The sequence below is a fragment of the Ammodytes marinus genome (genome assembly GCF_949987685.1).
Source record: "Ammodytes marinus genome assembly, chromosome: 12".
Lineage (NCBI taxonomy): Eukaryota > Metazoa > Chordata > Actinopteri > Uranoscopiformes > Ammodytidae > Ammodytes > Ammodytes marinus.
In genome coordinates, this window is record NC_137216.1 from 14,734,577 (window position 1) to 15,013,017 (window position 278,441).

At 40.5% G+C, this 278,441-nt stretch overlaps 9 protein-coding genes and 1 pseudogene across 10 annotated transcripts in view; 4 read left to right on the plus strand and 6 right to left on the minus strand.

The window, feature by feature from the left end:
• Window positions 1-54,665: 54,665 nt before the first annotated feature.
• On the plus strand, window positions 54,666-72,791 carry vwc2l (von Willebrand factor C domain containing 2 like; the record flags this gene model as incomplete). Its single annotated transcript, XM_080037489.1, has 4 exons — window positions 54,666-55,082; window positions 61,314-61,412; window positions 66,581-66,710; window positions 72,640-72,791. 4 exons carry the CDS (start codon window positions 54,666-54,668, stop codon window positions 72,789-72,791), a joined length of 798 nt encoding a protein of 265 aa, XP_079893615.1.
• A 6,906-nt stretch (window positions 72,792-79,697) lies between these two features.
• Window positions 79,698-107,382, minus strand: bard1 (BRCA1 associated RING domain 1). Its single transcript, XM_080038687.1, has 11 exons — window positions 107,186-107,382; window positions 105,978-106,034; window positions 103,711-103,862; window positions 102,033-103,093; window positions 101,311-101,391; window positions 99,919-100,091; window positions 90,419-90,545; window positions 90,202-90,334; window positions 89,059-89,151; window positions 85,331-85,428; window positions 79,698-80,100 (listed from the first exon to the last, which is right to left on the minus strand). The coding sequence occupies exons 1-11, from the start codon at window positions 107,275-107,277 to the stop codon at window positions 79,753-79,755; spliced, it is 2,415 nt and encodes an 804-aa protein (XP_079894813.1). The 5' UTR covers window positions 107,278-107,382; the 3' UTR covers window positions 79,698-79,752.
• A 9,114-nt stretch (window positions 107,383-116,496) lies between these two features.
• abca12 (ATP-binding cassette, sub-family A (ABC1), member 12) lies at window positions 116,497-203,512 on the minus strand. The gene is made up of 76 exons (XM_080037758.1): window positions 203,276-203,512; window positions 201,706-201,782; window positions 201,354-201,447; window positions 198,509-198,647; window positions 197,091-197,206; window positions 196,695-196,768; window positions 196,173-196,343; window positions 195,781-195,974; window positions 195,349-195,467; window positions 195,061-195,161; window positions 194,305-194,451; window positions 192,646-192,812; window positions 191,966-192,099; window positions 191,161-191,291; window positions 189,388-189,540; window positions 188,674-188,882; window positions 188,250-188,380; window positions 187,846-187,960; window positions 184,654-187,266; window positions 184,053-184,343; window positions 182,682-182,972; window positions 181,950-182,240; window positions 181,240-181,530; window positions 180,532-180,822; window positions 179,768-179,880; window positions 179,440-179,507; window positions 178,973-179,109; window positions 178,650-178,780; window positions 178,102-178,244; window positions 176,713-176,880; window positions 176,279-176,496; window positions 174,281-175,228; window positions 174,058-174,164; window positions 172,759-172,865; window positions 171,751-171,950; window positions 171,254-171,330; window positions 170,684-170,814; window positions 167,732-167,902; window positions 166,799-166,963; window positions 166,283-166,478; window positions 165,602-165,741; window positions 165,210-165,329; window positions 164,967-165,057; window positions 164,393-164,572; window positions 163,148-163,469; window positions 162,099-162,213; window positions 161,487-161,816; window positions 160,801-160,870; window positions 160,563-160,697; window positions 160,210-160,371; window positions 159,774-159,957; window positions 158,117-158,335; window positions 157,073-157,269; window positions 155,698-155,855; window positions 154,698-154,931; window positions 154,411-154,552; window positions 152,489-152,735; window positions 151,105-151,194; window positions 149,525-149,615; window positions 149,269-149,396; window positions 148,504-148,591; window positions 148,030-148,138; window positions 146,389-146,443; window positions 144,675-144,852; window positions 144,339-144,454; window positions 140,188-140,347; window positions 124,984-125,237; window positions 124,421-124,625; window positions 123,654-123,763; window positions 122,726-122,876; window positions 119,407-119,541; window positions 118,845-118,948; window positions 118,320-118,412; window positions 118,032-118,137; window positions 117,503-117,640; window positions 116,497-117,101 (listed from the first exon to the last, which is right to left on the minus strand). The coding sequence occupies exons 2-76, from the start codon at window positions 201,769-201,771 to the stop codon at window positions 116,997-116,999; spliced, it is 14,871 nt and encodes a 4,956-aa protein (XP_079893884.1). The 5' UTR covers window positions 201,772-201,782; window positions 203,276-203,512; the 3' UTR covers window positions 116,497-116,996.
• Window positions 203,513-214,726: 11,214 nt separating this feature from the next.
• Window positions 214,727-222,408, minus strand: pofut2 (protein O-fucosyltransferase 2). The gene is made up of 9 exons (XM_080037770.1): window positions 222,227-222,408; window positions 221,172-221,425; window positions 220,746-220,890; window positions 220,422-220,532; window positions 217,820-217,886; window positions 217,356-217,481; window positions 216,935-217,115; window positions 216,578-216,701; window positions 214,727-216,278 (listed from the first exon to the last, which is right to left on the minus strand). The coding sequence occupies exons 1-9, from the start codon at window positions 222,400-222,402 to the stop codon at window positions 216,125-216,127; spliced, it is 1,338 nt and encodes a 445-aa protein (XP_079893896.1). The 5' UTR covers window positions 222,403-222,408; the 3' UTR covers window positions 214,727-216,124.
• A 1,091-nt stretch (window positions 222,409-223,499) lies between these two features.
• LOC307258780 (trans-1,2-dihydrobenzene-1,2-diol dehydrogenase-like) lies at window positions 223,500-234,012 on the minus strand (annotated as a pseudogene). The gene is made up of 7 exons: window positions 233,932-234,012; window positions 229,447-229,558; window positions 229,068-229,231; window positions 228,737-228,984; window positions 226,783-226,907; window positions 223,877-224,027; window positions 223,500-223,610 (listed from the first exon to the last, which is right to left on the minus strand). The product of its transcript is annotated as a trans-1,2-dihydrobenzene-1,2-diol dehydrogenase-like (transcript).
• A 2,788-nt stretch (window positions 234,013-236,800) lies between these two features.
• Window positions 236,801-243,216, minus strand: LOC307258663 (tubulin alpha chain). Its single transcript, XM_080038294.1, has 4 exons — window positions 243,077-243,216; window positions 238,550-238,772; window positions 238,247-238,395; window positions 236,801-238,110 (listed from the first exon to the last, which is right to left on the minus strand). Exons 1-4 carry the CDS (start codon window positions 243,077-243,079, stop codon window positions 237,136-237,138), a joined length of 1,350 nt encoding a protein of 449 aa, XP_079894420.1. The 5' UTR covers window positions 243,080-243,216; the 3' UTR covers window positions 236,801-237,135.
• Window positions 243,217-249,602: 6,386 nt separating this feature from the next.
• On the plus strand, window positions 249,603-257,340 carry LOC307258577 (tubulin alpha chain-like; the record flags this gene model as incomplete). Its single annotated transcript, XM_080038171.1, has 3 exons — window positions 249,603-249,726; window positions 256,073-256,221; window positions 256,366-257,340. 3 exons carry the CDS (start codon window positions 249,603-249,605, stop codon window positions 257,338-257,340), a joined length of 1,248 nt encoding a protein of 415 aa, XP_079894297.1.
• Window positions 257,341-258,566: 1,226 nt separating this feature from the next.
• LOC307258576 (tubulin alpha chain-like) lies at window positions 258,567-261,975 on the plus strand. The gene is made up of 4 exons (XM_080038170.1): window positions 258,567-258,613; window positions 260,044-260,263; window positions 260,470-260,618; window positions 260,858-261,975. The coding sequence occupies exons 1-4, from the start codon at window positions 258,611-258,613 to the stop codon at window positions 261,833-261,835; spliced, it is 1,350 nt and encodes a 449-aa protein (XP_079894296.1). The 5' UTR covers window positions 258,567-258,610; the 3' UTR covers window positions 261,836-261,975.
• A 1,683-nt stretch (window positions 261,976-263,658) lies between these two features.
• Window positions 263,659-272,638, plus strand: dnajb2 (DnaJ heat shock protein family (Hsp40) member B2). Its single transcript, XM_080037610.1, has 11 exons — window positions 263,659-263,791; window positions 265,472-265,568; window positions 266,007-266,116; window positions 266,333-266,386; window positions 266,699-266,806; window positions 267,840-267,914; window positions 268,397-268,529; window positions 269,350-269,420; window positions 269,698-269,991; window positions 272,268-272,339; window positions 272,504-272,638. Exons 2-10 carry the CDS (start codon window positions 265,504-265,506, stop codon window positions 272,294-272,296), a joined length of 939 nt encoding a protein of 312 aa, XP_079893736.1. The 5' UTR covers window positions 263,659-263,791; window positions 265,472-265,503; the 3' UTR covers window positions 272,297-272,339; window positions 272,504-272,638.
• A 1,458-nt stretch (window positions 272,639-274,096) lies between these two features.
• Window positions 274,097-278,441, minus strand: part of ptprna (protein tyrosine phosphatase receptor type Na) — a gene marked incomplete at both ends in the record, with an annotated part of 18,576 nt that continues 14,231 nt past the window's right edge. Inside the window, 9 exons of the mRNA XM_080037803.1 lie at window positions 274,097-274,168; window positions 274,333-274,406; window positions 275,224-275,288; window positions 275,429-275,482; window positions 276,365-276,531; window positions 276,970-277,089; window positions 277,254-277,331; window positions 277,854-277,927; window positions 278,121-278,268. Coding sequence (XP_079893929.1) covers window positions 274,097-274,168; window positions 274,333-274,406; window positions 275,224-275,288; window positions 275,429-275,482; window positions 276,365-276,531; window positions 276,970-277,089; window positions 277,254-277,331; window positions 277,854-277,927; window positions 278,121-278,268 — 852 coding nt within the window. The remainder of the gene's footprint in view (window positions 274,169-274,332; window positions 274,407-275,223; window positions 275,289-275,428; window positions 275,483-276,364; window positions 276,532-276,969; window positions 277,090-277,253; window positions 277,332-277,853; window positions 277,928-278,120; window positions 278,269-278,441) is intronic.

A 278,441-nucleotide genomic window follows, 5' to 3' on the forward strand; every position in this document is an offset into this window, starting at 1 on the left:
AATTTCAAAAAGCCCTTTTCTTATCTATTGTACCTTCTGTCCAGTAATACAAATTTTGTTGTGAACAGACCTCGGGATGTGCTGTAAACTCACTAGAAAAGCATGCCATGCTCTACTGCTTTCTGTGATACTGCAGTAAAAATACAAGATCTGTGGGGAAGTTGGCTTAAACACAGTTATTTTCAGAAGGCTTCTCACTCTTTCTTGACAGTCACAATCCACTATAAGATTAAATGAAATTATAAAGTTGATACTTAATTGGCCTTGTAATGGAATTTAGAATTTTCTAAATGAGGTGGGACGCTAATGAACTAAATCCATTAATTATAATATTAGGAATGAAACATGATATGTGTGTTTTTCGCAGTAATCAATCAATTCAACTTCAGTCAAGCTTTTAATCTAAAGAGGACCTACTACATACTATTTTAATCACACTGAGCACAAATAACCTTCATAAGCTTTAGAGGCTTTCACATTACAGTGTTCAACTAGCTAATAAAAACACCAAAGGTTCTCATAGGTGAAGAGGCATTGAAAAAAAAGTAATCAAAAAAGGTTGTGTAACTTCTTCTTTCACACATTGGCAGTTTTGCCATAGTAACTGCATCCAGTGTGTTTGGCTGTAGTAGACTGAAATGGAATTACAATAGTCCCACCTGGCTGTTGTGAGTCTCAGAGAAGGCAGCTAATCGAATAAGCTGAACACTACAATTGAGTCTTGCAATGTGACCTCGTACAGTCCATGGCACATCCATTTAGATTCCATCTGCTCTGAATTAGGGATGTGCACATTCTCATTTTGGTCCCTGCTGCTCCAAGCAAAACAACCGTTGCTGATCAGAATCACATGGACGCTGCCAACTGCCTGCACGAGGCAGTTTCCACGAGTGTAAAACAGCTGCCTGGGATTTTCAGGTGGAATCTGATTATATCACGGAGGATTTAAATTTAAATATATATATATATATCTTTATGCAGTGCAGAATAGTGTTCATTAAAGAGGACCTATTATACTACTTTTCTGGTCTTAATTTCTTGTTTTACACTGCTATAGAGCAACCTGACACGAATCACATCACAAAAAACTATGTAGATTTTCGGGAAGCTCTTTCTCTTATTTTGGCGATCCAGCACATCCTGTCAACACTTGAGTGTGTGTGCTTCGGCAATCTCCGCTCCCTCCGCCTGTGCATCGGCCATCTCCGCTACCCTCCCCCCCTCTTGCAAACCCCACTCCGTTGTGATTGGTTACCTTCCTTCCGGAACACTTTCAGTGGCGGGAAGCGCGAGCATGGACCTATAAAGGCGCGAGGCAGACGCGAACAGGGAAGTGACAGCATTACCATACATGGAAACATCCGCGTGGTCACGTCACAAATTTTTATGCGACGTCACGAATTATGAAAGGGTAGACCGCTCTGAAGACGTGACTTCTCGACTGGCTAGAATAGTGTTTAGTGCTCTGCACAGACACCCCAGACGGTCAGCAGGGAATACGTCGAAATGCATCTAAGTCATTATTTGATAATTTAGTATGGTTAAGCATGACTATGAATCATCATAACAACGTTTATAGGTCATAAAAGTCAAAAAGCATCATAGGTCCTCTTTAAAGAGATATCTGAGTGTAGAATATTACACTCAGTAACGGCATAAAGAGAACTGCAATACATCTTAGCTTATAACTAGAGTCTCAGCTCTAAACACATAGCAAGTGAAACTTCAACAAATGATGCTTGTGGGTATCACTCAATTTGTTACATTGTCAAAAACACAACAAGTATCATTGACAAATGGTGCAGTGGTATAGTGCAACTGCATGAAACATGCATACTTACTTTTTGCAAAAACACTGTAGCACAGTTTTTAGTTAATATCAACCTTTATCAGACATGTTGCTATGTTAGGTCAGTGGAGCAGCCGCTTCTATTTTGATGCAAGTTACCACATTTTAGTCCAACTCAGAATTTTCACAATCTTCCCTTAAGTACCAGAATTTAGTTTCTGCCTCTTGCAGCTGAGTGCCCAAGACCTTATTAACACAGTATGAATAATGAATGATCACAGAGCTCTATATAAAGGTTTATGTTATCCATGTACTGTATTATTAAACAAGAAACAGTGTTGCATGCCAATGTTGTAAGGTAGCTGATTGCTTGAAGTCTCACCATTATCTACCATTATTCCACCATTATGGAAACCATATAACCAATGACTTTCTCTGTTGATGTATGCATGCAAAAAAGGACATAGGCATCTATATTGTATGGCTATTTTACCTTTTGGAATGTTATCAAGCATGGATGAGCATTGATACAATGCAAACAACAAATTACATTTTTGCAGCACACCAAAAGTACTGCTTGTGTTTGTTCAGCTGCTATGTGTGTGTGTTGCATAACACAGTGCTGTTTGACACTTGAAACACAACTGTTTTATCCCTGCAGGCCAACACATAAACAAGATTTAGCACTGAAGTGTATTAGTTGTGTCCTGCTGAGCACACTTGAGGCTGCTAGCCCAATTAGGCACATTTGCTACTTCCCATCCTCATTGCTGAATCATTGGAGTAATTTTTTAAACCACAGCCAACAGAAAAAGGACATGCTAATTGGTAAAACTGTGCTTAAATGTTACAAATTACATAATTAGAGGAAATCAGAAGGCAAAACTCATAGAGCCCAATATCACTTTAAAAAACAGTCATCTAATTTAACTGAAATTTGCAGGGGGTTACTGCAGTCCCCCCTAAAAGCTTGTCGCATCATTTAGGCTAAAAGGCACCTTGGAACATTTAAGCTGCTGCATGCCTACATTTGTTTAGGGCTTTGATATATCATACTCTTTAAATGTATCTGAGGACTATTTGGAAAGCCCTGATGGTGTGCAAAGTATCTGAACAACAAATTAAGCTGTCATCAGACAGAAACCGAGATGGCTAGAGAGAGAGAGAGAGAGAGAGAAAGTAAAGGCATACAATGGGCTGGAGTTGTCATTGCATGTGCCACATTGTAGTTCAAAGTCTGAACTACACTCACATTCAGACACACACAATCTGAGGGAAGCCACCCACTAAGGTGCGGCCACACCAAACGCGTTAACGCGCCTGAAATGTTGCTTGATCATTTTGTGTCAAAAATGGTTACGCGCGTAACGTGCCTAGTCTCCCTCCCGATAATTTATTTCCCCATGCTACGATCAGACCCGACCCGACACAACAGTGTGCATGCCTGCACAAAAACAACAAAACACGGCCAACAACTGTGCCAAAAGACAAATGAACAGCAACTGAACAGCACAAATAGCCTAGCATTAATGACACAAGTGAGAGTGCCCGTGATCGCTGCGGCATCGCCAGAGAAACGGACACCCAGACTCTCTTGAGATTTCCTTCCATTGGACACTGATGCACGTTCCATAAAACGGACCCGAGTGACATACGTATGTGGAAACGAGGCATAAATGAGACTATGGGCGCGTTAGGCGTGTATATACGCCGCGTTAGCCAATCAGCTTGGAAAATTACCCCAGCTGTGTTTTAGCCGATAAACCAAGTTAGCGCCGGCTAGCATTAACTCACCCGGGGAGGCGAGCACCTCGATATTATGAACCCACACATGACGGCTATGTCCGGGGAACTTTCACGACAAGTACAGCGATGCACCTGTGTTTATATCTAAGCCAGCCACGGTCCCCTGTCACAGCCAGGTAGGGTAATGTTGGCTACTTGCCTTTATTTTGTGCCGCCGTGCACACAATGCTGTTGTAAATGTGTGTGTTATGTTGCTGCCTATCTGTTTGTGTGCATTTCCGAGCGGTGTGAATATGCAATGCTGTTTTAAACTAATAAATCAGACTGTATTTCATATCAAACGGACACAGATGATGACTGTATTTAATATCAAACTGATAAAAAACGATCCGACTGTATATCACGTATATAAAGAATTTAATATTTTAGCAAAGTAACATTCACTCTGATTCACAAAGTGTTCAAACTATATGAACAAGTACTTTTTAATCATCAAACTGACTTGACAATCAACATTAACTGAGTGAAAGGACATCACATGTAAGCTAACCTAGCAAAACCTCCATACAGTCTCTCCGTAATGCACGTAAAAAGTTAACCTTCCTCTCGTGTTAGGGTCGCCACCGACCCGTTTTGGTTTTCAAATGCATAAAAGAACCACTTACATTTTGTTTATTGCTTCAAAATTTCTTGACTTTGTCAGGAACCTCAATTTCAACAAAATAAAAACAATAAAAAATGTTTCACTTAATTATAAAATGCTCTGGTGGAAATTATAACACTGGTGGTGTTAGGGTCGTTTTCGACCCGGTTATAAAATAAGATGTAAAAAACAATAACTAGAGCCAAAACTGAAATCTTAAGTGCACTGTCAGCCAATACAATGACAGTCAGCTCCTCTCCCAATCATGTGAGCTCTGGGGAGGTTCTCATTTTGACTTTTTTTGCCCTTATACCTGCATAAAAGCAAAACAAACAGAAGGGCATATCCAGGCATGTGAGGTCAATTCAGTATAGAGTTAGTGACTTGCAGAGTGCACATCTCCTATTTGCAGTATTAAAAAATTAGGAGATATACAGTGAGCCAAGTTCTGGATCATGTTTTTGGTGAAAATGGCCACCTGATTCTAAAAATAAGAGGTGTCAGGTCTGCCGAAGCACTAAGGACAGAAAGATAAACGGATTGTGCTTTACCTGCAAGAAATATCTCTGCAAAGAACACTAAAAGTGTTGCTTTTTGTCACACATCTGTACACACACACACATACACATGCACACAGAGACTTTTACTTTCTTTTTCTGTTTCTTTTTACTAGTTTTGGAGCTAGTAATTGATTTTGATTAGTTTGATTTGTTGATTGGTTGTTGTTTATTTGACCTTACAAATCTATATTTTGTGTTGTGACTTGTTCTGGTTTTCATTGTGTGTTTGTATAATGCTGAAATAAAAGTTTTTTTGCTCTTTTCTGAAATAAATATATATGGGTCGTAATTGACCGGTAACACCATAGATGTTAAAAAGGTCAATAATATTAATATGAAAAAATAAATAAAACAAATTTTGTTAAGAAATGTGTTCTCATACCCCTCAGTAATAATCAGGTAACACAACAACCAAATATTTATATATATGATTCTCTTAAGGTTAATTTAAAAAAAATTTAAACTGAAATTGAGGCGCATACTGACAAAAAAAAGGCCCAGTCTCCTACACCAAAAATATTAAAAACAATATTTTCATGGATAAGGAAGCCTATCAAGGTAACCAAGAGATGAGAAACAAAAAGGATGATAGATAATTGTTTTTAGTGTTTTTTACAGCTGATTTCAGACACGGGTCGAAACCGACCCGCTAACACCATGGATGGTAGCAGGAAGTTAACACAGGAGGAAGGTTAAATGTTTAACCTATACGGATACCGGACAAGAATATTACGGAGGGGAGGAGTTTCGGAGGCAAAACGGACATTACGGAGAATCACATAGGAATGAATGGACATTCGCTCGGATCCGGATGGATCGCATACGAGAATGTCCTCACAGACCCCCGCTGTCTGTAATACAGCCTCTAGTTCAGCCTCTTCCATCGCTATGGTAGAAGACTAGACATATATCGCTAAAGCTGTTTCTTCCATTGACCTATTATAAAATATGTATTCCAGTTAATTCACTGTTTGACTCTTCTTCTTCCTATTTGAGTAACTTTTTACTCTGAGCGGCGCTGCTGCCCACTAATGGTTGATTTGCTTAATGTCGATTCCAACATAAAGGACGCATGGAAGTATGAGGGCAGTACGTCTCTATTTACGCACGGAATTGGAGCATACATGAGCCTTAACATGTTGCTTTAGCGCGTGTAACGCATCTACGAGCCTAAACCAATGGTTCCCTATGGAAAAATTGCAGATTGTATACGCCTTTTACGTGTGAGACGCGTTTGGTGTGGCTGCACCTTTAGGATTAAAGCTGGGGGTGGAGGAGTTGGGGAGAAAATGGCAGTTGGGATAGAGATTCAAATCCAAATACCTCAACCGCTCCACTTTTTCTCTTTGGTCCCTCCCCTATGGTCCCTCCCTGACATGCTCACACCAACAAAGTCGTGCCAAAGTGAATGGACAGTCCCAACAGCCAATAAGAACAGAGAATCGGAGTCTCGCTCTGATTGGTCAAAGTGTACAGCTCATGTTAACTTTGACCAATCAGAAATCACATACCCCAGCTTTAATAGGGCTGATGACACATCGCTGTCTCATCAGGGACACCTCTCCTGTCCCAACTTCTCCTCACCCAAACAGGATTGGACGGCAACAGACTGTTAACATTGAGCTTATGTTATCATACACGCTCAATGTTAACTTTAATTTAATAGATAGCACAAACCAAATATAGCATTAAGCTTAATAAATGTAGCGGTCCATTGAGCTACTAAGGATCACACGGCACAACATGCAGACACTTGGGGAAATGCACGCCACCCCACATGCCGCAGCTGCTGCACACGCACAAACATTAAATTGTTCTATTCTATTTCTGGAATTTGGTTCAGTGTTTTGTTTTACTGGACTCTGATTGGCAAGCTCCATCATAACATCACAAAGAAGGGAGGAATACAGAGCAGGACTTTATTTTGAAGCCTCAAGCACCAGTCAACACAGAGTGACTGAGCTTTCCCCAAGCACAGCTGTGAAGCGAGACAGTCAGTGACAGTTTGACACACTTGTGTATCTCATGATGCAGGATACATCCACAAGTGTCTCCAAATAAGCAGGGATGCCATTTTTATTGTTTACATGCAATGGATCCGTGAAGAAACGGAATTCATGTCTTCGGAAAATCAATGTAACTACAGAATTATAGTCTAGCCGAAAAAATTGCTATTTACTGTGTTTATATTCTTTATTGTCCTGTCGCTTTTTTTTATTTATAACATTGAAATGACACTAGCTACCGAACCTTACATGACGGACTTTACTCATCAGAAGGCATAAATGAAACGAACAAAGGACGCATAATCACCACCGAATGATGAAAAGGCACTAATTAATTAAGATGTGACGCTAAATTACCCCACAGCTAGCATAAAACCTCTCTCTAGGCTGGGGGGTAGTATGTTTGGTGCATCACTAATAATGTCGATTCACTGTGGTGCCATGTACTGCAAACAACACAAGCTTAGGAAGGACTAGGGACAGTTGCAACGAACCAGTATATCCTATGAAATAGCATATTTGCTCCTTATTTGAGAGGAACAGGTGCAGGTCACAGAGCAGTCTGAGAAACAAATGACTCTGCAGTATTCAGCAGTAGTTAGTGCAGTCAAAATGTTTCTTACAGTTAGCAAGACTGTCTGGAGGAAAACACATCTCCTACACTGGGATGCCACTGGTGCTGTACTGGAGTAGGGTAGTGTATGTGGTAGCAAACTACTCTCAAGTTGCAATATACCTGGTGGCTTACCAAGCATTGTCCATTTGCTTTAGAGAGACTAAACAATATGCCAAAATGCATATCACAGGAATGCAAAGATGAATGTTTAGAATTGTAAAGTGGAATTAACTTTAATGGCAACATGAAATAGTTATTATTATTACTCAGGTACTACTTGTGTGTAAAATGAGTTGTGGGTATGCGTACCAATTTAGAAAATTGTATCTCAAAATCAAAAATAGCATCTGTCCTTAAATGAAGCGTTTAAGTAAGACAGTATCTGTATTTTCTGACGTGAGAATCTTATGCCATTAGATCCCATGCAATAGTTTAAAGCACTGTGGAAGTGTTTTGATTGGCTTTTTGATTGAGACAGGAAATGTTGAACTGCTGTTATCAACAGACACACATTTGAGCAGGAACATATTACAGTTCATGACATTTTTTCACATCATGAATATATTGTTCTCCTTGCGCAGTGTTGTTGGTGGGCGTATACACAGTCGCCTTGGGCCACTTCTGTTTGATAAGCATGACTGTCACACAAAGCACGGCATGCATTATTGCAAGCATTGACACAGCAGTTTAGACACTGTGTAATAATGAGATTATTTCCGATCACAATTTTGATTTGAAATCGATTAATCACTCAGCCCTACCTCTGGGGCTACCAATTCTTAGTTAAACTCAATTAATTGAACTGGAGAGGATTCTCATGTAAAGTTGTAGGAGTAAAATGATTGAGGCTGTACATCTAAGGGTTGTTCATTGTAGCGGTCGAAATTATTGGACCTGCTTAATTGCAGAGTGTACGCTTGTGGTTGAAAAAATGCTTTCTTTAAATAATATAAATCCAGCTCAAACAGAATACTGTAGAAGGTTTTTACACCGCTCACTCTTCTTGGCAAGTTGGACAGAATCATACTGACATGTGGATTGTAAATTTTGGATCACATCACCACATTATTTCCCTGAGGCTGCATGTTGCACAACACCACAGTTAGCTCAGTGTGGACTGAGTAATATACAGATGGAGAGCTGCTCATAAAGTTGCTAGCCTTGCTGAATTTCACACACTGGAGCTTCAAGTGCAAGGACTCATGGGCTTTGGGAGGGATTCATCTTTGATCTTGCCACTTTGGTACTTCCAGCAGATCCATCACAGTGCAGCAAGGTTGCTACATTCATACGGTGTCATAATTTGCCGGCGCAGGAACAGGTAAATCCATTTGAAGGTGGACTGTTTATGTAGAATTGGAAGAACCAAATGAATGAATTCCATTGTACATCCTATTTATTTGTTGAAAACATAAAGAAGAATTTCCTATTTCCTATGTTATTTAAGCAACACGGTCTACTAGCTCTCCTGGCTGTGTTTTTTTTTGGAAGACCTTCTTCTCTTAAGTGACAATCTGTGTGATTTCACCACCGCCTGCTATGGTTCCTATGCAGTCCTTTTTTTCGTTCTGATCACTAGGCTTTAATCCAAACACATCTTTGATGTTCCCAGACATCCCGGACCCTGTCTTGAAATGATTAGAACAAACAGCTGCATCAGATGCCTGGTGCCTCAGTGGATCTTAAAGGCTGCTGAGAAAATGTCAGTGCAGTTTAAATTACGCATGATCTGATAAATGGAGCTGCTTTGTTGACATTTCTGCCTTCCTTTCTATTTATTTTTTCCCTCGACCAAAATGCCAAGTCGTTTTTAGTGGTAAGTGTGGCACACCCATAATGATTTTTTTTTCGAGATTGCACATATTTTGTGTTTGTGAAAGCAATCTAGCACACCTTCATAGGCAACCAGTCGGTGTGCAGCATTGATCAAATGCATCTGCTTTCGAAATTGTCATCCACTTCAGTGACAACAGTCAGTCAATATCCTTACAAAAGAAACACAAGACAGTATCAGTGTTTTCACACAAAGGCGTGTTCATGTTGACAGACAGTTCAGTACATTTGAAGCTAGAAAAAATAGGACTTGTGTTTGAGAATGCATGCACAGCACAACATGTGTATCGGGTGACAGCCTCCCTTGACCTTTAAACAGCATTAGCATAATAAGCGTTTTAAGTGGTCAATGTTTGCAAAAAATATAACATTGCATGGATGTTGTGGATGAGAGTTGTGCAGTTGATCTAAAAGCGTTAAGGAGTCTTGCTTGCAAGACCTGCAATAATGACTCCTGCTAATAAATGATGAAAGAAACCAACCTTCCGGCAGAATTCCAAACCAAAACGTATGAAGTAATGTAGCAGGGTTCTGTTATCAGGCCAATGTTATTTTCTCTGTACTTGCTTTCCTTAGGGTCCATATTTTAGAAAATATGGCAACTTGTCCCACTATTTTGCAGATAATACTCAAACGTGTCTGCATTTGAAATGGAAAGACGTACACTCTTTAATATCACTGTTGGACCATCTCAAGGACATCAAAGCATGGATAGCCTCATATCTCTAAGATTTTAATGAGAGTAGCAACTGAATTATTGATATTTGGACCCAGTTTTGCCTGTGATTCCGTTTACATGGACCTGTGTTCCGTGGAACTACGTATATATATATATAAAGGCTTAATTCGGAAGTGATATTGAAGTGTCAAACCAGTGATCAAACCAATTCCGGCTGAGGCTCCTATCCAAGGTCAAGTTTTTGTCATCATGTAATGTAATGTAACTTTATTTAAACAGGGACAATGTACAAAAGAAACATTAACCTTGTTTAGAGCAAGGAGAGATGCTTTTAACCAGGTTTTAGCAAACTGCTATTTCCACCTGTAGTCCCTGGGCAGGTCAGAACAATAAATACTACAAAACTAAACAAGACAAAATAATAGCTAAACATAGGTACACATTGAAAGGATAACACGATACAATGATAGAAATACATAGGATAATAAAGTTTACGAAAAGCACTACATTGCATATTTTATAAAAAAATATATACCCCTATCCTACTACACGATTCTATAAGTGTGTGCAGGTCTGTTGCATGAACAGCCAAACCTTTGTCAGACGGGAGAAAGCTTGAAAATCATGTTTGGTTATTAGATCTGTTGGGAGACTGTTTTATGCCTACAAAAGATAGGACGACTTTCTAAATGTGGTTTTGCATTGTGGGATTCTGCATTCTTCCTTTTGTATGATTTTAAAAACAAAGCAAACATTAGCATACACAAAGGGATTTTCAACATTTAGGAGATTATGTTTATCCAGGATTTTGCAGTAGTGATATTTACGTGATTTGTATCATGAATTTTAAGGGTGTTTTTACATAATGATTCAAGTGGTCTCAAGGTTGTCTTACCTGCTTGAGACCAACTTGTCATACAGTAGGAAAAATAGGAAAGAATCATAGCATTTAGATAGGTGTTTGATGCCTCAAGTGTAAGAGAGTTTCTTATGAATCGATATCTTGCAATATTAAAATTGATTGTGTTACTCAACTTTTTAATATGCTTTTTGAAATGTAGTGTTGGATCAAGAGTGATGCCTAAGTACTTACATTCTTCCAGATTTTTTATTTTGCCCATTAACATGAATGTCAGGACAATCTTTACATTTGCACCTATTTGAAAAGTACATTGTAACAGTCTTCCCAACATTAAGTGTAAGATTTGAGTCAATAAGCCATTTAGCAACATTTTACATTTCCTTACTCAATTTAGAGGCAATTTCTGAGGCATTTTTTCCATCGGTGTACAACACAGTGACATCATTACAAACAGATGGAAGGTCATTTATGTATATACTGAAGAGCAGCGGTCCTAAAATCGAGCCTTGTGGCACTCCCATGGTGCAGTTTCAGTGGTGTTAACTTGTTATTTATTCGAACAAATTGTTGTTGGCTAGCTAGGTATAATTTAATCCAGTTTTGTGTAGTGATAGAAATGTTATAGTTGGCCAGTTTATTAAGTAATATAGTATGTAATGGTTTTGGAACAAGTATACATGCTTTTATCTGAACTCAACTTGACTACTGTATTGCCCTTGATGTTGGTGTTAGCCAGGCCCTCCTCTCACGCATTCAGTTATTCCTGAATGCTGCAGCTCGTCTTTAACCAGGAACAAGTGAGACAAGTAGGGATCACATTACTCCCGTACTGGCGTTCCTTCAATGGCTCACTGTTCATCATAGACCTGTTTTAAGATGTATTGTCCACCTATAAATCATTATATGTGCCAGCTCCAACCTATACTGTATGTCTTTGACCTTTTACAACCACACATCATATCAAGGTTATTCTGGTCTGCTTACCAGTTGCTTCTGTTTTTTCAAGATCACAGTGGAGATTGTGTCTTTGCAGTTGTAGCCTCCAAACCATACACTGAACACGTTGCCTTTGCTTGATAGGCTTGTACCCCCACTACCTGTTTTTAAGTCCAGTAACATTTCTATTCCTTAGCGTTTGACTCAGTATGAGAGCTGCATTCCTTTGTGCTTTGCTGTGTTGTTTGAGGCTTTTGTTGCTTTTATTGTACAGCACTTTGGTCAACTGCTGCTCTTTTAGAATGTGCTTTATAAATACATTTTGAATTGAAACAAAACACTAGCATAGTAATGCAGCTTTGTCTGCGATGTATTTTCACTTTTCCTAGAATTGCCATCTATTGTATAACATGAATAAGGGCAGGCAAGTGAAATACAAAAATAAAACAGAAAGCCCAGTGATTGCAAAAAGTCTCATCAGGCACTAGTATTGATCAACATAGCTGTGAATTTCCCTAGACACAGGCAGCAGCTTACTGTTTTTTTGTTTGGAATGTATACAAATAAATTACCTTTGTGAAATAAAATAAAATGTAATTTGATGTAATGCTTTCCATTTTTCAGTTACACTTTCTGTAACTTCCCATTGTTTTGAAACGAAAAGCCAAAGGGAAAGAGAGATTGGACCTTTAAGTAGTTTCATCTCCCAAGACTCACATCACAGCAACCTGTGACTCAGGCTTGATTGCTGTCTTTGTTTGTATGAGGCGGGCAGTCCATGCATCCAAATCATCTATCACCTATTGTTCAACAGTGAGTCACCACCTCTTCCTAACGACTCCTGGCAGAAGCAGAAAATCGGAGCTGATGTAGCCAACTACTCATTATCCTGTGATTACTAGCCCAGGGGGGGGGACTTCACCCCTGCCTGCGACACCCGAACAAACACATGCACAAACGCATACAAGTACACACTCTGCCATAATTACCAGTGGTGTGGAAGACCTTTATATATACCTCCTTGTCTGACATCAGCAGTAACACTTCTTCCTTGCCTTGAGCATTGTCTTTTTCTGTTCTCCTCTAACAAGCTGTTAAAGTGGGTGAGGTAAAGTGTTCTTTAGATTGTAAATTGTTGATAAGTCCTTCAGTACCAGGGGATAGCTGTTAACGTCCTCGTTGGCACTCTGCAACTGATAACAGTCTAATAATGACTTTGAATATTTGTTTTATTTTGATATCCATGGGAAACACTAATAACCATAATGAGGAGGGTGACAAGTATGATGATGATTGTGAGGATAATGTTGGCAATGATGTGTTTTCAGCTGTTACCCCCAGTCATCCTAAATGCAATTTGAAAAGTGATTACATGGAATAGTTTGGATATGGTGCACAGTGGTTGTCCTGCTCTGCTATTTGTCTTAATGTGACTGCTAGCCACAGCAGATCATTCAGATCACACTGCATGTGCTTAATAGCATTTGGTTGGAAAGGAAATAGTCATTAGACAAAGGAAGCAGAGTGCCAACCTAATAGCCAACATTTTTATTGAACTGCACGATATCCCCTCATGAACAGTGACCAGTTGCCTGTCAAGAATCCTTCCCAGTGTCTTCACTTCAAGTTAATACCCACGGTGTATCTGATACTTCTATTTTAGTGATTTTGTCAAAAGAAAAAAGACACCTTATTGCCCATAGACCCATCTCAGTGACAACGAGTATGTCTGGAGAATGACATTCCCAATATAAGTGAGGGTCATTGGTCCATTGAGCCTCATTTTTAAGTGCTGTTTGGGGCCTTGGGGCACAATAGATATGATGTACCAGGTTTGACAAGTCATTTTTGAGGAGTATTTCCTTTAAAAACTGCTTCAGCTCATGTTTCTGACAGCTTATGATCCTGACAGTATTTCCCTAAGGACCTCCAAGGTCTTTATGACATTTTTAAGAGTTTTATTCTTTTGGGGGGAATAAATGTTTTCACTGCACCAAGCTGTAGTATGTCAGCTTCAAACCTGCAAATAACTTGTGAACTATCAGGTTTTTCATAGCCTGGGATAAAATTAAATCTAATTTAAATTAGTATATTGGCATACAGTATATGACATGATATACACTATGGGAAAACACAATATGGGGTTTCTTGCAAAACACTGGCCACAAAACATAAGCGTAAAGATTGTCAATATATCAATACTTTGAGGAAGCATATACAGCTGGACAATGTTGTGCCAGGGAGAACACTAGTGTGACCAGAGCAGACAGCTTGTGTCTGTGAGATAAAACCCCTGCCAAAGAAAGGAATGGCAGCCGTTACAAAGCCTCCACATTTGAGCAAAGGCACAAACATAAAGAGGGGTAACGGTCTGAGTCTGCCCTCTTGTTACTCCAGAAATGGATGTTTTGAGGACAGCAAGCACAGCACTTGATGGCAGACATCACCTGAACTCTTGAACTATGATCTGAGAATACAAATCTACAATGCGTAGAATGTTGAAGTCAAATTCATTACTAACAGACAGCTCTTGATGATGTTTCTGGTCCGTTTGTTAAAAACCTGTCACTACTACAAAAATCAAATGGCAAATGAGAATGAGAGAAGGAAATACTGTCTTCCTCCTGTAAAAATGTCCCTAGAAGAGGAAGAGCTAGAAGGATGATTTCATATTCCTCATCCGTCAACTATTGAATTGTCCCTTGCAATAAGTTTGATCCAAAAATAAAATGTAACCATATCATATATTTCATCACTGTAATTCGTACGGAAACAGTTAACAGATCCTCTCATCCCCAACCCAATATCGCTCAGAGGACTGGCCATTTCATCTATGTGAGAGGCTGTAGCTAATTGTAAGAAGCACCAAAGCTCCTTAAACTACTTGAGATGTGCGAGTAGGTTATGTAAGACGAACACTATACCCTATATAGTCTTAGATTTGAACAAGCGCATGTTGGCTCGATTTTCAAATGGCATGCATCAATTTGTTATATTACAAAGTGACAGAAGCAGCCCTGTGGGAAGTAGTTCATAGGAAGTAGTAGTAGGTCAAAATCAGGTCAGAATCGATATTGCGTAATTATGGTCTCAGGAACATAAACAAACCCTCCCTTTATGTGTGTGTCGACTACATATACAGTACATGAATAAAGGCTCTAGATGAGATGAAATGAAATGGCAGAAGTCTATCATGAATGCAAAAAGCCTCAGCTTCCAGGTGGCTCCATGCAGAGCGCTTTTAAGTCCCTTACAATGTCAAATTCAAACCTATGCCCTTGCTTTCATGTTCAAAAGCTTGGCATCTTGGCTGCTGGAGGCCACCTCAAATATTCTTATGATAGATCCATGGGCCCTTGCCCAAATGATATCATACCTTGATTGCATTTTGCCACAGGCCCTTATGAAATAGTTATAATTGGTTCACTTAAAGTTATAGTGCGTAACTTTTTAAACAAGTTCCTGGACAAACTCTGCTGCTATCGCTATTTGTGTAACATTTTTTAAGAGTTCCAGTCCTGACCTCCCTTCAGGCACATGCAAATTACACATACAGTGAACACATGTATCTATACATGTCTTTATACACATATACAATGAAATGACCCCTTCTGCCTTATGGATTGGGTCTAGGGCTAGGCGATATATCGAATATATGCGATGTATCGCGAGATGTTCTCCACGGGATTTATAAAATTACCCTATCGCGACCATCGAATACAAATTGGCGCGTAATGTGCTTTTTTAGCCGCCGCCGCCGCTGGTGTTCGCTTCTCTCGCTCTTTCCTGTGGCTCTCTGCCTCACATGCATTGGCAACTCACTCACTCCCCCCTCCCAACCAGAGTCTCCTGGGCGCGCACCTGTGACGTAGTCTGCAGTGCGCCCTGTGTGTGTTTACCTTTATCGCCATGTGAAAACAACGAGAGGGGGTGAAAAAAGACGAGGGCTCTTGTGCTCTTATGACAGCCGAACGAGCGGGTGGAGGGGGGCACGCGATGGTGGCCGCCGTTCATTGCATGGACCTTTTTTGTAGGTCCTTGCTTATGAGAAGAAGGCTACACAGGCGAACGACCGGGGGGGGCGGGCGCACATGACAGCAGCGGCCGCTGTACACAGCACAGCCTGCCCTGGTCCTTATGAGAGGAAGGCTTGTGGCTACACATGCGAAAGAACGGGGGAGGCGGGCGCTCAGCATAAGCGGCCGATGTACAGAGCCTGGTCCTTACAGTATGAGAGGAAGGCGAACGAGCGCCGGGGGGCAGATTACTCCGACTTCACGGAGTTTTTGGTCCAACGTCACACAACCACGGCATCACATTTATTACGGGCAGCCTCTTATAATAGGTCCATGTCAGCACCAAGGGAGGTGCACACCGTTTATTAACTAAAAGTCTGTGTAAAGTAGGCTACATTTGCGAGTATTTTTTATAAAATAAAACATAGTGTTTTAGTGATAATGCAGGAGGGCTAGATCAATAGGTATGAATAGCATTCAGGAATGGTGCATCGGTTAGAATGCAAGGAATGATGATGATGAGACTTTGCTTTCTTTAGACTATATTATTCTCAGCCGTATTTATTTAAATCCTCTGATTGTCTTCCAGTTTTATTTTCATGAACTCAATACAGGAGAATTAAACAATAAGGCAGGTAACAGAGGGACGATGAGCCACCTGCTGGTATGCGCTCGCATGAATCTCTCTCTCGGACTGACAGGCAGAAAACAAAACTTAATTTATACACTATAGACTGGGAGCAACTGCTCTTAAAGCGACAGTAACCATTATAAATGTCAGAGCCTTTTATACACATAGACTAATATTATGGAGCAAAACCTGTTCTGCAATTAAAGTGTGGCTGCTATCTTCAGGGGTTTAGTGGTGATAAACAATTAGTAAGTGGTTGTAATGAGTCATAATTAGTGTTCTCAGTTTACAGATTAACAGAAGATGGAAAAAACTTTTTCCAAATAAAATAATGCTGGATCCATTGTATGGGAGTGGAAGGATGTGGAATAATCAATACAATGTGCAAACTCTTTGCCATGTGCAAGTTTCAAATTGTTCCAATAGAAAGCACTAAAGAATATTTCAAGATGTTGTTTCATGTAGCCTAATGCATCGTTAGTGCAGACACATTTTGTAGGGACTATTTAAATCATATTACTGGTGTGATGTTATGCAAAACATTTATTAAATTGAGCATTTAGGATGTGCTCTAGAGGAGATTTTAAATATATCGAGATATATATCGTGTATCGAGATATAGTACAAAAATATTGAGATATTGATTTTAGCCCATATCGCCCAGCCCTAGGGTCATTAGGGACTTTAAAGGGGACATATTATGAAAAACAAAACATTGCAGGTGTTTGGGCACCCTTTTAGGTTATTGGGGTCTCTACCAGCACACACAAGCTTCAAAAAAACAAATGTGTCAGTTTCTTCAGGGATGCTTTTTTAGAAAAAAGGGGGATTTGAAGGTTTCTTCCAAAAAACACAGACTGGTGACGAAACCGGTCGGTTTTCATTATCATAAATACTCCCACGGGAAAGCTTACCAGAAACTCGGTAGTTGATTGGCAAATCAAGACACCCCGTTGGTAACCACACACAGCTGAGCCTCCACTCGCTCATGCAACAACAGAGGAGAAGCAAGCTGCAGTGTTAGCTCATCCTCAAGCTACCATCACACCCCAGCCTCGAAGCAGACCGGGGCTGAATGGATTTACTTACATTTTTTGTTTGGCTATGCCCAGCAAAGGTTGGCAATCTAGTGTGATCTGCTGTTATACTGGAGTGTGGAGGAGATTGTGCCTGGAAGACAGAGAGACACCATCTCTCCTCTGGAAATGTAAGTAGTCCTATTTAAAAACAAATCTGTCCGTTTATGAGTTCAATGTGTGTAATGTGCTTTAATTTATCCCTCCTATAATAACCAACGCCGACTGAAACGAGAGAATGTCTCTGGGTTAAGTAGTTAGCGTTAGCGTCCGTTAGCGTTAGCGTTAGCGTCCGTTAGCTTGTATGCTAACGGTTAGATCTGTGAGTCTGTCCGTGACAGCCCGTGTGAAAAACAGACGGTGAAACTGTACGGTGTGTTGGAAACTGAAGAGTATTTGTTTGTTGTTGACAGTGTGTAGTTATGCAAGCAGTCGTGGTACATGCAGCAGTAGGCCTATTACATCTGTAGTTTAATGTACACTATAACAGACAGGAATACTGTAATTTTCCTCTGCTGCTGTTTGTTTCCTGTCCATTATATTTCAAAAAGCACACAGTATCACTCAGAACTCGTTGCTTCTTGAGCAAGGGTTATACTGAATCTATTAGTAGCCTATCTTATTTAATAATGGAAGAAAAAATATATTTATTAGTTTGTAGCTTTGCCATAACTACAGATGTATGATGTATGCTATGTAGGCTACATGATGTAACATTGATTGTGCCATGTTTTACAGATGAGTGACCTGACGGAGCGTTGACCCACAAGGACCGTCACACTATCTGTTCCATCAGAGGACTGTTCACTGGATGGAACAGGTGGTCTTCTTCAGGGCCCACCAGCAACAACTGGACAGTTACATACAATATGGCTTTGCTTCTGTTTGAATTATGTACACTTTATATTTCCATTTCACTGGCTATGAATAAACTGCTTTATTTTTAAGTATGGTTTTGGTCATTTTAAAATGTAATGATACTGTTTCAAAGAAAAAATCTTCAGAGAGATAAAGGGTTGAATTAAAAAACGTATTTCAATGCATGTAGATCGGTCTGAAAACTAGTCCAACATCCTGACTATGAAAATGTGAGTTTCAAGTAATCCTTTACTACACGAAGCAAACAGTGACAGTAAGCAACACAATACATGTTTTAACAGTAAAACTTTATTATAAATGAGTGATCACAATACAAATGATACATTACCTACTAGATATTGAAAGGGTGTCAGATAATTTGCAGCTCTGACTGTAATTGTTTCTATATATTTTTTTTTTACAAAAGATAATGTCTTTCCAGTGGATCTTGACATGATACATTCCTTTCCTGCCACGTTACTGTACATTTACAGCATGGCTTCACAACCAAATCTTTTTCACTCCACTGGGTTGTAGATCATTCCCCAGTTTAACCTGTAGAGACATACATAAAACGTTGTATGTTACAAGTTTAGAGAGTTTATTCATAAATACTTAGCTCATATTCTGTTACTGACTGTGACATATTTAAACTGTATTTACCTGAGGATAATGTCAGGGAAACCAGAAATCTTGATGCAATTTTCACAGTTTTCAGCTCAGACTCCTGCCTGACCAGGTTCAGTTGTAAAGCTTTTGGTTTAGAAGTGATAAGTGTGCTGATATTTGCTGTAGAAATGAAGGTAAACATGGTAACATCGATCTCCATGCTGCATTGGCCAAAAGTAAACAAAACTGACAGCTGGGCGTGTGCCATGCCCATATAGGTAGGTATAGAGTAAATGAGCAGGGCGGTGCATGCACGCCCATGTAGATAGGAGGGGGGTAGATGTCAAAACCAAATTTTTTAGGGAGAGGCCAAAAAAGGCCTGAAAAGGCAATGAAGAAATGGGCATTGGTAGAAAACTAATGGGCTTTTTGTACAATAGACCATTAAAACCTTTTCTAGTAGACCTCGGAAATACACATTTAAACCCGAGTTTTTGCATAATATGTCCCCTTTAAGCAGCGGTGTTTTAGGGCCGGCTACGGCGCCAGGGAAAGATTCCAATGGGCTCCACTATCACCTAGCAACACTTAGACCGGCTACTTGCTGCAGTTGGTGTAGCGCTCACAACGTCAAAAACCCATTCTGCCGTTGTAAACAGACGGACTCCGGCTCTGACTCGCTCTGACTACAGCGATAGGAGGTGATGACTTAAATTCTCGAATGCTCAAAATTCTACTCGACCGCCGTAGCCGTCCTCTCAACCGTCGTTGCTTAAAGTCCCTATTGTCATCCAGGGGCAGCCAACTCCCACCAGGATAGAAATGTTTCGTCATAGGATAACGGTAATCACTCTGAACAACTTTGTATTGATTTGCAGTGAACCTTCCCTCTAAGGGGACATGCCAGCCTTTCTAAACCTTCCATTAGTGTCTTCTGTGAGTCCTTGTACTTTCTTGGCCTATAGGCAGTCTTGTGGCTTAGTTTAGATGGCATTCACTCAGTTCAAACTTGAAAGAAATAAATACTGAAGCAATTGATGGCGGTTCAATGATCTGTTGTGCACTTGAAGTATTCTGAAATATGGTCTGAATTTGTAATTTAAGTTCAGTCGAAGTCAAATATAGAGGTTAAAGTGTGATTGGATACAAAAAAAATGAAATGGTAGCCCTTGATCACAAAATAACCCGTATTGAACATCATGTAGGCATATGAATATGTTGTTTATTGGATGGTAATGCATTTATATTCAGGCACAATGATACCAGCTTTTCATATTTTCAAGGTGCATAATATATAAGGCTTAGGCATATGAATTTCCCTGGGGTGTTGCATGAAGAGTTCTCATTTAAAAACAGTAACTACATTTCTGGCTTTCAGAACTTAAAAACTTTTGAATCAGTTGGAATGTGTAGGTAGTTAAAGCTAGAGTTGATAATTTTTTCACTGTAATATTTGGCAAAACTGTCATAATTCAGCTACCATTCAGCTACGTATATGTAGGTGAAGTGGTCTGAAAATATTTTTTTCAGACCACTTTGCCCCCCCCCTGCCTGTGTGCTGCTCCCCAAAATTGCCACCGCTCATGATAATTTTGACCAATCAGAGCAAGGCTCAGATTTTCCGTTCTTATTGGCTGTGGGACTGTCCGTTCACTTGGCAACGACGTTGATGCATCAGTTGCGTGAGCGTTCACGACCCAAGCAGTCTGACACTACTGTTTGGCCCTACTACGGCGGACAGCGAATAGCAATGTCTTCACCAACGAACTATCTTAACTATACTATCTATGCAACAAACCCTCAATTTACCATTCCCCGGATACCAACAACTAACATGGTGGGAGGACAGTGTGTACACAGAGGCTGTGTCTTGATTCAGAGACCACGCACTTGGTAGGACGCAGTCTCGCGGTCTATGAAGGCTATAGCCTATGAAGGCCGATTTTAAGGCCGGTTTGAAGGCCAACGAGCCTTGTTAAACGAGACGGTCTCCGCAGGTCTCCGTTTACGAGCATTTCCGGTTTACGTAACCTTGCGTGACGACTCGCCGCTCCTGTGCTGCCTAGCAACCCTGATTGCTGCCAACGGAGACAGCCCTGTCAGCGGAGGAAAAAAGAAAAATAAGTTGTCTACCAGACGAAAAGAAAAAAAAGTACAAGAAAAAAAGAAAGGATGATAAAAGTTAAGAAGATGGAGCAACACGTTGCTGTTTTGTTATTTTTTATTTTATTTTATGCAATCTCTGAAAAAAACGCAATGAATCTTGGGATATGTTGGGCCACGAAGGATACATCTGATGCAGCCTTCAAAACTGCTTCAAAACCGTGAAACGAAGGCTGCATTTCACGACCGCATATGAGGAGCCTTGCAAGGAGCCTTGCAAATGGGACAGCCTTTGCGCGCCGCTATAACGCAATCGGTCTTCAAATGCAGCCTACGAGGCCGGTTCCAAGACCGCAACCCCTGAATCAAGACACAGCCAGAGGCTGAGAAACACCGAGGAGGAAATGTATTTGTGGGCGGCTGTTGCTGTATGAAGCCGCTCGGGGTTAGAAGACGTGTGGAAAGTGAGCCAGGAGAATGGGCTTCCTGGTTAATTCAGTGAATATGTACGGCTGTGCTTTAGCCGATAAACCAAGTTAGCACCAGTCGGATAGCATTAGTTAACTCACCCAGTTGTGTGCAGCCACCACCTTCATATAATGAACCGAAACATAACGGTTAAGTCCGGGGAATGCTTTGAAACATGTTTGACACAAAATTATGAAGCGCCAGATTAGGAGCAACATGAACGCGCATAGCTGTCATTCGGAGGGAGGAGCTACAGCAGGTAGAGCGTTGGGAAAACAGCCGTTGGAATCCCAACGGCTGAAACTCTCAACTGCAGCTTTAAACCTGATCTCAACAAATTAGAGTGAGGTGAAGGAAACTTGTGTTTGTAATTGAATTTGCTTACATATTATAAGTAGGGCTGTCAAATTAACGCGTTAATTTCGATTAATTAATCACAGAAAAATTAACGCGATTAAAAAAATTAACGCAGATTAATCGCACCTCTATAGTGCCCTTTGACCCGGTGCAAAAGAGTTGAGACGATAGCGGAGCTGTACCTTTAGCTTGCGCACACGGCCCGCACGGGATTAAAGAGTAAAGAAAGAAGCATAGAGAGGGCTCTATGGATGTGTAATGGGCTGCTCCGGGCACATAAACATGAAGGTAGGAATCAGGGTTGCCGCGGATCTTGAAAAGCATTAAAAGTCATTAAATTTAAGTTTCAATATTCAAGGCCTTAAATGTCTTAAAAAGTCTGGAATTATTGGGTGGGCGGCATTAAATTTACTCGGGGGCAGAATTAATGAGCTTTCTTTATTTGTTTCTTTCTAGTTTTCTAGTTTAATTGTTAGATTTCTATGTTTTTATTTTATCGGTGTTTTATATACTATAGGCTACTTCAAAGATATCCGGCATGTCCGACACCTACGCTAGAGGCAGTACGGCCGTGTGAGGCTGAGTACCGCATTTAAAACGTAGAAGAAGAATGTGTGTTCCCTGCTTTCGAATTTGAAGTCGGCCGCGGTAGAGCAAAAAAGGAGAGAACGACCCAGCGAAATGCATGCTCAGCTATTATAAATTCGGTGAGAGGTGGAGGGAGGACGACTGGCTGGCTTTTTTCACCCCGCGACCGCGACCACACACTGCCGCTGCTTGTAGGTGCGCAACCACCCGTCCGCTGATATAGGTAGGCTACTGTCGCAAATCACACAACACGTTGATTGTGTTTAGTAAACAATGTTTATGTATCTATATTTATAAATAACTGCTCATCAGACGTTCATTCAGCTCATTCAGGTCGCGTTGACTTGGCGTGAGCTCATGGAGTGAGACGCGGGTCTCTTTCTGTCACTTTCTTTCTCTCCACTGCACTCCCTTTCTGACAGCTAGATAAAAACTATTGCCGATCCTCCCATCAATCGCAGATAGTAGCCTACGTTTCTTTTGCCAATCGGTACAACTCTAATACCCGCGGTTTATTAACCTGAACGCCTGCAACAATACTGTATGAAGAAAAAATTACTTTGCGCAAATTACCGCAGGTCTCGTGAGCATGGATGTAAATCTACAGTTGGCCAACATACGATTTTGAAATTGCAAAAACCTCCCTTGACCCGTGGAACCAATTTTTAAATCGTTTCTGCCATAAGTTCTGAAAAATAAAGTTAATGGACTAAGTTTGTTATTTATTGAATAAGGAATTAAAATATGAAGAACATTCGGATTATTCTTCCCCCAAAATATCCCATTTTTAATTTAGCCTAATTAAAATATTGTATGCTGCACCTAACACATATTTTCTAAATTGATTAAACTGTTCTTGTTACTCGATTAATCAGTAAATGTAAACCAATTGATACAGTTCTGTAATTGGTTGAAAAGGTGGTAATGATGGGTTTTCAGGTTGCCTTTACAGTGATCTCTTACACTGTGTGCACATTTTTTAGGCAAGTTGTATTTTTGAGGATTCATTTTATTATTGAACAACTACAGTGCTCTCGGTCAATCCAAAATGTTAAAGAACCTAAACCTGAATGTTTACGAAAGTAAAGGTGAGATTTTGTCTTTCTTACAAGAACATATATATGTTTTGCTATTATTAGGCAACTATTAATATGCAGAATTATTCTGCAACTAAATAAAAAAACGAAAATGTTCCCATCTCACTTGTTTATTTTCATCTGTTACAGTGAGAATAATAAAACCACTCAACATTTACAAATAAAAATGTCCGACATGTAAAAAAAAAAAAATCAGTGACCAATATAGCAATAAATCAGTGACCAATATAGCCACCCTTCTTTTCAATAACTGTCACAAGCCTTCCATTCATGGAGACTGTCAGTTTCTTGATCCGTTGACGATCAACTTTTTGTGCAGCAGCAACCACAGCCTCCCAGACACTGTTCCGAGAGGTGTACTGATTTCCTTCACTGTAAATATCCCGTTTAAGCAGTAAATAGGGTTTAGGTCAGGAGAGGAAGGGGGTTATGTCATTATTTTTTCATCTGGCTAGCCATGCAATTGAGTACTTCGATGCATGTGATGGAGCATTGTCCTGCATAAAAATCATGGTCTTCTTGAAAGATGCAGACATTTTACTGTACCACTGAAGAAAGTATCTTCTAGAAACTGGCAGTAGGTTTGGGAGTGGATTTTGAGGCCATCTTCAACCCGAAAAGGTCCAAAAAGCTCATCTTTAAAGATACTAATAGTTCCCTCAAAAGATCAGCTAGTTGGACCTTTTCGTTTTTTATTTTCTGTAATTAGACAGCAGTTGTTAGCTAAAGTGCATTGAATATTTGGTAGTCAGATTTAATGTAACCCTTTACGGAGTATAGTGTAGTTTGTCGATTTCTGTTACCGCGGTATTGGTATTATTTTTTCATTTTAGAGGTCTTAAAAAGGTCTTAAATGTCTTTAAATTTGAACTTTAAAAATGTGCAGATACCATGGTAGGAATACGTCTTATGTTATTCTCCGCAGTGTCTACTCTGTGCTTTAGTGGGTGCTCACTTTTGTTTGCTAGCTGCGATAGACACCCGCCCCCTCTCACTCTTCCTAGCATATGCCTGTCTTTTTTCCTCCTTCGTGTGTGTGTGTGTGTGTGTGTGTGTGTGTGTGTGTGTCAATATTTTTGGCTATGAGTAGGACGGTGAATGAGTCGGTATAGGCTATGCGCACCGCAACTGTGGCAGTGCAGCGTTGTCTTTTGGGGGAGATAGACAGTCGTAATTTAGCCTGCTAGTTTTTTTTTTAGAGGAGACAGAAGTTATGAGAGACGGGGAGAGCGAGAGAGAGAGCGAGCGAGCGAGAGAGAGAGAGAGAGCGAGCGAACGAGAGAGACAGACAGACGAACAGTTGTTTATAAACAGGCAAAAAGTGTCATATAAGTGCGATTAATTTAGATTAATTAATCACAGAGCCTGTAATTAATTAGATTAATGTTTTTAATCGCTTGACAGCCCTAATTATAAGCTGACTCACTTGTAGCTGGCTTCATCCTCTATATCTTAAATTCTGACTTCATATTTTATTTACAACGCTGCTCTACAGACCTGTCGCCGCTGTAGCTGTTCATATTTGGGAGCCAGTTAAGTCAATTAGCTGCAGCGGATCAGTCAGAGTTTGCATTATGCACATCTAATGATCCTCAAAGCTAGTATTAACAGTAGAAAAAAAGTTAAATTTTCTCCATTTGGGAGTTTTTTCATCATCTCCATGATTAATCTTAATCTCCTACTTTTGTGTCACACAGGCTTCATTCTTTAGCCTCAACATGCAGAGAGCTTCCCTCATTAATCATTTAAGGAAGGTAATTTGCACAGCACCTGTCCCAAGCAGGAGGCTATTAAGGTTCTAAGTGAAGAAAGACACCATGAACTTAATTGTTCCTTTTTTTGCAGAGAAATCCAGACTATTTTTCCTTGGCTCTGGCTGGATTTACATGCAAAGTAAACATGAGAACATTACCTGGAAAAAAGTTCAAGATATCAGGATGCATGGAGTCTCTAAAGCAAAAGACTGAAGGTTAAGTATGTGGAGGAGGACTTTTTATTTTCACATCCACTGCACTCTAGTCTCCCTGCCTGTATATTTGTATCAAGTGTTGGGTCATAGTAAAGCATTCAGTATTATAGCACTGGGATGCGAGCTCTCTTAGGGCGTCATAGAGTGTGTTCCCACTGCTTCAGAGTATACACTTGGACACAGGTGCGGACCAAGGGGTGTCTGAAAGTTATCCCCGGAGGGATAACCACTAAATCGCAAAGCGACTACAGGGAAGGGGAGAAAACAAAAATGCACAAAGCTGTAAAGGGCCACACAGGCTACCTTTTAATAATACAAACTAAAGCGACAACAAAACCACCGCTGCCAAGCAGCTGAAGACATACACAAGTAAAGCAGTTGACTTTGCAACACTTAACACAGAGAGCACTCAGAGACAACCTCTCACTACCTCTGAAGGTGAGACAATGAGCAGCACAGAGCACTGGGGTCTCAGGGCATATCTCTTCACACCTGGGTTCAATCAGCCAATCAGTGCACACACACCTGATTGCAGTGAGGAAATCAGTCACCATTCTCACGGAGGCGAAAGATTCCGTGGACTCACAGGGCTGAAATCTACCGTTTCCTCACAGTTTTGCCCAGCGCTCAACAGTGCTGGTTGTGTTTGCTCCTAATTTTCCTCTATTGTAGTCCATAGACGGGACTGTATTCTGACATTTGTGCTTTGACTGTGTTTTGCCAATGGCCTATATTGGCTGTGTGTAATAACTGGTATTGTACATTGCAAATAGAGGGGTGGCATAGTTGTGATTTGCCTACAGCGGCAGAAATGCACGCACCAGGTCCTGAGTATAAGGTGGATATGTCTAGCTTTAAAATTCAAAAGAGGGACAAAAGTGCTCAGAAAGAGCCAATCGAATTATGACTAGAATGACAAGCTAGTCCAACATCATCTTAATGGTCGTATGAGAGTTGTAGGAATAGATCTCAAAGTTCTATGTGCGCAAATCATCAGAACACTCCACTTTCCTCAGGATCCTCAGCTTGGTGAAGGGGCGGATCTCTCTCGACATATTTAGTTTAAGAATGTGTTCATTCCTGAAAGCCTAAATGAGGCTTTGAAGCATTCAGGTTTTCTTTGGCGTTCTGATGCAAACAACTTCCTGGGCATGGGCATACAAGCATTCATGGTTGTAGCATAACATTGTTCTCACACAGCACTAGTGGGCTGTCTTTCCAACAAAGACAATTGGAGGACGTTATTGTTGTAGTTGTGTATAATAATTTGTGTAGTGTTGCCTCCAAAATAAAGCTCTGCAAAAAACACATTTCCAGGAGGACCTTGTCATCTTGATGTTGTTAGTTATCGAGAAAGTTATTTCACTAATGCACTGACATAGTAAAACCAAGCCCTTTTTGACGTCTTTGGCTGCTGAGTGCTCCATTGATATTAATATACAATGCAGACATCAGTTCAAACTGAGCCTTTGTGAGGTATTAACAGTAAATGAGGAGAGGGCAGTGTCGCACTTTCAGGGATGTCCCTGTCTGCAAAGCCCAACCTATCATCTCTCTGGCAGACGGGAGCCAGACGGAGAGGAAAGAGAATACTAAACCACTCGACAATGCTATGCAGGCTGTTATTAATCTCCATGCATCGGCAACACTTTGGTATTAAAACATGTATGCATTTGCATACAAATTCGAATCCCAAAGAACTACAATGTCAAAGCCAAGGCTGTTGTAAAAACAATTTTTTTTTGAAAACTTCTATCCTTGTGGCACTGATGTGGGCCTCATATTACGCCCCGAGCGATGGCTGGGAATGAGGTCAGTCCCCCCAGCCCGCCTCTGCCCATCAGTAGATGGATAATGGACTAGCAGGACTTAAAAATAATCACATTAAAAAACTGTTGTATTAGAAATGGGATTTATGATGTGCTGCAGATTTAGAGACATACCAATGTGTTTTCCTAAATGTCCATTAAAATTACTTTGAATTCATTGGTAAGTGCATGGTATCGTTATTCCAATGTCAAGTGTGAAGCAGGACATACTCACTTAATTTGGTGTTCTTCATTACCTTTGTAATGTACCACCCATCACATTCTATTTAATAATTTAGCATATTGTACAGCATATGCATATGTATGTAGTGAAATCCTTTACTTTATTTCCATTTTCAGCAACTTGATAAAATGATGCGTGAATGTCAGTCAGTGTGTATTGCAAAGTCAAGAGGCTGTAGGGTCAAGGTCCTGACGATCCTCACAGGTCTCTCAAGTGGATTCACAGTTCGGGTCAGCTGCAGTCGACTCCAGAGGTTGGCCTGTAAGCAGTGGCCTGGCCACAGAAGATAAGGTTAACGAACATGGAGGCCACCATTTGGGGAAAATCGCACAAACACAGCGAACAAACAGAGGGCAAAAAGACAGTGGTATTTCCATGCCGCTGTGAAATGCAGGGGCAGTGACCCTTGTGAATTGGATATTCTGCTCTCTTTTAGGGGTGAATGGGTAAATGGATGACAAAAACATTGTGTTGAATGTGTGTCCTTTAGCTGCAACTCTGTAGTTACTCACACTGTAATAATGTTTGGTATAGCAATGTAGATACATTACAAATGTTTACAACAGCTTTTGGGAACACTTAAATAATCACAAAAAAAGTTGAGACAAATTACGCAGATAAAAATAAGTAGGACGTTGTGCTTTGGAATTCCCCAAATCAGACAGTAAAAGGTCCAAATGTTTATAGGAAACAAGAAGAAACTAAGGCACCTGTTATCACTAATCCTCACCAATCTCTCACAAAAACACACACATAATATACTATATTTCACCTAGCCCAGCAATTGTTTAAAAAATATATATCTCGTTTTTGGAGACACTTCAACATGTGTCCTTAGTGTTGTAGGCTTTTAAATCCATCCACCCTAAATTGCCACAAAATAGTTTTATCTGGACATGATTTGTCAGAGTGAGTGTAGGTAAGGCAATACATGTTTACTTTCAACTAAAGCATAACATCCTTTATTAAATCCTCTTGGAACCATACTGTGTCAAAAAACTGTTAATAATTGACCTTCAGCAGAGCTGTGAAAGTCTTGCTTGCATGAAGAACACAAATAACAAGTAATAAAAAGGACAAACGCACAGTACATGACTAAACCATCAACTGGCTTGGTATTAGTGCTAAGCATCTGGTTGAAATGGTAGGGAAAATTATGGAATTGTCACTAGCAATAATTTTGATTACCACCTCTGGATAATAACACTGTTGTCCATCAATGTCTAGTCAATATATTTGGTACCAAATGCTGACAGATCTTTTTTTCTGCTACGAGTCCCACTGACCTAACTCAATATCATTAATAAGACAGGCTTTTTAGCATTCTTTTAATGTATGGAGAGGTTCTTACGGCATCTGGTTGTTAGAAGTGCCAAAGCTCCATCAACTACAGTAGTTGAACATGTAGGCTAAGTGAGGCAGACACCCTCCTTGGTGCTGTGGTTTAGCAGGTACTGTATAGAGCCGTCGTCCACTAACCCTGCATGTCAAACGTTGTTATTGTTAGATTCAGCAGGAAAATTATTAGAATTGTAAGGCTCATGTTCAGGACAACAATGGTTTATCAATGGGTGTTTAAAATAAGAGCTTTGAAAAGGCACATCTCACATCTCACATCAAGTTATCAATACGCAATCTTGCCAAATAGACGTTCATATAAAACTAGGTCACATAATCACAATTGTGATAAAACTCCCTCTGTACTGACTACCATATCTACTGTAAATGTAAAGCTGACATCCAACATATCCCAGAAACTTTGAGGAGCCTCCCATTAAGTGTGCAGCCTAATACCCACAAGCAAGGTCAAATCTCCCACATCCGCTGGATCCATGGCACGGGATCAGGAGATTGCGTTCGTATATTGTAGTTTTCTCTACTACTGTTGAGTTGCATACATACACAAGCTAAAAGGGTACCCGTCCGACAACAACAACTCGACCTGAAACACTTCACAATGAGGATGAGGGTATAGTCAAATTATAATATTATATGAGGAAGAAAAACATAACTTGAGAATGAACACACACAACCCCTTTGTACAGGCACTCCAACACTTGAACACTATTAGTGAGAGATGAGAAATGTGATCCCAACATTAAACACATATGCAGTGCATGCTGGGCATCAGTGATGGACAGGCTTCCCCCACAGCATCTCTTTCATTCAAAAGAATGCTTTTATGTCCCACCAATGTCAAAATCAAACCCATCCTTGCTTGGCACACTTTGATAGGTGAGATGGAGCTGAATACACAAGCAGAGCTCTGAAAGTTCACACTAAAAATAATGTCTCAACGTTAAGCACATATGGTTAGTTCAGCAATGCAGCACTAGTAGGTAGTTGATGCCTCACCAACTTCTGAGCAGTTACACTATAATAAAATGAATACACACTATTTGAATTCCTTTTTGACAAGGCTACGGTTAAGGTTTGGTCAGGTTTGGGCATAAAAACATATTGGTTACAATTAAGGAAAGACACATGTTTGACCATTATCACTAGACACAATCACCTGAGGAAGGTTAGAGGATACTTGTTGTCACGGCAACCTAGTGGTTGGTTAGGGTACAATCATGGCCATGCTTAAAAAGAAATATAACTATTTTGCTAGTGTTTAATTCCCATCCATCCAACCTTCATAAGCAAATACTGTAGCCATGGGACTCACTGAAATTACTGGTGCTGTCCCCCCTGATTGCCATTCTGAAATCTGCAGATGAAACAAATAGAATGCATTGTTCTCAAAGCTTTGAAAAAAACAATCCCAAAACCCATTTACATATCTCCGCCTTAAAAAAACCTGAACCAGGACATAATGAAATAAATTTTACATAAAAAAAAAACAATCTGAGATGGAATATCAATAGATATGAGGAGCCTTGCATTTGTCAATTATTTTAGTGGTGATATACAAATCCAAAAAGTTTTACAATCTTCACTTTTTTTAAATAATCTTTTCTAATATATCCTGCAATCAATACCTAACCATTTTAAAAGAGAATGGTGATAATTATTTAGCTGTGTGATTTACTCAACAGAAGTCACACCCCACTACAGTAGAAATATGAATGCTTTTTATGGACATGGATGATGGCAATCGATAAAGCTTTGGAGATTTAAACATGACCTTTGCTTATAATACACATTAATTCTGATAATTTGACTTTTAAACGTACCATACTGCTCAGTACTACAGAAATATGAAGCTTATTAATGATGGTATGAATAACATAGGATTGAATTTGCATTCAGTCCCTACTAATGTCCCTGCATACATAATGTTAGAAATGTATAAATCTGAAGCACTCAAAACACAAGTTTCTTGATGATGCATGTACTTTACCAAAAAGGACCTTAAAGAACATTTTGATGAACCCCAGGCGAAGTATTCAATTATTCCAAATATGTCTGCCTGTTATTCTCTTGGCATAATGGATGAGGTGCTTTAGCGGGACCAGAATACAAAAATATTGCAACACAAAGGTCTTCAGTGTAATTCACAGTTGGATGGAGAAGTTGCAGAAACAGTGTATAGACTTTTAATAGGGGCTGTATAAAGTCAGCTTCTCTTCGCTCTCTGCAGAGATGTGGCATAATAAGACAAAGTGGCTTTGACACAAAATAAACAAGGTGGTTCTCATCCTTAAACGATTTATCTTTGAATCCGGACTGCCTTCACTGAAAGGAATTTACTTCAAAGACGTTATACTGCATATTCCTGTGTGATGTGGAATACATACACTATGTAGACTGCAAAGTATGCATCTCACTGTTACTTTAACAAAAAACATTCAGTCTCAAAATCCAAACACCATTATGTATCTACTAGAGCCTTTGCAGATTTTTTATAAATAATACACATTTATATTTATAATAGGACTGGATGTGGGCTATCTGCCTAAACAGGCAGGGCAAAGCTGATCGTTGAGTTGACCTGATTCTTTATAGATATTATTAAGTTAAAATACATGATAGTCTCTGCTTAGTTTGGAAAGGTTTTCGGGAACTGGTGGAAGAAAGATGAGCTTGAAATTCAGAGCCTGTTGGGTTTCTTCATCGGATTTCAAGGTCGATTTCGATAGACCATGGAATATCTTGGACACATGCACTTAATTGTTCAGGTCAACCAACTCAATGGGTAAATGTTTGGATTGATTGAAACTATGTTGAGTTTTCAAACAAAACTATTTATATACCAAAATGTGGTGTAGGTCCCTGCTGTTGTATCAAAAAGAAAATGTTTTACGCTTGGTGTGGAACAATGACCTGAAGCAACTTTGGACAATTCATGGGGTATTCCGGGTTTAAGACGAAAGACGTGCAACAATGAAGGTATTGGGTTAGGCCTGTTAGGCCGGTAAGGATGCCACATCAGGAGGTAAAAGCACAATGACGTAACAAACGATATGATGTACTACTTGGCTAAAGACATGGTGCCAGTTAACACTGACTCAGTGAAGCTTAAGTGACTGCAGAAAAGAATATTACATATAAAATCACAGTTGCAATGTCTGTAAGAAAAATCACAATTATATATTTAACCCAAATCATTCAGCCCTATAAGAAGTCAAACCATTTACCCCATGAACATGCAGGGAGTGCATATTTTGCTGGTGTGTTTTGTTTTTACGCACCAAATAGAAAAACAATATTTAAAATACTTCAACAAAACTTAATTTTTTATATAATTCCTGTATTTTACATTACATTTTATTGTACATTGTACATCATATGGATAGCATACTCTGCAATGACATGTAATGTAGCATTGTGTGTCATCTGTTTGTAACTGGGCAGTCCTGCTGAGAGAATTGCAGGCGAGTGATTGGCATCTGTTCATTTCCCCTGAACTGGGAACAGGCTGAATGAGAGTCAATCATTGACCCTTTCAGACAGATACCATGGACTGAATGAATCAAATGATAAGCTGTCTCTGCCATTGCGTTGTTTACTTCCTGAAAATGCCAGCCAGAAAATGGCTGCCTAAATTGCACAAGACCATTAATCACAGCATGCAATTTTCTCCCCTACTGTAACCCTTTTCCAATGCAAAGGCTTTCATTTCCTGTTCAATCTTTTGACAGAAATCCAATCAACAAAGGATCATAATTTATTCACACCTGGAGAGAGAATCCACTTGAAGAACATGAAGGAATCTCATTATTTTAACAGACACACACACAGGAGACAAAGCCCACATTGTTGTCTTAGCAGGTAACAGAAAAGGGGTTGTGTTGTCAACCTGACTGACAGAGTAAATGAATAGGATAAGAGTTCTTTAGTAAATATTCATTGGTTTTCTTCCTGGAAAGAAAATATACATGTTCGCCCATAAAGCTGGAATAAAATATTTTTGACTTCTTCTCATGAAATGAGTATCACAATGTGATTTATTCTTGATAGATAAAGTGTGTATCTTCTAAAAATGTTATTGATCAATCTCATCTAAACATGTCACAGTGAAAATTAAACCACAATTTACCTCTGCAAACTAAATGTTCAGGCTTAAACAACATTGAACAATAGGATGATCTTTGGTAAAATGTTTTAACTTTGGTCAATTGAACACGAAACACAAAATGTTAGGGTATTTTATGCATGGGAATGTCCAATATTATTCCTTCAAATGGCACTCACTCACTAATATTGAGTATGGCCACCCCTGACAGCTATTACAGCTTGGGCACTGGCGGCATGTTGTCTTTATGGATGAGAGCCACTATACCCTTAAGCGTATAGATGAAATACAAAGGGTGCAGCGATTAAGTGGTTAGGCACTCTGTAGTCTCGCGAAGCCAGACCAAACTACAGCAAGTAGTATGGTCTGGAAGCACACCGTTTAGAGCCGTCTATTCGGGGGGGAAACTGGGCTGGCCTGTTTTTATTTCTTTAAACCAATCACAATCATCGAGGGCGGGGCTAACCCCGGGAAACAGCAGCGGTGTCGATGCAAAATAGTGCCGGGGGGGAACTTATTCTGATGGAACATCTTCACGTCCAGAGGCTGTCAGAGAAATGGCTAAATCTAACCCGCAAACGCCACAAAAAAACTATTAAAGACAAAAGGAATACACATAGTGTGTTGCTTTCTAACCAGCATGTCAAGACACCATACACTTTAGCCCCAGAGGAGCTCACGGGATAACTTAACCGGAATTAACTACGTAGTCACGCAGTGTTATCTCTGGTAACATTATCATCGGCGGCCCATTGTCCTGTAAATCACCAAAGAAAGGGAACGGCGGATCTTAATCTAGCTGGTTATAAGGTCCGGTGCTCAATCCAAACCACCACGCTTCATTTTCCAGAGTTTATGAGGGTATTTCTGCCCGGGGGAAGTTGTACAATGAAGTTGGACAGCTAGGCTAGGCTAAGCTAGGCTGCGCAGCGTCCCGGACCGCCGCCGCCGATATTATTATCCCAAAGTATCGCCACACTTTATTTCTGTCTACAGTAATGTGTGTGTGTGTGTGTGTGTGTATGTGTGTGTGAGAGAGAGAGGGAGAGCGCTGCACAGAAGCGCACAGGTTGACTGTGAGCGAATTGTTTCCTAGTTTGAGGGGGAGCTCAATACGGGAACGCCAGCAACAGGAAATGGAGGCGAAGCGTTGTTATCCGACGCCAGCGCCAATAGACGCTGGCGGAAACGGTTCAGCCAGACTAGGCACTCTGTGATGACTGCATCCAGGAAACCACTTAAGCAGGTGTCGGCTTAGTGATGGTATGTATGGGCCGGTTTTCATTATGGAGGAAAAACACCATTAGTGGTGCTGGATGGAAGCGGCAACGCTGTCGTGTGCTGTACATACTAGAGAGCTATTGCCTCCCGCAAGCAAGAAGGGTCTGGGAACAACTTGAGGCTGCAAGACGACAATCATAGGGCAGCTGCAGTGAGATAATTGCCTGGTGCAGAAAGGGTGTAGAAGATGCCATGGCATGCGTGCCCCAATGTAGTTCAATCCTGAATACACAGTTTGCAAAGGTTCATTTTCACTGTGACATGTTTGGATGATACTGATCAATAAAGTTTTGAGAAGATACACACTTTATCTATCAAGAGTAAATCCCATTATCACAAATGAATGGATGTGTTTTCTTCTTAAGCTCTGGTATACTACAACAGTGATATTGCTCAAAGGAGTACTCTTCTGAACAGTTAAAAGTCCCTTGGAGGAAAAAAATATTTTTTGTCAGTGTTTGTTTTTATATTGTAAAAGTTTGGGATCTGAGGACTTGGTATGTAGCAGTAATAGCCTCAAGTGCAGCAATAACTGGATGGTGTGCCAGTTATAATATACGGTCCTGTAGGCTGTTTAATGATGCCAGCAACATATTCCAGAGTAAGCTGGCACATCTATTGTCACTTTATTGATGTGTTTGTGTTTTTAAGAAAATTGTAATGAGGCACTGCTCATGTCCATGCCAGGGGTTCAGCAAAAAAGTTACTTCTGGTCACTACTTTCTGCTTTAGGGGGATCGGTAGAGACCAAGGGCCTATCCGAAAAGTCCAATCTCCTAACCTATAAGCCTCCTTTCCTATGCCTTAACCCCTAAACGTCATCGGGGTTAAGGAGATATGAAAGGTGCTTCCTATCGAACATAGGAAAGGACAGCGCTGTTTCAAATGAATTCGACTCCACTTTTCCTAACCGACGTCATTGCGCGACGGCGAGTATTGCTGACGTGAGTCACTAGCGTGAAACTACACTATTCTCCGAAAATTGACTACAACAAGCGCTCGTTTGATCCATGCGTTCTTTTCATATTGATTTTAATCAGGTGGTTGCCAAGAGAGTGAGAATCACTGGCATATATCCCAATTCACATGTGGAATAAAAAGAGGCAACACTAATGTTGATGAACTGCCCCCAGTAACTTCATTAAATGTGAAGTTGGTATTTTATTTTCTTATGGTGTAAATTATGTACTACGAAAATAACTATTATGATGTTGGTCTTTTATGAGTTCTTTATTATCTTTATAGGGGAGGGGAGGGGGGTATTTTGTTTTAGCCGAGTTAAATCTTCCTCTCTTCTCCTCTCCTCTCTTCTGTTTTACCTCTCGCTCGTATTCGTGTAGAGTCGGTAAACTCCGGCGGTGGCCTGTTGTTTTAAATCTTGCCGCCGTAAAGGATTATGGGATACCACTATCTCCTTTCCTTTAGCATAGGTTGGTCAGGAGTAACCTATGCTAAAGGAGGGTTAAAGGATGAATCGAGGCTCCTTTCCTATGCCTTTCCTAAGCATTTTGGGAATTCGGATCACCTATCCGCCGAGTACTTCCGGTTCATCTCGATAGGAAAGGAAATTTCCTATGCAAAAAAAAGTTTTCGGATAGGCCCCAACTCCAAGGAACAGTGCTGCATGCTGGGGATTTTTGAGTAACAGTCATAATTGCAGGTCATTTCCTTCACCTCTTTTTGCCTTCCTACTATTCTTTTGTATTTTTCTTTACATGAACATTTTTGGTGTATTTCTATCTTTTTATTTAATATCCACAGTGGAGAAATTACAGGAAATGTAGGGAGAGAGCTGTTAGAAATGTTGCACACACGTGAGACCAGTTTGAATAACAACATTGTGCCCTTATAGGCTGAGAACAACTGGAACTGCCTAAATGTTCAGTGTTGCAGCCAAGAAATTACAGCACACAGACCTCAGCGAACTGCCATTTCCATGCAGCTGCTTGCTGCTTACAGAGATATTCACACATTAACCTAGGTAACAGTCCTACCTCTCTCACTCTATCCGTCTCTTACAAACACACACACACACACACACACACACACACACACACACACACACACACACACTTTTTTACTTAGTTTTGTCTCTCTGTGGTGTGGGTTTTTCTTCAGCATGAGAAGTAACCGTGCATGTGTTTGATAATTGCATTTACTGCAACTCTGGAATTAAAGAATGAACTGATGCATGAAATAAACAAAGGATAGACCATGATATTGCCTCTCGCTCCTAGCAATTACCAGGCAATGAAATGTAGCATTAATAATCACATATGCTAACACACCTCCCTAGCCTCCCTCCGACTTAACTCCCTACAATTTGTCAGGATTCAACAGATTTATTCACTACTGTGTGAGAAGTGAGCACTCGGTTTGGGTGCATCAGAAGAGCACAGGGAATTTTCTGTTTAGCAGGTTTTATCATGGGGTTACCCTTTAAATCTCACTAGTACAACAAAATATATTACTACGCACAATATTTTCAATAGCAATATTCCAAATCCATTTTAATCTTATTTTTTAAATATAATATAGCACCTATGGAAAGACACATGCAGAATGTCTACTATGCTTTATTATACAGTTTATGCAATAATTCAGTTATTGTCTAGTGTATTTGCTTTTAAGAAGCACGTTTCCAATCACATCCATAGATTTGAAAGTTTAACGCTGCCAACTACGGGACAAAGGGATATGTCTCATTGCACTGCCAATGATATAAGTCTATTGTGCAATGTACAGCAGTACCTCCGCAATTTAATTGTGTCTCTCCTTTCAGCTTGAGAAAGGAGACTGAAAACTGTTTAAACTCACACACCTCGATTGATTTATCCTTTATTGCTTGAGATTTATGAATTATTGTAAATCTGATGGTGTCTCTCATAATACTGCCACAGGCTTTTTAAATCAAGCTGACAGGCTTATTATTGAGCTCCGGCAGAGAGAGCAGCGTAGCATGGAGGAGTGTATCATCCCTGATCCAAGAGTAGAAAATATTACCCCACACTCCCTGGTGGTGAGGAGTTGTGGCACCAGAACTACGTCCCCAAACAATTACCATGGCACTCTCCATCACTCACATACCAATGAAATAGCACTGGCCTAACAATAATGGGATCTACAGCCACTCAAACTGTAGATCAGTCTCACCAGCTTCAATGATATCGCATGAGTTATCTAAAACAGCAATGAATATATTGACAGAACTGACATACTTTATAGTTGTGTTATGCATGTGTAGAACTGTGCCTGATGATATTCTTTCATGGTTTTAAAAAATGCATTCACAAAAGAGCCAAAGCATAAGGGTAACAAAGTAATAGGCGATGAGAAAGGGTTGATTACCTTTCTGTCGGGAAGGAATTGACAAACTGAAAGTAGCCCTTTTAATTAAAAACTTTAAAATTTCTCCTAAACAGAACAAAATCTACAATACATTTTTTTGTTAAAGTTCAGCATTGTAATATTTTTTGGATATTCCCTATGGACTGAGATGGAAGAAATGGATAATTTAAATAACATTTGCCACGTTGTTACAAGAAATAACCCTAGACAAAAACTCAGAAATGCATCTAATCAGCATCCATGTTTGCTCAGTAAAATAACCTGAAAACTGACTCTATCCATAGCCCATTGAGTTACACTGAAAGCCCTATGCAGTATTAGGTGCTAAACTCAGAAAAACAGCCCAAGCTGCAAGCCTCATGAATACACCTGCAGTCTTTATAATGCCCTTCTCTCACCACTCCCTGTGCTTTCACTCTGTATTTTATGAAGTAGTTTTTTTAAACTGCCATTACACTGGAGTAGGGGAGGAATATGCCGTTGCTTATAATGCACCAAATCTACTTGATATGCTGTATCTCATAATAATCTCTGGCACCACTCAAATGAAAATGCGTCTGTATTTTTGCGAGCTGCCAATCAATGTTATCTGAACTACTCAGAAGCCCCCACAACACTCTCCCGTCCATGCTATTTGATAGTAAAATGTTTTGGTAGTATTTTTTTTTCATTTATAATTCATGAGCCCAGACTGAGATTAAACCGATTTCAAATTGTCCGATATTCATATTCCAATTCAGGAAACACTGCTGATAAGATAAGGCGAGATAAGTATGGAGAGAATACCATTAAACAATTTGCACACATGTTGAGAGCTGTCATTCCCTTATTTTTCCATCACGAGTTGGTGATGGCTGGCATGCCGGTGACTTTTCAATCCGTTCCCAAAGCTATAAAATGGCAGCACACAGGTTTTATAGGAAACCATGATTTCAAAAAAGGAATGAATTCTTACTGGTGGAAACATTTTTATCTGCTATGAGATAAGCATGGCATTTTGATTAATGCTGAGGTGTATTCAGCTCCGTGGTGTCACTGCTTTGCAAAGTGGCTTGAACTATTAGCAGATTAGGTTACAACTGTATATCTGCAGAGGGTCACTGTTGCACAGTCCACATGACAGGCTACAAAGCTGTCACAGATGCTCAGGAGGCCCTTGCTGTTTCCTGTAATTGGATGCATGCAAATCAATCATTTGTCACGCTGATAATATACCTGATAAGATGTCTTCTCTGGCCTTTGTGATTTCATTGTACTAAAACATTTTGGAGCATTTGACTCATCATGGACTAGCTAGCAGTTTCATTGTGGTGTATTTCAACTATATATACATTTCTCCTGTATTGGGATTTCCTCTTTGAATGTTTGATTATCTCCTTGTCTCCAATCTCTTTTGGCTGTCACAATAACACAAGGTCACACTTTCATTGCACTGTTGGAGTAATTCAAAGTGATGGCAATGTAGATTAATGGATATGTTGCTCCGCCACTTTGGGCCAAGACGAAACATCTCATTGCCATAACATGTTATACCAACAGGCATGGATCCCAGCGGATAAAATCTATTGACTTTGGTGATTCCCTGACTTTTCCTTTGGCTCTCAACATCTTTAGCTTTGTGTGAAATGTCTTGACGACTATTGTAAAGATATAGCTGACATTTAGTAAAGGCATAAATATCTATGTATATGTTCCCTGCAAGCTGAATTTAACTTTGGTGATCATATGACTCTTCATCTAGTGCCATAGTCAAAATTGGAATTTTTCCTACATTACTTTTTGACCAAAGCTCAGCCCTAGCTATGCCTTATGTTTAGTGCTTAATAGCAAATGTTAGCATGCACTAAAATAAACTAGGATGGTGAACATGGAAAAAATGATACCAACAGCAAGGTTTTATAGTCACTGGGAGTACGTTAACACACTATGCCTGAATAGGCTTGCAGAGCTGCTGGCTTCTTGTTTTCTTTACAAGTTAGGTAACACTTCACGCTAAGCACAATGATTCAACATGCCATATATCTTCTTTGTACTATTTTAAATTGACAGATAAATCCCTTTGATAACCATAGCTGTACTCATTTATACACACAGCAGCACAGTGTTAAAAAAAGAAGCATTTTTTGTTTTAAGAACGTAGCAGAGATTGAGTCACACGCTATCATAAAACACAAAATGTCACTTGTGAACTGTTTTTAACAAGGTATGCTTTTGTCGACTTCAAAGGGATTTTCAAGTCGAGGGTTCTGCTTACCTTTTCTTCTCCCAGAGGAAAATATGTAAGGAGTTCCTACCCAGTTATTGAAAGAGCATGTGTGTGCATTAGTGATGACTACTGTATGTCCCCCATGTCCCTGGGTCAGGCACATTGCTGGGGGTGAAGCAGCTGAATGCTGATGGGACAATAGTAGTGGCCACAATCCCATTTGAGCAGTCACAGGTACTTTGCCTTAAATGCTTTTCAATCTGCTGGAGATCACATTAGGCGGCTCGTTCTTATCGACTCATCTAAGGAGTTTATGTCATCATCTAATTAAGGACAGAACTTCCTTAATAGCTCAATGCTTTGCTGAGTTATTTCATAAGTGTGCAGCTGGGCCACCAGTCCAATATGTGCAACTTCACTGTCAGCCTGAAATTATATTTTACTTACGTACTCCCTTACTCACTTACTTAATACTACCCAGTTGTCTTCTGTTAAAATAATAACCGGTTATTGTCAAAGGAGACATTGAAAGAGTCACTTCTGTGTTGACGAGGTAATCACCGTTATATCCTTATTTTAGCCACAAAGTGCTTTAACACTGAATATTGTGTCTATACAGTATGTAAAATGTTCCTTTAATTCTATCTTGCACTCGCTCCATATGCTGGGCAGGTTTCCAGCGGTGAGTGTCAGCTTCCTGATATATATTATATCCCCTACCTGGGAGACTCAGTGAAGTTGACAGCACCGCAGCCCGGGCAGATGTGAGATGGGTCCAAGGTGTCCACTGCCAAGGCCTGCCAGCTCAGCCTGTTCCCATGCTGCTCTGCGTGTCACGGGGGCAAGCCTCCTATTTAGACAAGGGAGTGAGAGATGGTCATGTATTATGCATGTGAATGGAGGGAGAGGCAGGCTTCTGCACTAACAAGCCAAGTCACTTGCACAGGGCTATACATACCAGCCTGTGTCTTCTCAGTTATGTACTGAACTACTCTAGGTAATAGAGATTATCTATCTATCTATCTATCTATCTATCTATCTATCTATCTATCTATCTATCTATCTATCTATCTATCTATCTATCTATCTATCTATCTATCTAGCTATCTAGCTATCTCGCTATCTAGCTATCTATATGTAGCTATCTAGCTATCTATACGGTATATATACTATATTGTCTAAAATGCTGGACTGAACAAGGCAATGTGGTGTGTCAGTATTTTGTCCAAGGACAGTTGGATCTGGGGATCGAACTGATTGGATGAGGCCCCACCCTATACCTCCTGAGACATTTTTATTGCCTGCACATTGAAATGCTACATTACACTTATAGTTATATTTGACAGACGTGCGGCAAGACAGTTAACACGAGGAGAGATGGGATGGCACGTAACAATGCTCCCCGGACGGATTCAAAATGAGGACATTGTGGTTATGTGGAGCATGTCTCAGACCATTAGATCACTAGGAGACAATTTTCTCGGTTTCTGAGTTAACATGCTTTTCTGTGGCTGAGGCACTTCTTTTTACAGCATTTTACTCCAAATGAATAGCTGAATGCAAAAGCAAAGATGATGACAAAAGTACCTCAAACTGAATGTATTATACGCACTCATTATATTACTGTTTCAAAAATATTTTAAGAAATGTTTACAGAATAATGAAAACAAAACATGACTACCTCCTACATTACGGCTGTGACGTTTTGCTGTCTTTTGCACTGTTATTAGTTTGCTCCACTGACTAACAGGGTCAATGCACTTGGTCTTCCCTCAGGAATCTCTAAATTGTCTTAACTGTGCAATTTAAGCAATTAATTGAGTGCACGGATGAGATTAATGCCAAAGACCTTTTACATATTCATACAAAACATTAGTATTTTTTTTTCAACTCGTCTGCGCTTGCACTTGGTTGGCCTCCATCGATAAACAATTTCTGAAATCTTTCCAATTGGGCAACTTTGCATCAAATAAACAGCCCCTTCAACTGAGCTGCATTTGCTTTTGCGGAATGGTCCATGTCCCAAAGAGGGTTGGTGAGAATAAAAGCAGCAATAAAGCGGCCAGTCGGTCATTATGGGATTGTTCAGAAGAGCAGCCAATCTTCTCTCTCTCTGCTCATGGTTTTGATGAGCCTGTTGCCTGTGTTTTCTGTGCTCACACACACACACTGTTCTGTGACTACAAATCAGCTGCTGTCAAACCAGGCTTTCATGTTGGTCATCCTCATCCGTCTCATCTTTGTGTTTCATTCTCGCTGATCAAAACAGAGGAAAGCTATGCCATCGGGATATGTGATGATGCACACCGAACAAAATCCATCTGAGGAAAACAAGTGCCTCCGTCTGGGAAGAAGGTATATAACCTTTTTCTCTGATCGTTTGGTTTATTATGTAATCTTTCATTTGTCATGGATACAGAGTTTTTTTTTAATCATAACATTTTCTTAGATCATTCTTTACACCACCACCACCTCCCTCCCCCTCTCCATAATTTCAGTGCTATGACGGCTTACAATGTCCTTTTATTTTCAACCCTTGTCTACAAAACTGTAGAAACATGTACAGGTGTTGTGAAAGTATGTACAGATATAATGTAGCACCAGGTCAATTCTGTTGCTTTTAGGTTATTTACGCTTGCACTTGCACATTATACAAAAAGACTTGTAAAAGCACATTTTCCTTGTCCTAGGTAGCCATACATCCCACTTCTGAGGACCTGCATATTCTTCACACACAAGTTTGGGGAGGTTAAATTAAGATTGTTTAATTTACTACAGGCTGCCCCATTAACTGTGTGACTTGCAATTGTTTACTTTAGTTTATTATTATACTAATATTTCTCTTATAGTGTTTTCTAAAGAGAACCATTTATTCAATGCATGGCATTACAACCATTAAGAAGGAGCACCGAGAGCGTTATTTCATCTAGGGTGATAAAGTTGTGAACAATTAAGCATCCAGGCTGCCTTTTATAACAGCCAGACTCATTTCAGCCAAGTTCAAAACATTAAACTGGCCTTATTCACAGGCAGACCTCATATTAGAACCCTGTAAATGGTTCTGCATCAAATTACCCAGAACAAACACAAGAGCTGCGGAATGGCAAACTAGGAATTAAGATTTAATTTGTAGGGTATTTGTGATGCAAATTGAGGCAGATGTCTACCTCAAAACCAAATTCACATTTGCTATTCTTGTGATCTTCGGGCAGTATATCCCAATTGCTGAGACGGATATGACTGATCGAAAATTTAACAAGCTATCTGACAGTTCCAGTGGCGATTAAAAGGGATATTTGTGAGCATGCTGTGGGATTGATCAGTCCAAGACCGGGAAATGTGGTTTTGACTAAGAAACTTAAAAAATACCCAGAGCTCAGATAACCACAAAAAAAGACAAAAATTTATTTTGACTTCCCACTTAATATTCTTGATTTGAGAAAAGGTCTTTCTCACATGGTATTAGTATTCATGTCACGCTTGAAATATACACCACAGCAGACAGCATTGGGAGAATATTTTAGTTTAGTAAAACATTTAACTCTATTTCCACTCTATTTGGTGTTATATTAATCAATGTTATCCGTGTGTCTGTGTTGTAGCTAACTGGAACATGTAGTTTGTAAATTGTTTATGCATGATTAAATTGTTTATGCTGGTGAATCAACAAAATTAGAAAAACTGGTAGAAGACGTCTTCTCAATTCCGATTGACTCCAAATGAGCACATCAACAAGCAGAGATTAAACCTTTGGAAGCTACAGTTGAGGTCCTGTGTATGTGGAACCTTAAATGTTAAGAATACCCACATTGCCCTTTCCACTGGCATAGAAGGTCCACGAAGTGATGCAATATGCCGCCTACAAAGGAACAGGCTAGTAAGGGTGTTGTTACGCGTGCCCCATTTCTGCTCTTTCCTCCAGTTCCCTCCTTCTCTATCTCTCTCTCTCTCTGACAGGTGTTCCTGATTCGGGGATGGTGCTACTGCCGCTACTTAAGGCGTGGATCTTTTAGTTAGAAGTAGGAAGTCCTGGATCCAACGGTCCAATTGTGGCTATTCCATGCTTCCTCCACTCTCTAATTTTGTTTAACAGTCCTCCGGTTGTTTTGAGTTTTGGATTGGTTTAATAAATTGATATTATCGTTTAAACTTCAATTCCGTTTTGGTGTTCTCCTTTCTTCTTGTTACCGGCCGCCAATCGAGCCTTATATTAAAGGGCTGCTTTAACAGGTGTTTTAATAAGACACTGACATTCCTTTTACTAAACTGGTTCCTCCTTTCTTGTCATTAACGCTATAATATGATGCTGTAAAGGACATACACAACAAAGCAATTGTGGACTGCCAGCCAACCTGTTATGTTTGTTGTAGATCAGCAATCAAAGTTTCAAGGCTCCTGTTTCTGGTCACAGTACTGTAGACTTCTGGAGTAGTCTGAAATCTCACGCACAGTCATCAATTCCATGCAAAATGGTTGTAATGGTGCTATCATCTTATCAGTTGGCGTCAGCTGAAAAGTTGTAAGTTAGGATGTAAAAGCTTTGTCTGACACAAATAGGAAGTGAGTGGGTAAATACGTAAAGAAATGGATTAATCAATCTGCATTATACAGCAAAAATAAACAACATGCTGCAGCAGGCTGTTGCACATTTGTTATGTGAAGCATACAGAAATGAGGAACATTCCACCATTAACTCTTCTTGGATAATCACTGGTAAAGCACGATGCCTGTTGACCTTATTCATTTGGTAGATGGAGTACGCTGCACCTGGGGAAAATCTATTCATCAAAGTAGTTTGCTCTCCAGTTCTGGTCATCGCTCTATACACGCTGAACAATTTGTCACCAAGTGGGGAATCAGCGGGTGTGTATGTTTTGAAAGTACTTTAATAAATGGATAAGGGCATGCATATTAAAAGCCTTCCATATGCTTGGCTTGCTGCAACTTACTCACACTAAACAGTTACATGGGTTTGCAATGCAAACCATTTGCAGGCCCTTTTAAAATGCAGTCTCTCTTGTGGTGGAACACCTGGTCTTATTAGTATAGTCCACAAATCCACATTCTGCCGCCTGCAGTGGTGATGTCAGCAACTCAGTGGGAATCTATTCCCACCTCTTCATTTCCCAGAATCAGTAGCGTAAGATGGAAGAAAGAGAACTGATGAAGAGGGGGATGAGCAGAAGGAGAGCTAGAGGAGATGAAAATCCCTGCAGTGAGCGGGCTTGGATTCTGCTAGAAGCCAGCAGCCCCCCTTGAGAAATGGGGAAAGATGTAGAGGGACAAGTGCAGTAGCTCTTCTGTATGCTTCTGGCTAATTATCAACCCAACAAGGACCAACCAGCTGTTCACATTCACCACATACCATTATACTAATATTAGCTAAAATAACATTAGCATGAGGAATATTCACATGAAAAAGAGAAGCATTCATAACAAATGATGGGTAAATTGACTATACATATATTTACTGTTGTCAATACCTGGGCGATTTACTGCGATATTCGGGTAAACAGCTCTCTTTCACCAAGACAATGTATAAATGTGTCAATCCATAGCTGAGGCTTAGGTAAAATGATCTCTTGATTGACAACACAAACTCAAAGTGGTGTGCTGAATATACTTGTGTGTGATCCATTCATGGTGTATAGAGATGCCAGACACCTGTGATAATAAGTTTGAAATAGATGATATTTTAAGAATATTGGCCTTAAAAATACCTATTGTGATACCTTCACAAGCTGAAGGCATGTTTGTGCCCTGTAGGTATAAAACTGTCTGAGAATCCAAAATGACAATACCATCACCTCTAGATGACAGTTTATAACAAAAAGTTTGGACTGGCATGTGTTATAAAGTGCATTAGAAAAGATAATAAGGAGAAAATGTGTGCACATCTATCCAATATGATTAGGCTAGCTTGAAGTGATTGGTGAGGATAGCACATCATTTACCAGTACTGAAACCAGCAGATAAAAAGATCTCTGAATTAAACATCAACAACATTACTGAAGTCCATGTCATTCCCATTAGCTCTTGTTCAAACCGGGTTCCCTCCCTGATTTATTTTTAAATACACAAGGCGAAGCCACTAAACATGATGACCAAAATGGTTGGCAGTAATCTGTTTTGTTAATGCAACATCCATCGATTAAAATAATGTCACTGTTTTTCAAATCAATGTAAATGCCTTCCAGCCATAAACTGATGCATCACAATAGATTGATTTTGTATTTACATTGAAACAATCTTTATGAAGCCCCTATGGCCAACCATTAACTGTTGTTTGTGCAGTACTGCACGTGTCTAATGCTGTCATCTTATGAGAGGAGGAGTCATATTGACTTGCAAATTGATCAGATGTCAGTATGCGGAGGTTACTAACAGTTCCATATGGTATGTATTGGAATAGAGTAAAGCATGTTCTTGTTCAGATTAGACTCCACATTAATGTATTCGGTTTTAGCTTTTAAAATATTCTGTTCGGGAATTTAGATTTAGATTTATTTTGACTGCTGCACTGTTGCCACAGCAGCAGCTTGGTGCTCTCCTACAAGCCTTCGAGTGTCACACATTACATTTAGTCTAAAGAAAACATTTTCATCTGTTAAAATTCTCTCTTCAAGCACACCATTATCAGACAGCATGTACTGCATGCAAACAATTGTCACAATACCAATTGACTATCTGTTACTGAAGGTCTAACAGATTTGTCTCTCCTACCTGAAGAAAAAAGTAATGACCCATATGTACTGTATGACGTGTTTATGATTATTACGTACTACCATAATCATTGTCCATATAAAATAATAGTATCATTGTCGTCAGAAAGTTGTCATATTAATACATCGTGATTATAATTGGTATAGGCCTAACAGTAATTCCCAACCAGGGATACGTGTACCCCATGGAGATACTTTGAAAGATTGGAGTACTTAACTTGTTTAGGAAAACAGAAATTGGATAAGGTTTTAAAAAGGATTATGATTCTATTTTTGTATTGTGTAATTACTGCATGTCTATGAACAAAAACAGCGACAATGTCCACTTTTATAGAGTGCGATAGTGTCAAATAATGTTAAATAACAGCCTATTTAGAATAAATTGTGCACATTTGGAAGATAACTGGCGGTGTTAAGGCAAAAATGAAATATGTATATGCTTAATCATAGTCTAGCAATGAGAGTTACATGCAGAAGTTACTCTTCATAAATCATTTGCTCATTACAGGCACTGTTAGTTTTTTTCTGAACACATTACTCTCATAACTGACATCCTTTGTATAGACTATCAAGCTATTTGGCTGCCACATCCCAGGGAAGCATTACACCTCCCTAGTGCCTTATGAGTATCGTGAAATCTGAGGAAGTCCATGCTGTAACAAACCATATCACTGTCTTCAGTCAACTCGAAACAATCAATACTGGTAATCATTTCTCATCCCCAAAGAGCAGTTAAGCTCAGATTGTACTTGTTTTGTCCTGTGCTGTGTAACTTCGGAAACAAGAAAAGAAAGGTCAATATTGAATTTATTAGCCAAAAAAACATACACTTGCACAGTACCCTACACGCAGCTAGGGGTTTTGATGCTACACTTTTACTTGGTTTAGTACAGCAGCATGATGGGGCTAATGTTAGCTAATTTACCACTATCCATGCAGCGCCAACTTGTGGCTACAGTTCTGTAAAAGTGACTTTGTCTTGCTTTTTCACAGCAGTTTTACATTTTGGGAAATACATTTATATGCTTTTTTGCCAAGAGTAACATGAGAAGATCAATACAACTCACATACCTGTGTGCATAAAGAATTAAAGTAAAGTACAGCTGGGACGCAATTAGCTTAGGGTGACATTAAAAATCCAATCTGGGGGGCGTAGCTAGTCTAGCGGTGAATCTCAATTCAGGGGTTACAGCCTACGAAGGCTGCATTGAAGACCGATTGCGTCATAGCGGCGCGCAAAGGCTTGTTCCATTTGCAAGGCTCCTTCATATGCGGCCGAGAAATGCAGCCTTCGTTTCACGGTTTTGAAGGCTGCAACCGATGGATCCTTCGCGGCCCAAACAATGGCTAGCTTGGACCCTGTGGGTAGCTGCTGCTATTTGTGTATGCGTGAATTGAGTGGTCAATTACAACTTCAAAGTGCAATATAAATACAGTCCATTTACCATTTATTTACCCTCTTACCCTATCCCCTTCCCTGCATTCCCTCTTCCATCAGTGTGTGAATGTGTTTGTGAATGCGACAGCAGTGTTAAACGTTTTGAACGGTCATGTACGACTAGCAAAGTGCTACACAAGCACAGTCCATTTACCATGTATTATCCCCCAAACCCTCATACTCCCTTACAGGCCTTGTGTTGTGGACGTTTTCCTACAATCATAAATTTGTAACAGTAAAATTTTTCAGCATTTCGACTATGATGCAATGACATAATGTTGTTCATTGACATCTATATTTAGTCTATATGTATGTACATGTATATTTTTAGTCGAGGACACACCTTCTGCACAAATGTACCTGATGAATGGTTTACTCGTTAGATTAGGGGGATGCATAAATTACTTGTTAATTAATAATTTACCAATGATTTCAGTGTTGTATTTAATTAATTTACTAAAAATTGTATAGATGACTTACAACACATTTGTGATATGTTAACATAGTACCATAATTCAAATACATTACTGTTTTGTAAATTATTGGTTCATCATGATCTAATAAAGTGTCACACAAAAATTGATGTATTCATTAATTCATACACAAGACATGTATGAAATTTAGTCACATATTACACTATAAAGTATATTGCGTTTGATTCATAGGCCACATTGTCCCTCCAGGCCTTCTCTCCACTTCAGTTCTATTTGCATGTCTAAAGTAGCAAAGTCATTAAGAGGCAACCAACCCCAGCGAATAAGTCTCAGTGCTCAGTGCCTCCCTGGAGCTGCTGAAGCATCTTCAGCCTTCAGAGAGAGAGAGAGAGAGAGAGAGAGAGAGAGAGAGAGAGAGAGAGAGAGAGAGAGAGAGAGAGAGAGAGAGAGAGAGAGAGAGAGAGAGAGAGAGAGAGAGAGAGAGAGAGAGAGAGAGAGAGAGAGAGAGAGAGAGAGAGAGAGAGAGAGAGAGAGAGAGAGAACCAGAGTCTCTACAGGTCCCCTATGGGGGAAGAAGAGAGCTCTTATTCTAACTCGGTGGAAAATGCCAGCACCCACAGGGGCACCGTTACACACAGCCAGGATAATAAGTATCACAGGGAGACTCACCATCCACCAGCAAAGTGAGACCAGAGCATGGATTTCTTTCCCTCTTCACCATTCCCACAAAGCTGACTCATCCCCAAAAGCCAATGAATCTCTTTCCCATCGCTTTAGAAGAGCTATTTGAATGTCTGAATCAGTGTGCCATGTAATACAGGATGTGGTTTATAGGACCACAGGGGAAAGTGGATGGAATGAAACAGTGTGGGGCTACGAGATGCACTCTCCGGAAGGCAGCCTTGAATTGAAACATTTAGGCATACAAACCACTCAGCACACAGAGAGAACAAAAAAAAAAACTCCAGTCCAGTTTAAATGTATTACATTGTTTCATATTTTCCCTAACCACTTAGCACACAAAAAAGTCTCCATTATTGCTTCCCTTTACATAGCTTTAAGGTTGTTAATATAATCTAGTTGCTCACTGTCTGAAAGTATCATGTTGTATATTTTGTATCAAAAGCAATCAAATCATCTTCAGGCACTCCTTTCCAAACCTTGAATACTGTAACAAAGTCTAATTTCCCGTCCTGCAGCCTTGATATATTCATAGTATTCCATACTGTATATACCACGGGTGGAAAGAATGTGGTAAGAGTCTAGAGAATCAAATTAGATATAATTCCTAATACATTTATCATAATAAGTTGACTAAATTACTTTAGTGACTCACAGCAGAATTTGCAAGACTTTTCTTTATAAAGTGCTGTGTGGATCAGCTGGAGAAACATTGATTGTTACGCAATCCAATCAGTGGGGGATTGCAGGAGCTCAAGCCATGGATTAAATTTGTCACAGTTAAACAGTACTACTAGTTTTATTTTAAAATCAGGGGCAAAACTGTGTTGTCAAAAGTGAATTTCCTTGCTAGAGACATAAGCACAAAGCCTTCACTTTATTAAGCATAACCCATTTCCATGGAACAGAAGAAATGTACGCTTCACTAACACAAAAGTCTTGATTCGCCTGAGGCCCACCTCCCCTCATACTATGTGTTTATTCTCCTTCTCCTCTCTCTCTCTCAATTGCTTCGAGTCGCCCTTCTTTCTCCCTCTCTGGCATTCAGTTTTATAAGATAGCATGAATAGCTGTGACCGAACATAATGCCTAAGAACTGCTAGCAGGCTATAAATGTAGCCCTAATGGCTAAACCATTATGGCATTCGGTACAGACTCTGCCGCAGTGAATGTGTTGCTGCAGAAGACGGAGGTGGTGGAAGGCAGGAGGTAGGGGTCTGAAGAGCTCCCTCTCCATTAGTTGATTGAATTTGAAACCAGTCCTTTTGGCTGGAAATGGTTTGCCTCACATCAAACGCAACTGAGACGTAAACAAGTCTGTTTCTGGGCTCATGAAAAGGTCATATGAAAGCATCATGCCACCAACAAGACTGTTTCACCATCCAGCCTGAAAGACTCAGGTAGTCAGTTAGAGGTGGCTGCTCTAGTACATCTCTCACAGTGCTGGTGTTGTTTTGTAACATCCACCCCATGTTTTTTCGTGAGCCAGAGTGAAGGTCTAATGGACCATGGCGTGCTGGAGTAGACAACACATCTCACATTAGGATCCCACATTTACCCAAGTGCAATGTCAGATGTAATAAATGATATATATATATCATTATATATATATATATATACACACACACACACACACACACACACACGCAACATATATACTTGTTCTGGCTCCATTGCGGAGAGTGGTGTGAGAAGTGGTAAGACGAGGAGAGGCATCACAAACCTTAAGTGTTTCTTGTCTTTGAAAGGAGGTCAACAGCCAAGATGTTTCTGCACAGAGTTGGGGAAGAGCAGGGATGGCGGTGGCGTGAATAGCTAAGCACGCAGTGTAGTACAGGCCGGAAAATGCAAGTCTTTATCCTGGACAAACATGCACATCTTGGATAGAGTCTGACAGAAGGAAGTGCACTGGGAGAAAGGGCTGTTAAAAAAATCCCAAGGGATTGTTTGGTGTCATTAACAGTTTACTAATGTGACAAGAGAAACCAGATCTTGTTAGAGTGAGGTGGGGAAATGTAGTCTACACATGCAGCAAATGCAGATTTGAAATTGATGAGAAGACAGCAGTCAACATTAGAGGGCGATTGGGACCAAATGCAAACACCATGTAGGAATGTAAATGGAAACAAGCTTTCCTCATCCTGGAGGAGAATACAGTTACCTGGGTTTGCCTCCATGTGTTAGCCTGCTAAATGTTGCAGCTGACACAGTAATTATGCACTTTACAAAGTGTTAGCTGGAGTTTGACAAAACCCCCGCTTGCCACAGGTTTTGTTGTAATTGCGGCATTGCCAGCATCTGCATTTCAAACACCTGCCACCTTTTAGAGATAACTAACCCCACTGACTGTGCTGTCTCACGACCCCAGTGACTAAGCATTGCGCTCAGATGCCATATAATTTTGTCTAATGATAGATCATATACATATTATGATTCACATTTTTTTGAGCCTGTATATATTTCCTGGGATTTGGGAAAATAATTGGTGGAGTGTCACTGACATGGGGCTGGATCACACATTGCTCTTTAGATGTAGTGTTCTAGCCTTGGAGTTTGAGGCTGGCTGTTTGCAGCACCAGAATAATATCTGGAGGAGAAGAGGCCCAAGACATGCCCATGCATTAATAAAGACAATATACACATCTTGTTGTTGAACATCATGCCCTTTCTGCACAATCTACATCCTCCTGGTCTCAAACAGTTAAGTCCCTTTCTACTTTGTCTATGTCTATTCATGTCCATCTCCTCCACTGTAGGTGAAGGTGATTAGTGATAAGCGAATTTCACTTGGGGTTGCGGTTTTTAACACTGTTCCCTGCAAAATACACCTACATTACACACTGTACCTTTAAATCTACATTCTGCATATTAAAAATATTTATTGTCCAGTCAGAGTCCATATCTGAAACTATACCTGAGCTGGGATCTTCTGAATATTGATTGAGTGTGTCATTTATGTCTCTGTAATCAGATAGCCCTATGAATCATCAGACAATTTTAGTCATGTAGAAAATGGTGGTAAATGCCCAGATGTCATGCCTTGTGAATGCAGTTTGTTAATTAGGCTGGCTCAGTTGGATTTGACCTTCCACAATGGGTCAAGGTATGCAGCAGATGTAACGCATATGTCACACTTTCACAGAGGTGAGTTTTACACTGAAAATCCCCTGGGCGCTGACATGCGTTCAGGTAAAATAAAGTGTAAAAGATAACATTACTCAGATAAAGGACGTGAACACGTAGTTATATGTGAACAAGACCGACCATAAGGTTCATTCCTCGTGGGAATAACTCATTAAGGGATGGTCTTTCGGGATGTCGAGCAGTCATCTGTTCTCAGACTGAATGTAGTCAGGCAGTGGCCCCTATGGGCTACCATCTGTAAAACAAAGCTGATGCTCTTCTGCAAAGCCAAACTGTCTGTGGGTTTTTTCCTTTATTTCTTTCTTTTTGGGCATGTTGTTGTAGGGGCCTGAGAAGTGAGACTCCCTTTTGCTTTGCACTGCAGAATACAAATAGGTTTCTGTAAACTGTGCCGCAAATAATGAGTGACTCAGGCTAAACCAGCTGCGGGTCATGTGTGTGAAGACACTGTGGAGCGCCCGTAGCAGACACACGTGCGCACACAGGCGCATATTGGCACAAACATACACACAGGCACATGCACTCGACTCACACAGTCATTTGACAGACCTATGGCCTATCACCTACCTCCTCCTCCAATACACCAGCTGCTCCTCTGTGAACTCATCTGACTACTCACCACTCATTTCCTCGTTTGACTCGATTTCAACCTTTTTACTCTTGCCGGACCAGTGTACAGGAATACAGTTGGAGTTGCCCTAGGATCGTGGGATATGAGCGTTGTTGTGTCTGCGGGTGACAGAGAGGGGGCGGGGGGCGCTCTGCTCTGTTCAATGCAGGACGCAAGAGCCAGTCGCTCTCCAAGGTGCTGAAAGTCGGAGCGCTCCCTCCTCAGTCTTGCCTATTTTTCTGACAATGCATGCGACCTCTGCCGAACACCGAATGATCTAATAACGACTGGCTCCAACCGTGACTGGTTTAATATTTTATACTCTCTAACTTCTACTCACCTGGATTTTTATTGCACTCCTCTGTTTTTTGCAACGCAATCGCTGGATGTATACGTGCAACAAGACTGACTGCTGCTTTCCAATGTTCCGCTGCATCGTTGGGAAATATTAAAATGACTCCGGATTCGCGAGGAACGCTGTTGTAAAGGATTTTTTTCTTTTTTCCTGCTGTTTATCTCTGGTCTCTGTTTTTTTCCGTATAGCCTATAGCATACCGCATGCCTCTGGACGTGAACTGCAATATTGTCTCAAAAAGGTGAGTCAGATGAGGATAACCATGAAGCAGACCTACTTTTATGTGGATGTAATTTCCTTTGCACTGGAAAAGGGGGATCCGCATCTCCAAAAGGCTGGTGTTTAATTGCTTTTAAACCCACCATCACGAACGAGGGGGAGGATTATTGTATCTTGTGGAGTCTGGTGAATTAACCCAATGGATAAAGTGAAGTTTCCAATAGGCTAGGTGACCGTCTTTAATCTGCTCTAAGTCTCTATGTGGTGGGCTCTCTGCCTTCACACTAAGTGGACATCAACGCGGTGAGTTTGCTTTATCGTTTATTATACATCCTTGCTGTCGCTGGAATTTTAAATTGATCCGAGACGCAGCCCTTATAGCAAATGATTCCAAGCAGAGCTATTGCTTAACTGTCTGAATTCTCTTTCCGTGGTTTCCGAAGGAGTGGTACATTTAGCCTTAAAGCATTGCGCATTTTAGATTAGAGACATTTGCATGTCAAATGGCTGAAATAGTAAGGGTAGGTTACTGTCAGTCGTGTGTTAGGGCATTCATTTGTATAAGTATTGGCTTCAATGGAATTTGAAATAGACTAATGGCTACCTGTTGTCGCTGGTCGCTCTCATAGAGTTTGGAATTTTACAAATATGGCTAATGGGTTGGTTTTTAGTGAATGTGGAGACAACACTTCGAGGAGCCCACACCGCCCTGTAGGATGTTGTAACCTGTTCCTCTGTTGTTCTGCACGAGAGAGAATAATTTAAAATTCACCCCCACCACCACCACCGCCACACACATAGACGGCACATATAGACTGCTAGGTTTTTGTGTTATATCTCTCTCTCTCTCTCTCTCTCTCTCTCTCTCTCTCTCTCTCTCTCTCTCTCTCTCTCTCTCTCTCTCTCTCTCTCTCTCTGGAATGAATAATGGCATCAGCCTGTTGAGCAAGCTGCACTGGGGAGTTCCATATGTCTCTGGAAATAATCATTAAATAAACTTGATTGATCCAAATAGAGTCAGCTGGTTGCAGCAGTAGAACGTCATAGAGGCTGACACAGGCCTTGTAGAAAAAAGTAAAAAGTCCTATTAGTGGAATGTGAGGTTTAGGTTTATTATGAGGATGTGCACAACAGCAGTGAATCATCTTCATATCGTATGTTTTCCACTGCAGCCCCATTTCCTCAATTAATGATGATGACGATAATGAAGGGGGGGACGGATCCGGAGAGGACACCGGGAGCCTAGGGATGAAATCCACACAATCTTGTTGAATGTGGATATCGATGCCACGGCGAAGGATGGGCCCTTTCCTCTCGGCCGCCTCCTTAGTGCTCCTGCTGGCCCTGCGCGCCGTGTATCCGGCCTCGGTAGGTAACCCCGAGGATTACGCCGCAGACGAGGCGGAACGGACCGCCGGTGACAACATGGTCTTCGATGACTACCGGGGGAAAGGATGCGTAGACGACAGCGGCTTCGTCTACAGACTCGGGGAGCGCTTCTACCCGGGACACTCGAACTGTCCGTGCGTGTGCACGGAGGACGGGCCCGTGTGCGACCAGCCCGAGTGCCCGAGACTGCACCCCAAGTGCACCAAAGTGGAGCACAATGGATGCTGCCCCGAGTGCAAGGAGGTTAAAAACTTTTGCGAGTACCGGGGGAAAACCTATAAAATACTGGAAGAATTCAAGGTAAGATCTGAGATTACTTCTTACACATCTATACCCTTTAACCCTCAGCCAACCAACGTCTACGTGGGCTACCGACGGGGTCACTGAAAACCCCAGGGAAAAATAACTACTGGAAAAAAACAACATCAAAGAAAAATAATACATTATTTGTCTTCTGCAAACGTGATTTGTTATGTAAACAATGTCATCTGAGACAAAAACCACTGGTTATAATAATCTATGTTTACCTCTGGGGTCAAAATGACCCACTTGGTAGGATGAGGGTTAAACAGTTAATCCAGGTGCAAAAAAAACAAAACAAGAGTCATGAAAATGTTTAGCACTTTAGAAAATGTGACATGAAAATGCAGTTCCTGTCTAATACATTATTATTATATATTATTTACAGATACTGTATTCCAATCTATTTGTCTTCCAGTATAATGACGGAATAGTTTGTACGCTCTATGATCACATCTCAACTCCTTTGTAGTGCCCATGCTCAGTTGGTTCCTTCTTGCCAGGTTGATAAAAAAAAATAACCCTAACTTAAAAGTAAGGTGATAGAAGTCAGTCAATTCAAACATGAAACTTTGGTTAATGCGAGTAACGGTTCTCTTGGCATCGAAGTGTCATGAAAATGTGTTTATTGGCCAAGGGCACAAAGATGGCTGCCTCCCAGAGTGATGTCATTCCTCGACCCCTCTGCAACATCAACAACATACGCCCAGTGTTTCTAAACTGGCAGATGCTAAAACAGCATTTTAATGCTTTGATTTGTGGACACTGAGTCAATGCTGGCAGATTCAGTCTCCTCCCCCCTGCCCCCCCATGTCTCCTGCAAAGGGAGCACAGTTTTTACCCATCAGACCAGTGTCTCAGCAGTTGTTAAAGAGCATGACAGCACTGCCTGATTTGAAATGACACTACAAGCATGATAACTACAGTCTGTGTCTAAACTGTTGCTGCCCACGAGGGAAACTCTTCATTCAAGTTCCCCACAAGTGGATTCTGGCTCGAAGTGATTGAAATATAATGTGACACCGTATGGCCTTAACAACAGTATAGCTCCACTGTCTATCATGGCACTTGTTAATCCTTTGAAAATAAATCAGTAATCGGTTAGGAATAGTACAGCTATTAGAGTTGTGTCAGCCAAATGCTATAAACATTCATTGGAAAGTTTCATTATGTTTTGGATCTACCACAGTAGATTTTGAGTAAACAGGATTGATGTTAGGTTGAAGACTCTTGGTTGCTTTCTAGAACTATTACACAACTGTGAATAATGAATAATTGAAAGTAAGCTATAAAGGGGATCTTCACGATTAACTTTCATTGTCAGTGGCAGACAAACAGTGTTCAGCAGTACTGGTAACCACCATAGCGATACCAGAGATTCAAAATGTGTAAATTTGAAGAAGTAACGCTTGAAATAAATTATCTGTGTATTCATACAGTACATACCTTACATACCTGCATTTTAGAGCTTTGACAAAACATATTGTATCAGATGCAAAGTTCACCTAAAAGCAACGTTATGCAAGTGGAACCTACTATAATTTGTTTAACCCAAACAAGCAAAGGTCTGAGCAGGTTCTGACTAATTGAAGCAGGCACGTTTCATGATGTCAGTCAAATAAATATACACAGGACTGACTGAATTGCAACCATTTAGCACTAAACATTTTGTAAGAAAAATGACTCAATTTAAATATGCCCTGAAAGTATCTGATACATCGTTAGCCTTGTTCATATCTGCAAAACATATAAAGACATTTTGCGATTGGATATTGTTACAATGTACTGCATGGGTTGGATCTCATTGTGGAATAGCTAAGGTATTGGTGCCAGGGCCTTTCAGGTAAAGCAGTATTATTGCTTCTTCTTCTTGCTGTTCTTTTTGGCCGATTGAAAAGCAGACAAACAAGCTGTAAACACAACACTGAAAAAGCATTACCCTGTGATGTATGGCAAGTATGTATGGAAACATTTTGCCTATTTACACATCCAGTAGACACAGGGCAACATTTCCCTTCATTTAGAACTCCATTTTCAGCCTCCTGGTGACAGTAGCCTAAGTCTTTTAGTTCTATTTTTAGTCTCTTTTGACTCATGGCGGACAATGTAGCTCTTTAGCTGCTATATGCATGTTGGTGTTATAGGGGACACACAGTTAAAAAGAGAGTTTTCTCTATAAACTCAGTTGTCTGGCACAGCTTCAGACTGGGTTGATGAGAACATTGACAGATACCCAAAAACGTTAAAGTTGCAGGATGTCAAACCAAAATAAATAGCTGGAAAATGATAAGATGTTCTGTGGAGTGGAGTGGAACTGCAAATCACTGTCTGTTATGTTTTTGTTGTGGGTGTTTTACTTCAAGCAACCCCTTTCACATAACACATAGTTATTTGAGCCATTATTACAAATAAAGAGAAAGATGATACTGAAGGTTAAATAACAAAACACTGAAATGCTTACTACTGCTCGCATTTAAGGAACATGAAAACTTGGCTGCCCGTGTGGAGGGCAAACGTTGAAAATGCCTGTTTACAAACGTATCACTCAAATCAATACATCATTTTTACACAGTAGTTACATTGCATATCAATATCATTTTTCCAACACAGCTTCCAGATATATTTTTTGGACTGCATAACATATTTAAAACTAGGGTTATGCAGTTCCATAATTAATCCTCAAGGGAACGCAAAGTAAATTGTGCTTTACATAAAAATCACAACCTCACTCCGTAAATCCTCAGAATGAGGACATATTTTATATCTCATTGTCTTGTTTTTCTTTTTACCTGGCATGAAATGCTTGAGGTGAATATTTTTAAGCTGTAGCATTTTTATTTGAGTTAAGTTTCGTAATGAGTTCAAGGCACGACAAAGCTCCACTGGGGGATGTTGGACCATGTCATACATTGAGGACCTTAGCATGTCCTGTCACTGAAACACATTGAAGTCGGCAGGGGGCCTACACAGTGAGTTAGGCCAAATAAAATGTTGACAAGCCTCATTACTAATCAGTCCGCAACAGTTTATCCCCAGGAAATGCAATTTAAAAAAAATCTGTCAAAGCGGAAACAAGGTTTTCCATCAGTTGCCAACATAAAAACCTTTTTTTTATTTGTTTTTCATTTACACTGACATATATCTGTCTGTAGTACATTCCACCAGATGAGCAGTGAGTCACAGCATTGGGGTTTTCCCCTTTCACTGTTAACGAGGATCTTTATGCTCTAGCAGGAGCCATTATGTTGGAGCTGAAACTATTAGTTGATTAACAGAAGGTCAATTGACATCAAAATAAATCAACAACAATTAAAATATGTAATTAATTATGCATTTCAGGGGCATTCGCCAAGCGAAAACGTATATTATTGCTGGTTGTTGCTGATTCTCTGTGTTTGACATTATTGTGAATAACATGTCTTAAGTACAGTATTTTAATTGTTTACTGGAAGAAAAAAAGGAATTTTGAAGATGTTACATTGGGCTCTGGAAAATCGTGATTGGCATTTATTTTTGACATTCTGTTAATTAACTGATTGGTTGGTTAGTGACAAAACGATCAAGAAATTGATCATGAAAATGTCACACATCATATATTATGCATTATTTGCACAACAGGATGTATTGGTGTGGTGTTGCTGTTGGGATCAGACCATTCTAAACCTCTGCACTATAATCTGTACTTGGTGGTGTGTTTGCACACCAGACTGCATCAAGCTCATTGCTGCATTAAGATGCAAGCCCACATATTGTGTAAGGGCCTCTGTGAGTGCATAAGCCTGGCAGTTTGATGCAAGATCAAGTCCATCAATAGTGCAGCTCACCCTCGTGCTAACCTTGAATGGAGGGCCCTACGAGGGAAGGTCGTTTCTTAGCACTTGAGGGGAGAAAAAAACACTAATTTGTTCTTATTGATTATCCCAGTGAAAATGACATGGCAGAAATAAGGAGAGAGGAACTCTGTGGTGCTGGACGATTAAGACCACACAAGTAACTCTAATGTCATTCATGATGGTTTGGGTCCCTTCAGTGAACACATGAAAGCTTCGGAACCCTGCAGTGTTCAAGGAAATCAAAGGCCCTTCAGTATCTGGTTTACAGAGCCCTGTTCAGAGATGCCAACAGGTTAACCTTTGGTGTGGGCCTCATTGGCATTTACTTTGTGGTGATCGTATTATAGTCGTTTGCATTTATATTCAGAAGCAGATGAGGGGGAGAAGGAATGCAGAGACACAGCTTGTCAGAATTATTCTACTGGGATTTGAGTTTGAATTAAGAATAGATGTAGTTATAAGCATTTTGACATTGACCAACATTTTTTCAGTTTCCTTTTATCCCATCATGCAATAAGTCCTTCATTTAAGGTTGAGTCAGCGATTATGGAGTAGTCTTGTTTTTGTCAGAAGAATCAGTTCTTATATCTCCTCATGATCCGCTGCCCCTACTGTCTGTGCACCCGAAGAAAACCCAGTGTTCATATACAGCCTAGGCTCTGTAGGTGTATGTAAACAAAGGGAACCCACCATTGCTAAACAAATCCTGCTTGCCTGGATTTCTTTTTCAGCGCTAACACAGTACAGCCAGGTAACAGATCGTGAGGAGATATTCACTGAATTTGACAAAAAGTGATGATGACTACAAACATTCTCCAGAATCACTGACTTCACCTGTAACCCTGTGCAAGTGTGTGTGAGTGTTTTTTCACAATCATGCAAGCTATATTGGGCAATCATTCAACATAAAGCAGCTGACTGACTTGCAATGTCAGCCTGTCGGTTGCTGTATCAAATGCATCTGCAACCTGACAATTCAGTCTGAAGTACGTGTCCAACTCCACTTTTATTTACCCATAGCAAGATAGTGTTACATTCAGTGTACTGCTAGCAGTGGGTGTATTCAGGGCTGGACTGGGACAAAAAATCGGCCCTGGCATTTTTGGCCATGGCACCCCACCATGATTATTTATACTGTACGATATGTGGAGGCAGGGGCGTTGCTCCAAATTCTGGGCCCCTATACAGGAAGTCTTGATGGGCCCTCTGAGAGGCGGTCTTACAATACAAACATGTAAAAGCTATGTTTGTCTATAGTCCAAAACGTATGAGTGACTGGTCCTTCTCTGAGCCAGATAACAACACAATGTTTCTATTGATGAATGACCAAATCATTACGCGTACTTGAACACAACCCCTGGTCTAATGACTCTTAATAACCATGCACACACACAGTGTTTCTCACAGGAATTTGGGAGACTGTGTCGTGGACCCTCGACCTTCTAGGGGGATCCGGGGGAATGCTCCCCCGGAAGATTTTTTTTCAAATGTTAAAGTAAAATTCATCAATCTGGTGCACTTTGAGGAGAAAACTAAGGCTAAATCAACTGTTTCCTATGTAAGCTATTTAGTACTATTTGCTGGAATAATTTATAGACACAGAATGACCAAAAAGCAGAAAGAAGAAATGTACATGTTTAAAAAATCCAGTCAGCTTCGGGAATTTTTTTCCTTCGTTTGTATTTTTTAATGGCCCAATATAGGCCCCTGATCTTCGTAGCCCCGAACAATGTTATTTAAAAAATAACAAAAATGTACTGACGAATGAAAGGCCCATGAAATCTTTTTTTTCTGGGCCTTCAAAGATCAGGGGCCTATATTGAGCCAGTAAAAAAAATAAAATATATATATTTTTTTTTGGGTGCAGCCCGCCTCTGCCTTGGGCCCCCCAAGCCTGTCCGCAGTCCGACGGCCCTGAACGTAACTGACCATCGTCAGATGCTCATAATTACCGAGTAGAAGTTGAATGCATGATAATACAATTCAATGCAGCCTCTGAATGGGCGGCCCTCTGCTGTGTGTGTGATTGGGCCAGGCCCAGCCTAGAACCAATCATAATGAGTAATGGCCTGGGACAAAGTTTTATTTAACTTTCAGGTGAAGTTGACTGCCTGCACGCACAATTATATGTCCATGGCACTCCCGAGAGGGAAGGGCCCTCGGCTGTGTGACTTGGCCGGGCCGGGCCGAGTCACAGAGCCGAGGGTCCAAAAAAAAAAGATTTTTAATTTTTTATAAATGGACCCGGCCCGGCCCGAAATACCTGCCGGCCCACCGGGGATTTGCCCGGTACGCCCGATGGCCAGTCCAGCCCTGGGTGTATTGTTCTACTTTTTTTAGTTTTGTTGCCGTGTGAAAGAGTCGTGCCACTCAACCTTAGTAGGTGTTTCACCGACAGGGTTCCCCATCAGATGAGGAAGGGACCAGTCCGCCCAGCATGGCTGCCGGCGAGCCTCTGGCCTCAGCACAGCTGCAATCAAGAGCCAGGAGATATAGGGTGAGTTCAGGTCCCAGTTTGTCAGGCTAGGGCTGGGATGTGAACTCAAAAGTGAACAATCCCGTCCGTGCTTCCTGCAATCCCCCTAAGGGATGCAGAGTTGAAAAGAGGGGAGGGGGGAGGAGGGGGTTAAGTGACAAAGGTACACACAGATGATTTGGACCATCAGACTATCTTATTATCGTTATTTTCTCATGTAGAGGCAAGTCATGCTTATTGATTCATTTGCAAGTAATATACGTATCTGCTAAAGCATGCAGTGTTAAAACATGATTTCTACTCACCCTTCCTTAAATCCCCACGAGTATCCAGTGCATTGCAGTTGATGCATACATCTGACTCAGGCTTAAATATTATGGCAATTTCAATTTCAACACTCTGCAACTTTAATAGATGCAAATGATAGACATTTTTCTATGTTTAATAGAACAGAACGTAATGCGCTGTAAATAAAGAAACAAACTATGAAAGTACAGACCTGTACAGACAATCACAACAATGAATTTCAAATAGCTTGCACATACACACACGGAGCAGCCTAGTCATCAGGCACAACAGTCATCAGGCACATTTGTGACTGAAGCCCTGACCTATGAGACAAAACAACCATAAAAGTGAAAAAAAATTATTGCTCAAATTGATTTTCCTATCCAATTTGCCAGAGGCCACAAGGGCCCTAATTAGAAGAAATTATTAAGTGCACCTATTAGGCCACAGCACATTTGTGTTTTGAGCATCCAACCCTTCTTTATCTACAAGTTGTGCCTTCTCTTTCTCTCTCTCTCTGTATTCCCTGACCAGCAGTACAGTACTGTTTTGACCTGGACAGTTTGACTGTCAACCCATTCCCATCACTCCTATTAACCGCATGGGTGAGATTCCTATGACCCTGTTGTCCAGGCTCAAACTATTTCACATTACGATCTGCCCCACTGAAGGTTATTTGACTGTTCATCGCTTCCTTTGCCCATTTCCATTCGTCTCACTGTGGGACTGTTAAGAATGACAGCCAATCCCCCTGCATACCCAGCCAATAAGACAGGGACAACAGCAGACATTTCTTCACCAAAACATCTGGCAGCAAGTCTAAATTTGGTGCTCGAATTTTCACTTTTGAGTCTGAGCTAAGGCATGACTGAGCCTGTTCACAGTAGACCTCACACAAAGGGAAGTGCTGAGAGCTGACTACACGGAAGGAATCTGTGTGATACTGTAGGTACATATGATAGTTTTTTTTTTATACATTCAATTTTTATGGCTAGTTCTCAGGAACTATACTTAGTGCAATTTGAGGAGTATTCCTTCTACCTTGACAACATTCAGATGCTGCTTGGGCAATAATGAATTGTGATTAACATGATTCCAATTATAAATATATAAATAATGTAACTATTTGAATAGATCCATTGTATACATATGAATAATTTAACTTTTTTATTTTTTATTGTGTAGATGTAGAATGTAGTAAATTTCCGTCTGACTTTGTGTTGTGCTTTGGTGGTCATTGAGTTTGAGTGAGAAAACAGTTCATGAATTTTGAATGTAGATGCAGCCATTAGCTGCACTGTGTCTCAAATCAATCAAAAGTCACCTACAGTTCAGTCCATTGACTTATGTTGTGCTGACTCTGTCTTGAGTTGAAACTGCGTACTCGGTATTGCCAAAACATGGAACTAATTGTAAAAAGAACAACAACAACAACAACAAACTGTTGCAAAATATATATGAAGTGTGACCTATGAGATGACTTTTGGATGAGAAAACTCTCAAACATTGAATACAAGATGTCAGCGGCCCATTTCTTGTCAGTAAAAATTAATGTAAAGAACAACACATTTTGGAGTTTCTGGCTCACACTAATGTTCAAAGATATTGATCACACCGAAATTAATGATATATTTTCATGCCTATGTTGACTGCTGCTCTTTGGGACAATGCATCTGCTAAGTAAACAGATGAAATGATTAGCAGAGGGAGTCCTGCAACACTAATGTGTACTTAGGACCACTATACCATATCTCCTTCTCTATCCCCTAAAGGTAGTAACTTGCCTTATGGGCGAAGAGGGAAACTGTATCAGTGCCAGATGCAGACTCAAGTGAAACTGTGTCTAATTGTTCCCGTTGTTGTGCTTTAATGTAATTCCCTTAATGTGTGCTTGGCAGCCGATCAAAAATGGATCAGAATTGATGTTAGCTTGATCCTTACCGTCCACTTTACTAGTTGTCCTTCTCCTACAGAGAATGCACGTGTGTACTGTGCTTTTACCCATGATGATTGGGTTGAATGTTTTGGTCTTGATGCTGTTCAGAGGCGCTTTTGTTATGAAAGTCCGCTGACGTTATCTGTGTGGAGAGAACTGATTAGTTGCACATTTACATAAACATGTGCGTACTGCTTTTAAAAATGTTCCTGGTATTATGGAGTTAGATTAAATGTATACGCAGAATGAGAAGGCTGTTTAGTCATTTCCTTTTTATATTTAACTTAAACGATATCCAGGTTTCTGATGGTCTGCTTCAGTGTTGGTCCGTCTGACTCCTCCACATCCAGCCACTCCCATTTCTCTACCGATTGAGCTGTTTCAGCATTTCGGAATGAGACCATTTTTGTTACTGCCTGCCAGGAATCTGCTGCATTTTGCCTTTTACTTCCTCTGTCTTATCAGCCATAATAAAGCTCAAGGGCAACAATGCAGTTGCAGTCTGAATTAGAGTAAGAGACTTCCTTGTTAGACGTTCACAGAAAGGGTTTCACATATAGGGTCATTAAACAGGCCGGGGGGTTGGGCACCACATGCTGCCCTATAGATCCTAGTTTCTATGCATTCTTCATATGGAATGGCAATAAATCATGGGTCAGACTTGATGTCCACCAAGTTCTCCAACTTTGTTTAGTTCCTTCTTATCATGGTCTCCCATGCGTACGCTTCATTGACTAATGACCAAATAAGAAACATTTTCACACATGGTAGAGACTGCAATTACAAAGATGGGTAAGATTCCACAGTATTGCAGCTCTCTAGCTTGCATATGTATTTTCCCAAAAACTGGAAAGATGATCATTTAGGTTAACATACCAGGGTGTTTTGGTGTGCATGTAAGCACACAAAGTGAGTTTGTGTGCCCCTTATTATAAACACAAAGTACAAAGCTCATTATTGCAAAATGCTGTTGCTTCAATTCCCTGAGGAGACATACTGTATCTATTATTACCCAATACAATCTTCACTGTTCGGGTTGCTGTTGCTTGCAGACAGTGTCAACTTAAAGTAAGGTTTAATTGCTTCTATACGCTGCTTAGGTTTAACTACGTCAAAAAAAGCTAAGGGAGCTTTATATATTTAATTACCGGTCCCAAGATGGGAGTCAAATATCCCTGTTGGAGAAACAAGCAGTATTGTAAACCTGAAATGGAGCTGTGGCTTCACACATCGAGATTGTATGTGTCATGCACAGCCCTCTAATCCCACCTTGCCAGCCCCCACAAATTAAGTCTGTCAGGCTGACAGAATGTAGTCCATCTTCCATATGTATGAGACGACATCTTACTGTTTAATTGGTACGTCTCTGTATGAGCGCTCAAACTGACACAGGGGCGGAAAACTCTACCGCAGGGCTGTTAAACTGTGTGCAAAAAGAAAACAGCATCTTTTGTTTAATTTCTAGTGGGCAACATATGCCAGGAGTTTTTGGACAGGAATTTCTAATGAGTAGAGTCAAGTTATAGATGTTTAGGTACCATCCATGTGTATACTTCTTAAAAGCATTTTTTTCATGTCAGTGCAACTACACAAAAAGAAAACGAAAGGCGTGTTTTAAATCTCGGAGCAATGTGCAAAATCTATCATTGTTAACATCAATAAAAGCAGATACATGCTTTTCATACCAGGACAAAACAAGTCCTTAAAAAACAACAACGCGAGCACTACTCAATCACTTATTCATTTTCAAGCAAGGAGTCTGATCGCCTTTTTCAAAGATAATATCTGATAGTGACATAGTCTCAGGTTCATGACTGGATTGTCTCTGCTCCCATTCTTGGCTAGAGTTAAATATTTAATTTCAACATTATTCTTTCTAAATGCTGACATATTCACTTTGGGGCTGCAGTGCATCCAGACTGCCATGTATTCCAATAAAAAAATACACTCGTGACGACTTGCCATTTTTTATGCCTCTTAATGCATCCTGGCAAAACTGGCTGATAAAAGTCACATTAAAGCATCCACGGTCCCTTCACTTATCTTTAGACAAAACTGGATTATGAACAGTGGCACTGTGAATTGTGGCTACAACTCAATTGAAGTAGATGGAAATAGAGCAAAATTTTCCTGGAGCTAATGCAGTTAGAATAGGTGAATTATGTCAAACTATTCATTTAAAAATGTATTGTGACTCTATGAACCATTCAGTTAAGCTGCAGTTGCTGCCAACTATACTGACCTATCTTCCACCCCCTACAAATCTATATTTAATCTAATGTAAATTGCAAAAGGGTTATCAAATAAGAAACATGTTTACCCTCTATGGTTAGGGACGGGTAGGGCTACTGCGTTTGAGTGAGGCCCTCAAAAAACTGTTTCCTATGATGAGCAGAAGGAAAACCTAATATGATGAACAGATGACCTTTCTTGGTTCGGTTAACATTTTGTATTTGTTCACTCCATGTAATTGCATTACAGTTCATTTTCTGGTCAAGATACTTTGTAAAGATACAGTCAAGTAAGAGGCAGCAGCGGTGAGAGCAGCACAGCACTCATTTACATGTTGCAGAGGTGGCAAGATAAGCCTCAGGCTGCAGCAGAATGCAGCAAAATACTAAATATCATGAACACTACTTTATAGACTCCCTTATTAATAATTTTTAGTGATTTCATTCAAAGTGGGCTACAGGCTCTGGTTGTTCGGATGCAAGTAGCCTTACTCAAAACTGGCTTCTTGAATAATGTATTAACCTGTCTCTTTGTTAACAAAGGTAGTACACGATGCATGTAATAGGAACATATTTAATTAAGAAATGTCAGCAAAAAATGCACATAGGCCATTGCCTTAACTGACCCGAAGTAAGCATGTGGCACACACAGATACACACAATCAAAAAGGTGGAACTTACTGAATCATCTAACCCTGATTGCCCGTTTCTCTTCCCCTCCCCTCTGCCCACAGCCGTCACCCTGTGAATGGTGCCGCTGCGAACCAAATAATGAGGTGCATTGTGTGGTGTCCGACTGCGCCGTCCCAGAGTGTGTCAACCCCGTGTACGAGCCGGAGCAATGCTGCCCCATCTGTAAAAACGGTAAACACTCTACTACTCCTCAGGAATTCAACGCACACTCCTCCTCGGAAGTCATTACAATTTCATTAAACCAATGACGGGGGAGTTTATCTGTGGGTATCGCCATTTGATGGCCGCACCTTAAGAAGATCAGGTTGTAATTGATGTTTTATGAATTAAAATGATTACCTTGGGCCCGTTTGGACACTAATGAGCAGTACTACTTTTAATTATAAATGACACACTAAGCAGAGTAAACATTAGCCCATTGATTAGAGGCACGGTAGGAGGGACTAATGGGTCCTGGGAGAGCCTTTTATCTCCCAGTGCCCTGACGCCCTTGTCGCACACAGCCAATCGCTAAATTAGAATTATAGGATTCCGATGGTTCATGTGGTATTTACAAGGCGAGGTGGGCGCTTTCCCTTTGCCAGCACCAGTCCTGAGGGAAGGTCTGACTGCAATGTGATCCTTGCTGGAATGATCAACCTCAGAGCGTGCCTGTGTGTACAATCAAACTCAGTCACAACAGAATGTGGCATTCTGTAATCAAAGATTTTAATGTTGTCATTTTGCACGGCTCAAATGTAAGCCTCGAATAATGTGAGAGCTGAAAGAGCCGGCGAGGAAAGCTGAACTCAAAAGAGAACCTGACTAACAATATGACGCACTCTTGTGATTACACGCCTTGTTTATTCTTTCAGTCTTTTCATTTTTGTGAAGTGTGTCACACCGTTGAGTATTCCAGTTGAGAGAAGGCAAAAGAACATCCTGAATATCTTTTTCCTTTTAGCGGTGGTTCGACCTATAAATGGGAAGAGAGGATTTTAGTCGGAGGCAGATTCTAAATGTCCATCTCACCGCAACTACCCACATTTTCTTTCACACTTTCTCTGGTTTCCTCTTTATCCCCCTTGCTTGCTTGCTTTCTTTCTTTTATTTCACACATACACACCAGCACACAAAACACACACACTAACAAGGCTGCAGAAGCTGCTAGGAGAGAGCTAATCCAGGCTGACAGGACACAGTGACACCCTTGGCATTTCAGGGTAGGTCTGCCGTTTCTAGGCTTCCCAAGGGTGCATGGTCAGGCTCTGGCAGCCGGATAAATCTCTAAAGGAGTGCTGTGGGGAGAAGAAAATGAAGAGTGCTTTTTAGCTCTCATTTTTGGCCATGGGACAGGGGACTTTGAAAGAAAGACATCCACATCTGTGCCCCAATTAGACGTGCAATCACCATTTATAAACAATTTAAACGGGTTCTTTGTGCCACATTTTCCCACCAGGATTGTTCAACACTTGAACATTGTTCCACTCTGACCTGAATGGAAACAGTCCATAGTTTGGTGCGGTGGTTATGGTGTCCTTTTAACTCCAGACCAATCAGAATCATTCAACTCATGTCACAGGTATTTATAATGTGACAGATATACATTTTATGTGAAAAGTAATTCTTGCCAATCAAGACTGAGTCAACAGCCATGGTGGGGGAACAGATAGCTTTGAGTTAAACGCAAACGTTATAAGCACTAACAACAAAGCACAGGTGAGTCTGATGGACCACCATAGCCTGCTGTATTGGACCAATTAAAAGCAGTTTATTTCCAGCTATTCAATTTAGAAAATAAACAAATCATTTGTTTCTAACTTTAGATACATTTAAAGCTGAGAGTAGCGATGAGCCCCATGTGAAGTTTGGATCAGATTGGACAATGAACAGTAAAGTTGAACAGTTTACAGTTTCATAGATATAGAGGCAAATCAGCTCCACCATTAGAACACAAATTACCACTTGGCTGCAGTAACATTGTCAGAATTAATCCGAAAGCGCCTCAGCCAGTTTTCAACAACAATCTATAGTATGTCTTGCAGAACAAACAGCATTCTCTCTTTATTATATTATACCCCATTTGCCTGAGAAATCCTACTGTTGCCTTGTATGGTCAAATGCTGCCATATAAGGAAAAAAGAGAAACACTCACTGAACAATACTTAAATACTACTTACTTAAATTAAAGACATCCTGTTGGGTTTATCTCATGGCTCCAATAGGATTTGTTTGTGCATATTAAGATGTTATCTAAACCTACCAAGATTGGTTCATGTGGGCACCAATGTCAGATTGCAATTTTCTAGGCGGTCAAAAGTGTGTTCAAATAACGAGAAAAGGCAAAACAAGGAAAGAAGAAGAAAACATCATGCTCATTTAGCGCAAAATGTAATACAGCTGTAAATTTCCATACTGTAATTGGATTACTGTACGTCTGCCCGGGTTCTTCACATTAGACACAGTGTTGTGGTTGAAGGAACTCTGCTGCGTGGGAAGTTCAGCTGTAGTGTCTCATCATCACTACAGTATATTTGCAATGTTCCAGCACATGGTGAAAGGTATGTCTCAACCCACTCATTCTGAGATAGTTAAATAAGTAGCTATACTGAGGTTGTTTAAAATTCAGTTAAAGGCAGGTCCCTAACTCCAGCTTCTTTCAGCATCTACAAAGAATGTTTCAACGTAACGTATTGTTGGTTGTAACCTTGATGTGCTGCTGTTTTGCTTCTGCAAATCACCAAATCAATGCTTTCTAGCTCGTCCGCTTCTTGACGTTTCACCCTGAAGACGGCAACTGAGAGCAGTAGGCAGCACAATTGAGCAGTCAGCCAGTGGGAGTGCTTATCTCCGAGCTCCACATTCATTGAGTCCGACTGATTCAGCTCTAATCTTTATCATGAATTATACACTCTAAATTCATCGGGGAATACATCTAATTGTATAATTCCTATGAAGGAAAATGTGAATAAGAAGTCGTTTGGAAAAAAAGGCCAGTGTTTCCTCAATACAATATCAGGTCTTATCTGTCTGAAGGCATGTCATTGTGTTTGAAGGCTGTACCAGAATCATACAGTAGCAGTGCCACAGAGCAGGCAACAATTAGGTTACACATTCTGAATGACATATTCTATGGACAAACTGGAATTTATTTGGCAAATTAGCATTTTTTTTCTCTTCAGGTGAGTGTGTATTGAGGAATTCATTTATTCTCCAGGCAAGAACCATAATGGCATTAGAGCCAAATAGACTCTAATGACCCCTAATATGCATTCACTCCTTAGGCTGTACTAGTAGTCAGGGACAATGTGATGCGTTGAGACAGCTCTGACACAGGACAAACATCTTCCGACTTCACTAAATTTTTATTGGCCATGAATTGATCACAGGCGTCGGACGGGTGACAGCGTGTCCTTCCGACGGTGACAGGTAGTTCAAGCTGTGTCCTTGTGAGTCCAAATCTATCTGGCTATAAACAATGACACTTGGCAACAACAGCAGTCGCCCTCCTACCTCATCAACCTCCACCGAGTCCGTCCTGTAACCTGTGCCAGCCGTCCACAGGCGGATCAATGAGAGTTAAGACTTGGCGAGCGCTCTCAATGTCTCCTCTAAGCTCAGATCAAAGGGCTTTTATCGGGTCCGAATAGAGCATGGGACTAATCTGTGCCGAGGCAAAGGATGGGGATACTAGGTAGCCAACCACCTCCCTTAGTTAGTGTCATGACCATAGATAGTATATAAAAGGTCATGACATTGATAATTATGGCCCTCCTCAAACTTATTTCCACTCATGAACACTACAGGATATCGAACCAAATCCCTAACGCCCGTAAAGCAAAAGCATTTTGGCAATCAAAACACTTGGTTAAGGTTAGGTAAAAAATCTTGGTCTTCTTTAAAGTGGACCTATTATACTTTTATGACCTATAAACGTTGTTATAATGATTTATAGTCATGTTTAACCATACTAGCCGTCTGGGGTGGCTGTGCAGAGCGCTAAACACTAGGGCAGCCGGTCGAGAAATCACATGTTCAAATCGGTTCAAATTTCCTGCCATCGTGTCGTCATGATTCCGGATGTTTCCATGTATGGTAACGTGCTGCTCAGGCAAGCTCCGGCCATGCCCCCACCTTCCTGCTCTCAAATCTGCCCGCGCGCTGCTGAAATTGTTCCGGAAGGAAGGTAACCAATCACAACGGAGTGGGGTTTGCAGGAGGGGGGGGGGGGGGGGGGGGGAGAGAAGCACAAAGCCTAGTGTGGAGAGTTACTGCTGTGCGCGCTAGGGTGAGAGGAAGAGTGTCCCGAAAATCTACATGGTTTTTTGTGATGTGATTCGTGTCAGGTTGCTCTATAGCAGTTTTTAACAAGAAATTAAGACCAGAAAATATATAGAGCAAGTCGTCACCATGCCCTGTCTCGCCCTTTTGATCACTAACACTTCCGATATTAAGGTCTTTGCAATAACCTGGAGAAAGTACTCAGTGTTGCCAAATGTTACCATGTTACCACACTAAAAGCGGATATTTTGACTTTTCGTTAGAAGAAAAGCACAGATGCTATTAATAACATCAACAATGGATCTGTTCTATTTAAGCGTCCCAGTAAGCCGTGACAGTGACACTAAGCCGACATTCACAATCCTGGACCCTGAAGCCGTAGCAGCAGGAACAAAATTAAACAATCACTAATTCTATTGTTTACACCTGTGCTTGTCATACTTCCACATCTCAAAAATATCCTTGCTGAAAAAAAATCCTGCATATGTTTTCTGCTAAAATAGACACAAAAAACAGGTGTTAGCCAACTAATGACATTAACGATGGTTCTGCCACAGCAGTGCGCACAATACCGGGCCGTGAAATCAATGCTAAATGGAATTTACCCATCATTAATTTTATGACTCACACCTGTGCCTTTCCCACGGGGACATGTCAAAATGTCCACCATGAAAAAATGCCCACACTGTGCCCGAGTTGAGACATCTTGCAGATATGTAGGCTATGCAGCTGGCCCGTGTCCCCAAATGTCCCCCACTGAAACTAGGCTCTTCAGGTCGACAAACCATACTGTTTGACATTTATGTTGCTACTAGCATTAAGTTGGTCTGTACTAAATCAAATTCACTGGGGCACTAAGATGCCCGTGAATATTACCCGTGAAAGCTACTGTGTCTTCAAGAGTTATGAGACATATGAGTTTTTTATGACTAGTCGTAGAGGACTCTGGGATCCAGCAGGTTTCATAGAGCTGAATATCGAGAGCGATCCAAAGTCACCGTCACACCAATTGAGCGGATGATTGCTTAATTTAAATGATTAAAACAGAGGCCGTTTCCTAGCACCTTCTGGCTCTTCCGTCCCAAGAAATAGGCTACACCCTCTCTAATCATTCTGAGGCAGGAGACAGGCATGAGATATGATCCTTTTGAGTGGTATTTACCGACAATGAATGCTACTGCATATCTACGAACGAAGGTAAAGGTTTTTGGTTTCCTTGGTACACAATCATAATCTTTTAGAATTAGAAGAATCGTAACAACCAAACGGGGATCCACACAAGTAAATCCCACAGTGTTTGAAAGATAAATCAGATGTCTTGATTGTTGTCATTACAGAGAAAGTGCGAGTATAGCATAGGGAAAGGAACCATGTAAGAAATTGCTGAGGAGTTTTGTGGCCTTTTCGCACGGTCTGAAGTGATTAACACCATCTTTCCTACTGCCTCTCAAAGCAGCTTTCTCTCTCTCTCCCTCTGCCTCTCTCTCTCTCTTCGTCTGTCTCACTCTGTTCTCCAGCCTCTCTGTACTGCCAAGCCCGCTCCTGGCAGGCTCCTCTGCTCGCGGCGCATTAGGATGCAAAGCGCTCCATGTCGAGGGAGAAGGGGAGACTAACAAAAGCGCTTTAGTGTTGCAAAAACAAGCCCATCGGTGCATGCCCGTGAAAAGATCTGTACGTCTGCTCTGACTCCCTTAACTCCCTGCAGCTCCCTGCATCACTCCACCGCCCCGCCGAAAAAGAGAAGCTCTCAGGGGTGCCAATTCCATTTCTTGTCCTTTCTCACTCCTTCTTTACTGTCTTTGTCTTCCCCCCTTCCTTCTCTCCCCTTCCCATGCGGCAGGTCCAAATTGCTTTGCTGGAACAACGATCATCCCAGCCGGAATTGAAGTTAAGGTGGACGACTGCACCATCTGCCGCTGCCACAACGGAGACTGGTGGAAGCCGGCGCAGTGCTTGCGGCGGGAGTGCCTCAACGGCCAGACACTGTCATAGAGAGACTCCACCGGGGGACAGACAGACAGTGGAAAAGCTCAGGCAAGGCCCCTGCCTACTGCACCATTTTGTATGATTGACAGGGCAGGAGCACAATTCCTAAGCAACTTGAGACGGCATAGTACCGAGGAGATGCTCTCACAAGCTTCACACAAATAGGCTACACACATTAAGCCACTGGGAAGAAGACTGAACTTGTCTCATGGCTCTCTATCCACACTACAGTTTTATTCGTCCCAATATATTTTCAAAAAGTTGACTTTGCTTGACTTCTGCTGCTCTCACACACAAAAAGTTTCTAAGCTCCCTGTGACTCTTTCCTAACCATTGGCAATGTTGAATTGCTCACGTTGATTTCTGTAGACGTCATCTGCTTGCTGTACTTGTCTGTCACAATCACGCAGGTGTTGTAAATTCCAACAGCAGGAAAAACTAACCGTAAGCACACTAAACGGCGCTTCTCTTTTATTGTGTTCTTTTTTTAGGGGGGAAGGGTTGTACGAGGACTGACACCGCACTGCAAGGGTGTGCTTTGGTTTCACCACTTCACTCTTAAGAGTTTGTTTACAAGATTCACATCACATCATATACATGTTTGTGTCTTCATAAGACTTTTTGTCGCTATGGCAGGAGCTCACCTCTAGCGTGCTAGATAATGCTACTGTCAATTTTATAAACTGCTACAGAAGCCCAAAAGGCTGATATAATCGTTCAACAAACCATGGTCTTAAGGTATGTCTCTACACAGTAGCAGCAGCAAAGGCAAGGTAAGTTGGTACTGAAGTAGCTGTAAGATAGATGTGAAATTCTGCAATACTGCATCAAAACAGCTTTGGCTGGCCCCCTTTTCCAGCCTAATTTCCGTTATTATTTCCTTTTATCAGTCCATATCCTCCAAAATATTCCCACTACTAACGGCTTGAACTTGCTATCAAAGCAATAAGCCGTCCAAGAGCGGTCTGCTTTAATTTCCTTTAATCAAGGGGTATTCTGTGATAAATCATCCAGCTGCGTGCTTGGTACTGCCACAGCCTGCATGCTGGGCACACTCAACTAGAGCCGGCAGACAAAAGGAGGGAATCTGCATATGTCTAAAATGCTTTTGAGCAGTATTGACTTGCACATCAACCATGTGAGCATCCTACAAACACGCCATCCATCCACAATCTCATGGGCACACTATGTTGACCACCAAGTGAAGCACTTAAACCTATTAGGGTCGTTAAGATGCAAAGCTTTTACACTAGGCCACTGCTATGGATAATGAAATAGATTTTCCATTCTTCCCTTTTATGTTAGAATATCTCTTCCAATGTGGTGTGGTTACGACCAGAGATATAACATAGAGACAAGCTAATGTATGGCCTTGATATTTTCCCACAGTGGTCCTCAGGTGGTTCCAGTCAGAAAGAAAAAGCACCCAACCAGGGGCCAAAACAGGATATTTTTCAGATGATGAATACTAGGCATTAATTCAAAAGGTGAATTCCGGTAAGCTCATGCCATTTATCACTAGAATTTTTTCCATTTCCAGAAAATCCGTTCCTGTTAACCTTTTAGACCCTACCCCTTGGCAGTGATGGATGGGCTGCTTAATAGCAGCTACCAGCACTCTGTAATGAGACAGAAATGAACATAGGATAAAGACCAATGACCTAGGCGGTATTTTACCTTATATGTCACTAGAACACATTTTTGGGAAGAATCTCATATTCCGTAGTTTGTTGCATAGTCTTAAACTGTGAAGCATGGGTGATGGCGGAATCACCAAATTGGAAGCGTGTGGGTGGGGTTCGATCATAGGTGCAACAATGGAGCTCAGGTCATTTCCATCATTAAGCTACAGTGATTTAGTGTCTTTCAATGTGAAACGACAGACCTCATCTATCTAGTTTGAGGTCCGCAGACTCATAAAACAAAACCGACATCTATGGTTTATCAATCACAGCCTCAATGCTCTAGACGTTTTAGGATTAATAAAAGGAGCCTCATTCATCTTAATTACGTTAAATGCCAAATAATTATTCAGCTTATACATGTTTCCAAAAATAAAATGACTTCACTGCGTAGCAACAGAGAGAGAGAGACCGAGGTGAGTGCGCCTGTTGACAGGGCCCAAAGGCATTAATGGCACCACCAATGCCTTATGTCTATTGTTCCAGAATGATTCACAAAGCATGGCCTTTGGCTTCATACAGTATGAACAGCCCAGACTGTTTTAAGTGCTACTTTGTTTTGCACTTCTCCGTACAACGGTTTACCGAAACTAGTGTGCTGGAAGTAGGAGGACAAGGAAAAGGACAAGGAGAGTTCAACCACAGCTAGAAATGTTTAATTGAATTTGCAGATTGCTATCAAAATTGTAAGTAAATGTGGAAGCAGCAAAAACAGTCAACTTGATCCTAATAATGTTCACTGATTGTTCGGTTACGGATCCAAAGCCTCTGAAGCGCATAGCATTTGTCAAACTAAGCTTGGGCGTCATGACGGCTCATCTTCTTAATTTGCAAGCTACAATTAGGTAGTATGTGTGAAGGTGGGAGTGCAGAGGGTTAAGCGGCTCTACAGAAAGTCAAGACATTCTCAACCATCCATGCATATTACAGACAAATGCTTTGAACCGGTTTGCTAAGGGCAAGCAAAATAGATAATAAAAAAAAAGAAAATTCCCATCATAGCATATAATATGCACTCATTCAGCAGGACTGTCCTAGTGCATCAATTGTTTCTGCATTGTAAGTAGTTTGTCTCCGTTAACACTTTGTATTAAACCCTTAGGAGAAGCTCAATAGCTCTTATTGACAACAAATACATTTGGCTCAACATGGATTAATCTACAATGGATTCCCGTGTGTTGCCATATGAAATTATAAACCACATTTTTAAAACACAATACAAACTGTGTTTATGTGCCACGCATCCAATACATGCATTTCACAGCAGTTGTTACATATGTTCTCCATGCAAATGAGCACTGTACCTGCACTGTTTCGAGGAAGGATCAGCAGCACGGTCTGCCTTTTGTTCATTTTCTGCCAAGAATCTTCAGTCTTTATGTCTGTCTGTGAATGTCTATTCAAATGACCCCATCTGTTCTCCATTCATTCCAACCGCAGGCTTGTACATGGGCATTTTGTAAAAGGTGTACCATTCGCTTTTTCCATGAGACACCGAATTACTGTAGCTGGAAACTGTTTTTTCTTTCTTCTGTGTCTTATGTTTGTTTTTTCAGCAACAAAACTGTTATATGAAGTGTGCCTGAAAACCAACACGGAGTACTTTCTGGGATACAAAGAGAGAAATAATGTTATTATACAATCAATTGTATTTGTTTTGTGGGGGCACCAAGGGTCTTTTTAATGTGGGATGGTATAATTTCTAGGACAAAATTGAAGTGCCGATAAGAAATATGAGCATCTTTGATTGTATACGACTCTATGCTCGCACAGATTCACCCAAAAGCTGTCCGAGAGATAAAGTGTCCAAAATTAAAAAGTTAAACAACCCCTTGGTGTCTCCCACGTTGTTCATGTGTAAATATCTTCACACGTATAATGTGTATTCTGAAATATGAGGTGGAGTAAAAAAAAAAAAAAAAAAAGATAAAAAGAAAATGTGTATTATTGAGACAAAAACTATTTTGTTAAGAAGACTTGTTATTCGGCAAAAGTGAGTGTGGATCTCTTATTGATATTCAACCTTTTTTCAGTTGGGATTTTTATTCACGATGGCATGATAACACTATTACCAACTACTGATGAATTTGAAAGTCCTTACTGCGGAAAAACATGCTATTTCTTGGCACCTGGGTGTAGGATGGGTGCAGCATATTAGAGGAAAATCAATTGAACCCACACAGGAACCAACAAGCACCACAAGGTAGTAAACTGAAGAGCTGGCCCAGGACAAATACACCCTCTTATAAGCGTTCTGTAAGCAGAACATTTGAGAATAAATAAAAGTAAAATGTTTTCTTGGATCGTCTGCGAAAGAAAATGACCAGACGATACCAGTGCTTATATTGCTGCACAGTAGGTTCAAGGGCATTACTCACAGGTTCGTTTCTCCATTCTATTTCATTACGAGTCAGGCCGGGCTTCTATCTCGTCCGCACTGCTAATTGCCTTCTCCTACCTCCCGCCGTCCACAAGAAAGGGGAAGCAATTTTATGCAGCACATAGCAATCAATAGCAATTAGGTGCATCCCTGACTAATCTCTATGAAAGTGGCCTCCCTTGAGATGGCCTGCAGAAGACCTCTCAAAGCACACATACCTTTAGCCAAGAGTGTGTGTGTGTGTGTGTGTGTGTTTGGGGGGGGGGCTAGGTTCACACACCTTGTGAACAGAGCAAGTGCCATAGCTGTGACGGAATAATTAATTGCTTTGCTTTTCCTATTCTTCACTTCTATTGAATGTCTATTGATCTGTTGACAGAGCGGAACTCTCTTGTATCAAAGGCATACAGTGCTGCTTGAGCCGTTTGGAATTGTATTTATTTTAACTTAATTATCAATTCATTTTGATCAATACCAGTATTTTTGATATGAAATAACAGATGTTTGTTTATCAATTCAACATTTTTCTTTTCTGGAAATCAATTGTTAAAACAGATAAAACAAATGATTTGCCAACTTTTGTGTGCAAAAGTTTGTGAACCCTGAGCTGCATTGCTTAAATCGAGCAGGTAAACACAATCAGGTGGGCCAAATTGAGTTATGAAACGGACCAATGTAATGAGAGATCTTTAGGGAATAAATTGGGCAGCACTAAATAAAACAGAGATAAAACCAGGTCAGTTTAGGCTCACCAAAGTGAACCCAACCCATACAGGTCAGACATGCCAAAAGGGAAAGAAAATATCAGAGGATCTAAGGAATAGAGTTGTGATGTTGCAAATGTGTCTGGCACAGCTATAAATTGATTAAAAAAAAGTTTGAGCTCCATCGGTCCACCGTGAGGCAAATCATCTACAAATGGAAAGCTTTCAGAGTGACTGAACATCTGTCTAGAACTGGACTACCTTCAAATATATCCAAAAGTGCCACAAGAAAAGTGATTTTTCAGTTAAAAGCCAACCCAAACATTACATGTAGTGATTTGCAGACCTCTCTATCAGCATCTGGGACAGATGTGCATGGTTCCACAATAAGAAGAAAACTCAGTCAACATGGCTTTCATGGAAGGGTTGCTGAAGAAGCCTCTGCCCTCAAAAAAGAACAAAACTGCTTGTCTCAACTTTGACAGAGAGCACCTTGAGATACCTGAAGTCTTCTGGAAGTCTATTCTGCGGACAAATTAATCCAAAATTTAACTGTTTGGCCATAACCAAAACCGCCATGTTAAGGCAAAAACGCAACTCTGCCTACGACCAAAATAACCGTCTTCCAAGTGAAGAATGGTGGTGGCAAATGGTCTGCAGATCTCCAGATGTAATGTGTGGGTTGGCTTTTACCTGAGAAATCACTTTTCCTTTGGTGCTTGTGGATATTTTTAAAGTCCACTTCTAGGCTGATGTTCAGTCACTCTGAAAGCTCTCCATTTGTAGATGATTTGCCTCACGGTGGACCAATGGAGCTCAAACTTTTTTTTAAGATTAATCGATGTCTGTCCCCAGACAAATGTGCAACATCACAACTATTCCTGAGAGCCTCTGAGATTTTCTTTACCTTTTAGCATGTCTGACCTGTATGGCTTCACTTTGTTGAGCCTAAACTGACCTGGTTTGATCTGTTTTATCTAACGCCGCCCAATTTCTTCCTTAAAGATATCTCATTACATTGGTCTATTTAATCAATCAGTTTGGCCCACCTGATTATGTTTACCTGCTCGATTTAAGCAATGCAGCTCAGGGTTCACATACTTTTGCACATACAAAAGTTGTCAAATGTTTTTGATATGTTTTAACTATTTCCGGAAAAGAAAAATGTTGAATTGATAAACAAACATCTGTTATTTCATATAAAACATACTGGTATTGATATAAATTAATGATTCATGGTTAAACCAAAATAAAATGCCAAAAATCTCAAGGGGTTCACATACTTTCAAGCAGCACTGTATGTAATCAGATAACTATCTTCTCCTTGTAAACCAATGCAGATTATGCAACATTATTCCAATCATTAGACATGACAGCAACGGACAACAAACTGTGTCATGTGTGCATGCGTCATACTCAGATCAAACTAAGTGCCAAATGAAAAGATGGGCTGGTGTTACCGGTAGGACTGCAGGTATTGTACTGGAGGGTCATACCACTAGACCGACTTTTGAATCAGAGACTTGAGGTGGATTTGTGTTGGTTTCCCAGGCATGCCCAACTGGGAGGAGAACCCAAAGACAACCCAGAACAGTGTCCTCCGAGCAGGCATCCACTTGGTAATATGCATGAAAAGTGAGAGAACTTACAAGAAGTAAGTGTGAATGTTGGATTGCCATTTTCATAAGGTTACAGAAATTGTTGGGGATAATCTGATGTCTGAATGCGTCCTGGGGAGGGTGGATCCAATGCCATTCAACCATCTGACAAACACCTCTGTTGAAGCATCATGACAAGTTGGGAACAGTGCCGCCATAGAATCCTTTCTCGTTCAAAATTTCAACTATTGTTCCACTTTTATAATTGTTAAACAAGATCAAACTTCTTTTGCAGAAAATAAAACAAGTTTAAAGAAAGCTTTCCTGACCCCCCTTGGAGGGTTCCCTAAACTGGTTTAGACTGTGCAGTATGAAAGAGACATTAACAAACTCTTAACCCCAAAAATAACAAAACAGATCATGCAGATTACCACTTTAATTGTTTAATCTCAAGAAGCACATAATTGATGTATTGTTGTTTATAGGAACACTGTCAACTTAATCACCACATTTAAAAAAAGACAAACACATTAAGACCAATGCTCAAGGACAAGTCATCTCTTAGTGCACAAACGATACTTGAATACATAAAATATTGTTTTTTTAGACGGATGTCTGAGGGAGCGGCACTGGGAGGAGGCGGAAGGCTGTTATGCAGTCTATGAGCCAGGTGGAGGGAGCTGACCAAACCTTACCTCTCCTCACCACTGTGGGCTTGTGAGGGCCCTGGGGGTCATAGAGGATGTACTGGGTGCAGAGGGCCTGGTCGGAGCCTGGTTCTGCGTGGTAGGCAGCAGAACTCAGGGTTTGGGTCACGTCACTGTCATGCTTGGGCTGCCGGCTCAGGAGTTGACCCCCTCCCTCCCGGAGCAGTTTGGTGAGCTGCTCTTTGGGAGGCGCCTTGAAGGAGCCCAGGAGGAAGAAGAAACAGCCGTCGAAGAGTGGCGGGAGCTATCGGAAAAAGAATGAATGAATCAGAATCAGAAATATAACAAATTTCAAGCATTAGTGAGCGCTATAGTAATACTTTCCTTGTAACCTGGTCTTGAAAGAGAGAAAACAATTGGGTTTTAAATACATAAACACCTTTGGAGAACAGTGGCATAGGGATGAAAGCCTCCGCTTTTGTTCATCATGAAGTTATAAACACTGAATAATTTCCTAACACTGAGTGCCTGTGTGAATGCTCAGATTTGCTTCTTTGTGGTGGAGCCAACAGAGACATTTTTTTTTATCATCAGCAGCAGCTCCAGACAAACTCTAAAACACTTTCCATTGCTCTTTAAAGCAGCAGTGAAATAGGTCAGTGCAGGCTATTCTTTTCACAGCATCAATGAATTTGGGAGATGTAAACTGGCTCTCTCAATTGTCTAGTAAGAAGGTTCTTTGGTTATGCTTTGGATGGATTTAACATGTTCTTGTGTCTGTCTGTGTGTTCTGAATTCATGATTACGATGGATGATACTCTGTTGTTTTTTCACTTATTGAATTTATACATCCATTCATTCTTTTTTATGTATACATTTTATTCTGCACAAGAGGGAAGAAAGCAGAAGACATCAACAATGGGGACACCTTAAGTAAAGATCAAATGTTTATTATGGTGTCTGCCTATGCCAGGCCATCACTAAAACAAACCCTGTATTAGACCCCGTTTCCATTTGTCTTTAACATTTGGTTTTTGTGATTTGATCACATGAATACAGCTCTAACTACAGGTAGTGGAGGTGCTGGGAAAGTTTTGTATGCGCTTCATTTAGCGGAGAATATCTCAACTATTATAGACTAATATGACCCCAGTGAACAACGTGGGATGTGTGACAAAATCTCTATCCAGGGCGAAAGTCCTGAAAATGACCATAACAGGTTACACTAGTATCACACTACGTGGTGAATGGGACTTATTTTTTTTTCTTTATAGATATCCTCATACTTTTTTACCAGATTAATCTTCATATTAAGAGAAATACTTTTTGTATTACACTTTGTCTAAAACATGTAATACAATATGCAAATGACGAAATGAGGCAATATCTCATTCAATATGCGTAGCCTACATATAAACCCTTTAGTAGAGGTCCTGGATACGATTTGTATGCACTTCATACATAGTTATAGACTAATATGACCCCAGTGAACAACGTGGGATGTGTGCCAAAATCTCTATCCGGGACGAAAGTCCTGAAAATGACCACAACAGGTTACACTAGTATCTAGGGTTGCAAAGGGGTGGAAAGTTTCCGGAAAGTTTCCACAGGAACTTTCGCTTGGGAATTTTGGGAATATTCAAAATTGGAAATGATAGGAATTAACTAAATGTCGGTCATTTAAATGATTTTTTTTTTCATATCCAAACATAAATCTAAACACTATCTTTGTTCATAGGCAGACATCCATGCAAAATAATACAATAAAAAAACATTACATTTGAACAGATTTATTTGTAAGAAGAACTTTATCAAGTTTTGATTATTTTATGAACAATCAATAATTTCACTGAACAACAAAAAGATGAATGTTGAGTTAAATATTACTCATCTCTCTGAACCCACCCATTCAATAAATAAAGTCAAATGCCCCCCCATGTGATGGAGGACTGCACAGAGCATGTAGGGGGCGTGGCCTCAGTACCCCTGCAGTAGGATGTGCTATGTGCAATTTGCCAAGTGTACTTGCATAAAATCTGGTTGTTTTAGTCAAGATTATGCTAAAATATATTGTCCCCAACTATATTTAAAATCACAGTTTAAGCCTCTGTAAACCTGGTCTAGTAAAAAGCAATATATGATATCGAGTTGGGTATGTCAACAAACTTAAAGAAAAATCTGATTTGAAACTAAATGTTCATAAATATATTAAAACTTAGTTGAAAAAACTACTTTTTACTGTCTAGAACGTTTGCCTGGACTGAAATAACATAGTTAGGAGAATGTAGTGCATTTGGGTTGCTTTAAATTGTGTAAATTCCCGTTTATTCCCGTTAATTCCCCAAATTCCCGTTAATTCTCATAAATTCCCGTTAATTCCCACGGAAAGTTTCCAACTTTGAAAATTCCCGGAATTTTGCAACCCTACTAGTATCACATGGTGAGTTAGCCAATATCTCATTAAATATGCGTACATATAAACCCTTGAAGTTACAGATTTTCTGAGGGGATCACAATGCTCACAATGATTATAAGGTCATAGAAGAGTGTAAACATTCTGATTTGATATATAATGAAAATGGCTAAAAAACAGTCAATCTATTACATAGTGTATGTACGCATATTAAATGAGATATTGCCTAATTTGCATATTTTATTAAATATTTTAGACAAAGTGTAATACAAAAAGTATTTCTCATAATATGAAGATTAATCTGGTAAAACGTATGAGGATATCTATAAAGGAAAAAAAAGTCCCATTCACCACGTAGTGTGATACTAGTGTAACCTGTTGTGGTCATTTTCAGGACTTTCGTCCCGGATAGAGATTTTGGCACACATCCCATGTTGTTCACTGGGGTCATATCCTCAGCACCTAGATTAACACTCTCAAGACGCATTGGGATCGGATCACAACAACCACATTCGGAGGTGGTTTACGTCGCTTGTGTCCGATGTGTCCGCATTCATTTGGTAGTGGAAACACCAATGTGACTTTTGTCCACATTAGGGACCTCCTACTCAACTGCCACCCCCTGCCAGAGCGGAAATACGTTGAAAATGCATCACTGGCGTTCATGCAGCTTTTATAGAAGCCTCATGAACGTTAGTTGCATCCGCCAGTATTGCAAATGACAAGCTTTCTGTCCTCTGTTTTCATTTCACTGCGTAAATCTGAAAACACAGAAATAGCTGCTATTGACTGAAGAGCTGCAAGGCAGCGACTTCCTGTTCTTAGCTGCTTAAAAATAAAAGTCAACTCGCGTTTGGCTAGTAACAGGCTTTTAATGTGAAGGCGCACAGGAAATATTCTGTTCGCACATGCAGTAACTTAACTGCATATAGACAGCTGTGTACTGGTGGTGGTGACAAGAGTATATCAGAGGCAGACGCTAGAAAAGCCGCCCGTCGAGCACACATCTTTCAACAACCAAAGTGGCGTAATAACTTACTCGCCTAAGAGTTTTTACTTTGATATAGTATCTATGATATTTACCCGCATTTGGCGAGTGTTAATGTAGAGCCCTCTAAGCAGTGTTGTGCATCGCTCCTCCTTGTCTAAATGAGACCGTAGCCTATCTCGTCAACCTAGACTTGTAATTATCTTCGCACGTAATGCATTTTAATAGCAAATGCGATTAAAACTGTGGCACTGTACAGCCCTGTATGTTTACTTGTTTGAACCCCACCGGTTAAAAACACCAATGCAAACGGAAATGATGTAGCCTACGTGTTTATTTACACACAGAGCGGGTAAATGCAATCCGATCACAAGTAGACAGAGAAGTCACATGTAAAAAGACAAGTGTGAACACACGGACTGAGAGCTGGCCACCTTTGATCGGATCACCAAAATCACATCATAATCCCAGGTGGAAACAGGCCCTTAGTCTGCTTCTTAAGCATCTCAAAGTGCTAATCTCTTTCAGGGAATAAAAAGGTAATCACATTATATTGTGTACAAACAATGTCTAAGAAGTATTCACTCCTATTGGACTTTCCTATATTGAAAGTGATTTAAATTTAACATGGATCAACAGAAAAAACTAAAAATTCAACAAATGTTTCTTAACTAAATACAATTGGTGTAAAACAAAATGATGATTCTCACCCCTCCAACTCAATATTTAGTAAGAGTCACATTTTGCAGCAAATATAGCCTTGAGTGTGTACAATGGTCTGTATCATCTTTGCTTTCTAGATTATGCTTGTTGTTTTGAAGCCACTCCTCTGTTTGCTTTTGGTCAGAGTTGTCATCATTTTGGAAAATAAATTCTCCATAAAACTATAGTTCACTTATAGAGTGCAGCAAGTTTTCCTCCAGGATTCTGCAGTATTTTGCTTTGCATTCTAGTCTCTACACCCCACAAACCCAACCGGGCCTGCTGCATACTGTAGAAGCAGCCACACAACATTATCCTGATAACACCAGGCAGGCACCAAACATAAGCCTTAGATGACTCTGCCTTTCCCTAATTGACACTTTCCTATTCTCTATTTGCTTGTGTTTGCTGTTCTAAAAAAACACAGCTGTACAATCAAATATACATGTGTGGCATAGCAAATGTATTCATGTTATCAATTATTTAGTGTCTTACATTTCCTGAAATTATTCCTGCAATTTGTTATGATTAATCTCAACTTGGAGAGATTTAGAAAAAAAAAGTACTTTGTCTCGATTCAAAAACACAAAACTTTAAAAAGTCCCAAGTATGTTCAATGACACTGCATGCTGTAGAACAATTACCAATGTGCCACTGCCAGGAGAAAAAAAAAATTTCCCCAACGACAGGGTCTAGATCAGGGGTGTCAAACTCATTTTCACAAAGGGCCACTCTACGATATGATAATCACACTAAGGGCCAGACTGACATACCTTCTTTTTAATCGAAAACTAAAAATAACATATCTAAATAAGTATATAAACTGCGAACAATGGCTAGTTTTCGCTTCAACATTTTCGGGGGACAAATTATATGTGTGGGGTATGGGGGTGCTCCCCCCAAAAAAATGTAATGTCAAACACTTAATTTCCTGCATTCTGGTGGATTTTTATCCACCGATCTGTGCCTTTTCGGCATCAATTTATGGTGGAAATGTTTACATTTTTGTAAGGAAAAAACAACATTCAGGTTCCTGGTGATACAATTGTAAAGGACTATAATGCAGTAAGGCTCTCAGGCATTCTGGATTGAGCCACAATATTTATTCTCCTGGATTTTTGAAAACTTTCTGCACATTCAAAACATATCACATGTTTTACAAATCCTGAGCTGTGGAACTTTCAGCAGACATTCCTAGCTGTAAGCCACGTAAGTTTCCTAACAGTTGGGAGTGTATGCGACAGGCTCCATGAAGAATGAAATAAATAAATATATGTTTTTTTTTTTTTTTTTTTTTCAGAATTGATTCAAATCGGCAGAATTGATTCGCGGGCCGGATCAAAACATGTTGAGTTTGACACATGTGGTCTAGATAATCAATAGGCTATTCTATGTCTGTTTCATGTGTTTGTGTGCATGTATCTCATTTACCAAGCTACATCTGTTGATGTGACTGCGCTGGGGGCCTTCTCCTGCTTCGTGCTCACTTTCTGGAACCCACTTGCCTGCCTGCAGACATGCCTCCACCCCTGGCATCAAAGAGACAGAGAGACAAACCAAAAAGAAAAAGAAACAGTTAATTATATTGACTTGAAAGAGTCTGACAAAGGCGCCGTGAACAGACGAAAACAAAGCGCGTGTGTTTTATCACAATGAATTGGGGAGATCTCAAGAATTGGCAAAGCTACAGTTGTTGACACACACACACACACACACACACACACACACACACACACACACACACACACACACACACACAGACAGACAGACAGACAGAGACAGAGACAGAGAGAGAGAGAGAGAGAGAGAGACCCAAAGCATGATGGAGTTAATGATGCACCCGCCGTTTTAAATATCTCAGACTTAAGCCGTGCATAGTCTATTCCTCTCCCTCTCTTGAGCTTTTACCGAGTCAGATTGGAAGTGCGTGACAGCCCGCATCACGGCATTTTTTTATTTGAGTTAGAAAATAATGTTTTGTTCTAAATCCTCGTGAAAAGTTTTATCAAAAAGTAAAAGGCAGTTATGGAGAGGGAGGGGGGGGGGGGGGGGGGGGGAAGTCACACATTTTAATGAGCCCGCACTGTCAGAGAAAAATTGCCTGTAAACAAAACACGGGGCACAGTACTGTTCTCCTTAAAGTATTATTTTACTGAACATCATATATTTTGGGGTACATGAAAGAAATTTAAACTCAGTTTAAAAGTTGCACAACATATTGAAAATGAATTTGGTTGAAAATAAAGCAGTTTGCTGTAAAAGATATAGAGGATTTCAAATATAACATAACATAAGGCTTGAATAAATACTTTCATTACAAACATGTAGAGAGAAGCATACTGTCCCATATACTGTACCTATAGAAATACACATCTTCAAAAAGGTGTCTACATTTCACCTTTAGTTTAACACACAGTTGCTTCCAGCTTCAAGATATGGTGATAAGATATGAACAGGTATGGGACTGTGTGTGTGTGTGTAATTTTTTTTTTACAACATTGCACCTTGTCATTAAACAGCAAATTACACACAGACAATACATGCACACACGCTCTACAGAACATGGGGTGGGGTGTAATTACATTTCTTTATCCTAATGAGCCCTCCTTAATTACAGCTTTCATTTATGGGGGACCCTTCCCGGAGCCAGAGGCAGACACAAGGGAAGATAGGAGGGTTAATTGCTCCGGACGATGGCGCTCAGTGCTGACGAGTCATTAGCATATTTGCTAATTAAGTTCACAAAGACTGAATGCATAGAACATCTCAAGCCCCTTCCTTCCTTCCTTCCTGAGTGAACAGCCAGATGAACCCACTTCCTCAATAAACCAAACCTTAAGACCAACTGTACTGCAATCTCATTTTGAATACAACCACTGGAGACTGTAAACAATGTGCCTCGAATATTCAGCTCATAACAGTGTGAAATCTGTGTTGCACTTCTGTTCCGCAGCTCATTGATATTTACTGGCAACTATGGTTCATGTACAGCTTACACAAAATGTGTACATTAATTAGTGAGCATTATATTTGTGGGTTTGTCTCTTCCTGCCTTCAGTCTTTATGGTAAGGTCAGCTAAACAGGGCCTGACTTCAGCTCTTCTGGTCTCACTCTTGTATAGAAAATATAGCAAATAAGAGCATTTTCCCAAAACTTTCCTCTTAGTGAGAGGTGCTTCATGAACAGAAGTATTTAAACCATCATTTGATCTTCAATTAAAGCAGTCAAGGCTTATAGCTGGAACAGAGTTCATTCATACATGATGAGATTTTGAAGATGGGTTTCACAGTGAAGCTTCAACACGAGTTGCAATGAAAAATGGGACCAATAAAGTGGTAAGCTTTGGCTAGTTCACAGCGACCGCACACAAAAAGGTAGGTGACAAGATTTCCGCTGCTTGTGTACCACACACACACACACCAAAAAACAAGGATGGAGACAGATAAGGTGCCACAGTGATTGTCACGAGGGAGACAAGCTGTGTCAAGTGCTCAGTCGGCGTGGAGAAAACAGAAGGGAGGGGCTGAATATGGCCCAAACACACAAAATCTAAAGCAGTGACAGCCACACACATTCAAACTTGAAATGGCGTACTGGCAGAGACAGAGACAGGGTGCGTGCCATTTAACTCTCCATGCACACACACACACAGTGAAGAGATGCTACTGACAGATACACCAGTCAAGGGCACACCAAGGTGCCAGGAAACTATTTGACAGTCTCTTTTTACTTCCCCCTAAAACCGCTTTCCTCAGAATATCTGTCTGTTGAATTGATTCAAGCATGCCAGGGAGACTGGCTGAGCATAGCAACATTTTTATCTTGGTATAATTCAAAACAGGAAAAGAGGTGGCCATCTTTTCCAAGCGCATTGATTCCGAGATTCTTTTGGCCAGCCACCCACCAGCTCTATTTGGCTGCCAGAAGCTAGTGCAGGTGTGATGACAGCAGCATACACAAACAAAGATACCTGAAAAATGTTGTGCAAAATATGATATATTTTTATAATTGCAAGAACCTTCCATGTGTTGCAGAAAATAAGAAAGGTGCTGCATTTCAAATGATCCTGTTCCAAACACGGAGCCAGATTTGACCTAAAAGGTTGCAGAAGAGAGGAAATACAAGCGTCTCATACAAGTTTAATACTGAGGAGGAATTTGCACCGGAGTCATACTGCACGATAAAATAAAATAAAATAGATACAGTATGTTTATCTAATAAATAATAAAAATGTCCTTACATTTCCATAAACGTTTGTATGCCAAAGTTACAAACTTACAAAGTAGCCAATATGACTCCATCATGGCCTTTTTAAGCCAAATGTTCTTTGTGATTCAGAGGAGATCACGGAAGCCATAATATTATTCCAAGCAGCATAACCCATCTGTTCTGCACTATGGATCTAAGAGTCAAATATTTACCCCCTGGATTTTTCACTTGTTGTATCACTATGCCAAGAGTCACCCCACGGCAGCAAACCAAACTTTAGATGCAGTTAAAGAGCATTCTTTAATGACTGTGTAAAGTGAACACAAACGTAACCTGGTAGGAAACACACAAACACATGCAACATCAACATTGTTAATCTGATAATGGTTTCTTACCTGGGAGCAGTTGCTAGGCAACCAGCAGAGACTTTGCCTCTCGGCCTAATATAATCCTAATGATAAAAAAAAAACGATCGATCTATATCTATCGATCTATCTATTATGTATGGACTGAACAAAAGAGAAATATCGTGTTGAGTAGCGAGCTGTGCTAATATTTTGTTTAATTTGCTCTATGGACAGAGCTAGCTTGGCTGATCCCCAATTCCCAGTCTTTATGCTAAGCTAACCAGCCTCTGGCAGTATATTAATATTTATCAAGCAGATACGAGGGTATCATTGATCTTCTCATCTAGCTCTCGATAACAGGGCAAATAAGCATATTTCCAAAAATGTTGTACTATAATACATTTGTAAGCCCACTCTTCTAGAGATATCCTGAGCTTGAAAAATGCCTGAAGAAGAACTAACAGGAGGAGGCAAGATTTTCATGAGTTCATTTAGTGAAAAGCCAGGTTACCCAGTCTCCAATATTAAAATAGTTAAACACGACATTGAAAAACATATTTTATGAAGAAACTTCTCCAGCCAAAAGATCACTCCGTACTTACAGCTGAATTTGACAACCCAGCAGCCAGAAAGAAGAGCCAGGAGTGTGGAGTAGATGGTGGGCATTTGTCCCTCTGGCACCACAACATGGCTCACTAGAGGAAGAAGAAAGACACAATGCACAAAAGCCAAATTGAGAGAGGTAGAAATGAGTTGGTGCCTTTCTACACACAAATAGCTGCTGCCTTCTGCTGTCCACCTGCTGCGGCTGAATGACTCAAAATTGAGTGGTCGACTATTCAGCTACACAATGCAAGTGTTTAAGCGTTATATTTGGTGCAAATTCAGATAAGTGCTACAAGATAACACTTTTTTTTGCCGCATTATGACTTCTTTTGACTATACAAATATATGTATCTCCAGGGCAAAGCCTTCTTCCATTGTGTGTTGACTGGATTTAAGTATAAAAAATGTAAGAAAAAGCAGCAACCTTCACCCCCTTGGTCAGAGGTGGGAGAGTTGTGAAAAACACATTGGTTTATCTACAGTGCTTATTCATTACCCCCAACAGTACCTCCAAACATTTTATGAGCAATGATTTCAATTACTTTTGCTCTCTGGTGTTCTCCAAGCCATTACTATGCAACAGTGAAGGAGCTGCTGTATCACGATGATATACACAGCTCTAAAAGCACTTGCTAGTTACTGTTGAACCTTCATGAGTGATAATGCTCAAGCACTTACTGTAGGCTTTTACAATACAAAAGGGGTCTGTGTAAGGTAGTACAGCCTGTAAAGCTTGGCTCCGTGAGAAAGGGATAATTTCAGATCAAACTCTGACTGATCTCAATCTCAAATGGTGGTGAAAGTACTGTAAATAGGCTTCATAAGAAGCACTGTGACCAAACAAGCAAGAGACAACCTCGCGACTACAGACCCTAATACATCTGTCAGTTGAACAGGGCATCCAGCTGATAGATAATTACCTATCAGAGTGTTTGACAGTGAACCTATTAGCCAGCCATAGTCCCAATGTACCAGCAAATGGCTGGTAGGGAAGCTGCTGTTAATTTGCTGCGTTGCCGAGAGCCCATGTGTCCCTAAAAACAACATTTAAAAAGCAATCATATTCATATCGGAGCTGTACTATGAGAGGCTTCTGCTGGGGGTTTACGGAGTGGTCCTCTGCAGCGCACAAACACTACCTGAGACAGAGAAGGTGTTGGCCATTTTCCATCCCAGTAGCTTTCCCAGTTTGGCCAGTTGCCGCTTTTCTGGCTTTGACAACTTGCTGGTCAGAAACACCACTATTTCGTCCCTCCTCCCACAGTCTTTTACCTAGGAAAAGGACATCAGAACATGAGTTTACCAATGGCTAAGGCCTATAATGGGAGAATATTAGTAATCACCACGCAGACGTACCAGAGAGAGACGGGCTGAGGGGCTGAGAGATGTATTAGCGCGTTGTGTTCCTTCCGAGGATTCCTGGAAAATCTCCAGCATCACCAGACCGGCTGCGTAATCTGCGGGCCGCTTTCCATGGAGATTACTGGGGAGAAGAAAAGCCAAAAGTCTGTCATTTTCCCACAGAATACAATACACACACTTTCAGGGCAATAGAGACCATCTGGCGACCAAAGGGACAGTCGTTTGTTCAAACTTATAACTAAAACATGAGGGCATACTGACAAAACGCTGAATTATTGAAATGATTATATTTATTTAGATTCGTTCACCTAAGAATACATTAACACAGGCTCAAATGTGCATCTAGGCATGGTGTTTTGTAGTTGCATCCATTTTCTATATGTATTATGCATGAGAGGAGCCAAGAAACAAGCCAGTCCCCTCCTCAATGGGTCAGTGGTTTTTCCAAATGCACGGGCACACATACCTATACTATTGGTCACCTTGCCGTGTCAGTTTTTCAATCCCAATACTGTAATGTAGGGCTTAGAAAAAGGTGATAGGGCCTGGCAATGTGATACTATAAATATTAATAACAATATAAATCCTATTTAACACTTTTCAAAAGCCAAATGACCAAATGCAAAGAGTGACACAATGATGAACGTTGAATACAGAATCATTTATATTTGACTAGTAAATTAATAAAAGCATATTTTAGGAAGAGATTTAAAAGCTGGTAGTGACTCAGCCATCCTTATTTTCTTAAGCAGGTCGCACCAGCTTAAGAAATGGTTTTAAGAAACATTGGACTCTGGAACAGACAAAGATCTTTACCCAAAGATGTCAAACAATTATCCTTTTTTGTACTTTGCAAATATTAAAATTATATTTATCTGGCATAGTCCACTGTACTGGACAGTGAGCACTTACCAGCAAAATACCCTTTTAAAATTGAATAGTCTTCTCATCTTAACTTAGCAAGAGACTTAAAAACTTTTACATCCAAAATCTAACTGATTAACCATAGTCATTTTGGTAACAACCCTTTTGTGACTTGACTTAACCGCTTATGTGGCAAAGCTTTCAAACGCAGCTTGGGATAAGTCCGGATCAAAGTCTTCTCTGACAAGATAATCCGAACTGTCAAATCATTTCATCACAATTGGTGCACGTTTTGAGGTTTTTTATTTTTTAGAACTGGCCAAGCAGGACACAACAAAAAAGAAAAATCAATATTTGCCAGTCCGGAGCTCGGAGAAAAACAATTTTCCGATGTCACAGGCTGCTTGTTCTGTGAAACTGTGCAACCATGTGAGTCATTCACCGGTTGGGGCATAATTGGTTGATGTGAGGGAGAGCTGAAATCTGTGCGCTACTTTATTACCAGGTCATGTCCATAAACAACAGACTTCCTGCAGGCAAAACAACAATCTCATGACTGCATAAAAATAATGAAAAGTGTTGACTTTTTGAAATGCATACGCTTGCTCATTTAAAACATATTCAACTGCTGAGAAGAGCAGCCTTTAGAGATTCAGTTATTTAACTTTGATACAGAATAACCTCTTGGTACTAGCTGTAACTGAGGCCAAGCATCATAAAAAAGCAAAGTTCAAAGATATGAATATGCAACCTTCACCTGGTTACAATAGGTATATTGAAGAAAAACCGGTAACACTTCACAATAAGGGTACATCAATTAACTTTAAATACATGCTTAGTAAATGCATATTAAACATTAACTCGTCATTAACTTACCTTTAATAAATGCTTTGGTCATGCTTAATATGCATTAGTTAACTAATCATTGTTAATGCCTAACCAAGCATTAACTAACCCATACTAACTAAACATTAACAGTTAGTTAATGCTTACTAAGGATTGACTTACTGCTAATATCATTTATAACTAACCATTAATTAGCAGTTATTTAATGTACCCCTATTCTTAAATGTTACCGAAAAACCTTCAAATGTTTTCACAAGTTTTGGATGGCGGTCACCTTGAGGAAAGAGGGCAAGGAGAAAGGGAAGAAGGAAAGCATGAGGAGGAGGAGGAGACGAGGAGACAGAGAGAAGAGAAGAAACGAGCCCAGCAGGTCGTCTCTGAAAGATTAGGCGTCAGCAAAGATAACACCTGGGGGACAATTAATAGGTCCACTGGTCCATAAAATATTTCATTTGGATTCATACCCCCAACCCCACACACACACACACACACACACACACACACACACACACACACACACACACAAACATAAAATGTCCCTGACACACACACACACACGGTTTTGCAGCAGCACGTGAGAAGCATATCTGAGAAAAAATAAAGCGTGGAAAATTGGGAAGGGAGTAAAGTCACAAACAAGCCTCTGATTAAATACACAAGTGGAAGGAAGTGGATGGGGGGTTCTATAGGATACCCCACTGTAACCAACATTCTTATTCTCAACAGGAGTAGATTATAAATATACCCATTTCAAGATGAAAGCAAATGCAGTGCACAATGCAACTATAACACAATCCCGAGCCTTTCAACAGAACATCCAATTACCGTATTCAGCATGACGTGACACGACTTCAAATACTGCTGCTGTACTTGTTTTGATGAGTTGTATATTTTTTTATTATTTTTTACTGAATGTAATTTGTACCTTGTGCTAAGATTGTGTGGGGTCAATACAATATTCAAAGTGCCAACCAGCTGACAGAGCTTTTGATCTATATATGTCAGCTGAGCAGTACAGGTCCTTCTCATATAATTAGCATATTGTGATAAAGTTGATTATTTTCCATAATGTAATGATAATAATTGAACTTTCATATATTTTAGATTCACCAACTGAAATATTTCAGGTCTTTCGTTGTTTTAATACTGATGATTTTGGCATACAGCTCATGAAAACCCCAAACTCCTATCTCAAAAAATTAGCATATCATGAAAAGGTACTCTAAGGGGCCACTCACACTAGGGCCGCGGCCCCGTGCCAAAGCTCATTAGCATACTAAAGTCTAGAACGTTTGGCTAGTGTGACCACGCCATCCGTATTCCAGCACGGAACAGCCCCTTGGCCACGGCACACCTGGGAGAGGTGTGCCGTGGCCAAAGTACAGATGCTAATGAGATGACACGCGCACAAGCAAGCGCACAGGCGGCGTTCCTGACGTGAATTTATTAAGGATGCATTGTCCGTTAACGTCCGCTGCCTTACTAGTCGGCACCAGAATTGCCCACCACTTGGACTTGTAGCTATAATGTGTGAGAATTAACGTGTGTGTAAGCCTAGGTGTGGGCTAATAAAAGAGGGAGAGAGCTAATTAGGTCGGCTCAGAAAGCACAGCAAAAAGGTTTTCGTGTTTACTCACGTTCGTCAGATGATTTTTTTTCTTTTTCCTCCCGTCAGCTGTCATAACTGCATTTACGCATGGCGGTGGAGACGCACCCAAAACAACACACCGCAGCCCGGTGATAAGGAAACAGTAGCCTACACTAAGGTTTAACAAGAAACTTTATAAAGACACTTAAAAAAACGATCTCTGCCCATACAAAAAGTTCTGACTTGGATTTGATGGAGCGATCGATGTGTACAAAACCATCCGGATACATATGGTCTGATGACGGGCCGTTATATTAATAATAAACAGCGTGCTGCACAAATATGAGACTGTTCACCGCGACCTATTACGTCAAGACTACATTTAAAAAAAAACAATAGCTTAAGGATTCTCGTTGCTCTAATGTGGAAGTGGAATATTTGATGCAAATTTGGCCGGATGAAAATATTCACAAACAGTCGTATAGCCTACAAGTAGACTAAGCTCCAAATCCTAAACGTGCACGGTGACGTAGGCAAGGTGCAAGTGTGCCCAGGCCACGAGCAGTGTGAGCACGGGCCTGCGGGGGGAGTGGGGAGGGGGGGGAATCGTGCTGAATCGTGCTGAGCACGGAACAGGCAAACGGCACTAGTGTGAGTGCGCCCTAAATGAGCTCTTAACCTAATCATCTGAATCAACTAATTAACTCTAAACACCTGCAAAAGATTCCTGAGGCTTTTAAAAACTCCCAGCCTGGTTCATTACTCAAAACCGCAATCATGGGTAAGACTGCCGACCTGACTGCTGTCCAGAAGGCCATCATTGACACCCTCAAGCAAGAGGGTAAGACACAGAAAGAAATTTCTGAGCGAATAGGCTGTTCCCAGAGTGCTGTATCAAGGCACCTCAGTGGGAAGTCTGTGGGAAGGAAAAAGTGTGGCAGAAAACGCTGCACAACCAGAAGAGGTGACCGGACCCTGAGGAGGATTGTGGAGAAGGGCCAATTCCAGACCTTGGGGGACCTGCGTAAGCAGTGGACTGAGTCTGGAGTAGAAACATCCAGAGCCACCGTGCACAGGCGTGTGCAGGAAATGGGCTACAGGTGCCGCATTCCCCAGGTCAAGCCACTTTTGAACCAGAAACAGTGGCAGAATCGCCTGACCTGGGCTACAGAGAAGCAGCACTGGACTGTTGCTCAGTGGTCCAAAGTACTTTTTTCGGATGAAAGCAAATTTTGCATGTCATTCGGAAATCAAGGTGCCAGAGTCTGGAGGAAGACTGGGGAGAAGGAAATGCCAAAATGCCTGAAGTCCAGTGTCAAGTACCCACAGTCAGTGATGGTCTGGGGTGCCATGTCAGCTGCTGGTGTTGGTCCACTGTGTTTTATCAAAGGCAGGGTCATGCAGCTAGCTATCAGGAGATTTTGGAGCACTTCATGCTTCCATCTGCTGAAAAGCTTTATGGAGATGAAGATTTAATTTTTCAACAAGACCTGGCACCTGCTCACAGTGCCAAAACCACTGGTAAATGGTTTACTGACCATGGTATTACTGTGCTCAATTGGCCTGCCAACTCTCCTGACCTGAACCCCATAGAGAATCTGTGGGATATTGTGAAGAGGAAGTTGAGAGACACCAGACCCAACACTGTGGATGAGCTTAAGGCTGCTATCGAAGCATCCTGGGCCTCCATAACACCTCAGCAGTGCCACAGGCTGATTGCCTCCATGCCACGCCGCATTGAAGCAGTCATTTCTGCGAAAGGATTCCCGACCAAGTATTGAGTGCATAACTGAACATAATTATTTGAAGGTTGACTTTTTTGTATTAAAAACACTTTTCTTTTATTGGTCGGATGAAATATGCTAATTTTTTGAGATAGGGATTTTTGGTTTTTCTTTACTTTTTTGCCAAAATTATCAATATTAAAACAATAAAAGGCTTGAACTACTTCAGTTGTGTGTAATGAATCTAAAATATATGAAAGTCTAATGTTTATCAGTACATTACAGAAAATATTGAACTTTATCACAATATGCTAATTATATGAGAAGGACCTGTATGTCTTCAACCTAATGATGGAAACGAGTGGCATAAACTGATGAGGCAGTGGTTGAGGCCTCAATGCATTTTTAATCAAAAAGGTTCATTAGTTACCACTTCCTTATTTAACAATCCAATGAAAATCTCCTCTGATGGTCGTGGATTACAGCTGAATGTTACGGCTTATAGGTGATGATGATACAGCACATGGCAACACCCAACGCCTCCACTTAACTCTATTGTTGTTGTTGTTGTTGTTGTTATTGTGTATTGTTGTTGTGTAATATCTACACAGATTTGCAACCGTCTAATGCTCCTAATAATTGCTTTATTCAAGCCAATAACAACGTTTCTAACATTGTCATTTGAGTGGGGGAAAGAAAGATGAAAATTGTAAATTTTTTGACAAGAAAATTTAAATGAAAATTTCCACACAACATATCAAAGATTAGACGGAGTAAGAATATAAAATCAATCAATGTGTTTCATCTACTGTATGTGTCAGAATACTACATTCCGTATTGGCTAAGTAGGAAATGTCGTTGAAATTCAATGCTCACACTTGGAGACTGCCATTGCTTGCTCCTTGTTTGACTCTGTATGAAGTATAATTAAACCAATCCAGTGCATGGAAATTAGTGCGAGGCACACGGGTGGTGTTTAATCATTGTCTGTATGGATTCAGTGCTTTAAGTGGTCATTAACACTGTGCTAATGTTTTTTTTCTTTTTTTCTCACAACAAAAAATTAATTGTCCTACTGACGGTTGACGTGCAATTAAAAGACACAATCTATAAACCTACAGTATAGGAAAATAATAAGTATGTACTTGTGAGTGAATGTATACAATAAAATATACAAAAAAAAACTGTATGCTCATTTACGTTTCTGAACATAGCATATGCTACCAGAAAACATGGTACAGGCCTAAATGTTGGCTGTCCAAATGTGCTGCACTGGTAAGATATGTATGCTTACAGGACTGAGATATAGTCAGAAAGCCTGCCGTGCATGCTGTGTAGCTTCTCAGAAAATGCTCAAACCTGTTTGTTTTTTTTTAGATAAGAGGGAATGGATGACTGTATAAAACATTAGTATTCACTTAAGATATGGTCTCTTTTTACATTTCCCTCTGTATTTCTTCTAGTAATAGGCTCGGCTAGAATGTGCAGTCACCAATTTCGAAGACAAGGCCAAAAAAAAAAAGCAGCCAAAAATAATGCAGCCAACTCATTCTGATCTGATGTGCACTCACAAACAGGGGCTAAATAAATCTGCCAAACCTGTAAATCCAAACCCCACCATGCTGTCATCCAATCAGATAGCTTTGGCAGATGTCTTAACGTTTACCTCTTTTGTGTGAGCGTGTGTGTGTGGCTGGGGTAACAATTTTGTTCATCTTGCAGCGGCCTGACAGACAGTTCCTACTGCTTCCTCTTTATTGACTGGCCGACAAGTCACAAAGTAAAAGAGGAGAAAATGTAAGAGTGGGGAATGGAAACCCATCGAAGCCACGAGACAAATAAAATCAAACACAGATGGCAGCAGACAAGAGGATGATCGCTGTAAAAATGTTTTCAAAGAGGCTGCTAAGTGACCCACATGCTGACCCTGATCAACTGCTCTATTGATCCAGATGATTAACCAGCATGCCTATCCGTCATTATGGACATTGTGCTGTGACGTATATCTACCCTGCCTCCACGGGCCAGAAACGCTGATACAGCTTCCAGTTATTGACTATCAAAAACACATTGGCTATCCATCCACCTACTGCAGTGACGCACGCCCTTGTTCTTGATAATTAAAGGGTCTGAATGCCTGATACAGTGAGATGGATACGTACTCTTGATGATTTACTGAAGAAGTGAAAAATAAGCAGTGGTCCAGAATAACATACAGCACATCATCCATGATGTAATGCCATGAAATGCAATAGCCTTACAATTAACATGATTGACTCGACGTCATTGTAAATGAGGGGTTTTTTTGGGCTAAAGTTTTGCATAAGAGGTTTCGGTTAAGGAAGCTGTAGCTCTTAATTGTTTATTTGTTTTCTAACTTGATTTTTGGTTTGGTTCAATATTATTATTATTTTTTTTCAACAGTATTATTTTGTTACAGAGAAGAGAGAAATGTTATATCTTTGGTTATTTAGTCATACATGTTGCTTATATTGTTCTTTGTATTCAAATCTGTTCAGGTTATTTGTCATAAATTAAGTTAAATGTTATTATAAATGTTATTCAAATAAAATAATATAATTCAAATTTCAAAAATAGTTGTATGTATCGAATCGTGGGTCAAAAACCGTGACACAAATCAAATCGTGTGTTTTAGTATCATTACAGCCCTAATATGAAGCGTTGGTGCGGCTGGCACCAGAATGCAAAGTACCATAGAAACAGTTTCAGTTTACATTTGAAAGATATTAGAAAAATCTTCTGGTCAGCACTTTTTTCCCACATTTTCACAAAAGACCAGTGCCAAGCAAAACTTTAATCTGTGGAGTGAATCAGCAGGCTCTTTCACTTAGTGACTCACATTATGTGTTAAGGTCTGACTCTGATCTTGTGGTATGGTGGCATTATGTGATTCATTTGAGATGCAGCACCTTTTTTAGGAAAGCAACGCTCTGTCTGCAGTGATGTACGGAGTATGCAATTTTCCATACAAGCTATAGAGAAGCCACTTATATACAGTACTCGAGTTGTAAAAAAAAAAAATCAGGGGGGATGGTGGATTGGCTTTAACGTTTAAGGACAGATAATGTGTGCTGATGACAGCGCATATGATGGGAGACCAATGGTGTACCCTTTAGATTATTGTTTAAGCACAGATAGAGATACTTATTATATTATATTCAGTGCTTGAAATGGGGGGGGGGGGGAGTGCCAGTACTCCCTTATTAGTTTACTCACATATTAGTTTGCAAATCAGTAAACCATTGTAATATTCTGAATCTTTAGAGTCAAGACGCAGAGATTGAACAGCCAGTCCATTCAGGTGGTGGGCTGATGGAAATAGGCCTAATAGGTGGACAGAGATACCTAAGATGCGAGCGGAAATGTTTTGCCCTTGCAAGATCTTTGCGCTTGCTTTTTGGCACAGTTAATGTAATGTGAGCTTTTAGACACATCAATGCTGTATGGGTGCTGTCAGAAAAACTGATATTAAGGAATGATCCAGACAAAATTTGTAAAATTGCAAGGGGGAAAAATCTTATTTATGTCAAATAAATAAAAAAATAAAACCTGTAGAACACAATGTGCAATCGACTTTGATTGTTCATGTGTGGGTTGTGCTTGCATGTTTTTCTTTAAAAAAAATTCATGATTAAAAGCAAAAAAGTTTTTATAAACATCACCCTTTTGTTTATTTTTTTTTTAATCGCCACTTGCATCAACCTGAAAACATATTTACAGTAGGCAGCCTGAGCCTTTGGGAGAGCACTTGCTGAGGGGGAGAGACAGTGACCCCCCCGATGTGCCAGCAGCAGCATCGTGAGAGGCGGAAGCAGCAATAGGCTTGTTTACAGGCTTAGATAAGCGATACGCTACATAAAAAGTTGTGTAATTCGGTTTGGATAGAGTAGGAAGTGAATGAGCTTTTGCGCACTGCATTTACTAACCGAAAGAACAAGTTAACGTGTGAAAAAAGACGCCGCGAGCCTACTAACTGCCTTTGCAAAGGAGAGAATGCGCTCTGTGGACGTGACTGACGGTTGACCACAGAAAAGCAGGTGATGGGTGATTTTGGAGACGGGCTTTCGCCTTGCCCACCCAATCAGAAGCTAGGAATGGTAATAGTATATTATATACACATTTTTTAATTGGCTGAAAAAATAGAAATACATTTTCCCTGCTCCTGGCTAGCGCCGATATCGAGGGCATAGTGGAGTACCGGCAGCCTGTGCCAGTGTTACTAAATGTTGAAATAGTGGTAATACTTCCACATTCATTGATAAAATAACAGGGGATGGGAAGGGGGGATGGCCGTTTTAGAAGGGGGATGATTTTGCGATCTTTATTTCCAAGGGGGATGCCATCCCCCCTCAACTCGAGTTCTGCTTATATATGATAAGCTATGATGGCATCTCTCACCTGTTAAACCATTTAACTCCACTAACTTAAAAAGAAGATTTAAATGAACTTACAGGACGTTCTGAGAGGCTCCAAGCTGCAGCAGCAGTTTTGCGATGGCTGGGTGTCCGTTCCTCACCGCATCGTGGAGTGGAGAGTCATTCTCATAGCCCGGTGTGTTCAACAGGGCTCCCCTCGAGACCAACACCTCAACAACTGGCAGGTGACCCAGGTTACACGCTTCATGCTGGAACAATAAGCAGTGATGCTTTGCTTTGATTTGATCTGGTTGAACTTGTTCTCAATAACTCTACAAAATGAAGCTTCGTACTTGGTGTGCATGCTAAATTATCATCAATTTTAATCGCTGTAATATATAAATACTATTTATTTTTATTTTGGTGCTTCAAAGAGTTGAAAACTTTTTTGAATATTTGCTTTGGAATGTATCAGAGGGAGTGTGCAGTTTTTCCTTGGGGCATTTTGAAAAATTGAGGCGCCCAGATAACTTCATAACTGCCAGATGTTACAGCTTAATCACACTTCACTAGTTTTGGGGAATACAAAGGAAAGATCTTCTGAGGAAGACACTTAAATATCCCGCTGACCTGCTTTTCTAAAAGGAGCATGAATACGGGATTTAGCATAACATAGCTTATAAATAAAGGCTCAGCTGAGAGACGTGTTGGGAAGATACTTTTTGCTCCAATTCAGTTTAATATGGCTCAAGTGGTCTTAGCATATCATACAGAAGTAATTTTTTCACAATTTACTCGCCGAGAGCTGGAGTTGTTCCATCGCAAGAGCGTTGAGAACATTTACCTGCAATAATTAAGAGGAATATGCAGCTGTACTGTATTGTGTTCATTTGCCGAGAAAATGTAGGCCTAGAAAACCCTGTAGGCATAACATTAGCTTATAAATAATAGCACAACAGGTTAGATTGCAGTGCAGCACTGAAAAAAATACAAAATAAAATACACATAGGTGCGTTGCATGTCATGTTTGAAATGCTACATGTAAAATCTGCCGAATATGTCATGTTTTTCAATTTGTCGTGTGCAGGCAACTTAAGGCTAAATTGTGGCAGGGATCCCAAAATCTTTTTGGAGGAAGCCAGCATGCATAACAACATTGATTCCTGTCATGAAATACTTGTACAAGTTAAAGTGCTTGTGTGGCTTTGTGCCACACTGGCATCAACAGTATAGATTGTTTGAATTCCTTTGTAAAAAGTTGCTTCTGGTTGCAGTTCAAGATGTTGGTGTGAGAGGATGCAGACAAATGTGACAAGGATCCAAACCACAAGTCTATTCAACCGAAAAATAATAACAGTGTGACAGTGTGAAAAATACATTGCCATTTAACAATTGCTGTTCGGTTGATAAAACATTCTGTCACGGCGCTCTGTTTCTTAACACAATAAACAAAGCCTTCGGATGTATCACTTGGTGCATTAGTCTTACCAGAGGTGTCCACCCAGCGTTATCCTTCAGGTTGGGGTCAGCCCCCTGTTCCAGCAGTTCTATGACAGCCTCTACATCTCCCTGCAGCAACCAAGAGAGAACAACAGACCTGAGGTCAGAACTGGCACACCTGTAAACGTTACACTTCAAACATGGAAACTGATCCTAGTGTAGCAAAAGCCCCCGCTGTTTATCAATCACAAATCCACAATAGGGCCATTGATTACCTTGTCCGGGATCCAGAGGGGGATTAGGGCTATGTTTACAAGGATTACTGGAGGACAGTTTATTCTCAGCAGACGGCAGCATAACGACGTGATCATCTGAAGACTAATATGGCCAATGGATGGGGGAAACTCACAGTAAAGAGAGGCCGTTTACACCAGGAGATTTATCTGACATCCATAAACTAAAAAGAACATTTATTGGCAGACTTCGGACATTGCAAACAAGGTTGTTTTTAACTGGTGGTATTTTTAGATTTTCTGCCATTTGTTGAAAAACTAAAGACATAGAAGGAGCAGCAATTTAACTTATTTGTTTATAATTGAAATACCTAATTTGTCTAGGGGAGTCTGCATCAAATAATGTCATGTATTTTTACATGCTTAATAAACGGAAAAGATTGTTAGTGGTAACTGTTCAGAATTTTTTTTTGAGAATGCAACAGAAAATGGAGTGAAGTAAACAAGGTGAATTGCTCTTGCTCCTCTATATCTTACCTTTATAGCAGCTAGGTGTAGTGGGCTCTCTCCCTTGTGGTTCCTCTTCAGATATGCAGGGCTCCCTGAAGCGGGCCGTCCGACAGAAGCAGCGCGGGGAGAGGGAGATTTCATACAAACAGTAGCTATAGAGGGACTGCCTTCTTGCTCTTCTCCTGAGTTCTTAATGCTCTCGTCCTGGCACCCGGGGCTGGGAGAAGACAGGCGGTTAAGCGTGGTGGGAGACATCTGGGATTTCCTCCTCCTGCCTGGGGAAGCCCTGGGCCTTTTTGGGGTGGTCTCTAACGCTGGAACCTTCTCCTCCATTTTGGTTCTTCTTGAGGGGGATACGTGGTCCAGTTTTTCAGAATCGCAAGCCAGGTTGGGCTCATTTGCAATCACTATGTCGCGCTCGACGTCACAGTCCGAAACACGGCGACCAGGCTGAGTTTGGTCATTGGGCACAGTGGCGCCGTCTCCTGAGGAACTCTCCCTCACGGTTCTACCATCAGGGCTGAGGTCGTTATTACCACCACACTGCTGTGGAGCTCCAGGCTGAAGCTCTTCAGGAGTGGCTGAGGGGCTTAGGAAGGAAACCCTCTTACTGGACCTCCTCCGTGCATTCTCAGCACTGCAGAGAACATCGGCCTCCTCTGTGATCCCCCATTGCTGGTTGATGGCCTCCAGCCTGTTCTTCTTCTGCTGGCTCTGTTTACGTGTGGTGGTCGCCGCCGAAGCCTTCCTGCTGGCAGCCTTCTTCCTGGTTGCCCTCTTGGTCTTGTTTGTGTTTTGGTTTTTGCCTCTTTGAGAGCAAGAGGAGGAGATAGCAGAGTCTTCGGAGGACGAAGTGAAATTGAACACTGACAGGTCCTGACTCTGAGCGCTTACGTTGTCGGGCTGTGTTGTTGTTGCTGCCGCCGTTTGGCCAGGGGACCTGCTCTCTGGTACGCTGACCTCAGAAGGCTTGTTTTCCACCGTGCAGCGAACCTTGCGGCTGCGGGGGCTGAACCAGATCTTGAAATTCTTCTTGAGTTTGCAGACGGGGCTCTCAGGTTGAGTTAGACTCTCGGCCACAGGGGAGTCTGCAACAACAACAAAAAACTAATAAATACAAAAAAAAATAAAAAAAGTTCCCCTCCTGCATGTAGTACAATCATTTTTCACTGCGAGAATTGCTGTCACAAAAGCCCCTTTGTATTTGTAATAACCTTGCACTTGCTGAAATGAAAAAAAGAACACCACCCAGCTAGCTTTTAAATTATGCACTGCTGGCGACAAATAAAACCAGCTTTTGACAGGAGTGGTAAAGTACCTATTCCACTTCCTAAAACTCTTAGCTGCTTCGGTTTAAATTTAGACACCGCAACGACACACTATACACAACGGGGCTTAGAAAATGGCCCTGTACATCTTTGTTTCGAAATGGTTAATTGCATTGCATAACTACAGTCATTACTGGGGTTGCGGGATGGGCGCGGAAGATAATAAAGCAGCGGAACAAGCCACTAATGCTGTCATTCAGAGGTTAGATTGGTGGAGAGGGATGTTAAAATGTTTCAGTCAACAAATGATAGAGGGCTGTGTGTGTGGGCAGGTGACCATTGGGAGAAAGATAATGATTAAGACACACGGATTAAGGACGACAAGTCATGAATTAGGCCTTCAAGCCACATTAGAATGGCGAGTATTGACCATGTACCTGGTTGTTGTACTACGGGACTGAGCAGGGACTCCAAACCACTAAAGAGCTGTATGACGCTGCTGAGCTGCCTGTTGATCTGGATGTCCTTCACCCAAGCCGGACTGTGACACACCACGCAGCCATCTCCTGCCCTGGAGCCAGCACAGGCCCTGAGGCAATGAACGGAACCATGGATTAGGATTCACAGTACCGTGAGAGGAAATACAATAATAAGCTTATTGATTTACCTTTTAAAGAGCATTCAGTCATGAAGAGGAGGAATACATTGAGGGTATAGTTCACGCCTATAGGGACATTAATTCCTTCTTCAAGACTTTTAACGATGTAAACCATGCATTGCCAAGAAACCATGGCTTTGCCATGGGCACACAAACGCAGTATTTGAGCTGCAAATGTATAAGGTCCCGTAACAAAATAATAAATGCATTTTAACTACATTTCTTAACTAACAAACATTCATAAAAGGTAAGGCATAAAATAACATTATATGGAATACCTGTAACAATAGTACAGTTAAACGTGTCACGGATAATTTAATGAGTGCTAAAACAAGTAGGGGAGAGTGGCCTAAGTTGTGCCACTTTTTACTCAAAGTGATTTTAAAGTGAGGCCTTGACAGTTATGTCTCCAACTCAAATATATATATATTTCAGGATGTTGTGCATCCCTGGCAATAAAAACTTTGGATCTGGAATAAACTGTTTAAGAAATATAGCTTTTGTAAAAAAAAAGTTGTCTTGTGGCACAACTTGCCCATACCATAGGGGTAAATTGTGCCATTCATAGACATCTCATAAACTGTAATGCAAGACAAATCCATAAGACACTTACTTATTTAAGGTTTATTTAAAGTAAATAAAGTAAATATTTTACAAAGATTGAAGGTCAATTTTCTTAAACAAGGCCTAGCAGATCTATGTGGTTTGCCTGCAAAGCTCACAATGACAAGTAACCATCATCATCTTTCTGGCCATCTGAACTCTTGTCAGTGGTGTTGTTAAGTGGAATGGAGATGTCAGTCTCTTCTGAGCTACTGTAGACAATCACTTTCTTTTTGGTGACCAGCGTATACAGCCATGCCACTGGCACAACTCTCAGAAATGTACTTTGCACTAGTTGCTCCGTGCTTGTGACTGCCACCTGACAAATGTGATTCCCCCTCCATTTCTGCCTTTAAATCAAGGCTCAAAACCCATCTGTACACCCTGGTTTTTCCTCCCCATTAACTATCTTACCTCTGCACTACTATCTTTGTTTATTTGTGGATGTATGGGCTTTATGTCTTATTTTTGTTATTGTTATTTTACCTTCATTGTTTACCTACTGAATGCACTATGTACAGCACTTTGGACAGTGCAAACTGTCATAAATGTGCTTTTATAAATAAATGTTACTTACTTACTTATAACTCACCTAGGCCCTTTGGCACAAATCACCCCAACCCCAGAATGTTGGATAATAGGCATGATGCAGCAGTTTAGGGCTGATATCGTGCTAACTGTATAGACTCAAAGTGTAGCATACTGAAGCACTAAAACATGTGTCAAATGTTTTCAAACTTGTCTATAATTGTTCGGACACAATAATCAAAAAACATTGATCATGGAAATTTTACTTTGAAAGGCAAAACATTTTTTTTTAGCTTAAATGTGCTTTTATCTTATTCCATGTTTCTCCCTTCTTTACAGGATGAGTCAAATGGATGGCTCTTCTTAAATATGTGGTCACATTTTTAATTTCTTCCACGGTTTTCTAGAAACAAGGGGTGGCACAATACAACTTCCCCACCGGCACAACTTAGGACACTCTCCCCTATTGCTTATTATGACTGATTGGATGATGAACAGTATCCACCTGCAAATCTGTTAAACTGCAATTATTAAAAAAAAATGTAATGTAAATTGGGAATAAAATCCTAGTACTGAACTAAGCCACTCGTCAAAATCTGAGGGTGAAGCAAACACCTTACAGTGGACATTGTGATTTGTGGTACTAGTAGCAGCAGCAGCAGCAGCAGCAGGAGGAGAAGCACACTGGTGTGTAATAAAAAAAATAAAAAAATGTCATAGTGGCTCCATTATTGTTAGGTGTGCAGTGAACCGCTTGGACAATGTTAGAATCCTCCTGACAGCATGGAGCACTCATTAACATTGTAAGTCACAACTGCATTTCACAGATGAAAATGTGAACCACCACGAGACAGGTCTATTGTTGCTGGTCTGAGCATGTCAAGACTAAAATGCATTTATCCTTGGTTACACTACCTGCACAGCATATGCTCACACATTCCTAGACACACAGGTTCCGTCATTAATTTGGAGCTGGAAAAGAGAAATGTTTTAAACATGGTCAGTAGAGTCAGAATTATAGGCAAGAACATCTATGCACCCAGCGGTGATTACAGTTGAATGCTAAGTAACTTCAGCATACTAACACACTGGCATGTGGATGTTTAGCAGTCATATCAGATCTGCATTTTAGCAAAAGGTCGGGGGATCTACAGTTACTACAGTTCATCCCTTGGATGCACATTTACACTAAATGGTACAATAATCATTCAAAATCTTGCTATAGACATTTTAATAACAACCAAAAGCTTCAAGGGGACCTGCAGTGGCCTCTTATTTGAAATGACAGCTCCACAGAGGAGGCAAAGCACACATTGCAGCACCTTTAACTACTATTGCTTCGTTATGTGATGACTCTGATTATTTATTCACATAAGTTGTACATAGCTTGATAAATATTGGATAATAAATGAATTAGTGTAACCATTCTGGGAATTTTTGTTGTAGGGTGGGAAGAATTATGTTCCATTTTTTGTAGACTATAACAGAAATAACTCAGAGAAAGAGCACATATTGCAGAGGGAGGCTAAACCCAATCCTCAATCCACATCCAAATACAGAAGCCCAGTAGTGTGTACACAGCCTAGCTGCATCTCAACAGCCAGGAGCGCTGTACAGGAGCCCTCCTACACTGCCATATGGCTGCGGCTACTGGAGCCTCCCTCAAGAGTGTGTGAGGGAGCCTATTCCTCATGTTTAACACTCACAGGTCTGCACTACAATGCCTACACATTCACGATCCCAAATCATTTGCACCAACTTCTTTGTAAGTAGCCTACTAGGATTTGGACAGTATACTAAAGCAGCAAATACACATTTCATTAATGATTTTGATTCTGCTTATCACATTGCTACTGCAACAACACAATTCCCCATGATTTAAAGTATCTATCTATCTATCTATCTATCTATCTATCTATCTATCTATCTATCTATCTATCTATCTATCTATCTATCTGTCTGTTTGTTTACATCCTCAAGCAGAAGAAAGTTTCCTAGCTTTTACACAGCATGCTTGTGTTGGTCACTAGCTGTGCGAATTGATTAAAAACGTGTAAATTGTAGTTGTTCTTGTACAGTTAATTTTTTGAATTGAGCTAACTACCATGGTAACATGAACCCACCATTTGGAGCAAATTAGCAGCCGTCGAAAGTTTGCAACCGCTTCCTTCGTGCTCCTCCAGTCCTCTGTCTGCACAGGAACATCATCGTCCATTCTTAGAGGAAATGTGTTATTTGCTTCCTGGCGTTCCTGTTATAACTTCGATTATGAGAAGAGTAGAGCAAAACAATCCGAACTTGCTTCCTGGATACTTGCATCTCCCGCCACGGATTTGCGGAAGTGAAATATGATGACGTAGCCTTAGCTTGGTTTGAGCCCACCCACAAAAGTGACGTTAGTGAAAGATTTTTTTTTTTTTACCATTCCGTAACTAACAAAGATACATTTGATTTATTCTACCCTGCTAGCCTAAATCAAATCTTAAAATGCTACAATATATTCATTGCTACTTGTGCATGCCTTAAAACTGCTCTGCATCTATCTATTCTGGATGTGTAGCCTAGGTTAGGCCTACCCAATTTTGGTCAGAGGTCCGTTATTTTATACAAGGATACCTCATTGATGAGTTGTCCTTCCCTTGTAAACAGTTAGGAAAAACTTAATATTTTTTAATCATTTCGCTTTTTTTCTACTTTCTAAATATAGCATATTAGGCCAGGCAAAGTAACCCACTTTTGGGCCAAAAAACAGACAAATTGTAAAATAATTTTTTTCAGCTCAGATCATTTCTATGAGGTGTCCAGAACAACATACTAAAAGTCCTGATAAATCCTAGTTGAGGAAATATGTTTAATTCTCATCAATCCGAGATGTGTGCCAATAAGGCGAAACACCAATAAATTACCTGCCAGGGGTGCCTCTCATGAATTAGATGTGTCTCTTCAAATGCCACTGCACGCAATTTGATAGCACGTAGTCAAAATGGCGGCCGCGGTTTTCCGTCAATGTTTTATCTATATTATAACCTCTCCCTGTCCCCTTGCCCTAACCCTAACCACCGAGGGGGCTGCAGATAGTATTGAAATGCTGGGAGAACATGTCGTGCTATTCCTGGGAGAACATGTCGGCCCCTGGTGCTATTCCTCCGTTCATTTAGACTATTCCTCCATTCATTTAGACGGCGGGAGGTGCGCGTGTAACTCACACGCCCTGGTCAGGCAAGGCGTGTGAGTTAGACGCCGGTCCATGCGTGTCTATTAGACGCCTCGGCGTGATACCAGGTTGTTCATTTAGCGAACAGCGGGATTAACTGTCTCTAACAAGTTCTAACAAGTCTGTGTCATCACCTACTGAGACTGTGTCTTTTGTTCTGGCAGAGGTAATGGCAATTTGGACAATGAGCACATCTGCATCGTGCTTTGCATGGTTTGTGATATTCCATTTTTATCTTTGAAAATTGATTTTAATATGCAAATTAGCTATACACTAATCAAATATAGGCTACCCAAAATATATTCGCATAGGCTTCATTTTTTCCTTTAAAGATCCAAGTGACTGCTGCAGATATTGCTGCGGTTGGTGGTCGCATACACATTCAGTACTTTATGATTCCTCCTATACGTGAACCTATTTGTGTATCAGCCACTGGCTCTGTTGCCAGCAGATAACAAAACATCACAGCTGGATGTTTTGTGGAAGACAACCCTCCTCCTTCACTCTCAAAGGCCATCATGGTCTGGTATGATGCAGATCCTGCATCTTCTAGATGAACACCCTGGGAGAGCTTCAGTAACATTCCTTCCAATGATTGTTCTTGATCCCAGTGATGAATCCTGCATATACTCAACAGTGAGGTGTGTGGCAACTCAAGCTCTGCAGTATGATGTGACCCCTGTTCTGACGTTCGACCAACCCCTTCTGAAAAGCGTTGACCATTATAAGTTAACTTCTAATACAAATGTTTTACTTTTCATGTAGACTTTCATTGTGTAAAGTTTTAATGTGGTAGGAGTAAAGGTTAAAATTAAGCCTATGCGGATTTAATTTGGGTAGCCTATATTTGATAAGTGTATAGCTCATTTGCATATTAAAATTCATTTTCAAAGAAACTTGTAAGACAAAAAATGGTGTATCACAAACCATGCAAAGCACGAAGCAGATGTGCTCATTGTCCAAACTGCCATTGCCTCTGCCAGAACAAAAGACACAGTCTCAGTAGGTGATGACACAGACTTGCTAGTACTCTTGTTGCATCATGCTGATCTTAATGCACACAAGCTGTTTATGGCACAAGAACCAAATAAATTAATTGATAGCTGTCCCCAGACAAATGTGCAACATCACATCTCTCTTCCTGAGATCCTCTGAGATTGTCTTTCCCTTTTGGCAAGTCTGATCTGTATGGGTTCACTTTGGTGGGCCTACACTGACCTGGTTTGATTTCTGTTTTATCTAATGCCGCCCAATTTCTTTATTACATTGGTCCATTTCATCACTCAATTTGGCCCACCTGATTACCAATGCAGCTCAGGGTTCACAAACTTTTTCACATACAAAAGTTGGCAAATCATTTTTTTAAATCTGTTTTAACAATTGATTTCTGGAAAAGAAAAATGTTTAATTGATAAACAAAAATCTGTTATTTCATATAAAAAATACTGGTATTGATAAATAGAATTCATAAAGGCTCAAGGGGTTCACATACTTTCAAGCAGCACTGTATGGTGCATAAAGTAGACAAAGGAGTTACTTGGTCCCAAGGTGTGTGACAATCTCCTCTATCCATGCCATTTCAGTCTCGTCTATTTGGCATAGGAAAGGGAATGGCACTGAAAAAAGTAAACAATTACACTAGCTAGGGGAGGGGTTAATCTAATTCATGAGAGGCACCTGTTATACCCCTGGCAGGTAAGCCAGTAAGGCAGTTTTTCAGGTTAGAGGCCAGTCTAAAAGCAGCATCGCCATCACCCATTGGCAGTAGGATGATTGGATATTCAATAAGTGTGGAGCTCATGTGCATATTCAAATGCGTTTAAAAAGCAACTTGTAATACAAAAAAAGTGACTTTTCAATTATGCTTTTACTATGTAAAGTTTTATTGTGGTAGGAGTAAAGGAAAAAATTAAGCCTATTTGGGTTTATTTTGGGCGTGTACGATTAGTGTATAGCTCATTTGCATATTACAATTCATTTTCAAAGAAACTTGTAATACAAAAAATGTTAATTATCATGGATACTTTCATTGTGTAAAGTTTCATTTTGATAGGACTAAAGGAAAAAAATAGCCCTATTGGGATTTATTGGTGTCTCGCCTTATTGGCACACATCTCGGATTGATGAGAATTAAACATATTTCCTCAACTAGGATTTCCTAGGACTTTTAGTATGTTGTTCTGGACACCTCATAGAAATGATCTGAGCTGAAAAAAATTATTTTACAATTTGTCTGTCGAAAAACGCTATTTTTCCTGGATTATATTGATAATGCAAATGTAGACACAGTTACCCAACTTACCCTGCATTCAAATATAAACTTGAACATTAGACACTATCTCCATGCTCCTCTTCCAATTCAAATGTTTTTCTGTGGTGGTACAGTTTCATAATAGGCCTATAGTAGCCTACCATTTGTCCGTAGGCTATTCCGCCTCACATGTTGTATCTTACTTATTATATCTATCCTTGCATATAAAAGTAATTTGTGATGTAAAATGCCAAATAAAAAAGTGGATATGGATTTTTGTTTTATATACTGTATATCTAATTTTAGATGGGAAAATAACTACTTATGATTTTGACTTTGCCTGAATGTTAGGCTACACTGAAAAAAAGGAACATAGCAGGTCTTTCAATTTACAAAAATGAAGCACGTAAATGCAACATGATAAATTCATATTCTTCTTATGGACATGCTTTAATCATGTTAACTTTGAGTGTTTTTGGAGAATGTTGAATGTACTAATATCTCTCACATTGATTCAACTTGATTTAATTAAAAAACTCATCTTGATGTAATCGAGTTTGGTGACTTTCTGGCGCCAAAACATAATTTGCATTGCGAGCAGAAGGTGGCAGTAGTGCGCCCATAGGTAGGATTCAAATTGCGCTGAAGAAAAAGGAAGAAGAAGAACTGCCTTTGACCGCGAAGCTTCTGGAAGCAGCAGTTACATTTCCCCCGGCCCCTTCAGCTTTAGTCACAACGGACGGACGGACGGACACGCTCAACTACTGATAAAGTAAGTTTGTCAAGTTGGAAATATTTGAACTAGACTGCTGTGGTTCACCCTGTAACTATTAAAATAGTTAGCCCATTCGTTTGTGTGTGTGTGTGTAGGCTATGTATTGGCTATATTTTGTTTCTAGCTTGCTAACTAGCCTGTGTCTGCATTGTGAGAGCCTTACGGCTAACGCTAGTAACTCAGGCTATATATGTTGGAGTTTGTGCATTTATAAACATACGTGTGTGCACGAAATGTGACCGTGTCGGACTCGGGAGGGCCGTTACTTGCGGGGAATGGGTTGCTTATGCATTCACACGTGGATGTGTTTGAGCAATCAAGCGTGCCGTGTGTATGTCATAATGGTGGCACTTGTGTACATTATAGGCCCCGACCATATCATCCACTCTCCTCAAATTTAAATAAGGAAAAAAAAAGTATTCACATGAATGAAGCAGCGAGGTCAAGCTAAACCTCTTATGATAGGTCCATGGGCTAAACTTGATTTAAAATGATTTGCCGTTGTTGGCATTTTTTTCTCACTGGCTGTTATTGCCAGTCATGACCTGTCATGCAAAGTATGGTCCATTGTACTGCGTTGTATCTTGCCTGTTATGTCTTTATATAAACATTGAAAAAACAATTATAATACATCAGTAGCATATTTTTTTGCTTTTGGTCTTTTAATCAATTGATATGATTGACTGAGTTCATGTCCCTAATTCTAAATATTTTCTTTTAAAAGGTCTATCATCATATTTGCCAAACATACACAAAGGCTTGATACTGGTAAGTGCTGTCATATTTAATCTAAAAGTAAAATTCACTCCACAGGGGTCACTAGTGATTTAACATTTCGACTTTTGCCCTCAGAACACAAGGTTGTCCATGTGGCATGGTGGAGGAATTCATGGCAAGGTGGCCTGCTCTATTCGCTGTCAATGAGGTAAGGCTTCTCTCCATGTTTGGATATTCATCTTGTATTGGTTGTTGTTCTAAGGAAAGTTATGGTACCCTGGCAAACTGCTGATCAACCTAATCGTTTATTCTTGCTTCATGCTTCATCCTTCATCTCTCCTAGAATGTCCTGGTCTGCTGTATGTGCTATGTACATTTTCTTTGATAATAAGTTTGAAACCTGAATCCTTTGTGCTTTTTTTGTGTTTACTACTATTTAGATCAACGCTGAGTTCAAGAGAATCACCACCATCCCACTTCAATCCAGGTTCCTGTCTCAGCTGGACGTTCACTCTGATAACCTGACAAAGCTGTTCCAAAAGAGAGGAGGACGCCTAGGGCAAAGGCTCAAAACAACCATTGCACAAATGGCAGATGTAAGTTTTACAGGAGTCAAACTTTCATAGAAAAATAATAGACAATGTTATGCAACACTATAGAATGTGTTAGTTGCCATAATTGATTGGCAAGGAGGGTAGATTAATTTTACACGATGCCAGGGAGACAATAAGTGCATTTATTTTTCATCTCCTCCTTCCAATTTTTGTACATCCTTTTTGTCTCACAACATGGCTCTTAATCATATAAGAGGCCAGGTTCTATATATTCTTACATTTTTACATTATCTCATTCTTATTTCAAAAGACAGTCTACACGGTGATATAATTGCAACGTATTTCTTAATTGCATTGTCCTGCACTTAGGCCTCATTGTCATATTAAAATAATTTATTAACAATATAAATATTAATTAATTAAATGGAGGAAATCATGCCGTCTAGTGACTTTTTTGTAACTCTTCACTGGCTTTCTTTGGAAAGTCACTGCCATTTACACCGGTAGTTGACTTTACTTAAGCAAACAGGCTGAATTCTGACACTAATACAGAATCTCCTTTCAGTGTGATGATGTCGATGTTGGACGAAACCTCATATCAAGGGAGTCTGCATCAAATGGGTGAAAATCCAGAAAACCTTGTGCACGAATACGGTATGTACATTGATCAGGGCTTAGTTTCTAGTTCTGTTACATATATTTTAAAACCATTATGTTTCTGAGTTGCTGGTTAACTAAATGTAACACATTTTCTTTTTCATCTTAAAACTATTTCATTCTAGTGAATACTTGTATCATACTTCTTGTCCACACTTACTATTTTTATACTATAGGACTTTGCAACAGTGTCTTCATGTCTTAGATTATCTTGTGTATTCTTAATACTTACAGTTTGTGTTGCTCAAGGAAGCCAGAGATTTTAAAATTGTATTGCCAACTGCTACTTCTGTATTTGCTGACAAATTTGAGGTCTTATTTACCAACCTCTGTATGTTTTGTACAGGGCATGGATGGAGACGCCTTCAATGCTGCTATTGGAAAAAATACTGGATTTATTTTCTAGAAGAGCATGAGGCAAGCGAAGAATCTGAGGACATTGGAGTTGTCCTCGAAGGTATCAGGGTGTTAAGAGATTTAGACAATATAGCATTAGCTGTTGCTATGCTTTTTGGACTGATGTATGCACTGAACATCAGCTATCCCCCTGACCTCCGGTACACAGTTGAGGTAGTACAGAAGATAATAATGGACATGGATGTCGGTAAACTTTCAAACAAGAACAATACTCACGCTGAAAAACCGTCTCTTTGAATGAACGGGTCAAACAATGCGCTGCCTCTCAGATGACCACTAGCTTTAGTGTTATTCATGTATGTGCCTTATTTGGTGTATAAACAGGTGTTGCTCGAGGTTTCTATTGATACAGTGATAAAAGTGTATTTTGTGTTTGTGTGTCCAGCAACTGCTGTTGATAGTTATCCAGTGTAGTGAAAGAGGCAATGAACTTGTTAGTATGTATGTGTATGTGTAGTATGTGAATTTATCTGCACTCGCCATATGTTGTACAGAAGCAAGTGTAAGTTTGTGCATTACCATCATTTATAATGTACAGTTGGACAAGACAAAAAACTCTAGCATTGATTTGTATTTATCTATTTATTTATTTTCTTAAGGGGCACCAGCTTTCCTTTTCCTTTTTTACTACTATGCATTGTTTGGATTACTTCAGTTTACTTTTTAGTTTTTACACTTTTGTCTGTATAAAGTTATACTCCGAAAGATTTTTTATCTAGTTAAATGTCGGATAAGTTCCTATCTATCAAATAGTGAGTTGAAACTATTTTGATTGAGCATATGACCCACTTCTGAAAGTGGCAGTGCCTGTATTTGCTACTTTACCCAGTAATACAATCTGAAGCTGTCATGTCTGAAGTTGCCAATTTTTCCACATGCAATCAAACGCATCATTTAAGAGTTGTTAAGAGTTTACAATAATAATTTGAGCATTTGAATGCTACTGTGAGTTTGCAAACTTGACTGTTCTAGACAAGTACATTTTTATATTGATTACAGTGCAAACAGTAAATGTGGTATTTGACAGTGCTGTTGATGCAGGTATCAAGTTTGTATTTTGAATGTAACATGTTACAACTGCATGGATTTGTCTGTTTTGAAGCTCAATACAGAACATCTGAGTATAGTTGACTGACATTTTTTTCCTGTATTTTGTATTTTGCACACTCAATCATGGAACTGATCTGTACAATACATTTGGATAGTTTATTTGAACAAATCAAGTTAGATTTATATACCTTACATGGATTCCAGAGACATAATCAAATTGCCTTAAAAAGTCACATAAATATTGGATAATATAAACATGAAGAAATCAAGTTGGATTTATACTTGAAAATCAGGTACCCCTGATGTGATAAAATCATGTTAGCATTACACAATATTTTAGTGTTAAGGTTACTTAAACATAATGTGTCCAATCAACATGATTTTTTCAAACAGTTTTAAGTGAAAACAACATGTTGGATTAACAAGCAATATCACATTGGTTGGCTACAATCTGATCACGTGGGACCGATGTCTGTAATAAAATCAAGTAAATCCAATGAATTTTTTTTTTCAGTGTAGGCCTACTTACTTTTTACCACAAATAAGCAAAATGTAATATCTTTATTCATATATATATATATATATATATATATATATATATATATTAGGGGTGGGAATCTCTTGGCACCTCACGATTCGATTCGATTCCGATTCAGAGGTCAACGATTCGATTCAAAATCAATTTTCAATGCATCTCAATGCAAAACATTTTTTATGTACATACCCATGTGTGAATTTCAAAAATATATTTATATGCACATCTGAGTTTGCTACTCGGAGTTTGCTAATCACTTCCTACTTTTGTGATGATCATTAAAGACAATCAACAGATGAATTGCCTTCTCTAATATTGTATTAAGAGAAAAGCTTTTCTTGTCACAAATATGACTTTCTATGAACAGTGCAATAATCAATGCAGCTTGCATTTCAACACAATATGGGAGTATGTAAAAACTAAACCGATTCAGTTTTATTTTATTTCTAATCTCGTAAATCATGTTTCTATAGGATTTCTATTCTATTATCTATTATTTTCTATGTCATTTCAACACATTGTACAAAAAGTATGGCTTGGAATTCAGCTCATACAAAAACGTAAACAGAGATAAAGCCGGTGCAGGTCATGGGTTTGCTGCTCTCAGCCCTTTTGAAGCCACTTTGGAAACAACTCGCACATGTGTGGTGTGCATGCGCAATGGCGCGGGAAGTATTAGCATTTACAAAAAAAAATAGATATATATATAAAAAAAATAAAAAATAAAAATCGATTATTAACTTTTCTCAATCGATTCAGAATCGTCCGAGAGAGAATCGATATTAATCGGAAAATCGATTCTTTTTCCCACCCCTAATATATATATATATATATATATATATATATATATATATATATATATATATATATATATATATATATATATCCACTTCTAAGGCTACATTTAAGGCAAATCGTCAAATACATATCTTGACTAAACTTCTCAATTTCACACTGATTCTAAGTGTTCTCTCATAAAATTAAGCTTGAATATAACATGCTGAAACATATTTTTATTTAGGGACATACAACAGCCGGTGTGTTGAGCCCATCCTGTTCTCTTCATCAGAACACTGACTAAAATTAACACCACACCTGATAAGGACTGCACCCAAACAATAACAATATTGTAAGAAATCAGCCTGAACATCAGTGTGTTTGATCTGCCAAAGGAGAGAAAATTGACCAGATACATGTACATAGACAAATGAACAGCAGTTGCATTTGAAAAATAGCTTTATTAGAACAATACAAAATAGGCTTGATGTGTACAAGGACATTTGTAACTAGTCCGTAAGCTGGAAAGAGTATAGAGATAGCGTTAATGAGTCATGTGAAAGTGCATAGTGAAGATGTTTCTTCTGAGTACGTTTCTTTTCATTTGTCAAATTTCATTCAGTAGGCACTATTACAAATACCTTAGATTACAACACAAACCAAAACAAATCTTTAGACACTATATATTTATTGTGCATGTGCTTTGAGATAAAGTAAGAAGGATTCTTCATATAAACAGAGTTCAGAGTCTCTATATTTTTCAAATTTGATCAACTATTCTCATCTGTGCATGTAATGCAAATATATATGCTTCAGCTTTTCATCAACAGTTTAATTAGAAAGAAATAAAAATATAAGTTACCCTTCAAATGATCAAGTATATTTAAGACATGACTCGTGTGACGTTTTTCACGTATAAGACTATAAACAGATGCTTTATTCCATTCCCCATTAAACATAGACAAAAATGGCAAAGAGCAGATGGCTCTACGCTTGTGCTGTCTTAACGGAGTCTGGGCCGTCAATGTCATCATCGCTGTCAAGGGGTAAGGTTTCCATGCCAAACTTCTCCATGGCAAAGTTGATAAAGACCTGTGAAAAGTTCAATATACACAATGTCAGATAATCTGCTGGTCAGTTTTTCCTTTGCGAAACCCCCCCCTCTCTTTATCCTGCCAGTGGTACCTTCCAATCCCAGATCCCAAGAAGGTCAGAGTGGTTTGAAGAATATCAGCACTGGCTGCATATAAAGCTCATATTCAGTTTATTCTCCCTCAGGCATCGCCCCTCTGTCAGTATTCCTCTGCCTCTTTTAAAACTTTCTCTACTCACTCGTTCACTCCCACTCAGCTCTCTGCTGTCCCTGCTTGCCCTCTCTCTCTCTTCTTGTGTCACCTCCTTGTGCCCTTTTTTCCTCTCCTTCGTCGCCACCCTTAACACAACCTCACACCATTTCTCGCCCCCTCTCCCTGTGTCACGTCTCTTTCACTCACCTCATCCAGTGTGGTCTGGCTCACGGAGAAGTGTTTGATTTGCAGAGAGTTCTTGTTGGTCTCCAGCTGGTCAAAGATGTCAGCCACCCCGCCAGGAGCAACCGGTACGTGGTACTCCACCATTGTAGAGTGCTGGTCCTGTGTATTGAGAAAAGAAGTAGAGGGTTAAAATAGTCCAAAATGGGATCTCTGTATGTATCCCAAATTCTGAAAAGTACAGAATAAAATAGGGTTAATACCAAACTGAGCCAAACTATGTCACACACACAAACCAAATAAACTGTGCAATACTGTATTTAATATTGTATTTCTGGGATGGGCCAAACTAATACAACAACACTGCAGGGTCCTCGCGTAATGAATTGCCTTCTTGAATTTCACAAATGAATCGTGCATAAGGGTCTTTAAGAAAAAGGTAGCACAAAACTAGTATATATACACAACTACTACATTAGATGTATTGCAACATTCCACTTCTCTCTCCTCTCCAAAGTGCTCTTTACTGCTTGAGATAGCCGGCAAATCTCACCTTGAGATACGTGCTGGGGAATCTGCGCTGCATGAAGCCAGTGATTGCCTCTGCATCACTGGATGCCTCGGCCAAGTACATCTTCACAGTGAACCCGCTGCCAAACCTGTAAAGGGGATTTCGTGAACAAAGCATTGTGTTATTGCATGACTGAGGTGCGGTGAAGGACACACTTTTCTGACAAGTAAGAACAACTGTGGATTTGGTTGCACAGAGGAACACGGGGGGAGGCAGGGTGTGTAGAAGGTAGTAATGGTTGGATTGGATGATGAGCAGGGGGTCACTAACCTGTTCTTAATGTGCTGCAGGGAGCCCAGGCAACGGAACTGACCTTTCACCATGATGGCAAGACGGCCGCACAGTGCCTCACACTCCTCCATGCTGCGAAACAAAAGAGAGACGGATTAAAGGTCACCCTAGGACCCCTTTGAGCATACTCGTAATTAGCCATGCCTCCCGTAACAGAAATTAGAGAATTAATTCAGTACTTATCCTGGTTGTTATCTAGAGAATACTGTATTGTGGAACAAAGCCCAATGTTGCCTTTAATTGTACCTCTAATCCTGAACAATTTGTGTGTTCATAGGTCTCTCATACATTATTGGTTTTCTTTATGAGCAGACTACCTGCCCAGGGACTACAGGTGGAAAATGTGCTAAAAGCTGGTTCATGAAATCTCTCATTGTATCAAACAAGATTGATGTTTCATTTGTACATTGTGCCTGTTCAGATAAAGTTACATTTCATTATATTGCATTACATTATATTACTAGGCAGACTGTTGCAGGTGTTAATTTGCAACGCTCTTCTAACCTGTGGGAGGTGAGCACCACGGCGCATTTTCCTTTCACTTCTTCCGAGATGATTTTCCACAGGTGACGCTTGGTGCGAGGGTCCATGCCAGAGCTCGGCTCATCCTGGACAGAGAAATAACATGTGAGGGAAGGATGGCAGGATGTGTGAAAGAATGCGAGGAAACCAAGATAGAGAAATCAAGGGGAAACAAGGGGAAGGTCATTGACAAAGGCAGTGTGATTGAAACAGTTTGTGGAACATACAGTAGGAGAGGGAGGATAAACAACAAGGACAATGCAGAAAAAAAAGAACGAAGAAAGGCAAGAGGAAGAGAGAAAAAATTAAAATTAGACATAAGGTAGAAACAAAAGTTGAAAGTTACTGGGAGGAAGACCACCCCTTGTGCAAGCCTGAGGAAGAGGACTAATTAACTATATGGCATCTGTCAAGTCCACGGGGATCAATATCTACTTCAAATACCCTTTCAGGAGGAACACTGGTGTACAATTAGTTAAAACATTTGTTGTCTGGTTTGGCCACTTAAGGCAATTAAAATGAAGAGCTACAGCGGCATCCTCACCAGGAGTAGGATTTGTGGATGCCCGACCAGAGCCAGCGCAGTAGAGAGCTTCCGGCGTGTGCCACAGCTGTAGCCGTTGGTGATGATGTTTCTGTGGTAGTTGAGCTCTAGCCTCTTCAGCAGGTAGTTCACCACCTTGAAAAGGAAGACACGCAGGGAGACTATTACACAGTGGAGAACAGAATCAAACAAGCACCATATGGAGGAAGGTCGCAGCCTGAAATAACACTCATCGTAACCAATAGAACACAATGCAAATGATTCCAAATAAGTTTATATCTTTAAAAAGGAAGGCAATGGGAACTGTTAATCTTAGTAGGATATTTGTAATGGTCTTAGGTAACCAGTCGGGTTGCAAATTAGAAGAAACAAAACAATTTACTGCAAGGTCCATAGCATATAATTCATATCCATTTTTATACTTATCAACCCATTCAGTAACCTCTTATGTCCAATGGGTGGGGTATTGTAATCCTGGAAGAGACCACTCCCATCAGGATAGAAAGCTTTCATCACAGTAATCACTCAGAACAACTGTATTGATATTGATTTGCAGTGACCACTGGGATAATTAAAGTTTACTTGACCTTAACCTTCTCTCTAAGTGGACCTTGGACCTATAGCAAAATGCTCCAAACAGCATAAAAAAGCCACCAGATCCCCTCACACTAGCGGTCAAGTACTCAATTCTTTAGCGTACTCTTGGTTCACACCACACTTCCACTCCCCCACTTGTCTAGATTATGTTGAAGGATGAGTAATTTCACTATTGTAATTTTTCCACATTTCTGTAGACCAATTCCTATGGTTTTAGCACCACTAAACTAAATGTGCAATCATCTTAGTAATGAGCATGTTTATGCACTACAGCAGTCCTACTATAATTTCCCTCTCTTGCCGACACATTTTAATCACATCCTGCTTTGACATTGTCAATCACATAAGCAAGAGTTGCTCTTCTGTTTTTCCATACATACTCTATCACACTAATGCGCGAGCACCACGGTCATTAAATGTGCACTGTCGACCACAATTTCCAAGCCTATTTACAGACGTCTTTCCCATAGATCGAAATGCAGATGTCACTTTAGTCATTGTTCCTATGGAAACACGAGCCAGTTGAACGGTGTTTGTCACTGAAGCTCCTGTCATCCATGCCCCAACAATGAACCTTCTTATTCACTGAGCTAATTTTCCTCTTTCAACCTTGATTCAAAAATCAGAATACACTGGACCTGCTCAGTATTGTTATGCATTCAACAGAGAATGATCAGATGTTAAATGAGGTTCACCTGGGTAGAAGCATTGGCATGAGTCAAGATTATCTACTCATTTATTTAGGTGTTTCCTTACATTTGCCATCAGTCTGTATATCTATGTATCATTTATCGCTAAGTTGAAAAACTTTAAGCTGAAAAATATACAACGGCGGACCTTTATGGACCTATACTATATCCTTTCAATCAATTAATCAATCAATCAATCAATCAATCAATCAATCAACTGTAGGCCCTCTCTGGATAAGAAGTCCAGTACCCCACACAATTCAGGACCTGAACACACCACTGAAAGCTTTTCTGAGGCAAAAAATGTCCCTACAACTTATTGGCTACTTGATATTAATGTTAATTGGTTATTGCTATCTGCTATTCTGTCCAGTACATACACTGCAAATAATGGATGTCTTTATCCGTCTCACTCATATGCATAATTTAATTTAGTTTGTACCACAATAATGACTTTATTCCATGTAAACTCTGTGGCCTCCTGGTGCTGCAGCTTGAGGGGAAATGACGCAGCAAAATCTATTTGGTGCATAACAATGTATCCTGAGTGTTGAACCACACGGAAAGCAGAGATGAATAACCTGCAACCATTTCAGTCACTTGAAAATCTGTATGCTTGCCTATTCATTTATCACATTAAATAGTGTGCCGTAAATACTAGTTCATTTGGAAAAAGGTTGAGCTGATTTCCCATCGGGATACTTCAGCATTTTTTTCCCCTTTTTAGTTGGAAGGTTGGGAAATCAGATCGATGAAGCAAGCCAATGCAATAGATAGCTTTCTCTGCAGGAACATTTGCCTTTCATATTGATTTTGTTTCCACGTGATTTTGCATTCACTGATCCAGGTTATAAGAACACAGTGTTGGTCATTAAATACTTTAAAACACATACACAGAAACAGCAGCTACATTTGAATGATTACCACTGGCACTATAGCATGAACATGACTCAGATGAGAATATGTTGTTTTTCCTATGTTCTCTCATACAGTAAAAGCCCCTTTCTATCACCTTTGATGTAACAGCTCATTAAGCCTGACAAAACCATGTCAATGCAAAATGACCCCATTAGGGCTCGTCTCATTATCCACAGCTAGGGGACTGTCAGTGGGGAAACAACATAAGAGGAAATCTATATATAACCTCATCTTTTTGAGAATTAGCCCCGACGCCGATGCTGGGGCCATTATAGCCATTGTTGTCACAATCCAGACCAGAGAAGAGAAGCTGTAACAACAGCAGCGAATGGCGATTAAAGCCAGACGGATCTATTTTTCTGTGCTTCACTGTCTGTGTAAGTGTGTGTGTCTATGTTCAATCGGTGCTAACTCTGTTTATCGCATGACTGAGATTGTCACAGACAATCAGTGTTTTCTGCATCAGCATCACGTAATTGGTGTAGAGAGAAAGAGAGAGACAAACATTTCTGCTTATAATTTAAAGACAATTCTGATGTTTTCTATACATTTTTGCACACCTAAGAGCTGTTTCTTTCCCGATTCCCTTTTAAAAGAAAGAACTATTTGAAGATGTAAATTAAGAAAATCGCATCATATGTTGATTCGTCACTATGTAGATTCCTCTCATGTCAGCAGCAGGAGCGGCAAGGAAACACGGGCACACTCAGTAATCATCACAGAAGCAAGATTGATTCGTTTTCAGAAAGATAATTGGGAAGAATGTGGCTAAAGTGACATGTCAAATGAGATCCTCTCATCATCAATGTATCGTTTAAATGTAAATTTGTCTGCTGTGAGGCACACAGCGTCAGCCTCATTTCTGAAGTTTTTAAATTGCACAGGCTGACGACAAAAGCTTTAGCCCATTTTAGCCCGAGAAAGTAAAGCTTTCAGCACAAATCGCTCAACACTTCACACCCTCTGATTGAGTATGCATGGAAGCATCAACAGTTACTAGGCCTGCGGTGGGAGTGCGCCTTTGAATTCATATCAGATCCCGTGTCATTTTGTGGATGGTGTTGTCGCTACCCGGAGCTTTGTGAAGCAGTGCACAGTCTGTTACTCTTCCTTACCCTGTCTATCTCCTTCTTTGAGATGCCTCGAACGCGAGCGTAGAAGTACAAGTGCTCCTCGCCAGTGAGCAGGTTGTCCAGTGCATCCACCTGGGGACAGTAGCCGATGTTGATTCCCTGGTTACGGCACTCCATGATGTCAACCAACCGCCTGGGGACAAAAACAAAAATACAAATAAAGACGTATTCTTTTAAACAGCATCCACCACATGGTGCAGGGCAGATGGACATGGTGTCCCATTGGCCCTGCTATCTGTTGTGTGCTGTGCTGGGAATTCCCAGCCAAACAGCTTATGCATAGGAATATATGAGATACAGGTAGAGGAAGATACAGCTGCTACTTGCTTAATCCCAAACCATTTAGGTGCAAATTGGAGCAAATGTGAGGCAATAACATCCCACATTTGTGGATATTTGTGTTATGCAAATGTATTCCAGCTCAGATTAATTAGACAGCAAAACTCTGGCACCTGTAAAAATGAAATGGGAGCTTTCTGTCTCATGATGGGTTTGCTTCTGTGTGCATAGTGATTTCCATAAATAATCTTCAGTTTGCAGGAATATATGTTAGGTAAACAAATATATCAGGAATGTGACACAAGAATAAACATAATATATGCAGCCTGCAGCCAGTGAACATGAGGGTTACTTCAACATCAAATTATTATTTATTTTTTTAAACTGAAAAATAAAGCCTGACACCTTAATGTGTTGGGTGTGCAGCTAAGATTTATTGAACATACATTTATTGTAAACTCTGCAGAAGAGATAGAAAAGGGATAGCAAGACCATCAATATTCCTACTCATAATCTAAAAAAGGCAATACAAGTTCATTCTCAAGTCTTAATGCCACCCTGAAGTTGATTTTATTCAAGATGGATTTAATGTGCTTAATAAAAACCTAATTGATAATGATGAGCAGCTTACCCATCCCAGTCCCTGATCTGTGCTGTTCCATCAGTGGGACTAACGTCTCCAGTCAGCATCTTAAAGGTGGTAGTTTTTCCTGCACCGTTCACTCCCAGCAGACCAAAGCACTGTGAACAAACACGTATTACTTAGTAATCCTGACATTTTACAGTACTTCAGAAATAATATAGTTTAAAAAAAAAGATTACATAGATGTAATGGCCAACATTCAGATCTCCAGACTGATGAAAACAAAGAAGTGACTGACCTTCCTACAGCTATCATGCTATCTGGCATATGATTATAAGTAATACTGGATGTAAACTTTGATTACAAACTACAAACAGTATATATACACACAAAATGAATACAAAGATCACATTCAGGTATTTTGACTGACCTCCACTGGATGAATGTAAAAGTGTTGCTATGTAACTAAGCCCTGAGCAGGACAGAGGGTTTTAGATTGTATATAAATAGATGCTTCATGTTCTTCTTACTGCAGCTAATCGTGCCTCCAAGTCTTAAAATGTGTTTCAGGTTCATTAAAACTCAATCGTGAACCATTGTGAGTTTCAAAAAACCAACAATGACTAAGTTAAATAACTCTTATAATACCACTGACTTTGTGATTATTTGGATAATTGCAATCATGTTGTTATCACAATGGGTTGATAATAGTTCATTATAACGCAATGCACCTTTTTCATTATCTCCATGGTTTAAGTTGTTTTATTTGGTAATAGTTGTTAATATTCCTACTATTGGTAAAGGCTTGGACTTACCTCTCCCGCGGGGATGCCCACAGAGAGGCTCTTTACAGCGGGGACCTTCTTCTTCAGGTGTTGATAGACCTTAGTGAGGTGATTGACCTGCAATACATCTGAGCTGGCTGCTCCGCTGGACACCCTGAGGTGCTCGGCCGCCACATCCTCATCCTCATGTTCATTGGTCTCCTGTGGTGTGGTGGTTATGCGGCAAATGAGATGCCTTCGAAAAGAAAAGGGATTTTTTTTTTACGGAGAGTAACTGACAGAAAGCTAATTATGTTTGGCTTTATTATCCCAAAAAAAAAGAATTTGATAATTATCTTTTGTCTTCGGTATGATTGAACATTGTGATTTTTTTTTTTTGATTTAAAAACATATTCAACCACTCATTTACATAACACTTTTTCGTTCATATTAATTTTTAAACTGCAGTGATCACCAAAAAAACACAACTTTTGGATCGTGAAATCTCAATACCAAATGCAGAATATCCTATGAATTGAATGTGTCGCACAGGAGTTGACCAGTATTGAAGGCATCATCATACTGTCTCTGGCTAGTGTTTTTTTCCCCCTCACCTGACTTTGCGTATGATGAACCTGTTGAGGAGGAGGCGCAGCGTGAAGAAGACCAGGCCTTGGATGAAGGAGGAGATGAACATCCAGCCCAGGGCGTCTGTGGAGAATGGGTCTCGATAGGCGTCGATGCCGTAGCCACTGAGGATCTGGACCTCTACGTTATTCCTGGTCAGCTGCATCAATCCGTTCCCAAAGCTGAACTGGGGGAAGATCAGGAAGGCTTGGCTCAGCTTCTTGAAGATATCCTGGGTGATCTGCAGGAGGGAAGGGGGCACAACAGAAGACCTTGAGAACAGGGAGGTGGGGACGCTTGGGTTACATTTTTTATGTTTGTTTAAAAAAGGCAGACTATGCACCACTTTAATGAACAAAATCAATTATAGAGTCACACAAAAATAATCCCTCTCAATGATCACTTCTGCCTCACTATAAAATGTGGTGGTGTGAAAACAGAAGACTAAGGTTTAAACTCCACCCAAGCTCCTCCCTGCTACTTCGCAGGGCCCAAAGCACAGAGCAGAAGTCTCTCCACTTCCTTGATTTAGCTTTGGTTAGTGTAGGATAAACAGTCTATGGAAAATAGGTCTGTGTACAAAAACAGGAAAGCAGAGCCAGTGTTTGAAAGTTGTGAAACTCTGTGCAGGCAGATATGGGGTCTGGGAGAGTAGCCAAGGACGGTTAAACTGTCCCGGCCACTGTGATAAGGGAATAACAGCTGTGTGCTATATCAAATATTGAGCTTATAATATGAGAGGTGGGAAGGAGTCGTGGCTCTTTTCCCGCACGTCCCCGAGGAGACTATCAACTCTGTCTGTTTCCTGCATGTAACCGAGAGCCTGCTAATATGTGAGTAATTGTTTGTCCTGTTAAGAGAAGTAATAAACTGACCATTTAGACCAAACACCGTTTCTCATAATTCATTTACCCACGACAGAATGGCGTCACGATAGAGGGAGGCATTGCTAAGTTTGACTATTTGTTTTAAAGTGGGAAAACCCCCCCCCACCCCGTTCCACCTTGAAGTAAAAGTCAAAAGCTTGGCCTTGTTTTTAACGAACTTTTGTGTGGGATATTTTGGGAAAAATAAAATACGGTGGATGTGTTAAATGGTCATATTATAATTTCTGAAGCTGTTTGAATGTTTTGGCTGTGTGTTTTTACCCTTGGCATGCCATTTTGATATTTTGATAAATGGAGTAGCAGCTGAAGTACAGTTAAAAAAAAAAAAAAATAAATAAATAAAGAATAATAATAATGGTTGCCCTGTACGATGAGGTCTCCCGGGATGAATGCGAGCACACAAAGGGTGTCTGGTTACGGCCTTTGTTCCCACGGTATTCATGTGCGTCTGGAATTTTATTCGCAGCTGGCTGGGTTTGAATAAGATTATTAGGAAAAAATGACATTCATTGCTCAAAAAGACGTTGCTATATTGAAAAAAGTGATTTCATAATTTCATATAGGCATGTGAAAACTGGTTTTGTTTGAAATAGCTTAAGAGATCTGATCAGTCTTTAGGCTTATTAAGTAAAACAAAATACAGAGTCAGAGACGCAGTTTTCCGACAGGATGGGTTTAATAAAATGTAACTAAGTAAAAAAATGAGATGATTAAACCTGTAAATAAGAGATAAAAGACAAAATAAGATAAAAATAGGTAATGTGCACGTAGTTTGAAATGGTTTGTTGTTTAAAAATGTGAGTTTTAAATGCGTATGATTTAAAGTGATGTGGCAGTAAACTGTGAATTAAAATGGCCCCTGCAAGGCTTGCCAAGGAAAATCTATAAATAATTGGAAATTACGAAACATGCAAGGTACAAGGGAACAGCTTGGTTTTCATTGAAGGTCAGTTTAGACCAGTGGGATATATTCACTAGAGCAAAGGTTGAAATTAGTAAAAATATATCACCAACAGGAGATTTGAGAAGAACAAAATCAATTGCAAGCCTGCCAAAACCCCAGAAAGGGTTGGACAAAAATACACAGTACGCTGCTGCCATCTGTAGGAGAAGTCTAAACGGTACACGTTAAGGAAAAATCCCAAAAATAATTACAGAAGCCCTTTACCACGTAGGATTAAGGAAAAAACTTAAGGTTTCCCCTGGTGGAAGTCTCAGTGATTACAGCTGCAGAGCGCCACCAAGGGAAAAAGATCGTGAATTACATTAGATAAGCACCCTTGATATTGAATTTTTAGAATAATTTTATTTTAGATCCCTTTTTAAAGTGCAGATTGAAAAGGAATGATTTATTATTTTCCTTTTAAAGGGTGTCTCTTTGTTCAATTTTGAATTTTTAAAAAAAAAAAATTGTGGGTTTGGAATTTTTAATTTTTAATTTTGAATTCCAAAACAAGTGGATTTTGAAAAAATGCACAAATGATTTAGAGAATTAAAATGTTGTAAGAAACCTCGACATAAGACATAATACCAAAAGGTGATAGAAAAAAACCAGGAGGTATGTGTTGCATGTTTTTTTTGTTTAAAGCTTGAATGATTGATTAATCATGGGAAAATGTATTAACATCAAAAGAATGTTAAAAGCAAAGTGCCTTTAGCTAAAGGAAATCACACACATAATAGATGATTATGAGTGTTTCACAGATGTGAACCAAGAAGCTAATGTTAAAAAGTAACGAATGTATTTCACCTTTAAGAAATAAAATAAAGGAATGTTTTAAAAACACATTACAATGAAATACGAAATAGGGCCATGCATACCACCTGAAGTTGCTTTCAAAGTGGAACTGTGTGTTGCTGAAAGAATAAAGCATGAATTGATGTAATAACGTTCACACATCGATTAATTGTTTTTGTTTTCTCTAAAAACATACAGTGCATGAATTTTTCTTTTATTTTCACTAAGGACTAAAAAGAAAAACCCCTAACCAGACCTTGTTTGAGTTTTGCATGTCAATAAAAGTACATTGATATACAGACCAAAAGAATATATACTAAATATTTCTTTTTTTTTTAATAGAAAAACGAAACAAGGAGGGTGAGTGAGAGCAGAAAAGACAGACTTCATCCTCCAGAGAATGAAGGGAAGTAAAATAATTACATACAAAAATAGCGCAAATACAGTACGCAAATCTACGCACTAAGTCAGAGATATGGCTTCTAAAATGAGTACACCGGCAGGATTAATGACGGCATTATACCCCTTACATGCCCACGAAATCCAGCTGTGTTGTTCAAAGTGGAATGAGCGGACAAAGGGCCACAACCCACAGTGGCCCAAAGATGGGACTTTTGATGCCAAAGCCTGCCAAGACATGGAGACATTGATAAGACACCATAAGGCCAAAGATACAAGTGACCACAGGGAAATGAGAAGGACCCAGGAAATGGCAGTATTGGACTTATTCAGGGCAGAAGGCCAGAAATTGAGAAAGTCCATAAAGGATGCAGAATTAAAGGCATCACAAAAAAAGAAAGCACCCGAGCCCCCAAATATTCAGCCCCTTTCCATGCTACCCCTGTTTTCTGTAGAAGGCAGATACGACATTGCGGATCAAGCGGATGATGAAGAGTATGAAGATGTGGATTTGGAAGAATATGAAGGCGACAAAGCCAAAGAAAATAAAGACGGCGGTGGAAAAGCGCTTTGTTGTACAAAAACTGCGTGTGCAAAAATGGACCCTCCTCACCTCCTAGCCAAAAAAGCCACTTATTCTAGTGAAGAAAAAGGAACACAAGCAACGGGTCCGCTCCAAGCAGGAACAGCATACAGCGACTATGTGACAAGCAGAATCAAATGGGGAGAGGGGAGGGGAACAGAAGACAACAGAAACGCTCTGCTGAGATCCCTTGGCAAAGAAAAGACGAGACCAGAATCTCGCCCAGGGTCAGCTGCAGCATACACAGCAAACCAACAAGAAAGGCGTCTAACGACCTCTTGTAGTGCAGACTGTCTGCTGTCACACAAAGGAACAAGGCAAAAATCCCATACCAGTATGCTTCCAATATTGGCAAAGGGAAATCGGATGAATTATACGCCCTGGGGCCATATGGATCTCCACGGATTGATCACACGATTACCAACAATGCAAGAAGGAGCTAACCAATGGATAACGGCTTTTGAAGATGAAACAGTGGCAAATATTCTGGCGGTAGGAGATGTAAAGCAATTATTAGCCAAAATACTGGGAAAATTAGACATGGAAGAGGTTCTGTTGGAAGCCGCGATGACAGAATTCATGGGAACTCAGGCAGGCGATGCGGAGTTATTCAATGCCTACAGAAACAACATCTGGGAGGCGCTAAGGCATCTCTACCCCAGCCGTGTAAATCCAGATACCATCGTCATTAAACCTTTAAAAGACGGAGAGGGGCCGAAACAATATGTCTACGAGGCAAAGAAGGACTGGATCAAGCAAACTGGAACAGATCCCGAAAGAGACGAGTTCCAACAATGTGCCTTAAGAAAAAGAATCATTGAAGGGCTGCCCCAACCAGTGCAGAGTAGGCTAAATGACACCGTTGCAATATTTAGCATGTCCTTTAAGGATTTTACAGCAAATATAGATCACCACGTAGCCAAACACAGGCTTCAGGTAGTAAACCAAAAAAATCAAGACGAAGAGGCGCTAAGAAAACTGACTCAGCATCAGATAGCCGGAGCTAAAAAGCAAATGCAGGTTTTAGCGACCGAGACGGTACAGCCAGCAAGGGAGCAGGCCAAGGAAAGACCTACAGACAAAACGCAAACCCCTGCAGTAATAGCCTACTTGCCGTCAGGACAGTTCTACGTTAACACAAACCAAGGTGGAGGATCCCCATGGACGGGCAAACAACCATACCAGAATACCGGAAGAGGCCAGGGCCAGTATGGTGATCCAAGGATGAGAACCATAGAGTGCTGGAACTGTGGAAAACGTGGACATATGAGTCGGGCCTGCAGGTCACCAAGAAACCGGCAAAGTTACAGAGGAAACAACTATCGTGGGGGCCAGAGCTATAGTTCAAATCAGGAAAGAGAACTAACCTACCCACAGTCCGGCGAAGAAGGGCCAGCCAATCCCTGGCAGGGCCCCCCAACAGGGTTTTAGAGAGGCCTACAGAAGCCTGGAGGCGAGTGTCCTGTTAGAACCATCCAACAAACAGACACTGAACCAATATTAAAGGTTCAAGTAGCAGGGAAAAGCATAAAAATGCTGGCAGATAGCGGAGCTGCATATACATGCCTTAAGTCCTCAGATGCTACACACCTCCAAAGGTCCGGACAGTTTGTCAGAACAATAGGTTTCTGTGGGAAAAAACAACTCATCCCATTATCCGAGCCCGTAGGGCTAACATTTAAAAATAAAACCATATCCCTTCCAATTTTAATATCAGATCAAACTCCGCTTAATCTAATGGGAAGGGATGGTCTTTGTAAATTAAAATGTGCCATATTATGCACCGCAGATGGAATCATAGTTGATTTCATAGAAACTGAAACCCATATGATGTTAATCAAAGAGGAAAATGAAAAAATTGTCTACTGGCTCGCAGAGTTCTCAAAGGAATTCATGGAACAAGCTTTGAAATGGGAAAGATTCATTCTTGCAAATCTACCAGACGCAAAGATACCTGCGTGTCCAGCACATTGCACACTGGAATTCTTTAAAGATAAAACAAAAGCAGAACCAGAAAAATGGCTACAGAAGCAGCCAGAGAAGACACAGATAACCTCTGCGTCCATAATAGTAGGAAAACAAGGAGCTGCAATGGTTGTAGATATGTCTGAGTATCTAGAGGAGGTGCACAAAATAAAACACGGCCCTCCACATGTCACATTGTGTGTAGCTGAGGGCTATGAAGCAAAACATCTAGGCCCAATGATCCTCGAATCAAAGTCAAAGCGCTATAAGGCCACTGAAAACACAGAAGTGTGGTTAAGTGAGGACCACAACTACATCAAAATAATGATCTCAGCAACAACCATGGCAAGGCCCCAAGTCATCCGACTGCATGAAAGTGAGCAGTGCGCCATGAAAGCAAAAGATTGTTATCAAGAAATGATAAAACAAGTCCCATCAAACCTGTGGTCACAGAGCGACACAGATGTTGGCTTAATCAAATCCGCCCAGCCCGTGGAAGTCAAACTAAAACCAGGATGCAGACCACCGTGGAAAGAACAATATCCACTGAAGCCAGAGGCAGAAGAGGGAATAGCAAAAACCATCAGAGATCTTCTCTCAAGAGGCATATTGGAAATTGAGCCAAACCCAGTGGGAAACACCCCCATACTGCCGGTGTTAAAAGCAGACAAAGAGCGTTATAGACTGGTCCATGATTTGCGTGCTGTAAATGACGTTATCAAAGATATAGAGTCAGAAGTGCCCAACCCCCATACAATACTGTCAAATATTCCCAAAGATGCAGCCTTTTTTACAAAAATTGATTTAACTGCAGCATTCTTTTCAGTCCCCCTGAGTGTCTCATCTAGGGGGCTGTTTGCGTTTCAGTACAGAGGACAGTCGTATAGATATACAAGACTGCCCATGGGACTGAAATTGAGTCCACACATTTTTAACAAGGTTTTAAAAGAAGATCTATCAGATCTTGCAGGAAAAATTACCAGCACGGTGCTGTGTTATGTAGATGACATCGCTATAGCAAGTGGCTCCTTAGAGGAATGTCACAGGGACTCAGTAACCTTGTTAAAAATGTTGGAAAGAAAAGGCCACAAGGTCGCTTTGAAAAAACTCTCATATTGTTGCACCCAGATTGAATATTTGGGGAGAGTTATAAGTCAGGGGAAAAAACAGATCTCCCCCGCGCATTTGGAAGGAATTGCAAAGGCACCGAAACCAAGAACAGTTCGGGAAATGCTCATGTTTTTGGGTTTAACAGGGTACAGTTCGGATTGGGTGGACGGGTACTCGTTAATAGTAACACCACTGAGAGAAATGGTAAGGGAACAGGGGGCAGGAAATTTAAGCGAATACATTAAGTGGACTCCAACAGCGGAAGAAGCCTTTGTAGAAATTAAAACGGTACTGCAACAGGCCCCTGCTTTGACCCTACCAAATTATGAAAAGGGTTTTGAACTATACGTCTCAAGCCGCGGAGGGCACGCATGTGGAATACTCACGCAAAAAACCGGGATAGGGACTAGAGGACAGCCGATAGCATACTACTCGATCGGGTTGAGCAGCGTAGAGCTGGGTTTCCCAGAATGTTACCAAAATTTAGCAGCAGCATCTTTAATGTATGCAAAAGCATCGGCGTTGACCATGGGATACCCTATTGAGATAATAGCTCATCACAAACTCGTAAACCTGCTGGAAAAAGGTAAATTTGTTTTAACTCCGCAGCGTATGGGAGAATATTATAGGTTGTTGGAATACCCAGACGTAACAATATCCACGTGTAAGGTAAAAAACCCGGCTGACCTCCTCCCCCTCCCCACAGACGGTGAGCCACATAACTGCGAAACCGAGTCAGAAAATTACACAAAAATAAGACAAGATTTAAGCGCGTTTCCGCTACAGGACCCGGATATGGTTCTGTTTGTAGACGGTTCGTGCTATAGAGACGGTGAAAGCCTCAAGGCAGGCTATGCGGTAGTAGAATACAATAACAACCAATACAGAACGCTGGAAGCTCCACAATGTAAACAACCGTGTTCCGCTCAACTAGCAGAGCTAACAGCGCTAACTAGAGCATGCGAACTGTCAGCGGGCAAAGCAGTAAATATTTACACCGATAGCGCATATGCATTGGGCGTTGCACATTTGTTTTCTGCAGCATGGAAAGGAAGAGGGTTTAAGAAAACAGATGGCTCCCCCATACAACATCACGCACAAATCGTGGCCCTATTGGAGGCTGTTATGAAACCATCTCGGCTGGCAATTGTTAAATGCGCAGCTCATAAGAGTAATGATTCTTTTATCACACGCGGAAACAATGCTGCAGACCTAGCAGCAAAAAAGGCGGCAACACTTAACCCTGAAGCAATAATGATAAATCACGAAGTTGAGCTAGAAGATTTAATTACAACAAAAGATCTAGCCCGGCTGCAGGGTGAGGCCACAAGCGGTGAAAAACAGCAGTGGGAGCTAAGAGGGGCATGTAAAGATAAAACAGGGCTATGGAGAAATCATGCAGGCCTGTTAGTGGCCCCCAGCAGCCTAATACCATTATTGGTAGCAGATGCACACGGTTTAGCCCACGTAGGGAAAGACGAAATGCACAGAAAAATATCTACAGAGTGGAATTTTTGGTCTCCAAATACCCGACAGGAAATTGCAGCGTACACAAGAAAATGCATTGTGTGTTTAAAAACAAATGTCAGACCGGGAATAACCACACACCCAGGGGGCACCCCACTCCCCAGAGGGGGCCCCATGTCACACCTAGAGATAGATTATTGTGACATGTTAACACCGGTAAAAGGTAAACGATATTTGTTAGTAGTCGTCTGTAGATACTCAAGATGGATTGAAGCCGTCCCCTGTAAAAACAAAGGAGCAGAAAATGTCGCAAATTTTTTGTGTAGGGAGGTAATACCCAGATTTGGAATCCCAGACATTATAAGCTCAGACAATGGACGAGAATTTGTTGATAAAACTGTAAGATGCATTCTGCAAAAACTAGGCATAAAACAGCGCTTAGGGTGCGTATACCGACCTCAGTCGCAAGGTTTGGTGGAACGAATGAACGGAGTCTTGAAGAGCAAAATTCTCAAGATAAGCATGACTACAGGCTTAAATTGGGTTGATGCGCTACCGTTAGCATTAATGGCGCACCGCACGAGCGCGCACAGACGGTTAAAGTTAACTCCGCATGAGATATTGACGGGAAGACCTTTCCACACACCGTTATACCGAGTAGGCGCAAAAGGTCCCTCATTGGACCTGCTATCAGGAGACATAAAAGCATATGTTAAACACATGACATCAATGCAAAATATTATGCACTCTCATCTGTTGTCTTTTCAGAAGAAAAGAGAGGAGGAGAAGGAGACCGAAGCCCTAATCAAACCCGGAGATCTGGTGTTTGTAAAAGTATATCGGAGAAAGTGGAACGGGCCAAGAAGGGAAGGCCCTTACTCTGTCGTCAGAGCCACCTCAACAGCAGTGCAGGTCCTGGGTGACCCCATCTGGCATCACCTGAACAATTGTGTAAAAGCACCCCAGGAGGATGAAAAAACTGGGAAGGATGGGGAGGAAGGAAACGAAGACCCAAATTCCATCAGAGCATTACGAAGGCTCAACCAGAATGAGAGCTCTGGTGGACCTGCTGTGTTTCGCGTTCCTGATCAGTGTGACAACGACCCAGGGGAACCCTGCACACAAGCACAGTTCCCGCAACTCATATACACAAGATAGACAAAGGGCGGAGGAAGGCTGGGCCCAAGTGGTGGCCAGCAACATGCCAGAGAGACCGGCGTGGGAAGAAGTGGTTTGGAGCCAGGGAAACAACCTATACATCGGAACCCACTGGATCATAGAGTGGAAAGAAGCACCCAACGAGACAGTGAGAGGAGTAATGAGGTGCAACGGACCAGCCTGCTCAATGAACAACGGAGTGTGGCAGGAAGCCATAGAGGAAGAAAAGGGGAAAACGCGAGTCAGGGCACAGCCCCACAGAAAGGGAGGGCCGGCTGGCGCAGTGACCCTGCAACTCCTCCCAGGCAAAGGAAAGGTAAAGCAGAAGAGAAGCATCAAAGACAGCTATGCAAATGCCATACTAAAATGTGTGGCAGAAATGATGGCATCGTTCTTGCCCTGGCAGAAATACCACAACCAATGTGTGTTTGACGTAGCATGGAGCAGAAGGACCGGAATCAGCATCGTGGAACCAAGTAGCAACTGGAAAATGGTGTCCCCTCCAGATTCAATATGCATAGACTTAATCAATGGACAAGGTAGACGTGTCCTCCTGCACGTAGAAGTGGCGTGCTGGAAGGGCATGTGCTACGCAGATCACCGAGCCCTAGAGGGAGAAGTCGCCGGCAGAAAGAACCCCGAATGGGAAGGAAAAATCAAGGCGGTAGGGCGGTGGAACAAAGAAACTTGTTCCCTAGTCCAGGAGACCACCGATCAAGCCGAAATAAAGGAACAGAGGCCAACATACGAGATAGCAGCAGAACTAGAAACGTCCATAGAGCCATCAATGGAAAAGCGCATGGAACTCTGCTCACTGGCGCTCTGGGTAGCTGCTGCAAAATTCCAGCCGGAAACCTTCCTAACCTTTGAAGTTACAACCGCGGTCAGCATCGTAGGACAAAATGTAACATGGACAATAAAAATCAAGGGAGGACAGGGAATTACAGCAGTGGCAGTCGCCAGGAGAGGTCTCTGCTCGGTCATAGAAGAAACAAGCCTTGTACTGACCGCTGTACTGGCATGTGTAATTAACATGTGTTCCCTCGTAAAAGAGGGGCAACATTGGATAAGGCGAGCAGATCTAGAGGCGCTGGAAATGACTGGAGCAGGTATGATGATCAATAACGAGCCAGCCAATAAGATTCAGCTCAGAGCCCTTTACAAGGAGCCTACACGCTATCGTCCCTCCATAGATGGAGACCCGGAAGGGTCCATCATTATAGAAGACTGTATCATGGCCCTGCTCGTGCTAGCCATGGAAGTGCAGCCTACAAGCAACTTCTGTAGGGTCCAGGGAACTGTTCGCAAGAGCACAGATGAAGACTGGAACCGAGTTAATATTCAAGTCCCATCAGGATCGGGATACTGGCACATTGACGCTACCATACAAAGGGCAGAATGTCTACCAGACGATGATACTCCGGAAAAAGTGTACACGGTCATGATGGAGCTCGAGTGCTACCAGAAAAGATGCATGATGGATAGGCCATTCATGCAATGGATGGACCCAGAAAAGGCTCGCCGGTTCTGGCCCAGACCCGCGGAAAAACCACAGGGGCAGCCACCCAAGGGGCAGGGGTGCGAAGTTATATTCCCGCCATCTCCCTTTAGTGAGCCTAGTAAAGAGGTTATATTACAACCTTTTCCCTCTAGTGAGGCTAGTAAGGAAGTTATACTTTCACCATCCCCCCTTAGTGGATCTAGCGAAGAATATATATTCCCACTATCCCCTGTACGAGGACCTGGTGAAGCAGCTTTCCCAAACAACATCAGGTTTGTTAGATCTCTGACTAACGAGGCAGACTCCCAAACAAAGGTGTCTCTGGTCCCAGGACCAAGAAGCTCTGAGGAGTTCGCAATGTCAGTAAAACAAGGTGCAAATGTGCTCTGCCAAATAGAAAAGGAAAAGGGCCAGGAGGCCAGAGACATTGGAATTGAACAATGTAAAATTGAAGTGCACATAAAACCAATGCACTTTTGCACCTCTGTCCAGTTCTCTGCAAAGTGGGACATGTCAGAAGAATATCATCTGGAGGTAAGAAGAGCACCTTCAACTCCAAGAGCCATGGTATGGCCGCTAACAACAAACACCAGACCAAGGTGTCAAGGTGCACAGCTGTTTCAAGGACCGTGGGACGGAACAACCCCCACATGGCAGGAAACTGAAGACATGGAAATATGGGAAGGTGAGCTACCAGCCTGGACGTGGATGGATGAAATGACGGAAAACGCAGTTGTCATTACAGGAAGAGTGGAAGACAGACCCCCTGAATTAAGGAGATGTGGAATTACCTGGACAAAAACAGGTACGGCCAACAAGTGGGGGGCAGCCACATGTCATCTGAGTATTGCAAAAACAGAAGACAAATTGCAAGTAAAAATGACACCCCAAGAGAAAGGCGATATGACATACTACGCAAGGCTGGAAGCATACATGGGCCAACGGGGACAAACAGGCTGGGCAGAACCCACCTACCTAGTCAGAGTAAGAATGAGCAGACGACAAGACGACGCAGGACAAGACGACGCAGGACAAGACGACGCAGGACAAGACGACGCGGGACAAGACGACGTCAGAATACAGCAGGCAGGGATAGGGGCAGTGGGATCGTTCGAGATCCTGCCCTCCCCACTGAAAAGACGACAACAACCAACCCCAGCACCTGACATTATCCGGCTAACAACAGGCGCCCCCCGGCAGGAGCCGGGATGGGGAGACGCCTTCTGGACAGTAGGAAATCAGCTGGGAGAATTCATACAAGGAGTGTGGGCTTCACCAAACAAAACCAGTGTCAGTCAGCCAATGGAGACAACCAGTGGAGAATATGAGATGACCAGTGAAGAAGAGAAAGACTGGCTCCATGAAAGGGCAAAAAACAATGACTGGTACAGATGGGTACAGTACACCAGCCACCAACGCCAATTATCCAACTGCTACTTCTGCTCTCAGGCTAGATGGGGTAGGTTATATGTTGTAAACACCAAATTTAGTTGGAAGAGCTGTGAGGAAGAGATGCAGTTGTGGGAGGTAAATGGGAGGACATCCGAGTGGGAGGCTAATTCGCGACCATGGTGCAAAGCCGAGTGTCTTATGTTTTTCGCGTCAACATCATATCTGTACGTGGCCGGTTATTCAGCTAACGGAAAGACGGCCATGTGGCAGGAATGTCGCGACTTAGACATTAGAGTAAGTCCCATCCGACGCTCAATTGGGGTACCAAAAGGGGAAAAATTACGTACTATGGGCACCTTTGAATGTTTCACTAGAACGGGAGGAGTTGATGTGGGCGAGCTCTCAAAGGGCCAGTGCACATCAATCTGGAACGTCGATAGGGAGTGCCGAAAACCAGGGTCTTGGCTTGCAGTTCAGGTCAAAGGAAGGGCAATAGATCCCCAGCCCCAGGCGTGTCCTTATCATAACCAGAACGAGGCGATTAGGGACCAATTTTGGTATTGCGGCCGTGAGCTACTGGCAGTGTTGCCCCCCGATTGGTCAGGTACGTGCGCTAGAGTCCAGGCTATAATGGAAATGGTTGTTATCCCAGCAGCAGATCTGGATAGGAAAACGGTAGACAAACGCATCCAACATAGGCAGCGAAGGGACTTTGCCCCTGACCCGGTTGTGTGGCTGGACAGTATAGGCCAGCCAAGGGGAGTTCCTGATGAGTTCAAGGCCAGAAATGAGATTCTCTCTGGGTTTGAATCCATCCTTCCCTGGATCACAGTAAATAAAAATACCGAATGGATCAATTATATTTACTACAATCAACAGAGTTTCATAAATTACACAGACCAGGCCCTCACGGCACTGGGTGAGCAGTTGTCTGCCACCAGTGCCATGACATGGCAGAACAGGCAAGCATTAGACTATTTGCTGGCCGCGAGCGGCGGAGTGTGTGCTATTATCGGCGAAAGATGTTGCTCATATATTCCGGGCCATACCGAACCAACCGGGGCGTTCACAAAAGCAATGAAACGCTTAGGGGCCCTGAGAACTGAGGTAACCACCAATGCAGGGTTCGGCAAAGATTCATTCACCTGGTTTGACACCCAATTCGGTGGGTGGCGGGCAACAGTGACATACATTGGCATTGTGTCAGTCTGCTGCCTGGTGCTGGGTGGTCTGGTGTGCTGCTGTTGTATACCCATCATGAGATCAGTGGTGGTGAAGGGAGTGACAAGTCAGATGACCGTCCACAAGCCTGTGGACCACGACTTGTATCCCACTCCAGACTGGAATCGGCAGTCTCTAGGAAACACCAGAGTGGAAACACCAGGAACTGGAGACCTGACAACAATGGAAGAGGAGTATATCGCCCTAGCTGAAAGGGTGTGAACGTTCTACCAAGTCACTCATCTGAAAAAATAGAAGAGGAAAAAAGAAGGCAGTAAGAGACAACGGCCCCAAACAACACCAGTCAAAAAGAAACCCCCCCAAAAAAAAAAAAAGAGACAACGGCCCCAAACAACACCTGTCAAAAAGCAAGAAGGAAAGGCCAACCGGTCAACAGAGACTCAGAAATGCCAAGAGCAGTGATTGGATCCAGAGGAGGAAGGCAGAAAACGGTGGTATGTCTAGAAAGTTGGATCAGTGACTGCAGGAGCCGCACGTGAGTAGATTGGCCAAATAAGTGGCTGGAGTCTGACTAAGAACAAAGGAAAATGGGACTGTTAAAATTGGACTGAGGGGGGGAGAAAGAGGAGGAGGGGAATGTCTGTAAAACATCAGTATTGCACAGTATTTGACATCAGAAGATTGTGTAAGCTCTGCTAAAAAAAAAAAAAAAAAAAAAGATTGAGTGGAAAAGTTAATACTTGGAGAACAAGATATATTGTGTGTTTTGGCCGGCATTTGAATAAGCAGGGAAGTGTGGCTTATAATTATAGAAGTGGGGGCTACACCATATTACTGTAACCTGACCACTAGGATGTAGAATTTGCATAATTGCTAAAGTTAAAGCCGGATTCATTTTATGCTTAAAGTGTGTGAGTTGATAATGTGTTGTGATAGACAGAGAGGCCAAAGACGCTAAAACAACATTGGTTATTGCCTCATGGGGGTCTCATAAAGATCCGGTTTAAAATCTGAAAAGAACCAGTATGTCTGTCATAGCAGCATAATCATTATATAATCACAGTGTGTATTACCAGGGCTGCTACTAATAGCGCTGGTAAGATGTGTTTCCAGTATAATCCTTTTGCAGTGAGATAAAGACAAAAAAATTGTTTAAAAAATTTAATGGTTAAAGATTTTAACTTGAAATGTTTGGCTCACATAACATCGGTTGTTTGCAGGAGTAGGTACTCCTGAGAGGAGGATATGTAGGATAAACAGTCTATGGAAAATAGGTCTGTGTACAAAAACAGGAAAGCAGAGCCAGTGTTTGAAAGTTGTGAAACTCTGTGCAGGCAGATATGGGGTCTGGGAGAGTAGCCAAGGACGGTTAAACTGTCCCGGCCACTGTGATAAGGGAATAACAGCTGTGTGCTATATCAAATATTGAGCTTATAATATGAGAGGTGGGAAGGAGTCGTGGCTCTTTTCCCGCACGTCCCCGAGGAGACTATCAACTCTGTCTGTTTCCTGCATGTAACCGAGAGCCTGCTAATATGTGAGTAATTGTTTGTCCTGTTAAGAGAAGTAATAAACTGACCATTTAGACCAAACACCGTTTCTCATAATTCATTTACCCACGACATTAGCTCAGTGGCTAACACACTGATATGTACTGTATGTCTAACTGGAAAGTGGTGTCCTCTCTCCCCTCCTTCGAATGTCGGTGCCTGCTGCTCGCGCGGCATTTTTAATGAGAATGTTGCATAGTCGACTCGACCTTTAATTACTTCTACTCAGACACTCAAGACTCAGGCACTTTATGCTGACCTCAGGGTTGTGTGATATTTGGCCCAGGAAGTACAGGATGGAGGTGGACATGATGGTGTTGATGCTGAGGAAGAGGTTGATGCACACATAGGTGATGAAGGCCATCTCTGCATCCCTGAAGACGCCCGATAACAGATACATCCAGGGGAACGAAGAAAACCTGAGGGAAATTGACAATGACAGGATCACTTTAAACCCAGCAGCACAAATGTACAAATAACTCCACACATACACCTTAAAAGAGCCGTGCTGTGCTCGGGCAGGGATGGTTCGAAAATGCATAAAACGCACAAAGACAAACACAAAGAAGTGTATTTTGGAATATGTATACAGTCCTGCAAATGTATGCTCCTGTATATATCCTACAATGGCATTTTTTTAAGTGGTGGAGCAAGGCCTTTAATAGACTAAGTAGGGCAGCTGTGAGCCTGATGAAAAAAGGCACCAAAGAAATACTGAATAGGGCTGAAGGAAAAATACCACACTGAGAGGAGGGTAAACATTCAGTCATGAAGCCTGAAGAGAGGAAGATAAATTACTTCTCACTTTATTCCCCTGGTGGCAGAACATCCTTTTCCTTCCCCCCCCCCCTTCTGTTCACTATTCTCTCACACAATCTGCTTGTTCATTTGATTGGGCTGTCTGGGTAGGCGAGAAAGAGAGAGAGAGAAGAGGAAGACAAACGGTAGTGTGGGAAGAGAAAAAGAACGACAGAAACAGATAGAGCCAGACAGAGACAAAGCATCTGCGTGCCATGCTCTCTCTCTCAAAAAAAAGAAGGTGCTTGGTAGGCAAGACTGTGAATGCCAAAAACCACGACAAGGAACAGAAGCAAGAAGGCTGCAGACCAGACCAGGTGGGTGCTGCCAGACAGATGGAGAGCAGTGATTATTCATTGCTTGGGAGGGAGACATCTGTCTGATAAATGAGAGGCGGAGTGCTGACTTGGCCTCCGAAGATCTAGGGCTCAGGACGAGCCACCTGCGACAGTAACAGGAAACAGAGAGACTATAAAAGCTTCAGCTACAGTTGGGGAATGATGTAAGTAATGTCAGCAATCCAGATGCGGGGAAAACATGGCACACCGACGGGTTTTAACATTGTTCCAATAATCTAAATCTCATTGTCAGATTGACAAACTGTAAGCCCTGTAGCGCTCCCTCCCTCCATCTTTCTCTTTACCATCTTTGGCGTAAATATGATAAACATGTTGGTGGTAATTTTTCTATCATCCTTTCAGCCTTACCAACCATCTGTCTTTGCAAGAAAAGTCTGAAATATTGAGCTGTGTTAGCGTTTGAAGAAGCCCAGCCGCCTTATGCTCAGTGCTGTAAATCCAGCCTGTTGGCACACAAAGTAACAAGCAGTGGAGGCTAGAAAAATACAGGGTGTTTTAGAGGACATGCTTTTGAAAATGTAGCAACCTTTAATTGATTAAAATATTTTGCAAGAAACCCATGGACAGACTGAGGTCTGGGGCCTGTTTCAGGTAGCTGGTTTTGAGGCAACCCAGAGTTTGTTCGCTCTGAGTTGGTGGAAACTCTGGGTTTTCCGTTTCAGGTAGCAGGTTCAGTGCAACCGAGAGTCAGTTACTGCGGCAACATACGCCGTGGGTCTAACCTGCTGGATAGGTGGTTAGACCTACCCGAGTTTGTTTTCACTTTACGCCGCAGCTCCGACTGAAGAAAGAGTGTCACTGTCACACGCGTCCCTGTACAGTTTGAAGCAAAATCACTCTATAGAAATCTCCATCGGGATGTTTTTATCATTTCCTGATGATTTTACGTTTGACCAATCATTTATCTGATCAGTAGCCTTGTTCTCAGCCCTCGGTCCGTTCATATAGGCGGCCACCTTACACATCGTGACATGCTCTACATTCAGATTAATAAACCTATTTGTAGCCTATTGTATGTTTTTTAACGTCTGTGCCACTGAACAGATTTATGTCAGGTGGATTCATGTAACGCTGCGGCTGCACGCGATCGTTGTAGTTCACTTGTGCGATCCTAAAGTCACAGACAAGCCTCGTTAAATAGCCTAATATGAATATAAAAATGATATAATAATTTAAACTGTGATCACTTGAGGAAAATGGATCTGGTAATAAATCAATCAGGCTCTTCAATGGAAACTGTCACCTAATGTGTCTTGACTAGTGGTGGGCCGATAACGGCGTTAACGTGCTGCGTTAACGCCAGACTCTTATCGGCGATAAAAAAAATATCGCCGTTAATCTCTTGTTCCTCTTATTTTAGCGCGGATATATACCTGGCCGAATTGCACTGTAGTGCACGAGTCAGAACGAGTCCGACTTCGCACCTGTGTAGCCTACCACATCAAACGTAACGTGCTGACATGGATGCAGCTAGGAAGCCGCCGGGTTTGCTTCAGGGAAAATTTATTTTTAAGAAGCTTCCCAATGGAAACCTCGACAAGACCAAGGTTGTTTGCACCTTGTGCAATGCGGAATTGGTTTACTGTAGGAGTTCTAACAGTCTGTGCTCTCGGAAGCGGCCGGGGCATGCGTGTGTGCAATGGGAGAGCTTTGTGTGGAGAGAAAAAAAAGAGGCAAGGGAAATCGCCAAAGCCAATGCATAGCCTCGACTCATTAAAGGTTGAAAATCACTGAATTACACAACATGTAGGCTAGCCTATGGCTTAAGGCTATGGAAATCATTATGGAAACAATATTTTTTTTTATCAGTGATAGCTCAGCTGATCTCGTTGCTATAGAGACCACGTCCGTCCGCTTTGTTTGACAACTGACAGAGCTGCCAAGTCTCACCCTTTTGGCCGTGAGACACACTCATATCAACCAGCTCACACTCTCACACGCTAGCCTACAACTCAAATTTCTCACGCGGAGAAGTTAACCCCCAAAATAACGATTGTTTTGCGGGACTTTTATTTTGACAGTCTTATATTGAAAAGCTAACGGACATGAGTTCCGTGACATCCTCTTTCTGCACGCAAGTTAACTTGATGCATTAGGTGTGCACCTGCACAGGAGATGAGCCCCTGGTCTGATGCGCCACCTGGCTTGAGAAACACGTTCTCAAAGACTTACTTTGAGTCATTATTTAGGGAGCACACACATATTATGAATGAATTCAAATGAGACATTTTAATCTAGATTAATCTAGATTAATTCCAAAATTAATCTAGATTAATCTAGATTAAAAAAATTAATCTATGCCCACCTCTAGTCTTGACGTTAATGTATTTCACTCCCCATTTAAAAGAAGCGACAGTCTGTTCTGTTTACTGCACAGTAGGCTTTAGGCACTGTCAGCAATGCTGTGCCGCGCCATCTTTATTACTTTACAGCTGATATGCGTAACTTTTTAAAATAGACTATGGCTTCTCATACGGAAGCGAAATGATTATCTTGACAAAAAATGTTTGCTCTGTTTTTTTTCTGAATTGCCGAGGAGATTAGATCAGAGTTATGAGACAATATCCCGTTAATTCTTCTCCATAGGCTACCATAAGCTCATTCGTTAATATTTCTAACTCTAGTGGGAGGAGCGGAGATTCCTTTTTTTCTTTTTTGAGAAGTGGGAGGATCAATCATTTGTTTCTTCTGTTTCCATGGTGAATCATGTTATCAGCGATCCATTGACGATGGCTTTTATGCACACGCTCCACCCAGAGTGAACACGCTCAGAGTTGATAAACCCAACGCTGATCCACTGTTCTGAAACCGAAAACCCAGAGTTGCTTATCAACCCTGCGCTCTGAGTTTACCAACTCAGAGCGCAGGGTTAAACCCAGAGTATGTAAAACCAGCTACCTGAAACAGGCCCCAGGTCATTCAAATGATCAAACAAAAAACCTCAAACTGTTTGGCCATGAATTATTATTTTTTTAAAGAAAAACTACTGTTTACGACAATGTTGGGTTTCAGCCATCAGCTCTTACAGTTCTGATTACATTTTACTCCACAATGCAGTTGTCTTGATATGGTACATGACACTATTAATTAAAACATGCCCAAATCATTGTTAGATCACGTACATACAAACAAAACAAACCAAATGACCAAACTGCCCGCCACTGTTTCAGTAGTCTGTGTGAATCCACCGCCCTAATATCCCTGTCAACAGCTTGTAAAGATTTTGCAGATGTTATGAGGACCAATGACTCACCCAAAGAGCACCAGAAGCAGGGTGACAGCACCCAGATTTTGCCGATCTGCAAACGCTGGAATCTGGAAGGCTGCTACCACTGCCACAGTCAAGGCCACGGGGATCAGATACATGATCTGTGTAGTGAAAGAGTTGAGACATCAAGCAGCAACAACAATTAGTAATTTTTGTTTTGATTAATAAAGAAGCAACGTATTCACAATAAGAAATATTTTGTGCTATCAATAAATTAACAATTTACTAATTAAATCTGGGGTCAGCTTTCCATATGCTAACACATGATACAATGTTGACACATGACGGATCGACTACATTTAACCAGGCAGAAGATGTTACCATGTCATAAAAGTAGTTGACGACCCAGTACAAGGGCTCGCTGATGCCCGCGATGTGCTGGAGCCTCTTGGAGCCGCTGTGGTGCTCGTTGACTTCATAGATGGCGAAGCTTGCTGTGGTGATGGAAAAGCCTGTCAGCACACACATAGCCACTAGGATCTGGAGCATTCCCTGGACACTGTGAGAGAGAGAAGAAAAACAGGACCATTCAGATGTCAACAAAAACACTCAACGCCATTAATTATCAGACTGGTCTGTAATTAGTGTATTATTCAACCACATCAACTTTTATTAATGACAAGTGTATTCCTGCATGGTAAACACTTCTGTCGTATTTCCTCAAGTTTTAACATTCTTTCTGATAATTAAAAAGGCACTGCAGATTTAAGAATCAACAACAACAAAGCGCACAAACAAATCAAAGAATGAATGAGGCAACCTCGTGCAATTATTTTCCCAAAACAAAAGGCCCATTTCAAAGCCCAAACAAACTATCATATTGATCCTTACTGGGACTTGACTCATTTGAACTATTGAAGTGGCCCATAATAAGTTATGCTATTACCAAACAGCTTTGTTAAAAGAGATGCCTGTTGTTCGAAAATAACTGCAAAAAATAAAAATGGCTACATGTAGAGACCAACTTCACACTGCCATTGGTGTATAGTTGGTAAGCCAGTTGTTGCTGCTGCTAGGCTGCAGGGATTATTGTCCGGACTAGACCCCAGACATATAGCCGAAGCTTTGATCCTACAGTTACTCTTGGAACCAGTGCGCTCATCCCAGCTCTACGTATTTGATGCCGCTACCTATTCTTCTCGCATGCTCTCTTTCCTAGCCTTCATACTACTGTAGCACCTTTACCTCTCTCTCTCCTTTGGCCAGGGCACAACACCACCAACCAGACAGAATAGAAAAGCAAAAGGGGATAAGCCAAGTTAGCCTTAGACTTTTTTCTTGAGCTTCCACACTGTGAAAATTCAAAACACTTGGGAGTAATGAGTATATTATGTTTAACAGGCGGCACATGCAGCAGCTATAGTGCCTGAGCAGGCGTACAGCGCAGGAAACAGTAAGCCACAGAATGAAATGTGGACTATGTGGTGAAACTAAAAAGGGCAGTAAAAACAGGGAAATAGTCAGGGAAATGGTCAGTGTTAATTAGGCACTGGAGAGGACAGACCTTCATTAGACCGCAGCTTCAGCTCAATCCTCTCTTGGAATGATTTCAATGAGTTGATTCTCTGGGTCATACACATGTTTGCATGCACACACACTCAAGCAGTAATTCCACAGTCTGGGTCTCTAGCACAGATTGTATTTCAGAGTATTTGAAATAAACTCATTTTGGGAAGTGGGGTAGAATCAATCCACCTCTATGCCACCTTCAGGGTAAACACTCATTATACTGGGACTCTGATCAATAGTGCAAGCTCAGGGAAATCCATTTAGAAAATCAAATATGGGTAAATACTGCTGTCATGTACCTTCCCTGCCCTGAGGCCACCCCGACTTGGATGTCAGCAATTGAAAAGTCGAAATCACATCACAATTACATCATTTTACTTTCGACTCTAACAGTAAACAGTATTCGACATGACTTGACTAATTTTGGAATATTTTCAGAGATTATGCTGCTAATAGGAACCTCTTTGTTTTGTAAGTGCAGTCAGACAGTAGAGCGGGAGGAAGAATTTAAAAGCACAGTCCTTACATTGCATCTTCATCATCCTTGCGGCCAAAATAGGGGTGACTGGAAACGGAGATGGCTGTAACAGGAAGAAGCAGAGCATGTTAGCAGTAGAAAAACAAGCAGCATTCAGGCTATTCCTCAGCACAATGATATTCTCTTAGATGGGGACCCAGTTAATTGAAAAATATATTGTGGGATGATTTCATTTGCCAGGGCGCACAAAGGAGATTGAATTTTCTTTATCATTTTTCAGGGTCTTCTGTATTCTTTCAGACATGAGCAGACTCCCCTATATTTCTCTGCTCATATTTTCCTGGAGATAGGAGAGAGGAGAGAGTGAGTTCACGCAAAAGGTACAGCAAACCTGGAGCAGGTTGCAGGCATTGGTGCCTCGCTCAAGGGCACTTTGGTAGAATTGATGGTTTCTATCAACTAGTCCGAATGTGATCTGTAATTATTTATGCTAAATCATTATTGCTCTAAAGTCCAATATTCCCACATCCGGGTTTGTATTTGTATAAGCAATAAATATATATATTTTTTTTTTCATTTCACGTCTTCTACAGTTGGACATCAGAATAACTATGTTTTCTCTTGAGGGATGGGGCAGACCTTCAAAACAAAACATACACAGGGAGGAGTGATGATACATTTTGTATGTGTAGTGGGCAGTTGTCAGAAATCCAGCAGGAGTTGCGTAAAAAAAACAGTTTGAAGGAGCCCCCTCCAAAAGGTCTCAACCCAGAGTCTGTGCTGCATTACACAATGCATGGGCTTCACGTTTGACAGATAAACCATCACCTTGAAAAAGTAATCTCTGTGGATCTCCACCACCAGTCAGCCCTCCACCACTGCTGTCAGTTTGCGGGTCACATTTAAATGATTACACTCTGCCCTCGAGCACTTCTATCATCCAGTGGGGAGGATATGTGTGTGTGTGTGTGTGTGTGTGTGTGTGTGTGTGTGTGTGTGTGTGTGTGTGTGTGTGTGTGTGTGTGTGTGTAAGTATGCATGTTTTTATGAGCATTTCTCCATGTGTGCTTGTGTGCGTGTGTGCGCGTGTGTGTGTGTGTATGTGCATCAGTGTACTGTTGCCGGTAGGCAGATGGTCTGGGTGATATTCAGAGCTGAAACAGTACTGAAAAACGTGGGCCAGCCTCGTTCTCTTTAGCATGGTTCCCCAGTGAACGGCACTCATCAGTATTCACCATGCATAGTGATGTGAGTCTAAGGACACAGCACCCCCTGGCTTCAATCCAGTGAAATGAACCAAGAGTAAACAGCTCTCTTTACAAAATGCACTGGGGTGTTCAATCAGTAGCACCTTCCTAAATAGGTAGATTTGCCTAATGCTGATTAATACAAACTGATTCCCTTTTGCATAACCTAAGTCATGTTCTATGTCCTTTGCACAATAACACCAGAGTGCAGTGTGCTTTCATGAATACAGGACAACTACACCATTAATAATAATAATTACACTTTGCTGAAACTATGAAAATATAACAGAATCAGGTTAACAGCAACAATTGTATATGTCCATGTAAAATGTTACTGCGATTGTATATATAGAATCTTGGTAGTGCCTTTGGCCTGTGACTTTAGTCTTACATAGTAGGCCCGGCCTACTTGCAAAATGCCCATTTCAGCACCAAAGCTTACCATAGTTTTGTGGATCCTTGTCTGCTGGAAGATTTGCGCGTAGTATGAAGTTGTTGAGGCTGTTTAAGTATGCTGGCATTGAGTGGTGGCCCTCAGGGTTGAACCAGACCTAAACACATGCAAGCACAAACACGGACATGCACAGAAAGCATCACTCACATTGCAAAATATCAGGGATTGAAAGTCTTCTAGACCCCCACAATATACAGTTATTTCCAAGACTCCAAAGATAGGATAAAGGAGGAGTCGTCATCCGAGTAAATTTGTAAACTGAAACGGTGGCACAATTGCTGCAGTAAAGCATATTTATGATGACACTGATGGTGTAACAAAGCAGCTCCATCTGCGAGCCTTGATCATGAAGCATGTGACAGCTTAAGCTAGGATGCCACGTTTTAACTTAACTGCTCATCATCAGTATAGTGCTTGAAGTGATTATGAGACAGGCAGCAGGGTAGCAGGAAAGAATGTTACCTTAGACATGGTGCGATTTTTGGGTACCGGCTTTAGGTCCATTTGTAAGTCCAGGGGGAGCGGCATTCCAAAAGCAAAGCCACCATACCTGAAAAAAACAAACATATATATTGATGAAAAATAAGGACCTCAACTTGGTGCTGATCAAAATAGATGTGACACGCTGTGTCTTTTGCTTGCTTGTTTCTATTCAATCAAAGCAAATATCCACCTGCAGATGAGAGGCATTTTGAGGAAAGGCATCAGATTCCAAAGTGAAAGTAAACCTAACATGATTGATAAGGTACTAGAAGAACCAAAAAGGGACTACCCTTATAGGCTGGATATAAAATTTGATGAAGATGTCTGCACATCCTTGTGTTTTATACAATTACTGTTCCTTGTAATTGCAACATTTCCAGTCTGAACTATTTTAAGCTTACCAGTTGGCTGACTTGCTTTTTAATTATTTAAGAGACTGAAATGAAAAAGAGGAGGGGGAATCACTATACTTTTTTACATTTTGGGGTCAATCGTCCACTCAGAATTAATAAAGCCGAACTAATTTGGATTATTTGCAAATTATATAAAATTATGTTAACTCACCAAAATGATGTAATGAGGTGAAATGTAATGTAATAATTATGCACGGGAAATAGTATGCTTTATAACTTGGACTTTTGAAACCACATAGTTTGTGCAAAGTGCATACTGTGCAGACTCTGTGAAGCATGGGTTGAATTCTCACTTATGCTACACTAACTTTAATGTACTGGTTGCATTCACCTGTTCCTGATGAAGTCATTTGCTGTGGCCATTAGGTAGTTCTCCACATTGATGCCACTCAGGTTAAACACAACCTGAGATGAAGGGATCTTCTTGTGTGGAGGTTGGTAATTGTCCTCGTCACAAATCTGCAGACAAGACAAAAGCATCAAACTTGTCCTCCTTTTTCAAATAATATTGCGTGAGACTAAAAACACACACATTCACCAGAACCCAAAAACTCACCCGCACACTGTTCTCTGTGACCCAATCTTACCTGTTCCGTAAGGGTACATCTACAGGTATTAAATGTTTTAGAGCTGTTCCCTTTGGAAGTCCAGCTGCTTCTTGAGTTTCTCTTGCAGACCCTTAAAAAGAAACATTGACAGAGTGAAATGGGAGTCCGCAGTGCAGGATAATACCACATGTCTATCCCCAGACACAGCCTAGGACATGTGTTGAAGCTAGGTTGATTTGATGGCCTGAATCAATGCTAATCACCTGCGCCAAAGAATCTTTCATACAGCAGCAGTAAAACTGTATATTTGTTTGGAGATCAGGACCTAAGCTTTTTCTCTAATATCCATTTGAAACACGTTTTTAAAGCTATTAAATATGTGCTGTAATGCCAAATGCTTTCAGGGACAGTTTGTGGAGATTCAAAAAGAGATTGTGGCAACCTGCATGTCTTTGCAAATGTGCCGACACAAATGCACAACTTAAAATTACTCAAAAACAATGACCATAGTCAGGGAACCAGGTGGCAACCCTTTGTTCAACTGTAAACTATGTAAATGCTAGCCTTGCTAGACAAGCCTGATCTCACACAACGTTCAAATTGTTTTCTCTTCTGATGGGTTAAGCCCGTTTCAGACGGTAGGCGACATTCCGCTCGCGTTGTTGCCTGGCCCCGCGGCTTCACTTTGCGCTCCCCGTGTGAAGTGACGGGCGGAGGAGCGCGATTGTGATTTTTTAACCGCCACGACAAAAAAATTAAACAGTTCTCAACTTTTCTAACAGCTCCTACGTGCTCGCGCATGCGTTCGACCAGCACGGAAGCGACAGTTCCATGGGAGTGCGGCCGCTTGTCGTGCCGCTTGACAGAATGCTGCGCCTTCTCTCTGCCCGCTCGCCTCTCCATTGAGAATGCATTGCCAGGGGCGACAAACGCGTTCCGTCTGAAATGCCCTTTAGTGTAGTAGTCAAGCTAGTCTCGTGAGACCAGCCATACCTCATGATATCATTAATCGATCCATGTTGACTTGAACGACTACAAGAAACAAGATTTGAGAAAGGCCATACTGTTCTGCGGGAGAGAAACAAATGTGCAGCTTGCCAGGCTATGTAAATGCAGCACTCAGGTCCCTTTGTCATTGCTGTGATTATAGTTTATCATGACCAAATTATGATTCTTCTCCCGCTTGCTCTTTCTGTATATACTTTACCACAGAGGATTTTAAAATACCATGGAGGTCTGGTTCACGAGTGCCAACATTGATATGAGTGCCTGTAAGGGGAAATCTTCCCCATAAACACAAGGTGTTTATGGAATACAAATGATGCTCTCACATCTAAGAGTCCTGCTGCAGGCTTTTAAGCCACATACATCGAACCAGGCGAAAGGAAAACAGAGAAGAGGGTCATGAGAGAGACCAGAGAGAATGAGAAGTGGGAATTAGAGAGAGACAGGCGAGTGAAATGGAACAAGGTGAAAGATGAAGGACAGTGAGTGAAATGGGAAAACAATGTATGTGTGGGAAAGCGTAGGATCTGTAGAGAAACTGGGCACAAGGCATGTCGGACAAATTGGTCACTTTTCACGAAAACACTGCTGCAGTTTGAGGTGTGATTACGTACTGGTCATTGGACTTGTCGAGGCAGGCATTATCGATCCCAGGGAATGACATCATTGCGTCCGCCAGCTGGCCGGAGCTGGGATTTTGGTTTCTGTGGAGACAGAAAACAAAACCTTTAACTCATAAAAGGTAGGAGAGATCTGTGCAGAACTGCACCATAATTACAAGAGTAATAGCATAAAGTGACACAGACAAAAGGTGGTCTTTGGGTTATTAATGATTTATTTTATTTCATTTCAAGCAATGTACTTGCTCTCAACATCATCGTTAAAAAGGGCCCAGGGTGGTGATTCCAAAATAACATCAATATTGTGAGGAGCTGCCCGGATAAAAGGAGAGTAAGGAGATTTGATTTGCTGCTTTACATTTTAGAGGATTTCTTTTCTTTGAGCCTTCCCCTGCCTTAATGCAAAAGTAATGCTCATAAATAAACAGTGTGTCTGAAAACACACAGTTCCCTGAGAAAGTTCAGAAAATGTGGCTTTCTACAATCTACTGTTACAATTTAAAAACAAACTCAAGTATTCTCAACAGTAAACTACCTGTAACCTTCCTCAACAAGCCTAACATTGTTCTCATTAAAAATAAATACACACAAATAATTTATAAATCTCTTTTGTATATCAAGCTAAAGAGGGCTGGGGAGATACGAGCCTTTGAAATGGATTGGCACCCTCACAGCCTTTTTTCCGGTGCTACGTACTCCCCTTGATCAAACAACAGCACTTCTCAAGTATGAAGACATCTCACAACCTCCTGACGCTGTCAATCTCCCTCACTTTGATCTAGCATCTCAGCTGTGGTCAACACAAATCATCTCTCTCCATCAAGTTCTATTTCGCTCCCCTCTGTCTGTCTGCCCTTCAACAAACTACGGCTTCAAATCCATTCAAGTGAGACGCATTGTGCCCCTGCAAATGATGCAGGAGCCCAACAGCTAGCTAGATGAATCCACTCTTCATCAAAGCTGCGGGGTTGTTTCTCTGTGGTTTCACAATTAAACCTGTTGTTACAATCTGTCCTTTAAAGGTACAGTGCGTAACTTCTTCATATAAATGAATGTTGGTTACATTCAAGCCAAATGAATTGTCACACAAAGTTGATTAAGCTTATCAACTCCACAAAACTCTCTCTGTCACCCCCTGACACTGGCGCAGGAGCTCAGAAAAATCCCAAGTAGCTTCAAAGAAATGTATCAGTTTTTAAACAAATGTTATCAACAATTGCTTGGACAAGACCCAAAGTGGCATTGGGCTGACAAGGCCAAATTAATTGAAATAAAAGAGCAACACTTCGGATTTGATTGTTCTTGCTTGATTTAAAAGTGCCCTGATTAGTACACTCCCTCCCCCTTCCCTGGCATTTTATTTGCCATGGGGACTGACCTGAAGAAAGAGTAGCTCTGATCGAAGTTGTAAAGTGCCGGGCTGAGCTTTAGTTCGGGGTAGTGCTGCATGTCGTTCTTGATGGAGCCCAGGCCCATAGCAAACACCATAAACAGCAAGGGGAGCAGGAACTGGGCGATCAGGCCCTTCCAGTCTCTGCGGCTGTGGTGGAACCTCTTGATCAGTATGGCTGTGATCTGCTGCCAGACCAGGGCCATGCCGCGCACCATGGACGTACCGGTAAGCTCTGCAACACATGGGAGAAGAAGTGGAGACAGGGATTTAACAATGTAGGGGAGAACGGGGTAATGTGAGACACTTTTTACATTTGCTTCCCTCTAAGGGAGCTAAAATGATTTATCAGTCAAATTTACACATTTCCCATTAATTCAGGATGTTTCCTAGAAAAGGGCATTAGCAGAATTTTTTCGACAAAGGGCAGTGAAAATATGATTGTTTAAAAATAAGTTGTCTTGTGTCTCAGTTTACCCCAGCTGTGGGGTAAACTGAGACAGACCAGAGAAATCAAGGGGTAAACTGATTCACTTACTTTTTCCACTCTGAAACTACCATAACAACAACTGTTGTACAATCCTGACAGCTAGCTTGAAAACTAAATATTCCAAAACTAATGTCGGACGAGTAACAAAATCATGGGGTTTGCTCAATTAAGAAAAACATTTTCTAAACACTTGAAAGTAACTCTGATCAAATACACCATATAATTCATATTCAATAATTAACATTCAAATGACAGATGGAACCAGTTAGATTAAAACACAGTATGGGGTTCAGAACACAGGACCCTTAGAGCCAGCTAGTGTCTAGGGGTCAGAGCAAAGAACAATCAGAACCAGCTAGAACAGCCTGGGACTCAGAACACAGGACTAGACCCAGCTGTAATTTTCCACCTTTTGAGTCTTTGATTAATATTTTTCTGCATGTGTTTTATTGGGATCATTCATTGAATAAAGACATATTACTTATAGTCTATTGGTGTTAAAGGTCACTCTCCTGTCCCCCACATACATACATGCCAAACCATGCCCTTGCTGACACCCCTTCAACCATCAACCCCCACCTCCAGCCCATATTGTCTTTTGTCTTATTCAAACTAGTCTCCTTGCCACCTCAAATATAATGGATTCATTAAAAGAGGGCACAGACACTGTCTCACTTTACCCCACAGCATTTGTCTCACTTTACCCCACTGCCACAATTTGAGAAAAAACTACCTCTTTCAGCAAATCAGGCTAATCTTCAGTTATCATCATCATATGGTTTCATATGGTGGTAGTTCATCAACATGTATGATATACGTTTTTCTACCTGAATCAATTTGCTTTGGCACAGCAATCGATTAAGTTGACAGCAAGGAAAGACATTTTTGTGAAAAAAACATGCTTAAAACATCACCATGAGGTCCTCTCTTTCATGGCCAAGGGGAAATGAGAGGGGCTTGAAAACATATATCTCACATGACCAAAAATGTGTTCCATTGCCTAGATACAGGGGGTGTCTCACATTACCCGATGGCTCACATTCCCCCGTTCTCCCCACTTGCTTTCATTATTATTGTACTGCCCTGATGATGCCTGCTTTTACTCTCTAAGGTACACTGAGCTGAGGGTTCACGTGAAGAGAGTATCACAAAAGATGGCAGTGCAATCCATCATGATGGGTGTTCTAGTTGTAGAAGTTGTTGAAGTAGGTCAGCTAAGACAAGTGTTCTGTAACTATTTAGGTTGAAGCTATAGTGCGTAACTTATTGTTGCGCCCATGAGTAAATTCTGAGTAGTAAATACAACAGGGGGGGGGGGTGACGACAGCTAGTAAAAGCTGCCATACTTAGAAAAACAGAGAGTTTTGTGGAGCTGATGAGAAAAACAAGGAACAGGTGAGGTAAAAGTGAGTGAACTCACTGGCTGTGTCGGAAAAGCTGGAGACGCTTCCAGCGAGATCTGAAGGGAGGCTGTCGATGGAGCCAGTGTCAGAAAGTGTCTCTGAGATGGACAGGGTGCCGTCCTCAGCCTCTGTGTTGTCATGAGTCATCTGGAGGAACACCTACACAGATAAAAAAAAAAAAAAACTTTAGTAACGGCTTGTTATCATGCTTACAAGTCCATAGGATCAGGTTTATTAGCACTAGCCACATTTGGAGCTACCCTATTTTACACAACGAACAGTGGGGGTGTGTTTGTAAGCTTACCTCCTCTAGGGTGGTGTCAGAGATGCCATAGCCCCCGAGCTGCAAGGCATCCAGGTTGGTGTCCAGCGCGGTCAGGAGGGAGCGGTATGACGAGGCGTTGGATGAGGTGAAGGAGGGCAGTGAGTAGACCAGGTCACTACCCTGGGCCTCCTTCAGTTGTGCTCCGGCTACATGCGCTTGGATGAAGGATTTCAGTTCGGCATCGTCAATCTGCTCAGAATCAAGGTCCTGTGTCTACAGATAGGAAAAGTAGGAATAGTTTTGTTACTGCTTTTCATGAATGCATTGTCCAAATAAGTTGAAAGTGATCTTACTGCACTTTTGAGGAAGAGATAAAACTTGAGAAACTGGCATCACATTTTGACACTGCCTGAGGATTTCTGCCTCGAGGCATGCATTTCAAATGACTGAGCACTACATAGGAAACACATTTGTTTTGATGTGATTAAGAGTCAAAATACAGAACACTGAAGCAGTCTGAACAAAACAAGTAACTGGCATATAGGATAGTATATGAGTTGGCATGATGCTTGTTAATTCGGCAAGACGTCAAATGTAACTTTCAGTGGCTATCCTTAGGGAAGTGGTGTGAAAAAAAATAATGAGTCAGTTTGAAGCAGTCAGCAGAGCATTATTCGTTTTGTATTCTGCCCATTTTGCAATGTTTTAGTATATCTCATAGAATTGTGCAACTCCACGCGTCAGACATGAAACCTAGGATGTACTTACACATTACCAGGCCAACACCTCAATAACAACATATTTAAAAATGTTACCATTAATACCAGCTTTGCATTGATAAGCATTGTCTAAGATGTGTCATTGTTAATAGAAAGTCTGAATTAAAAGCATCAAAGATACGCTGTTACTTTGTAACGTTCAAAACATTTATTTGACCAGAAAAGTGTGTGCAATGTGATGTTATGAGATATTTAACCAAAAAATAACTTCATGTTGCCGAAAACTAACATGGTGGGCAGATGCCTGTAAGGATGGTTACCTTCTTGGTGAGAGTGAGTTTGTAGCCCTGGCCCAGCTTGTCTTTCAGGTAGTACGGGGATCCGCAGCATTTTAACCCTCCATTCTCCAGGAAGGTGATGCGGTCGCTCAGAACTTCAGCCTCGTCCAGGTGGTGGGTTGACATAATGATAGTGCGATCTGAGAATTCATACGAATAAAACGATCTGAATTATTTGCGTATGCATTATTATACCATTCCCTGACCCATAAATACAAATCCTCTAATTATAAAGAAATGCATTAAAGGAAAATTCTGTGATTTAATGTAAGTGAAGTGCAGATTATGTTCAACAACTGAGCTAGTCTTTAAAGCTGTGTAGGAGTCTCAAGGGTGGGACGGGTAAAAGAACAACACCCAAGCTATATTTAGATGGCTTCTTGCTAAATTATTTTGTATGTTTCTTATTTTTCTCTCCCAGTGAGTACATGCTGGCCTTTAAGTGTATCTTGCTGACACACATTCGCAACAACACATCCAAGTTAACAATCAAAAATGATAAAAGACAAAGCCACAAACAGGCTGAGCCACGCACATTACAATCATTAGAGAAACGTGTGCAAAAACAGCAAGCGATGGATAAAGTTTACTTTAAAATAGAATCCCCCGGTACCAAGTTCTCTCTAACATCTGAGACAGGGCAAATTGCACATATTCCACATCTACAATTATATGACATTTAGCAGTCTCCCTGCTACTACTGCTGCTACCCTAAGATTGCCTCAGGTAAAAAAATATTTCTGGATTCCTTTTGGATTAATTATATGCTAAATTTAAGTCAGAGCCCCAGCAGGGGAAAGCCCCCCAGGGTCAGCTCCAGGTTTCATTGCACTTTTCTACTTTTCCACTCATTTCCCTTTTAAGAAATACACTAGAGTTTGGATAATCTGTAACGTGTGAGTGTGTGTTTTTAGACTTGAACTATTTTTAATTTTTTTATTGTTGTCCATGTCTGATAGGATAAATATGATAGAGATTGATTATTACACATTATTTAGTCATTGTTAAATAATACAGTGGTATTGTGGTTGAAATCTGAAATAACAACTGTAAAAGCAAATTCACACAAAATACAAGGGTTACAGTGATTTTGTAGAGTTCGCCTACACCCTGAGGAATCTGGGTGACACAGAATCTGCAGAGGAATAAGATACAAAACTACGTGCTGGCATAAGTTTAAAGATTAATTACACATTGTTATTTTCTATTGTCTGCACAACAGTCTGACAATAATAGTAGCAATGGAATTATTTTTTATTAATTTTTAATTGTGTGTGTGTGTGTGTGTGTGTGTGTGTGTGTGTGTGTGTGTGTGTGTGTGTGTGTGTGTGTGTGTGTGTGTGTTTTTGAGACTCACTTTTCTTGTGCTGGATAACAATGTCCCAGATGCTGCGCCTGGAGCAGGGATCGACTCCTGTGGTGGGTTCATCCAGAACCACCAATCGTGAGTCCCCTATGAAGGCGATGGAGATTGACAGCTTGCGCTTCATTCCGCCCGACAGGGTGCCTACCCGCTTGTGTCTGTGGGCGTACATGCCTGTCTCCTCCAGGATCCTGGCAAGGGGAGTCAGTGAAAAGCATTCAACAGGGAGCTTATGTTAACATGAGCATTACAACCCACTTCCCGAGTTCCACTTCCTTTAGTTCCATTAGTTGCCCAGCAAGGGGTTTCTGATATACAGGAACCAGCGGAGAGGTACAATGTATTGCCTTTGGGTTCAGTTTTATTATTGCTTCACGTGAAGTGTAGAAAACGCTCCAGAAATAGTTTCATGATGCACCTGGGGGGTTCAACCCGTAGCTTAATGATGCCACAGAATGAAAAATTATTTTTCAGATGCATGCCCCCACAAGCTTATCCACGAAGACGGAAAGGAACAACATCTTATAGAAAATATCTAATATAATCGAATGTTTGTTTTAAAACAGGAAAGAAACATAGTTATCTATTTTTACAGCTTTTGAGCCACGAAAGTGAGATTTTATTTCAAGAATAACCAATCTAACAATATGTTGTCCTTTACCACTGATTAGAATTATTATATCAGAGCAAAGAAATACAAGGAAATGTACAGAAATACAGCCATAAAATCTGTTTGACTATGACCTTATCTAAATATTACATGTATTATCTATTATCCCTGTGTAACCAGTCCCTAGTGTTGAGCATTAGCTACTGCTCACTCTTAAACCTTCGTAACCCCCTACATATATTTCCTTTTTATTGGAGGAATAGGCCACTGACTGAGCTTAAGCTATCGTTTTTAACGATGTATTTTAACAGTAAAATATATCAAATGGCACTGCTACATCATGCATAACCCGTGACATCATCTTTAAAGCATGAAGAGTGCATTACGATATAGAGTGTGCAAACTGTACTGGAGGATTGGTCACTCACGTGCGGACTTGTTCACTCAGTTGTCTTTTTGACCAGTGTGGGGCCTTGATCTCGCCGTACAATAGCAGGTGCTCCTTTGTGGTCATGTGTTCAAACAGGACATCATATTGCATGCACACCCCTAGCTCTTTGCGAACGTCATCGATGTTGGTCTCCATGTCTCTGCCGTACACCTCGATGGTGCCCGAAGATGGGGCGAAAAGGCCAGTCAGGAGGGACCTAAGCATTGGGATACAAGTTAAAATTTAATTACGTTGTTTTCAATTACTTTAGCTCAAATATAATGTTCAAAACACCCTTTGTTTTTGCACCATTAGCAATTTGTGTGTGCATTCTTTATAGCACTTTTCTCTTATATTACGATGTATTGATTCTAAGAATAATATAGGACACAAAATCCCTTCTTGATTTCGGTTGTATGTGTTAAAGCGGATACGAGTAACATTTAAATATCTTTTAAACAACCTCATGTTTCCTCTGATAATCATAAATTACCTTTAACAGCAAACGAGACCATCAGTGCAAAGAAAGACGTTTTTATATAGTTTTTATTACTGCTTTTGGTCTGGTCGCACACCCAGTCCGATTTTCGGTTCGCTCGTGCAGGCTCTATGGTCACATATCCGTATTGGTTGCAGATTTCAGTGTGGCGCTGCAACGCGATTTGAGAAGCCTATCCCTCCAGGTGAGGGAAGGGGAGCGGGAGCCTTGTTTGAGACAGTTATTTGTCGTCATAAATGACTGATAACGGGGCTGAACCATCAAAGAAAAAAAAGAGAATGCAATGAAGAAAAGCGAAAAGGGAGAGTGAGTGATAGGCGGGCGGGAGGACGTTGCCAAGCAACGTGTATACAATTTCACGAGAGCGAAACTAGACTGCTAAATGAATGAGCGGTTGGTACTAACACAAAGTTTGCTTTGCTTCACCATCATCAGATAACCATTATCTGAAATAGTCATTATTTACATCAACAACACAAACACATTACCTCATCGTGATCCATAGTCTACTAACTGCCGTCTCTCATTCATTCGCTTTCTGTGAGGACACAGCTCCGTGAGAGAGAGAGTAGTTAGGTGACGCTGCTGAATCAACTCATTGCAAGCAGGTGTGTGTACTGACTGGCATTAGTTGATGCAGTGTCAAAACCACTCTCATGGAGCCGAAAAGAGTCCTCACACTTTCAACACACGAACATGCACTATATTGCGCCCTTCTCAGTCCACGCTCACGCGCCTGGCACGAGCATTTGCGACAGCGGGCGTCGTAAAAATACTACCGCTTTTGTCCAAAGGGGACGCCAACGTGCCATCTTACTCGTAGTGCCTTTAATGTTGTTGAATATCATTCTGTTCTGTTCTATTCATTGTGCGTTGCTCCGGATAAGAGCCTCGGCAAAATGAGTCGCATTTAAAATGTAAATGTAAGTGCTCCAGTTGATAAAGACCCGTCAGGCTAATGTTTTTTTTTGTGCCAGATTTGGACAAAACAATCTCCCTGTCAGCAGTAGGGGCCCTTTGAGATAATTAAAGGGATGCACAAATCAAATTAAAAAGACACCCTATTCAGTAATTATTAGGTAAAAAATAAAATAAAAATGCATTTGTATTCATCATAGGACATGCTGACACAATGAAAACTGTGAAGACAGCATACATGGTGGTGGTCTTTCCGGCTCCATTGTGACCAAGCAGTGAGGTGACGTGGCCCTCGTAGAAGGAGATGTTAAGGTTTTGAATGGCCACTCGGTCGCCATACATCTTGCTGAGTCCGTGGATGGCAACACCCACTGGGAGCTGGGAGAAATCCTCACCAGCCTGAGAGGAAAGAGAACTCTGGCCTGAAAAGACACAAGGAGAGACAGATGCAACCAGTAAATCAAACTAACAGTGAACAGGAATTAAATGAAGAGTGAGGGAGAAAAATAAATAAAGTGAGGTGTCGGGGGTTAGATAGAAAGAAAAAAACAAGTCTGTGAAAGGGAAGACATAATCTTCTTGCTTCAAAAACACAACCTCAGAAGAGACAGCACTGCTTATTGTTATCTGACGCAGTATATAGTACATGAATGTCTTTTATTTTTGTCCTGTACCTTTTCCCTTGTCGTCGGCGAAGACAGGCTGGTTTTGCTGCATGATGTTGCTGAAGAGGAGTCCTCTGCCTGACTTACTGTTTGACTTCAAGCAACAGCAGAGGTCGGCCCAGAAGGAGGCTTTGAAGGGGAAGTACCATGGGGTAGGGATGCCGTACTTTCCTTAAGGGTAAAAAGAACCACAAGAATTCTAATTAATACATGAAACACCATCTGGAGACAAGTTTACCAAGCTATACTCATAAACTGGTGTATTGGGTTTAGAGTACACAGCAAATTCCCGGTAGGCCTAATGAAAAATAAATAAATAAATAAAAATAAAAAAAGAGATTCATATGATTTTTACAGTTTACCTGGGAAGACCTTGCGAATGTAAGCCCCTATGATGAAGTAGAGGAGGGAGTCGATGAGCATCAGCCAGCAGAGCCAACCGAATGAAGCCGAATCTCCAGCTATGGGCGAGAAGTACGAGTTGCTCCACTGAATGCCTAAAGAAGCCAGAATGGAGGAACGTTTTATTAGGCTTCCCCACTGACTAAAGCAGCTTATACGTCAAATATATCTTCAAGTCAGAGGGGAACATGCGCGTACCTTCTCCTTGGGCCTCGTAGCGAGAGACATATTGACTGGCGTAACTGAAACATGTTGGGGAAAACAAACCCTGTAGAAAATGACAGATAATTTAGACAAAAGATGCTAGTTTTTTAACATAATGCTGTTTTGTTATTGCCATCTGTACGTAGTATGAAGTGATACTTGTTTTGTTCAAGGCAAACCAAGCAGTGACATTGTGTTAGTTATATCACTGAAATTACTTCCAATTAATGATTTTTAAACACAAAGCACCAACAAAAATTCAGAAGATGGAGATGCATTACATAATGTATTTCAACTCAACAGGGCAGGGAAACTCTGCTTTGCAAACAGAAAAAAAAATTCAGTTTAGCATCCACTTTTATGTCAAAATTAAAAATATAAATAGAACCTCACAATGGAAAACTGGAGGCCATTTCTTTACATTGTCATGAAGCAAATGGCATTTTTGAAGGTTCACTAATATATTTTGTATTGTAATGTTTGAAAAATTGTTTTCTAAGATGGATAAAGTGAACAACATTTTAAATAAAATTACATTTTGTCTCCCTCGAACGTTCCTTATCTCTCCATTCAATTCTGTGTATCTACCAGAGCAAATTGCATTTTTTTTTATTACAAATATATCACCGTACTGCTATTATCATGTTAATATTTACAGAAGAGGTTTATAGGTGTCTTACTAGGGCACTCTTCAGTGAAAAGGAGAGATTGGACTCCAGGGCCATGACCACAATGAAGGGGAAGAAGAAGAGGATGTAGAGGAGGCAGCCGCTGAGCCCGGCAATGTAGGTCTGGTCAAAGAAAGAGCTGACCAGGTAGCTGAAGGCCAGGATGCTCAAGCCATAGTCGCACAGGTACAAGTAAAGCAGGAAACCGTCACTTTTGGGCAGAATGTTTCCATACTTCAGGACCAGCGTGAGGATGAAAATGGTCACTCCCAAATACGTGGCACACTCCAGGAACCAGGCAAAGAAGTGGCTGAGCGGGTTGACTCCCATCATTTTCATGTACTGTGGAGGGAGAGGAATTACATGGGAATTCATGGTCATGTCTATCAAAGATATACAGTTTCAGTTCTTGCTTGTGAATGTTTAAAGGAGAGGAGAAAAAACAGGAGGTTATCAGGGAGGGAAAGTCAATTTAACAATTGCGACTGTGTTTGCAACTCAGAGAAAAAATCCCACGGTCAACTGTTCAGAAATAATTGTGAGTTTGTCAGCGAATTCAAGTGTCAGTGTTCACTACAATAAAACAACAGCAGTGGTTTGATCATTTCTTTATATATATATTACCTCATGTAGCCGCAGCTCTCTCTCATAAACCAGTTTCTTCACAAAATCTGCCACAAACAGTATCCAGGCCAACATAAGCATGATTGGGAAGACAAAGGAAATGGCCTCCAGGTACCTGGGGATTAAAGATGTCAACTGTCAGTCAAATTTCTAATCCGAACGTCCAATCACTGTCAATGTCAACAGATGAAAAGGCTCATCATTCAATCACTGGCTTGACATAGAGACAGACGAGAGCAATATCATAGAAGGAGTTTGAGGATCATTGACAGCCACGCCATATCCTCTTCTTATTTTCGATTTTCAAAATTAATGCCTCTCTATTTTATATCATATCATATCTGGAACCTGATACATAGGGATTTAGTGCTTGCTGTTTTTCACAGGACATAGCTATATTTCAAAGCCATGGTGTCAGAAATTGTGTTGTTGAGTAATAAATCATGACGACGGAGAGGCGAGGATCATCATATCGTATAGATGGTCAAAAGGCAGCCAGCCAGAGACAGTGGCCTGCCAGTGTCTTTTTTTAAGATGAGATATCAGCACTGTCTTAAGATGCACTTGAGTGCAAGCACAAACATAGGCATTACACTCCAAGCATGATTTATTGGAAACAATGTAGTGTATCGGGGCACAAGTTAATGCCAAATTCATGTAGGGATTGGATATACAGTACAGAGATCAGCGGTGTTCTTTCTGAATGGTTCTTAAAAGCCTTCAGGGTAGTTTGAGTATGTGCGTGTATATGTGTATGGTTTACAAAACTGCAAATGCACAATAACAGTGAGTATTCATGCACATGGTTTTGGACCCAATTATAATGTGAAAGGCTCCTTGTGAATGACTACTAACTGTCATTCCCATTTGGAAATGAATATTGAGAGAGCATGCATTATTCCACATCACTGCCTTGTACGCCATCTCATGTTTATATGCATGCCTCCATACAGGGGAGCATGTTCAAACTATAAGTGTGTGTGTGTGTGCCTGTTTGTACATGAGAGAGAGAGAGAGAGTGCATGCCATGTGTACAGGAGGAGACTCACTCGTCCCGGTGGTGGCAGGGATAGGAGAAGGGCTGTATCTGGACGGCTGTCTGTGGGACTTTCTGTCCAGTCTGGGTCTCAATGATAGCTCGATCGATGCTCTCCTGCAGGTAGATGAAGCCCCGGTTGTAGCGCATATTTTGGGGGGCCCACATGTGGTTGGACTTCACAAAGTAAGGCTGCCGCACTCTGTCGGTACGCATGACGTTGTCCATGTGCATGCGGATTGTGTAGCTGACTTTGGGAGGCAGGGCGGAGGAGGAATCCCTGGCCTCGCGTTTCCTGGATGACTTCCCGTCTTTGGGAAGCTTGAAAATGACACCTTAAAAAAAGACAGAATGCACCATCTCACTGCATACTTAAAGGACACCATTCAAAAGAGGAGACTAACTACTACGTTCTTTGCCCTAGATAAAATATTGCAGTCAGACCTCCCGTAAGTGTGCTCAGTTCAACTCATGAACGAAGAAATACCCCTTTAAAAGGAAGCACTGTAGATTAAAACAATTAAACATGTAAATTAATATACAGTCCCCTCCATAAGTATCGGAACAGTGAGGCCAATTCCTTTATTTTTGCTGTGGACTGGAAACATTTGGGTTTGACACCAAAATATGAATATGAGACAATAGATCAACATTTAAGCTTTCATTTCCAGGTATTTACATCTGGATCTGATACACAACTGAGAAGATAGCATTTTTTGTAAAGGAACACCACATTTTTAGGTGAGCAAAAGTATTGAAACAGATAGACTTAAAGTAAATTAAAGTGAATAAGACTTAATATTTTGTTGCAAATCCTTCGCTTGCAATAACTGCATCAAACCTGTGACCCATTGACATAACAAAACTTTTGCATTCTTCTTTTGTGATGCTTTTCCAAGCCTTTACCGCAGCCTCATTCAGTTGCTGTTTGTTTTGGGGGTTACACCCTTCGGTCTCCTCTTTAGCAGGTAAAATGCATGCTCTATTGGGTTTAAGTCTGGAGATTGACTTGGTCAGTCTAAAACTTTCCATTTCTTGCCCCTGATGAACTCCTTTGTGTTTTGGGTACCTTTGAAGCTGTCAGCCTCTGTTACAGGCTAATCTCATGAAACTTCTTACTTTTTTCAGGCATATTAGAAAATCACGAAAATCGTTGCAGGTGGTGGATGCATGTTGCACTGTCCAGTGAAACAAGACAACCAAATGATTCTGCTCTTTCTACATACAGCTTGTCCATTACACCCAGTCATTTACTCACTTGCGTAGAGATCGCGGTTCTTGGCGAGGTCCTGAGCTGCAGCGTTGAGCTCGTCGTCAGAGTCGTAGCCATGGTAACGGTCAAACTTGACACAGGAGGAGATGTCTACCATCAGGGTGGACAAGGTGGTGATCTGTTTCACTATTTGTTTGTTCTTCTCCAGCATGACTGTCATGTTAGCTTTGGGTAAAAACAAAAAGGAAAGGAAATAAAGAATTTCAGATGCAAATGATGACATGTGTTGCGTCTGCTCAGTGCCATGACCTGTTGTGTTAATACTGTATGTTAACTAAACAAGGTAGAAACATGGTCTGACAATACAAGGTAATCTAATTAAATATCTCTATGTCAAAGTCAGAAACCTGTGGGAAGAATGACCGACATGCATAATCACATCAAGGAAAGACACACTACGAAATTCATGAGTGAGTGTAGGGCTTTCTATGAACCTGAGGAGAAAACCCATTTTCTGATTGTGTGGATATTTTACAGGCAAAAAAGTAAGGGAAGGAATATAACGGCAGGCCCCGGCATCTGCTGCTTACAAAAGCAAGACCTTCAAATGCTCACTCACAGAAGTTGCTGAGCGTCTCCTTCATTCTGTCGACATCTATGTCAGTCTGCATCTCAATGAAGTTCTTCACAAAGGAATTGCCGAGGGAATTCTGACAGGAGAGGGAAGAGACAAGGCACAGCATTAAGATTCAGCTGCGGAAAACTCTTGAAGACCATGCAAAGTTTATCTACAGACCTTCACACAGCAGCGAGCCAGCTAGAATAATCAGATAAAGCCGGAGATGGTTCAGAGTATTAATACCTGCAGCATTGGTAATGTCTGGCTGAGTAGTTCAGCAGACTGCATGATGTAGTCGGAGGATTCAATCCAGTCCTTGGAGTACTTCTGCACATCTGCAAACTGCTGCAAGGTGGCGTTGGCCTGGACAAAAGGATGAGAATAGGTGCAACAGCTGGCTGTCAGCACAATTTCATAACCTGCTGTGTTTTTACATGAGGCTGTATGAAAATGCGAAGGCAGCAGTACACTACAAACAAAGTCAAACTTGCTGAAAATAGAACCATGGTAGAAGACGGCAGTATACAAACAAATGCCACTCCTGGATTTTTCTGGTTTAGTTCAAGCCAGTCAGGGGAGCATGAATATATTGCCCAGAGGAAAAGTAGAAATATCATGTCTACTGTTCTGTATACCTTCTCCATTATGTCCCTGGTGACGGGAGTGTCAGGAGTGAAGATAATATGTCCCATCAGCATTGGTTTGAGGAAGGCCCAGGCGATGGCCCCTCCTGTGGTATTCACCATGTCCAGGTACATGTTCATGCAGAAGGGAGCTACACAAGGAGAGAGGGGAGAAACATGGCTCATTTACAGGGGTGAAATTAGTTTATTTTTTCCAAAGAACTAGTTTGATATATATTTCTTTTGTTTTGTTGTTAAAATATTTAGACATCTTGCAGATCGTGTCTGAGCTTGAAGGATGAGAAAGATTTTCCCAGCTTTCCTACAGTGTCTGCAGTACAAAGCCCCAAGCACCACTCGTTCTAGAGACTACTATATCATCTTTGAAAAGTGTCACATATATGTAGTTTCAACCATGGTTGATGGTGGCATGTATACAATTGCTAGTTTTAGATATGAATAGATTATGACTAGCCATAACCTTTAATCCTAATTCATTTATGAACTATGAATACATTTACTTGTTTTAATTGTGTATAATTTGTAGCTGCTTTTACTGCTCTGATACAACTTGTAACAATGCTAACTGTCAATGCTTTATTAGCAAAGACATATCAAAACCAACTGTATATGGGGCTCTGACAGTATCATTCAGTTTTCAAAAGCCTCAAATCAGTCCTCTTCTTGACATACTGGCATCTCGTGGAATCTTGAACCGCTCAATCATCTCCTCTCTCTTGCTGTTGCTGGGGAAGGAGGGATCAGAATCCGACACAATAGGGAGTTTTGAGATTGCGAAGAGAGCCAGGATGCCGTTATTGCAAAGTGCTCGAGAGAGGGTGACGAATGTAGATTGTCTAGAGATGCTGGACCTTTGCATTCTGGCCATCTGGGGGGGAAAAACAGAGATTGAACCTTGTAACTCTTTATGATTTTCATGCATTTAAAATACATATTTCTTTGTCACATGAATCAGGCTGTCGTGTCACACAAAATGAAGGCCGTCAAAATACATTTAACAGAGGCCTCGGATAAAACATTTAAATTCAAAATAAAAATCCTCTACTGCCTGCACCAGTGGTGTGTGTGCAGCAGAGTTGGTCAGGCATATTCTGTCTAGAGCTTGTTATTTTTGATAGGTGCAGGTTTATTGATCAAACCAAAATGAATACATTGTGGTAAAGTACTTCACAGTAGTAAATGACGCACCTGGCTGAATTCATGGTTGTCCACCAGGTTGAGCTCTTGGATGGTGGACATGAAGCCTTGCAGCTGACCAATGGCCGGAAGAACCATGTCCATAATTTTGGTCAAAACCTCAGCCATCTGAAGCATAACTCCAACCACGCTCTGCATTTCGTCAGATAAGACCATCTGAAAGAAAAAAATTATCATCATTATTTTCCTTACTCTGTCTCTGTGACTGCTTGTATTTTCTCTAGTCTTTGCATTCGAAAAAGTGCATTCGACATTTTCCATAGAACATATTTCCTTTGCACATGCTTTTTTTCATAGGTAAATAGGTTGTGTGTGATGTAAGACAGCAGCAGAGTGCTCTTTCAACCTGAAGTTCATGTGTGAATGACAGTGATTAACTAGCGGAGGCTGTGGGCTGTAGGGTGCTGCCCTGGAAACCTGCAAATGTGTAATGTTAAGAATGATCAACTGACAAATGCAGTCTGATTAGAAGTATGTTCGTCTGTAGGTGATGAAATTTTGAATAAAAAAAAAAATCCAATTACACCAATTACTGCATGTAGGTAACTAGATCTGTTCCACACCTACACATGGCCTAGAACTCTATTCAAATGTGGATTTTTCGAGTGGAGTTTTTGAAATGGACATGACAGTGTATGTTTACTTGGATCAAAGGGAAAAAAAGTTTTTATTTTATAACGTGTGAGGAATTATTTTCTACTGAACAAACATTTTCTTGTACAAAAGCATTTTTCTTGGACTTACATGTCCCTCAAACAAACTCAACAAAATCAATTGTGTTGTCTGCAAGTGCCCAAGAGAGAGTGTATTTGTCCATTCGGCGATTACAGAATGGTGGTATCTTTACAGAACGAAGAAAACAGGCATCCACTTTTGGATAAAAAATAGCATGGTATTTGTCTTTGGACCAAAATGTAGCCTTACCCTGAAGATGAGTGTCTCCATGTTGACATGGCGAGCCATCAGTATCAAGAAGCTGTACCACTGTTCAGCCGACATGGAGCAGAAGGTCTTTAAGATGACCACATCCGTCCCTTTCATGTTGCTGAAAGCTGTGGAGTTGCAGTGACGCAGGTTGACCAACCACGACAGAATCTGTTTCAAAAGCATTCGGAGAGTATGGAAACAGTTAACACTGGCAACAGGAGCAAAGAAGAAGGTACGTTATGCACAAAATGAAAGACAGGTATGAACATGATCGATGCTCTAATAGTGTTTTAGTGATTATATAAATAGTGATTTATAACCAGTTGGGTTTGATTTCCCAATCATTTGGGGAAAGCAACATGTATTCCATTGAGAGACAAGTGAGTCCTGCTTCTCTGAATAGGTCTGCACTCAAAAATAAATGGTGACGGTGGTGAACGTTTGGAACAGAATATCAGCAAAAAAACCAAAGAAGTGTCATCCAGACCTAACTGTTATTTTAAAGTGGCAGTCAAGGTAATGTGTTTGTTCCAATTCAAGGGGACATGTATGAGTCACATAGGTCAGTTACTGTACAACCACAACAATTGTTATCGTTTTACTCACTTAACCTGTCACCACCAGCTGACAAACTAAATAATTTTGCTTTTTCTGCAACATGATCTTATGTTTAACCAGCAAAGACTTTAGGAGGACAGCCTTTTAATCCATTAAGTCATGTCTGCTCTAGAGAAATGGTCCCTGTACAGTGGCCAGCCACTGAGTGATTTTGATTAGGCGTGCAATTCAGTATTCATTGTGCTGTAAAGACAACAGTTGCATTTTTTAGCCTGCCTGATACCGAATTGAATAAAACAAGCCGGCTTTACAAAATGAAAAATATGTGCTATTAGCTGAAGGTTACATGGTTATCCTCCTGTGATGAGAGCATTTAATGAAATGTGCCACATTTAGCACAAGCCTCGGGTAAAGCCCCTATCTCACTGGGCTGCGACTGTTTGCGACAAGTTGGAGACTGCATTCGCAAACGAGTCTCTAAACTGTCTCCAAACGTTCGCGGAGGTCTCAATTTCCTCGCATGAGTCGCAGAGCCGCGCAGTCTTGTCGCATGAATTTTGAACATGTTCAAAAAAAGTGTGCAACAAATCAGTCTCAAAATAGTCTCAGAGTCGTCGCAAGTGTGTCGCACGCGTCGCAAATCCTTCTCAATTTAGTCTCCGCGAGTCAGAAAGTGCGAGAAGTGTGAGACAACTTTGCGAGGGTTTGGCGACATATGAAACTAAATTGCGACTGATTTGAGACAAAAAGGAGACTGACATTCCGTTCGTGCGACACTCGCCAGACGTTCGTGAGACATAAATGCGACCTTCCGGCAAAGACATTCGCAAACGTGTCGTGAGGAACCAACTCAGTGAGACTGCAAGTGAAAATTGTCGCAAATTGGCACATTTTGTCGCAATTTTGTGTCTCCAACTGGTCGCAAACAGTCGCAGCCCAGTGAGATAGGGGCTTAAAGTATACAAACTACAAAGACCCAATGAAAAAACAATACAATGATGCAAGTCCAAATAGCATGCCAATTAATGAAAGGAAATATGGCACAGATCTGAGTGTGTAGAGGAACTTTTTAGAGAATGCGACAAGTCTGCTGATCCTGCAAAACAGACTAAGAGACCTGGACACCATGAGTTATGACAATATGGACCTTGTTCCACATTGTTAGCTGATGGATGTAGAAGCAGACTCTCTCAGTGTGTCTTCAGATGCAGCGAGGTAGCGATTAAATGCCTGCTTGTACATTATATACCAGGGCTATTCAATAGGTGGCCCGCGGGCCGGAAGGAATATTTACTGGCCCCCGCCTTGACTACCGACCGTGCTAGTACATTACTTGTGGTGCACAAGTAATGTACTAGCACATGCGATGTGTGCTTTTGCATGGTCATAACTGCGCGAAAGGCCGCGATCTGCAGTAAATAAATGTGTCTCCAAGCGTTTCTCTATCAGCTGCTCTGTGTATGCAGCTTTGCGGGCGCGATTGTACTGCAGTGTAAAGGCCTTTGCACACCGGGCGCGTTTTATTCGTGCGATTAATCCGTTAATTAACGAACGTATACAGAGTCAATACAAGCCTCCACACCAGCGCCGTCATTTCGCATCGCGAATTTGCGTTTTTTATTTTTTCGAACCGAGTTCGATTTTTCTAGGACGTCGCTTCTAAAGTGGGACGCGACAAAATTCACATTTCAAAACATTCGCTTTTACGTTGCGTTTATTCGCGTCGCGCCCGGTGTGCAAAGGCCTTAAGAGTGTGGTCCATTATTTGTATTTAGTGTGTCTGCATAATATTGCACCAGTAGAACTTTGCATGTTTGCACAAAATGTGTACCTTCACATAGCAAACAAAATTGCACAACTGTAAAGTCAGTGTCTAATAGTTTTTTTGTATTCAAATAAGCAGTTGTTTATTTCTGTACTGTGCTTTGGCATCTTTGAGCAAAATACAGCCAAAATTTTCGCCGCGGCGCACAGCTTTTGCACTCTTAGTAAATCTAGGCCTACCTGTATTTTGATAAGCTGTTGCACTTAGAGTACATTTATTTCTATGTATTTTGATAAACTGTTGAAGAGTTAACCTATTGTGTTTTCCTGAACTGATAAGATTGTTAAACACTTAAACAACAGGCAGCCTATGTTAATCAAATAGGGATTTTTTTTTGATAAGCTGGTGAACTCTATTTGATAAAATAAAGACAATATATGCACTCCTATGTTGTTGTAGTGTTTTACAGTATATGTAGCTATTGATGTGATGCTCATCAATTTTAGGCATTTTTTTCTGGCCCCTCATTTTGGATCATTTCCACCAACCGGCCCCCATTCAAAACTAATTGAATAGCCCTGTTATATACTGTATATGGATAGATACTGAGGAGGTCCCTGGCTCACCAGTAAATTGTTGTTTGGTAGAGTGGTGTTCAACAGGCGGTGGACAGCAGCCGGATCAAAATCTATGTGTTGCTGAACATCCACAACAAAGGCTTCCTTATCCCTCAGGATCTCACCGACCGTTATCGCTCCTGGGGAATAAAGTGATACAGGTGATGAAAAGTCAATTATGATTGATAATGTTTTTTGTAAGCTTTCACTTCAATATGGGAAACTAAACTATACAAAAAAAGTCAATAGAATCTCCAAACAATTGTCGCGTGATTTAATTACATTTTTTAATTAGGTGCAAATTCATTCTTAATGTAATACTGTATTCTCATTGCATTGCATGTCATTTTAGATATAAACTCTTTCCTTTGGCTCCATCCTTTTCACTTTGTAATTAGCCAGAGGAGTAAGTGGACGCAAAACATCAAAAGCAGCCGTGAAAAATACAACCTGTATAGCTGAAGAAGCAGAGGGGAATATCTGCCAAGTTTACTATAAAACAAGTCAGTGGTGGTGCAGAGATGTGTGATATCATATTGTGAAATAAATGAACTGTTGTTATATGGAAAAGGGTCTCACCTGGGGAGGTCATGTTAATGTTGAGTGAGCTCAGGCTGCTGGTGTTAAAGCCCAAACCTTGACCCAACACAGTGGTCCTGTGATCAACATAAACACAAACAGAGAAATCCACCTCAATTAGAAAAATAGAAAAAGTACTTCTCTAGAGGAAACTTTGGCTTTATTTCAATAAAATAACATGCTGCCGGGCATCCTGCAGGCTAAATGGGCCTGAGGTGAAAATTAATTTTGAATTGATACAAGGTAACCTTGCCTGTTTGCCTTCAAATAACTGCAAAAGGGTATCTGTCTGATTTTGCAGAATTCAGTGCACTTAAATCCTGTGTGAGAGTTGTACTGGAAAGTGCCCTCACCCATGTGTGATACTATTTTAGCTAATTAAAGAAGGGATAAAAGAGGCAAATATCTACACGGTGTTGAGGGCAGCTTTCTCTGTACAAAGTGCTGCTCACTGCTGTGGAACCCCCAGGAAGAAAGATATATAGGCAATGCTGTACCAGTCCGACTTGACATCGTAGGTGCTGGGGTCTCCGATGACGGTCTGGAAGAGGACATCAGTCAGAGAGGTGGTGTTCATCAACAGACCCTCGATTATGATCTGCAGGCTGGGTAAGATGGTGGTACACAGCTGACCAGGCTCAATAGAGAGGGTCCACATCAGCAGACGCACAGTCTCCGTGTCCTCCAAGGTGCACACCTACAAGGAAAATCAGTCAAGTGAGCACAGTGCAGGGTTTCTGAACCATATGTCAGGATCAAAACATTATGCAAGTGAAGATTGGTTGGTTAGTCAGTGGCAGTTACTGTGGCGTGAAACTATTAATTTCAGGTATTTGGGGTACGGTTAGAGCCTGCAAGAGCACTGTCTCACTGCGCATCAAAATAACTTGAACCCACTTAAATTATTTGATTAACCTTGGGTCTTTTCTGAAAGGTATCACTGTTAAATGATTTTGTCGCTCAGGGTTTCCCCGTCACGTCTGAGAAAAGTGGAACACTTATTATTTATGATTCACAGCTTTATTGGCACGGGCGACAAATACAATCTTTTTAGCATTTAATAGAAAAAACATATTACCATCTCGCTCAACCTACAAATTATTTTTGTCTCGCAGCCAAAGTCTAATCATCGGTGTAGCTGTTTCTTTAGTTGTCTATTCATGCCATTGCGGCTGTTATATTTTGCTCCGATTTGCTTGCCAATTAACTATAAGCATTGTGTCAACCACTCTCAGACAACACAGTCATAGTCATAACACTGCAGGGACACTTTGATCATATGCACAAGTAGTGCATGGGTGTTTAAGCCCTGACAACAGCAGTGTCATATTGTATGAGCTCAATATGCAATATTAAATAATTTCAATAAGCACTAGTAAATACTTCTAATTATAATTTTGCCAAATAAAACCACGTAAAGGATTATAGACAGGGTTTTCAGACATTCTGAAGAAGTGCCTTCTTTCTATTTTGATGAATGATAAATGGGTGAAAGTGGCAGAGACCTGGGATCTCAAGTGGCCGAGTCCCTCTGTGAATTGGTGGTCTGTTAGGTTGAACTGGAGGACACGCTCGGCTGTTTGGATGGTCTCTTGTATGAGGATCAGGATCTCTGTGAAGGGAGGGAAGGGGTGGAGGAGAGTGAGAAAACATATGAGGGTAAGAAAGAGGTTATACGAGTTAGACAGGAAGATGGGATGGAAAAGAGGGCAAAGGGGTCTTCAATGTGGCAGAATAACAAGACATCCCACAAGGCTTCATTACCAATCGCACCATTACGGGGGCAGCGTTGTCAGGCAGCGAGCAGCAAATGATGTGCTTAAAGTGAAGCCCTGTGCGGGACTGATGGGGCCAGAAGGGCCAGCAGTACTAGATGCTGTTGTGCATTAAAACACATCTGACAAGCCCTAAGACAGGCACTACCTCAGGCAGCAAGAAGTTATGACAGAATATTTAAATAGGACAAAATTAGACAATGGTTATGTTCAATCTCAGTGTGCTCAACACCTGGAGGCCTTTGCAATTAAAACAGTTAACTCTGAGTAACTGTGTGTGAAGAATATGAGTGGGGTTTCAGAGAAAGAAGTGAAGCTGCTGCTGCTTACAAAGTGATTCTATGCACTAAAAACATTATCACACAAGCACAGGCACCAATTAAAAGGAGGTCATGGATGTCCACTTGTGTGAGTGCGAGGGGAGACGGTTAGCGAGGGCGGACAGGATAAGTGATTGAATTCTGCCTTGCTAATGAGATTTAAAAAGGTGCTGAGTGGCTTTCCGCTGGAGAAGGGCCATATGGCCTTGGGCTCTTTGGGAGCTCAAGCTAAGCTGAAGTGAAGTCTTATTCCTCATATCTCCCGAATGAATAATGCCGCACTATAATCATGTATACAGCAACAACAGCGTGAACAAAACGTTTTACGGTCCTCCCGTTGACCCGCAATAGCTATGAAGGTCAGAGAAAATGGTGGCACTCTTCCATGCTGTGTCATGGTTAATGACACAGGCTGGCAGACTGTGCTTACACATACATACTGGCACAGCAGGTATGTAAACACCAGCTGCAGCGTCAGTGTGTAGCAAATTAAGACTAAGCACGAGTGGGAGGGAATTCGCTGAGGAGTCAGAAGGTTAAATTAATTTGGAGAAACTGAAACGTTAAAGCATCCTTTATTTGGGGACTCTTCATTTAACTAATGAGTGCTCATTTCTAATTATAAAGCAGCCCTTGGTCAAAGAACCCTCTAAGTGTCCTGACTGAGTTAGAGAGAGAGAGAGGCAGTAGATCTGAACTGTAAAATTACCTTCCGATTCATTGGCAAGCACTCTGGAGATATTCTTTAGCAATTCCGAGAATGGAAATCCTTCGGGAATCATGTAAGCAGCCTTCATCAGGACATCCGCCGAGGACCTAGGGAAGAGAAAACACAGGTGTTTATGAAACAGGAGCCAACAGTGCAACATAATGGAGTAGAACAAAAGTGATATAAAACATGTAGTTATTAAGCCAGTGGAAATAAGACTTACATTTGCAACGCGCCAGGGACAGTGAGCAAAGAGAGAATCCCTAGGGCAGAATCTACGGTCTCTTCCCGAGAGGAGTTCAAACCCCATGGCATGCCGTTCGTAGCTCCTTTCACCACAGCATTCAGATCAGGATTGCCAAAGAACACATGGGCTGTCTCCATAATGTCCTCTGTGCCTACAGGGACCGCAATGGCTTTGAACATGGTGGAGTAGTCGATGTAGAACAGGTCTATGAAGTCATCCATGGGGTCCCTCGTCCGCATCAGTGGGGCCTGGCGTCTGAAACGGCCCCTCTTTGTATGGTTTCCGCCTGTCATTTCCTGCTCTAACATACTCAGATGGTGCTCTAAGGGGGCCAGAAGATCGCTGTTGCTCATCAGCTGCCTAAGCATCGCAAAGAGGTTCCCAATGACGTCTTCAAACTGCTCCATGCTAATTGGCAAGTCCCCACTCATCTGGGTCAGAAGAGACAAGAGCGGCCTGAGGATGTCCAGGATTTTGGGCACAGCCTGAGTAAGCAGATCAAGTCCAGACGCTTGAGTCGAGGTCAACCACGCAAGCATCTCGACCACCTTCTGCACTATCAAGCGTGTCTCGTTGGAAGCCAAAAATTGCTCCAAGAATTGGTTAACCATAGGCACATCCCCAAATATATTCATGTCGATGACCAGTTTTACGGCTTCCCTTATCGCGTCCGCAAGAGATTCTTCGTTGAAACCAGCGAAGTTTCCCCCTATAATGGAGAAGAGGTCATCTGAGGAGATGTTTGCAGAGCTTAGGAAGATCATTGCTGCTTCTACAAAGAGGTGCTGGGCTGAGCCGTTGCCTTGTAAAACTTGGTAGTTGACCAGGATGTGACTCAGCGCTTTATCTGCCGCGTCAGTGTAAGGCCGAAGGTTTGGGTCGATGGTAAGCAGCTGATCCAAAAGCATTTTGATGGAAGACAAACTGCAGAAAAAGGAGAAATGTTATGAATGCCAAGATAAGTTCATTCAATATAAAAGTCTCATGTAAAAAAAAATCCATGTGAATTTAAATACTTTTATATGATTATAAGACCTAAAGCACTTCTATGGACATTGGACTGAGGACTTCTTTAATGCAACTCAGACCATGTATTCGGTTCATTTGCGCAACTCAATGATTGCATAAAATTCTGATTTCTTCTTGACCAGTGGTAACATTTCTTCATCAACTTGCTTTGTGATTATTCATATAGATTCCTCATTTCATCCCTGATAATAGACTGTGTAGTGTCTTTCCACTGTGATCAATGATCTATAACTCATGTACCTGATTGATTCCCGACGATATGCAGAATGTGATCCTTATCAACATTCCCGGCTCATTAATGCAGCTGGCATATAAAGGGATATCAATTTTTAGAGGATGTCTCAGCTAACTGAATCACAGTTAAGTAGCTATCTTTACAGCCCTGCCTGTTTTCATGCAGACTCACATTAAATTAATCAAGTTGAATGCAAAATATGATCCCTCCAATTCATTTTGGAATTATGTGCGAATCCAATTGGTCTGACTGGTACATTGCAAATAATGTTGTAACAACAAATAACAGGAGCTGTGAGTTCATGAGTGTCTATGGCCTTTGTGTGGGGATGCACCATAGAAACATAACACTTAAAATTCAGTCTCATAAATGCTGTTAAATATAATCAGACTGTGTTGTTCAGTGGGATTTCTTTTGCGTCTGCCCTTCTTTTTGACTAGATTGAGTTGCACTGTCCTCGTATCCCATGGCTTTAGTATGGTCTGGTATTTCTCATCTACCAATGGTGCAACACATTTTTTACATTCAGGTTTCCACAGTCTTAAAAGGCTATATATGAGGTGATGTCTCATTATTAAAAATTATATGAATCATGGACGCCAGATTTATAAGTGTTTTGTGATGAATTTTCCTCTGCAAGAAAGGTAAACCATAGATACACTGAAGGGCACAACATTTTATATGACTTGGCTGTAGTAGTAAATAATTACCTGTTTTGCAACTGCATGTCCTGGAGCTGCTTTTGCCAGTTAAGCTGTGCCTCTGGGCTCAGAGGTTGGCCTGCCAGCATAGAGAACTGTGCAAAGAAAGCCAGGACGAACTGCTCTTGCACAAGCGAGCTGTTAATGTTGACGTGGTAGAGAGACTGCACAGTCGTGACAATCCTGGCAACTGTGGCATTCACAGTCATTGGTCCCACATCCATGTGCTGCACAGACAACAAACAGCACAAATGAAGAGTTAGCGTTGTGGCAGCTTTCTCTGTGTGTCAACACTGCCACCAGGTGGTGATTTTCTTTTTCGTTTTGGGAAAACATTTCAATATTTTAGTCTGAGGAAACAAATTCAGAAAGTAATACTGTATCCTTTCTTCAAAAACTAATATTTTGACATTTCCTATTAAAGTTGTCATGAACCTACTCACACTCATATTGAGATTGTCGTAGACTGTCTGGGATTGACTGTAGGCCTCAAAAATAGGCTGCAGGTTGATGTTGCACCACATAGCCATGGCAGCATGGCTTATCCCCGCTGACTCTCTTACTGGATCCCATACTACAAGAGCATCACTGCACTCCAATGTTCCATTAGCCTAGAGAGAAAAATGGTGACAAAAAGACAAAGATATTATCAGGTTTCACATGCATTGTTCAGGGAGAACTAGTTCAGTTGGTAGACAAAAGGCAGGGGCATCAGGGAAATAACAATCTCTCTGTTCATGTGGTGTACATAGAAGCTAGTAAAAGGGCAGAAGTCTCACACAGGTATCATTGCTTCTCACAGATTGCCATGCCATTTACACACCCGAGCATACGCTAAATACACACAAACTGTAGGAGCACACATACAATGGGCCAGATATAGTTTCAGAAACAGGTTATACTAATGTTTCTTTGAATACTAAGGACGAAAAAAAATAACAAAAACTGTTACACTATGCAGAAAGTACAGTTGTGTCCCCGTATGGATAAAGGTCCATCTGATACTGGATTTGTTTTACAGTCACACACACAACAATAGAAACATTTGATGTGTGGCCAGATAAAGAAAATTTGGTTTAAGAAGTGCATTGCAGTGTCTATAAATGTAAGAGTAAATTTGAACTGAATTTTGGCAAATATGCCTTTTATGACTTATGGCTTAAAGATCGATGTATGTGCAGTTAACAAGCTACCATCAGCAGCTTGTTAGCTTAGGGAAACACTTTGATTTTACAGGGTGTAATTTCCTGTTTTCACTCTACAGTTTTTGAAAAAAAATAAAGATGTTAATTTAGGAACATTACAAGTTCTGATAAGCTTTCTATCATATTGCAGATCAAATAACCTTATATCAGGTTCACCAAATCTATACTTTTTACCACTGACTGACTTATATGTTACTTTTCACCACTGACTGACTTATATGTTTACCTTTAGATAAGGCAGAGATAATACAAACAAGAAATCTCAGCTAGACAGCTGCATTCAAATGTCGTCAATGGAGGAGTTAACTGGTAATACCCACGTGATATTTTTTTTACTTGTAAGTCGATGTTGTAAGTCAAACAGCATTTTTGATGGGTAGATAAGGATGTCAATGCCCACGCAGGCAGGTGGAACAGACAGTTACCAAACCTTAATGTTGTAGCTCACGTCTAAAGCTCATTGTCTCTCTCTCACGCATACACACAAAACACACACACACACAGACACACACGTGCAAACATGTCCAGAGAACAGAAATACCAGCAACTCACTGACTGTGATATGATTATATCACTGTGCTAAGGTGTGTGCAAATTCCAGCCCAGGGAAAACAATAGAAGTCTAACCTGATGAACCGCCTGCACCGTCTGTTCAATCGCATCCTGCATTCTTTCCGAGAACTCAGACAGGTTAAAACGACTTGTGTTCACAGACTGTGCTATTTCGATCATCATGGTCGCCACAGGCCCCTGAAGGCTTAGTATCAGCTCTGGTAGAAAGGGTGAAACAGAAGATTTGAACAATATGAATGAGTATACGTTTTGAAATAAAGATATTGATATTTGATATTGGGTATTGATAAGAAAACTGGTTATATTTGTAGAATGGTAAAACAAAAAAGACACTGTAGTTTTGAATGGCTATTTTTAAAAGGTGTGTCAGGGTGTGTAACGTGTGCTCTGAAAGACATTACTAAACCAAGTCTAAAAAGGTGACATCAGTGTTTCATATTTTACATGAACTGAACATAGGAAACAATTCTTTCTTGACAGTGAGTCTTGTTTCTTCTTGCTGTGTAACAGTGATGATTCTGGATGACTTAACAGTCTATCTTTGTCTTGGCTTTACAAATGTAAGACAAGTGTCTTTGCTGTTCAGATGTATTATTTCTCACCATTCCTTGCTTGTGTTTCTTTCACCGTGCTTCCCATGATCTTTTCAAACTGTAGGATAACAGAGGGAATGCTGTCCCATAGCTCAGTTCCATTGAGGATCAAAAGCACGGCTTCAAGCATCTTTCCAAGGCTGTGTAAAAAAACAACAACATGTCATTTGGTTTAGGGCAGTTGGAAGCAACTGAACAACAGTCTATCCTGAAAACAAAAACATAAACGTTACTATAATCTCTCACAGACAAGTTAAGCAATCCAATATTGAGGTGTTGTCTAACCAGTGCCAAGTAGGTTTGTTTTCAGTTCAAGTGGTAATTAAACTTACTTGTCCCATGTGTCTTGGTTTGCCTTCCCAGTCATCACCTGCTCCAGCACGGGAGCCAGATGAGCAAATGCCCCCAGAGGTGGAGCAGTCGAGCCTCCCATGATGCGTGCCCAAAGCATGCTCACAAGTTTGCCAATCTGATAAACATAAAAAAGGGAAGAATTAGTGGTGGGTGAAACATATTTCACCCACCAATTATATGTGATTAAATGTAAAACCTCAGTTACAAGGGTTTTGTAACACATGCTCTTTCATACGGGAATGATTATAAGAACATTAATACATTATAAGATCATGTTTTTTTGTTCCGTCTGTCTGATTATGATGATGAATGATACTGCATTTCAATGCCCTCTCAGAGACATGACAGTTTGCAACTGGGCACTGACCAAACTAAACCTATTTAAAAAGGAGGAAAAAATATGAACACAAACCTCTCATACACCTGCCAGTGTTTTAAGCCTTACCTTGCCAATAATTTGGGGCACATCTTCAACTGATGCATTCTCAAAGCTTGCCCAGAGACTCATGTTGCCTGAAATCACAATACATTTTTGTATTAAAAGGTGCACCTCAATTTCCATGTCAAACAATGCTCACATACTCTCCCGTGTGAAACCCGGAGTGAAGCAGCTAATTTATTTTTACAACAGACACATTGTGCTACTTTGATCTACAGCTCTCATGCTGTCTGGCATTTCCAATTAAACAATAAAGTGCACAATGAGACCTTCAGTCGATCAGAGTTCATCAGGATTCAACATGTTGTTCCCCTACAGTCACACAGAGACTTGCCTTGGCCAGCCTCCAAGATGAAGAGAGTGATGTCAATGAGGGTCGACACGTAAGCCTGCGCTGTGCTGTTCGGTGGCAGGAGGCTCTGGACCGTCTTCATCTCATTCAAAATTCTTTAGAAAACAAAGTACAAAAATAACTGGAATCTGAACATGTGTTGTCAAAAGGTCGTCATGTCTTATTCTAATGTATCAAAGAATTGCAGGAGCCCATATTTCTGTTTGGTTTGAATGATCCATTTAGATCAGTGGTTGCTTACTGTGATCACTGGAAAGGCACTAGCCTCGCCTGCTGTTATCTATTAAAAAAAAAAAATAATTCTGACATGCAAGATGAATGCAATTAATATCCATCAACTACTTGGTGGTACAGTACAACTAAATGCCACTTGAATTACTAAGGACACCAATTTGACCTATCTTCTGATTTAAAACCAATTATTTTACTACACACTTATAGATTTATAAATTGGAGCACAGTTTCAATGAATCTGTACTTTTCAATAACTGTTAAAGGCTACTAAAATGATCACACTGCATATCATTTAGAAGTTAGCTGGAGGTCTATGCTTGCTGACTTCACAGCGATGGTAACAACATCTATAATGCTTTTGACTGATTAATATTATACATATAATATTGTTACACAGTTATTTTCAATCGACATTAGTTATTGAGTGCAAATTCCAAGTCCTTTTCAACAGCATAGCACTGAACCATGGCAATGTTGGCTTATGGAAGAATTAGGGATATAGCAGTACTCACATCTGATTCCAGTTGTCGGGTCCATCAACAGTGGAGATGCTCTCAACATATGTGGTAGCGACTTTGAGAATGGGAAGCAGGTATTGGGCGAACATTTCTGGGACTGTCTGTTGGATGAGACCCTCAGCCTTCTTCAGGATGAGGAGGGAGATGTCACGTGACGAGGCAAAACTCATGTTGGACTGGAGAACGACCTGAAGTAATTCTTGCAGAGATTCCAGGACGTAGCGCGCTTCTGCTGTGCCGTTTGGCGGTAGGAGGCTCTGGATTGTCTTAATCTCATTCAAAATGCTGAAGAGACAAAGCACAACAATATGTGACATTTAAACTTGTCTAATCAGAACGTCATCATGTCTTATTACAATGTATCCAATCATTTTGGTTTGGTTTAAATTATTCCTCTGGATCGGCACCATTTCAATTAATGTATCCTTTCAATATATTAAAGCATCTTTAATGATACTAAAATATTCACAATGCATATCATTCAGAAGGTATCTGATTGGTTTGATGTGACTTTACAGTGATGGTAACATATTCTAAATCATATTGACTGATTAATACTATGCAGGCATATGTTTGTTTCTCTGCAATTTTATATCTACATTAATTGATGATTATTTGAATCAAGCCTTTTTCAACTGCTTTATACAACATCTGGGCAATGTAGCTTTATGGAAGTATTAGGAAAGTAGCAGCATCACTCACATCTGATTCCAGTTGTCCGGTCCATCAACAGTGGAGATGCTCTCAACATAAGTGGTTGCGACTTTGAGAATGGGAAGCAGGTATTGAGCGAACATTTCTGGGACTGTCTGTTGGATGAGACCCTCAGCCCTCTTCAGGATGAGGAGGGAGATGTCACGTGACGAGGCAAAACTCATGTTGGATTGAATAACGACCTGAAGTAATTCTTGCAGAGATGCCAGGACGTAGCGCGCTTCTGCTGTGCCGTTTGGCGGCAGGAGGCTCTGGATTGTCTTCATCTCATTCAAAATGCTGAAGAGACAAAGCACAACAATATGTGATATTTAAACTTGTCTAATCAGAACGTCATCATGTCTTATTACAATGTATCAAATAATTTCGGTTTGGTTTAAATTATTCATCTGGATCAGCACCATATCAATTAATGTATCCTTTCAATCTTTGGAAGTCTCTTTAATGCTACTTAAATATACACACTGCATATCATTTAGATGGTTCGGTTCAATTTGCCGTTACTGTGATGGTAACATATTTTCAATCATTATGACAGATTAATACCATGCAGACATACGCTGTTTGTTTCTCTGCAATTTTATATCTACAGTAGCTAATGATTGTTTATTCAAAATCTAGCCTTTTTAAACTACTTTATATACAAGGTGGGCAATGGAGCTTTATGGAAATATTAGGAATGTAGCAGCATCACTCACATCTGATTCCAGTTGTCGGGTCCATCAACAGTGGAGATGCTCTCAACATAAGTGGTTGCGACTTTGAGAATGGGAAGCAGGTATTGGGCGAACATTTCTGGGACTGTCTGTTGGATGAGACCCTCAGCCCTCTTCAGGATGAGGAGGGAGATGTCACGTGACGAGGCAAAACTCATGTTGGATTGAATAACGACCTGAAGTAATTCTTGCAGAGATGCCAGGACGTAGCGCGCTTCTGCTGTGCCGTTTGGCGGTAGGAGGCTCTGGATTGTCTTAATCTCATTCAAAATGCTGAAGAGACAAAGCACAACAATATGTGACATTTAAACGCGTATAATGAAAAGGTCATCATGTCTCATCAAATGATATCAACGAATTGCAAAACAGCATGTATACCATCGTTCTGTTTAGTTTAAATTATCCATCTGGATCAGTTCCATTTAAATGAATTAATCATTATAATTGCTATATAATGATACTTCAATAACCCCACTGCATATCACTTAGGAGGTAATCTGATTGGTTAAATGTGACCTTGACGTCATGGTAATATACTTTCAATAATTTTGACTGACTCATTTTATGAATATTATATTGTGTGTTTTGCTGCAATTTGGTCTCTACATAAGTTGATGAGTGCTAACTTAATAGCAAGCCTTTTACAACTGCTTTATATAAAATCTTGGCAATTTGGCTTTACGGAAGTATAAGGAATGTAGCAAAATCACTCACATCTGATTCCAGTTGTCGGGTCCATCAACAGTGGAGATGCTCTCAACATATGTGGTTGCGACTTTGAGAATGGGAAGCAGGTATTGGGCGAACATTTCTGGGACTGTCTGTTGGATGAGACCCTCAGCCCTCTTCAGGATGAGGAGGGAGATGTCACGTGACGAGGCAAAACTCATGTTGGATTGAATAACGACCTGAAGTAATTCTTGCAGAGATTCCAGGACGTAGCGCGCTTCTGCTGTGTTGTTTTGCAGTAGGAGGCTCTGGATTGTCTTCATCTCATTCAAAATGCTGAAGAGACAAAGCACAACAACATGTGACATTTAAACGTGTCTTATCAAAAGGTCATCATGTCTTATTACAATGTATCAAAGAATTGCAGGACTGCATCTTTCTGTTTGGTTTAAAGTCCCCATGTGGATCAGCACCATTTTAATTAATTCATCATGTCAATCGCTATTTCATGGTACTTAAATATTCACACTGCATATCATTTAGAAGGTATCTGATTGGTTCAATGTGACTTTACAGTGATGGTAACATATTTCCAATAATTCTGACTGATTACTATCATACATATAATATTGTTTGTTTCTCTGCATTCTTTTGTCCACATTAGTTGATGATGGCTAATATGAATCCTTGTTCAACTGCTTTATATACAATCTTGGCAATGTAGCTTTATGGATATATATATACAGTGCTGTTCGAAAGTTTGTGAACCCCTTGAGCATTTTGGAATTTTATTGTTTAACCCTTATGCCCCATTGGTGGAGATTTGTGTATCTGGGGTTGCATTTTTTAGATACTTTTGGCTGTGATTGTTCCCTAGCCATAAAATGTGGTAAGGAGGTGTGTTTTTCAATGAAGTTTGGATATTCTGAGTTTCATCCTTATCTACTTCATTTTGACTGTGTGAGATGTTTTTGTTACACTGGGACCGTTAACTACACGATTTGTACCATTGACTTCCATTATAACGACATTTTTCTTTTCCAGAAATCAATTGTTAAAATAGATAAAACAAATTATTTGCCAACTGTTGGTGTAAAACCCTTCTTGGCAATAAAATCCTTTCTGATTCTGATTCTGTTGTATCTGCAAAAGTTTGTGAACCCTGAGCTGCATTGCTTAAATCAAGCAGGTAAAAACAATCAGGTGGGCCAAACTGATTGATGAAATAGACCAATGTAATGAGAGTTCTTTAGGGAAGAAATTGGGTGGCACTAGATAAAACAGAGATCAAACCAGGTCAGTTTAGGCTCACCAAACTGAACCCATACAGGTTAAACACAATAAAATTCCAAAATGCTAAAGGGGTTCACAAACTTTCAAACAGCACTGTAATGTAAATTTAGCAGCATCACTCACATCTGATTCCAGTTGTCCGGTCCATCAACAGTGGAGATACTCTCAACATATGTGGTTGCGACTTTGAGAATGGGAAGCAGGTACTGAGCAAACATTTCTGGGACTGTCTGTTGGATGAGACCCTCAGCCCTCTTCAGGATGAGGAGGGAGATGTTACGTGACGAGGCAAAACTCATGTTGGACTGGACAACGACCTGAAGTAATTCTTGCAGAGATTCCAGGACGTAGCGCGCTTCTGCTGTGCCGTTTGGCGGCAGGAGGCTCTGGATTGTCTTCATCTCATTCAAAATGCTGAAGAGACAAAGCACAACAATATGTGACATTTAAACTTGTCTAATCAGAACGTCATCATGTCTTTTTACAATGTATCAAATAATTTTTGTTTGGTTTAAATTCTTCATCTGGATCAGCACCATATCAATTAGTTTATCCTTTCAATATTTGTAAGTCTCTTTAATGCTACTTAAATATCATGTTTCTCTGCAATTTTATATCTACATTAATTGATGATTATTTGAATGATGCCTTTTTCAACTACTTTATACAACATCTGGGCAATGTAGCTTTATGGAAGTATCAGGAAAGTAGCAGCATCACTCACATCTGATTCCAGTTGTCCGGTCCATCAACAGTAGAGATGCTCTCAACATATGTGGTTGCGACTTTGAGAATGGGAAGCAGGTATTGGGCGAACATTTCTGGGACTGTCTGTTGGATGAGACCCTCAGCCCTCTTCAGGATGAGGAGGGAGATGTTACGTGACGATGCAAAACTCATGTTGGACTGGACAATGAGCTTTAGTGAGTCATGCACAATTTCTAGGATGTTCTGCTGGACCAGGGGTGGCAGGGCTCCGGCGGGTGTGGTCAGGACCTGCATGCCCGTTTGGACGGCTTCCAAGATGGCTGCTGAGAAGTGGTCACTCTGTAGGCCACCTGGTTGCTCTGCCACCATAAGGGCTTTGTTAAGGGACTGAGTGATGTTGCCAATAAAGGAGAGGTAGGACAGCTCATCGTCACTAAGAAAATTAACCATTGTGTGCAGCAGGTTCTGGACGTCTGTAACTGCACTGGAGGCATCCTTGGAGGAGTTTCCCCATTGTAGCATACCAGAAAGGACCCGCGGGACACTGGGTTGTTTCATCCACATTTGTATGAGGTTGAGGTATTGCTTAATTTGGAACTCAGTGGCATACAGAATTGTGGTGTTTAACCAAGCCTCTGAACCCGACATGTTTTTCTGAACTTCGAGGTTGAGTATTATGGGATCAAATAGCTCCTGGATAATCTCAACTGTTGCCAGGCCAATTTTAGTCACCCCTGCACCATCTATTGGGTACTGTAGGCTGTTCATCAGGTACTCCACCTTCTCACTCACAAACAAAGAGAAGTCCGTCTGGGCAAGCTGTAGTGTCACTTGCATTTGTGTGAGGGAGAAAAGGGGATGGAGGAGCTCTGAGACTGAGCTGTTGCTTGTGATACTTTCCAGCCTTTTCAAGTACCAATCCACAATCTCCAGATATACTTTTTGAGAATACATGGAGTTCGTATTCAAGGTGCTGTTAAGATAGTTTAATGGTGTCGGGTCGGCGGATAGTTGTATGAGACCCTCCAGCACTCTGATTTCATTCATGATTTCTGGAGTGTTGAGGTGATTCTGCTGGAGGCGTGTCTTGATGTTAGACAGGGTGACGTTCAGTGTCTGTGTAAGAGCCATGTTAGGATCGGAACTGAAGTTAACCTGGGCAAGGTCACGGATTATGTCATTGACGATTAACGGGATGAGGGAGACAATGGTCTCATTACGGAGAGCGGGTACGTGTGCCAGGAAATTGCCGACCCCATTTATCAATCCCGTAACGCACTGGACCGTCACTGTGGGGTTATCCTGTGGTTCGAAGCACTGGCGAGCATTGATAATCTCAATTACATTTAACATAAGGTCCTTTACGTTTGCAGCCCCAGCTAGTGCTGCAATGCTGTTCAGCGCCTCAACGGTTAGGTTTGACTGTTGCAGAGCATTCTGGACATCGGCCACAGTAACATTTGGTCTGGCAATGATCAATCTGATGAAATAAAGGGTTTGCTTGAATGTTTCCACATAGGCAGCATCATTTGAGGACAGCAGGAGTGGAAAGAACAGGGATGCAATTTCCTCATTTTTCTGTACCCCTAGAACAGAGTTGTTTGCAGATATTTGGATGTTGACAGCCCCATCAGTCGAAAGCATCATATCTAATATCTGATCAAGGAATGCAAAGATTTCTGAGATCCCAGCCAAACAGTTCTCGCCTTCTGCACAGCTGGCTATCTGATCCTGCAGAGCTTTAAAATCCTGGAAAAAGGCAAAAGCTTCCCGTCGGCCCTCCAGTGGTAGGAATTGGACAAATTTTTGTGTTACAATATCCTGGGCAACATCCGGTCCAGCTTGAGTCAGGTTCTGAAGGCTCTCCGGAGTGAGGAGGTTCAGAAAGTCCTTGGAAATCGGGTAGAGGTCAGTGCTCAGATTCCCACCTGGCACTGGGAGATGTTGGATTCTTCTCAGTCTAACCAGGGACACCACAAATTCTTGAAGCTGATGTATGTAACCAAGAATGATGGTAGTAGGGTCACCATTTGGACTATCCATGACTTTTTTCAATAGCTCCATTGCACTGATGATGGCCTCCACAATGCCTGCTGAGGTCTGGTTGGTGAAAGGCCGGATGGCTTCTCTGAGATGGGCCACACTCTCAGGGAGGAAGTATTCTGAATAGCTAAGCACAGTGTGTCCCATCATGTTGGAGAGAGACAGGGTGAGGTTACCCTCCAAGGAGAGGAACTGCTTTATCAACTGTTCCAATTGAGGCATTGTTGGGTCCGTCTCATTGAAGGTAAAAATATGCTGGTTGAGCCTGCCAAGCTTGGAGGTGACGTCCAGCACTGTGGAGACATTGAGGGGACCATCACTGAGGAGCAGAGGCAGTAGTGGTGTCAGACCTGTGGACTTGAACAGGTTACCAATGAGGGGAAGCATGACATCAGGGTTAGATATGTCTTTGTCAGGAAGGGCAGAGATGTTCTGGACAAGGCCATCCAGGTTATTCATCAGGTTAATAAGGTAGGCAGAGAGCGCATCTCCACCTCGGATTTCTTGTTTCAAATATGATCCCGCTAGGTATTTATAGAGGTCACCGTACACATGTTGCAACAGAGTCACAGTTCCTTTGAGATAACTACAGAGAAAAAGAGAAGAGTGGGAGAGAATATAGCATCATTGTATAAATTGGAAATGTATGTAAAACGTAAACAACAATAAATAATATTTCTTGTCAGTACTATTCTGAATTCCACATTTGCAATGGAGCTCAGGTCGACCGTATGTTAGCCTAGCTTAGCACAAACACTAGATAGAGGGGAAAACAGCTATTCTAGCTCTATCCAAAGATACTATCTACAAACGGTCACTCCTTAGGTTACTAATTTAACACTAAACCTTTTTTGTTCAATCTGTAAATATTTTAAAGTGTGAAAATAACAATTTCTGGTATCATGTGGAAGTGGTCCTGGTAGGTTGCAATGACTTTTTTAAAAAGGTATTTTTTTTTTGTAATTTGTCTTTATAGGAGATGATAGAAATTGTTTAAGACAGGGGGAGACAGGCTGGAATCCAACTTGGGACCAAGTGACTGTTTGGATTGGTCAACATCTGATTGAAACAGTTGAAACTTCAAGAGCATATATCTCAATACATGAACCATCTACACATTCAAAAAGATAGCATTCATTATAACAAACAAACTTGTGTCACTTACTTTACCAGGAGATCTTGATTTGGGGACATCAGAGCCTCATTTATTGTTTGAACAAACTGTTGCCAGTTCAAACCAGTATCGCAATGAAGGGCTAATGAAGGCATGGTAACGGTACCTAAAGGGAAAGATTAACATATTACATGAATTGGTTCTGGTTATTCTATTGTGTTAAATACAGCGAATCATAACTTGGACTGGCAATGAATTTAGACATTTTGCAATTATTTACTCCACATATTAACCCTGCACATATTTCAGTCAAATGTGTGCTTCAAATGTGTCAGCCCAGTGACATCTTCTATTAAAAAATGTCCACGGACCATATGATCATCATTATACAATAATGCATTGGATGAAAAAAAATATATGTCATTGTGAGAGAAGAGAAGAAAAGAGGGACTCACAGTTTGGTGGAGAAGCGACACCAGGCCTGTGGTTCAAAATCCAGTAAACCATGTGGAAATAGCTCTTTACCCCTGGCCACAGTTGACTATTCTCAAGCTTTTCTCCCAAATTCACCATGACCAAGAAAGCACTGCAAGCAAAGCAAACACACAACACTATTAAGACGGTGAAATGATAACCGTCGACTTAAGATAACACATTATGGTGGGAAATTGATATTCCTATTCACCTTTATTTTTTACTTGAACTACAAAATTTTTGAACCGTTATCAAATTTCTTAAAAAATGTAGGCGGGATTTTTATATGTCAACATATTTTAAGGTGTAATCAATCATCTCTTTTCAAATCAAAAGCAGTTAGAGTACAGTGGCGCACTGGAATGAAACCCTGCTAGTATTTCATAGAAAATATGTCATTAAAACCTTTGTTGAAGCGTGCCCAAAACATCATGACTGCTGTTGTCTGGCATCCAGTCCATCCAGTATGCCCCACCCAGGTCTGTTGCGAGTCTTTCCCAAAGCCCTCCAAACTGCAGACTGTTATTGTACAACTTGTGCCACTCAGAGAGGATCATGGGGAGGGTGACGTTGTAGTTTTCCTGGCCTGTGAAAGTGTAGTACACTTCCATTGCCTGTGGAAACATAATGTTAGTTGATTTTTTTCAATGAACATAAAATGAATACTTATAGCATTTAAAAAATTTAAATAAAAAAACAGGACAAAATATAATATTTTTTTATGTTTACTGTACAAATATACAGATAAAGTATTTCTCTGTAAATGTGAATTTGAACTCAAAATAAGAAAGGGAAGTACACACCTTTTTAGTCAAGATAACTGTATCACATGTAAGGCAGAATTTGTAAACATAATTGAACACTAAGCATCTGTTGCTATGCACCCCTTCAATTGTTAATAACTGTCCGTTTGTATTTAAAGATCTTTTTTAGGTATTTTAACCTATTATTGATAGTTGAAGATTCAGGGATAGAGTGGGGATGGGGAGAGATAGAGGGGGATGACATGCAGTCACTGGTCTGAGCCGAACCCACGACCACTGCGACATGGTCTGAGCCAATATGGTACGCGCTCTACCCACTAGGCAAGAAGCACCCCCGTTATTAAGCATCTGTTACCTGGTCCAACAGAGGCAGCCAGTCCGTCAGTAGGGCAGAGCTGTTCTGGCAGATCATTGATTTCCACACCTCCATCTTAACGGTCTGTGTGTTTAGGAGCCACTCGAAGGGCCCCAAGAGATCTTCACATTCTGGGGCCTCAGATGTCCAGATCTAGTACAACAGAGGCAAAAAGCACCAACTGGTAAGTGTTTGCCATATGAGGTATCAAATACCTCAAAGATGTCAGCCCCTGCACTGAATGTATGAGATATGACAGAGGTGTCAGCGGATCATTAGTGGAATGAGTCATGACTGATTTTTTAAAACTTTATTTAGAATTTGAATTCAAATAAAACGTTGTGAGTCTGAACAATGTATGGGTGCTAAAAATGTCCTTAAACAATTACATTCAAGTGAGCAAATTTGAGTTTAGAATTTAGCTTAGTTGTTATGCAGTTCTTTCCCTCTTTTTCCTCGTTTATGGTAATAATTTACACACCAATTTCATTGCTGAGAAATGTGTCATTATACTGGCAGCTATGATTTTAAGGCCACTGTTTGTTAGCAGTTCAACCATCAGACTGGTTTAAGAAAACGCCATGTTTAATCCGAGGCACTTGTTTGGAATTGAAACGTAGGTAAATCTGAGCACATGATGTGCAGTAGGTAAAAGTTGAAATCGTCAATCCGACTTCAAACCAGTTTGACTGCCCGGAATTCTGCCCGAATGTAACCTTGTGATTCTGCCCGAATGTAACCTCTTTGTCTTGCTGCAGGTAGACATCCAAGCAATGACTAAGCATGTTATGAAAAACTATTTGATTGATGCCTGAAACTACAAAATGAAGATAACGATTGTCAAATAACACAGTTGTCCTTATTAAAAGCCACATGTTTATGGTCAGACGAAAAAAACTACTTGCATATGTGGGATTCCAACATATTTATGTTATCTTATATTAAAAGAAGTCAACACAGAACTTTGTGTTGATCAGAGTTTAGGGCAAGAAAGTCACAGGTCATACAGTGACCTTACAAACTGCAACAACAACTGTTGACACACACAGCACACAAACTGCGACACAGCTCACAAAGTTGCAAGCAGAGTAGTAAGCAGACACCGGTCCCATGTTGAAATATCTGTCCTACGAATAGGCCATTTGACATTAAGAAATGTTATCCAACCCTCACACACACAAACACCCACACACCCCCACACACACACACTCACATACACACACACACACACGCACACACACACACACACTCACACAGACACTCACTCACTCACACACATGCACACACAGACACACACACACACACTTGCACACACACACACACGTACACAGACACACACACACACACACACACGTACACAGACACACACACACACACAGACAGATAGTGTATTTAAACCAACCGCCTTCACTAGATCGGGGCCTTGGCCTTTGCCTTTGCGCCCGGGGGATGGCTTTCTATGCCCGAGGAATGAGGACTGCTGAGGGGAGCTCCTTACCCCCAAAGTTAAGGCTAGATAACTAGGATAGGGCGAGATAAGATCTGAACTATTGTAATGAATAAGTACCTTTGTGTTTATAGTAGAAGTTGTCTACTAAGCTGATATCCTGTTATGTCAACCTTTGAATAAAGTACCCGTTAGACCGATCTCCTTCTCCTCCGTGTCTATCTGAAGCCTGTGAGATGTCTCCTTCTCTCTCAAGTAATATCAAATGTAGTGGAACAATTGGCCCACTCGGCCACGGTGACACCTCCTTGTTTTACTACACATACCTTCATTATCACTTCTATCCCACTGTCCAGGACATGACCAATCCAAACGCTTGCCTCAGACTGGTTCGTCATCAATGTTAGATAAGTCAGTTGGAGTTGATCAGCATCTTTCAGGACATTGATTATCATGTCTATTAATAAAGGAGAGTGTAGAAAGCCAAATCAGGTGACAAGAGCCATACTCAGTGATATGCTATAAAACAAAAATATATGTTAGATATGGTTTTAATAGAAATGCACATTTGGACTGTTTGTGTATGTGTGTGTGTGTGTGTGTGTGTGTGTGTGTGTGAATCCATTTCCCACATTGAAACTCCTTTGCTACTACTTTGGTTCAAACATGTCTATCTCTCATCTGTCCCTTGAGAGGGGAGGGTGTTAACCTGTTCTATTTAACATTTCTACAGTGCACATACTCCAGGGAGACATAACAATAGTGATTGACGCAGTTTGTGACAAAAAGAGTCAAAAAAGTATGTCACTCTCCTTACACTTTACACAATATGTCCTGTGAAAGTGTCTTTTATTCAAAGTGCTGACACCAAAAGCTCATTGTAACTGTGTGTGTCTTAGTTCAGCTCTGTATCAAATGTTTAAGTCAAAAAATCAATGTTGTCCTGACAAGAAGAAACGTAGTCTTTGCTTCTAAATAGACTTCAGTAAAGATAAAAAATATATATATATTTTTTCTAAATTGTGGAATATGAAAGATGAAATATGTTGAAACTGTCACTGTAATGAGACGTTTCAGGTGGTCACTGACAGAGGAGGGCCTTGCTGTGAGCAGGACGCTATGTAGTCTTACCTTCTACAGTATCAAGCGCCATTGTTGGTAACTTCATGGACTGAAAGGCAGTATTGAGGATGCTCTGGATGACCATATCCAGCCCAGGCACATCTTTTACAATGTCAATCACCACTTGACCGACCCCCAAAAACCTGCCAAAGCATGAGACAACACTTGGGATGACGTCACGGTCTTAAACAATGTCATGTATAAAGTTATTTTATTCACCATTTGCTAATGTATTTTATCAATGTATTAGTGTATTTTCAATGAGTGGATTGTATTGCTTTTATTTACTTATTTAATTATGTATCCATCAAATAATTTTTATTTTTTTTGGTAAGGGATCTTTGTTGTTACAGTCGGTCTGTCTGCCTTGTTTTATAATATGAAAATCTACAATTCAAGTAATTAAAAAAAGGCTTCCAAGATCCCATATATTATCTTTAAAATACATCTACCAAATGATGACCAAAACAATATTCTAGGGACGTCTGAAAAGAACTTGGTAAAATATATATTTAGTAAAAACAGGTTCCACTGGTCTTAACTTGTGTGTGACAGTCAAGTGCATTCAGTTGTTCCAAAACAATTTGCTTTTCAATATTTTCTAAATAAAAAGGAAAACTGGGTAGCCTCTAATGGATTTCCTTTCCAGCTGTTTGCCAATGACAGAGAACAAACTGTAGTATACTCACAGCTCTTCTTCGATGTTTTGTGGCTGTGTATCTACGTTACGCCTGGGCCTCGAGGTGTTGGAGTTTTCCTGTCCTCCTGGGGTTAAACCTCCCATCAGGCTTTGCAGCAGCCCTTTGGCAAAGGACACATCCTGTGGAGCAACATGCTTACTCCATGCCAGGAGTGCCTGGGAATATGGTAGTTCACATAAAAGGAGAACAAAGAGGGAGGAGAGGGTGTGCGGAGTTAGTTTTGCTAAATTAAAATAATGTGCATATGCACATTGAATGCTTACACTTAAAGACCTACTTCACCGGTTGGAATATGAAGGTGTATTGGACTCGGAGATCCTATGTAGTATAAATGTGCAAAAAAAATTAAATCGGATCATCCTAGCCTGAGAAAAGGCAGAAAGAGTGTTTTATGGTCTCACTGTCTAACCCTACATTTTCCTTCTTGTGACATCACAGTAAGGGTCAGGATTAACAGGACAACTGGGCCAAGGGAAGACTGAGGGAAGACTGAGGAAAGAACAACCTCATTCATTATATTATAATAGTGATTTTATAATGATAGAACGCTGGTTCCATATGGGTGAAGTATTCCTTTAAGCTAATCGTGACAGTTGTGGATGACTTCCATAACCCAAACCTATGGATATGTAATTATGTATGTCATTAGCACATCTGCACTATGGCAGGGGTCTGCAACTATGTTTGGCCGCGGGCCAAATTTTTTTTTCCCGCCAGTGGGTGGAGGGCCAGAACATAATCGAAGGCTAATTCAAGAAATGTGACAGGCTTGTGTTTTATGCAAGACACACAATCTTTTACTAATTAATGCAAGTAAATGTATGGTAGAATATGAGTATTCCATTCTTTAAAAGCCTGGCCTACACACCGGCTATTTTAGCACCAGGCATACCTGCCCCCTGCAGACTGATTCATAAAATAAATGTTATAAAGCAGTTTTAGTTTTATTTATTTGTATTTCTACAGGTACAGTGCACAATTTAAAAACAATTGCACCAGAAGTAGCTCATTTGAATCTGTAGTCCATTGGATATGTCTTTAATTCACAAAAATAAATTAATAGTAGCCTATGCTATATCTTCATCTATTATCTATATCAGGGGGTAGATTATTTATATTTGGGACTGTTACTTCGATATTGGTTAAAAAAAAATCTGAATAATCTGGCGTGCCAAATATTACTTCCGGCGGGCCAATTATGGCCGCCAGTTGCCGTCCCCTGCACTATGGCACTGAATCTGTCCGTGATATTTTTGAGTAGTATGTAACTATTGCAATATGTCAGCAATAGATCGCTAACTGATGTCCAGCTTACTGTTTGATTGAGTACACACAGTGACAACGATAATAGCCAATTACTTCTGATTGGGAATTATCTCATCAAAACATTTCTACCATAGTGGTGGTGCTAATTGTCTTGATGTCTTCTGCTCCCCAGGTGCCACCTGGGAATTGCAGTTGCCTGTTGCTATGGCCAACAGCTTTCTTACGGCCGTAGACTCATTATTTGGTACTCTCTGAAACTAATTAGTTGTGAAGGTGGCACCTGAGAATGCAAATTAGGAGCAAGGACCGGAGACAAGCAGCAGAGAGAGAGAGAGAGAAAGAGAGAGAGAGAGAGAGAGATGCATCACAGAGCTGACTTACTTGCTTTGCCACCTTGTCAGGGCTGATCCAGCCAAGTAGCATGTCCACAGTGCCTGTACTGCATGCTGCCTTTAGCAAGATTGGGTTACTGCTGTTGCCGCACAAGTAGGAAAGCACCATATTTCTGTCCAATGTCAGGGCAATAGCCTAGAGAGGAAACGTGAATTACAGAAAATTAAATAGCAGTATGGTCAAACTCTTAATTAGGTGGTTGATCACTTTCAGAATAATTATTGGCACAAATATAGTATACAATGGTAGTAGTAGAGTATTGCATCAAAGGAACAGATAGACCGTTTAGAAAAAGGCCTTACTTTAAATATCTTTGATTCTGCAGAAAACACTCTAAATGCTGATATAAACTATTTAGCTACAGCCAGTGGATGATTAAGGCTAGCTTTGCGGTGAGACTGGGAACAGAGAGGAAACAGCTAACTTCCTGCGTTGTCCTCACTGACGAACAGAACAAACAAACCCCTCAACAAACGAGAGATGATGTGGTATAGTTCTTCTCATCTAACTCTCGGCAAGAAAGCAAATAAGCACATTTCCCATAATGTTGAATTATTCCTTCCACTTATTATTACAGTTTCTGCGTAAATGTTGGGTTTTAAATCTGGTTTCTTAGCTCAAATCTCAACTGGGAGTAAAGAAACATATGAAAAGGCATATACGACTAGAATTGTTTAGCTATCCCCTTTGTTTCGTTACAACAAAATAGCATAATGCAGTGTTTGCCTATTTCTGTATACATACCTTGTCCAGTGGTATCTCAACCTCTTGTAGAACACGTTTCACCATTTCACTTATTGAGTCATTCTGCAACGTGACAACCTCTCCGAGGGTAATGGTCACACCTAAAGAAAATCAACTCACATGTTTAAGCACAAAACTTGACCGTCAACATTCACTGTGTTAAGGGTGAACTGTGTTTGCGTAGTAGCTGCAATACTGGCAGGACTTCATGCCTTCATTGAGATGCCACATTTCAAGACTGTTTTGCTTTATGGTGTGTTCAGTACAGCTGATCGGGTACAAAGTTACCTTTGCCAGGCCAGTTTTGAATATAGTGGGTCAGGTTGATACCGCTACCAAGCAGTGGATTCACAGTGGAAAGTGAGGCACCAGCTTCAGGGAAATGACTCTCAATGACACGGAGAGCCCTAGAGAGTTCACATGAGGGGAACATATTTAATGACTCATCATCACAAGAAAAAATAACCTGCAGCAAACACTTGATAGAAGTTACAATTTGACAAACACACACTTTGCCCTCCCGCTCCTAATTAACAATTATATTTACAATAACATCTACATAACATTGATAGTAAATGAGGGTCACCCCTCAATTGGTCTCTCGAGGATAAATAAAAGTTAAATGAAATGAAAAAAATTATAGAACATGTGAAGTTACTTATATTCACACAGCTGCCCCTTTTGCCATGTTGCATTGATCAACCAGTGAAAGTGCATTACCCCTGTATGTTGGTGAGCAGGACACCTGTGCTCGCTAGCCCTTCTTCCAGAGAACCGGAGGAGAGAAGCTTGGGGAGAGCTAGAAGGCTTTCCCACAGCGAGGTCTGATTTTGCAGCTGATCGAACACTAACACCGCCATCCCGGCAAACGTTGCCACCGCTTCCGGTTTCGTAATCATCACATTCTTCAATAACTGTCAACCGGAGGCAATTTCAGAGTCAATCAAACAAATGTGATTGCAACATTTTTGTGTAGCTATAGATTTGCAAATATTGTTGAATAAAATAGAACAAAAATAACTACCGGTAGTAATTTATCATCACACTATCTAACCCATCCTTAATACAGTAAACAAAACAGACAAGTACAACAACAACACACAGACACACACCTGGTTGAGCGAGTTGAGCGAGGTTTCAAACACTGTGGTGTTGGACTTGCAGCAAGTGACCACAGCATATGAGACAGGGTTGGGTGAGGTAGTGTTTATCATGGGCAGCATTATGCTGCAAATGGCCCTCTTCAACAGGTTCATTGACTCCACCATGTTGTTCAAGGTGTGCTGCAAGGGACATGATTGATGTGTGTATAGGTTCAGATTATAACCGATAAATGAACACAACAATTCCAATATCAACAATCATTGTAACCAATCAATTTTGCCCTTGCTCAAAAAGGTAATCTATCATATAACTAGTTTACATATGCACAAAGTATAAATATATTAGTGTAAATCTTAAATTAGGCTGAAAATTACAGATAGCCTATATAATATTACAGCTACAGAAGATTGCTGTTATTACTGTGAGTGTTATTGCTTTTTGACTGAGACACTAAATAAATCATTACTGTTCAACTTCTAGAAGAGTTTAATACATTTCTTCTTTGTCCTCAGCAGTATTGTTCTATATACCTGGTCTCCCAGAGGAGTAGTGCTGGTGGCGTTCATGGGAGGGACATCATAAGGGCTTCCTTGGTAAGATCGACCTTTAAACACAAGAACACATTTTTTGAAAAAGCGACTAAACGTAGACGTTACATCAATTCCAAATATCATAGTAATTTACATAAGCTTGATAGAACCAAATGGTGAACAAAACTGTCTATTAGGTGTGGTTCTATTATATATTATATATTATAATGGGAGACATTTGTATTAGCTTTTTCTGAAAGAATATGATGAACATATTGTTAATCTACTACAAATTAGAAATGTTTAACTTTACGTAATTAATCGGTTAGAAAATATATTAAAAATGCTATACTACTTCAGAAGGCTATAAAGGGTCAGTGAATGAGGATAGCATACCCAACATTTTGTTCAAGACCTTAACCAGTGCTGCAGTATCATCGCTGGTGTGCTTGGGGAGTTCAAGCTTGAAAAAATCCTCCCCGGGGATCAGAGGTGCCAGTGGGGAACCAGTCCTGTCATCATAGGAGTCAAACAGATAACGACGATTAAAAAATACTCAACCAAATGTATGTAACTTAAGGAAAAAAAAGGGAGGGGGTTTCTTCATGGTTCCATCCATCTGTTTGTAAAAAGCCTAAACATCTTCCAGGGCAGTTGGTTCATATTGTTAACTAAATGGGTTTCTTAGTATGTTCTTCTAAATAGCAAGAAATTAACATTTGGCTGTGTGCTTAATGTTGATAATATAAGATGGCAATATTTCACTATAGCGTACACTAAGACAGAAAACCCAAAGAAAATCTGATTTAAAAAAAACTTCTTTGAGAAAATCAAAATGACAACGCTGGACTTTTAACCACGAGCCACCTTTTTTTGCATCTTTGGAAAATAGACAGCACAACCGCTAAAGCTTAAGAAACAAAAGTAGAGGGATCTAAGGTGAGTCAGTCACAATGATTGACGTCAGTATTTAACAATTGATCTTGTACTCAACAAAAGGTAAAAAGGTTTCCATGAATAGGTGCCCACTTCCTAAGATTGTGTAACTCCAAGTGTTGACAGAGGTCATTTGACAGCAACAAGCAAGTAATCATGAGTCATCTATCTACTGAAAAAAAGAGATATAATACTACCTGTTAATTTACATCTGTATGACTGAAACATTTATGAATATTGCTTCATTAAACTGTGGCGGGTTGTGATAAAGCAAGGGGTTAATGAGACTTCCCTTCCACCACAGGGGGGATGTATGTTGTTGGTAGCATACACATTTCCATGACCACATTAACTAATCATCTCATGTGGCGTTGCTTTGCTAAGGTGTGTCCGTCCTTTGTGAATCAAAGGCCTAATGCACATCTTATTTTCCTTTTCTAATAATGGCAATAGGGCTGACATTGAGGGTGTTTAAAAAATTATAGAAAATTATAGAAATGTTAATACAAAAAACACATGCCCTGCGTTCCAATCCCCATACTTCTCTACTATTTAGTATGCAAGAAAAAGATTTAGGATGTCCCAATACATGCACGTCAATTGTAGTATGCTGAAAATACATAAATGCCCCACTAACTCCGATAGCATTTTGGAGTATTCGTCTTTATTCTTGACATTTCTCGACATAATGATAAAAAAAACTTCCTTATCTGATTTTTTTCGCCCTCCTGTGTGGCCCTAAAACTCTTCTGTACTTTAGTATGCAGTGTAGTAAAAAGAAAGAGTATGTGATTTGAAATGCAGGGTTACATTTGGTGTTTCTGCAGTCTAGGTGAGATAATAGATTATGTGCAATCTGTACTGATATGTGCTGGTACCTGGCACTCCGAGATGATTTCGGTGCTGCTGAGTCCACCAGTTGGGATTTGTTATGACAATTGCTGTCTACGTTGCACATAAGGGTCTGCAGGAAGGGGAAGAAGCCTGCGCTGGGAAGGTTTCGAGGTCCCACGTAACCTGGAGGCGACATGAAGAGTTAATTATAGTGGTGGACATGCTTGAACAAAAAGCTCCCCTTCCATTAACAATTGTTTCAAAATCTCAGGAGACCATGTGCTTTATTCTGCAAAACAAAATTATTTCAGTGGCACTAAAAGTGAGTTCCATGTAACCCAAGCCCTGACGTAGAATCCATCCAGTGTATTTGAACAATAGGAACTTCTCTCCCTTGTGAATGTCTGCCTGGTATTTGGTTGTGATTATAGCGTGCTAGAAAAACAGGTACTGGCAAAAAAAACGACATAATCCATAACTGAACATACTGTATCCGTCATCATAGGTGCAGGTGCCAGATAAAATGTCCATTCATTTGAATCGCTGACAATAGTTCATACCATCTTTTGTTGTCGTCACTGCATTCGCGAAAGACGTTATGACACCTAACTAACTTTAAAGTATCCTGATAACATCCAGTCTCCAGGTAAGCGCCCTCACTCACGTGGCTGGTTACATTTGAACCTGCTGAACCTGCTTCTTGAAACGGAAAACCGAGAGTTTCCACTAACTCAGAGCGAACAAACTCTGGGTTGCCTCAAAACCAGCTACCTGAAACAGGCCTCTGTTGTTGTGTATTTGATGTTTTTGCATTGAATATTGTTTATGTATTGTTGTTTTTCCTTTGAATTTGTTTTGAACTCGACATCATTGTAAATGAGGGTCACCCCTCAATTGGTCTCTCGAGGATAAATAAAAGTAAAAAAAAAAAAAAAAAAAAAGCTATAGGCCTATAAGAAACAGGTAAATTGCAAAACATTGACTAGGGACAGTTTAACAAGAACAACACACAGGGAAGTATTTCAAGAGGAATCAAACAAAGGTAACTACTTTTGAAAATCTGTGCACCATGACAATGTGGGAAGCACATAGCAGGGTGCTAATGTTATATTTTACAACGTACTACTGCTCAGCATTACAACAGTCCAACAACAGCAAAACAATCATTATTTGGTGACATAATGCTTTTTTTATATTATTACTTTTCAATTTTAAATAAAGCTAAATACAACATAAAACATAATATGGAAAATGTTATAAAACAGTCTTAACATAATGATAAGGAAATAATAAAAGTGAGTCAGCAATCACTTTTTGTCAAAAAAGGTCAATATCTTCTCAAAATTCACTACCTGTCCGTGCTGTGTGTGTGCAGAAGAAAAATCTGGTGTTCATACACGGCCCAGGCTCTGTAAACGGGCATGTTGCTGATCGGTGGGCCCCCATTGTTTACCCTTTGCAGAGCCAAGCCTCTAACACCCGATTTTTATTCAGCGCACACACAGTACGGACAGGTAGTGAAGAGATATTCATTGATTTTGACAAAAAGTTCTAACAAGCATTTCCAGAATCGCTGACACCAACTTTAAAGCATTGTACACTGTAGTGTTAATTCACTGATGCTGTATATGCTGCTTCATTTATACACTTCATATATATTGGGAGCTGTGGAGGTGGATGAAGTTGTCTTGAAATTATGCTGATGCTGTATTGGAATGTTCTTTCTGGAGTTGGTACTTATTTGTTAAAGAACCAGGCTAACTGGTATTGAAATAAATGAAAGTCTTGCTGGGTCATTGTCCCAGCTGATCGATTGCATTTTTCTGCCCCTCCACTCTCATCTGTGGTAACAGGTTCTGACACAAAGGCAGAGATGTATCCATGTACGACGCTCCCTCCTGAAGCACCTTCACCCACATGTGTTGCAGATTAACAAACATGCTCTCTTTTGTAACCCTCGAAAGAGTTTAGAAAATGAAGGAATGCAAATACTGTGACAAAAGCGTGGGGAGAGGCTAGGTTCAGATCTGAAGGACTATTAATTATGTTTTGGTTGGACTGTCAATGTGTTACCCTTTTCCCCCTTTAGTCTTTATGAAATTAAAAATTAAATCAAATTAAAACATTAACTGTTGACTGTTTTCAAAGAGACGGCAGCCAAAGAAAACTCCTTTCTGCTACTCTGAAATAAGTTATAAGTTTATAAGTTTATTTATTTAAAAGGGACATTGCATATAAGACATTTACATGTAAATATACAGGATTGTAGCAAGTGCTAATTTGCATCCTTTGTCCCTTGATTGGTCGACACCAATCAAATAGCCTGTAGATGAAGAGACATGTTTAATCATGTAATTGCAATATCTATTAAATACGTTTTATTGACTTTATCCTTGCCCTAGTAGTCTTATCTTTGGTGGTGCCATGCAGGGAAGCGTATAGGCGAGGTAGGATAGGCAGACATGCTTCCAATTGGTTATAATAAGAGCTTTATTTGCTCATGGTTGCTCATGGTTTATTTATGTTCGCACATCTGTATGGCACTACCCTGCTTGTGATTGATTAGTTAACAGGCGTTATAGACATGCATTTGCAATGTGTATGCCTGGCACAAAAAAAAGAGTGCATGTACTTTAAGATTTTTTTTATATATTTTTTTTTTAAATATATTTTTTGGCATTTTTTATGCTTTATTGATAGTGTGAAGAGACAGAGGTGAAATGGGGCAGAGAGGGGAGTGACATGCAGAGAACGACCGCGGGAGGGAATCGAACCCGGGTCTGCTGCTGGGCCCGGCCCGGGGGGGGGGGCGCCCTGCCAACTGAGCTAAGGGCGCCCCAGTTTAAGATTTTTTTTAAATTATTATTATACTTGCAGTTGAAAACTTACATGCATCTCTTACTACCGGAGGGAATTGGTGTCGGGTCACAGCAATGATGATGAAGAGGATCAGAGGCCACAGGATCAGAGTCAGGGACCATACCTATAACACAAGATATAATAAAACAGTAATAAACAGTCTTTAAATAGTTCATTTCTTATAATGATATATGTAATAGGCCTACCATTTGGAGTGAAATATGGACAATCTAAATCTGTTATGAAGTTATATATTCCTCACATACTTTGTTAGGTTACGTACGAAGTTAAAAATGTTAAAGCTAAAGTTAAAGAGCGATCTGTGAGCTTTTTTTAGAAATACAAATAACAGTTCCTGCATTTGAATTTGAAAGTCACTCACCGGCTGTCTGATGATTGCCAGCCCATTCTTCCAGAGCAGAAGTCTCAGCTGCCTGAAGAAGGCCATCAGGAGAGAGGCTAAAATTAGGAAGAAAAGATAAACATTTAAATACTGATGACCACACACCTGATACAGACCAGTGAGTAAGAACAGCGAGTGAGTGGATCCAGGGCACCAGCCAGTGAAACTAACTCATTATGCACCCTGGAACAACTTACACACACAATGCGAGTGGGAAATGTGAAAGGAGCATCTTATATATAAAATAATATATTAATATCAATAGGCCTACTTTTTTGCAATAACCATCAAAATACATGCTAAAACTCCATTCAGAAGGTGGCCCATTTTGGTTGAAACACAAGGCCCAATTTTCCATTAACCCTTTAACTTGCATAGTAACCGCACGGATTACCTTTTATTTCGCCACCATTTTGCTAGGCTATATTTATAACTCTAAAAATCTATCTTTGACTGTGTATCCTCATTACCCTCATTGAATAGTGTATGTAACACTGATTATATCCCCTGGGTAATTCTGCTGTACATGAAATCATTGTCTGAAATCTATGGAAAAAAAAAAACTGAAATGACACGGTGCTGAACAGATCCTGAGAAATCTCAGTGTAAGAGCAAAAAAAAAAATCATATAGAATTGCTAGACACTCTTACAATCATATTTTAGTTGAAGGAAATACATTTGACAATGAAATGTGGTAATTATTCAACTACAGCCAATATTGGTGTTGAAAGTTTTAGAAAATCTAACACATATGTATTGATATGTTTCAGTTCTCCATCTTGTGTAGAAACATATCCTGATAGTGGCTGTGATGAAATTTAAATATATAATTTTTGCCATCTTGTTCTAACAACCAGAGGAAATCGTAATTTCCACCACACTGTAAAAATGTGATTTTTAATCAAAACTATGAACTTGTTTTCAGAATATCTAAGTTTCACAGACAGATGTGACCAGATGTATAAAAATAATTTATTTTCAGGGTTTTGAAGATAATAATTTCCCATTGTGAAGATGAAAATCTGCTTTTAGCTATTCCACTTAAGTCTTTCAATTACTTTCTCAGATGTCACAATCATGATTGTTCTAAATAAGTATTGTTTAATTTTAACAATAGCATAACATTTTTAAAAATAATTTTAAAAAGTAATGCTATTTTGTTGTTATTTATGATTTACTTCAAAATGTGTGATGGATGGTAAGGACTGTGTGTGGGAAATGACATGTGGCAAACAGTATTGAATACGGTGTGAATAAGCTAATATGTTTTTTTTTAACTCTTTAATGAAATATGCATATGTTGTAGTTATACAAGCCAAATAAAGTGCATTATTAACAACGCCATTGTCATTTCCACCACAGTCATTTCCACCAACATCAACTGTTACATGCAGTGGATTATTGGCAACAGTTTAAAATAATTTGTAGTTATTGGCTGTTAACTTTTAAAGCGCCAAGAGGCTCACACCTTAACTGGCCCATTTATCTGATAGCCCAATTTAGCTGATATCACCCTACTATAATAGCAATAAACCGTGTGGGACCTACCTGTCGGCGCGTGTCTTCTTAACAGCTATAACGATTTGTTATGTGACTGGAGCTCGCGCGCTTGTCAGCAAGGACATTGCGCAAAGTTGCCCCTAGCAGGATGTCCTCGCCATCAGCAATAGCAAGACAGAAGAAGAAGAAATCACGCCTTAATCGAAAGTAAAGGGGAATAAATCCTTCCGAGAAACGACGCCGCGGTAAATAACAATTAGCTTCGCCTCTCCTTCTACTCCACCGTCTACTGATATGAGGAACCCCTGCTGCGCGAGACAGTGAATCTGTGAGAGTGAAAAAAGGGCGTGCACTCCGGTCGGCCCACTCACACAAGTGCCGTTTGCACTAGTGTGGAGAAGCACCTGAACCCTCAGAAGCAACTTGTAGCCTAGTGCAACAATTAGGCTATGTGATTCCGTTAGTGTCTCACTTAAATAGGCTAAACGGCCTTAACCTAATTATTAGGTTATGGCCTTTTAGCCTATTTAAAAAAGACGAGGCTGAAGTTGGCAGCTGATTCGCAGCAGCCGATTCGGCAGTTAAGGAAAAGTTAAGGGATTCTTCAGGAGCGGCGAAGTGACTGATTCTCCGTTGTTTAACCTCCTAAATCACCGCAGTAAAGCCACATTAATTAGTCTAGATTATCTAAGAGAGTCTAACCATTCTTTAAAAACTGTTTAAAATTGATTTAACCTTTATTAAGTTTGTTTAAAAGAAAGAGAGGGGAGATTTCACTGCTTTTTTTGCATCTGGACCACATTAAAACTGGTCCTGATTGAAAACCACTGCATCTAGACTCTTCAAATCTTGACTAGATTATCATAGTGAGGCTATAGATTATAGAAAACATAGTTTCTGATTTGTGAAACTTTTTTTCTATTTGTGAAAATGAAATAAAGGCACATGTCAACGCTTTTTTAGGGTCTAGACCACATTAGAACTGGTCCTGATTGAAAACCACTGCACCTAGACTCTTCAAATCTGGACTAGAATATCACAGAGAGGCTATACATTATAGAAAACATAGTTTCTGATTTGTGAAACTTTTTTTCTATTTGTGAAAATGCAAAGAATGCACATTTTAATGGTTTTTAGGGGTCCAGACCGCATTAGAACTGGTCCTGATTGAAAACCACTGCACCTAGACTCTTCAAATCTGGACTAGAATATCATAGTGAGGCTATATATTATGGAAAACATAGTTTCTGATTTGTGAAACTTTTTTCTATTTGTGAAAATTAAATAAAGGCAAATGTCAAGGCTTTTTTGGGGTCTAGACCACATTAGAACTGGTCCTGATTGAAAACCACTGCACCTAGACTCTTCAAATCTGGACTAGATTATCATAGTGAGGCTATAGATTATTGAAAACATAGTTTTTGATTTGTGAAACTTTTTTTCTATTTGTGAAAATGAAATAAAGGCACATGTCAACGCTTTTTTTGCATCTGGACCACATTAGAACTGGTCCTGAATGAAAACCACTGCACCTAGACTCTTCAAATCTGGACTAGAATATCACAGAGAGGCTATCCATTATGGAAAACATAGTTTCTGATTTGTGAAATTTTTTTCCTATTTGTGAAAATGCAATAAAGTTACATTTCAAGTTTTTTTTTGGGTCCAGACCGCATTAGAACTGGTCCTGATTGAAAACCATTGCATCTATTCAAATATTGACTAGATTATCAAAGTGAGGCTATAGATTATGGAAAACATAGTTTTTGATTTGTGAAACTTTTCTTCTATTTGTGAAAATGAAATAAAGGCACATGTCAAGGCGTTTTTGGGGTACAGACCGCATTAGAACTAGATTATCAAAGTGAGGCTATAGATTATGGAAAACATAGTTTCTGATTTGTGAAACTTTTTTCCTATTTGTGAAAATGCAATAAAGTTACATTTCAAGTTTTTCAGGACCAGTTCTAGTCTCTCCACTCAGAGAACCTGGGATACAACGTAACCAACCGTTCTCTATCGTGTCAAGACTATCTCTCCACCTTACATATTCCATATGTACGGGGACTTCTGTAAGACACACCGCGAGGAAACCAAGCAGACCCAGCTGCTCCTGCGGGAGCCTAAATAAAAAAAGGCAGTTGAGTTCGAATGACACGTCACCACCACCAGTGTTCACCCATGTGCCCAGTATAAAGGAACTATTTACAATTATACATATGTACACACTCCTCGCCAAGGCGCCAGACGCTACAAAGGCTAATCTGGCCCTGCAAGACGCTAAAGCCAGCCATGAATGGGTAGATGGCCTAGCCCAAACGCGCACCGTCCTGCTGCATTGAGCCCAGCACTCGCTCCAAGAATGGGGTGCTGGCTGCCACATTCATGCAGTAGAACCGGATAAAAGTCGACAGGGTCAACCAAGAGGCCGCCGTACGAATCTCCGATAGAGGGGCCCCTCGCCATAGGGCCCATGACGTAGCAATGCCCCGTGTGGAGTGCGCCCGCACCCCTACTGGGGTCGGCTTGACTGCCCTCTCATATGCCTGCTGGATAGCATCCACAACCCAGTGGGCAAGCCTGGTCTTGGAGACTGGCTGTCCAAGACGGTTGGGCTTGTAACAGACAAAGAGCTGGTCCGTTGTCCTATGGCCACGTGTCCGATGCAGATACACTGTTAGGGCCCTGACTGGGCACAGTAGTGACTCCACCCTGCTTCACCTTCCTGAGGAGGGTGGAAAGGGTGCAGCTCAATAGATCGACCGGCGTGGGACTCAGAACAGACTTGAGGGTGGAATGCAGGGTTCGGGCGCAGCACCACCCCAGCACCACCTGGCAAGAAGCGGCAGCAGTCCTCATGCACTGAAAGAGCATGCAGCTCTCCCATATTAATTGCGAGCAAAAACGCTGTCTTGAGAGAAAGCCATTGTAGCCTAGCTGTATCCAGGGGCTCGAATGGCTCATTCTGCAAGACCAACAGCACCACCTCCAAATCCCATGGGGGGACAGCTGGCCTTCTGCGATGTGGAGTAACCCTACGAGCACCTCTAAGAAACTGAGCAATAAGGTCGCAACAGCCTTCTGCCAGCTTCCGAGGTCCAATACGGGCTGCCTTTATGGCTGCCACTATTCCCCTCAATGTCGAGGGAGATTTGCCCACCTCCAACATTTCCTGGAGGAACTGGAGAATGTCATGGGCCGTGTCTCGAATTGCACCATGATAATTGTTGCCTTTATTAGTTAGAGAGAGAGATCAGAACCATATGACCCGACAGCAGACCTGGAACTCATATGGAAAACTGCCATCCTGTTTGTCTCACAAAGGCAAGAGGAAGTGATAATGATTTTCTATGCAGCCGTTGTGCACATTATGACAGGGAAGATGCTAGGATTGGATTTGCATTGAAAGAGTCCTTAATTGCCTGATTCTGCCTGATGCACTTGTTGTAACTCCCCATTAGCTGCAAGGAGATCCAAAATACTATGATGAAGAGATGTCATCAGCAGATGATACCTGCTGGAGATCGTTTATAAAACTCTGGTGTCAATTAAGTTGCTGCAATATATGCAAAGCTGATAGACGATGTCTGCAGAGAAGGCTTGCCATTCTGATGTGATTCTCAGAATAAGATGACTTCTCAAATGCAAAACTGAATCCTTAAAATCCATTGGTAGACATATTTTGCAAGTTTCTGAGAATTGGGAAACAATATCAGAAATGCTTCCTTTCATGACAGTATCAGGGCATAATCTCTACACAAAATCAGCTCACATCTACAGTATGTGCAGACAGGGCCGCCCATAAGGGGTATACAAGTGTGAAAGCTTTCTAAGGCCCAGCCACTTGGGGGCCCATGGTCTTTGGAAGCCAAGAACCTACCTAGATAACCTTTATTTTTAGATTTTTAGATATTTATGTCAATATCTATTCAAAGTTGGGTGTTTACACAGAGCCGCGGCTCCGCTTAAGGCCATTTAAAAAGCAGTAGAAAAGCTACTTGTGTCTGGGTGTGGTTGTGAAAAGTATTTGGACCCCATGAAAAAACAGGTTGGGTACCTTTTGTAGTTCTTCTACATTCTTATAAACAGGACAGGCTAGTTACTCTGTCATTGTCCTGAGTCTACAAACAAAAGGCTTTGACATAAGTCTTCAGGTCTGACCAGTTTTTCAGAAACCTGGCCAATTGACCAACCAGCCGGGTCATACCACAATGAAGCTGACGAGCAGCATCATCCTGTTTTAATCATTGTAACCACCATGGTCCTGCTTTCTGTATTGTTTCTAAAAATTAAAAATTAAAATAGACCTTAAAAAGTTCTTAATGCAAAGAAAGATACAAGGCACAAAGAAGTTGGAAATAACTGAAGGAACAGATTTGTGTTCAAAGATTAAGACATTTTTTGTAATGATTTCAGTAATGTTTTCAGTAATTTTGCAGTGATGAGAGCAGAATGAACTAAGCCTAAATGTTGCAACCAAATATAGGCCAACTTTATAGTTTTGAAGGGTAGGTTGGTTTGGTTATTCATGTAGAGAACCGCCTTTTTTTTCTTTTTTGTGTGAAGAATTTGTTGTTGATTGTTGATGACAATAAATCATTTGAAATATTTTGGTGGTATTGTTGAAATAAATATAACGCTTAAAAATTAACATCAACAACAAATTCCTTGGTGGTTACAATGATTAAAACAGGATGATGCTGCTCGTTAGCTTCATTGTGGTATGACCCGGCTGGTTGGTCGATTGGCCAGGTTTCTGAAAAACTGGTCAGACCTGGCTGGCCGTGTCAACCTGAAGACTTATGTCAAAGCCTTTAGAAGTTATAGTCCCCAAAGGGAAATTCTTTTTCACAAAAATGTATTTTATGGGAAGAGATAATTTAAACCTGTTTGTAGACTCAGAACAATGACAGAGTAACTAGCCTGTCCTGTTTATAAGAATGTAGAAGAACTACAAAAGGTACCCAACCTATTTTTTCATGGGGTACAAATACTTTTCACAACCACACCCAGATTCAAGTAGCTTCTACTGCTTTTTAAATGGCCTTAAGTGGAGCCGCGGCTCTGTGTAAACACCCAACTTTGAATAGATATTGACATAAATATCTAAAAATCTAAAAATAAAGGTTATCTAGGTAGGTTCTTGGCTTCCAAAGACCATGGGCCCCCCAAGTGGCTGGGCCCTAGAAAGCCTTCACACTTTCTACCCCTTATGGGCGGCCCTGTCTGCACATACTGTAGATGTGAGCTGATTTTGTGTAGAGATTATGCCCTGATACTGCCATGAAAGGAAGCATTTCTGATATTGTTTCAAGGTGAAGTTCCCAATTCTCAGAACCTTGCAAAATATGTCTACCAATGGATTTTAAGGATTCAGTTTTGCATTTGAGAAGTCATCTTATTCTGAGAATCACATCAGAATGGCAAGCCTTCTCTGCAGACATCGTCTATCAGCTTTGCATATATTGCAGCAACTTAATTGACACCAGAGTTTTATAACCGATCTCCAGCAGGTATCATCTGCTGATGACATCTCTTCATCATAGTATTTTGGATCTCCTTGCAGCTAATGGGGAGTTACAACAAGTGCATCAGGCAGAATCAGGCAATTAAGGACTCTTTCAATGCAAATCCAATCCTAGCATCTTCCCTGTCATAATGTGCACCACGGCTGCATAGAAAATCATTATCACTTCCTCTTGCCAGCATCAACCATAACATGCCCAATGGACCCCAACAACTAATATCAGTGTGGAAGCCCCCATGTCACTAACCTCTGGCTCAGCTGCTTTCATAAGAAATGCCTTCCACCAGTGGTTGATAAAATTTGATGATTGGGGTGGAATTGTGGCAGTGGGCATGTTCACATAGGAACTTACATGCGGAGTAGATGCATATAGGGTCACTACGTCTCATATCAACCAATGGGGTAAACACAAAGGATGTTTTCCCCAGGTGATTGCCATGCTGTGCAAATTGCATCATACTAGACCATGCTGGCCTTTGTGAGACAAACAGGATGGCAGTTTTCCATATGAGTTCCAGGTCTGGAACTCATATGGAATTCACCAGGATTCACCCTTAACTATTGACCTTAACTGTCTATGATGTTGTATGTGGTATCATAGTAATCCCTGACCATGAAAACATAGGGTTAGACATCACTAGTTATGTGGTATTATGTTTGGTTCAGGAGTTGTGATGAAAAATGCATAATTAGGCTATGGCGGAAAGTAAAATGGTCTCCATGGCAACCATGATTCAATTTTGCAATGGCTTAATATCTGAAAATGTTCAGAGCCCCAAACTGTATAAGTGTACCAAGTTTCAAGCTTTTCTGAAGGGGTTAACAATTTTGCACATATCCCCTCTACCATAAAACAGTACTTTAGGAAGCCGAAAATTGACATAAAGGTGTGGTTAAGAAACCCCTTAGAAAATAACTTTCCACCACTTGGATTCCTTAAGACTTTTAGTATGTTATTAATTATATATTCATGAGTCAAAAACAGTTGAAATGGCTTCTGTTGCAATTTTTGAGAGGTCCACCCATATTTTCTCACAAAATGCCTGTACTAGAAGCCTGCTCTTTCTCTTGTTGAGTCTAGGTGTAGTGGTTTTCGATCAGGACCAGTTCTAATGCGGTCTGGACCCCAAAAAAGCATTGACATGTGCCTTCATTGAATTTTCACAGATAGGGTTAAAGTTTCACAAATCAGAAACTATGTTTTCCAAAATGTATAGCCTCACTGTGATAATGCAGTCCAGATTTGAAGAGTCTAGGTGCAGTGGTTTTCAATCAGGACCAGTTCTAATGCCGTCTGAATCCCCAAAAAGCGTTGACATGTGCCTTTATTGCATTTTCACAGATAGGGTAAAGGTTTCACAAATCAGAAACTATATTTTCTATAATCTATAGCCTCACTGTGATATTCAAGTCCAGATTTGAAGAGTGTAGGTGCAGTGGTTTTCAATCAGGACCAGTTCTAATGCGGCCTAGACCACTAAACACCATTAAAATGTGCATTCTTTGCATTTTCACAAATAGAAAAAAAGTTTCACAAATCAGAAACTATGTTTTCCATAATGTATAGCCTCTCTGTGATATTCTAGTCACGATTTGAAGAGTCTAGGTGCAGTGGTTTTCAATCAGGACCAGTTCTAATGTGGCCTAGACCCCAAAAAAGCGTTGACATGTGCCTTTATTTCATTTTCACAAATAGAAAAAAAGTTTCACAAATCAGAAACTATGTTTTCTATAATCTATAGCTTCACTGTGATATTCTAGTCCAGATTTGAAGAGTCTAGTTGCAGTGGTCTTCAATCAGGACCAGTTCTAATGTGGTCTAGACCCCAAAAAAGCGTTGACATGTGCCTTTATTTCATTTTCACAAATAGAAAAAAAGTTTCACAAATCAGAAACTATGTTTTCTATAATGTATAGCCTCACTGTGATATTCTAGTCCAGATTTGAAGAGTCTAGGTGCAGTGGTTTATCAGGACCAGTTCTAATGCGGTCTAGACCCCAAAAAAAGCTGTGAAATCTACCCTTTCTTTCTTTTAAACAAACTTAATAAAGGTTAAATCAATTTTAAACTGTTTTTAAAGAATGGTTAGACTCTCTTAGATAATCTAGACTAATTAATGTGGCTTTATTGCGGCGATTTAGGAGGTTAAACAACGGAGAATCAGTCACTTCGCCGCTCCTTAAGAATCCCTTAACTTTTCCTTAACTGCCGAATCGGCTGCTGCGAATCAGCTGCCAACTTCAGCGTCGTTTAAAAAAGTCTGAATATGAGTAATATCATACTTTTTTCTAGATTAATCCTAAAAATCGACTAGGCCTATAGTAACTGATAGCATAGGCATACTACAGCTAAAATGGTGTGGGCTATTAAAGTTGTTTCGTAATTATTATTATTATTTAAATGTTTTGCAGAGAACAACATTCACTGTCCAATTCAAATGAATTAATGGAGAGAAAGATGTATCAGTGACTAAGACTGCATGTTGAAAGGTTACAAAACTCTTTCGCATTTGTTTCACAAGGGAGAGCATTAGTTGAGCATCACATGAGCGACTCTCAGTTACCCAAGTTAAGTAAGGTGTTGTCGGGAAGACGTGGGTCTCCTCAGGGAAAAGTCACACAGTGGGGTCCAAGGGGAGTAAATAAGTACAAACAATGCAGTGAATTGTCTAGCCACTGCGAATTGTATGACTTTGCTGCGAGGACATGAACAAAAAAAAACAAGTGTGTCACAGTAATGGAAGGGGGACACAACTGCAGGCCAGGGGAGTCAAGGTTTAGTTTATTAAAATTATGTATTATGAATAACCCTCTGCTCTGCCCATACTAAAGTGGTGGAAATTGGTGGGGTTTAAGGGGAAACTAAAACACCACTGCCGAACAGTTTACTGGAGTAGGGAGAAGAGATAATGAAGTCTAGAGAACAGAGTGGAGCCTACAAAGTGGCTGGGGGCAAAGCCAGGTAAAAACAGGCCACACAAAAACAGAAAACTGTGGCAGACTTGTGTCCAAAGAAAACCCAGATAACTATGCTCTACTCACACCAACAATTGTTTCTTGTACTGAGCTATGCAACTGTTGATGCTCCCAGATGATAAGACAATGACACGCCCCATACATCCTGCGTCTACCTCTGGAGCGCGTCGCCTTACCTTACTGCTGCGTCTCTCGGACTTTTCTCGGACACACATGCAACGTCTCAGCAGCTGCTGCTGCAGCGCTGCTTACGCGCCCCACACACATCCTACCTCTACTGCGCGTCTACCTCGCGTCTGCGTCTGACTTTTTGTCACAGACTGTGAAATCAACGTAGAGCGAGCACACATCCAACCTCAGACGCACTGCTGAGGCGCGTCGGAGGCACGTCTGCAGCGACGCTCCCCTTCACCTCAGGAGGCTCGCCTATTTTTTTCTGAGAGCAGCGCGTCTCTCTCGCGTCTCTGTGCTTTAACTGATAGAGAAATACTCTGCTGACAGTCATACCAGCAGCATTCACTCTAGTTACACGTTTACCCGGTGTGTTTATTTCAAAATAAAACATCCCTCAGTCGTATACGCGAATAATCCCTTTATTTCACGATTTAATTGTGCAATCAAAATCCGAGGGATTTAAAACCTAATTTTCAATTAGTTCTGGCATTTCATTTTTGGATAAATGACACATATTGAGATCCAATATAGTGAAGAAATAAAAAAGATCATGATGAGCGCAACAGTTTTCCGTTGCTCTATCTGTGTTTACGGCCTTCTTCTTCCCCGACCACACCCCCCTCTCTCTCTCCCGTATAAATCAGTAAAGTGATTTTTGAAATACTCTGCTATACTGGCAGCTTTCGCTGTAGTTTCACCATTTCCTGGTGTGTCCCCTTCAAAATAAAACTTCCAACAAGCGAAAATATGGCAAAAGAAAAGAAGAAAAATGGCAATGGGGCGCACGGATTACTGCAGACTCAATATAAATCATATGCATCATAGATGACATGAAAGAACTTCATTTTTAATGGGAATTATCTATGAAAACTCTATGTGGAAAGATAGGGCTTTTAGAAGCAGCGCTGCAGCAGCAGCAGCTGCTGAGACGTTGCATGTGTGTCCGAGAAAAGTCCGAGAGAGGCAGCAGTAAGGTAACGCGACGCGCTCCAGAGGTAGACGCAGGATGTGTGTGGGGCGCAGCCCTATCTTTCTACATAGAGTTTTCATCGATAATTCCCATCAAAAATGAAGTTCTTTCATGTCATCTATGATGCATATGATTTATATTGAGTCTGGACAGTAATCCGTGCGCCCCATTGCCATTTTTTTTCTTTTTTTTTGCCATATGTTCGCTTGTTGGAAGTTTTATTTTGAAGGGGACACACCAGGAAATGGTGAAACTACAGCGAAAGCTGCCAGTATGAAGTCAATATGACTCTCAGCAGAGTATTTCAAAAATCACTTTACTGATTTATACGGGAGAGAGAGAGGGGGGTGTGGTCGGGGAAGAAGAAGGCCGTAGACACAGATAGAGCAACGGAAAACTGTTGCGCTCATCATGATCTTTTTTATTTCTTCACTATATTGGATCTCTATATGTGTCATTTATCCAAAAATGAAATGCCAGAACTAATTGAAAATTAGGTTTTAAATCCCTCGGATTTTGATTGCACAATTAAATCGTGAAATAAAGGGATTATTCGCGTATACGACTGAGGGATGTTTTATTTTGAAATAAACACACCGGGTAAACGTGTAACTAGAGTGAATGCTGCTGGTATGACTGTCAGCAGAGTATTTCTCTATCAGTTAAAGCACAGAGACGCGAGAGAGACGCGCTGCTCTCAGAAAAAAATAGGCGAGCCTCCTGAGGTGAAGGGGAGCGTCGCTGCAGACGTGCCTCCGACGCGCCTCAGCAGTGCGTCTGAGGTTGGATGTGTGCTCGCTCTACGTTGATTTCACGGTCTGTGACAAAAAGTCAGACGCAGAGGCGAGGTAGACGCGCAGTAGAGGTAGGATGTGTGTGGGGGCGTCAGCGTTGAATACTGGAAGCCAAAGGGCTAGATACCCCACACACCTGATCCTCATCAGCAATTAAACTCCCACACCTGCCATTCCTCAAGAGACAATTTACTCACCGAACCTGGTAGGCATTGTGCAAAGCACTTTTCTCAAACATTATGGGCCGGTTTCACAGACATGGATTAAGCCTAGTTCTGGACTAAATTGTACTTTCAATGGACAATCTCCATTCAAAACTCCATTTAGTCCAGGACTAGGCTCAATCCATGTCTGTGAAACTGGCCCTACATTATACAAACTAGAGTAGGCTATACAATTTAGAGAATACAAACACTTCAAAACGCACCCCTTTTGCTACACTAAGCAAGAGCATGTTGGGAGCGTGTCTATGTTCCCACAGCTTGAAGGTCCCATAGCCCTATGTTCCCACATTTCTACGTAATCTAACCTTATAAAAGCGAATAGTCTGTGTGTGTGTCTCACTCCTATTCTTACCTCTCCCTCTCCCCTTATCCTATCCACCCAGTTGTGCTGCCTGAACCTAATCGCCAATTAAAGGAACATAAGGCTGTGGGACCTTTGGGCTGTGGAAACATACATGACCCCCAGCAGATGAATGATTGAGATTTCATTTTTTAATTGAGATTTAAGCGGTGAGGGGGAGAAAAACAATGTAATCTTATCAGAGGTTGATGTGGCGTGTGGCATATCCCCCTGCAACAACAGATGGAAGTCTGTAATTCATTCAATTCTTTCCATGACCAGACAAAAGAAAAGGGCTAAACCAAGAATAGATTGCTCGAAACCAAAGGGATGGGCAATCCACACAAACAAGTTTGACATAATACACTATTGTGTTGTTAAGCTGACCGGTGATTTGCGTCATAATTTCTAACCTTCGGTTATTGAGTTAATGTGCTTCAAATGTATATGAGTGTCAGTTGAGGAGACAAAATCTTTTTGCTGCCACATTTAAACTTCACTAAAAACCTTTATTCAACACCAAAGTGAGACATCTACTATACAAAGCAAGTCATGAGACAATGCCCATACAAGATTGTTTTTTTCCATCTACAGGAATACAAATAAAAATGAGTGTGTGGTAAGATAACAGCTCTCTGCTGGCTAGTTTTGACAAGACACAGTGGCTCCTTTGTAGTATTTCAACTCCTTTCAATGGTAGCATTACTAGTAATAATGCCATAATCCCCTCTGTCAAATATACAGCACTGTCTATAATATTGTGATGTCATCGCGTGTTACAAATGCTAATACTGGCACAGCAAAAAAAATGGGTGTGGGGGGGAGGGGGTGGTATTCAACTCAAACACAGAAATACATAGGAAACATGAGAGAAAAGCTCCTATTTTGACAACATGAATGTGTAATTTATATGTTTAGGCTCTATTTTAAAAGATACCCTGTATTATTTATGACCACTAGAAGTGCAAGTTGTGTGATGTGATCCTCTTGTTGTTTGGACTTTGTGCAAAGGCACAAAGATGCATATGTTGTACTAGTGCGCTGTAACCAACACTTCTACCGTCATACGTTCAATGCTAAGCCATTAGCAGTTGGTGGCAGTAAAACACTAAGAAATAGCTATGTGCTAACAAAAGGCAGTGATAAGAGAATACTGCATACAAACAAAACATCACAGGTTTTAAAGTACTTTGAAAAAAAGTTTTTAAAATGTTTCATGAGAAAGGAAATGAACTCAGGCATTCAACACGTTAGTTACCCACAATGCGTATTGGTAGCAAACATTGAATGTACTGAATGTAAACACTTTACTTGTTTACAAAACTCCACAGGGTAACATTCATTACAAATGTATGTGATATCTACTACTACTTTATATTTGTGGTATTTAAAGAAAAAGAAGAAAAAAAGTACATTTTAAAAATAGAATAGTTAAAGTTTAGATGCTCCACATCTTAGAATCTCACATCATGTGAAACTGAGAATACCCCCATACAACATTGTCTGGTGCAGTCATAATAAGACACTGTTGTGTCACCAGTACTACCGGTGAGGGAAATAAATATCAGCAATTACGTAAAGAACCAGGCTGTCACGAGGGATGCACATTCACCATACAACCTACAAAATATTTGCAGGTTGACTTTCTGAATGTTACAGTAATACAGGTTTGGCAGCCCAGTCTTGGCCTTTTGAGCATATGGTTCAGTCACAGTGGTCACTACAGACCTGATTGCACAATTCTGAAACCATAAAAACTAAAAAAAAAAAATAATAATAATTATATAATAATAAAAATGTTAAAATATATTGTATATTCTATTCAAATAAATGTCACTTTTAACACTGCTCTTGGCACTTGTTGGTATCCGAAAAGTCAGAAAGTCCCTTGATCAGTAAACAATTTTCCAGTGTGTGGGCTGTTCACATTCTTTCTCAGTATCCCCACAGAAACGATTGTATGTGGTTTTGGGGTCAAATCCGAGGATCTCCCTCTCTTCATGGATTCGGAAAGAGAAAGTGGACACCGATGTTCCTATGAAGAATCTGAAATAAAGAAATTAATAAAGAAATAATAGATAAGAAAAACAAAAACATTTTAAAAGGTCTGTGCACTTAGTCACCATAACTAGTTTTTCAAGAAAGATTTTCCATGGGCAGGTATAACAGTGACGATGACACTAAAATACCTGAGCGCTAGGAGAAAAAGTTGGTCATGTGGTAAAATGCGGTAAGGTTTATCATATCTGGCCATCTTATTGTTGGATACCAATCAGATGACTGATAAACTGTTACTAATCATCATGCAATGAATACATGTAACAAAACCATGAAAAGGTATTTACCTTGCATGGGCACATATCCACTGGTCAATGATGGCCACTCCTCCATCTTTGAAGAGCTCCAGGTCCTCTGTGGATGGCTCAAACCGTACCATGTCTGGCAACAATCTTTTCAGCTCCTTCAATTCTACCAAATAACATAGGATTATACAGGTTTATAAAAAACAATTTATAGGGAGATGATTTCGTTAATATGCTGCTACCACTACAAACTAATATTATTAACTACTAGGGTCTTCTTAAAACAGTATCTCATGAACGTTTACACAGAAGTCTCATGTCTATATTATAAATGAAATTTCTTTGGTCATTTAAATGCACATTTTACATTGTTCCTGGATGTGCTTGAACGTCATTTACCTTCGCCATCGGCATCAGTCGCAACAAACACGATGTCCAGTTTGTGCTTCTTCATCAAGCCGCGCATTTTTTTGACCGCCCCCTTAAGGCTGGGCACATCCTCTCTGTGACCCCAGATAAAGTCCTTCCTCCGCAGGTGGACCCCCAGATATGGACCCCCTTTAACTGAGCCCTGCTTGCCCTGAGGGGAGGAAATTAAGAAAAGGCACAACACTGTTTAAGGTGAAAATTCTCCTGCTGCTAAGATGTTACGTTTGAGAGTTAAAAAGCTAGTGATGTGTTTTGCTGACTTGATTATATGAAAAAAAAATCCAAAAGAGGTAGAACATAAATTACACAAAAAATGCACTGCCAGAAAATAATGGGAGGGGCACAGTATGGTAACATTATGTACGGGCCACAATCGGATAAACTCACTCACTTTCATGCGAGTCCAGTCCTCACTGTAAACTGTATGGTCTCTGTCATCTGTTGAGTTCAGGTACTTTGCCCTGTAGTCGTCTCCTATGAGTCGCAGGTGTTTGGCAAAAACCATACTGCGACGGGTCTACAACAAAAACACAAGATAATCGCAGAGAATACAAAATCAGTTTGCAGAAGAGAAATATCATGGCTTATTGTTGACCTGTGTTATTGACAACTGACAACACCTTGTCGGTCTCTATTTCTCGAAAGATGACCCGTTCGCTCTACATTATCCCTTAGTTAAGAACACAGTAATGTTACAGGGTGACAACACACATCAGTGGCATGAGCTCAGATCAGATAGCCTAATGTTAATACAGTAAATGAATACAAGAAAACATAAGAGCCACCTTATACCAGACACCAACATTCAAGTTAATTCAGAGAATTTGTATGACATTAGTCCATTGGTTGACTCACATCCCAGTAATCCTTCCCAGCATAGTGGTCATGGAGGAGTGTCTCTGCTCGGTCAAGCATGACCGATCTGCAACAATAGCGGGACATAAACACCAAGATTTTAGCGGACAAACTGTAAATAATACCACACTCAAGTAACAATGAAGTCTGATCGCCTTTCAAAAGCAAAGACTCAATTGTCTGATCGAGGATTTATGCTTAATACATTGGCTGTTTTAACTAAAAACAGAAAGGTTTGGACACATATGATTAATGTGTGTTTGCTATAACATATCACCTTGGTCGTTGGTTACCTCACCTATAATCTAGTCAGATACACCTGTCATCTGATTTACACAAGGGCTTTAGAAATGGTTAATAATAGCTCGATATTAAATGTCACTTAAATAGCTTTCCTGGGGGTGTTCCGGTGGCGTAGTGGATATCAGCTCCGGCCTTCGTTGCAGTGGCCGCAGACCCGTGGTACCAACCCCAACCCCAACCCCCTCTCTCTCTCTGTCTGTCTCCCCATTTCAACTCTGTCTAATCTAATAAAGCTTGAAAATGCTCCCAAAAAAAAAAAAAATAGCTTTCCTGAGATAGTACTGCCAGGCCCGGATTAAGAAGAAAGATTACACTAGGCATTTTTTCGGGCCCCCTCCAAACGGATACTTCACGATTTGGTGAAAAACTACGTACATTTGAACTGCCACAAGAGTATTATGCTCATTCATTTGTTTAAGAGTTGCACGTTAGTAAACGGGAGTAAAGAGAAACGTAACCGAGTGTGCAAGCTCACTGCAGGAGCATTTCTGTAAGGTGCGTGCAGAGTCCAGTGTGGGAGCAATTTTTCCAACTGGATGAAAAACAGTGCAGTTAAATGTCATTCACACACCCAGTTCATCCCTAGTGCCTCCAATGTCCAGCTTAGTGAAAATAGTAGCCAGCCGAGATCCTGACTCTCCTAGGGGGGTCCGGGGGTATGTCCCCCCGGGATTATTTTTTTACCTTTTTAAAGTGAAATGCATGAATTTGGTGCACTTTGAGAGGGAAATTAAGAGGCTAAATCTGAGGAATTTTGTGTGAACAAATAATTTGGAGATACTGGCTCGAATGAAGTAGAAATAAAAGCTATCGAAGAAAGATATGGATTTTCCATAAAAATATTAATATAGAAAAAATATAATATATAAATACAATAAAAAATATAATTCAGTGTCCTCTGGGATGGTGCTTTTTTATTTTACGGAACATATTTCTCTTTAATATTATGAATGCATTTAAATGCAGTGAGAGGAACGAAGCAGAAGAACTCTGTTGTCCAGCTATCTTTTTTTCCACATATGAGGCTGAAATAGGCTATAGACTACAGTATACACAGTGCATGGGCAACTGAGGGCACCCCAATTTCCAATTTTTTTAAATAAACTCAATACCGAGTGATAAGTTAACCTCGGATGAACTGATTAAATTAATTGGCTATTAACTATCCAGACCAAAAAATTGTATTCCTTTTTTTGTATGATAACTTACATTTGCATAATATGATGTTAATATCAAACACATACCGTAAAAAAAAACCTAAAAAAAAAATATATATATATATATATATATATTTTTTTTTTTTCCTTCTCACTGGGCCCCCTTGTGGAAATGGGCCCTAGGCACGTGCCTAGAATGCCTATGCCTAGATCCGGCCCCGAGTACTGCTAGTTAAGACAGCCACAACCAACCATGTATACTGGTTAAAATGAGATGCTCTTTTCCAATGCCATAACTCAGATGTGTGTTGGCGTAGACACCAAAGAAAAAGACGGATCACTTTCTTACAGTAACCCAAATTTACTTCTGCAAGTGGCTAACTTTCAAAACACATCCTGACACTATGTTTATTTTATTTTTATCCTTGCAAGTTTACAGTTTAACTGAATAGATAACTACATTTTAAAAATACATACAAAGATAGTTTACATAGAGTTTTTAGGACGATTGAAATGCCACTATCGGATTCCATATTCCAGTTTAAAGTAGAGTGACAAAATCACTTTATGTCAAAGTCAGTGTATATCTCCTCACGATCCCCGTCTGTCTGTACAGTGTGTGTGCACCGAAACATAATCCAGTTTAATACACAGCCTAGGCTCTGTAAACACTAAAACAAGCATGTTACTAGTTACGGTGAGCCCCCTTTATTTACAAACCAGTTTATAGAGCCTTGGCTGTGAATTAACACCACATTCCTTTCTCAGTGCATATGGACAGCTAGCGGATCATGATTTTGAAAAAAACAGGATTTTCACAACAAGCATTCTACAGAATTGCTTACTCTACATTTAAGATGTTTGATGATTACAATAAATTATTTTCTGCATGTTCACTTTTGTGTACTAATGCATGCATGTGCACTTCTCAGAGACTTTTTTTCAGGCTGCTAATCAAACTTTTCTCTGTTCTGCTTTACGGGTAAAATTAGTTGCTGCTATGGACCAAACATTAACTGCAGAAGGGACTTGGTTTATCTAAAAAAATCAAGTTCAATAGAACCACAAAAAACTTAAATAACAATATTGATTTATCGCCATCTCAGTGCATTTTAGATCAGCATGTTGCAACATAGACTTACGTCACTGTGATGTTTTTCTGAAGAACTGGGGCCATGACGGAGGCATGGCCTTGGGCCGATATGCACGTTACATTTCGAGCTCTCGTCTCTTCGTAACCCCAAAACCAGCCCCTTGGAAACAAGAAAAGCACACAAAAAGAATAAACTAGATGTTCGGTCAAGAACAGAGAAGAGAGAGATATGCTAAAAGAAAGGTAAAGAAGAATATTTGTTAATACAGCAATACAGAACATCAGTTGAACAGCATATGAGTAGAAATTGTAAGAGTATCTGTGTATCTGTGTTTTAAATTGATGTTGTGGGTTTTGTGAATAGTTTTGCTACCTGTAGTAGCCCTGTTTATCTTTGGAGTACATCAACTTCTCAATGCATGGACGCTCATCAACTTTTTCCTCCCATTTCCCATCAGTCCATCCTTCTGCGTAGTTCTGCAGCACCAGAACCTGGTCAATAAACGGGCCTCCATTCTCTAGACCCAAGGGAGGAACAAATACATACTAACCGCTTTGGCTTAAACATACCCGAAATGAGTTAAGGCTCACTGTGTTTTACAATTGGATTAGAATGTAGCAACTATTTGCAAAAGAATCATTAGTATTAGCTAAAGAATCAAAAGCCTATACTTGATTGATACTTGTATTAATATGCAGTGTAGAGGCAATGAGGTTTCAATGGGTTCACATGCAAGACAAATGAAAACCATTCGAAAAAATTAGACTCAAGTAAGGGTCAACAAAATGAAAAGCTCACCAGCGATGAATTCTTCATACTCAATGACGGGCACATTGACCTGCAGGCTAGTGAGGCTGAAGAACTCTCCCCAGGGGATCCGGGTCTGGTGGATGTTGGGGCTCTGCCAGTGGTAGAGGCGACCCCATGGGGGAAGCACCAACACCCAGTCATCTCCGTCCTTCCTCAAAGTCTTCACCAGGGAAGCCATGCGGATGTAGACATCTCTCCGTAGGTTGAAACCCTCCGGGGGATTCACGTCGTACAAAAGGTACCTGAGAGGACAAGAAGAGAGGACATGAGAGCTCGGTGTCTTCAAAAAAAACAGCAGCAAGTTCTTTGGTCAGTGAACACAGAAGTCAAGGCCTTTTTTGCAATACAGCAAACGAATCCGGCCCGTGGTCGTTCACTGCATGTTATTCCCCCCTTTCCAGCATTTAATTTCTCTCTCCAACTCGTCTAATAATGCATAGAAATGCCAAAAAATAATATAGCCTATATAAAAAATATAGATATCACACTGCTAAGTGAAATCTACTTGAAGGCAATGACATAAGATTAGTTATTTAATTACTTGATTCATCACCTTAGGCTACAGCCATAGATATAAATACATATGTATTTATATCTATGGGCTACAGCTGTGCATGCAAATCCCAGCATGCATTGCAGTGTGTTGTAGTTTCTCAGTTGTATGGTTATACTACTACACTCTAAAGGAGTATACTTTATTTATACGCCGAATTTCATTGAACAGAATGGTGTTTGGTAAATTGATTGTGGTTGACAGTTTTACAACTGGTATAAAGCACTAATATGCAAGAAGTCCTTAAAACGACAACTTTTTGAATGGAGTCAGGTTACGTTACACCCTTTACTGACATCAACGCTGCAGGGCTTATCAACACAAGTGGTCACAGGATGGAAAAAAAGCTTCAGATGGTCAAGACAAGAGTATACGCTGGAGATGTAGTTACCACACAAATAAACATTATCATAGCAGTTGAACAACAACGTAGTAAAACGAGTAACTGACTAGTCTTTAGCATACAGTGGCTAGCTGAACGTAAACTCACCGTAGATCCCTAGCGAAAGCGATGGGTGCAGTAGCAGAGTGGCTCGCGCTGAAAACATTGTCGGTGTTTACGGTTTCAAACGCTGCAAAGGCGAAAAAAATAGACAAACAGAATGAAGTCAAAGAATAGGTCGAGGAAATAAAAACATCTGGTAAATGCTCTGCTCTGTGCGCCATATTTTTCCTCAGAGCCACGCACTTCCGGAAGGGTAAAAAGCGTCTGTACAGTTGCCAAGCAACTAGTGATGACAGACAGTGGGCCAGCGGATTTCTTGTGGGAAAAATAAAAAATTCAATTATTATTATTTATATACCGCCCGGTAGCCCCTTTAACCTCCTGGGACAAGGCAATTCATTTTTCTAGCAATTTCTGTAAAAATAGTGGTGTATTGAAAAATAAGAAAGGTATTTAAATTAGGAAGTTAAATGTAATTGTAGAACCTCATGTCATATGGACAGTCAGCTTTCTCCATAAAGGGCTGCCAAGTCTGGAACAAGTTACCCTCTCAAATCAAATCAATACCACATATAGCCTAAAGTTGTTTACAGCAAAGGTCAAAAACTGGCTAAAATAAAAACAAGCCTACCCATTTTAGCTTATCCTACTTCGGTTGCTTACAGGTTTTATAGACTATGTAGGCCTACCTTATGTGAGTTGCTGCATGTGTAACCTATTCGTATTCTGTATTGTAGGCTACTATGGTTTAAATGTTAATTAAGTTGCCAAAATAAGGACAAGGGTTGAGAATTAGTGAAAGCTAAATATTGCTCTTTGTGCAGGACACATTTGCGTTCTCTGAACTAGCAAGCTGCATCGTCCCTCCCTACTGTCCCTATTTAAAAAATAAAATGGAAAATTTAAAATTGTAAAACAAAACAAAAAATTTGGTACAAAATACGTAATAAAAAATTAAATATGTTTTATAAATTATTTATTTTCTACATAAGTCATTTAGGCATGCCACAGTAGGAAAAGAAAAGATACAATACAATACAATTAGTAATGGCGTGTTATTTTCATTTCCCTGCTTTGGTCAGGGGTCCTGCTATTCTTATGCATAGGCTACTGGCTAACTGTGACACTGTAGTGTAATGGCTTATAATAGGATAACTTGAGTGGGACAAAGCCATTACTAATGCTACTATTACACACACTAATAGCCTACAGTCTACATGAGCACAATCGGAGCCATAGGCTACAAATTCTGTATTTAGTATTCATTTACACGTAAAGGTACAGGTTGTCTGCCCCCTTACTGTTGCTGGAAAACACATCAGTGGACATTGTCCTGGTCATATCACTCCTAGTTGTCTTCTGGCCTCATCTAGAAGTTCTGCAAAAAGGCTGGAGTGAGCCCACGGCATCCCTGGACTCTCCTTCAGTCCTAAAGGAGAACAACCAATCACAACAAATATAATACATATAATAACACAAGAACATTTTACAATATTGGCTGCTCAACAGTATAAAGTAAAAATAAATATGGTTAAGTCCACTTCATTTTTCATGACAAAGGCTATCTTTGGGGCTTTGACAGTTGATTGGTCAAGATAAACTATCCAAATCTTACAATGTTAATAGGCCTAAATAAAAACATATTAGATCAATAAAGATCAATTGTAAATGCTACTGCTGGCCTCTATCTTGTACCTTTCAGGAGACAGTGGTGGACCTCCTCAGCTTCATATCGTAGACCTGTGCTGTTGGTGAAGTTAAGTGGCATGCCAGCCTCAGGCAGTGGGTACTCCGTCGCCTTCCCATTCACCTCCAAGGTCGTGGGGCACCACATGTGGTTGGGTACCTGATGTAGAAAATCAGTGTGATGTAGCAAAGCTTTCCATGGAGTGTTAAGAATACTCATACAGACGATACTGTACTGTACTATACTATACTAAACTAGGACTCAACAGCTTAACTCTCCTGTTCGTTTCATGTTAACTACTTTTGTGTAACCTGGGAAAAAATGGCTGCCCCGTGATGGATGATTATAAATACATAATACATGAATAATTACCTGATTTTGCGTTCAATATTTTTACTAACTTAAGTTCTTGTGTTCATTACAAGTTTTAAATCTCTGTCTGTATGCTATTTACAATGTATTTTGAGTTGCCTTTGTGTACGAAATGTGCTATACAAATACATATGCCTTGCCTTGCCTTTATGGCCTCATGATGATCTGAGCTTGTATTACCTGTTTTTGAGGGGAGAATAAAGCATAACGTATGGATTATATTGACTACAATAAAGAGTACATTATATCAAAGTTCATAAGGACACACATTTGTTTCTAAACCAGGGGTTCTCAAACTTCTGATAGCTGAGGGCCAATTTAGGAACCCAACATTGGACCGAGAAAAAAAAAATTAAATCATTTCAATGGCCAGCGTCTTTGCGTCTTTACAGTTTACATGTATTGGTCTGCATCCAATAATGTGTAATTAACACATTTCAATTAATAAATGAAGGGCTAGGTTTCATTTCACCATTGGGAGGGACACATTAAAAGCGAGGGCCTGGGGGTTGTCCCCCAGAAAAAGTTGAGGTTCGAACACTTCATTTTGTGCATTCTGGTTAATTTGTATGCAGTAATTTGTGTCTTCTGTATTTATTTATGGTGAACATGTTAAGGAAAAGACAACTAGCTATTAACTATTATGACACTCTACATTGGAAATAAACAGGGTGGGCTATCAGCAGTCAACTAGGCAGATAGTTCCATGGCTATCAGCAGCTAAAGAGCTTTAGGCAAAAGAGTTAGAAACCAGATAATGTTAGCATCCATCCTTAGACACTTGACCTAATCTAATTCACCTTGAAGGTGAGAAAGTGCATCGTATTGGGCTTGACAAGCTCACTAACAACACTGCCTGCTGCACTGCGGGAAACTGACCAGCCGTCTGCAATGAGAGGCAGAGGCCAGCCGAACTTCGCAAGTTTAAGATGGTACGGTCCACTGTAGGGGTGTTATTATTAATAATTGGGGAATGAATATAAACAATTAGGAGGGATATTTAAGTGTTTCGACCCCTGTACTGTTTTTACTGTTACGGGGGACGCATCCCCTCCCTGCGTTTAAATTAAAATTGAAAAAAAATATAGCCTATATAATAATAATTATAATTCATAATTCAATGCGGGCCGGCAGATATGTTTCGGCCCGCGGGTCGCAGTTTGAGAACCACTGTTCTAAACCATTTGACATTTTAAAATAGTGGCTCAAAATAACATCAGTTGTGTTCCCAGTCAAAGGCTACTATTTTGATTCACTGGTAGTATGTAAATAATGGACTTTGACCCAAAACTACACATGAAAACTTTTTACAAACCATATAACAAAATTAATGTCTGAACACATAAAGAATAATTTTGGCATTCCCTAGAGTCAAGATATGATGCGATTGTTTGTGACAATTGTCAACATGTGTGATTCGCCTGTGGGCTGTAGCCTACTATGAAGCGAGTGTAACAGGTAAACGAACAATCCGAACAATCAATGGTCTATAATTTATCTGTGTGATGTTTACTTGGTTATGAAATGTGGTTGGCTATACAATCTTTAGATTCCATGTAAAGGTGCAGTAGGTCACACCCAAAACCACTTGTTTATTGTTTCTGTCCAGTGACAGGTGTCAAAAAAGGATGTGGCTGCTGCAGGTAATGTTTTTCTTCAGAAGGACTAATAGTCGTATATATGTCTATGATAGTCTATAGCCTGTAGTAGGATAGCGTTAATAGTGTTTCTGTTAAATTATGTAATGCTTGAATCTGTCGAGTCAAGTTTAACGTTTAATTGCGTTACAATGTCACGTAACAGAGAGAACAAATGGTATAATAAATGACAGCAGATGTATGGCTATAAAAATGAGTAGTTTGCCTGTAATTCCTCAGCTTTTGCTTCACATGGATTTAAAGCTCCCATATTATACACTTTTCGGTTCTATTATACACCATATTATATGGTCTTAGTGGTCCCTAATACGTTTTTCTTTAATTGTTTGCTGAAAAAAACTTTCAGATAATTTATTGTACTATGCTGATGTTCAGCTAATCTCACAATGGCCTATTTTTTAAAAAGAGCTGCAGCTCCCCTCGTAAATATACAATCTTTGAGCTCCCCCCGCCCCCTGTCCGGAAGCGAAGCCAGATACGCCTCGCCCTCTGTCTGTCAGGGCCGTGGACCAATAAGAAATAGGGGTGTGGGCTGCACAGTGGAAGCTTCTGGCTTTCCAGTTTTTGAGGTCAGAAACGAGGAGAATTCTGACTGGAGTATATTGGGGGGAAGGGGTGGGGGTTTCAGAAAGGGGGAGAGTGAGAAAAGGAGAGATTGTTATTTTTTTAAATATTTTGGCAGTCTCTAGGCACACCGTGGACCCATGGATATGTTAGAACACATTTAAAAAGTGCATTTAGCATAATATGTGACCTTTAAATGTGTGTGGAGCTCAATTTTAACAGAAGCATGCTAATGTTACCGATAGCTTAAAGTTAACATTAAAGTTAGCCATTGTAGCAACATACTTGCAGTAACATAGCCTACTTCCCCTACCAGTTACCTTAATGGTTCCTTTGGTCCCGGTGATAACTGCATCATTGGTCAGCATCATGGTGATTGAACAAGTGCAAATGGCGAGTCTGTTTCCAGAGAACCTCAGGACCAGAACTGCTGTTCCATCAACACCTGGGCAAAAGGCATCATGTTCTTTTAACCCTCCTGTTGTGTTCAGGTCAAATTTGGCTGATACAAACGTTTTCTCCCTGAACAATGTATTTTATTTAATGTATTTTTCCTGGGGTTCCATGACTATCATGACAGTGGTTAGAAATTGATTTGTTTGATCTGGATTTTCTTCTTTAGGCTCTGTGTGCATTCACATGAAAGCGGTGTTTGACGTGTTTATTGACTCTCCTTCTGCACTTATATATTAATGGACTAATTGCACGCCACTTAGAAGAATCACATAGAGAAAATAACTGAAAACAAAACTGTAAGCTAAACTGTTGCTGCAGTGCAAATAAGGTGAGAGTGTAAGGCCATAAGAAAATTAGCTTGCTAAATAAATAAATGTATTTTACCACTTGTTCTATCGGTGCCTAACGTGACATTGTAACGCAATTAAATGTTAATTTTGACTTAGCAGATTCATACACTATAGCATTTAACTGAGTTTAACACTATATATATAGTATCCTATATGCTGCACAAATACTATTGTGTAATAAGAAACAGAGCATAGCCTGCCTTATCCAAAGTGAATTTCTGTTAAGTATATCAAACTTAATCAACAATATTTTTTTTTAATGTATTTTCTTGGCATTTTTATTCTTTATTGATAGTGTAGAGACAGAGTTGAAATGGGGCAGAGAGGGGAGTGACATGCAGAGAACGACCGCGGGCTGGAATCGAACCCGGGTCCGCTGCTGGCCGAGGCCCATGGGGGGGATGCCCTATCAACTGAGCTTAGGGCGCCCCCTTCAACAAATATGCCTAACTCTTTTCAGATGCTTAATATCATGATACCAATTCCCCAAATGACATTGAAGGATTTTGTTTATGGGTTAACAGGGGCTTTAAACACCAGTCATTTTCAATAATAACATTTAGGTCTGACACTGTCCCATAACGAAGGGTACCTTGGAATAATTTTAGTTTTGGGCCACATCAAAGTGAAATTAACTTTTATTGAATATTATCATAAATACCAATAAATTACTTCATTTAAAAGCCTGTGTTTGTAAATATGTCTGACTAATGTGTATCATCTGTGCAGCCATTCACCTGACACAAGCGAGAAATAGTTAACACTCCTTTGCTATTTGGGTGTGATCTACTGCACCTGTACAAGTCATCTAAAGGATTTATAGCCGACATCGGCCGCATTTCATAAAGAAGGTAGGCTGCAAACTGTGAGTTCATTTAAAAAAAAATATGTTCATTCGTTCGGATTGTTCACTAACATGTTAATCTTGCTTCCTACAGTCCTCAGGTAAACCACACCAGTTGACACTCTCACAGAACTTCACAACACTGTAACCTTTTCTCACAGCTCAGGTACATAGAGTACTTGCTCAAAATTATTGCTGTGGTATTCATTACAATTATAATTCATTCATACATGCTCTATCAAATGTCCTTGTTAAACTTTGATATAATGTAGTCCATGATGAATATCGCTGTTTCATTTGAGTATTTATTATAGTCAAAATAATCCATATGTTATGCCTCTTCTTTTTTTACTCAAAAACGAATTAGATCAGTGATGCCTACAGCCATAAATAGCAAAACTGGTTTAAAACTTGTAATGATCACAAGAACAAAGTTGGTAAAAAGATTTAACACAACATAAGGTGATAATATGTATTATATATTTATATCATCATGGGGCGGCCATTTTTGACTAGAAACACAAAAGTAGTTAACACACATTGAACACAGCAGGAGCGTTAATAGTACAACCTGTAATTTACTCAAACAATTGTTTGTTAAAATGACTTCCTTGAGACAAATACCTGTGTGCCCTGTGGCTTGGATGGACTCGCGCCTCTCGCCATTAAAAACCATGAGGACAAACTGCAGGCAGTAGATGCCCAGGTCCAACAGTGCCCCCCCCCCCCTCCCAACTTGATCTCAGCCAAGCGAGGGATATGAATGAGGGGGCCCCCAGATCAGCCCTCACCATCTGAACATCACCAACATCACCCTGGCCCAGCAGTCTCCTGACTTCCAGGGATACAGGAAAGAAATGTGTCCAAGCTCCCTTAAAGAAGACAGCGAATGGTTACTTATAACAGATACAGTACATGGTGACGGTTTATTTAAAAAAAAGACTATGGTTGTTACCTCCATGAGAAAGACACTTTCTTTTTGGGCTGCAGTCATAAGTTCCTGCACCTCACCTGAATTCATTGCCAGGGGTTTTTCTATCAGCAAATTATTTCTGGACTTTATAAAAAGCTTGCCAGCACTCAAATGGTAAGGATGGATGTTGCCGATGTAAACCACATCTAGAGGGAGGGGGTTAGTGGAGAAATAGTAATTAGAAACATGATTTATTACTTATCCAAGAAGGGGAAATCTTTAATTCGGAGTCCACTTGTGATTAGCATTCTTGGGGCTGGTTGAGATTCATTGATTGTCCAAGAGACATTTCCAGATGGGGAGAATGTGTCGGTTCAAATTAGATTAAAACATTATGCCACATGCTGACAGAAAACCCCACCAATGTCTGGATCTTTTGCCAACTCATCATAACTTCCATATGCTCGAGGGATGTTGCGCTTTTTGGCAAATTCTTCAGCATGCTGCAGATCCCTCGCTGCAACAGCAACTATCTGTGGATGGATGCAAAAGGAACTTCGGTAATGCAGCGTTTTAAGCATGTGCAGGGATTTCTATTGACAAATTCAAATCTGCAAATATAAAATGAAATGTGAGCAGAAATCTGTTAATGAAAAGAAAAGCAGAAGCCACCATAATTAAACTTATGACTTAAAGCGACTCTTACCTTTGGTGCATTTTTACACTTTTTTTGGATTAGGTTAAAATAGTATTAATAAGGTAATTACACTCTAAAATATAAGACAGACCCACCAGGAGTGAAAACAAACAATGATTTCAATCTCATAATATTATGAAAAATATATATAAAATTCAACCAATCAAATCGTTCGGACCGAACGATTTGATTGGCCGATGGACCTGTCTGTTTGCGGTCTGCTTCTGTATTGCGCATTCTCATCTAGAGGGTTTGTTTTGATTCCACGGCAGACAGTAGCGAGTAGCGACCATTGTAGAAAAGGCCCCAACGTTCATAAGTTACAGTGTTGTTAGTTCTTACAGTGTGTTAAAATGTGTTTTGTTCAGTGTGGTGGATAGCAGTCAGTTAGGGCCGTGACGTCAGTCGGACAGAGAGCCTGTTTAGTTTCCGTTCTCTTCTCCCTCGGTCAGATGTGTGAGCGTTGCCGCAGTAAGCGATCATTCCACATGGAAACGTGTTTATCTGAGTTTAATTGTGAATCACCCGTGTGTGAGTATGTACAGTATCTCACAAAAGTGAGTACACCCCTCACATTTCTTCAAATATTTCTTTATATCTTTCCATGGGACAACACTGAATAAATGACACTTTGATACAATGTAAAGTAGTCAGTGTACAGCTTGTATAACAGTGTAAATTTACTGTCCCCTCAAAATAACTCGACACACAGCCATTAATGTCTAAACTGCTGGCAACAAAAGTGAGTACACCCCTTAGAAAAAATTTACAAATTGGGCCCAAAGTGTAAATATTTTGTGTGGCCACCATTATTTTCCAGCACTGCCTTAACCCTCTTGGGCATGGAGTTCACTAGAGCTTCACAGGTTGCAACTGGAACCCTCTTCCACCCATTTATGACAGCGTCACAGAGCTGGTGGATATTAAAGACCTTGCGCTCCTCCACCTTCCGTTTGAGGATGCCCCAAAGATGCTCAATAGGGTTTAGGTCTGGAGACATGCTTGGCCAGGCCATAACCTTTACCCTCAGCTTTTTTAGCAAGCCACTGGTCGTCTTGGAGGTGTGTTTGGGGTCGTTATCATGTTGCAATACCACCCTGCGGCCCAGTTTACGAAGGTTGAGTGCACATGGTCAGTGTCGTACACAGAGGTTGGCTTTGGAAAATAGACGTATTAGTGCTGCCAGCATTGCTGAAGGGCTTGAAGGGGTGGGGGGTCAAGCTGTCAGTGCTCAGACCATACGCCGCACTCTGCATCATACTGGTCTGCATGGCTGTCATACCAGAAGGAAGCCTATTCTACAGATGATGCACAAGAAACCCCACAAAAAGTTTGCTGAAGACAAACAGACTACGGACATGGATTACTGCAACCATGTCCTGTGGTCTGATGAGACCAAAATACATTTATTTGGTTCAGATGGTGTTAAGAGTGTGGAGCGGCAACCAGGTGAGGAGTACAAAGACAAGTGTGTCTTGCTTAGAGTCAAGCATGGTGGTTGGAGTGTCATGGTCTGGAGCTGCATGAGTGCTGCCAGCACTGGGGATCTACAGTTCATTGAATTCTAACATGTACTGTGACATACTGAAGCAGAGCATGATCCCCTCCCTTCATAAACTGGGCCGCAGGGCAGTACTGCAACATGATAACGACCCCAAACACCCCTCCGAACGACCACTGGCTTGCTAAAGAAGCTGAGGGTAAAGGTTATGGACTGGCCAAGCATGTCTCCAGTCTTAAACCCTATTGAGCATCTTTGGGGCATCCTAAAACGGGAGATGGAGGAGCGCAAGGACTCTAATATCCACCAGCTCCTTGATGTCGTCATGAATGGGTAGAAGAGGGTTCCAGTTGCAACCTGTGAAGCTCTAGTGAACTACATGCCCAAGAGGGTTAAGGCAGTGCTAGAAAATAATGATGGCAATACAAAATATTGACACTTTGGGCCCAATTTGGACATTTTTTCTTAGGGGTGTACTCACTTGTGTTGCCAGCAGTTTAGACATTAATGGCTGTGTGTCGAGTTATTTTGAGGGGACAGTAAATTTACACTGTTATACAAGCTGTACACTGACTACTTGACATTGTATCAAAGTGTCATTTATTCAGTGTTGTCGCATGGAAAGATATAATGAAATATTTGAAGAAATGTTAGGGGTGTACTCACTTTTGTGAGATACGTACATGCAGTCCCGATCGCTGTTATAATATAGTTTGCATGCGATTTGCGGGTCGCAACAGCTATTGTAACGTCTCCTCACAAGCGGAGTTTAAACCTTTGTTCTTTTCCCACGATTTATATGCAACTGTGCCTGTGAAAGAAGGAAAATAAAGAGCGGATAAAACCCTACTCCTCATCTCCTAGTCTCATGCTTATAGTCTGACGCCTTTGGCCATAAGTGGTATTCTGGCCGACACCTCTGAAGTGAAACCAGTGATACAAGCATGGAACGAGGGTGTGGGGGCATTGGAGGGAGGAGGGATGGTATGATAGTGCTGTAATTCTCAATTGCACGATGGGTGTGAGTCCCTTTAAGATAATGTTATTTATTACAACATACATTTCTGGATTTACTGACACGTTTTCTCCCTGCTCAGTGACGCAAGTTAAAGTGTAAACCCCAAAATCAGCTTACAACCAATGTAGCCTATATGAGAATGTTGTTATATTGTTGATTGTTCCAGGTCAAATACTTCACATTCTAGTACAAATAATGTTAATTCAACACATTTTTGAGACGTATGAGAAGTGTGTGAGTGGACATTTTGTTCAAATTCCTGTTGCAGTCAGTAGTATAAGACAGTGACTGTTGAGTCGTCCTCCCCACACATGCACACATGTTATGACCATAAACTTTGTTGTTAGATGACAGACTAATGGAAACAGTTGTTGGCAGCTCTATTTTGGGGTCATCTATATATTCCCTGGGTAATATGTTCCTCAGCTCATTATGGGAACATAAAAAAGAGGGCCCCTTGTTCTATCTCAACTGACTCAGCCCCGTCTGACATTATTGTGTAGGCTAATAGTTAACTTTGCTTAACTTGCTTTATTTATTATTATTATTCCGGACAATTAAACATAATACATAATTTTCTCATTGCATATTCATACACATTACTTTGTGTTATATGTATATATGTGTGTATATTTGTGTTATATGCTTTATGGTGCAGAAAAGGCCGTTGACTTTAAAACAGGTGTTTGAGGTGTTAGTGATATCTTTGGAGAGGGTGAAGGATGTTTTGTTTCAAACTATTTTTTTCTTATTTTTTTTTTCAGGGTCATCTGGGTCATTCAATAGCATTTCCGTAAATAAATTAACTGTCTCCATTGACTTAGTTTAAAAAAAGAGAAAAGAATAGAAGCACAAGATTAGGATTGGGCAGTTAGGATGCTTCTGTAATACACTTTTCCTATCTTGAATTATATAGGAACATTGAATTAGTAACTGTTCTATAATGGCTATTTTCCTATATCAGGTCCTAACCCTAATTACCATGGTTAATAAACAGTTAAGATAGGAATTGTGGGTTAGGAAGTTTCGGCCACAGTCCTATAGCCTATTTTAATGTAAAAAATATGCCATTGGTTTTTTTTTTACCTCCTCGCCCTTTTTTGTAACTGCTTGGCAGACATTGGCCATTTTGACTAGGCTATACAGTGGAGTTGAACATTCGGCCTGGCAAAAGTAGTCCCTAAAAACGTTAAACTTTTTATAAAGTGTGTTATTGAACTGACGAACATAGGTAGGCCTATGCTCCCCTATTAGGCCACTCTATAGGCTAAATTACCAGGAGGCAAAACTCCCTTTATCTTGGAAAACAAGACATGGAATGTTGAAAAAGGTTGTGTAACAGAATTGATATGGACCAACACACAACCTGGGTGGACAACTAGGCCTACTGGAAAGCTACAGGACTACTTTGCCCCCTGCTGGGTGAGCTATTTGTGATTACAGGTGCGTGTTAAATATGTCCATTAATTTCCAAGATGTTTAGGCTAACCTACTCATATGCAATATGTTTAGGCTAACCTACTCATGTGCAAAGGGCTAAGGCAAGCCCAGAGATAACACGCTGTGCTTAATGAATTAGGCCTACACTTCCCTCGAGACGTAACAAACTCGCAGTGAAAAAAATACAAACATCCACTTTGTGCAACGATGTGGGAAATAAATTGGCTCTGAAATAGTACTGCAATGTTACCTCGTGGTCTTCTGGAGTCAGAGTCTGTAAAGCAACATGACTAATTTTCCCTGCACTGCATATTCCCCAGCGTGTTGCCATTTTAAGCTAAGTAGTTCGAGTGACATATGTTAGTCAAAATCAGCCAACTTAGCTCAGTTAGTTGTTACATGGGCCGGTTTCACAGACATGGATTAAGCCTAGTTCTGGACTAAATTGTACTTTCAATGGACAATCTCCATTCAAAACTCCATTTAGTCCAGGGCTAGGCTTAATCCATGTCTGTGAAACCGGCCCATCAAGTTACACAACTGTGCGAGAGTCGTATTGACTTCTGCCCTCATGAGAATCTGCAAACTCAACGAACTCGACCAGGGGGCGCCACCGTACTGCCGAATGTGCATCATGATATTAGGAAGGCCTACAATGGCTATGCACAGGCTACTGTTGCAGAATGTATCGCAATGAGATAGCCTGATAACCAGAGTTGGAACATGAAACATCGTTGAAAAGCTGTTTTGAGGTTTCGCAAAGTCATTCAGAAGTATCTGACAAAGGATATCAGTTTTGTGTATGCCTAGAATAAAGTCTCAGTTGACATTAAGCTTCATGGCCCACTCCAATTCAGGTCACAAAATGATAAAAATATTCCAAGTAATTCATAGAGATGTTTGAAGGCTGAATTTGAGACACACCTGTTAAGTAAGCTATCTTGATCCGGAGTTTCATAACTTGCATGATGTTGGAACAGTCCTGGAAATCAGTTCCTTTTCAGTAAAAGTGGCTTCACAGGCTGGATTTTACTGAAAACCGGTGGCTAAGTGATAAAACAACAGTCATTCCTACATGGTTTCAGACCATTCACACAATATAGTTGGCCTATTTTAACACTTAGCATATGTCATACAAAACAACAATGAATATATGGGTCATTCTACAGATTCGGTGCCCTTTATAATCTTTCAATGTCCCAAGCATGTCTACTAATACAACTTTACAGAACATGTATTTAAGAAAATTACAACCAGATTTTTTAAAAGTTCTGCATGTTTTTAATATGCTGTAGGAAATAAAAAATTAAAACACTAATTTATTTCAACATTTACATGTTTTCTCTCTTTGATTATTGAGAATTCCGCCTGTCCCCATTCATCATCATGAAAAGAATAATATCCATTTTGAGTACTAAATGTTAAATAACACTGCACTTTTTGGTTTAATTTAATTGAAATGGGTCATTTTAAAGAATAACACATTTAATATAAAGTATAATTTTTTATTTTTTAAGTAATTTAAGCGTTTATCCCTGTCCCTGCGTTTCATTCAACCCCGTAACGCAACCACTCTCCCCCTACCATAAAATAATGGTACGACCCTTTTGACATTCTTCATGAGCAAGTGACATCAGCAAAGTCTTTTGAACATCATGGTGAAGCAAGTGGTAGGCTTCTCATTAACTTTCTATGAATATTTGATGATTTTTATGTACAAATGGGCTTGGTCAATCATAGGGCTTCAACACTGTTAGGAGGAAAACTCATAGTAAACCAGGTGTGTCAAAAAATAAAGTTTGCAACTGGAAAAGTGCATAAATATCTACATTGTATAATGCCATGTGGTGCACTACTAGCTGCTAGCATGAACACATTAACAAAAGATTAGCATAAAACTTTCAACCCCATCACATTCAGCCCCATCACACTTCTTACTGTAACAGGGTTGTAACAGGGTTGAATGCCTGTTACGGGGTTGAATCCCTGGTACATCTTTGTAATATTTTAGGTACTTTTCTTATTAAATATGACATTAAAGACATACTTAACTGGTGGGAATATGAAGGTGTATTGAACTCTGAGATCCTATGTAATATAAATATGCAAACACTTAAGAAATCGGTTCATCCTAGCCTGAGAAAAGGCAGAAAGAGTGTTTATGGTCTCACTATCTAACCCTATTTTTACCATGTGTGACATCACACATGGTCAAATGTAGGGTTAGGATTAACAGGACAGCTGGGCAAAGGGAAGAAAAACCTTCTTCATTACATTAATTCACAAAAATGTGGGTTTTATACAAAGAATTTAAAAAAGTGACATCATCATTCAACCCTGTTACATGATTTTCAACTCCGTTGTTCAGCATTTCTTTGTATTTTTGTATTAAATATACAACATATAACATCAACATGTGTTTACTTGTGTGTGTTGTAACTGGAAAAACAAGTAGATGAATATATTTTTTAATTACATGACATTACTGCATATGAGCAGTGAAAATGCCGAGTGGGAAGACAAATATTTTCATCATAACCGGTCTTGGATGGTGCTTGAAGCTTTTTATTTTTTTTTAAATTGAATAACATTATATGATTATTAACAAGGGACATCTAAACTGAGAGATCATGTCAGAATATTATCAGAAACCCATTCTAAATATTAGCACCTGAATAACAAAATGACCGTGACGGGGTTGAATTAAAGTGTGACATGTTTCTGAAAATTTCTCAAAATAATCATTTTAATAGTGATGTTGAGATGGGAAAATATTGTTTCAATTACATGTTAATATCAATATGTCACATCACATCAAAAAAAGTTTAGAATTTGAATGTACTTTTTTTTCTTACAATCAAACACAAAGGGCACCGATTCTATAGAATGACCCATATAAGTCGGATAATTTTTAGTTTTTTTCATTTGTATATCCGTTATATATTTGTCTAATGTGAGTCACGCTTGTGTATTTGTTATTTGTTGTTTGTGCCTTTATTCCTAGTGCTCTTGGACCAGATCAATATTGTAAATAAGAAATTGTTCTTAATGTTTTATCTGGAAAAATAAAGGTTAAATAAAATAAAAAAATAAAATCAAAGGTCAAACAAACAGAAACAGACATTTACTTGGAGGAGAGCTTTAATTAGCAACAACACAGGTGTCAACACTTATAAAAATCAGGTTATTGCACAAAAATGTTGTTTTTTAATAAAACAAAACAACGGGTACAAATTGCCACTAAAGTAACAATTGTTATGGCACTTCCAAAAAATAACTTTAGACCTTTACATTTATGTAGATTGTTACTTTCTATTTACTTTTTAAAGAAAAACAGATATTTCCAAATTTGATTGATTGATTTTTATTGCCAAAATAGGTTCCATTTTATAAGCATTGTCTATCTAATAAATATACCTATTTTATCTCTGAAGCAAATAACAGATTAGCTCGTTTAATATTCCTCTCCTTCCTCATCCTCTTCAAATGAGTCGATACCAACTTCTTCATAATCCTTCTCCAGGGCCGCCATATCTTCTCTGGCCTCTGAGAACTCTCCCTCTTCCATTCCCTCCCCAACGTACCAGTGGACGAAGGCCCTCTTTGCGTACATGAGGTCAAACTTGTGGTCGAGACGGGCCCAGGCCTCAGCGATGGCCGTGGTGTTGCTCAGCATGCACACCGCCCTCTGCACCTTGGCCAGGTCTCCTCCAGGAACCACTGTTGGAGGCTGATAGTTGATGCCCACCTTGAAGCCTGTGGGACACCAGTCCACAAACTGGATGCTGCGTTTGGTCTTGATGGCAGCAATGGCCACATTGACATCTTTGGGCACCACATCACCGCGATACAGCAGACAGCAGGCCATGTATTTACCATGACGAGGATCACACTTCACCATCTGATTGGCTGGCTCAAAACAGGCGTTTGTGATCTCAGCAACAGACATCTGCTCATGGTAAGCCTTCTCAGCTGATATGACTGGAGCATAAGTGGCCAGAGGGAAGTGGATACGAGGGTAGGGCACCAAGTTGGTCTGGAACTCTGTCAGGTCAACATTCAGGGCTCCGTCGAAGCGAAGCGAGGCTGTGATCGACGAGACAATCTGGCTGATGAGGCGGTTCAGGTTGGTGTAAGATGGTCGTTCAATATCAAGGTTCCTGCGGCAGATGTCGTAGATGGCCTCGTTGTCCACCATGAAGGCACAGTCAGAATGCTCCAGGGTGGTGTGGGTGGTCAGGATGGAGTTGTAAGGCTCCACCACTGCTGTGGAGATCTGGGGGGCTGGGTAGACGGCAAACTCAAGCTTTGACTTCTTGCCAAAGTCAACAGAGAGTCTCTCCATCAGCAATGAGGTGAAACCTGAGCCAGTTCCTCCACCAAAGGAGTGGAAGACGAGGAAGCCTTGGAGACCAGTGCACTGATCCGACTTTAGATGGAGAGAAATAATTAGATAGAGTAGAAAGAAATTCAATTAAACAACAATTTAAAGTGGTTCATCTAACTCAACGTGATCATGTCATTGCCATCTAACTCAACAGACCTGAATTTAAATTAGGTCTTACCAATTTGCGGATTCTGTCCAGGACAGAGTCAATGATTTCCTTGCCAATGGTGTAGTGTCCACGGGCGTAGTTGTTGGCCGCATCTTCCTTTCCTGAGATCAGCTGTTCAGGGTGAAAGAGTTGACGGTACGTTCCTGTGCGCACCTCATCTGGGAAATTAAGACACCAGCAAAATTTGACCAAACCACATTATTTTGTTATCAAAAAGGCTATATGTGGATTGATCTAGCATCTCTATCTTGCAACAGCATTGCATTACTCCTATCGGCGCCACGAAGGAAGATACATCGTGACACTACTTACCAATGACAGTAGGTTCCAGGTCAACAAAGATGGCTCTGGGGACATACTTCCCAGCCCCAGTCTCGCTGAAGAAGGTGGTAAAGGAGTCATCGTGGCCTCCCACAGGCTTCACGCTGGGCATCTGGCCGTCCGGCTGGATGCCGTGTTCCAGACAGTAAAGCTCCCAGCAGGTGTTGCCCATCTGGACACCAGCCTGGCCTACGTGCACAGAGATGCATTCACGCTAGAAGAGAGGAAGAAAGATCAGAAAGATGAAAAAAAGTGAAGTAATAAGTGAGTCAACATATCAAAAGGATTTTGGTGGTTGCTTTGCAGCTTTATCATATTCAGATTGTACACTACAGTTGCAGTAATACAAAAAAAAGAGTATCTAGGCCACTAGGTGGAAGCACAGAGTCACATGGCGGAAACAAGGTTGAGGTTGAATGAACTAGTGAAACAGATTTTCTGCAGCTGTCAGTGGATCTCATGTGACAGTCTGTGTGTGAACAGGGCTTGAGAGATGAGATGGAGGCCATGTTTTTGAAGCATTTAAAACGTATTCTATGTAGGGGACCACCAGAAAAAGTACCACTAAATGAATGACTCACGTTGTTGAAAGGAAAGCACTACATGGACTTTACATCTACATGAGTTTAATTAAGATAATAGACACTTTGTAATTAGAGAAGGCTTTCAAAAGGAAGGCAACGGAGGATTTAGGAGGCAAAGCAGTATTGACACAAACGGTATCAACAATTCTGAAACAATGCTTCTCAAATGGTGGGGCGCGGCCGCCGTGAGTTGTGGAGGGGGGCGCGGGCTGCCTTGATTTCAAACTGACAAAAAAAACAAAAAAAAATGTTTTTTAAGTGCTAGCAAGCGCGATGTGTGCTTGTGTATGGTCATATCCATGCGAAAGGCCACGATTTGCAGTAAATAAATGTCCACATGTGTCTCTGTAGGCTATTTAAAAAGAAATCAAGCAAGTAGACTAATAATAACATTAATGAATGATAGGTTATCGCATCACAGAAGGCATATTGGCCTATCATAATAAAAAAACACCACCTTTACTATGTTTACAGTTTAAAAATGTTTTGAATGAAATGCAAACCTCAGTTAATTATTTTCTCATGTTTCTCTGTCCTGAGATTCACACAGACTGAGCAGTCTTGCTTAAATGTTACAAATTGAGCTAATAAACTGAACTTTGAATTTTTTTGTTATCTCAGCTAATTTTTTTAATCTAATTTGATAATAAGGTGATATGCAGAATGCTCATGCCAGAAACTCATACAGTGGTTTTGTACAGATAAATAAATAGATATTAGCAGGTTCTCAATAGTAATTCAATTTAGGGGGGGCGCGAAAAAATGACAGAAAATAATTGAGAACCACTGCCTTAGACAATCAATTTGTTGACAATTTTATAGATATTTAATTCCAATGGTAGCTCTCGTCATGTGTCTGGTATTTCATTTAGCTAGACTAGGCAGAAAAAAGGCATTCCTGTCTGGTAAGTATTTTCCTCCAATGGTTTTTGGTGGATTTCCCAAAATCAGATTCTAACCCTTAATCACTTAGTGAGTTCTTAATTCACTTAATGCTTTTTATTTTTTTTCAAACACAATTCTAAGCCCAATAAATACATCCTACTATTACAACAGTGACAACTCCCACCTTGCTCCACGTCAGGCTGCTATTTTTATCCTATCCCTCAAACTTTCCCCTTCTCAGTGATCAGACAGACAAGGGAAAGTGCTTGTTGGTGAGGGGTAGGGGGTACTGGCTGCAGGTTTTAACAGACTGTATAATTTGAGAGTCCGTGGAAACTAAATCCATGTTGATCAATATGTTTGTTTCTGTGTGTATGTATATATACATATTATAAAAAAAAATATATATATTTTAGATATTATCAATACCACCAGCAGCTATCTAAAGCAATAGATGACACTCCCCAGAATGGCTTGGGTATTTCTATACTAACAGCGCTCTGCTCAGCAGCTATTTCAGGTTCATCATGCTAACCTGACACCTAGCAGCAAAGACTGACTGTTTTGCTTAACACTGACTGGCAGGCAGAAAATAGTGGTCACTTCCAGTGCCAGTTTGGATTTTACACCTGATCTGCTAAAAGTTTTCTTCAATCTGCAACTTTTTATTTGATGATAAAGCTGAGAATGATTAATTGAAAAGTAACTGATTTTTTTTTTCAAAATCATGTTGTTACTTTTACATTTCTCATTATTATCACCTCAAGCATTTCTGCTTAGGGCGGGTTAAAAAGAAAGTACTCTCTAACTGTCAAACTGTTCCTGTCCCTAGAACCTGTTTGGGTGTGTCTGTGTATGACAGAAACAAGTGCATGTCTGAGGCTTGCCCACATGCTCTGTCTTGAGATTCCAGTTTTGTCAGTGTCTGTAACTTTAAGGAGATGTAAACTACTCCAGATCCTGTCAGAGATTGAGAGAGCGAGGGAGAGAGGGAATGTTAACGAGGCTGAAAAAGATAGCAATTAATTGCTCAAAGCTTTTTCAGGTCATTAAACATGGGAGCTCAGATCCCTTAATACATTCTGCCTCTAAACGGGGAAAACAGACTAAATGTACCAGGAGGACAAGGTGAGGGCGGATACTGATACAATGGAACTGCCATGTATTCAGGATATGGAACTTTGTGGATGATTCATAAAGATCTCTGAGACCTTACACTTCAGTGTAGCCCCACCCTTAGCCAGTTATCTTCCAACCCACAGATCAGAGTTTCACCTCTGTATCTAAGTATGGAATGGATTTATGTATTGCAGATGTTCATAGTCCAGAGTGTTTGATTATTTGACCTCTCTTCTGTTGCAAACCTTAGGCCAAAACTGTCAAAAAAACATGGTGTACCAGAGAAGAGTTGTGCGATGCATTTAATTCTGATGGGACTCACATTGAAGCCCATACAGGTCGGCACCTCCCTGTGTGTGCCTTCTAAAAGTAAAAAAAAAAAAACTTGATGCCTTAAATTAAATACACTTTAAGCCGGTGCCCAGATTTTTTCATAGAGCTTTATGTGGATATTCACGGTCAAGTATGAACACTACTGATTCTGATAAATAATGGATAAGCCCTGTGGTGATGCCCCGCAGACTTGATTGATGCGGATTAACTTGATGAGCCATTGGCCTTCTGGTTTCCCTTCAGGTCTCTGTATTATAAAACATTTTAATTGTGCCACGGGCATCTAGGTGAGGCAGAACTGCCATTGCACGCTACATACATTACTGGCTGTCATTATACTTGAATGAGCACATTCAAGTTCCTGGGATAAGCCACGCGTTAGAACTAGTGCCATCATGACGTGTGCTGATACGCTATGCTAAAGTTAAACTGGGCTTGCACCCCATTGTGTTCCAAGCATGGATTATACCAATTATAAAAATGTATTTCACAAGTAATGGAGAGGCATGTGAATTCACTTGTGATCCTTGGCCCATTTATTTTATGTACATAATATACAGGTTGTATATGGCTTCACCATGCATTTGAGCTCTTTAGTGTAGTCCTAAGATAATAATGAATGATTAAAAAACTTTTTTTTTTTACGGAACAGGAACTCAATTTTATGGAACACGACTGTTTGATTAGGGCGGGTGTACTGCATTTGTGTACTGAGCATACAATGATAGGCTACCATTTGGACGTTATAAGCAGTAGGCCTAATGCCAATGCCAACAAACTGTGTTTATACTACACTATGCAAACAGAGCAGAACAATTGTGTGTACGCACTTGGTTTATTCCTGCCACTAAAACAAGAATGGTGAATATTACTGGTGAAGTTGTAATACTTGACATATGCCATGGTTATAGAACCATGGCATATGTCAAAGGTATTACAACTTCACCAGTAATATTCATACAGAGAGGCTCTGTTATTCTGTTAGTTCCATGTATCTATGAACCTGGAAACACTGGCATAGTCTCATTCTGATCTGACTTGTTGATAGTTGTTGAGACACACCTGAATTCCTTACAAAGATACAGTCACATGCATGTACAGTATAATCATACACTCCACCTAGTAAACCAGTATAAGGCTTAACAAAATTAGATTCATGGGGGGAAAAATACTGGACTAGCCTATTACACAATTAATACTCCTTGGTCACTCCTCCCAAAATATCACAGTATATTATCATCATTGTTAAATCAGTTTGTATGTCGTTATGTGCTGGAAATGTAGGACTAATCATCAGCACCTGCTCATCTCATCCAGCCCAGCGGCCAGCTCAGCTTTACTGCCTGCCGGTCATTGGGTCTATTTGTGACGCAGGAGTCCTGCTACAGGATCGAACCCAGGGGGCAGTTCAGAAAATAACGTAGGCCTATATACGAGTTAGAGTCGCTGTCATCGCTCCTCCTTTAGTAATTTTTCCCCCCAATCACGTTTAAATACTGAACATTCCAATGACGCGCCAGATGATACAAACTGCTGAAGAAATATACTTACAGATAGGCTATTACAAAAACGGTTATTCTGTACAAAATATACCTACCATTGTAGATTCTGGGTAGAAAAGTCCTTCGAAAGTAAAATAAAGTTGCGGCTGATTTGTGTTGTGCCTGAAGCTTCTCACAGCGGCCGTCAATGTGGTCCGAGTAAGTAAGTAATGCCAGGTGGGCGAGGAGCTGTCAAGCTATATTCAACCGCAAACCACTCCCACAAGTCTCTGTGGCGTGCACGCGCACCGGGAGCGCGCATGTCGCATGCTAGATGCACAGTCTACTACTGTATTGTTTTAATTTCTAAATGTACTGACAAAGTGACAAAGATCTTAATTGCACCTTGTTATGTACTGAACCAGAAACAATTATGCATTTGTTTTGTCATTGCCCCACTTCATCTGTGTTTTGGAGCAGCAGAGAAATATACACAAGACTGGACATTTCATTTAAAAAAGACATGCCTTAAGACAGTAGCCTATTACTAAATTTGAATGTAAAAAAAACATATTTCAATGACATTACAAATCTTATAATTGCATTCACTAAATGTCATATTCATAAAGAAAAGTTCTCTGGTTTCCTCGCAAACATCAAAAAAAATTCTGATTGAATTCAACATCACACTTATAGGCATAATGAATTGTGTTTTAGCCCCTGCAAGATACATTGACTTAATCTTGGTTATGATTTATTTCTATATTCATATATAGGCCTATATATAGGGGAGAACGGGGGAATCTGAGGCATCGGGTAATGTGAGCCACCCCCTGTATCTAGGCAACGGAAAACATTTGTGGTCATGTGAGATATATGTTTTCAAGCCCCTCTCATTTCCCCATGGCCCTGAAAGAGAGGACCTCATGGTGCTGTGGTAAGCATGTTTTTTTCACCAAAATAGGTATTTTGCATGTAAAAGTAAATTTTCTTGCTGTCAACTTAATCAACTGTTGTGCCAAAGGAAATGTATTCACGTAGAAAAACTTCTAGCATACGTGTTGATGAACTACCAACATATGAAACCATGTGATGCTGATAACTTAAGATTAGCCTGAAATGCTAAGAGAGGTAGTTTTTTTCTCAAATTGTGGTGGTGGGTAGCCTGGCATTCCCAGACCTGCCACTAGGCGCTGGCAAATTAAATTTGCTGCGCCTGTTGGTCTGGAAACTCTCCATTTTCAAAGAGACCAGAAATCTGGGCTCACGTTTCAATTAGTTCTATCTAATATGGGCGGGCCAGAGCCCTTTTTAGGTACTCTGGGGAGGACGTAACCGGATGACGACAGTGACGTGCATGCGACGTCGAAGCCGTGATAGTAAACATCAAAGATGGCTGCGGATATGTTGTGCGAGTTTGAGACTGCTTTGGCCTCGACCCTTTACGATTTGGAGATGGCACTCAAATATTTCATTAGCAAGTAAGTGGAATGTTCTGTTTTGCCGACCGACCACGGCAAACGTTTAATTTAACAGTTTAACAGCTGTTCGCTAAACAGAATGGGGCTTACGTCACCTTGTGCATCGCTCTGATTGGTTGTAGTGCTATCCAACTGCGTGCAGTGGCATTTGAAATGCACGAGTAGGAGCCGCCCCTTGAGTTGGAAATTAGATATCGTTCAAGATATCAGGGTCTGGATTTCCAGGCTAGGTGGTGGGGGAAAGTGAGCCAAATGCTGTGGGGGAAAGTGAGCCACTGTCTCACTTTCCCCCACCATGAGGCACAAGTTAAGTTTAGTCTTAAACATATTTTAATGTAATATTACATAACATATGTTTTATTTTAATGTCATACACATTGTAGAAAAGCCATCATGCCAAGGAAATACACCAGGAAGACGACCTGGGGCAACTACACGGAAAGAGCACCTTCTCATCTTTCCCTGTAACCTTCAGGGCTGGAATGTAGAGTAGGCCTAGTTGTAGAGTATGACAGGCTGATGTTATAATCCAGTTGGGTCTTCTTCTGTGTTCTGAGTCCAAGGCTGTTCTCGCTGGTTCTGATTTTCCTATGCTTTGACCCCCAGACACTAGCTGGCTTTAATGGTCCTGTGTTCTGACCCCCAAACTGTGTTCTAATCTAACTGGTTCTATCTTTCATTTGAATCTTATTAAAACCTTTTGAATTATAATATGTTGTATTTGATTTTGTTCAGAGTTACTTTCAAGTGTTAAGAAAATTTGCTTTGTTTAGTTGACCAAACCCCATCATTCTTTTACTAGTCCGACATTAGTTCTGGAATGTGTGGCTAGCTTTCAGGATTCTTACTGTTACAATATGTGTTGTTATGGTAGTTTCAGAGTGAAAAAAGTAAGTGGATCAGTTTACCCCACAGCTGCCACATGACAACTTTTTTTTAAACAATCATATTTTCACTGCCCTTTGTCTTGAAACAATTCTGCTAATGCCCATTTCTATGAAACATCCTGAATTAATGGGAAATGTGTACATTTGAGTGATAAATCTCTTGAGCTCCCTTAGAGGGGAGCAAATGTAAAAAGTGGCTCAGATTACCCCGTTCTCCCCTATATGTATTTACATATATTTACGTCATGTTAAATGTGTGTAATGGATGTTGGATTTCGTCAACACAACATAAATATGAATGGCCTTTTCATGAAAAAGCTGAATGTCTGACCATGTTGTTCAAACTGTCAACAGAGAGTTAAAAATAAATCAAACAAATCTAAATAATGGTATTAATTCACATGTATTGTTATGTAAATCTAAGCATCCCAGTTTCAAACACTATTGTGATTAAGAGGAAGCTTATTGTTGGAAAATGTAGGCCAGTGCTTAGTGTCAGAGCTTTGCTGCACATCACAAAATAATGTGTTCCTGTGTTCACACAAAGTATACAGAGACGGCAAACTCATTCAGCAGTGGGTTATTAAAGCCCAGTTCAAGGTCCAATCTGTAGGAAAGTGAGGTTTAAGCAGATCCCCAAATCATGTGTAAAGTAGTGTAAGTGTATAGCAAGAGAAAGGGAAGTTTATTTATTATCAAATCATATCCAGTCACACTGCTCTGCTGAGAAAAAACTGTATGATCTTATTGATTGTACAGATTTGTTATCGGAGTCTTCTGCATGATGATGGTGTAAATGCATTTTAATGTCATCTCCGGACTGTCAACAATAAGTTTGTGTCGGGAACATGTTACATTTTGTTTTATTCTTAGCAGTGTATGCCAATATACTGTTTTAGACATTGCTTAATTAGATGTGTATTTCCTTGTTACAATTTCCAAACCTGATTGCTTTTGGTGCACAGGAATATAGGCTACATATAATTGAAATAACCTGTCTTTCAAAATGATCAAATAAGGATTAACATTGTTTAGCGACTACTTCGCAACAGTGTAAGGCATGTATGCCTGTGTGTTTCATTATGTTCCGATCATTACTTATACACTACAGAACTGTGGGTTAAAGCTTAAAGACCGACTTCACCAGTTGGAATATGAAGGTGTATTGAACTTTGAGATCCTATTTAGTATAAATGTGCAAAAAAAATGTAATCGGATCATCCTAGCCTGAGAAAAGGCAGAAAGAGTGTTTTATGGTCTCACTGTCTAACCCTACAGTTTCCTTCTTGTGACATCACAGTAAGGGTTAGGATTAACAGGACAGCTGGGCCAAGGGAAGACTTAGGGAAGACTGAGGGAAGAAAAACCTGATTCATTATATTATAATAGTGATTTCATAATTATAGAACGCCGGTTCCGTATGGGTGAAGTATTCCTTTAAATCTTGCTTTCTTGGCACTTTATCAACTAAAAAATAAATGCTCCGCGGAAACCTATAAGCATAACACTAGGAATAGCAATACTTTTGTTACAGTATGTGCATGAAAGGGTCACGCCTGCTACAGTCAGTTTGTTCACATGGGTGTGACGGACATCCTACAACCCTCCTCAGACTGCAATTTAACTGGATGTGCTGTCAATGTAGCCATTTGAAAGCTAGAGGGCGTAGTTGCTTAACCTTGACTCATCGAATGACTGGTCAGACAGTGTGACAGACAGTCCATGTGATACCTAAGAGTAGAAGTAATTTTGTTTCCACTACTACATACATAGCAGTGTTTTCTGTATTTATGTCCACCCTTGCACTATACAGGTTTCTGTGTGAAGAGGGATTATATGTTTCTCATGTGTACTGTTACATATCATGTGTGGCTTGTTCAATAAAATATTCAAACATTTTGTTGAGGATTTTTTTTCAATGTATGAAGGGTTCCACACAAGACCTCAAAATTAAGCAAATTATCTTTTCTCCTCATCTCATGTCATGTTCTGCTTTTGATCTATTTTTATTTTATTTTCTCTTTCTTTAATTTTTTCTTTCTTTCTTTCTTTCTTTCTTTCTTTCTTTCTTTCTTTCTTTCTTTCTTTCTTTCTTTCTTTCTTTCTTTCTTTCTTTCTTTCTTTCTTTCTTTCTTTCTTTCTTTCTTTCTTTTTTGCCAGTACCATTGTTAGTATGACCTATTATGATCTGTGAAAAGACTTAATTGTCGGGCGTTGTAGACCTATACTTTCAAACAATGGAAGTAGGACATAGCTTTATGACTCCGGCAACACCTAAAAAAAGCTAGGTGTGTGTTGCTTTCCCAGTCCCATCCAACAACACTATATGTCTCATAGCACATGAATCAAACCTAAAGATTTGACAGGAAAGTTTTCACATGTGTTATATTTTGGATTGTGTGCACTGTGCATTAAAATATTGCTTAATTTCTTTAAGTTATAATCCCTGTGTTCTCGACAAGTTAATAAAACACACTTGCAGGGACAGGTGTCAAGCACCGATGTGAAACCAAACATTTTAATGACAAAACATTGCATACACATTGGTGTGTTAAAAGGATCACCCAATTTTCACTTTTAACCGGCATTTAACCGGTTTCCTTGGCGAGGAGGAAGTCCACATGTTACATGTGAATGAAGAAGCAATTTATTATCACAGTGGTTTACAATTCAAAACAGTAAACCAACTGATTCCACGTTGCCATATGGCTTGAACTGATATAACAGTTGGATGCCTGGTGGCCTTGAAAGTGGTTTGACTTATTGTGTATATCACAGAGCAGAGTGCTCTTCCTTTGAGGCATGGTGTTGTATCAACAGTCTGGGTTATTCCTGTCAACTGAAACAGGCAGCTACTCCACTGCTCCCCATCGGATGCTCATGTTAAGTAGAATTGTAAACATGTGAACTCTATACAAACTACTGGGTACTAATTTCTTTTAAGCTGCATATTGTGAAACAAGAAACATTTGTTTTTTACTCCATTTACTTAAGTCAGCTGACACTTCATGAGGCGGTTCACATGTATTCAGTTTCGCTGCTCTCCCAAGGGGTTGAAGAGCTAATAGGAGCAGTTCTTGTATACATTGTGTTCATTTATAAAAAAAAATGCAGTGCACTGGTATGAGACTGTGGGAAAGTGGTACAATAGGCAAATAATGAATTGCATTTAAATGAAATGGCACATTTCATTTTGTCAAGCTTCACATTGGGATTCAGAGCAGATGCTGCATATTTTACAAAAAAATACTCCCCACACTACACAAAGTGTAATTATTATATTTTTAGATAACAGTTTTTAACAGGGAAAAAAAGATAAAACAATAATTGGCCTCTCCAAAGTATTCAAATGCATTTATTTAACATATATTCAAAAGCATCTCAAAAAGATATACAGAAAACTTGAAAAAGTAAATAGTAGTAAATAGGTGTTACCCAATACCTTAATTCGAAATACAAATGCAAGTATATATTTAAAATAAATATAAGTATATGCATACATGGCACTGTTCTTTCATAGAGAAACACAAGCACTTGGATTCTTACTTTCAGTTACATGTGTGTCCTGTCACAAGCTACAACCTAAAATCCTGCATAACAAAACGGCCAAGTGGAACTTATTAAATGATCTCTCATTATGTTACCTTCCCCGCATCTGGGGTTCCTCTTCTGCTTTCTGAAATATGAGGTGCACGTACACACCAGGTCAAAACACTCCCAGAGTCACACAATGAATAGGGTGGTGACCTCCTTTTGCATTGTGTGTATGTCTATCAAGTGGCTGAACTTATCCTGGTCTCATCAGTGGGTTCTCTGATTACAACTCAGATCAAATCACTGTTCACCTGAAGCTGCAAGTATAAAAACGCAGAGTTACACAGCTGTCCCCAGCACTACATCTTCTCACCGATACCTGGACTTTGGGGAAGAGAGATAAAACTATGGTAAGATATGGTTTGCTTGTGTGAAACTCGTTAAGTAGGCTAACAATGGTGAGATGTGTTGTATTTGTTCACAATTGAGACAGGTTTTGATGGAAGTGTGAGACATTGTTGAGTTAGTTGATAAAAGTAGAGTAGAGTAGAATATGATATCTGGATTAAGGTAGTAGAAATGTAAAAAGCAAAGTGAGATGCTTGTAGTATTTGAACGCTGTTGCTCACTCTCTTCAGCGTGAATGTATCTCCATACATGTGGGCCAAGCCGGGGCTCAAATTGGCAATGCTTGTTGGGAGCTGTACTGTCTGGAACATGGGATCCAGCCAGATGGACATATGACAAGTGGCAAGACCATTAGCGGAGGAGGAGATGACTCCTTCAACACTTTCTTCAGCGAAACAGGGGCCGGAAAACACGTTCCCAGAGCCATCTATGTCGACCTGGAACCTACTGTAATAGGTCAGTGCCTGTAGCTGATGCTATGTGACACATTTAGGATGTTTTCATGTAGTTCTGTAATTTAATTACTTTATTTAGGTATTAACAACAACACTGTGTGTATTAGGATCGGGTCACATGATTGTTGCATTTTTCTTTTTTTTTTTTTGAACTTTTTTTATTGTCGTTCTCAAGGTGCACTCACAATCATTACATTACATATATCAAAGATACATTGCAGGTACTCACTCTACTCCATTTCCCCCGACTACACATCGAACCCCCAAATACAGAGGAGACACACAGAAATCACTGATCAATGGCTTGTAACATTAACATGTATATTAATCCTCTAATGCCAACCATTCCTCATGAATCTCTATTGTTGCAGCTTTGAAAGCTGTAGGATGATTGGAGACCATTTATCTGTAAAAATGTCCAGTTTTAGCTGCAGTCTAGCAGTTATGCTCTCCATATAATACACGTTAACAACCCTTTCCCTCCATTGACTCAGTGACGGTGGCTGCGGCTTCAGCCAGGAGACCGTAACCATTTTCTTGGCTATCAGAAGAAGGACTTTCAATAAATACATTTGGTTTTTATCTCCCAGGTCGTCGGGTAAAACTCCTAAAATAAAGTGAATTGGGTCAAGGGGTAAATCTATCCCTGTTATTTGTTTAATTTCTTTTTGTATTTCAAGCCAATATGTCAATAATTTTGGACAGTCCCAAAATATATGTGTATGGTCTCCCACCAAGCCACAGCCCCGCCAGCACATGTTGGAAGTGTTACTGAATTTTGAGATGATAAGAGGAGTTCTGAAATATCTCATTTTAATCTTCCATTCAAACTCTCTCCACAATGGACTATTGGTTAATTTGTGTCCATCTCTACATGCCTGTTCCCATTTTTCATCTGAGATAATTGTATTCATTTCTAGTTCCCAATTGTTTTTAATATCCAGACTGTTGTCTGTTATTTCCTCCTGGAGTATTTTATACATGTTTGATATAGCCTTCTTTTTAGTTAGGCCTTCTATCATCAATATGAAGTAGCGTTCTATGTTTGATGGACTTTCCTTTAATTTTTCCCAATCTTTATGCTTCTGTAGATAATTTCTTAGCTGCAAATATCTGTAGAAGTCATGTATGTGAAGATCAAATTTTTTTAAGAGTTGGTCAAAGGATTTCAGAACTCCTCCCTCAAATAATTTATCGATCGTTGTTAGCCCTTTTTCAGCCCATTTCTTAAATCCAGTATCTAGTCTGGAAGGTACAAAATCTACATTCAGTGCTATCTTCATCGCTCTTGATATTGAAGTAGGAATAATCAACTTTTTCCTTATTGTTGACCACACTTTCAGAGTAACTTTCATACATTCATTACTAATTTTGTTTTTTTTCCAGAGCTCTTTACTTAAAAATGGTAGTGACTCCAGTGGTACATCTGGGCATGAGTGTTGTTCCATTCTCACCCATATTGTATCCCTGTCCTGAGTTATCCAAGCAACTAGTGGTCTAAGCTGAGCTGCCCAATAATACTTTTTCATATTAGGCAGATTTAAACCACCTTTCTCCTTTGGGCACTGTATTCTTTTAAGTCTAATTCTTGGTCTTTTGTTTTGCCAAATAAATTTAGATAGCCAATTATCTAGTGTTTTAAATGTGGAGACAGGGACTTCTATGGGCAGAGACTGGAACAGAAAAAGCAACCTTGGCAATACATTCATTCTTATAGTTTCTATCCTTCCTACTAAAGAAAGAGGTAGGACATCCCATCTTGTAAGGTCTGCTTTGATTTCTTTCATTAATTTCCCATAGTTAGCTCTAAAAAGTTGTGGTGTATTAGGGGTAATAATAATTCCTAAATATCTAAAACCCTGATCCGTCCAGCGGAAATTGACCACATCTTTTAATTGTATTGGCCGATCCCCAACTAACATCATGGCAATTGACTTAGATTCATTAATTTGGTGTCCTGATACTTCCCCATATGCCTTCAAACACTCCATCAAGACTGGGACTGATGAGACTGGATCACTTATGCATGTCAAAATATCGTCCGCGAAAAGGGAAATTTTATGTTCAGATTTACCCTCATCTTTTATTCCTTTAATTAATTGATTTTGTCTTATTAATTCTGCAAGCGGTTCAATATTTACAGCATATAGCAAGGGGCTAAGGCAGTCACCCTGTCTAACCCCTCTTTCAAGGTCGAAAAAATCTGAACAACATCCATTGACTCTAACCCTTGATTTTGGTTCAATATATAATACTTTTATCCAATCTATGAATCCTGAATGAAAGCCCATGGCTGCCAGAGTTTCATAGAGAAAGCACCAATTAACCTGGTCGAAGGCCTTTTGTGCATCAAAACTAATAAGCATTGATTTTTCTGTGTTTTTTTTGGCACATGATATGATGTTGAGTGTTCTCCTAATATTATTGGCCCCTTGTCTACCAGGGATGAAGCCCGTTTGGTCTGGATTTATCAATTTCGATATAATTTTTTGCATTCTTTTTGCTAGGATACTGCTCAATATTTTTTGATCATTACACAGTAAACTGATAGGTCGATATCCCTCACAATTTACCGGATCCTTGCCCTCTTTGTGAATTACAGAAATAATGGCCTCCGACCATGTTTTTGGCGGATCACCTGACAGTGCGTACTTAAACACTTTAACTAATATTGGTGTGAGTTCCTCAACAAAACACTTATAAAACTCTCCTGGGAGTCCATCTGTCCCCGGGGATTTGTTATTTTTCAAATTCTTTATAGTCTCTCTTATTTCCGTTTCTTTTATCTCTGTTATTAATGATGATGCCTCTTCTTCTGTTAATGAAGGTAGATTTAGTCTAGATAGGAAGGTCTTGATTTCGCTCTCTTTAGAATTTGGACCCTTTTCTTCATATAATTTTTTATAGAATGCTGCAAATGCATCCGCAATCCCTTTGGGATGAGACATCATCTCCTTAGTGGTAGGGTGTAATACTTTGGGTATCACCCGACTTGCCTGGGCCTTGCGCAGCTGAAAGGTGAGAAGGCGACTAGCTCTGTTACCCATCTCGTAGTACTTTTGTTTAGAAAATCTCAGAGCTCCTTCTGCTTTATAAGTCAAAAGCTGGTCCAAATTCTTTCTAACCCCCTTCAGTTCTAACAGAGTGCTCTCATCACCCGTTCTTTTATGATCTGTTTCTAATTGTTTAATTTTGTTTTCCAATTCTATCTGTTTTTCCAACCGTGCTCTTTTTATCCTAGATGAGATTTGTATAATTTTCCCCCTTATAACTGATTTAGCACCATCCCATAAGGTTGATGGTGTTACCTCTCCATTGTCGTTTATGTTAAAATATTCCTTCAAATTGTTTTTTATTTCCTGTACAGCTGGTTGGTTGGTTAATAGTGAGGTATTCAGCCTCCAGTATCTAAAATAATTTTCTTTACACAGGTTGATCGTTAGTATAACTGGTGCGTGATCACTCAAAGTGATAGGTTCAATATGGCATTCAACTATTTTGTATATGTATTGATGCGAGAGACAAATAAAGTCAATTCGAGAATAACTGCCATGGACATTTGAAAAAAAACTGAAATCCTTTCCCTTAGGGTTATAACTTCTCCAGGTGTCAACTAGTCCCAATTCAGTAATCATACTATTCAATGTTTTGGATTTCTTAGATTGGGGGGCCTTTTCTGATGGTAGCCTATCTCTTATCCCATCCTGCACAGTATTGAAGTCCCCACCCACTATTATCATCCCCTTGACATTACTGGCTACAACATTTGCAATTTCTTTAAAGAACCCATAATCATCCTCATTTGGGGCATACAGATTTAATATAGTTAACTCAGTTTCTCCTATAGAACCCACCACCATTACATACCTTCCCTTTTTGTCTTGTATGATTTTTTCTGGGGAAAAAGCAACTGTTCTATTGATTAAGATTGCCACTCCCCTTTTTTTGCCACATGAAGCACTGAACACTTGATCGACCCATTCTCTTTTCAATTTCTTATGTTCCTCCTCAACTAGATGGGTTTCTTGTAATAGAGCAATCGAGCAATGTAGTTTCTTTAACTGACTAAATATCTTCTTTCTTTTAATTGGGTGGTTCAATCCACGGACATTGTAAGTTATTATATTCAAATTATTCATAATTTATATCAGGGTGGAGTTTGCATAAGCAAACACTTCCTTTCTTCCCCGTTCTAGATCGAGTGGCCCTGGCAATGCATCCAAAAGATTCCCTTGAGTATATGTTACATAAGGTTATGTACACGAACAACCTAACCAAAATATAAAACCCTAAATAATGAACTTCCAAGAACCCAGCAGGTTGCAAGAACATCTAAAGCAACCTGTCCCTTTTAAGAAGGGCGGAGAGTAGTGACTAATTCACTCCGGGGTGAAAACACAAACAGTGCGAATGCAACTATTCAACAACTAATCTGTTGTGATAAAGTTGCTAATATCCTAGGGATATGTAGCCTAAGTGCTGATTATGAATTAGCCCTCGGCCTGTTTGCACAAAAAACCCTTTTTTTTGTTCATCTTATATAATAACAAAAACTAGCTTAATATACATGTATAGTAGCCCACTTATTTCAGCAGTAAAAAAAAAAAAAAATTATTTATCAGCCGTCTGCTGTACACTCTTCATTTAACTTACAGTGGGCAACATGTCAGCCTGTTCATCCATCTAGTCTTTTCCTTGAACAAAAGCCTGTAAGTCCGCATCAGACATTGGAGATGGACCTTTCTCTGGCCTCCTCGAAGCTCTGGACCAACGGTCTTGCATCAACTCCTTCTGCAGTTTCTCTCTGTCGTCTACCTTCACGTGAATCCCTATCTCCTCGAGTGTAGGCGCGGCTTCTGTGAGTGTAGTAAACACCTTGACTCCTGATTCCAGGTAGAGTCTCAGCTGAGCCGGGAATGGAGATTGGGCTTTTATTTTCTTCTCTTTAAGTTGCTTGATAACGTCCCTCACCTGTCTGCGCTTCTGCTGTGTGTCTGCGGTATAATCTTGGTCGAAGAAGATTTTTTCCCCCTCAAATGTAACTCCTCTTTGCTTCCATGCCTGTTGAAGTACAGCATCCTTAACGCTATAGTCCAGGAACCGAACGATGATCGATCTCGGTGGAGCAGAAGCCTCTTTTGGTCTCATTGTAAGCGCGCGGTGGGCTCTCTCGATGCGCACTTCAAGGTCCTCCGGTAACTGGAGCGATGTGCACAGCAGCTCAGAAATAAATGGTATCATGTCATTTTTCTCGCTTCCTTCTTTGACACCATAAATACGCAGGTTATTGCGTCTCGCTCTTGCCTCGAGATCCTCGCACTTCGCAGATAGCCTTGCTTCTTTGTGCAGTAAATATCGGATGGCTCTCTCGTGTCGCATTCCTCTGTCCTCCGTGTCGCCGAGCCTCCGCTCCACACTTGCGGTCCGCTGTTCCAACTTAGTCGTCCTCTTTAAAACATCGTTTATGGTTGTTTCCAGTCGGTTCAGGGTAGTTCTCGTGTCTGCTGAGGCTTCTGCGTGTTCTTGTCTGAATGTACGTAGTTCGGCAAGTACCGCTGATTGTTCTGGTGCTGGCGCCATGGCTCTCGCGGGTGAAAATGGCGGACCCGCGATGCATTGTTTAGTTTCATCCTTTTTAGCCCCTCTTCCCCTTCCACCTCCGTCTTTCTTTGCTGCTTGCATTCTAGAATTCAGCAATGTTTAATTCGGCTGGTTTGTTTTTAGTTTGTCATTTATGTAGCTAGTTTTGTAGGGTTTTTTGGCGGAGCAGGTGGCTCAGGCTGCTTCTATCACCATGACGTCACCGGAAGTCTTTGTTGCATTTTTCATCTGGCTAAATTTGCAATTCCTTACATTAAAAACATATTCCAATAGAAAACATTGTAAGGGGCGCCCTTAGCTCAGTTGGTAGGGCGTCCCCCGCATGGGCCTCGGCCAGCAGCGGACCCGGGTTCGATTCCAGCCCGCGGTCGTTCTCTGCATATCACTCCCCTCTCTGCCCCATTTCAACTCTGTCTCTACTCTACACTGTCAATAAAGCATAGAAATGCAAAAAAATATCAAAAAAATAAACAAAAAAACATTGTACACATATAACAAACAAGGATGACCATTACAACCTCACATTCTGTTATTTATCTGTAAATAAATTCCATTAATAACATTTGGACAGATAATAAAACACAAGGTTGGCATTTAACATTTATGCAGATGATATTCATCCCCTTTTTACCAAGGCAAATATGTATTGTGCCATTGTAGAAACATTTTAAGCTTTTGATAACCTTTTAACTCTATAGATAATTGATTAAGTAAATCGGTTTTTCTATCGCTGTTTGGTTCTCCAGATGAGGTGCGTACAGGAACCTACCGGCAGCTGTTCCACCCTGAGCAGCTGATTACAGGAAAGGAGGATGCTGCCAACAACTACGCCCGTGGACACTACACCATCGGCAAAGAGATCATTGATCTGGTTCTGGACAGGACCCGTAAACTGGTAAGAAAATCTAAATACTAAGGGTGTATGCTTATAGGGTAGAAAACCTTTATTTGTTTTTGTGCTTACTTAATGATCAAATGTAGTGTACTAAATGATTAAATGATTACTTACCTGTTTTTTTTTCTTTTTTCTTACTTATAGGCTGATCAGTGCACTGGTCTCCAGGGTTTTCTAATCTTCCACTCCTTTGGTGGAGGAACTGGCTCAGGTTTCACTTCCCTGCTGATGGAAAGACTCTCAGTCGATTACGGTAAAAAGTCTAAGCTTGAGTTTGCCATCTACCCAGCTCCCCAGATCTCCACAGCAGTGGTGGAGCCTTACAACTCCATCCTGACCACCCACACCACCCTGGAGCATTCTGACTGTGCCTTCATGGTGGACAACGAGGCCATATACGACATCTGCCGCAGGAACCTCAATGTTGAACGACCATCTTACACCAACCTGAACCGCCTCATCAGCCAGATAGTCTCGTCGATCACAGCCTCGCTTCGCTTCGACGGAGCCCTGAATGTTGACCTGACAGAGTTCCAGACCAACTTGGTGCCCTACCCTCGTATCCACTTCCCTCTGGCCACTTATGCTCCAGTCATATCTGCTGAGAAGGCTTACCATGAGCAGATGTCTGTTGCTGACATTACCAACACCTGTTTTGAGCCAGCCAATCAGATGGTGAAGTGTGATCCTCGTCATGGTAAATACATGGCCTGCTGTCTGCTGTATCGCGGTGATGTGGTGCCCAAAGATGTCAACTCTGCCATCGCAGCCATCAAGACCAAACGCACCATCCAGTTTGTGGACTGGTGTCCCACAGGCTTCAAGGTGGGCATCAACTATCAGCCTCCAACAGTGGTTCCTGGAGGAGACCTGGCCAAGGTGCAGAGGGCGGTGTGCATGCTGAGCAACACCACGGCCATCGCTGAGGCCTGGGCCCGTCTCGACCACAAGTTTGACCTCATGTACGCAAAGAGGGCCTTCGTCCACTGGTACGTTGGGGAGGGAATGGAAGAGGGAGAGTTCTCAGAGGCCAGAGAAGATATGGCGGCCCTGGAGAAGGATTATGAAGAGGTGGGTACTGACAACCTTGGAGAGGATGATGAAGGAGACGAATACTGACTTTCCTAAGGCCTACTTTCAAGCCAAAGTAAATTGATACCTCTTTGAAAATGGGGCATCTAGTAGTTTGTAGTAAAGGCAAATTTATCAAATACATGACTAACAAAACTTCAATTTGGTTAGATAACTAGCACATTAAAAAAACACTATCATGAAAACAGAAAATAACTGTGAAAAAAATTCTTAAAATAAGTTGATCTGTGAAAAAAAACTATTAAATATGTATAAGATGGCCATTCGAAAGCTTAACCATGAAAATTCCATTTTACAGAATCTGATCAGAAACTTAAAGATATTTTCTTTCTGTAATAATAGACTGAGAAACAAGCACTGTCTGTTGTGCTCCTCCCCCCACTATCCTCTCCCATGTGGAATGCAAGTTATGAAAGGGCTCCTATGTCAGTTTTTATATGCCATTCAGCTGTGACTGAGAGCGTGCAAGAGAGAGAGAGAAAATAACTGACTAACTCACTGACTAGTGTTGTTTGCACAGCTCGTCAGACAGTTGCCTGCGGCAACAAAAGGAGTTGCATGAAGTACAGCTCTGTGATTGTCTGAGGGCTTCTTGTACCAAGGATAAGCAGAAAATTGACCTCGAAATTTGTTGGCAATTTTGTTTGTTTTTCAGTCTAACATTTCAGTTGTGTTCATTTCTGATACCCTGTCTGTGTATTCTGAATTTGCCAATTAAACTGAAGCAATGCATACTGCCATGTCATTTGTGTCATATTAGCACATTGCCTAACTGTTTTTTTTTCTCCCCAAAATAAAAACATACATGTCTAGTCCACAGTCTTCATTAAATGCAATATTGGATATGTTGATAAGTCTTCATTGGTGAAGAGTTTGCATGCTACTGGTTAATAACAAGTCTTTCCAACTTTTCTTTCTACATCAAAATGAACACTGTCACTAGTCCCTTACTGCAAATGGTCAAAGTCACACAAACACACAATATCAGAAAATATTAGAAAAGTCATTAGGCAATATAGACAATTAAAAAGGGTTATTCTTTATACAAAACCGTCAATCTTAAAGACAAAGCAGATATGGGTGTGGGCAGATTACATGACTGAGGGACTTCCCTCTTTTTCTTTTTCTTTTTTTGGAAAGTGCTGTTCCCTCCCCCAAATGAGCAATTCAGCTGCTTGCTGTGGTTTCCTGCCCGCCCCCTCCACATCCTTGCCTATATAAGCTGTGACTCTGCCTCTCCTCCACATTTCTTCCTTGTCTCTGAATCCTCACGTCAGTCAAAGGACAAGCAGCCACAATGGTGAGTAGTTGCTCGACAGATGACGTAGCCTGGAAATTTCCACCCTTTCTATCCTTCGACCCCCCCCCCCTGTCTCTGTTTCTCAGCATTAGATGGATTAGAGAGCCAGGGCCTCTTTAATGCACTCATGGCCTCTCCTGTGGAGTTTTTAGTTTAAAGATAGAAAAACAGCTTTATCCTATTAGGTAACAGAAGTTTTGGAGCTGTACTTTTGAGATGAAACTTTTTTTGGGTATGCATGCGGAAAATTCAGGAAGAGTTGTGCACTGAGATAGTTCCACTTGACGACAAGACTCAATAAGTCATTTCTCTACTCTTTGGCAATCTAGGTCAGATGACAGACACTTTATATAAGTTGCTTTGACTGCTTTGCCATTTCAATACTTTGTTGTTATACTACACACTATCTTAAAACAGGAAACATTTAACTTACGGGGGGAAAACTGGTGTCTTAGTCCTGCATGTTGAGAAAGTATAGTAATCAAGACAAAGAAAGTATGTTAGAGGGAATCGTGGCAGTGGGGAAGGATAGAAAGAACAGTAAAAAGAGGAGTGGTCTGGCCTAGCCCGTATGAGTTAGTTGGAAGCCATTTTGCAGCTGTTGGGGAGTTTTTGGTTTGATGTGAGGAGGGAGAGAGAAGGAGGGGGGGGGGACATCTCTGACTGTTACACAGCACTATGCAGCTGGGCAGAATGGGGGAGGAGAGAGACAAATGGGAGGAGATGAGGATAGGGAGGAGACACAGGATGGAGAAGCAGGGTAGCTTTTTTTCCCCATATTCTTGATGCATGGCCTTCCTGTCTGCAACGTAGTGCTTTAGTTTCTTTGTTTCACTTATTTTATTTGCAGGGCTTCATAAAACTTGTCCTCAGGCAGAAGTGGTGCTCTCAAAACTTTGTTTAGGCTGCTTGTATAATTCCTGCCCAAGTTGGCTGGTTTTACTGTAACAATTGGACAATCTTATAGCTGCATGCTTTCATGTATGCCCGCTTGCCTGTAGTGTTGGGTCCGGAAATTGTTAAAGCTTCCGGAAACCTGGTCTAAAATAGTAAAGAAAATCCATATATGATATCAAAGTTGTGTCTCCATAAGCTTTTACAAAAATCTGTTTTAAAATAAATGTTCATAAATATCCTAAAACTTAGTTAAAAAAATGCTTTTTTACTATCTAGAAAGTTTGACAGAAAAGTGTGGGCGTGGCCGTATCAAACGCTCTCCATGGCAACATCCATTGTTTTTATAGAACGCTCAGGCAGAGAACTGTCGAGATTGGTTTAAAATACTTATTATGTAATAAGAATCAGAGCATAGCCCGCCACATATAAACTACATTTCTGTAAAGTTTATCAAACTAAAATATGTCTGCTAACATATGAGTTAACAGCCTCCTTTATTAACCAACCTCTCTCCATTACTTTCTTCTATTCAGCGCGAATGTATTTCTATGCACGTCGGCCAAGCCGGAGCCCAGATGGGCAATGCATGTTGGGAGCTGTACTGCCTTGAACATGGGATCCAGCCAGACGGACAGATGCCCAGTGACAAGATTGGAGGAGGAGATGACTCTTTCAACACCTTCTTCAGCGAAACAGGGGCAGGAAAACACGTTCCCAGAGCCATCTTTGTTGACCTGGAACCCACTGTCATTGGTCAGTAGTGTGTAAATAATGTGCAAAATGCATGAAGCAGACACTTCACAACCCCTGATTTATAAAAACTGTATGAACACTGATGAAACTCTTTATTTCAACTTCAGTGTATTCCAGATTGTCTGAGATACAGTATGTCATATTCATATTGTTAATGTTGCATGAACATTAGCTCTTATTCTTGTTTTCAATTGTTCCTTTCTTAGATGAGGTCCGCACAGGAACCTACCGGCAGCTGTTCCACCCTGAACAGCTGATTACAGGAAAGGAAGATGCTGCCAACAACTACGCCCGTGGTCACTACACCATCGGGAAGGAGATCATTGATCTGGTATTGGACAGGACCCGCAAACTGGTGAGAATTGAATTAGTCAACTTGCTGGAAGTATATGCATTTTTGCATGCTCGTGTTTTGGCTGAACAAGAAGCATGTTTGCCTGAGCTGTTTTAAATTGATTTTTTTAAAGGGTAGACAATGCACACTAGTTTTGAAAGAAATGGCAAGAATAGATGACTTGTCATGTGATTTTACATCTTTTGATATTGTGAAGCTGAAGTGGAACTTCAAATAATCAAAGCAAACTCTCCTTCCAGGCTGATCAGTGCACCGGCCTGCAGGGATTCCTCATCTTCCACTCCTTTGGTGGAGGAACTGGCTCAGGTTTCACTTCCCTGCTGATGGAAAGACTCTCCGTTGATTACGGAAAGAAATCAAAACTCGAATTTGCCGTTTACCCAGCCCCCCAGGTCTCCACAGCAGTGGTGGAGCCTTACAACTCCATCCTGACCACCCACACCACCCTGGAGCATTCTGACTGTGCCTTCATGGTGGACAACGAGGCCATCTACGACATCTGCCGCAGGAACCTTGATATTGAGAGGCCGAGTTACACCAACTTGAACAGGCTCATTGGCCAGATAGTCTCGTCGATCACAGCCTCGCTTCGCTTCGATGGAGCCCTGAATGTTGACCTGACAGAGTTCCAGACCAACTTGGTGCCCTACCCTCGTATCCACTTCCCTCTGGCCACTTATGCTCCAGTCATATCTGCTGAGAAGGCCTACCATGAGCAGCTGTCTGTTGCTGACATTACCAACGCCTGTTTTGAGCCAGCCAATCAGATGGTGAAGTGTGATCCTCGTCATGGTAAATACATGGCCTGCTGTCTGCTGTATCGCGGTGATGTGGTGCCCAAAGATGTCAACACTGCCATCGCGGCCATCAAGACCAAACGCAGCATCCAGTTTGTGGACTGGTGTCCCACAGGCTTCAAGGTGGGCATCAACTATCAGCCTCCAACAGTGGTTCCTGGAGGAGACCTGGCCAAGGTGCAGAGGGCGGTGTGCATGCTGAGCAACACCACGGCCATCGCTGAGGCCTGGGCCCGTCTCGACCACAAGTTTGACCTCATGTACGCAAAGAGGGCCTTCGTCCACTGGTACGTTGGGGAGGGAATGGAAGAGGGAGAGTTCTCAGAGGCCAGAGAAGATATGGCGGCCCTGGAGAAGGATTATGAAGAGGTGGGTACTGACAGCGTTGGAGAGGATGACGAAGAGGGAGAAGAGTATTGAAGAATCAATCCTCATCCAGCCTTTAACCATCACACATTCCAAAAGTTATCATGAACGTAACACATTCCCAGCAACATTCTGATAACTGATGGTGGTGACAGTATTATCAATAAAAAGTTCTCATGAACCTTTAAAATAAACTTGTGATCATGTTTATTTTATCATTTCCCATTTAGCAAAGTGTTTATTGAAAAGTACAATAGTCAAACCACTAGCTGAAAAAGCCTTCTTATACTGAGTCATTGGGAGTGATCTTAAATTATTGATCTTTGAATTTAACTTTTACAACTGTGATTATATCTGGCTTTCAGAGAAAATAAGATATGATTTACTCAGATGACTGTACACATACTGTATTCTCACAAAAAAAACGTACATCAAAGTAAACAGGCTAAATAATGAATCTACATTATTCATTATATTATTCACAGCGGGATTTTTCCAGTAGACTTAAATTGTATTTCAGATTGTGTTGAATACAGACCTGTCCCATTCATATACAAGGGAAATTCTAGTTTCCGTGCCCCTGCCAATGTCCTGACTTTTTGTTTATGTTGAGTAGCAGCCACAACACATGCAATAAGCTGAGCTGGCCTTATACCTGCAGTTACTTTCCTCAGCCACTAGATGGGAGCAATGTGGCCAGTTACTAATGGTGGTGTACTTTAGTCCATATAGACAGGTTTAATAATATTACACATGACTGACAAGTCCAATAACTATGGCATTACATGATGCGCTCATCAGTTAATTCAGATGAGTCACACGGTGAACTAAAAGCCATCTCTTTGGTAAGTTACACTTCTCCTACATGTAAATACTGAGTGTGTTTACAAACAATGCGTTTATAAAGGGATAGGCCTACTTATGTTCTATATGATCACTATGTTCTGCTCCTAATGGGCACAGTTATCTGTAGGCCAAATTAAAGTCAGCAGTGTTCAGCTCTTGTATTTAAGTAGGCTAAATGAAGTAGCCTACCATAGTGTAAATAGGCTATAGGCCTACGATGAGCCTACAAGTAACAGTTATGTTTTACATGTATTAAGAACACGACTAGGCTGTCATACAAATGTAGGCTTGAACGTAATACGTTTTAAACGTAAAATTGCTCACTTTGCAGCACAACCCTCATTGCAAATGGGCTAATAAAGGTCAGTAGGTTAACTCGATTATTGGCCTACAACTTACGTGTGTTTCATAAGGTATATCAGCTGGGTGAGGTGTATCTAATTCTAGCTATGCCTACATAGAGCCTACCATTTGGAGCCTCAAAGTAGGCTATAACAGTGAATCACATATTATTAACTGGACAAAATGTGAATCTGAAAGAGTATATGCCGCAGGATTTGTCTACTAAAGCTGCCTGTCAGATTAATGTAGTGGAGTAGCCTAGCCTAAAAGTGTGAATCATGTAGGATGAATGGGTTGGCTAGAGGTTTTATGTGACGAATTAAAAATGTAATTAGGCCTACAAGCGGGATAGCCTATTTTGGTGTAGATCTACACGTCAGGAAGGTCCAGCCACAGTATCACACAGCAACAGGCGGAGGCAGGGCTGTTCTGGCATGTTCTAGAAAAAAATAGAAAGAGCGTCTATTTTTTTTCTTCTCACAGCTGATAGTGACGTAGCGCGTGCAGCTTTAACGGGTCCACTAAAAGGCAAGCAAACAAACAGGGCTGGCTGTCCGCTGGATTTCGACCGTGGAGTAGAACGGCGAAACGTTAGGGGACGACGCTTCAGACATTTTGTGTTGTCAGGGGAATATTTGCGTCGGGGCGGTGGGTGGAGGTTGGCTGACTGAAGAAAGAAAGGAGGAGGCTGTTTGTCCGGCTGTCACGAAGAGAGGAGGAGCGCATTCCACACGCACCGCTATCACAACTAATTCATTGTCGCTCCAAAACCTGTCCACAGACGGCGAAGCTGCTCACTAATTAGCCCGGAGGACACAGACGGTAGGTCCGTGGCTTTAGCTAGCCGACAGAAAGTTGTGGCTAACAACAATTATTGGCCACATTACAGTATGGCGGCCCATGTGGATACTGTAATGTTATTATTGAGAATCCAAATTGACCAAAATAGGACATTTTGTTTCAACCGATAGGCCTATCAAATAATTGTATGGTATCGTCAATATGTTTCGTACCCTAGTTGAATATAGACAGCACCTGTGCTTGCAAGTGCCGTGAATGTAGGCTAAATTTGCGAATGCCTACTGTCATGTCAGCAGCAGTTGTCAGATGCTAGAAATAACAAAGTAATAATACTTGTGTGAGCGCATGGCTATTCCCTAGGGGCCATAGAAACTTTAGTTATTTTACCTCAGTTTGGAAGTCCCCTTCAGTGCTGTATGATGTAGTCCACTAATGAGATTGGCAAGTGGGGGTTAGCATGCTGGCTCTACCTGCTGTGGCTATAATGGAACTAATGACTGTGTTGTTGTCAGTACAGTGTAAATAATGTCTCATCATTTCAATTGCTCACCATTTTCTATCGAAAAGGAAAGGATGAAAGAAAACTATTTTTCATTTTAACTTTAATATGAGAAAATGTGTGTGCATCCCTGCGCATGTCTAAATGTATTGTGAGTAAAATGAAAGGACTTTTTATTTATTTAATTAATTATCTATTTTTTTTTCTTTATTATTCTCATGGATATACAAATTAACTGGACACCTCTAGTTTTTAAAATCAACTATTTAATACATTTTAATCTCAAGTAAATACACACTCATACAAAGTTAAGCATATTCCACAGAATGCAAGTCTTGAAAAGTTCCTGAATGGAGTCTTGTTATGAGTCTGTCCTTGCATGTAACACATAACTCACTGGTCTGTTCACGGATAAACGTGAAAACAGTCCTCCTAACCATATCCGTGACGCTTTCCTAAAACTCCTTTTTCTAGTCAAAGAATGCAGCTTTAAAGGGAAACTCTTGTCAATGTAAATCACACGTTGACTGAACTTGAGTGGAACTGACTTCAGTGGAATTATATTAAATTAACAATGATCAAACCAAGCAACTCATTCATTTCAGGCATCAGCATGATCTTGATATCTTTCAAGTTGAAATAACTTAATGATTTTTGAAATGTAGGCAAAGTGACTTATTTTTTAAATTAATTTTGTCTGAGCTTTTCCTGTACTGTAAATAGTAGCAGTTGCTCTGAACTAACAGATGTAGCTAAACGATGATTATACAGTAGTGAGGGAGATGTCAATCAAGTTTCATCCGTACAGTAATGAGAAAAAGGTCCTGGGTTAAAGAATCTTTGAATTCCAAAAAAGGAAATTACACAACTATATATCATCTTCATATCATCATTCAACACTTTATAGAATGGTAACTGTGTTAACATTGCACGTGTCTTTCTTTAACCATTCTTTAGACAGCTCTTGCTGTATAACTGTATTAGCATGTGTCTATAATAAATGAGCATGGAGCTAGTGCTGATGACACTTAGTGCCATTATGATTTGACCGCTGTACAGTCCCACTAATCATATGAATATACAGTACGAGCCTGGAGAAACCTGGAGAGCCATGCATTTAAATCATGCTGAATTTGCATGTCCAATCAGAGTGGAGTATATTCTGTATTTAAAATGAAGCCTGTTTGTGTTTATCCTTTCAGAGGCGGTTTGGTGAAGAGTGACCGGAGGCAACATGGTGGATTACTATACTGTCCTGGGAGTGTCCAAAACAGCCTCCCAGGATGACATCAAGAAGGCGTGTGTATCCTGCGAGTCTCTATCAAGTGTTCATTTATAAACAATAATTTATATAAAACAAAGTCCATTCAATTATATTTGAAGTTTAAGTATCTCTCGTAACATTGCCAGATAATGTAAGCCTTGAAAGTTTTGAGGCTACTTCAAAATTAGCCATTTCTGTCAGGATTGTATGCACTTGAGGCCACATTGGAATTTATTTTAAACAAAAACATTTAGAACTTCAGTGAAAAAATTACAAAAGACAGAAAATAAAACATCTTAATATACATTTTATTAAGCCGTAAATAGATGTTTGTAAACCACTAGTATAACAGCTGGAGAACAGTCTTAGTCTTATTTTTTTCTAAGGCTCCCCTTAGTTCATTGTTTGTGGTTGTTGAAGATAACTTAATATTAGTGCTTGTCTTCATCTATGTGTTTGTGTTTTGGGTTCAGATACAGGAAACTAGCAATGAAATGGCATCCAGACAAAAATCCAGACAACAAGGAGGAAGCAGAGAGAAAGTTCAAAGAACTGGCTGAGGCCTATGAGGTCCTATCTGACAGTAAGACAAGACAGTGTGTGTCTTAATATATATTTTAGTGTGTGTGTGTGTGTGTGTGTGTGTGTGTGTGTGTGTGTGTGTGTGTGTGTGTGTGTGTGTGTGTGTGTGTGTGTGTGTAAAATGACTGGCTGTGGTGCTGTGGCTTTAAGTTATTTTGTGTCTTGTATTTTTGTTTTTATGCAATCATTAAATAGTGCTCTGTTTCTTCTACTGCAGAGAGTAAACGTGATGCATATGACATGTATGGAAATGAAAAGATGCGAAACACAGGTAAATTATTAGACTGCTACAATGTTATGCTGTATCATCCATAATTGTAATTGTTTAAAAAATGCTATGATTTAAGGAGCACATGAAAGGTGGTTATTTTTACCGGATACATTTTACGGTTGATATTTGACAAGTGTAAAAAAAAATCATCTTCTTTTCCTTCTTTTTTCTCTCTCCATTATTTATTGGCTGTAATTTCACTTCACTTTTCCCGGGACTGTCTACTAATGTGTCCTTTCATGTACTCTTTCCCCCACTCTTTCTCTTCCTTTGGTGCTATTCACCCACCGGTCGCCGGCCACGTTGTTCCAGCTCCCTCATCCAGCTCGCACTTTTCGTCACGTAGCTACACATTCCGCAACCCAGATGATGTGTTCAAGGAGTTTTTCAGTGGCCAGGATCCCTTTGCTAACTTCTTTGGTAAGTCATACACAATAAACATGTGGGATTATATTAGTTTCGCTATCGCTCAATCTTATTTAAGTTCGAACATGGGTCTGGAATCGACATTGTAATTTCCAAGTTTACAGAGGCGGGATCAACGGACGCAGTTCAAAATGCCTGAGTACGCAATTTGATATACTTTCAACCAATCAGACCAGTAATGGCCATAGCTTCACTGTCTTCATCGTGTTAAACCCGCTTCTAGTGCATCTGGGGGTTTGTAATTGGTTCCAGAATCTTTCGAAGGAAGTAAATTGTGCCAAACAGTCGTCAGGGCCAGACTAGTCTGCAGAGTAAAATCAAATCACCGGCAGACTCGGCTGGATTCACCCAGGCTAGGGTTATATTAGTATTTTTAATTAACTTGATGTTTAAAATAGCATGCAAACCAAATTTCTTCTATTTAAATAAGACGGGTGTATATGGGGGGAATTAATACTATAATCAAAGTAATTGGTGTTCCATATTGTCAGTTAGAATAAGCTCTCAAAACAGAAGATCTCACTGCTTGTAGTAGGGTTTTGCTAATAAATCAATACAGCTATATAGTGATATTTATCTTCCTGATCTGTATTGTTTTCCATCTCCAAATATTTATATTTTGATAAACATAAATTATTTAGTGGTGTCCACAGGGTAGGTGGGTGGTGAACTATAACCTCTGCTCTTGTAGATATTGCAGCATAACGAATTGCCAGGTGCCATTCCAGGTGTTGTTGCAGAGTGACAGCTGGAAGCAGCATTGCCGACACAGATGAGAAAATAAGAACGGCCTCTTCCAAAAAAAAGCTGAATATTGCAATATATCGCAATATGCATCATATCGCAATGTTTTGTGATATAGCATATCGTGTGTATTGCGATCCAATACCCAGCCATAATGGCTTGATTAAAGTCTGACTTCTTACCTAGTTAGAATCATAACAAAAATAACTGTTACATTATTTATTTGTCAACTTAGTAGTTTGTAAGTAATACTATGTGTTTTGTGTCTCTTTCTGTCGTCCAGATGACTTCTCATCCTTTGGAGGCTCGTCCTCTCGCCTCGGCCCCAGTCGCTTCTTTTCTTTTCCTTCAGCAGGAGGTAAAAGTTCTGTTCATTACTATGAACGTTGCGTGGCAGACAGAGCTTCCTGTACTGTAGTTAATTCTATTTGACTTCATTGCATATTGTGGACACAACGTTAAAAGCTCTGGTGCTAAAAAACTGCATCATATTTTAATCTGGCACAGTTTTAGAGTATTGGCAATTTACACCAGCACATCAGCAAGGGAAGCTAAAAGCTGATACAGAACAGTTAACTGAAGTGGGAGGGGACTGTGTTTTTTTCATTTGTCTACATCTAAATGTTATTTTCACTAGTTTAAATCATGTGACATGTATTGTATCATTGCAGTACATTGTATCATTTACTGTATGCTTTTTTTTCTATTGGGACTCCTCGCTGTACATTTAAACACACATACATTCTCACTCTGTGGCAACCACACAGGAGATGGTTTATCTTTGGATAGACTGAGGTTCTTAATACATCAAAGTGAATCAGTTTCTTCTCTTCTCTTCAGTTGACTTCACCTCCTTCTCCTCCTCCTTTGGTGGTCTGGATGGGACAAACAGCATGAGTGGAGGGATGAGCAACTTTAAATCAGTTTCTACCTCCACTCGCATCGTAAACGGCACACGAACTACCACCAAGAAGTATGTAATGCGCTTTCCTTAGAAATGATACCCAACCTACCCCACACGTGTCACAGTGGCTTACAGGATAGAGTGATGCAAGTGGAATATTAATATAGAATTATCTGAAAACGTTCAGTGATGTGCAGTTTGATTTTCCAATACTGTTAACATTTCTTGATGTAACAAACGTCCTTTGACAGTAAGTCGCAGCTCGGCATATTCCTGTTGTTTCTGATTTAGAAAATAGTTTTACATTTCCAGTGTTTTAACTGCAATCCACAAGATGCAAAACAGGTTAAGCAGTTTTGCGAACTGTTTAATTTCTTTCTCATTGTGTTTTGAATTTCATTTGAATGTAATTGGATATTTTTATATTAATATTTTAAGTCTTTTTCCCACAGCTGTATGGTAGCTTTCATTGTAGCCATTATAGTATATGGTGGTATTTTCTGTTCAGAGGTGGAGCTTATATGACTGTAATCAAAGGTCACATACATGTTTAATGAGTACATTTAAGTTCCCAAACAGGTTGACTTTTATAAGCCTTCATCTAAGACAAATTACTGGACAGTAAAATACACAGACACACACACACACACACACACACACACACACACACACACACACACACACACACACACACACACACACACACACACACACACACACACAAACACAATAAAATGTAATGATTTACTTCATGGGGACTTCCATTTTGGCCCGTGTAGAAAGATTTATGTCCTCACAACATCATTAAAACAAGTACACACTCGCAAACAGAAAATCAACGATGGAGGCATTGTAATGCTATGTATCTATGTATTTGTCTTGCCAACAGGACAAAGGAAAATGGGCAAGAACGAATAGAGGTTGAGGAGGATGGGGTGTTAAAGAGTGTCCTAATTAATGGTAAGACCACACACACTGAATGGCATGATTGAGAAATGTAGGGACAAAAATAACATAAGGTTACATGTAAACTTAAATTATTTTGTTTCAAACAGAATAAGTTAACAGTAACTTTAACTCAATTCAAATGATTTACCTAAACTGGTAACAGATGGGAAATACAGTAAGAGGAATATATCTGACACAGAGAGGAACTACATTTGCCTATTAAAAATGCTTCTTAAATTAAATTAAAAGTGCTTCATGTTACTTGTGTGTTTGTGTGTGTCGTCCACAGGTGTTGAGGATGAAATGGCCCTCGCGCTGGAGCTGAGCCGGCGAGAGGGACTGTCCGGTGACACACCAAAGCCACAAATCCCAAACCAATCGCCTTCGGAGTCCAATAAATCCCACCCCAGCCCTTTCTCTGCTACACAGCGCTCATTTAGCTCTGGCCCGCTCTTCCACTACGGGATTTCGACAGGCAGTGAGGAGGATGAGGAAGAAGATGAAGATCTACAGATGGCTTTGGCTTACAGCCTGTCAGAATTGGAAGCCCAGCAGAGAGCAGCTGCTACTGACTTCATATCAGGTGCTTTGGGTAAGGGTAGAGCCAGGAGGGGTACAACCGGTGGCCATACAGCAGGAGGGGTTAAGGGGGTTAAGACTCCAGATATGAATTTGGATGGTAGTGAAAGAGGTGTTGCAGGGGAGAGAGATGAAGAGGGTCAGTTTAAAACGGCCTCAGGGCCTGGAGGTAGGTGGGAAAATGAGGTGAATGGAACCATGGAAGCAGGTCTTTCTTCTGAGTCATCCACAACTGCCACCAACACACCAGTAAGCCAGAGCAGTGAAGGAGAACCTGTCATAAAAAACAGTGATGAGGTAGCGAAAAAGAAAAAGAAGTGTGGGTGTATTGTGTGCTAATGTAGTGTTTGTGTGTGTGTGTTCTCAATTTGAGGCTGCGCGACAGCTTTTACAAAGCTTCCTTGCAGTCTTGACACCTTCAAAAGAGATAATTAGTCTACTTTGACGGTTTGCATATATAATCATATACATATTTTATATTTTGATCCTTTCAGTGCCTTTGCCCATTATAGCTTGTTTACTGTGTGTTTACTTTGCCTACATTAGTACTGCAAATGTGCCATTTCCGAAAAAACAATGTATTTCAAGTGAGGAGTGTTGTCAGGTGTTCTGCCTCATGATGGCTGTACAAATGAAACAATATGGAGCTCCAATGCCAAGTAAAAGCTATGTTTGATTTCTCCTGCACTGGTTTTGAACTGTCACGTAGGAGAGATTCTGTAGCTGCATTTTCCTTTTTTCAACATATGTGGAGTGCCAAATTACTTGAGCAAAGCACTAAACCCCAGCTGCTTCAGTTGACCTTTTTAGCGTGTTTATTGTACCCAAAACCATAACAGTCCCTCCACTCGCAGTGATTTTCTGCCCCTTTTTAAAAAAAAATATATATTTGCATTAATACTTAAAAGATGTATTTAAAATCTGCAAAAACACAAACATCTAAATATTTTCTGTTTTGTTTTCAAATTGTGATGCTATATGATTTACAGTATACAGTCACTAATCTATTCTATGAAACACTGTTCAGCTTGCCTTCCCAAAGTGAAGATGTGTTATGTTGGCAGACAGAGAGAGACTTGAGATGATGAGTTAGTTACCATGTTGCTGATTAATTCCAGCTCTGAACCTCTTAATGGAAAGTAATTAAAATAGTTTAGCTGGTTATCAACACACACACACACACACACACACACACACACACACACACACACACACACACACACACACACACACACACACACACACACACACACACACACACACACATACACACACATTCATTGTGGAGTGCTAATAACGGTTTTAAATGTGATTATTGCAAAATAAGACTAAAAGTAACAGAAACTCCTGATAGACTGCTGATAGAGCACAATACCTTAGTGTTTTGGTTTTCTTTTCATATATTTTTCCAAACAGTTGATTTATTTAATGTTGCATGGGCTTTGCTTTGACTTTAAATGATAACTATCATCACTGGCAAAACATATTAAGCACAGTTGTGAGAACATATCACTTTAAACATTTTTAATAATTTGGATTCTGTTTACTCTTTTTATTATTTTATTTTCCTCCAAACTGTTCTTGCATGTGAAAAGAGAAAGGGAGAGAAAGAGACGAGATGTTTTTTCTTAAATATAATATCCGCCTGTTTTTTTTACTACATTGAACTGCCATGTTCTTTTTGTTTTGTGTTTTTTTTCAGATTGTTATAAGGAATTAAAGAATAAAGATAAAACTGAAGAGGATTGGGATATCTGATTTTCTTTAAGACTACGGCAGTAACAGTTGTGCATTTTTACAGTAATTATCACTGAGTTCACTCAATACTAATATCACTATTCCTTCTACAACCAATACTAATGCGATAGTAATAATAGGAAAAAATAAATGAATGCTCTTTCATTAATTTCTTGGTCCCTTATACACGACAGAGCAGCCATTTTTATCTGAATTAAACTAGTGCTTACATTTCAAAAAAAGGAAAAGGGACAATACAACTTCACTATGCTTACATTTGATTTTCACACAGTATCTTATTACAAACCAATTTGTCCGTATTTACTTTCCAATCTGACCCTTTACGTTCCCTAAAAAACTATGCGGATAATTGCAAGTCTGCCTGATCCCCACCCCCTTCATTGCAATGTTATGAGCTCCTTTTAGCTGTAAACAGATCTCATTGTGACATCAAAGAAACAACGGTTGTAATGTGACAAACGCACATTATTGTACTACATTATTGGGACTGAAGTTGGATTTTGTTCTTGCTTCCTGTTTCAGACTCAGACTTCAAGGCCTTCACAAGCTAACCTGATTGGCTCACGCTGCTCTGTGCCCTAGCCCTACTCTGAGGTAAAGAACCAGAGTGAACCTGAAAGTTATTCAGTCATTCCCTCTCCTGCCCAATAAGCCCCATTTAGACCATATTATTTAATCGTATTTATAGCATTATGATGCCTATAGTGTTTGCAATACTGATTTAAGTGTAACTTGTCCTTTTACATCCATTCTTACAGGTCAAGGGTCAATTCCCCACGATGCACTTGTCTCTTTCTGCACGCCATGGCTCCTAACTGCTGAATGATACTTTAAAAAGCAATGATACAAGTGTGTATTTTATATGTACGTGTGTGTGTGTGTGTGTGTGTGTGTGTATGCAGCTCGATGTTGAGCAGAAAACTGGAAACTTTGTGTGTCGGATCATCTCTGCATTAACCAACTATGTTTTAGCTGAATTCTCATATTAATTATGCTTGCACGTGGAAACTGTTGAAAAAGGCAAATAGAAAAAAGTATTAAAAATATAGAAAGCAGGGAAAATAAAGTATTTTACTGCTGACTCTGTGTCAGTGTGTTGTAGTTTATCCACGCAACAGGTAATGTCCAGGTTTATATCTAACAATTGAAGAAAAAAATGCCAAAAATTACTTTGAGGTTAAGAATATCTTTGTAACAATTATTTATTTCTTGTTTTAGGCTGTTCCACCCTTGTGCTGCAGGGGGCGCACTGACACCGAACAACTCTGAATTGATGCATTTTGATTTATACATTTAAAAAGACAAAATTAATTTTAAAACAATATAGAAAAATACACAAGATGGAAATACTTATGTGAAATTTTAACAAAACAAAATGGTTCGGCATTTTGAAAATGAACAATTGAAGCCTTAGTTTGTTTGCTGCATCACGTCACAAATTTATTCAGGTCAAGTCAAAAATACATTTTTATAGATATTTTCTATCTGTATGCTACATGAAATAGACACACTCATCAGGATGAAATATTTACATTAATCACAAGGTTGTACATTGGGTTTAAGACAATAAAATAAAATTATAAAAGTTACTCTTGTGTGAAGGAAGAGAGATGCGGAAATGTGTTGTCAATGCACAGCATCCGAAAGGACCAGTGCTTGAAGCAAACAATCATGTTGTCGAGGCAAAGACGAATAAAGAACATGCCAGAAATCAACACACTTGACAGTAGCACACAGTATCCCGATGGACAAATAACACCACACTCAAGAGAGTTAAAAGTTTGCAAAGGGATTTAAAATGACTTTAACATTAATCCAACAAAGTTGTAGCTTTCAACAGAAAAGCAAACAAACCCACGGTGTTGGTGGTAAATTATCAGTTCATGTTGATCGACCAAGTGAGGCTATCATGTCCGGTAAAAGGGTTGACGAGGCAAAGACGGAATCAGACAACAGACAAACGTGTATAAGTTAATTTGGACATTTAATTTGGATTCACACAGGCACAGTATATATAGGATTTTGCTATGTGTAGTCTGACGGCCTCGTTGTCAAATTAGGTACAAATTTGTTTCGTAACTATGAAAGAGAATTGATCTTCCGTTCGTATCTACTGTAGTACATCCTGCCAAAAAAAATAATTCAATGCGCTTTTCAATAAATGAAGTTCCCGGAGAATGAGTGGATGGTAAAATGCGGCATGCTGTAAAACTCCTTCAAGTGGTGGTTGAGCAAATTCTTATTTACAGTGAAGGCCAGACATACATGACTGGATGGGAAGAGTGTTTCTTCTGGAGCTTTTGTTTCTGTGTGCCTGTGTGTGTCCTCGTTGTGTCCTCAGTCCCTGCAGTTCACTGTGGCAACACTTTCAGGATGGCGTTCACCTCCTCAGCCACTGCTGTCAGCGCAAACTCAAACTGGTCCTGATCAGGAGAGAGGGAGGCGGGGAGGAAAGATAGAAGGGAGGGAATGGAAGAGTAAAAGAGGTGTGAGAGGGATGGATATATAGAGAGAGAGACAGTTTTAGATGGCCCTCCAACCTCAAAAGCGCTCGAGTAATGCAAACACACACACAGATTAATGGTACCTTGGTGCGAACCAAGCCAGGTCTCTGGTCTCTGATGTGCTCCAGACAGGCTGCGATGTCGATCTCCTTCACTCCTAACAACAACAGGAACAATAAAGGCATCACTATCATTGTTTTCATCTGTAACTATAAATGATAAGCACCTGCTCTCTTAATCTAATGAACATGTAACGGCATAACATTGACATATTGTTTCCATTTAGTTTTTGAGGGAATTTCCTTAACTCGGATCTTTATGAAAAAAAATAAAACTATTTTGATTTGGAGATAAAGAAATGTCAAAACAGGTTTCTTCCAGTGTGATCTGTGAAATGCTAGCATCTTCTAAGTTTGTTAAAAGCAGTTACTCATTGATTCAGTTATTGTACCAAACATTCTTAATTTCATGACATTATTTTAAAGTGTTCCAGGTACCATGACATACTAAATTACTTCCTGGATCAACCACCCATGCATTCATGCATATCTTACAGTTGAATAATAGATGAAATGTCCTACATGCAGAATTATTTAACCACATTGTAACAACAGCCCCCTCTGCTGTCCACAATAGTTAAACTTTGCTTTGCTGTGTGTGTGTGTGTGTGTGTGTGTTTGTGTGTGTGTGTGTGTGTGTGTGTGTGTGTGTGTAAACTAAACTTTCTTAGGTGTGTGTGTTTGTACTTGTACAGGCATATTTGTGAGGACCATCGGGGTGAGGGCATTTTTGAACAGTGAGGACATTTTTCCTGAAGACCTTTCGAGGGTAAAGACCGTTTTAAGGTTGAGAATTAGAATTATGTTCAGGTTAGGGTTAGTGTGAGGCTTGGGGTTAGGGATTTAGTTTCGGTGGTAAGGGGCTAGGGTTAGGGTGTGTGAGTGCGTTCGTGCGTGTGTGTATGAGCGCCTCACCCTTGGCCATGCGGTTCAGCACCATGTCAATGAGAATGTATGCGCCAGTCCTGCTCGAGCCATCGCTGTGGGAGTGACAGAGATAAAAGGGAAAAAGTCAAATGTGTTAATTCAAACTACTACGCAAACACATATGTTTATGAAGTTGCTTTTGTTTGAAAGGAATTTGATCATACATTAGATTTGAATTATTATTATTTCTTACCTGCAGTGAACGATAATCGGGCACGAACGACCTCTGTAGCATTTATTCACCTTCCTGAAAAACAGGAATAAGAGACAGCAGAGAGAGGCAGGAGAACAAAGAAATAAAGAAAAAATGCTTTATTCAAAATGATTTATTACAAACTTTGTAATTGCAACTTCCCTTCATTTTACATTTTCAATAAACATACATAAATGACTCGTCAGTAAGACAATACAGCCATAGAACACAATTGATAAGGTCTCTTATGCAGCTCTGAGTTCTTTGTTGTAGTTTAACGAAGGCAATGACGGGAAAGCAGAATGTGACAGTAGGACAAATACAGAATGGAAAGACACATGAATGAAAACAACAACAAAATGAAAACACAGTAACAGGAGAAATGAGTAAAAAAAAGGTTGTGATAGGCAAAGAGAGCAACGTCATGAGTGTGTGGAGGACATGGTAAAACAGGAAAGAATAGGTGCAAGGGGGGGAAGCCACAGATTCACTGTCCCTCTTGAAGTAGCCAGTCACACCTGCCAATGCTCATTTTTGTGACTATGCAACTGGAGCCAGAGTACTAGCTGCAAACCACAAAAATGACACTGGGAGATGTTAAAAATACAAACCTATCGACCAGAGAGGGAGAGAGAGAGAGAGCTAAGTTGATGCATATGGTATGAAATGAAGCGCACATTGCATCACACACCATGTGCAATGGGATAGGGAACACAGGAAACAGATTTTTTTTTTTTAAAGAGAGATAAAGGTGATCAGGAGGATTCAAACCAACTGTTGGGTTGAGTCACGGCAACGTTACACACGACGCTTCCTGACCACCTTTTTATTTTTTTGCACCAACGTGTTTACTTGTGGAAAATTACTATATTTCAGTCAAAATCAAGGGGCACAGGGGTAGAGATGGTCTGCGTGTAGGACTGTGTCGTTTCTTACCTGCGGAAGTCGAGCAGTGGCCGTGTGGATGTGGGGATGCCGTCGGCCGGCCAGCTCAGCATGTGGAACTGTGTCAACGTTCTGGTCTCCTGAGTCTGGACGTTCTTTAGGTAGAAGCTGCGCACCAAGAAGTCCTTACACCAGATGTGCTCCGACACCAAGTTCACCTGATGAGCACAACAAATTGTGACTATTGTTGATGATAAGTAGTGTGTGCAGCATTAATTTAGCAACCTTTCAAATATGTAATGATGAACCAAAAGCATGCTGGGAAAATAGACACAAAATGGACAGCTTTTGTTACAATACAAAATAATACCCATAATACCAAAATTATTTAAAAGTACTATGCACATTTAAAACGACAAAACATATACAGTTTTCTTTCAGATGAGAGGAAACAAGTGTTTGAGTAACCTGGTGTTGGCAGAGATACAATTAAGAAGAGGGAAGTTGACAACACAGTTGGAAGTTGGTTTGAAAATCACACTCACACAAAGACATTTATTTCTGTTTTTTCAAATTGCTGTGACTAGAAAAAATGTTTCGTAATATATGAAAACATTTGTTTTATATATGGTTATGAGGTACAACAGGAAATGTACCTCATAGATGTGGTAGAGTGAAGAGCCCTCATCCGGCCAGTATCGCTCACACTGTTTCTCTCCGTCTTCCACCATTGCTGTCATCATCACGATGACCGTGCAGCCGTTCTCCCACACCATCTGTGTGTTTGGACGAAGGGCACACACACACACACACACACACACACATCTGATTATCATGTGTCATCTCTAAGTCACACGGCAGATTGGCCATCAGAAGGACTGAATATCAACGGCCAAAGTTCTTTCCATTCGTCACTGAACAGCAAGGAAATTGTACTGACCTGCCAGAAATCAGCGACGGTGTGAGACATCGGTCCTTGTGTGGCGATATACGCCGGCTGCCGAGGGTCATGATCGGACTAGGGGTTCATAAGAAAAAAAACTATATGAGTTTTTTTTCACACGCTATGGCAAACAGATATGGGTTGGAAGGGGGCACTAAAACAGTAGTTGAAGATCGTAGCATTGTTATTCTATCCTTTGGTCTCTAGGACATTACATAAACAACATTGACATGATTAAGAAAAGCTATCTCTGCTGTGTGATGATAATAATAATAATAATAATAATAATAATAATAATAATAATAATAATAATAATAATAATAATAATAATAATAATAATAATAATAATAATAATAATTATAATAATCATCACCATCATCATCATCATCATAATACATTTTATTTGCGCATTTCAAAGTACTCAAAGACACTTAAAACAATAAAACCACCAATCAAGTATTTCTATTCCAGTAGAAGAAAGAGCCTCGGCAGGCTTGTGCAAATCTTGGTATTAATATTATGGGATACACCCACAAGTAACAAACCACTAAGTAGAAATATATTTAGAATTCTTGCAATTGTTTAAAGAGTTCTTACAATAATGCTGGCATTGATGTAATCTTGTTTAGTGGAGTTTGCTTCAGACTTCAGCTTCACCCGAGAGTGATCGTCTGCAAAAGAAATTATTGTCAAGAATTATTTACGAAATGAATGAAAGAAGTCAAGGTAGTCTTTACTTTTTTTCAGTTTAAGTCTAGTGAAATGGCGTTGTGAGACTGGCATTGTGCTGTAAGTGCATATGTGCATGTGTCGTGCACTAATGATTACACATGATGAATGATAAAACAAGAGTGACAGACTAACAGGGGAGGGATCCGGCGTGTCTGTTTTTGTCCATGTTGCTCGGGGCTTGAGCCGCAGCTACTGAGCACGGCTCGGCCTGGTAGGAGCACAGAGCCTCCCACTCCTTCTGAAGGCGGTCCTTGTTACGCAGATGATCTTCCATGTATGCCTGAAAGAGAAACAAAGGGGCTAATAAAGGTTGCTTGAGAAGGACAAATTATTTATTTTTATATATTTTTTTAGGTGTTTTAACCTTTTTATTGATAGTTGAAGAGCGTGTTTAATGGGGAGAGAGAGGGGGAGGACACGCAGTAAAAGGTCCACGGGTCGGATTCGAACCCG

What these genes read in the sequence shown, in the direction of transcription:
- bard1 (XM_080038687.1), bottom strand. Translation starts at nt 107,277, where the DNA reads ATGGACGATGATGTTCCTGTGCAGACAGAGGACTGGAGGAGCACGAAG. An exon ending in TGTGAGCATATGCTGTGCAG is followed by an intron (nt 103,863 to 105,977) that starts GTAGTGTAACCA and finishes TCATTGCCTCAG; the next exon opens with GGCCTGTGCTGGCTCCAGGG. An exon ending in CCTCAGCCCGTCTCTCTCTG is followed by an intron (nt 90,335 to 90,418) that starts GTACGTCTGCGT and finishes TCCTTTTCCTAG; the next exon opens with GTAAAAGACTGTGGGAGGAG.
- abca12 (XM_080037758.1), bottom strand. Translation starts at nt 201,771, where the DNA reads ATGGCCTTCTTCAGGCAGCTGAGACTTCTGCTCTGGAAGAATGGGCTG. An exon ending in GGCGCTTGATACTGTAGAAG is followed by an intron (nt 191,292 to 191,965) that starts GTAAGACTACAT and finishes CTTTATTAATAG; the next exon opens with ACATGATAATCAATGTCCTG. An exon ending in GAACCGCGATCTCTACGCAA is followed by an intron (nt 163,470 to 164,392) that starts GTGAGTAAATGA and finishes TCTTTTTTTAAG; the next exon opens with GTGTCATTTTCAAGCTTCCC.
- pofut2 (XM_080037770.1), bottom strand. Translation starts at nt 222,402, where the DNA reads ATGGCGCACAGAGCAGAGCATTTACCAGATGTTTTTATTTCCTCGACC. An exon ending in CTGGGAAGGATTACTGGGAT is followed by an intron (nt 217,482 to 217,819) that starts GTGAGTCAACCA and finishes TTTTTGTTGTAG; the next exon opens with ACCCGTCGCAGTATGGTTTT. An exon ending in AGGACTGGACTCGCATGAAA is followed by an intron (nt 217,116 to 217,355) that starts GTGAGTGAGTTT and finishes TCCTCCCCTCAG; the next exon opens with GGCAAGCAGGGCTCAGTTAA.
- LOC307258663 (XM_080038294.1), bottom strand. An exon ending in CCTGGAACCTACTGTCATTG is followed by an intron (nt 238,396 to 238,549) that starts GTAAGTAGTGTC and finishes TTAATTTCCCAG; the next exon opens with ATGAGGTGCGCACAGGAACG. An exon ending in TGGACAGAATCCGCAAATTG is followed by an intron (nt 238,111 to 238,246) that starts GTAAGACCTAAT and finishes CTCCATCTAAAG; the next exon opens with TCGGATCAGTGCACTGGTCT.
- LOC307258576 (XM_080038170.1), top strand. An exon ending in CCTGGAACCCACTGTCATTG is followed by an intron (nt 260,264 to 260,469) that starts GTCAGTAGTGTG and finishes TTCCTTTCTTAG; the next exon opens with ATGAGGTCCGCACAGGAACC. An exon ending in TGGACAGGACCCGCAAACTG is followed by an intron (nt 260,619 to 260,857) that starts GTGAGAATTGAA and finishes CTCTCCTTCCAG; the next exon opens with GCTGATCAGTGCACCGGCCT.
- dnajb2 (XM_080037610.1), top strand. Translation starts at nt 265,504, where the DNA reads ATGGTGGATTACTATACTGTCCTGGGAGTGTCCAAAACAGCCTCCCAG. An exon ending in AAAGAGTGTCCTAATTAATG is followed by an intron (nt 269,421 to 269,697) that starts GTAAGACCACAC and finishes TGTCGTCCACAG; the next exon opens with GTGTTGAGGATGAAATGGCC. An exon ending in TGCTACTGACTTCATATCAG is followed by an intron (nt 269,992 to 272,267) that starts GTGCTTTGGGTA and finishes TTCCTGTTTCAG; the next exon opens with ACTCAGACTTCAAGGCCTTC.